The sequence below is a fragment of the Carcharodon carcharias genome, chromosome 6, assembly GCF_017639515.1.
Source record: "Carcharodon carcharias isolate sCarCar2 chromosome 6, sCarCar2.pri, whole genome shotgun sequence".
Taxonomy (NCBI): Eukaryota; Metazoa; Chordata; class Chondrichthyes; order Lamniformes; family Lamnidae; genus Carcharodon; species Carcharodon carcharias.
In genome coordinates, this window is record NC_054472.1 from 170,805,590 (window position 1) to 171,093,947 (window position 288,358).

Sequence of the window (288,358 nt, forward strand, 5' to 3'; positions counted from 1 at the left end):
GGGAAATTCAATTCAATTAATTAATAAGCCTGGAATAAAATGTTACATCTTATTAATAATGACTATAAAACTATCGGATTACCGTAAAAGCTATCTGGTTCATTAATGCCTATGAGTGGAGGAAATTCGCTATCCTTACCCAGTCTGACCTACAATTGACTGCACTCTGAAATGACCAAGCAAGCCAATCAGTTAAAGGTGGTTCACCACTACCTACTCAAGGGCATCAAATGCTGGCCTTCACAGTGATGCATAAACATCCCAAGAATAAAATAAAACAAATGCAGCCCAATGTTGGGATCAGGACTCTGGAACTATAGTTCAGCCCGATGAGTGATGCCTGTGCTTCAGCAAGGATGTCCTCACTGAAATCTGCCATGTGCTGCAGTCACAACTGCAACCTGGAGCAGAGCGAGGACCATGTTGTCCAGTGGCTGTGAAGTTGACCATGGAGATGTGTTGGTTTCCTTCCAGGGTGGAGCTGGAAATATCTCACAGTTTGTCATTCACTGTTGTGCCTATGGACACTCTTTCATTGAGAGCTAACTACATTTCATTTTCCCTTGCATGAGAGAAGCAGGGAGATTGAGTATATAGCTTCGCCATGATTACAGGCTTCGCCAGAATGCAATGTGATGTTGACTGCATGCAAATCACTTTGCAGGTACTGTATGTCAACTCTGTCCTATATGTTGAGCAACTCAGCAGCAGAAGCATGAAGGGGGAGCAGGTGTGGTTCATGCTGGCTGCACATTGCAATCATGTTAATTAGCAAGTACCATGAAGTTGGTGTGCTGCCTGCATCTGTATTGAAAGGGTGTGGCTTAATCATGCATCATGGTCCCCACCCATTTAACCCCAACCCCATCCTTTGGCTAGAGTTAGCAACTCTAGTTGGATGTACAACCCCCATATCCCTGTTGTGGGTGTGCCAGGTATGTTGAGTCGGCTGGAAACAGCGCAGAAGTCAAGGACCCATTCAACATTTGGAGTAGCAAATGACAGATCAGGGTGACCTTGAAGGCGAACAGCAATGGAGCCATCCTCCACCCTCCCTCCAGCTTCACCCTTGGAGGAAGTCAAGGTTGTTTGGTGTATGGGGGGGCAGTCCTGAGTATGTTGTATCAGCGGCAAGACTGGACATGTGCCCAGTAACTGCAGTGCCACCTTCTGTTGGAACTGCAGGCAGAAGGACATGTAATAAAAGACAGTAAAGAGATCAAGTGCTGCAACCTGTGTGGGGAGGTCAGCCATCTCTACAAGGCCTGCCCAAAACGCAGCGCTAGCTACACTCAATTAATCAAAGGAGGAGCAACAAGCAATGCCGTCTCAAGCGAGGTTCATGCCCAACAAGAACAAGGAACTTGGTGTACAAGGCAGTGCAAAGGAGGACAAGGCTTGTGAGGGGATGGTGGAAAACACAACAGAAATTGACCAAATCCTTCCTCCTCCCCTCGAGAGGGAAAAGTCAATGGAAGAGGAGGCAGCAGAACAAGAAGGGTGCTGGCAAACTATGAAAAGAAAAAAACCTGAAGAAAAAATACAAAAGAAGGAAAAGCCACTGTCCACGTGAGTAGCAAGAAGAGGCTGATGTCCTAAACTGACACCAGTGCTTGCTCCTCTTCAGGTGATGAAGGACAAGGAAGCTGCCATGACAGAAAAAGCGGCAAAGCACCTAGGCAGGAACAGAGTCGAAGGGCCACCAGCCGACAAACAGTGGAGGTGACCAAGGGCCCTGGGAGCACCAGCTGTGGGTTGATGGGAGCAGCGACGTGAACAACACACTCCAGTCCCGGGAAAATGAGAGCTATGATGCATCCCAGGCCTGGGGATACCGGGAACTGCAACACAACCAACACACCCAGTCCCGGGAAAATTAGAGCAATGGTGCAGGAGCAGCAATTTCCTAGATGAGGGACAGAGTGCAACAACAACCTACTGAGGATCATCCAGACCTCGCTGGGTGCACAACTCCTCTGATATCACCCAGTCGATACAATGCTCCCAAGATAGAGCAGGACTGTTATCTCAAACCTGCGATTGTGCAAGAGTTTGCAAATGCCACAGGTATGCAGGAACACACCCTGGAATTTGAACTTGGATTTGAATAGACATTTCAACTTTGGGATGGGTAATCTAAAATCTTAAAATGGGTTTAAGAATTGCCTCTATTAACGTGCAAAACATTAAAACCACTTTGCCTTGTATTGCCACCTTTGGTTACCTGGCTAACATCAAATCTGACATGGAGTGTGGGATACCGCACCTCAGCAGCTACAGATGGTGGTCGAGCTGGTGGTCCCATGGGCTATCGATCTGGTCAGAAGAGAACAATTGTCATTCCTCTGGCCTGGGTATCCTGCTGTGGGGAGGCAACTTCACCATTGCTGGGCGGTCGCCTCCTCATAGCACATGTAATGTACAAAAATGCTTCCCTAAGACAATTAATGTGTACACCCTGGTTCTGAAGAACGAATGGCTGGCTGTCCTTCAGCAGCTCCCACTGCTGCTGGCCACATTTCCACAGCGGGAAATGTCCCAATTCCAGAAAAACATGCAAAATCTGCTCCAGCTGCATTCAATGGGTGTTGATGTCAAGGAGGATCTCCAAGAGGTGTACATGGATGTGGCATTTTCTGCTCGGATCCACTGTCGATGCACAAACTGATGAGCATCTGTAACCAGTTCAAGCTGGCCTCTGGGGCCAAGGCAAATCACGGCAAGAGCGGGGCCATGTTCTTTGGGAACTAAAAGCAAAAAACTGCGGATACTGGAAATCCAAAACAAAAACAGAAACAGAAATACCTGGAAAAACTCAGCAGATCTGGCAGCATTGGCAGAGGAGAGCACAGTTGACATTTCGAGTCCTTTGTTGAGGGGTCAGGAGGACTCGAAACGTCAACTGTGCTCTCCTCTGGTGATGCTGCCAGACCTGCTGAGTTTTTCCAGGTATTTCTGTTTCTGTTTTTCTTTGGGAACTGGGCTGACTGATCCTTTGTCTCTTTCACTGTCAGGTCTGACTACCTGAAGGTGCTAGGGATAAGGTTCGGAGAGGCTGGGTGTGTGCCAAAAACTGGGAGGAGTGCACAGCCAAGGTGAGGCAGAAACTGGAAATGTGTGAGCGATGGCCCCTCTCCATTTCAGGTAAGAACTCAGCCATCAGGTGTGAGGTGTTCTTGATGTTGCTGTATGTGGCGTAGGTGTGGCCCATACCCCGATTCTGTGCTGTGGCGGTCACTCGAGCCATCGTCTACTTCATCTGGAGATCAAAGAGGGATTGTGTCCGTAAGGACAACATGTCCAAACCTCCAGATAGAGGGGGGAGAAACATAACCAACATCGCCCTCATCCTGATGGCCACCTCTGTGTGTGGCTGCATCAAGCTGTATGTAGTCCTTCGGTACGTAAACACCAAGTGTCACTGCATGCTGGGGTTCTACCTGACCCCAGTGTTGCAGAGATGAGTCTGGCCATGCTGCCGCGGAATGCTCCAAGTAGTTGGACCACCTGCCCCTTGTGGAAGGATTTATACAGAGAAACATCTTTGGTCAAAAGCTCATCAGGCAGTTGTCTGCATGTAACGTCCTCGAGGCCCTGAGGGAAAAGGAGATGGTAGATCCTGTCAGATGGTTCCCTGAGCAGACTGTCAAAGTCATTTGGCAGAATGCTTCATCGCCAGAGCTTTCAACCAAGACCTAGCTTAGCTGGTGGTGAGAAGGGCACTCCCTGTCAGATCCTTCATGCATGCCCAAAGCCTCTGCATCATGTCACACTGCCCTTGAAGCGGCTGCCAGGAGTGGGGCGGGCGAGAGAGACAGGCCACACCTCTTTGTGGGATGTGCCTTTGCAAAGAAGGTCTGGAGAGAGATGCAGTGGTGTTTGTTGAGGTTCATCCCGAGCAGCTCCGTGACGCAGGACTCTGTGCTCTACAGGCTGTTCCCTGGGATGCACACTGAGATAAACATCAACTGCAGCTGGAGGATCACTAAATTCATTGGTCTTCCAGTGCAAAGAGTTGTCCATGACCAAGTGTTGCAGACTGGCACATTTCAATGTCCAGGACTATGAGCTGAGGGACAAACTAAAGCTTGGGGCAGGGGCCACAAAGGCACAATGGGGAAAGGCCAGCACATATCAACTATGGAACACCTTTCAGCTCCAGAACCCCTTGGATTTAAGCATGTTCATCACCGTATACAGTAAATACAGCTGTTATGAAACACCTCAGACTGCAACATGACCTATGTATATAATTTGAATATCATTGCACTTCCTCTAATGATCATTTTGAAATGTTTGTGATGTTATTTTGTTGTAATGAAGCCCCTCAGAGTGCAACATGATCTATCATTGCACTTTCCTGTTATCACAGTTTGAAATGTTTTATAATGTTCTTTTAGATATTTTATGAATAAAGTATATTTTTTCAAAAAAATCCTCTGGTTGGATGTCTTCCCAGAGGTTGCATTTTGTTATTTTCTACCTTTAAACATAAAAAGAAAGAATTTCATTTAAATAGTGCTTTTCATGACCACAGGACATCTCAAAGTGTCTTACAGCCAGTGAAGTACTTTTGAAAAAACAAAAACAGAATTACCTGGAAAAACTCAGCAGGTCTGGCAGCATCGGCGGAGAAGAAAAGAGTTGACGTTTCGAGTCCTCATGACCCTTCGACAGAACTTGAGTTCGAGTCCAAGAAAGAGTTGAAATATAAGTACTTTTGAAGTGTCCTCACGGTTGTAATATAGCTGATTTACACACAGCAAACTCCCACAAACAGCAATGGTCAGATAATCTGTCATTGTGATGGTGACTGAGGGATAAGTATTGGCTAGGACAGCAGGAATAATAAACCAGTGTTCAAAGAAAATTATTATTTTTTTAAAATTGGCCTTTAATTCCTAGAAACTCCAGGATAATCCTGGAGGATTGGCAAGCATGGTTCACTTCAAATTAAGGCCAGAAGTCATTCCTGCCCCCCCCAAAAAGACTAAATATTCAATTTTACGCATATAAACCCTATGCACGTATTTTTTTTATGGTTTACACGTACGCATAAGGCTACAACCTGCTGGCTGCATTTACTACACCAATGCTGGCTCCCAGTGCCTGGTTTACAGTGGGGCTGGCTGAGTACACACGCATGCGTTCAGCTACTGGCGTCAGGCGAGGTTGCAGCTTTTTATCTTTTCTCAATCAGGTCGGGAGCAGAGGGAGAGAGAGAGAGAGAGACAGACAGAGAGAGAAGGACAGGCATGGAGGAAACCTAACCCACAGCAGAGCAGGGAGGGTGGGAGGCAGAGAATTGCCACATCACAGGCTGGATTGGTGTAAATAAAGAGGATTAAAAGCAAAGGAGATGGCCACCCATTTGCATTTGCAATTTTCCGGGCAAGTGTGTGCTGGGTTTTAAATACAACTGGATCTGGACGGCCAGCAGACTACTTGGAGAAAGACAGGGAGAGAGAGAGAGGGAGAGGGAGAGAAATAATCATCATATCTAAGGGAGAAGTGATGCACACAAAACGGGAGAGAGAGGTTGCTGGTGTGTTTTGCAAGGCTGCTCGGTGGGGATTGCAGATTCTTGAGCTGCTCTGCAGGGATGGAGACGGTGAATGGGAGCTCGGAGATTAAGCAGCAGCAGCAGCAGCAACAATATGTGGAGAAGAAGCGGCTGAACCGGGCTCCCTCCCCGGCCAGACCTTTGAAGGATCTTCACTGCCGGGCTTCTGCTGCCAAGCCCTGCCTGCCATCCAAGTCGGGGGGATTGTCTTCGTCGTCCTCATCTTCCTCGCCGACCCTCTCTCTCTCCAAGCACCATCAGCAGCAGCAACAGGTCCCCGGGGTGCTGGCTCCTCAGAACCGGCCGTCCAGACGGAGCAGCGCCCTGGGAGCCAAGGACAAAGCCTCGTCCGCCGGCAAAGCGGGCTCCCCCTCGGCCAAGTCGCCGCTGTCCGCCTCCCACTTCACCAAAAGGGCTTCTTCCAAAGTGCACCAGGATAAAGGCAAACATCAGCACCACCACCACCACCAGCAGCAGCAGCAGCAGCAGCAGGGAGGCGAGCATCACCACCACCACCACCACCACAAGAGCCAGGTGAGGAAAGCCAAGAAATGCCTCCTGATCGAGGCCAGCCCCGGGGCAGCTCCTTCCTCACTGGCCGGCATGGGGCTGGCCAAGATCAGCCACACCGACAGCAGCTCCGACCTGTCGGACTGCGCCTCCGAGCCGCTGTCGGACGAGCAGCGCCTGGCCCCGGAGCTGGCCACCACCAGCGACGCCGAGTCCTGCACCGGCTCCAGCGACGCCGAGAGCGGGAGGAAGGGCCGGGAGAACCGGGAGCAGCAGGCGGCCGGAGCGCACCTCAGCCCCGAGCAGCAGGAGGAGCAGGAGCGGCAGCAGCAGCAGCAGCGCCGGTCCCCGGTCAAAGCCGGCAATCCCGCCGACGGGGAACAAGGGCTGAGAACGGGGAAGGCGAGGCACGAGCAGCCGGCTGGCAAAGCCTCCAGCCCGGCTGAGCTGCTGGAAAGCGGAGGGAGGTTGCTGCAGCAGGAACTGCTGAGAGAGATCGAAGAACTCCGGTCAGAAAATGACTACCTGAAGGTGAGGAGAGATCGTCTGCCCCTCAGACATTGTTGTTGTTTTTCCCCCCACTGCTCGTTATCTCCGACAGGGACTAACTAACTCGTCTTATTTCTCGTCCCCTCAAGATTGGTCCCCATTTTATTTTCCTGCTAATTTTTTTTTATGTCACTCAGAATCCCTCATTTATCATTCCCTTCAGTAGACTCTAAATTCTGTCACTAACATCCCCTAGTTGATGATTTCCCCCACCCCCTCGCGATTTGATTATGATTTTAATTTTAGCCCCATAATTTATTGAAGATCACCCTCATCGATGATCTCCAATTATGATTTCCATGTTAGTCCCTTCATTATTTTGTCACTAACATTTATGATTAGCACCAACACCCCCCCCCCCCCAAAATTTGATTTAAATATGGGTGCCCCGTCCCTCCACCACCATTATTTTACAATAATGTGTTAGTGCATGACTTGCCATCTGTAAAATAAATGTCAGGAAAGTATTTCTTATCGGCTCAGTTGTAGCTCGGGTTGAAGTAGAGTTTGCGGCAGCGTGCAGCGCACCCCAGTGCCTTTCTAGTCGGCGCTTCTGGACACTGTTTATTTTTAACGCTGTGGGATCTTGTTTCAAACAGTCCCATCCATCCTGTCACATTGCACAGATTCAAAATTAGCCAACGGGAGATGTCTGGCGGAGGGGTTGGGGAGGTGGGGTTGCTGACTGAGAAGAGGGCGTCAGGGAGCTCTGGTTGGATAGCGCTGCCGTTTAGTTTTGTGACTGGCTTCTTGAAAAGATGCTGGTTACCAGATGGATAAATAAGCGTTTCGTTTTTGGTTGGCGGGTTTTGGTGGGGGTGGGAAGTAGTTTAGTTTTATGTGATGAGCATTTTTTGAATGTTGGAATGAGTGTGCGCGCACACATGCGTTAGCAGAGCATCCACTGTGTAAACAGCAAAGGATGGCTTTGATTGTTGGGCGCAAGGAAAGTAACCCAACGTGCGCGCGCGCGCGCGCACACACACACGAACCCAGCCATTATAACGGGCCCGGGGCAGAAACGGGGTTTAACTCAAAAATCCAAATGTTGTTCCCCAGATTGTACCCCTGTGCCGTGAGCCTCACGGAAAAGGCAGCTCAATGTCTGCCTCAACATTGAAATGCATTGAATGGCGTGAAGTTGCTCAATTTGCATGGTCAGTCTGAACAGAAAGTTGTCAAATCTTTTTCAAATCTACGTGCCTTTTAGTGATTACTCATTATTGCCAGTCATGTTAACTACTACCAGTATGGGATCTCATTCCTTCAACTTTTAATTGTAGTTAGAGTTGCTTTTAAAAATGATTTTAAAAAAAATTACTTTCTGTCTTTCCTCTCCCTCTTGCAGTCATTCTTTCTCTCTCTATGTTTCGTTAGTACCTGGTTTGCTATTGCATTCACCAATTCTCATTTACATTTCCATCTCAGTCTTTCCACTTTTTTTTCTCAATGCTTTAATCTGATTGGCCCAGGAGATACACAGTTATTAGCTCTGGTCACTCAGATTGCAAATGTCCAGTTTCTCTCACTGTGATGTTATCAGCTCACAAAAAATTTAAAAATCTAAACGTGCAAAGATAGGTCTAACTAGTGGCAGGAGCCATTAGATGCCCTGCTGCAGCAAGATTTGACCCTGTAATGATAAAAAAGAAAATTACATGGAATGTCTGGATGATGTATATCATTGCTGACAAAGTGACAGTTTGCTACAAGTCAGTTAATGTCCTAAGTCTGTGTTCCTTATTAGCCAGCTGGGGCCGTGGTAATAACACACTCACATTGCCAGATAATAACAACTGCCTTCACATTATCTGTACGTATTGCCGTACAATGGACTCAGCCTGCAGGTCCTTTCTAATAGTATTCTGGCTAGATGACTGATCCCCCCACAAAGCTGTTACAACAAAAGCTTATTCATATTCCGCTAGGATCATTTACATATTCTTTGTTATAGAGATGGCAGGAGATATTGCTCCCCATTTTTACACTGGAACGTGAAACCACCATTTGCGGACACACTGCATGTATCAAACTAAATCAGGCTTGTTCAGAACAGACCCAGTTCATAATCAGCATTGCATTGTTTAAATTTCTTGTATATAAACAAATTTCAAATGGTCAGTTGAGTAGCGCTATTAAAACCAGACCACTTAATTCTTGTTTGCTTGCAGTATTGGTTTGCAGTACTAGATTGGGATCTAAAAATAACTTTCAAATACATTTTCAAAAAGTAACTTTTCTGTTGCCAGTGACTGGATTCCAAATTTTGCTGGAGTGATGTATTCAGCATAGAGTTTTGCTGCACACACACTTTGTGTGTTTAACTACATATGCTGAATGTTTATTTATGCACTATAATATGTACCAGAATTTGTCTATGTAACTGCATAGGCAAATAGATAGCATAGCTAGACACATAATTACATGTATAATGGATATAATTGCATAAAGTATGATTCTTGATTCCTGAATCAAGTGCGTAGGCCACAATACATACTTTCACCGAATGACTACCCAGTTGCCTGAAGACTGTGTAATATATATATATAATAAATAGTGCGGCGATATCATTAGGTTTATATAGTGCATCAGTGCCAGTACTCTATGAAAAGATTGAATTTTGACAATATGCTTTAATGTTGCACCAGTAATCTTGTGTGATACTTTCAATTTATCACCTCAAATTATACCCGTTATGAATGACTGACCTACAATCAGCAAACTTTATCACGCTATTTTTCACTGTTCAAGTGGGCATTTCCCTCCCCCATCATTTCTCTTATCTGAAATCATGACAACATTGAGGAGGACTGTATATGGATAGTTGTTCAATGTGAGCTTTATTCCAGAAGGAAAATATAGTGGATAATTTTAGGGAACTCTTCATGATTATTCTATCAATTAATTTTGTTGCTGGTTTCTGAACAATATAAAGTTCACTTATGTTTTAGCAATGAAGCTGATGTAGCACAAGCAATTTATATTAATTACTTAGATGAAGAGACCAAGAGTTTTGAATCTAGGTTTACTGACAACAGAAAGCTAGGTGAGAATGTAAGTTGTGAGGAGGACACAAAGAGGCTGCAAAAAAAATGTGGACAGGTTAAGTGAATGGGTGACAAAGTGGCAGATGGGGTATAATATGGAGAAGTGTGAGATTATTTATTTTGGTAGTAAGAAGAGAAAGTATATTTTTTAAAAGGCATCAGACTTCTAAATGTTGATGTTCAGAGAGACTTGGGTGTAGCCATGCAAGGGACGCAGAAAGTTAGCATAGAGATAGAGCAAACAATTAGGAAAGCAAATGTCATGCTGACCTTTATTACAAGACAATTGAAGTACAGAAGTGAAGAAGTCTTGCTACAAGCGTACAGGGCTTTGATGAGATCACATTTGGAATACTATGTGCAGCTTTGGTCTCCATATTTAAAGAAAGAAGAGATTTACCAGGATGCTGCCTGGGTGGGAGGGTCTGAGCTATGGGGAAAGATTGGACAGGCTGAGGTTTTTCTCCTTGGAGTAACGAACGTTGGGAGGGGACCTGATAGAGGTGCATAAGATTACGAGGGGCATAGATAGAGTGGATATGAAGGCACTTTTTCCATTAGTAGAGGGGTCAATAACTAGGCGGTATAGATTTAAGGTAAGAGGTAGAAGGAGAAAATGGGAGTTGAGGAGAAATTTTTTCACCTAGAGGGTGGTAGGAGTCTGGAACTCACTACCTGAAAGGGTGGTTGAGTCAGAAACTCTAATAACATTTAAAAAGTATTTAGATAGTCATTTGCGTTACCATAGCCTCCATGGATATGAGCCAAGCACTGAAAAATGGGATTAGTGTAGCCAGACCTTAGTTGATGGTGCAGACATGATGGGCTGAATGGCCTCCTTCTGTGCTGTAAACATCTATGACTCTATGAAAGAAATATTTGCACTGGGTATTACAGTGAAGGTGCACTAAATTGGTTTCTGTGATTAGAGAGTTGTCCTATAATGAGAGGCTTTTTAAAAAATTCATTCATGGTACGTGGGCTTCATTGGCTGGGCCAGCATTTATTGCCCATCCCTAGTTGCCCTTGAGAAGGTGGTGGTGAGCTGCCTCCTCAGAATAAAAAACAGTCTCTCATCACAGAGAAACCAATATGGTGAACCTTCGCTGTAACACCTTCAATGCAAATATTTCTTTCTTATATGGGCCTATATTCTCTGGCATTCAGAAGAATGAGAGGTATCTCATTGGGACATAGAAGATTCTGAAAGGGCTTGACAGCATAGATACTGAGAGGTTCAGAAGCTTGACACCATCCAGGACAGAGCAGCCTGCTTGATTGGCACCACATCCACAAACATTCATTCCTTCCACCACTAACGCACAGTAGCAGCAATGTGTACCATCTACAAGATGCACCGCAGGAATTTACCGAGACTCCTTCGACATCACCTTCCAGACCCACGACCACTACCATTTAGAAGGACAAGGGCAGCAGACTGATGGGAACACCACCACTGGAAGTTCCCCTCCAAGTCACTCAATATCATGATTTGGAAATATATCACTGTTCCTTCACTGTCGCTGGGTCAAAATCCTGGAATTCCCTCCCTAACAGCACTGTGGATGTACCTACACCACATGGACTGCAGAGGTTCAAGAAGGCAGCTCACCACCACCTTCTCAAGGGCCACTAGGGATGAGCAATAAATGCTGACCCAGCCAGCGAAGCCCACATCCCAGCAATGAATAAAAGAAAAGGTTGATTCCCCTGGTTGGGAATCTGGAACACAGATGGCATGGCCTCAGGATTAGGTCAGTTGATCAGTTAGGCCTGAGATGAGGAGAAACCTCTTCATTAAAAGGGTTGTGAATCTTTGGAATTCTCTACCCCAGAGGGCTGTGGATGCTCCATCGATAAATTTTTAATTAAAGCTAAGATAGGCAGATTTTTGGTCTCTCAGGAAATCAAGGGATATGGGGAGCAGACAGGAAAGTGGAGTTGAGGCAGACCATCAGCTGTGATTGTATTGAATGGTGAAGCAGGCTCGAGGAACAGTATGGTCTACTCCTGTTGCTGTTTCTTATGTTCTTATATCCTAGGCCAGCCTACTGTGCACATTAGTTAACTGGCAGTCATTAATGGGGATTGGTGATGGAGTGTTTGTGACTGTTTATTATGGAGGAACTGGAGAGATTTGTTTCATTTGGCTACTTTGGCGGTTTTACACTTTTGCCATGGAGTTAATTAAAAATACAAGGACAAACAGTTCCCTTGTGCAAGCATGAGAATGTTTGGTTTTCATTTGGGGTCAGTTACAGAGCAAAATGTTTGGTGTTTGTGGTATTGAGACACCAGAATAAGTTTATGTGGTTACAACTGATGCATGTATAATGCCGACATGTCCAGTGGACAACTGTTTGGTTCTCTTTTCCCCCCAGCTGCTGACTATTTTTGGGGAAGTTATTCCAGTCAGGTTGCTAATTTCGTATTGGAGCAATAAATTCTGCAATGTCACATGAGCCACATAGGTTGTGTGAAGAGAGTTGAGTTTGCAAATGGTTAATATACTTAAACTACATTACTATATGTGCTACTTTTGCAAAGGTGTTAATGGTAATAAATTGAACTGGTCAATGTATGTGCAACAAAAAACTCACCGAGGAATGTAGTATGAGCAAGTTGAGAATTTCTGTATGAAGTTCACTGATTGGAATTTCTACCTTTCTAAGTGAATCAGTTCCTTTCTGCTACTGTATTTATGCACAAATTAATTTCATATTTTTATTCTGACCTTTAAATTCATGGAAGCGCTTTGACTTTCCTGTCTCTATATGCTTAACAGTGCTTGGAAAGTTGCTGGCTTTATTCTTCACTATCCCACAGTTCCAGCTGTGTTTTATACGCACTCCCACTGGACTATGCAGCAACCCCCCTGTAAATCCCCTACACCTATCAGGGAATAATTTCACAAGATCATTGAAGTGATATAGCACGAAAGGAGGCCATTCAGCCCATCCACCCCTGCAGCGACTCTCAGCTGTTCCATTAGTCCCATTCCTCTGCCCTCTCCTCATAGTCCTGCAATGTATTTTCCCTCCAAGTATTTATCCAATTCCCTTTGAAAGTTACTATTGAATCTGCTTCCACAACCCTTTTGGGTACTGCATTCCAGGTTATAATTCGCTGTCTAAAAAAGATTCTCCATATTTCACCTCTGATTCTTTTGGTATTTGCCTTAAAGCTGTGTCCTTAGGCGACTGACCTGACTGGCAGTGGATACAGTTTTTTTTAATACTATAATTTGTACTATAAACTTCAGAATTGACAAAATAATTAGAAAGCAGGTGCAGAATTTGAAATAAAACTTTTTATTTAGGTCAGTTGGCCACATTTTCATACAGTATTCCAAACAGAGTTTAAGTAACATTTTGTACAGGTTTAAAATGACCCATTCTAATTTACAGTCTATAAGATGAAACCCAGAACCAGGGCTAGGATTTTAGGGTCCCTCCCACCCGAAAGGATATTATGGTCCTACAGAACTGAATGGAAATTTAAATGGCTCGTCGCACCCGTCACCAAGGTGGGGGGGAGACACGCCATAGCGGGGCCATGAAATCCTCGTCCAGATCAGCCTTTTTGATAATAGCTGCAGATTCACCCGATGCCCATAATCACACCCATATCTGTTTCTCATTGGTTGTGGTATAGTTGAGAAAGAGTAAGTTTAAAGGGCTCACTCTTTGATTGCGGGATTGTGACAAATCGAAAGTTCACCAGCCATTTTGAAAAAAATGATCAGTAGGCTGCTGAGCTTGTTAAAGAGGCAATTGACTGCAATTTTATGTTGCCCAGTCTACTTTTTGGTACTTGCGTAGGAAAAATGCATAAGAGTGATTTACACTAGGTATTAGGGGGCGGCACCTGCCTGGACCACAGGGTGCACCTGTCCCTGGACAGCTGGCCTCCTCTGTCTCCTCCTCATTTCCTCCTCACTGGAGGAGCCTCCTCCATGGAGATTGTGCAGGCAGGTCCAGGCAGGTGATGGACCTGCCGCTGAATAAGGACCTGCAGAAGAAAGACAACAGCGGCAAGTCTGCGGTAGGTGAAGACACTATCCTGCAGAGAGAGACTACAGGTAAAAGGATGAATTACCTTCAGCTCGCAGAAGGCCAGTGTCTTTGCACAAGCCGGAGAAGTTTGCGTCATATCTCAAGCTTCAGGTCACCATTGCATAAAGGAAGTAATGGATGCGATGTTTAGGTGAGCAAATGACTTAATCTCACTCACTACCAATGATGTTAATCAAACTGAGAGAGCCAGATACTCCCCATGCATGGCTGGATATGCCAAAGATAGATTGCATGCATGTGGCTATCAATGCTTCATCGGGCCAGCCAAGGATATTTGTCAATCATAAAGATTTTCATTCCAGTGTTCAAGGTATGTGTGACCATCATCATGCAGCTGTGTGCCCACTATCCTGAGAGTAGTTCAAATTGTGAACACTGAGATAGGTAGATCATTGTTAGATAAGGGCATAAAGGGTAGAAGACAAAGGTGTATACATGGAAGTGATCAAAATTAATTAACAGAACAGGCTCAAGAGACTGAATGGCCTACACCTGTATTTTTATTACCTAAATATTCTTTTATTCCCATTCCCAATATGCAAAACCTAGCCTTCATCTACTGTTATGATTTCCATGGAGACCAATACTTTAAAAAAGATTAAAACTTGCAGTTAATTTCTGAAAGAATGACATACAAAAAATACACATTTAAAATTTTTTACTGTAACAAATGACTAAAAAAAATTGATCAAACCCTATTTTCCTTTTGTAGGCACCTAATCCCTTCAGCTACAGAAGGGAATGTTTCCCTTTTAAACTTAATCACCCACAGCACTCTCCACAGAATTACATTCTTTGTAGCAAACAGTCCACAGTTGCTCCTGGCTTACAATGGGCTGGCATTTCTCAATTTCGCCAAGTAGTAACTTCAAGTGACTGCCTCCAGGCACTTCACTTAGTTTCTGGAGAGTTTCCTAAATCCACTACTCAGAGTAAAGCCTGTCCCAATGATTCTTCCCCACTGGTCATGCCAGGATGAATCTCCTGGAATCCTTAGATAGCTGTGGGGTGCATCTTTTGAAGCAGACAGCATCTCCCTCCCACATCTGGCTGTGGTAGCTCACAAAGCCAAGCAAGCTTTTCTCTCAGCTGACACCCAGAATAGCTGTCTGTCTGTGATATTCATTGATTTGTGAGAAAGTCTGTAACCTGATCTCCAAAATGGCTCCCTCTACATCCTTCCCCAAGGTGACATGAATCTTATGGGCCTTATATCTAGGTAGAATTGCTAATTAGCTATTCTTGACCCCCAACTATCTTTCGTCTTAGAAGTAAATGGACAATTTACAGCACAACTGTTTACAACCCAGTGTTTCCAACACTTTTCTGAGATTTCAGGAGACTTAAAGTCTGCCAGTTGTGAACTCAGAGACTGCTGTCATTGTTTCCAACTGTAAATACCATGTGCTGCCTTCTCAGCTTTTTAAAATTTGTCCATGTGATGTGGGCATCACTGGCTAGGCCAACGTTTATTGCAAATCCCCAATTGCCCTTGAGAAGGTGGTGGTGAGTTGCTTTCTTGAACCACTTGCAATAAAAAAAACTAAGCCTTCCTTTGATCTCTAACAGTCAAACTACCTAGGCTTACTGTTAGGCAGTCATACACCATCCTGACTTGGAACTGTATTTCTATTCCTTCCCTGTTGCTGGGTCATGACCCTAGAACTCTCTTCCTAACAGCACTGTGGTGTATCGCCACCACATGGACCCCAGTAGTTCAAGAAGGTAGCTCTCAAGGGCAATTAGGGATGTGCAATAGCAATACCCATATCCCATGAAAGAATAAAAAAAAATGGGCATTGCTGCCTCACAAACTGCCCTGGGGTACTACAAACAACAATGGAATAGTGCCCAGTTGAGGGGGTTGTTGGCGCATCTCCCAGAGAGTAGGAAGTTCCATCCCTTAGCTCTAATTTCTGTGTCCGGATTGGCTGAGAGCTAATGGAGTGTTTTTAGTAGGTGCAGTCAGATTTATGGCAGATTTAGCTGTTGATGTGTTATACTGGGGATCCTTACGCTGTTGGATCAGCGAGTCCAGCAGCTGCTGATCTTAGGAGCAAGACCAGTGGAGGTTAGTGATTCAGAAAGGAATGATGGGGGATGTAAAAGCGCATGTATTCAGAACTCAAGAGTATCAATCAACAGCAGCGTAATTTGCATCATCTGTTTGCTTCCATTACCCTCTGGGTTGTTGGGGGATGGGCCTGTTTTATGGTGAAGAATTGAGGACCCACTCTGTAACACAAGAGAAACCCTTTCTTTATATAACATTTCTGAAATGGAAAATTACTTGACAAATATCTCATAAACTGAAGCAAACATATTGCACAATAATTTCCCTGTGGATGGGAAGTGACCTTGTGAAGAATATTGTGTTTTGAGACTGCAGCACAAATTCCATAGTTAGTTAGTGACTGATATGGGAGGTCTGCAGCTGGTTGCTTTATCCCCGAGAAAATGGGCAGTTTATCTTCTTGATTTCTTCTACTGTGTATGACGAGCGTTACTTTAGGTTCAGATTATTTCCCCTCCCACACCTCTGCCACATAATAGTGCTCCCTTTTAAAGAGAATCCTGGAGAAAACAACATTTAATGGACTCAATGTTCAATGGTTCAAACCCTAAATCTAGCCATCAGCTTTACTGTTGAACTGACGGTGGTTCCTCACGTCAAATAAAACACTTATGGATCACTTATAAATAGGAGGGTGTGGCTGAGATTCAGCCCCTAACATCTTATTAGCAGTGGGGGAGTAACATAAATCTGGCAAGAACACAAAAGAAAAATAGCCAGAGTTTAACTTTTTAAACGAAAACATTAGAAGTTACTAAGGAGTCCCGCACTGTCTGGAATTGTAAGAGGCTACTTCAGTCATGTAGCCTTGCAGTCTCACAAATGGTGTCCCCTGAATGAACACACATGTCAGGAACATCACCAAGGAGCAAAAATAGTTTGGAAGAGTATTAATTTGTTTGAAATAAAGGTACAACTAACAATCGTAACAATAGAATAGAAAGCTGGGACAGAAGTTTAATCGAATCAAAAAGATTTCGCCTCAGACAGCTGTTTTATTGGTATCGGAGAAACAATGTTGGGACACGCTCAGCAGGCCAGGTGGCATTTGAGAGAAACCTCTTGTGCTTCTCGATCTACAGGTGCTGCTTTAGCTGCTGAGCTTTTTCAGCATCTTCTGTTTTTATTTCAATTCTCAGCGTCTGCAGTGTTTTGTCAACTGACTACTCTCAATCTAAATTCCTTGCCCTTTCTTCGCATCTGCAAATGTTTTTTTCTCTTTAATCAAGTGTTTACCTGGGGAAAAAAATTGTAACTGTGTAATGGAATACTCTCCACTTGAGTGCAGCTCCAACATCACTTAAGGAGCTTGACACTATCCAGGACAAAGCAGCTTGCTTGCTCCTGTCCACCACCTTAAATGTTCACTCCCTCCACCACCGGTGCACAGTGGCAGCAGCCTGTGCCAACTACAAGATGCACTGCTGCAACTTGTCAAGGTTCCTTCGATACCACCTTCTAAACCTGCGACCTTTACCACCTAGAAGGATAATGGCAGTAGACACATGGGAACACCATCATCTGGAAGTTCCCCTTCAGCCACACTCCATCCTGATTTGAAAATATATCACCGTTCTTTCACTGTCTCTGAGTCAAAATCCTGGAACTCCCTCCCTAACAGCACTGTGGATGTACCTACACCACGTGGACTGTAGCAATTCAAGAAGAGGGTGAGGTGCTCACCATCACCTTCTCCAGGGCAGCTAGGGAGGGACAATAAATGTTTGCATTGCAAGTAAGTGGGATTAGGTAGGTAGGTCAGGTGTTTCTCATGTGGCAGTGTAGACTTGATGGGCCAAAGGGCCTCTTCTACACTGTGATTCTGTGAAGTGATGCTCAGATCCCATGAAGGATAACATTTTGTATAAATTCCTGTGAATGTGCAGGTGAGGAACTTTCCCTGCTATCTGAGCATATCGGAAAACCATAGGTTTGCTGCCCGCACTTTTCTTTCCATTAATGTCTTATATTTCCGATATGTGTGCTGGTAGTGGGAGAGATTCCTTCATCTATGGCTCATGTTGGAAAACTCTCACATTGATTACCTCTTACAAATGTTTGTGTCCGATTCATACGTTGCAAGTTCTTAATTTCAGATATGAGTGAAGATGGGTAATATTTTACCAAGCACAGGTAGTGATTTGTGAAAGTGCAAAACATAGATTTAAAGTAACCCCTGTTAAACTACTTTGAAGAGAGATATTAAAGGCTTAGTCCACAGACTGGAATGGAACAGTTCAATTGAAGAACTGTCCATTCACCTTTGAAGCCTGGATTGCTATTTAAAGTGCTCTAAAGTAATGAAGTTTGGTCATCATCTGTGTTGGCCAAAATGCTCAAATTTAAAACTCAATAACTTTGGCCCACATGGTTGCCAAATTAGGAATCCTACACCATACGAGCATGACTGGTGTGTGAGATGGTAACGGCACATTGATGAAGTGATGGCTGTTCCTTTGGGGTTGAGATTAATACAGGAACTGTTGGGACAGAATAGAGAGCGCTTAACTCTGCAGCTGGCCCCTGCAGATGTGTGTAAAGAGAGAAAAAAAAACTTCCGTCATTCTCCCAGCACTGAAACCGCTCATGTTAACAAGGTTCACTCAAAACAAAATTAAACCAGAAACTAAGTATCTTTTGCTAAAAAAAGATTTTTTACAATACAAGTGGAAAATGTGAGATTTGTGAAATCAAACCTTTATTTTCACATTGTTTTGTCTCCTCAAGAGAGTAAATTTTCCTCTATTCCTCACTTTTCTTTTTCTTTGTCAGGCCTGAAGCTTGTATTCTTGACGGTAGTGCCCCGTCTGCTTTCAATGTCCCAGCTACCAGGAGATGCCAGCTGTGACTCTCTTCCAATTATTCCTCAGCTGGAAGACATTGCAGCATTCCCACATTAGATGATTCAGATCAGAAATGGGGGAAGAGTGAGGCTCAACTCAACATCCTACCCCTCTCAGGTCACCCCCTCCCCTCCCAATCCCAACTGCCCCCACCCACTTATTGAGGTTGCCACACCAGCACTCGTGCCATCCCACTGCGCACAGGAATCAATTATCTTAATCGCACATGTGCAGGCTGTGTGCAGCTCTTTCACATTTTGTTCATTGTTAATGAGACATTAGAAAGAAGACTACAGTGAATGTTGTGGCTAAACGGCTGTTAATTAGTGCTGTATGCATGTTTAATGCCCAGGATGAGCTGGATGAGCTCCGGTCAGAAATGGAAGAAATGCGGGACAGCTATCTGGAGGAGGATGTATATCAACTGCAGGAACTCCGCAGAGAATTGGATCGTGCCAACAAAAACTGTCGGATACTGCAGTACCGACTCAGGAAAGCTGAACAAAAGAGCTTGAAAGTTGCTCAGACTGGCCAGGTTGACGGCGAGCTGATAAGAAATCTGGAACAAGATTTGAAGGTAGGGTGGATCCCTTGATATGCTGTGCCTTGTTCTAATGTTACGATCCCTAATGGGAACCATAAACCAAAAATAACCACATTTATCAAACAACCCCCAAATGAAGAAATGATCAAGAAAATTTCACTTTTTGTAACTTTTACTTTAACATGAATCAGAACCGGAAATTAAATATGAATTAACAGCAAATTATACTTGGATAATTAAAAAAAAGAATAAATTTCACTTTAAATAGTTGATACAACAAATATACATCTCATGCAACCACAAGCATCCAAATCACTCCCCGCAAAATGTGGCACCATCTGCAATCTCAGAGTCTTGCCAACTTAGCCTCTAGTACATAGGATCTCTTGCTTTTCCTGTCAATCAATTTGGCCCTCAAGTCATGTTCACCGGCATCTGTATTCCATTCGAGATCTTCAGATATGGTTAACACCAACAAAGCACATGTCTATGAATCTTCTCTCACTGGGGTCACATTAATCCTGATGGCATAGCTTTCCAGAGTTCCTCAACCGACAAACCAATAACACCCTTGTTCATGTTTGGCTATAAAACACCCAGCTCTTTAGCATCTCCAAGCTTTACAGTTTTCCAGGTTTTAGAACTTTTTAGCCAGCTCACACAGTACTTCAAAGAGCACCTTCTCCTTTTTTGCCAAACAGGAAAACTGACCTCTTCCTGAGAGAGATTTGCTTTCTCTCCTCACCACAATTTGGTGTGTGCTTCTTTCTGTCTCTGCCCGTCACTCATCACACTCTCTTTGTGTCTTCATCTGTGTGCTGATTACTTTCACCCTCCATTTCCTGTCTGTCTTCTCTGTGTCTGGCCACACAGCCTTTTTGTATTCTAATCTCCTGTTGGTACTGCTTCCAGGTCAAGGGTTGCCAGGTCACATGGACCAGTATTTCTTATTATCCAAGAATAAAACCCTTTACAATTGATGCAAACTCTTAAAAGTCCCTTTGAAGCATTCTTAAAAATAATACAGATTCCCTAGACATTTTAAAAGAAATGACAAATTTTCCTCACTGCTTCCAGGTCAAATACCCACGTGAACAAAATGCAGACTTATACTAGATATTGGTGCAGTGCTGGATAAGCTAACACCACAATGTACTTTTGTGAAAAAAAAGGAGCTTTACCCAAGTGCAATTTCTAATTTCTAATTGCCTCTGCCTGTGTCATTTATATGGCAGCTTTGTACCTATCCACAAACCAGTTAACTGTGGACTCACAAAATCATGTAGTCTCCCTCACTGGATCCCTGACTTACAAACTGTTGTACTCTTGCCAGGTTCATTCATGCTCAGTCACATACACCGTCATTTATTCATCCATACCCGCATATTCATATGAGTCATTCATAAACAATCATCTTCAAATGAATTGCCACAGCCATTAATGCACATATACATCATCAAAATAGAAAATGTTGGAAATGCACAACAATTTTGCGCACATAATTAAAGAGAAAGATACAATAATGTTTTTGCTGTGAACTGTATCTTTCAGCATTTGCAAGGTTTTCTTTTTGTGCCTGTCTGTTATTTCTGCATAGACCTGTTCTCACAAGATGGTGCAGAACAATATCAGTGAATTATTTCTGATCCCAATTCTACTCCTCAAGATAGCAAAACAGAAAATGCTGGAGACGCTCAGCAGCATATTTAGAGTGAACTGACTAGTGGGTGTTTTGAGTGTGCGACTCCTTCATTAGAATTGAACTGGTTTACAACTTTACTCACCCACTATTTGACCCTGTATTTGGTTTCTGACTGTTCAAGAGAGAAGCAAATAACACATTCCTCACAATTTCTACCACCGCAGGAAAAGTGAAAATCTGTCACTCATCAAATTTCCCCCTAAGATGCATGCATGCACAGCCATGGAGCAATCTGGAATGTTCCGCACATTCACAATTAAAATTCTGCTCACAACTTTGTAAGTGTGTCAAGAGAAACTTCCAGCATCATAAAGGTCATGACTTTTAAAATGTAAATATCCCATGGTCAAAAAGTAGTGCTCAGAGGAACTTGTAGATGTCCCCTCGTATAAAGAAAATTTAGAGGGAACATTGTCACTCATCCCAACTTGGCAGGGGCAGGGCCATAAAATGCAGCGAGCCATTCAAAATTCCATTGACTTCAGTGGGATTGGAAGATCCCACTGGCAGGAGGGGTCATAAAATTCTGCCCAATGTCTTCTTAAGTTCTGCCTTTCTGTACAGCATCTCTTTTCCCACTGAGCCCACTTTTGTTTCCTATCTCTAGTCTGTTGCCTCCCTTGACTTCTTCATGGCCCTGTGTCCTTCCATCATTGATTCATTACTTGGTTTCCCCTACTGTCCCTCTACTGTCCAATATCAATTCTTCTTGTCCCCTATCTGCATTCCTGCCTGTAGCCCTTACCAGAGCCTGGTGATTTTCTGTAGTTGCATTAGTGCACAGCCCTTCAAACCTCTGTGTTCCTCAGGTGTACGCAGGCTGCTGAAATAAAAGAAACTATGTGTGTTATTTAAAAATTTTCCACTATCCCTTGGTACAACATACACATGACACAAGATGCAGCACAGATTTGGAAGGAGGGAGTTGCACTTAATAAACAGCTAATGAGCAGTACCTTCACTGGGTTATGTGCATCAACTAGTGGTTCACCTTACATTGAGTCACCTATTGCCATTACTCTATCTGCACATGCACATACTTATTTGTATACAAAAAATTAATGCTTATTACATACATATTCATCTTTAATCTCCATCATACTTGCATTAAACAATTGGCATTAAAATTGTTTTTGTATTTTCGAAATTGGCTGACAATCTGGTTTTAAATTATTATTATTCCACTATTACTCCAGGTACTAACAGATTGGAAAAATATCACATTTCCTCCAGCATGCTCTACTATTAAGGTTACAGTAAAACATGGACGCCATGAGTTCAAAAGGCTTTTGCTGAAGTGTGAAAATGCTCAGCAATTTTTATGAATGGAATGAAACAGATGAGAGCAATAGTAATGCAAGTGAAATATTGGATGACAGAAAGGTGCACACACATCTGTGGACCATTGAGGACCCAATTATGTAATTGGAACTGCTCTGTAAATGTAGTGGTGTGAACGACATCACTTCACAGAAGGTGAAGTTTGTATTGTTTGATTTTGAAGCCAACGGTAGGGCCTAACTATAAATCCTGTTGCTGACCATTTCATTAGCTGTTGAAGTATAATAACTCTATAGAATGACTTGGCATCTGAAGTGACAACTTCCTTTCTGCACTGAGGAGCCTGTGATTATGGGGATCCTTTAGCTTCTTCGTCTAATAAGAAAGAAAGACTCACTGGACATCGCAAAGTTCATTACAGCCATTAAAGTAATTTCGAAATATTGTCACTGTTATAATGTAGGAAAAGTGGCAGCCAATTTGCACACAACAAACAGCAACATGATAAAGACCAGATAACCTGGTTTTTGCACTGTTGGTTGAGGGTTAAATATTGGCCAGGACATCAGAGTTAACTTGCTGCTTTTCTTTGAAATACTACTGGGATCTTTTACGTCCACGTTAAAGGGCAGGCAAGGCCTTGGTTTAACGCCTCACCCACAAGATGGTACCTCTGACAATCTAGCATTGCATCAGTGCTGCACTGGAGTGTCAACTCTTGATATTTGCATTTGAGTCCTGTAGTGGGACTTGACTCAGAGGCAAGAGTTATGCCAGCTGAGCCACAGAGGTATGCTAAAGAAAATTGACTTTCAATGGACCAATGTTGGGCTGAATTGCTTTTATCCATTGTTAACTTTTCTTACATTCTTTTCAAATTTTAAATTAGAAATTGTCAAAATTATTACTGTGTTTACATGTGTGTGTAGAATTTTTGGGGTGCTCCAACAGAGTGGAGGAAACAAATCCCAGCCATTGTGTCAAAGACTGAAACATAAATGAAAATCAAGTTGCAGAAATTTTCCTCTCACTAAATAAACACACCTCGAGGAACCCAAAAGGGTTACTCACTGTGAAACAAGTACTTGTTTTCCACAACAAAAATATTTAGCTTCAAAATTTTTCCACTTGCTGTAGGCACTGATCCTTACAGGGATAAGATTCCACATGCATTGTCTTCATATAATTCAACTAAGTGATAATTCTTTCTGTCTGAATCCAGTCAGTAATTTAGCTAAGGAATACTGAGGATACCTGTAATGCCATTACCATTGACAGTGAACTTAGAATTGAGCAAGGATTGAAGTCTGGTTTATATGGTGCAGTATCAAGTTATGCATTTCATTTATTTTCAGAGCCTTGAGGGATTATTTTGAAGGATGTTTTTCCAGAGTACACCAACAATTTGAACTGCATTGACTTCGTTGTTCTGCTGTTGCTCTCAGGTTGCCAAAGATGTGTCCGTGCGCCTGCACCATGAGCTGGAGAGCGTTGAGGAAAAACGTGTCAATGTGGAGGATGAAAACGAGTCCCTTCGGCAGAGACTGATTGAAGTAGAAATCTCAAAGCAAACACTGCAGAATGAGCTGGACAGGATCAAAGAGGTAAGCTGAGGGATTCAGGCATCCCTCATATTGTACAGTGTTATTTCATGTCGAAGCCACCCTGTTTGTTCTAACTGTTGACATTTGGAAACCCACCAGGTTCATGTTGTATAACGGAGTCAAAACCTTTGACAGTGACGCAAAAACAACTTTTCATGCACAAGCCTTTATGCGGTGAAACCATGACTTTTGTTTTGTGCCTGGGGATCTTTCCTCGTGTCAGTGGGGTAGTCTGTACAAATCGGCAATGTGCAAAGCAGACTGCTAGCCTTTACTGGCTGAGTGAACCATCCCACCCTGAATGAGGAAAGTGCTGCCATATGGCAGCGCTTTACATTTTGATGCAAGTGGAGCCATGTACCTGGTGTCATGAGAGAAAGGAGCATATCTGAAGCTGATACCATCAGAAACACGTGTGTCATCTCAGTGATACCATAGCGTTATCATTAAAGTCACATCGCCCCGCTAGCTGTTTTGCAAGATAAATGTAATGTAGTGTTATAGTGTGTTTCAGCATTCCACATAAGAGCACTCTACTGTGCAGCTCATCAATATGTTTGCAGTGCTTAATCCATGCAGTGTTGTACAAGTCATATTTTAGGCTTGATAATGTTTGGCAACCAAAGAGTAACTTAATGATCAATTATCATTATTTCTTCACAAATGTTAATGTTACGGAGAGTTATTGTTGCCTTTTGCACGTATTTTGGCTTTGTTTGCTGTCTTTTTGTTTGTTTTTATATTTAAATGGTAAGCCCTAGCATTATCAAGAGGGACTACCTTGGAGGAGTTACTGAGCCCTACACTGAAGGAGTTGAATTATGGGAGCACTTATTGTTAAAGCACCTGAGGTCAATGCCTGTAATTCAACTCCCTCACACTGTAAAGGCTCAGTAAAAAAAAAGTCAGGGAAGACATACAAAAACATATTAATGATAGTGATTCTTTGCAATATTTCAATTCTTAAAAGAAGGTATTGGGGATGTTTGTTCCTTACAATGCTTATCTCTCATCTGCTCTTACAGAATTTAACATCATGATTGAATGGGATAGCTGTTACTTTGTTTGCTTTCATGATTGAAAAGCCTTGGTAAAGGACAAAGACAATCATCTACTGATACTGTTATGAAAATAACAATTGAAGACTTTGGTCTAGTATATTGATTGTGTTTCTATTTTTTTTCCATGAGACTTTCATGGGATATGGGCATCATTGGCAAGGACAGCATTTGTTGCTCATCCCTAATTACCCTTGAATTGAATGGCTTGCTAGGCCATTTCAGAGGGCAGTTAAGAGTTAACCACATTGCTATTGGTCTGTTTCTGGAGTCACATGAACGTGAGGATGGCAGATTTCCTTTCCTAAAGGACATGGAATTTTAACGACAAGTATGAGACCCGCTTATATTCCAGATTCATTAACTGAATTCAAATTCCACTAGCTGCCATGGCAGGATTTGAACCCACGTCCCCAAAGCCAGGGCCTCAGGATTGCTAGTTTAGTGACATTACCACTATGCCATTAATTCCCCTAATTGTAACTGTGCTCCCAGCTCACTACACAAACTGTACTGTCTCTCCTGCACCACAGGATCAAATTCCTTCTACCCATTCATAAGGAGAACTTAAAGTGACCTAACCCAAGTTTTCACAGCTATGAAGGAAATTGTCAAAACTAATCCAGGCTAAATTTCTACCCTACTGAAGGGTTTGCATGCCAGGGACTCGGGTTTAAACAACCACATGTATTTATGTAGCACCTTCAACATGGTAAATCATCCCAAGGTTCTTCACAGGAGTGGTGTCAAACAAATTTTGGCTCTGAGCCACGTAAGCAGATATTAGACAGGTAACCAAAAGCTTCGTCAAAGAAGTAGGTTTGAAGGAGTGTCTCATAGGAGGAGCCAGAGGTAGAGAGGTGAAGAGGTTTAGGGTGGGAACTCCAGGGCTTAGGGTTTCAACAGCTGAAGTTAAAAGGCAATTAAGATAGGAAACAAAATAAGAAAGGAAAGCTTTGCAACCAAAAGGAATGAGTTACCAGGGACCTCAGTGGATTGCAGAACAGGCTTGAGGGGCTAAATGACATACTCCTGTTCCTTTGTTCCCCTGGGAGACTATCGAATTGGACAGTATAACTGGGCTGCACAATTGGATATGTTTCTAGAAAGAAACAGGATTGAAAAGGGAAGTAGGTGTTGACATCAATCAAAATGGGATAGATGTGAATCTAAGGTCAAATGGTCATTTCCAGTCACTAAATTTCATGTAGTATGTACTTATGTTACATGATAAAGGAACATTAATAGATATTTCTACTTGACTTTGGTAATGTGAGAACATAGTAGCGATTGTCTTCCAGCCATCCTGAGTGGAGTAGAGCACAGTGCCTCAGTTGGTTTCAGTCAGCGAGGAGCTTGACGCTTTCAGGAATCCATCACCTTGCTAAGGAATCTCCAGATAAAGATAGTAATAAGTCCATGTAGGCAGAGTCTCTGGCCGGGATTTTCCGTGCCCGCTGGCGTCGGGCATGTTCGGTAGCATGAGTGGACGATATGGTGAGAAGGCCAAAAATTGGTTTCACGACATCTTGAAACCAGTTTACAATCGCCCACTCGGCCCACTGGTGGCAGGCTGCGTTCCCCGCCATCGGACGGAGTCGGGACCCTCATTATAATGCATCAACAAATCTTATAAAGCCAGCCCGCCAGAATCATTCCAATATCCGCCTCCCCCCCCCCCCCCAAAAACCATCAAATTGGATCATCCACCCACATCGGCGGGAAAACATGCCGGTTGCAGAACACGTCTTGACAACGGTAACGTGCAAAAGTCGGGACTTACCACCAGGGCGTTGCTCACATCGTGGGCATCCAAGGAGCAGATGCTGCTGGAGCTCGGGATCCTGGAGGAACGCCCATGGCCTGCTGGGTGGATTTTCATGGACATGGCTCTGCTTGGAAAGTCACCGTTAATGCTCATGACGGATGATGGGTGGGAGAGTAATATGTAGGGTCGACTGGGAGAGGAAGAGGTGCTGGGGGCTGAGGTTGGAAGTGGGGGATTGACGGTTTCAGGAGGGTGAGGTTGGAAGTGGGGGATTGACGGTGTCAGGAGGGTGAGGTTAGAAGTGGGGGATTGAAGGTGTCAGAGGGGGTGAGGTTGGGAGGGGGGAATGAAGGTGTCAGAGGTTGAGGTTGGGAGAGGGAGGGAGTATGGGGAGGAGGTGGTAACATGGAAGAAATGGCAACTGGAGAGGTAGGTTTATGGGCGGCGGAAGATGTAAGAGAAGGAATTCGGAGGGGTGAAGGAGTGCAGAGAGGGGAAGGAGTCCAGTGGGAGGAAGGAATGCGGAGAATGGACGGAGTCAGTGGAGGGAGGAAGGAGTGCAGAGGGGGGAAGAAGTCCAGGGAGATGAAGGAATACAGGGAGGGGAGGGAGTAAGGGCGGAGGAAGAAGTAAGGGTAGAGGAAGGAGTCGGGAAGGGGTAAGGAGTAAAGCTGTAGGAAGAAGTAAGGGGTCTGAGGGAGTCAGGAAGGGGGAAGGAGTAAGGCTGGAGCAAGAAGTAAGACTGGAGCAAGAGGTAAGGCTGGAGGAAGGAGTCAGGTGGGGGTGGGGAAGGACTAAGGGCGCTGGAAGAAGTAGGGGCGTCTGAGGGAGTCAGGAAGCGGGAGGGACTTAGCTGGGGGGAGAGTCCGTTGGTGGGGGTGGGGGGGCGGGGGGCGTGGGTTGGGGTGGGAGGACTAAGCTAGGGGGGGGAAGGGCTAACTGGGGGTGGAAGGGGTTCCAGGGTGGAAGGGGTCCATAGGGAGGAAAGCGTTCGGGTGGGGAAGAGGTCTGGAGGGGGGATGTCCAGGTGAATGTGCAAGGGTGGGGTCTGATGAGACCATAGCTGCCTCCTTGGGAGTGAACTGAGGGTGGGCGTGGGAATGAGGGAATGGTGAGAATGACCGAGGGCAGAGTGAGGCGGTTGGGTAGGAGGGTGAGGGTTCGATGATAGCAGTAGAAGGGACATTGAGGGTGTTTAGTGGGGACTCAGAGGCAGACATGGATTCTGGGGGTGGGAAGGAGGAGGTTGGGAAGGTGAGTGCGGATGGTGGTGGGATTTTCGGGATGGAAGGGAATGTGCGCGTTTACCTGGACATCCATGAAGGAAAAGGGTTGTGGCTGTTAGGTCACGGGTTGGGGGGTGGGGCGGGGGGGGGAGGAGGTTGGTGGTGGTGGAAGGTGATGTTGCGGAGTCAACTGTGATGGGGGAAAGGAAATGGGCGACTGGGGGAGGGGAAAAGATGGGGGAGCACACGAAAAACCGAATCCAGACCATGCTGTCCAACTTAAAACAGTCATGGTGGGCGAGATCATGTGATGCATGGGAGTGTGATCAGTGGGTGGGTGGAGATGCAGGTCAGCTCAGATGGACAACTGAAAGAGAGCCCCAGCAGGCAGCATTGAAAACGCTGAGGTAATTGAGGTGTGTATGTGAAGGACCCGCGTGCGTGGGAGAGCGCTTGCACAGACTCTGAAAGGCCCTGCCCCACATACACACACACACCTCTCCCTCCAGAATCACTTGTGGGCTGGCTGCTCCCTCTGCGGTGACAGAGGATGAGGTTGAGGGGCTCATAGGCAAAGGGGACTCGGAGGGAGAGGACAGCCTCTGAGATTCATGAGTGGATGACCAAGGGGTGTCCAGCTGCTGCTCCTCCTCCCCTCGGGGGCCCCAGCCTGACTCCTTGAGGGGAAGGAGCAGCTGGAAGAACGTCGAGGTGTCCCTCTCGCATTGCCACTGCAGGAACTTACCCATGACTCCCACAATGGGGTGCAGGTCTGCACACATCTCTGCGTTCTGCAGGATCAGGGTTTCCATGGCATCCACCATCCTCCCTGTGGAGACCTCCATACAGGCACATGAGGGCATCACTTCATCAGAGAGCAGCTGGACACGCCTCTCCAACTCGTGTGCCACTCTGCCGAGGGCTTCCAACAGCTCTGCGTGATGCTCCCACTCCTTCAGTTGACTCTCCAGGATGAGTTGGAAGGCTGAATCCAGAGGCTCGTCTTCTGAATCAGACCTCACAGATGCTCGATTCCCAGCAGTCCTTTGTGTGCTGGGGAGCTTGGCTGAACCTGCCTCCTGCTGCTGCGGACACGTGCCCATGCAGTGACCACCAGATTGTGAACCTGAGCCTGTTCTAGATCTAGCTCCCACCAAGGTGTGTGTCCCTGTGCTGGTGGAGGGCTTTGGTAAGCGCTGTGATGGGTATTCCCGGCTGCTTATTTCCAGCTCTTCAATGGAGGAGGTGTCCTCTTGGCTGGAGATGAGGACATGGATGGAGCTGAGGGACTGGCTAGCTGAGGGTGTTGGTCGCTTGGCAGAGCTCCCTGTGAACCAAAGTAGAGAGAAGTAGTGGAAGGCAGCAGAGTCCAAAGCAGGAGAGAGAGAGCACTCACGTTTGCGTTGAGAGAGGGATGATGTGGCGCAGGATCCTTACGAGGGTCTTCTCCGCCAAGCTCACCGTCACCACAGGCACGGTCCATGTCACCAGCCAGTGCGATGGCACATTCCTCAAGGTGAGTGAGGGGCCAAGTGTGGGCCCGGCCTGGGACCTCTTCCTGCTGTTGTGAGCCAGCTTCTCCTGCATGAAACCAGATGGAGAGAGTGTGAGCAGGAACATGGCACTGCGTGGAATCTTTGTATGGTGAGCAGAGCCATGGACAGGGTGAGGTTGCGAGCTCGATAGGGTATGAGCCTGATGGAGATGTGAGGGTATGTGTGGGAGTTAGTGGTATTGCCTCTTGAGGGTTTGTGAATATGTGAGTTGAGAGTGATGAGAACAGTGAATTACCTTAGCAGAACAGATGAGACCATTCATCCTGTAGCGGCACTGGGTGGCTGTCCTCTTTTGCAGGGCATTGGTGCCGACCACCACTGCCCGTGCCTCCCATGCTGGATTAGTGAGGTTGCTGCCCATCCTGTGGCCAGAGCGGGGGTAGAGGACATCATGGCGAAACCTCCTCTGCTTCCAAAAGGCATTCAAGGGGCGTGCCATTGAACCTGGGGGCTGCAGTCTTTTTGCCTTTCAGGATGTTTTCCATGCTGCAGTCGCGGACTGAAGCACTGGGAGGTTTGTGCATGACCGGACTCTAAATATGGTGTCCAGCATGCTGGTGCAGCGAGTTGATGGCGTGGCGGGCGAATGAGAGCCCGTTTGCCATGGGAACAGCGGGTTTCCTGGGAATACATAATTAATGTGGCGGGTTTGGGGTGAAACGGTGTGAAAAGCCACAAAACGCCCTTTTCCCCACTCACTACTGCACTTAGAAATCGTCCCAGATTTGCACTGTTTGCTTGATGAAATATCTGCCCTTTCCGTAGGCGCCTTGCTTATCTAAGTCTAGACAGCTCAGGCACAGATTGACTACAGAGATCCCTAAGCGTGCAAAGGTGCAATGCTGAATTTTTAAGCAGGTTCAATATTGCAACTTGCCAGCAGGGGCCACCCATAAGTTTTATGCTGGTTGTCCAGTTTGATCCCCTCACCAAATCCATTACAGTGTTGGACTGCAGTTTCATCTGATGCCAAGTGGGAAGAACCCCAGTCCCCTGTGGCAGGTCCAGCCCTCCAGACTGGTGGCCTTTCACCAGCAGCTTCCAAGACTTCTGTGGACCTGTTGGAATCAAGCTTTGGATTACTTTGGTTACCATGAAGGGTTAACTTGATTTGCCTTCCATCAGCAAGTATTTAATTTCAAAGCCACCTGAATGCAGTAGACACCTACCTATTTTCTCACCTTCGCTCCCCTGGCAAGGAAGATAGCCACTAGCTGACCCTCAGGCAACTAACAAGCACAGGTTTGAGCCTTTGCTAGTTCAGACAGCAGATGCAGAGAGCTCGTCCTGCTTAACAAATTTTGCCAGGCACCACTATTTATTCTTCTAACCAGAGACACCCTCTTGGACACAAACTGTATCCCGTTGCATGCTGGTTCCATCTGTTCAGCAGCAATTTTCCCCCTGTATGTGATAAGCTGTGATCTCTGGATGTGCAAGTACATTGCCTTGTAGCCAGTTTTGAGTCACATGCTCAGGTACCTTTTGCTTTTAATGTGACACTGCTGTTTTTGCCACTTCACTTCTGCTGTCATTGATTGTTTTTGCATTTAACGTTCAGACTTTATTCTAAGTATTCTGTCACCAAAATCTGCTGAGTGCTTTAATGGAAAATGACAGATTGGAGTGCATTCCTGCAACTATCAAGTGCTTTTCCAGACCTTCAAACCTGCTATGCGTTGATAGGGAACATTTCAGCTCTGAAGGTGGAGAGGCAAGCGATACATTTTCTGTGGATCCAGCAAATAAGCCTCTTGTATTGGTCTGAGACTCTTGTGCCGCTGCTATTAATACTGCTGTTTCATGCCAGGACATAAAATAAGGCTGCTAAGCAGAATGTGTTGTTCAGCTGTATCATTTTACAACACAATACCATAAGAAATGTGCTGATAAGAAATTTAGTGTCAATTTTTCACACTACTCCATTGCTTTTAGACTTTAAGGTGCCCAAATGGACTATTATAGACTCCAATATCTCTGTTTCTCAAGCCTGAATTCTTGAAATGTGTTTATCAAAAAACAGCTATGGGTTTTATCACTTTGTTTTATTGTCCTGGTAAGATGCTAATAGGAAACTAATTTTTCCCAACAAAGGTAATTCTTAAGAATGTTATTCATCCTGAAGATTTTAGTTTTCAGGTGTGTGCGTCTGTATTCACATGCCACAGTCTGGTCTGTGGTGAGAAGGACTTATGTTGACCATTGTGGTATTTGTAACATGCTGTGTGAATAATAGAGGTTGGGCTCAGATATTTGGAATTTTTTGAAATCTTGTATTGATTACTTAGTTAACTCGGACAGAGGGCTTAAAGAAACCATTGATGTATAATGAGATATTCACCATCCACCCAATCCAATATTTGTAATGTTTGTTTAAATTTGTAGCTATTGTATTTTTTATCGCTGTAACAGGATATTTACTTCTCATTTCTTTTCACCCGTCGTTCCCTTCCATGATATTATTGAGCTGTGCAATATTAATGGTATGTCAATTTTATTGTTAGGATGCACAGGTGAGGGGCATTGTTTAATTAAGTGCTTTGAGCCCATATAAATAGGGGATATCTGGGACACTGGGAGTGTGGGAGGAGAGCTGTGAGGCTGAACAAAGTCAATAAACTCTCTTTTTAAAGAAAAACTCTGTGTCTTGGTTTCAACTTCACCAACCGGCTTGGATCCCATTAACATGCAGCACCATTGCTGCGCAGCAATTGAGCAAATTGTCTCTAGCCATCTGCCAATGCTACTCTACATAGTTTGTCATTGGCATAGGCATGAACAGATTTTGATCTCCTCCATCCTATGATCATGCTTGTAACTTTAAAATCAGATTTATGCATTTATGATTTTTCCAATCAGATTTCTAAACAATATGATAATACCTGTGACTTTAAGCCAATTAACCTCTGCTTTTAAGAACATAAGAAGTAGGAACAAGAGACCATACAGTCCATCGAGCCTGCTCCGCCATTCAACACCACCATGGCTGATCTTTGGCTCCAACACCTGTTTCCTGCCAGCTCCCCTTATCCATTGATTCCCTGAGAGACCAAAAATCTGTTTGTCTCAGCCTTGCATATATTCAATGATGGAGCATCCGCAACCCTCTGGGGCACAGAATTCCAAAGATTCACAACCCCTTGAGCGAAGAAAATTCTCCTCATCGCAGTCCTAAATGATTGGCGCCTTATTCTGAGACTGTATTCCTGTGTTCTAGATTTCCCAGCCAGGGGAAATAACCTCTCAGTATCTACCCGGTCAAGCCCCTTCAGAATCTTGTATGTTTCATTTCGATCACCTCTCATCCTTCTAAATTCCAAAGAATATAGATCCAATTTATTCAGCCTTTCATCACAACCCCCTCATCCTAGGGACCAACTTAGTTGAGGATACTTGATGACATTTAATTAGATAACTTGACAATGTGATGATATCTGGTGACTTTAATTTTGATATCACTATTGCGATGATACCCGATAGTATTATTGCATTTTTTTTTAAATGAGCAAGATTAATTTTAAAAGCATTGATATGGAAAAATTCCCTTTTCGTTTGGGTCAGAGGTGCAAAAATTAATTGTTTGCTGTAACATATCCTTTCCCCTTCTCCCTCTATCTGGGGCAAATGCTCGTCTCTTAACTTGCCCAAAGGGACATTCTTCACATGAACTTAGGTAGGCACATTGACCTAGAGTATCGTAGCTTGGCGTAGTCCTCCACACATGCGTAGCATAAATTACTGGCTCCCAGTGTTGGAACAATAAAATAATCTAAGAATTTAGGCTTCAAACAAGGTCAAACTGAAAGCATTTAACCTACTAAATGATAATTTCCTGGAACTTTTCCCCAGAGAAGGCAAGACTTCCAAGCCAACCATCACAGTCTACCTATAATTAAACTTAATGAGTTTGACATAATGTGCATAGTGGTCCTGGTTAGGATTAAAGAGCTAAAATAGATTAATCTCCAGTGACGGAGACTATAGTTCCAATGGTGCCAAGTGAGACCAATATGGAACCTGCAATGATCATTTTAGGAAGAGAATGAATATAAAAGAGGACCCACTGAATTTTTCAAAAAAGGCAATGAAATATACACAGACATATTGGTCTTGAATTGATAACCACCTAGAAGGACAAGGTCAGCAGGCATATGGGAACAACACCACTTGAAAATTACCCTCCAAGTCACACACCGTCCTGTTTATATTACTGTTCCTTCAATGTTGCTGAGTAATATCCTGGAACTGCCTCCCTAACAGCACCACAAGGACTGCAGCGGTTCAAAAAAGTAGCTCACACGTCCTGCTTAAGGGCAGCTGGGGATAAGCAACAAATGCTGGCCTTACCAATGACTCATCTCCCATGAAAAATAAAACAAATCTACAGATCCAGTTAAGGTCAGTTAAGTCAACATAGAGTAGGGATCAAAACCAAGATCCTCTTGGAGCATATGGCTTATTGGCACATCAGGCAATTCATTTTCTCACTGAGCTATTAGGGGAACCATGGAAATGTTGTCCGATTGTTAGGAAAGGATATTATTAAACCAAGCTAAATTAATTCTTTCGTTCACCTGAAACTGTCACACTACATCGGTTAGTTGAATTAGTTGGTGGGTGAGTAGCTGTTCAACGAAGCAGGAAGGGCTAGAGCAGATAAGAGTAAAACCAGGCCCAACCATCTTCAACTGCTTCATCAATCACCTTCGCTTCATGATAAGGTCAGAAGTAGGGATGTTCGCTGATGATTAAAGCATTCAGTGCCATTTGCGACTTCTCAGATACTGAAACAGCCCGTGTCTCATGCAGCAAGACCTCTACAATTCAGGCTTGGGCTGCCACACATAAAATCCATCTCTAATTAAGAGAGCATCTAACCACCTCCCCTTGACATTCGGTACCATTGATGAATTCCCTGAGCAGTGACAGGCGCATCCTGTGAATGCATAAATTAAAAGAAAAGTTTTTTTTTAATGTTCTCATGGAACTATCCCATTTTAATCCAAATTAGTTCAACAAGCTGACAGGGATGGAAGAAAAACTGGCTGTTACAATTGCACATATTCACTGATTTTCCCCAGGACCTTCCTCTGTTAGAAATATTCCTGCTTCGACCTGGCCTCCCACTGCTGGTAAATGTGTACAAAGCAGACATACTCATCCCTATACTTGCACAGCTGGATGTATTATGTCTCCTGTTGATTTTCCTGACAGAATGGAGAGTGAGCAATGGCAACCAAAGGATTCTTTTTTTTTTTATATAAGTAGTACCTACTGGTGGATTATCGGATGAGATATTCAATTTCTGATAGGGTTATGGGATAGAATTTTTCGTCCCGTGGGTGTGTGCCTGACCTGAACAGGAGTGGAATAGTGCATGATGACATCAGGCGAGCGTCCGATGTCATCGCACACTCTTGCGATCTTTTGGTTGGTGGGCGCACGCTGGAGGCAGCAGCATGCCCACTGACCTTTAAGAGGCCAATTAAGGCCCTTAAGTAATTAATTCAGCTGCATTTTTCACTGCCCGCTCAACCATTCAGTTGGCGGGTATGCGAATTGTCCAGGCGGCCTTTGCATTTTTAACAAAACCTCATCCACAGGTGGGATGAAGTTCTGATGAAGAGTCATTCAGACTCAAAACGTTAACGATGTCTTCCTCTCCGCAGATGATGTCGGAACTGCTGAGTTTTTCCAGTTATTTTTGTTTTTTTTATGAGGTTTCCAACGCTTAATTAAAAAAAAACAGTAAAAATTTGTTCACATCCTTTTTCACATGTCCCTATTCATGTAACTGAGTCACATGTGGGGACATGTTTATCTCATATGTTAAAAGTTTATTTTTGTATTTAAAATCCGTCGGACCCTTGAGGCAGCTCTGCGCCTTCCGGCAGCTGTCAGTGCGCGCTCCCCCATGCACACGCACACCTCAGGGCGCGCACTCCTCCCACCCCGGCAGTGCTGAGGCTCCCAGCGTGCGTTTATTGGCCAGCCAGCGTGAAAGTGGCTGGAACCTGATCACGGGCGGCACCTGCCCAACGAGGGAAAAATTCTGCCCATGGTTCCTTGATTTAGTTTTTTTTGGGAGTTGGAGTAGAGAAACACTCAAAATGGCGGGTGGTTCTTATCTGTCCTAGGTGAAGGTATTCTATAAGACAATACAGCGTCCAAACAAAGAATGGGACTGTCAGCATCTTGTGTTGCATGCCTTGCTTTTAGTAACTTTACTGATACTAGGAAGTGGACTTTCAAGACCTGATTTAAACTTGGAGTTGGAGAAGATTCAAAGTTTGTCAGTGACCAGGATCTAACTATGATGCATCCCAGCTGTGAATCTTTTATATCTAAACTTCTCTAACATCTGCTAGTCATCACTAGCACAATAAAACTATGTCAGATAGAATAAAGGCCAACATTCTTTCAATAGTAGTATTCCTTTGAATAAATACCCCTTAGCAGTTTTTCAGAATATGGTGCATGTCCATGTGGAAAACCTGCTGGATTAGCCAAAATGTGCATTCGGTGCTGCCATTCTATGTTGACTGAGGGCTTGTACTGGCCTTCCCCAGTTGACCATTATTGCAAGCCGAACTCTAGGGCAACTGCACATGTGCTGATCTCCCAGTTGTTGCAGTCAAACTGTACACAATGAATCAGATGAATTTGCAACACACAATCACTATGCGTGGTTTCATGAAAAAAATGGAGTGTAAAAACTGAAGAAGAGGAAACTAAGTGCCTGCACTTGGGGGAATAAAGTGGAAATACTTGTCAATTTTTTTAATGAGATGCAAGTTGTATCTTTATTAATGTGCAGCTGTCAGCTATGCTTCTGTTCTCCAGTAGGTAAGTTCATTCTATAAGAAGAAAGAAGGATGCATTAATGGGTTAGAAAGAAGCATAGAATTCATATTGTGTGGAGACGTACAATTGAACTGCATGGAACTGTGCTATCCCTGATAAGGGGAGAATTGTGAAGTATCATCTTTTTCTGATTCTCGGTGTCATTGTTGTGCAGACAAATTAGTTCAGTTTGGTCATGAATGAAGGCTTTTGTGCAGTGACCTGATGCGTAAAATACACATTGATTTCAGTGGCCGTGTATTATGCAGAGCTATCAACACAGTTAACATGGGGGCAAAGGCATCAGTTTGTATGCAGGCCCTGTCCTTCAACCAATACTGTCAAGCCAATGATATTAAACTGAAAAAAAATGTGTAATCGTGTATTGAATACTAATTTGTTCAGCACGGAAATGTTTTCCTTTCTCTTAGGATAAGAGTGAAATAGTACAATTGCTCAAATTATAGACAGGAGCAAAACTACAGTACCCAAGGAGTTGGAGTTTATAGTTAATTTGGTCACTCAGTGCTAAGGAGGGTAATATTTAAGCTTCAGCATTTTAATTTAAAAGAGTTTAAATATATTCCCCTGCCCAGGGTCGTGCTAACCAATCTTTCAGCTGCATTCCATCCTCTTGTTGCTTCCACTGTTAATATTCCTTCACTCATTGTTCCATTTTCTGTGTCATTGCAGAAAAATAGCAGGAAAGCACAATTTAAATACAATTATTCGAAGCAATCAGCCAAATTGTGAACCTGCAGCTAGCAATATAGCAAGAAACAGCAGACAGCCAGGTGGAGTGGGGTGAGGGGGGTGGTGGGTAGGGCTGCTCACTTCTTATCAGTGCCTAGCACAGAACAGTATCAACGATCACTGCAGTCCAGCTCTGTAGATATTTGGTGTGCTTTATACAAATCTTGACTTCAGCTGTCAAGAAACCAGAACTCTGCGTCCCGATGAAAGTAAACATCTGGCCAAGTGGCTCCGTTTATGGAGTTCTGCTGTAAGGTGGTAGCCAGTCAACCAAAAGGAGCACAGAGCAATGGTTTGTTTATACCTGGAGAGCAGTCAAATTGTTATGATCTATGTTCATTTGCAATGGAGTGTTTGCATGATACTTTACCTGATCAAGATTAGATCTCTTTTACTGTGATTGTGATACGTCACCTGTGGAATGCCTTCTGCTAACAAGCACTGCCAGTCTCATCTTGTCAACCATGATAATGTTCTGCTGTAATATTGACAAAAAATATTACATGGAAACACATTTAAGATTTTTATGTTACCTCATCTCAGTGACCTGCAACACAATCTGGGCAAAGAATCTTGTGTCAATGCCTTTTGCCACCATGAGACACTTGATAACCGATCCTATGACCCACTTTCCCTCTCTTTTGTTCTTTCCCTCCATGAGAAAAAAAATTCCTATCCTCTTAGCTGTTTACATCACATTGATGTCCCTTTTCCATATTAACAGCTACCCCTTAACCCTCACTATCTCCCATGGCCTTGAAACCCCTGAAGATGACCACCCATCTCCAATTATTCTTTTGTTTCCTTCACCACATGTTCTCCTGCCATCATTCAATCCCACTTCCTTCTGCATCCAAACCAGAAAAAAAGTCAGAATCACACTCTCAAATTCCCATTTATCACAATAACTCTGCAACTGTTATCTTGCTTAGTCACTCCTTCACATTCATCCCGGCCTTTTGATATCATCAGCAAAGCTTTCTCTGTCTTCCATCCCTATGGTTCCCACTCTGGTACTGCAATAATCTTTACTTCCTCAAGTCCAAAGGTGCAAGCCATTGGTCAGCAGATCTGACTGGACCACATCAAGCTCTAGTGGGCCTTGTTCTCCTCTGCTACACCTTGGAGAGCGGAAGTAGCCCCTGGCTCTTTTTTTGCACCATCTCCTAATCCCGTCCCTGCTGCTCCCTCCAACATCGCATTTCTCAAGCGGGAGCTGCTGATGAAATTTTTGGTAACAAATATAGAGAATGCCTTTTCCCCTGCCTCTCTTTTCACATTCCCCACGACCATGAACCTTCCCCTAGCTCTGAACTCCTACCCCTCAAGTTCTTCTCCCCATGCCCTCTCACAGCTCAACGTGTCCATGAGTCCCAACTCCTCTTTTATCAATCGCATGTTCATGGAACTCCTGATTACCCATCCTGGGTTCCATGCACCTGATATTGTAAATGATTTGTGTGCTGGTTAGACCTCAACTGGAGTACTGCATGCAGTTCTGGTCACCATATTATAGGAAGGATGTGATTGCACTGGAGAGGGTGCAGAGGAGATTTTCTTGGTCTGAGTTATGAGGAAAGTTTGGATAGACTGGGGTTGTTTTCCTCGGAGCAGCGAAAGTTGAGAGAGGACCTGAGAGAGGTGTATAAGATTATGTGGGGTATAGATAGGGTGGATAGGAAGGCACTTTTTCCATTAGTAGTGGAGTCAATAACCAGGGGGCATAGCCCTCCAGGGTTTTGGGCCAACCGCTGCAAAATGGGATTAGTGTAGTCAGATCTTTGTTGACCGGCGTGGACATGATGGACCGAATGGCCTCCTTTCTGTGCTATAAACATCTCTGAGTCTATTTATTCTTGCTAGGTATTGACCCTTTTGAAACTGTCATTGTCACCCCCATGACATAGGTGTTACAAACAGATCATTTGATTTAAGTCTTCAACCAATCCCTTGGTCGCCTCTTTTAACTCTTATGCTAACTTCTGCTGAATTTCCTTATCCTTTCGTGAAGCACCTCACGATATTTTTCATTGTGTTAAAGGCTTCACAAGACTGCATGAGTACAAGTTATTATGACCTATGCTTGATTTCTCTATATTTCCAAACTATCACCCATCCCTAGTTTCTCTTTCCTCTCCACACCTCTTGACCTGTTGTCACCTCTCAGATCCATAACCATCTTTTCCTGCAGCTCCCTGTTTAAGTTCCACAAATCAGATTTCCGCTCTTTTCAACCACCATTAACAAAGTAAAAAACAACATTTTCCGTGACTGTGACCTTTGTGTATTATGCCCCTTGGCCTCTCTGCAGTCTTTGACACAGCTGACCACATCGTCCTCTTGCAACATTATTCAACTGTGTGTAACGCTGTTCCTGATATCAGACTGAGCAGTATCTCACCTGCATGGATAGGGGGTCATTTCATGGAACAACTACGTGGGTTGAGATAGTTCCCTGAATTTCTAGCAGTTGCTTTTTAGCTCTCTAGCAATTTGACTGCCAACTTAAATGTTGTCGCATGTTGAAGTTAGTTTGAAAGTAAACAGGATCCATCTAGGATCTGTTTCCTGTGATTGCATGCCTTTCTGATAGCACAGTCATGCCCTCCTTACAATGTGGTGGTTAAGCCCACTTTCAGACCAGTTCCGTAGGCAGAGGCTACGTTGGGCCGAATGGCCTCCTTTCTGTGCTATAAACATCTCTGAGTCTATTTATTCTTGCTAGGTATTGACCCTTTTGAAACTGTCATCGTCACCCCTGTCACAGAGCCTGTTCAGCTCTAATGGTTTGAAAGAAGAATCGTGAATATGAAACACCAGAATCAGTTGCAGTTTCAAACAACAGCAAGTTGCTCAGTGTCATAAATAGAAATAAGAATCAGAGTAGACAGTCAAATGACCTGATCTTACCTATAATGAAATAAAAATAGAAAATGTTGGAAATGCACAACAGTTCAGTCAGCACCTAAAAGATACATTACATATGAAGACAGTCCTGTGCCCCTAGCACGGCTGCTCCTATCTGCCTAGTCCCCATTACCTCCCAGTTACGGATTCCCTCAAATATCTATCCAGTTTCCCTTTGAAGTTTCCACACTATGTTTGTCTCAAGTACCTTAATGGACAGTGCAGTGCACACATTCACCACCTTCTGTCTAAAGTAATTAAGTATATGCATTCCTGTCTTCTGAGCCTTTGCTTTCTGTTCTGGAGTTTGTGGCTGTTGCAACCATATTTTTGAAGTTGAATTTATCTATCCCCTTAAGAAACTTGCATGCTTCAATAACATCTTTTTCCTGAGTTTTATCTTCTGTTTTTCTCCTGACCAATTTTTATAACTTCCGTTCCCTTGTTTATTTTTAATTTCATCTATGCTACTAGTCAGAATGGATTAATTTTCCTTTTCTCATTCAGATACTGACTGAACTGCTGTTTTTTAACTCGCGTTTCCGGCATTCCAATTTGTCTTTTCATCCCTGAATTATTATTAAGGTTTTATTCTGCCTTTATGAACATTATTAACATTGAAGAGTAAGCTGTTGTTTTATTGTGCCACCATGAATGTGAAATGTCAATCTTATTCTATAGCTTTGATATCACACAATTTTCTGTGTAGAGTCAAGGGATAGTACAAGTGGGAATAATCGAGTTGTAATTTAATCCAAGAGTTTAGATAGGCCCTCAGCTTGAAATAAAATGGTTTATCAACATTGCTTATTCTTCACTCTTAAATTGTATTTTATAATGCCCGTTTACATCTTTGTAAAGTAAGGACAATGTGATTGACAGTGAAAAGTGACACTGAGATTACTTGGACTGAGAGGGTTTGTAATGTCATTGGTGTAGATTGGTGGGCCTAGATTTTGCTGGTGGGCCAGATGTTTCTCCCCATCCATGTCATGGCATCCTGTCTCCAGTGTACCTGCGAAGGGTCACAATCAGGTCAACTTTGGTGGAGGGCTCCTGGCAGTAGATTTGGTGGCTTTTAAATGTTAAAGCACCCTTCTGTGACCTTGGCATTACTGGATGCCAGTAGCCCAATGCTGAGGCAGGAAATATGTTCACAGGCTCTGAATTTCAACAAGAGGCCCATTAAGAAAGGAACATCAACCAAAGCCATGGGACATTAGGTGCCCGCATTTAAATTTCGATAAGTTTACACCAGGTCAGCAACCATGTGAATTAGAAACCCACCCACTAATGCAGAATGAGGCACAGAAATTGAAAAAAAAAATACAGGAGATATAATTTGAAGAAGGTGAACCTTGCCTGGATTGCTCAGAATTTCTGTTTGCAGTTACTAAACCAAATTGAAAAGGTTACTGAGTCCGGAGACTATGTTATCAATGAGTTTGCTTTTATTTTGTCGTTTGGTTAATGTTCTGGTGGGGAGACAGCTTAGCAATTAAATGTTGACGTAACTAGCAACAAGGCCTGGGTTTGCCTAACTGCAGATCACACGGGAATAAATAGCATGAATATAGACAGACTGTAATTGAGGGGTTCCTATGATAGAAGCCAAGCAAATGCAGTTCAAGCAATGTTGTAGGCAGCATAATGTTAAATTATAGCCTTGAATTCACTCAGAACCATTTGTTATTTGCATTTATGTAGAAACATTCACTTGTGTTACTGTATTTTTGTTATCAAGCGCAACTTGGCAATGCCAGCAGGTCTATTAAATATAAGTACAGTAGTCCTGTGGTTATGGCACTGCACCGACAACCCGGAGTTGGGTTTGAATCTCACAGTGGCAAACTTTGAAATTGATTTCAATATATCAGATTAGTTTGTGGACCAGCATAAGGAACCAAAAAGGCAATTGGATTGCCTTAAAGATATAAATTGTTCACTAAAGTCTTTCAGAGAAGAGACCCTGCTACTTTTACCAATTCTGCCCTTCACATTCTAGTCCCATACTATGTAGTTAACTCTTAATGCACTCTGAAGTGCCCTGGCAGGTCACTCAGTTATCAACCACTGCTAGTGGTTCACAGAATCACAGAATCACAGTACAGAAGAGGCCCTTCGGCCCATCGAGTCTGCACTGACAGTAGAAAGTTCACCATATCCTCAGGGAAATTAAGGGCGGATACGAAATGCAACCTTGCCAGCATTGCCTACATTCCAAGAGCAAGTAAAACAAAGAGGAGATGCTCTTTGTGGTCTAGCATGTAACATCCAACCACTCAAACTGCATCTAGCGATTGTTACTGACCTTGTTTCTGCTGCAGTCCATATGTTGTATATACTCCCTAACAGCACTGTGGGTGTACTTACGCCACATGGATTGCAGCAGCTCAAGAAGGAACTCACCACCACCTTCTCAAGGGCAACTAAGGATGGGCAATAAATGCTGGTCCAGCCAGCCAACCCCACATCCCGTGAATGAATTTAAAAAAAATCACAACTTGTCTAAATTGCCTTGAAGCCTCTTAACATCCTCCACACATTCCCACCACGTTATGTGTTGTCAGCAAACTTGGAAATATTACAGCGAAGCCCACATCCTGTGAATGAATTTTTTAAAAAAAATAGTTAAAACAGAAAAATATAAACCATGAGAAAAATATTCAGCTTTATAAAGGATAGTAAGGAAGACTTGCTTTTATATGGTGCTTTTCATGACCACCAGACATCTGGTGTTGTTAGAGTAAAGAGACTGTATTCAACAGAACGTTAATGCAGGAGAAAGGAAAAGTGACAAATGATGACAAATGGTTTTGAGTTTAGGAGTTTAATACTTGGGAAGCTTGTGTGAATCAGCTCTCCACACTAACTGCAGTAGAGTCCTGAGGCAACCCGAGGTAACCAGGTTATGCCAAGGGATTTAAACGAGATAAGACACAAATTATGAGCAGAGTGGAGCTAGTGTGAGATCAGAGCAATTATTACTTTTTAAAAAGTCATCAGGTCCCAGTGATTATTCTAAATGCACCTTATGCGTAAACGGTAATGTAGTAGTAATATCACCGACTGGGAATCTAGGTTCAAATCCCATCATGGCAGCTGATGGATTTTAAATTCAATTAATTAATAAAAAAAAATCTGGCATTGAAAGTAATGGCCATAAAACAATTGTTAATTGTTGTTAACAACCCATTTTGTTTTGTTCATTAATGTCCTTCAGAAAAGGAAATCTGCCATCCTTAGCTGGTCAGGCCTACATGTGACCCTAGACCCACAGCAATGTTGTTGACTCTTAACTGGTCAAAATCTTGGAACAGCACTGTGGGTGTGTTGACACTATGCAGACTGCAGCAATCCAAGAAGTTGGCTCACCACCAACTTGCCAAGTGCAATTAGTGATGGGCATAATGCTGGTCTTGCCAACAATGCCCACATTCTATGAAGAAATTTTTAAAAAGTGATGCTGGGAATTGCACCAGAAGGGTGTTTGATTTTTGGCCTCATTATCTCTGTTTCCCTAGTCTGGGGCAAATGCTGAACCACGCAGAACAAGGGGGTCCTCGTGCTGATCCCTGGCCAAAGCTGAGTGAATGTCAGCCTGGGGTCAGGTGCAGTAGAGTCCCTAAAATTTCCTTTTAGCAGACCCGGAAGCAGAGAGGATAAAGGCAACTTTTAGAAGTTACTAAGCTCTGAAGAAGGGTCATACAGCCTTGTAAGGTCAACTCTGTTTCTCTCTCCACAGATGCTGTCAGACCTGCTAAGTTTTTCCAGCATTTTCTGTTTTTGTTTCAGATTTCCAGCATCCGCAGTATTTTGCTTTTATTTTAGAAGTTATTATTGGTTTTCTGGGTGTCACCCCCTAGGCCAGCATTTATTGCCCATTCCTACTTGTCAATGGCGGCTAAGTAGCTTGCTCGACCACTTCAAAGGGTAGTTAAGGGTCATCCACTGGAATTGCGCATGGGCCAGCAGGAGTAAAGATGGCAGCTGGGAATGAGCCACCTTGTCTGAGGGAGTTGTAACTATCCAGGAATGCACAATACAATTGTACAATTTTTACCGAAGGCTTGTTGCTAAATTTGCTGACAACACAAAGATGGTAGGAAAGTAAGCTGTGACCAGGACACAAGGATGCTACAAAGGAATATAAATAGGTTAAGTGAGTGGGCAAAGATCTGGCTAATGGAGTACAGTGTGGACAAATGTGAAATTGTCCATTTTGGTGGGAAGAATAAAAAAAGAAGCATATTATCTAAATGGTGAGAGATTGCAGAGCTCTGAGATGCAGAGGGATCTGGGTGCCTGAGTGCATGGATTACAAAAGGTTAGTATTCAGGTACAGCAAGTAATTAGGAAAGCTAATAGAATGTCATTGTTTATTGTGAGGGGAATTGAATACAAAAGTAGGGAGGTTATGCTTCAGTTATACAGAGAACTGGTGAGACCACATCTGGCATACTGTGTATAGTATTGGTCTCCTCATTTAAGGAAGGATGTAAATGCATTAGAAGCAGTTTAGAGAAGGTTTACTGGACTAATATCTGGAACGGAAGGGTTGTCTTATGAGGAAAGGCTGGTTAGGCTAGGCTTATATCTGCTGGAGTTTAGAAGAGTAAGAGAAGAGTTGATTGAAACATATAAGATCCTGAGGGGTCTTGACAGGGTGGTTATGGAAAGGTGTCTCCTATTGTGGGTGAACCTAGAACTAGGGGTCACTGATTAAAAATAAAGGGCCAGCCATTTAATGCCAATCCATGCTCCTCTACTCCCCACATGGCCCCTCATACCCCCATGTGCCCAGATCCTCATGGCCTTTTATAGCCCCTATGCCAACTTAGTTCCAACTCAAGCCAACACATACACCTCACCCAGCACCTTTTGCCCTTATCCCATCCATGCCAACTCACCCAGTATCCTTTGACTGTTCTTTGACAGCATTGATAATCCTTTGATAGCTTTGCAGTTCATTGATAGCTTTGACAGTTGTTTGACAGTTTGACAGTTCTTTGACAGCTTTGACAGTCCCAAAGAGCTTTTGCACTTTTTACACACAATCATGTTTACTTTAACAATCCCACGGTGTGCCTTACTTCTTCCAAAGGGTGCCCTACTTTTCTAAAGTGTGCCTTACCTCTGCTAAGAATGCCCTGTGACCATATTCAAAGGGGTGCCTTACCTCTTCAAGGGCGTGTCTTGGCAATCCGACTGAATCTGCCAGGTGCAGACCAGCTCTTACCTGGTCTAATCTGCACACTCTGGGTTTCACAGTCTTGGTCTACCAAAATATCACTTCAATGGAGGCTGCTGCTGATTCAAACTATCAGCTCTTTAAACCATGCATGCGCGAACTGTAGTTCAACTCCAGTCCTCTGAAAGTAGGAAGTGTCATGTTTGGGGGCGGGACTTAGGATTTGTGGGCTCATCACCATTTTTGCTTTAACAGAGAGGCTTTGCCATGGTGAAAATTTGGGCCAATCATTAGAATTCATCCCACATCAAAGAGTCCATAACCACTTGTAGCTGTCAATCAAACAGTGAAATGGTAGGCAACCTACTATGATAATGGATGGTTGTGAAATCAGTCATTCAGCACTAATTCAATCATGAAAGCCCTTAGGCTTATTGCAACAGACAGAGTGTAATAGCAAGCAATCTTTTTGGGGACATTTTCCCAAAGATGTAAAGGGCTGGACTTTTAAATGCCTTCACAGCTTGGCAACTTCCTTTACCAGGTGCTTCTGATATTTTGACAGCAACGTTTGACAGGCACCTCTGACAGTTTTGATAGTTGATTTTGACAGGTCTGATGACAGTTGCGATGAGCTTAACTGTAATGAGCTTTTGCACATTTTACACATAGTTACATCTGCTTTTAACAATTTCAAAGGGCACTCGACCGCCACCAAAGGGCACTGTAACTCCCCCAAAGATTTCTCAGAGCCAAATCCAAAGCAGTACCTCATCTGTCCAAAGGGGTATCCGGGCTTTCCAAATGAATCCACAAAGGTCAGATACCTGCTGTCACCAGGCCGAATCTGCAAACTTCCATTTTTGTATTCCAAGGCTACGAAATCCCACTTGAGTAGAGGTAGCTGATGATTTAAATGGCCAGCTGTCTCCCTAAAAACATGCATACCCGAAATGCGCCTGTCCCAATTCCTGCCCCTGCGACAGTGTTTGGGGTCAGGACTTTTTTCGGCCACTTCCACTATTTTCGCCGTGACAGAGATGCTCTCTGTTGAAGGCTTTTTGGCCTTAATTTATCAGTAACGCCAAATATCAAAATGGTGCTAATGGCTTAATTTGATGATGCAGAGCAGAATAGCAGGATCAGATGTGAGAATGGAGAGTGTGAGCGGGGGAGGGGTGAGGGAGGGGGGTCCCGAGCATCACAATTTGATTAAAGCAGGATAGATATTCAAAATTTCTATTGGGATCATTAACCTTCCTTAAATTTTACTGTTTTGTTTCCACAAAAGAAAGGTTTTTTGCTTCAAGGACTGTGACAGAAGTTGATAAACTATGTCTCACCTTGTGCTCAGACACTCACTGGCAATGCTCTTAGTGGATAGAGTTGCATCATGCTTAGTCCTTCACCTGAGACAGAATTTAATAGACTCTAAATACATGCCCTGTTTCAAATGAAATTACACTGCACGATGTGAAAGCTTTACAGAGTACTTACACTTTATATGGCCAATCTTGGGGACCCTGTGTTCAGTCAAAGAGAAGGATCTGGCTCCAATTGCACTCTATCAGTTAAGTCCTGCCTTTCAATGCCCCTTTGCCTTCTGTCACTGCAGAGCCAGAGAAAACAAGAAGTGCTGTGGAGGAAGAGCTTTTCCAAGGATTGATGGTGCTAGAAGTGTTTCCTTATTCAGCCTTTCCCCAAAGTGTTCTTTTTCCTTCACTGTTTCGCCTGTATTTATGCATGCTTATTCAGCATCAGCTGTTGCCTCAGTGGGTAGTATCCTCACGTCTACGTCAGTAGCTTGTGGGTTGAAATCTCATTCTGGAGACTAAGGCACAAAATATTGGCCGATGCTACAGAATAATACTGATGGACCGCTGCAACGTTGGAGGTGCTGTTCCTCAGTTGAGAAGTTAAAGTGACCCAGTCTCCCATCTCAGGTGGATGTAAAAAAAAATGTAACTATTTTGAGGAAGAATAGGGGAGTTCTCTCTGGTGTCGTGATCCATATTTATCTGTCAATCAACATCGCCAAATTGAGAAATCTGTCTCACAGACTAGCCAAGCAATAGCCTGACATAGTCATACACACAGAATCATACCTTACAGATAACGTCCCAGACACCACCATCAACATCCCTGGGTATGTCGAGTCCCACCGGCAGGACCGACCTAGCAGAGGTGGTGGTGCAGTGGTATACAGTCGGGAGGGAGTTGCCCTGGGAGTCCTCAACATCCAGTCTCATGGCATCAGGTTAAACATGGGCAAGGAAACCTCTTGCTGGTTACAATGTAATGTGCTCCCTCAGCTGATGAGTTAGTGCTCCTCCATGTTGAACACCACTTGGAGGAAGCGCTGAGGGTGGCCAGCTTGCAGAATGTTCTCTGGGTGGGGAACTTTAACGTCCATCACCACTAGTAGCACCACCACAGACTGAGTTGGCCGAGTCCTAAAAGACATAGCTGTCAAACTGGGTCTGTGACAGGTGGTGAGGGAACCAACAAGAGGGAAAAAAACGTACTTGACCTCATCCTCGCCAACCCACCTGCCGCAGATGCACCTGCCCATGACAGTATCAGTAGGAGTGACCACCGTACAGTCCTTGTAGAGATGAAGTCCCCCGTCTTCACATTGAGGATACCCTCCATCATGCCAAATGGGATAGATTTCGAACAGATCTAGCAACTCAAGACCTGGCAACCATGAGGCACTGTGGGCCATCAGCAGCAGCAGAATTGTACTCAACCACAATCTGTAACCTCATGGCCTGGCATATCCCCCACTCTACCATTACCACCAAGCCAGGGGATCAACATTGATTCAATGATGAGTACAGGAGGGCATGCCAGGAGCAGCGCCAGGCATACCTAAAAGTGAGGTGTCAAACTGGTGGCACTACAACACAGGACTAACTGCGTGCCAAACAGCATAAGCAACAAGAGATAGACAGTGCTAAGTGATTCCACAACCAATGGATCAGATCTAAGCTCTGCAGTTCTGACACACCCAGTCATGAATGGTGGTGGACAATTAAACAACTCACTGGAGGAGGAGATTCCACAAATATCCCCAACCTCAATGATGGAGGAGCCCAGGACATCAGTGCAATAGATAAAGCTGAAGCATTCGCAGCAATCTTCAGCCAGAATTGCCAAGTGGATGATCCACCTCAGCCTCCTCCAGAGGTCCCCAGCATCACAGATGCCAGTCTTCAGCCAATTCGATTCACTCCATGTGATATCAAGAAACGGCTGAAGGTACTGGATACTGCAAAGGCTATGGGCCCTGACAATGTTCTGGCAATTGTACTGAAGATTTATGCTCCAGAGCTTGCTGCGCCCCTAGCCAAGCTGTTCCAGTACAGCTATCACACTGGCATCTACTTGACAATGTGGAAAATTGCCCATGTCCTGTACGCAAAAAGCAGGACAAATCCAACCTGGCTAATTACCGCCCCGTCAGTCTACTCTCGATCAGCAGTAAAGTGATAGGGGAAATCAACAGTGCTAATGGGTATTTTTCGGAAGAAGGTTTGTCATGGAGTTCCCCAGAGGTTGGTATTGGGACCTTTGCTTTTCCTGATATATATTTATAAAAGATCTAGATCTTGATGTGCAGGGGACATTTCAAAGTTTACAAATGACACAAAACTAGGGAGAACAACAAACTGTGAGAAGGACAGTGTAGAACTTCAAAAGGACATTGACACATTGGTGGAGTGGGCAGATAGATAGCAGATGAAGTTCAGTGCAGAGAAGTGTAAGGTGATACATTTTGGTACAAACAACATGAAGAGACAGTATGAAATAAAGGGCACTATTCTAAAGGGTGTGCAGGAGCAGAGAGACCTGGGTGTATATGTACATAAGTCATTAAAGGTGGCAGGACAGGTAGAGAGAGCTGTTTCTAAAGCATACAGTATTCTAGGCTTCATTAATAGGGGCATAGAGTACAAGAGCAGGGAGGCTATGATGAACATATATAAGACTCTGGTTAGACCTCACCTGGAGTACTGTATACAGTTCTGGGCGCCACAGTATAGGAAGGATGTGAACGCATTGGAGATAGTGCAGAAGAGATTTATGAGAATGGTTTCAGAGATGAGACACTTCAGTTATGAAGAAAAATTGAAGAAACTGGGACTGTTTTCCTTGGAGAGGGGAAGGTATGAGGAGACTTGATAGAAGTTTTCAAACTCATGAGTGATCTAGACAGAGTAAATAGGGAGAAACTGTTCCTGCTTGTAAACAGGTCAAGAACCAGAGGGCACAGTTTTAAACTGTTTTGTAAAAGAAGCAAATGTGAGGTGGAAAAAACTTTTTCACATAGCAAGTAGTTAGGGTTTGGAATGCACTGCCTGGAAGTGTGGTGGAGGCATGTTCAATTGAGGCATTCAAGAGGCCATTGGATGTTATCTAAAAAGAAACAATATGCAGGGTTACGGGGAAAAAGGCAGGAGATTGGCACTAAGTTAAGAGAGCCAGTGCAGACATGATGGGCCGATTGGCCTCCTTCTACACCGTAACAATTCTGAGGCTCTGTGATTCTATCAAACAGCACTTACTTAGAAACAACCTACTCAGTGACATAAAAGCAGAGTGCTGCGGATGTTGGAAATCTGAAATAAAAACTCGCTGGCCACAAAGGCAGCTTTTCACACCGTATTGTCCCAAACCCGCCACATTAATTATACTTTCCCGGGTTGCATGCTATTTCGATGACGGGCAGGTGGGTGGGCTCCGATTTGCCTGCCACACCGTCACCTCATTGCTTTATCATGCCAGGCGCCACATTTAGCCGCGCTCAGTGCTTCCAGCCCGAGACTACAGCAAAGAAGACATGGCCCCAAAAGGCAAGAAGACTGCAGCCCTTGAGTGCCTTTTGGACACTGGAGGACCGCTGTGATATCCCCTACCTTGCTCTGGCCACAGGAGGGGCAGCTACATTACCACCCCGGCTTGGTAGGCGCTGGCCATGGTGGTCAGTGTCAATGTTGCACAGAAGAGTTTGGCCTTCAAATACAGATAGAGGATGAATGATCGCACCTGGCAACCATCTCATCATGCTAAACTCACACACTTAAGCCCATCACACATTCACTGGCCTCTCACTCATTGTCAGCTCAAGGAACATCACCATCCATTCTTACACACACCCTCATGTCCAACCGGCCTCATCTCCTCTGGAGACTGCCTCCTCAGCCCTCACCATCTTGAGGCCACTTGCACTGATCAACATGTGCCCCCACACATATGAACACACTCGACCTCTCTGTCCAGCAGCACCGACTCACCCTATTTCAAAGCTGTCTTTGTCCCCAGTTTCATTTTATTTTTCATCTCATCTGACGCCTTTACAAGAAACTTTTCCTCTTTTCAGGTGCTAAGGAACGCAAGCTCCAACAACTTATTGATACCAACACCCATCTAGGACCCTCCGTCCCTTCCCGTCCCTCTGACCCCATCCCGTCTTCTAATCCCAACCCTTCACGTGTATACACCATACTCTTTAACCTTCCCCTCTCTGTTGCTGGACGTTCTGTACTCAGTGAAGGACACAGTTTCATACCCTTACGCCCTCACCTCAATGAATCCCGGGCTCGGCACGATGCTGAACTCTTCTTCTGCCGCCTTCGTCCCGGTGCTCACTTCTTGGGCAGGAGTCCGCTCCCCGTTCAACGGATCCTTTCACCCATCTCCAGTATTCTCCCTCCACCTGGACCCCTTCCTCTGGCCTCTTACCTGCCCTTGATCTTTTCACTAAGAACTGTTGGCGTGACATCGGCTGTCTCAATTTCTCTGCTCATCTCACCCACTCTAACCTGTCTCCTTCTGAATTTGCTGCACTCTGTTCTCTTAGCTCCAACCCTCACTTTGTTATCATACCTGCCGACAAGGGTGTCTGGCATACTGACCTCTACCTCACAGAGGCTCAGACACTTCCTCCCACCTCCCCCGGACTATGACCCCACCACCGAACATCAAGCCATTCTTTCCAGGACTGTCACTAACCTCATCTCCTCTGGAGATCTTCCCTCCACAGCTTCCAATCTCACAGTCTCCCAACCCCAGACAGCCCACTTCTACCTCTCCCCAAAATCCCCAAACAGGACTGTCCTGGTAGATCGATTGTGTCAACCTGTTCCTGCCCCACAGAATTCATTTCTTCCTATGTTGACTCCGTTCTCTCTCCCCTTGTCCAGTCTCTTCCCACTTACATCCTCATTCCTTCTGATGCCCTATGCCATATCAACAATTTCCAGTTCCCTGGCCCTAACTCCTCTTCACTATGGATGTCCCATTTGTCTATACCTCCATCCTCCACCAGGATAGTCTGAGGGCTTAACCGAGATTCCCCCACACTGTGGTTGACAGGGCCCTCAACCATGTCCAGTCTATCTCCTGCGTCTCTGACTCACAGCTTCCCCTCCCTCCTAGAACCATAATAGGGTCTCCCTTGTCCTCACTTTTCATGCCACCAGCCTCCACACTCAAAGGATCATCCTGCGCCATTTCTGCCAACTCCAGCATGATGCCACCACCAAACACATCTTCCCTTCTGTGAGCATTCCAAAGGGACCTTTCCTTCCAGGACACTCCTCCATAACCCCCAACGCCTTAATTCCTTCCCATTGGCACCTTCCCATGCAATCGCAGAAGGTGGAACACTTGCCTCTTTACCTCCTCCCGCCTCACTGTCCAAGGCCCAAACAGTCCTTTCAGGCAAAACAGCTCTTCACTTGCACCTCCTTCAATATGGCCTACTGTATTCGCTGCTCCCAATGTGGTCTCCCCTACATTGGAGAGACCAAACGCAGACTGGGTGACCGCTTTGCAGGACACCTTCGGTCTGTCCGCAAGCATAACTCAGACCTCCCTGTCACTTGCCATTTCAACACACCACCCTGCTCTCATGCCCACATGTCCGTCCTTGGCCTGCTGCAATCTTCCAGTGAAGCTCAACGCAAACTGGAGGAACAGCACCTCATCTTCCAACTAAGCACTTTACAGCCTTCCAGACTTAACATTGAGTTCAACAACTTCAGACCATGTACTCTCTTCCCTGTCCCCACCCCTTTTTTAATCCCCTTTTTTCTACATTTTTATTTTTTATTCAGTTAATCTTATTTTTATTTTCATTCATTTATTCATGGTTTTACTTTTTTTTTATCCCCCCTTCTATCCCATTTTCTATCCTTTCTATCCAAGAAGTGGTCTTTTCCCTTGCCTGAGGCCAGCTTCTCCCCTTCCCCAAGCAAGTCCTAGCCCTGCAGCCATTAAAAGCCACCTCCACTTTACGGCTGGTCTGGTAGGCAGAGACCTGCCTGTGAGCCCCCCCTAAAAGTGATGTGGTGCTATCAGTGAAGCCTGACGCTGATGACTGTGAGTGCTGCCCGAAGCAAGCTAGACAAACAAACCCTGAAGTCCTGAGCGAAGTGCAGCACAGCAATGCAGCGCTGTTGTGAAACATGCCGGCGTGTTTTCCCTCTGACGTGGGCAGACGATCCAGCAGGGAGGGGGGGATGAGTCCGGCTGGCTGGCCTTATAATGATACGCTGATGTGTTAGGATGAGGTTCCCAATGTCCAATGGTGGGGAATGAGGCCCTCCATTGGCGGGCAAAGCGGATTCATGAAACTGATTTTTGGCCTTTTTGTCATATTGTCCGCTTACACCACCGAACATGCCTAGTGCCAGCAGGCCCAGAAAATCCTGGCCCGTTTCTTGCTCCACTGATGCTGCCAGACCTGCTGAGCTTTTCCAGCATTTTCTGTGTTTATAGCTGCTGACTGATGCTTAGTTTGGGTTCAACCAAGCCCGCTCAGCTCCTGACCTCATTACAGCTGTATAAATACTGTGGCTACAAGAGCAGGTCAGAGGCTAGGAATTATGCGATGAGTAACTCACCTCCTGACACCCCAAAGCCTGTCCACCATCTACAAGACACAAGTTATGAATACCTTGCCTGGATGAGTGCAGCTCCCACAACACTGAAGAAGCTGGACACCGTCCAGGACAAAGCAGTCCGCTTGATTGGCATCACATCCACAAACGTTCACTCCCTCCACCACCGCCACACAGTAGCAGCAGTGTGTACCATCTACAAGATACACTGCAGGGATTCACCAAGGCTCCTTAGCACCTTCCAAACCCATGACCACTACCATTTAGAAGGACATGGGCACTCAGATAGATGGGAACACCACCACCTGGGAGTTCCCCTCTAAGTCACTCACCATGCTGACTTGGAAATATATCGCCGTTCCTTCACTGTCACTGGGTCAAAATCCTGGAATTCCCTTCCTAACAGCACTGTGGGTGTACCTACACTACATGGACTGTGGCAGTTCAAGAAGGCAGCTCAACACCACCTTCTCAAGGGCAACTAGGGATGGGCAATAAATGCTGGCCCAGCTAGCGAAGCCCACGTTCCATGAATGAATAAAAAAATTCAAACATGGACAAAAGAGCTGAATTCACAAGGTGAGGTGGGAGTGACTGCCCTTGACATCAAGGCTGCATACTGTTGCTCGGTCACAATCCTGGAACACTCTCCCTAACAGCACTGTGGTTGTACCTATACCACATGGATTGCAGTGGTTCAAGAAGGCAGCTCACTACCACCTTCTCAAGGGCTTATATGGATGGGCAATAAAAGCTGGCATAGGCAGCGACACTCACATCCCATGAATTAATTAAAAAGCAGACAGACAGTGTAAAATAGCAAGCACTGATTTCTTTCTACACTGCAGACAGTTTTTTCAAATATTTAGGGGTAGTTCCCTTGACAGTTCCCTTGATAGTTTCTTTGACAATTCCAATGAGCTTTAGAATTTCAATTAGTTTGTCTACTTTTTATACACATTCATGTCTACTTTTAACAATCCCAAAGGGCTCTTTAAGTCTCGTAAAGAGACACCTTACCTCTCCCAAAGGCCACCTTACCTCTCCCAAAGGTATTCCGGAATCATATCCAAAAGGGTACCTTAGCTCTGCAAAAGTGTACCCTACTTCTCCAAGTAACTCTGCTAACTTTAGATCTTCTCCTGACAGGTCCAAAGTGCACAAGTCATGTTTTGGAAGTCCTACTAATGAAAATTGAATCCAACTGAGGCAACTGGCATTTTAACATGGTGCAGTTGCCTCCATGAACCATGGATGTTCAAAGTACAACCCACCCTTCCTGCCCCCCCCCCCCCCCCGCTTCCCCCTTGACCATAGGTGCCATGTTTAGGGGGTGGGCCTTCCAGATTGAAATTCCCAGTGCCATTTTGGCTAAGCCAGGATGCGCTCCATCTGCATGAAAATTCAGGCTGTGGTGTCCGATTCGGGGAACTGCACTTTAGGGAGGATTTGGAGCTACTGTAGAAGGTACAGAAACTTGGAAGTGTGGCAAAAAATGAAGATGAGGAGAATTACCTGCAGCAGAACATAGATAGGTTCCTGGAAATGGCAGACGGAATTTGATACAGCGAGGTGTGAGGTGATGCATTTTGGCAAAAGGGACAGGGTGAAGCAATATAGATTTAATAGCACAATCCTAAGGGGTCGGCAGAAGCAGAAGGACCTGGGGCTGCATGTACGTCAATCTTTGTAGGTGACAGGACATATTGAGAGAGTGGTTAAGTATAGCATATGAGATATTGGGCTTCATAAATAGAAGCAGTGAGTACAAAAGCTGGATAGTTATGCTGAACTTATCTAAAGCTATGGTTAGGTCCCAACTATAGTATTGTGTCCAGTTCTGGTCACCACATCACCACACTTTAAGAAAGATGTGAAGGTCTTTGAGAGGGTGCAGAGGAGATTTACCAGAATAGTTCCAGGGATTTAGAGGATTTTAGTTACAAGGCTGGATTGGAAAGGCTGGGGTTGTTTTCCTTGGAGCAAGGAGATTGAGACGAGATTTGATAGAGGTGGATAGGATTATGACAGGCTTAGATAAGGGAGACAAGGAAAAGCTCTTCCCTTTAGCTTATGATACAAGGACTAGGGGACACAGGCTTAAGATTTTGGACAATAAACGTAGGGGGAATGTGAGGAAGAACATTTTTACACAGTGAGTGGTCGCTGTCCATGGGGGGATGATGGAAGTGGAAACAATCAATGATTTCAAAAGGAAATTGGATGGACACTTAAAGGAAATAAACTTGCAGGGCTTTGGGGATCAAGTGGGATTGACCAGATTGCTGTATGGGAAGCTGGCATAGACCCGATGGGCTGAATGGTCTTCTTCTGTGCTGTAATTAAGTCTATGATTCTATAAATTACTCCATGAAAAGATTTACGAGAATGGTTCAAGGAATGACAGACTTCAGTTTTGTGAATAGATTGGAGAAGCTTGGCCTGTTCTCTTGGAGAAAAGAATGTTGAGCGGAGATCTGGCAGAGGTTTTCAAAATCATGATATGTCTGGGCAGAGTGGGTAGGGAGAAATTGTTCCCACTGACACCAGGGTCGACAGCCAGAGAGTACCAATTTAAGGGAATTGTCAAAAGAACCAGAGGCGACATGAGGAAACACCTCATCTTCCGACTAGGGACTTTACAGCCTTCTGGACTGAATATTGAATTCAACAACTTTAGGTCGTAAGCTCCCTCCCCCATCCCCACCCCCTTTCTGTTTCCCCCTTCCCTTTTTTTTTTCCAATAAATTATAAAGATTTTCCTTTTCCCACCTATTTCCATTATATATAAAAAAAAACCCACTAGAGCTATACCTTGAGTGCCCTACCATCCATTCTTAATTAGCACATTCGTTTAGATAATATCACCAACTTTAATTTTAACACCTATGTGTTCTATTGTACTATTGTCGTTGACATCTTTTGATGATCTGCTTCTATCACTGATATAAAAACAAAAAAACTGCGGATGCTGGAAATCCAAAACAAAAACAGAATTACCTGGAAAAACTCAGCAGGTCTGGCAGCATCGGCGGAGAAGAAAAGAGTTGACGTTTCGAGTCCTCATGACCCTTCGACAGAACTTGCGTGCGAGTCCAAGAAAGAGTTGAAATATAAGCTGGTTTAAGGTGTGTGTGTGGGGGGCGGAGAGATAGAGAGACAAAGAGGTGGAGGGGGGTGGTGTGGTTGTAGGGACAAACAAGCAGTGATAGAAGCAGATCATCAAAAGATGTCAACGACAATAGTACAATAGAACACATAGGTGTTAAAATTAAAGTTGGTGATATTATCTAAACGAATGTGCTAATTAAGAATGGATGGTAGGGCACTCAAGGTATAGCTCTAGTGGGGGTTTTTTTAATATAATGGAAATAGGTGGGAAAAGGAAAATCTTTATCATTTATTGGAAAAAAAAGGGAAGGGGGAAACAGAAAGGGGGTGGGGATGGGGGAGGGAGCTTACGACTAGGGACTTTACAGCCTTCCGGACTGAATATTGAATTCAACAACTTTAGGTCGTAAGCTCCCTCCCCCATCCCCACCCCCTTTCTGTTTCCCCCTTCCCTTTTTTTTTCCAATAAATTATAAAGATTTTCCTTTTCCCACCTATTTCCATTATATTAAAAAAAAGCCCCACTAGAGCTATACCTTGAGTGCCCTACCATCCATTCTTAATTAGCACATTCGTTTAGATAATATCACCAACTTTAATTTTAACACCTATGTGTTCTATTGTACTATTGTCGTTGACATCTTTTGATGATCTGCTTCTATCACTGCTTGTTTGTCCCTACAACCACACCACCCCCCTCCACCTCTTTGTCTCTCTATCTCTCCGCCCCCCACACACACACCTTAAACCAGCTTATATTTCAACTCTTTCTTGGACTCGAACGCAAGTTCTGTCGAAGGGTCATGAGGACTCGAAACGTCAACTCTTTTCTTCTCCGCCGATGCTGCCAGACCTGCTGAGTTTTTCCAGGTAATTCTGTTTTTGATGAGGAAACATATTTTATGCAGTGAGTGGTTAGGACCTGGAATGCACTACCTGAGAGGGTGGTGGAAGTACATGCAATCTTGGCATTCAAAAGAGAATTGGATAATTATCTGAAGAGAAAAAAAAATTGCAGGACTTTGGGGAAAATGCGGGGGAGTGGAACCTGCTGGGCTCTTACAGAGAGACAGCAGAGACACAATGACTGAATAGTCTCTTCTGTGCCGTAACCATGCTATGATTCTCTGGTTCACTGTTGACTTTATTTCACAACAATGGAAGCAGCAGGAGCAATTTCCCCACTGTTTGTTCAGCGCTTTGTGAAGTGAGAAAGGCAGGGCCCCATAAATGTGCGATTGAGGTATAGCAGTTAATTTGGGGGAGGTGCGGGGGTGCGATCTTTTGATACAATGGTTTTTCTTTGAAAGTGCTGATGAGTGTGTGATTGAATAATACCCTCACTGAGATACAGTAAAGCTTCACTTTTTAAATGTAACACTGTCAAAGGTCTTTCATTGCTCACAGTGAGTCAGAGGATATGCTGCCTTCTAACAATGGGGTATTGTCATTAAAGAGCGATGAACAAAATGTGATGAAGGCAGTGATACAGGAAATGGATTTGACACTTACGGCAAGTATGAGTTATAAACCAGGATTGTTAATTGCTTAATAGACAACCGGGGACTGATAAATCTAGTACCAGATTTTTATTTTGCGTTACTGCAGGAAGTAATTTTGTTTTGCCAATTCTTCCTTGCTGCAACAAACAAGGTTATTCACAGGCACACTGACAGAAATAGGTCAGTGGTGAGTCTTTTCAGGTTTTGCTAATTAAAACAGAAGATTAAAGTGTGTGATATTTATGAGGATATGAATTTCTCAGAGGAATAATGAAATCAGGGAGTTTAGAGAACTTGTTGCACTGAAGTAGGTTGCTGCTTAATCTGCAGCAGAACTGGCCCTTGTCCCCTCTGAAGCTTTAAATATCGGGCTTGTCCGCAGAAGATCCAAATCAATAGTTACATTATGGGTGGCATTTATATTATCTAAGAAAAACACAAAATGCTGGAAATACTCAGCAGTTCAGGCAGTTTCTGAAAACAGCCTTTCAGAATGAGAGGCTCTGACATGTGTTGCTGACCTGCAATGTTAACTTTTGTTTTTCTCTCTCCACAAATGTTGCCTAACCTGTTGGCTATTCCCAGCATTTTCTGTTTTTATTTTGGATTTCTGGCACCCTCAGTATTTTGCTTTTGTCTTGGCTTTTTGTATTGTTTCTCTACAAGCTGCAAAGCTGCTATGTGAAATGAGTTTGCATAGTCTCAGGCAATTCCTAGTAGGCTCACAGGCCTACAACAAAACAGTCCAGAATTTGGCAGTGAACTGGACATTTCTAGATTAATGTAGAATTATAGAGGATTTTACAGTACAGAAACATGTCATTAAATCCAATATGTCTACAACTGTGTTTATGCTGTACATGAGCCTTTTCCTAATTTACTTCATCTAACCCTAAAGTATCCTATTCTTTCTCCCTCATGTACTTATCTAGATTCTCTTTAAATGCCTCTATGCCAATGGCTTTAACTATTCCCCGTATTAGCGGATTCCACATTCTCAGCACTCTCTGAGCAAAGAAGTTTCTCCTGAATTTCTTTTTGGATTTATTACTGACTCTCTTAGATTTAGGACCCCAAGTTCTGGGATTATCTGAGAATCAAAACATCTTCAAACTATCAAACTCCCTTTGCAATTTTAAAGAGCTATATCAAGTCATCTCTCTTCTCTTTTCTAGAGAAAAGAGCACTAGCCTTTTAAGTCTTTCCTGCTGGTTATAAGCTCTCAGTTCTGGTATCATAACTTGTAATTTTTTTGCACTATCCTTTTGTTATGTAGAGACTAGAACTTTGCACAGTACTCTAAGTGTGGCCTGCATGGTCAAGCTTCCATACAAGTTAAACATAACCTTCACTTTTGAACCCTGTTCCTGTAGAAATGAACCCCAGTGCTATCTCTGCATTTTGATGGCTTTGTTAACTGCTCCACTATCTTTAATGATCTGCATTCTCAGATGCTTTGCAACTCTGCCCCATTTAGACTCTCTTTTTCCAAAGAGTAGATTGGTCCTCTTACACTTGCTACCAAAATGCACCATCTTATACTTGCAAGTTTCATCCCTCCTGTGATTTTGCTATGGGTCGATCATGAGGGTGTAAAGAGTTGCATTCACCACCCTGCTTTGGAGAAAAAGAAACCCTTCTTCCGTTACATCCAAAAAAGAAAAAAAATCGGAGTGATATTTGTATTCAGACGTATCATACGCCAGAAAAGTTGCTTTGCTTTCCTTGCTGAAAACTTCATCCATTTCAATGAGACCAGGTTTGGCTGATGAGACAAGGTGGCAGGGGGTTGGATTACTAATACCAGGGATAGAACAAGTAAGTTTCAAAAGCTAGTTTACTTGGATTTCAATTTTCTGCAGAGAGAGACAGAACAGTGGTGAACATGTTTTTCTGACTGCAGAGAAGTATGCAGTGGAGTGCCCTAAGGGTCAATAATAGGACCATTGTTTTTTCCATTGTTATATATGAATGACCTGGACTTTAGTATAGGGAGCACAATTTCAAGGTTTGCAGATGTTAGAAAACATGGCAACATGGTAAACAGTGATGAGGGTTGGACTTCAGGAGGACATGGACTGGTTTAATGGTAGACAGATGGCAGGTGCAGTTTAATGTGGCTTAGTGCGACGTGATGCATTTTGGGAGGAACAGCATGGAGTGTGCCAAATGGTACTATTTTGAAGGAGGCGGGATGGGTGGTGCAAAAGCAGAGGGACCTGGGCGAACATATTGCCAAACCCTTGAAGGTGGCAGGACAAGTTGATTAAGAAAGCACACGGTATGCCTCAATATTTAAATACAAGCGTTGAATGCAAAAACTAGGAAGTCATGATGAACCGTTGCAAATTACTGATTAGATGTCAACTGGGGTACAACTTTGGACACCACTGTTAAGGAAAGATGTTATCTGGGAATTTGGGATTGATCTTTTTAAAGCAGAAGAGGCTAAGGAGAGATTTAGGGGGATTCAAAATTATGAGGTGTTTTGATAGAGCAAGTGAGGAGAAACTGATTCTGCTGAAAGTGGGTCCTTGACCAAAGGCCTTAAATAGAATGTAATCGGCAAGAGAACCAGAGGGGGAAGGAGGAGAAATATTTTCCACACTGTGAGTTAGAGTCATAGAGTCAGAGAAGTATACAGCACAGAAAAAGGCCCTTCAACCCATCGAGTCTGCACCAGTCAAACAAGTACCTCACTATTCTAATCCCATTTTCCAGCACTAGGCCCATAGCCTTGTATGCCATGGCATCACAAGTGTGCATCCAAATACTTTTCAAACGTTATGAGGGTTTATGTCTCTACCTTCCTTTCAGGCAATGAATTCCAGATTTCCACCACCCTCTGGGTGAAAAAATTCTTCCTCATATCCCGTCTAAACCTCCTGCCCCTTACCTTAAATCTATGCCCTCTGGTTATTGATCCCTCCAACAAGGGGAAAAGTGCCTTCCTGTCTATCCTATCTATGCCCCCTATAATTTTGTACACCTCAATCATGTCCCCCCTCAATCTCCTCTGCCCAGGGAAAATAACCCCAGTCTATCCAACCTCTCCCCATAACTAAAACTCTCCAACCCAAGCAACATCCTGGTAAATCCTCTGCACTCTCTCTAGTGCAATCACATCCTTTCTATAATGCAGATTCCAGAACTGCACACAGTACAATACTCTAGCTGTGGGCTAGCCAGCGTTTTATACAGTTCCAGCATAACCTCCCTGCTCTTATATTCTATGCCTAGGCTAATAAAGGCAAGTATCCCATATGCATTCTTAACCATTTTATCTACCTGTCCCGCTATCTTAAGGGACCAGTGGATATGCACACCAAGGTCCCTCTGATCCTCGGTACTTCCCAGGGCCCTACCAGTCATCATGTATTCCCGTGCCTTGTTTGTCCTGCCCATCACCTCACACTTATCCGGATTAAATTCCATTTGCCACTGATCAGCCCATCTGACCAGTCCCTCTATATCCTCCTGTAATCTAAGGCTATCTTCCTCACTATTTTCCACCCCACCAATTTTCGTGTCATCCGCAAACTTACTGATCAACCCTCCTACATTCAAGTCTAAATTGTTTATATATACCACAAACAGCAAGGGACCCAACACCATTCCCTGTGGAACCCCTCTGGACACAGGCGTCCAGTCAGAAAAACACACCTCGACCATCACCCTCTGCTTCCTGCCACTCAGCCAATTCTGGATCCAATTTGCCAAATTGCCTTGGATCCCATGGGCTCTTACCTTTGTTATCAGTCTGCCATGTGGGACCTTATCAAAAGCCTTGCTGAAGTCCAAGTAGATCACATCAAATGCATTGCCCTCCTCTACACACCTGGTCACCTCATCGAAAAATTAAAGAAATTAGCACAGAAAGGGAGGAGGTTCTAAGTGGTCTGGCGGGTTTAAAAGTAGATAAATCTCCAGGCCCAGATGAAATATATCCCAGGCTGTTGAGAGAGGCAAGGGAGGAGATAGCAGGGATGCTGGCAATAATTTTCAATACCTCTCTGGCCACAGGAGAGGTGCCAGAGGACTGGAGGACAGCCAATGTGGTACCATTATTCAAGAAGGGAGGATGGGATAAACCAGGGAACTACAGGCCAGTCAATCTAACCTCAGTGGTGGGGAAACTATTGGAAGCAATTCTGAGGGACAGAATTAGTCTACACTTGGAGAGGCAGGGATTAATCAAGGACAGTCAGCATGGTGTTGTTAAGGGTGGTTGGGGGGGGGGCATGCCTGACCAATTTGACCAAATTTTTCGAAGAGGTAACCAGGTGTTTAGATGAGGGCAATGCATTTGACGTAATCCACTTTAACTTCAGCAAGGCTTTTGATAAGATCCCGCATGAGAGACTGACAACAAAGGTAAGAGCCCAAAGTTGTTAAGATTTGGAACACACCACCTGAAAGGATGGTGGAAGCAGATTCCATTGGAATTTTCAAATGGCAATGGGGCAGGTACGTGATGAGGTTTAAGGAGTTTGGGAAAAGTTTGGGAATGGGAAAATATGGTATGGGAAATTGGACACTCTTTCAAAGAACCAGCAAGGGCATGATGGGCTGAATGGCTCCCTGTGCTGGCCGCTTCAATATTAGAAGAAAACAGTTGCTTCTCATGACTTAAGGATATTCCAAATTGCTTTACAGGCAATGAAGTGCTTTTAAAATGTCGTCACTGTTGTAATGTTGGAAACAAAACCAAACAAGACCAAACCAAAATATGTTGAGAAGTCTATTCTCGCAGTGGCAGTTGTGCTTCTTACTGTCAGCTGTATTGCCTATATTAAGGCATAGAGAATGGCTACAGTCTTCACTGTTTAAATTAATTTTGATTTATGTGTTCAACTTTGCCAGGAAATCACAACAATTGCTTAAGAGGGAAAAATGCCATTTTAACATGTCTTCTTGTGTGTTATATTACATGGATCTTTTGTCAGTCACATTTAAAGAGGAGAGTAAGGATTAAGCAGAATTAAATCTGTTCTTCAAGCTGAGCTGAGAAGAAATGAAACTGTCCAGTGTAAAAGAAAATGAAGTTACAGGGGAAAACACATTCTCTTAAATTGAACCATAAACCCTAAATGTTATATAAGCAGATAAATTGTATACTTACCCGCCAAGGCAAGTGATACACTCCAATAACAATTCAAGGTGCGAGGACACTCCTTTAACCCACCTTTTTGACTAAGCTTTTGCTCATCTGCCCTAACATTTCTTCATGTGACTCAGTGTCAGCTTTTGACTGATAACACTCCTGTTGTGCGACATGGGATATCTTACTATGTTAAACGCATGTTGTCACTGTTGTTGTTGTAAAGTCCTTCGATGACATGGTTAAGCTTCATATAAATTTCAGCCTTTTTGTCATGTAACTGTAAGTGTTTTTATTATAGAAATGTAAGCTATTATTTTCTTATTCATCTGTTTTATGCTTTGGAACTCCAGGGGGTCAGAGACATCTGCTGTGCAGAACCTTATCCCATTTGATGCCATAAAAAAGGGCAGTGTATTGTGGGTAGATTTCCCCTTCCTTAATGCCAAGTTGGGAACTAGAGCAACAAATGTTGTCCGACATAAGTCACTGAGCATCATCATCATATATGGCAAAAAAAAGCTTTTCTCTTTCACACACAAAAGAAGAGAAAATATAAACACCTTTTATTACACTGATATTTATGGACAGTTTAGTGGACTGCATTTTCTTGGAAAGACTCCCTTTTTTTAGCTTGCACTTTTGTTGCTCAGCAGCCTTCAAAGTGTCAGTGAGCATCAGCATCATATGTGCCCAAGAAACCCTTTATCTTTACACTCAAAAAAAGAGAAAAAGAGCCATGACTGAAGTGCAAGTCTGTAGAGCATCTTTTCACTCTGGAGGCTGTGGACACTCAGAATTTTAAAATGGAGGCAAGACCTCACTTAAATAAAGTCCTCGGAGTCCCGCCCGACCCGCCAATCAGATTCACTACCTGGCCGGCAAGAGGCTTCATTCTGAGGCCTGTGGGAAGAAGCCTTTGTCTTGCTGAGTGAAAAACTAAGCCTTCCCTTAACCTGTAATACAGAATATAAGTTTTCCAGGTGGTGGTGTTCCTGTTGTTTATTTCTTCCTTCCTGAATTGCTAATGAAACTCATGGGGCAGAATTTCTAGTTCGGCGGGCGGGCACGCGCCCAACCCAATCGGATGCAAATCACGCGAGATGACGTCGGGTGAGTGTCCCACTGTCACCCTGTGCTTGCTCAATTTTCTGGTCGGTGGGCGCGCACAAAAGCCGGAAGCGCAACAGTCGACAATTAAGACGCCAATTAAGGTAATTAAAGGTGCAAATGTCTCAGATTTTTTGTGGTCCTTTCAACCTTACAGTCGCTTCCACTCACTTCCAGCAAGGCCTTTTGGCTTCTGCTTGTGCCACAATGGAAGCGGAGACATCAGCCATCAGAAGCTGCAACGTGGTTGGGTCCGCAAGTGCTCCCATGGAGTTTGCTACAGCTTGCATGCTGGAAAGGATGGGCTGCAAGCTCTGCATGAAGCCCTGTGCCAAGTTGGAGCAGGACTCCTCCATTCTTCTCTACAGTGACAGCAGGCTTTCTGGCAAGTCTGCCGATGCACCAATCATTTCTGTATGTGTGCCAGTCCTATTTAGCCCACTTACAAATACAGACATTTGTGATGTAGGAAAACATTGCAGCTATTTTGCACACAAATACACCTGAAAACAGCAATAAGAACAATGACCAATTGTATCTTATGGTGATATTACTTTTGTTGGGGAGGAGGGGTGTCGGGTTGGGGGCGAGTGCAGTATTGAGACCGAGGGATCCCCCTTCCTTGAGCGAGAGACATTGGCTGGCTGGGACAAAACAAGGCCTGGCTGTATGTGAGATTAACAACTCTCAATTCTGATCACCAGACAACATACATTGGCAAGAGCATAGAAAAGAGCAACAAACTCTGACCCCCAGTGTAAATGGAATGAGCTGTGAAGAAAGATTAGATGAATGCAGACTATACAGTGAAAACCATCAAGAGCAGATTAATTAGTCAGTGCTGTTTGTTGGGAATTTGTGTGCAGATTGTCACATTTGCCTCTATAATGGTGACTACAACAACAGCTTGCATTTATGCAGCACCTTCAACATAGTAAAACATCTCAAGATGCTTCACAGGAGCATTATCAAACAGAAGTTGAAATTGAGCCACATTAGCAGATAATTAGAACCAAGATCAAATGCTTAGTCAAAGAGGGAGATTTTAAGGAGCGTCTTAAACAAGGAGAAGGAGAGAAGTAGAAAGGTGCAGAGGTTTAGGGAGGGATTCCCAGAGCTTAGAACCATGGCAACTGAAAGCACGGTTACCAATGATGGAGCAATTAAATCAGGGCTGGTGCAAGAGGCTAGAATTGGAGGAGCACAGAGATCCTGGAGGGCCGTGGGGCTAGAGGAGATTAGAGAGTTAGGGAGAGATAGGTAACACCATGGAGGGATTTGAAAATAAGGATGAAAATTTTAAAATTGAAGCTCTGCTGGACTGGGAGCCAATGTAAATCAGCGAGTACAAGGGTGATGGGTGAGTGGGACTTGGTGTGAGTTAAGACACTTCAAAAAAGTATCTGTGAAGCAGTTTAGGTTGTTCTGATGATATGACAGATGCTAATTATAAATACAGTAGTATGATGATTTGACCCGCAACTCCAGGGCCAAGAGTTCATAATACCACTCTAGCAAATTGAGGAATTACATTCAATAAATAATAATCATTTATAGATTTGCATCAGAAACAAATTACCTCAAAAACTGCCAGATTGTTGTAAGAACCCAACTGATTAATTCATGTCCTTCTGGGAAGAGTCCTGCCCAGTCTAGTCTGCTTGCAACTCCAGCCCCACACTGTGTGGGTGACTCTTAAATATGTCCTCTGAAGTGGTCTAACAGGTCGTTCCATACTAAAGCTGGAAGGGCAACGAATGCAGTCCTTCAAGTGTCACCCACATCCTGGGAACAAATGAGAAAAGTTCTTTCTTTATAGCAGGGATCTCGCTGAGATCCATAAACTATTAAATGACAGAGAAGATAATCCCTTTGAAGTAAGAGTGGTGGAGTGAGTCCAGATAACATGACTTTAAAGCTTTGAGAAGTATATTTAAAACAGATACTCTTAAGAGTGATAAATGATTGAAGTAATCTGCCAGGGTAAGAGAAACAAAAAACTGTTCAAAATGCAGCTGGTTGCTATCTTTGGAGAATCAGGTAAAGACAGAGATGTTCTTAAGTGGTCCATATGGCCCGTACTTTTCCTATTTTTATGTGGCGAGTTCTTAAGCTTCCGGTTCTGCAGTGACCAAAATGGTCAAATCAGTTCTCTCTGTCCTGTTTTTAAAGCACTTCTCCCATTTGTGCCTTCAGTACATCACTGTGTATAAAACCTACTGGATATCGGACAGTGTGTGATTTAATATACCCTCTATTCCCTCTTGGGAATTGATTTCAAATCTAGTGCAGACAGCCGCGATAGGAAATAGGACTATTCTCTTTGCTGGCTGGTGGGTCCTTCTAAGTGCAGTAAACTTTGTGCTATCCAGCAATGGACAAACAGAATTCCTAACAGCGCAATTTATTTTAAAGCCGGTCACTTTCAGTATTCAGGTAATGCATTCTTTAAAAGAAAGCTAATAACCATAACAGTAGATTGCAAATGTGCAGAAGTTGTTCTTTGGCTTTACATTGGAATTATTAAATTGTTGGGTAAGCTTTGGTTATTGTACCTGAACAAAGATATACTGCTCAAAGCAACTGTCAGTCAAACTGACAGTTCAATTTTTTTTAAAGCTGGACTGAGGGTTGTGGTGTCAGCCGCGGTGTCAGCTTGGTCTTCAGTTGTGGTGGCTTTACTGTGATGCCCTGCTGTGCTGGGGCCCTTGACTGCGCAACTGCTTCCCCTCTTCCCTGAACTCCTCAAAGACAGAGAGACAACTTGCCTTGTGTCCAGAGTAATGTAACTCCTCATTAACCAGCATTTTTGATTAACTGGCATGACTCATTCCCGGAGCATCCTGGATAATAAAGATTTTCCTGTAAGACAGAAAGAAAGAACTTGCATTTGTATATTACATTTCAGGACCTCAATGTCCCAAAGTGCTTCAGAACCAATGATATATTTCTGAAAAGCAGTTACAGTTGTAGTGTCAGAAAATGTTGCAGACAATTTGCACAGAGCAAGGCACCACAAGGAGCAATGGGATAAATGACCAAATAATCTGTATTTTTTATATACTGATGCTGATTGAGGGGGATACATATTGGCCAGAACATTGGGAGAACTCTGCTTTGCTTCTAAAATGGTACCCATGGGATACTGTGAGAGAACAGAAGGGGCCTTGGTTTACTGTTTCATCCAAATGATAGCACCTCTGACAATGCAGCACCCCTACAGTGCTGTACTAAGTACATTAAAGTTGCCCATTGTTAGCTCTGTTCCTAATCAGCAACACAAAATAGACCATAATTTGACACTAGATTGATCCTCTCACTCAAAGAAGCCTAAAGGATAGCTGATGGGAGTTGATAGCTGATAGATGATGGCCTATATTGTTAGGCCATTGTAGACACATCTTTACGTTAGATCCAAATGACTTTTTTGTTAACTTTGAAAGGGTAAATATGCTGTATTTTTCTTTTGATTCTTAATCTTTTCTGGTACCTCCAGGCCCTACATCAAGTGCCAATGAAAGGGTAAATAGACCATCAGAAGTGTTAACACTAAGAGACCAAATTTAACCCTTTAATTTTCTTTCCTCCATGTGGGTTTTGCATAATGGCCATCACCATCATTTGTGTCTGAACGTTCTGTAATATCAAGAAAAGCCTTGCCTAGTCAGTCCCCAAGGCATTGCTGGTAGAAGAGACCATAGCAGTCTATCACGTAATGTTGAGGAGTCTTAATGAAGTTAATGAGTCATGTAATGTTAAGCTGAATATGTCAACTACAGGTGCATGAGCAATACTATTTTTACACATCATTTCTAATATATGATAAACATGTTTTATTGGATTGGTTTTCTCTACAGGTATACCAGGCTGAAACCCTCAGAATGTATGATTTTGTCTATAATAATTGAGATTGCAGTCAACACTCAACAGTAAAGTAGATTTATACTTCTCCCCCTGCTCTGATATACCATGAAAACTGACATTGCACTGGCTCATGAAAGTGATAAATTGTTCGGCACATCGAAAGTAGTGATTGATGTGGGACGCGATGTAGGGCAGTCAGTGAATTGATGCAACATCTATGAACTTTATTAGCCTCTTAAGGTTTTAAATTACAGTGTGTATCTCCATCCACATTTATGTTACTTTAAGTGATTATATATTTTCAATACTTTCAAAGTAAATATTGGGAACACATTCATTTAGAAGCTGGACACCAAGAAGCGCAACATTTTGAAAACTATATTCAGGAAAGTGGTATCAGCTTGTGCGTGGCATCAGTAAAATAGAAAAGTACCATCACAGGTGAATGCACTTTGATTTTCTACCCACATTATTTTACTAAGCATAAGGCAGTTAATGTATATTACAGAGACTAACACACAGGAATAGATTTTTAGCCCCCTTTGGGGGGCGGGCAGGCATGGAATTTTGCGTTGCCTGCCTGCATGCCAGTTGCCCAGCTCTGTCCCACCCCTGAGCCATTCTCCCTGAGGTGAACTGGGGGCAAGGAGCAGATAGCAATTGAGCCCGTTAATGGCCACATAAGTCCAATTGTCAGAGGACAACTCGGATTTTCCAGTCAGCCTCCAGGTCCCCACAGGTGGCAGCTGCCTGGAGCCTCTCGGGGTGGGAGGGTGGTGGTGTGGGGGCAGCTTCCCAGGCAGGCTTAGAGGCCCCCTCTGCCAGTATTGGTTCAACGGCAGCCACAAGCTGCATTGTAGAGGGCCGGCACAACTCCACCCCTCCCCCGCTACTGTGGTGGCCCAGCTGCAAAGGTGTTTTTTTTTTTTTATATTTCAGATTTGAAAAAGTTGGAGAGAGGGTGCCTCCATTTTGGAGCTGCCTCTACCTCATTTACCAGTGAGGGCACCCTGCTGCTGTTTTCATGCTGTGGGGCCTCCTTTTGGCCCTCCAGCACCAAGAGTCTGCTCGATGTCCTAAATTTGACAGTGAGCCTGCCCTCTGGCCACTAATTGGACAACTCAGGGAAAATCACAGGCGAGTGACTGTTTCCCACAAAGTGCAGGCTTCTGTCCACCATTCAAACCTGATGGCGGTCAGAAGCCCGCAGTCTGCAGACTGTTGCATGGCCACAATTCGGTGAGGGGTTGAAATGAAAGCTCCAGGTGTGTTGCTGCCCTACGACATAACACAGATCGTATTATTACTATTAAGTAAACCAACGCCTGTTAGCAAAGCAAATACATAGCAGTTTTGCTGGATAAAGAGACATGCTTTTTGAACTGCACTCATCAGGACAGAATTCGCAAGACTACCAACTGTAAAGAGAATGTCAATTTGTACTGCATTAGAAGAGCGTGCTGATTGGTTGACAAGCAGACCCTGATTAGGAGAGGCGTTGCCATGTAGAATGCACCAGAGAGCAGTTAACTGCCAAGCTTTAGTTTAAATTTAAACCAGGTCGACTCTGATTGGTCAAGGTATTGCTATGGGGAATGAACCAGGGAATGGCTGGTTCCCAAGCTTTCGTTTAGTTGAAAAATTCTCCTTCTGGGCCTCCTTGCCTTCTCTTTCTTTGCTCCCTCACTGTACAGACTTCTAAAACTCAAACTCTGTACTGCAGAAAGATTGCACTGCATATTAAATGATAGGAATTTTAACCATGGTTTGTCGCAAAGGCCTATAAAATACAAGAGAAGAAGATATGCCAGTCTCAATGAGAAAGAATGTGAGCAAATGCAGTCCAGACAAAGAGGACAATTTTTCTGCAAATGCAATAGAGCACTGCCAAAAATCTTGTGTAATTAAGAAAACCAGCATCTTAATTTGATTTGAAATGTAGTTTGGGCCAGTTTTTGTCAGTGAGTTAGGCCACTGTCCTTTTTGAGCTTATGTAATGAATAGTAAAATAATAAAAGAACCCTGTTGTCAGGAATACAGGGCAGAGGCTGCCAGAATTATGCCTTGAATGGGAACATAGATGGTTACATAGTCTGGCCTGTGGATACACGGAAAATAATCACAGTATTCTGCAGGGGGTCCACACCGCTAGCTTTTTTGCAAGTCACTGTGACATTGGGAAGGTCTGGAACAAGCGGATATAATCTTAAAATTAGAGCTAGCCATTCAGGGATGAGATGGGAAAGCTCTCCTTCAACAAAGACTTGTGGAAATCTGCAACTCTCTTCCCCAAAAAGCTGGGGTGGTCAGTTAAATTTGCAAAACTGAGCTTGATAGATTTTTTGTTAGGCAAGTTTATTAAGGGCAGAATGTTTCGTTCCGCGGGCGGGCATGCTCCCAACCCGAACAGGAGTAAAATAGTGTACGATGATGTCGGGTGAGCATCCCAACGTCATCGCCTGCTAAGGCGACATTTCACTCAGCGGGCCCACGCGGGTGCCAGAGTGACCTGCCATTAATTAACAGGCCACTTAAGGCCATTAACAGTCCAATTGTCTGTGATTTTTCCTTGCCTGTGCGATTTTCTGCTCATTGCACAGGCAAAACGGGCAGGCAGCCAGCCTGATATTTTCACAAACCTCATCCAAGGGCAGGATAAAAAGGGTCAGCAGCATTGCCAGTGTGAGTAGTGGGGAGTTTGGGAGATAGTTTGCAGCTGGTTGCTTATTGGTACTTGGCAGCTTCATCTCTGTTTGGGGCTTCATTTCAGGACTCATTGCTGTCAGGCCCCCAGGGGATTCAGACTGTGTTGACCCTTCCAGGTATTGGACAGCCTTCCCTTGCCCTGATAATGGGGATTGTGGTCTCTGCTGGAGGTGCCTCCTCTGAGGAGGAAGAGAGAGAGAAGGGAGAGGAGGCCAGGTGTCCCTATGAAGCTTCCAGGAGATGCACTGGTGGGATGAGAGGTGCAGGCACAAGGGGCGCTGGGCCAACAGGTGGTCCAAGGTGGAAGGGGCTGCTGAAGACGTCAGTATCCTGCTGCCAATGTTTACAGGCAGTGATACTGCTACCTCAATATGTCTGAGGTACGATGCCGAAGGAGGCTCCGACTCTCAAAGGGAAACGTGATCTCCATTTGCTAGATGATTGGGCCTGAGATCAGCTCCGACTGTGTGGGTGGACAACCCATGCCAGTAGCTCTGAAGGTCACAGTGGCCCTCAACCTCTATGCCTCCAGCTCTTTCCAGTGGTCAGTGTGCGATCTGTGTGAAGTTTCCCAACCAGCTGTCCACAGTTGCATCAAGCTGCTGACAGAAGCTCTGTTCAGGCGGGTGCTGCCTTTTATTCTTTACCGTACGGACTCCAGCCAGGCTGAGCGAGCCAGAAGCTTTGCAGCGAATGCCGGATTCCCTCACATCCATCGACTGCACACATGTGCCCATCAAGGCGCCAGTGGGTCAGCCGGGTGCCTTTGTCAACAGGAAGGGATCCACTCCATGAACATGCAGATAATGTGTGACCACAGGATGCAGATTCTGCAAGTCTGCACAAGGTACCCTGGCAGCTCCCATGCCGCTTACATCCTGAGACACTCCCAGGTCATAGAGTTATACAGCACAGAACCAGGCCCTTTGGTCCATTGTGGCCGTGCCGGCCATCAAGCATTTATCTATTCTAATCCCATTTTCCAGCACTTGCCCCATTGCCCTGTATGCTATGGCGTTTCAAGTGCTCATCTAAATACTTCTTAAATGTTGTGAGGGTTCCTCTACCACCCCCTCAGGCAGTGTGTTCCAGATTCCAGCCACCCTCTGGGTGAAAACAATTTTCCTCAAATCCCGTCTAAACCTCTGCCTCTTACCTTAAATCTATGCCCCCTGGTTATTGACACCTCCGCTAAGGGGAAAAATTTCTTCCTATCTACCTTATCTATGCCCCTCATAATTTTGTATACCTCTATCAGGTCCCCCCTCAGCTCTCTCTGCTCTAAGGAAAACAACCCTAGCCTATCCAGTCTCTCTTCACAGTTGAAACGCTCCAGCCCAGGCAACATCCTGGTGAATCTCCTCTGCACCCTCTCCAGTGCAATCACATCCTTCCTATAGTGTGGTGACCAGAACTGCACACAGTATTCCAGCTGTGGCCTAACTAGCATTTTATTCGGCTCCAACATAACCTTCCTGCTGTTATATTCTATGCCTCGCCTAATAAAGGCAAGTATCCCATATCCCTTCTTAACTACCTTATGTACCTGTGCCGCTGCCTTCAAGGATCTATGGACATGTACACCAAGGTCCCTCTGATCCTAGGGTCCTACCATTCCCTTGCAGTGTTAGTCCTCCCAAGATGCATCACCTCACACTTCTCAGGGTTACATTCAATTTGCCACTGCTCTGCCCATCTTACCAGCCCATCTATATCATCCTGTAATCTAAGGCTTTCCTCCTCACTATTTACAATATCATCAATTTGCAAACTTACTGATCATACCTCCTATATTCACATCTAAATCATTAGCATACACTACAAACAACAAGGGTCCCAGCACCAATCCCTGCGGTACGCCACTCATCGCAGGCTTCCAATTGCAAAAACAACCTTCGACCATCACCCTCTGCCTCCTGCCACTAAGCCAATTTTGGATCCAATTTGCCAAATTACCCTGGATCCCATGGGCTCTTACCTTCTTGACCATTCTCCCATGTGGGACCTTGTCAAAAGCCTCACTGAAGTCCATGTAGACTACATCAATTGCACTACCCTCATCTACACAATAAGTCATCTCCTCGAAAAATTCAATCAAATTTGTTAGACATGATTTCCCCCTGAAAAAGTCATGCTGACTATCTTTGATTAATCCCTGCCTTTCCAGGTGCCTGTCCCTTAGAATTTTTTTCAGTAGTTTCCCTACCACTGATGTTAGACTCACTGGCCTGTAGTTACCTGGTTTATCCCTACTACCCTTCTTGAATAATGGTACCACATTCGCTGTCCTCCAGTCCTCTGGCACCTCTCCTGTGGCCAGGGAGGATTTGAAAATTAGTGTCAGAGCTCCTGCAACCTCCTCCCTTGCCTCACATAGCAGCTTGGGATACATCTTATATGGGCTGGAGGATTTATCTGCTTTTAAGCCCACTAAAATCGCTAATACCTCCTCCCTTTCAATGCTAATTTATTCAAGTATATTACAGTCCCCCTCCCTGATTTCTACAACTACACCATCCTTCTCCATCGTGAAAACAGATGAAAAGTAATCATTTAAAACCTCACCTACATCCTCCAGCTCCACGACAGATTGCCACTTTGGTCCCTAATGGGCCCCACTCTTTTCCTGATTATCCTCTTGCCCTCAATATATTTATAAAATGCCTTGGGATTTTCCTTTGCCCGCCAGTGTTTTTTCATGCCCACCAGTGTTTTCTCATGCCTCCTCTTTACTCTCCTATTTACTTTTTTAAGTAGCACCCCCCCCCCCCCCCACACACTTTCTATACTCCTCTTGGGCTTCTGCTGTTTTCAGCTCTCTATCTGCCATAAGCCTCCTTTTTTTTTCCTTATCCAATTCTCTATATCCTTTGACATCCAAGGTCCCCTGGACTTGTTGATCCTACCCTTCATCTTTACGGGAACATGTTGACCCTGAACTCTCACTATTTACTTTTTGAATGACTCCCACTGGCCTGATGTAAGCTTTTCTACAAATAGCTGCTCCCAGTCCACTTTGGCCAGACCCTGTCTTATCATATTGAAATCAGCCTTCCCCCAGTTCAGGACCTTTATTTCTGATCCATCTTTGTCCTTTTCCATAACAACCTTAAATCTTACAGAGTTATGGTCACTATCCCCGAAATGCTCCCCCACTGACACTTCTACCACTTGCCCAGCTTCATTCCTTAAGATTAGGTCCAGTACCGCCCCTTCTCTCGTAGGACTTTCTAAATGCTGGCTCAAAACGCTCTCCTGGATGCATTTTCAGAATTCCACCTCCTCTAAGCCTTTCATGCTAAGACAATCCCAATTAATGTTGGGGAAGTTGAAATCCCCTACTGTTATTACCCTATTATTTTTACACTTCTCTGAGATATGCCTACCTGTCTGATCCTCTATCTCCCCCTGACTGTTTGGCGGTCGATAGTACACTCCCAGCAAAGTGATTGCCCCCTTTTTGTTTTTAAGTTCTACCCATATGTCCTCATTTGAGGAAACTTCTAAGATACCATCCCTCTTACTGCAGTAATTGACTCCTTGATCAATAGTGCAATGCCACCTCCCCTTTTACACATCCTCCTCCCCCCCACCCCGCCCCCTGTCATGCCTGAGGATTCTATACCCTGGAATATTGAGCTGCCAGTCCTGCCCTTCCCTCAACTATGTGTCTGTGATAGCAACAATACCATATTCCCATGTGTAAATCAACGCCCTCAATTCATCTGCTTTACTTGTAAGACACCTTGCATTAAAATAGATGCAACCCAACCTTGCATTATTGCCTTGTGCCTTAACAGGTCTATATTTGCTCTGCCTCCCAGACTGATTTAGTTTCCTATATTTGGCTGTGCATCATCCCCTCCTGTAACTCCAAAGATGCCGAGGCTCTTCAGTGTCCTAGCCCGACTGGATGGATGGCTGCTGGGTGACAAGGGCTGTCCGTTGAAGAGGTGGCTCATGACCTGAGAACAGAGGCAGAGCAGCGTTCCAATATGAGTCATGCCTCCACAAGGGCGGTGGTAGAGAGGACCATAGGTCTTCTCAAGATGCGTTCCGATGCCTGAACTGTTCACTATAATACTCCCAGAGTGGGTGTCACTGATCGTGGTTGCATGTTGCACTCTCCAAAATCTGGCACTGCCAAGGGGGGGGACCCACTGGAGGAAGGAGATCTTGACAGAGCTGTACAGGCCACAGATGATGAGTCCAGTAGTGAGTCCGAAGCTGAGTACAGTGAGGAGAATGCTGAGGGCATGGAGGATGACCTCGGCAACCTCCAGGGAGGGAGGGACACCAGGGACGCCTTGATCCAATGCTCCTTCAGCTAGGCTACCAAAGATCAGCTTCAAACGCATGCCAGGGCTGCCTCCTCCATTCCAGATGTCTGAAAGGACCCTTTTATTTGCACACAAAGAACACTCAGTGCCTGTGTAATAAACTTCAGAGACACTTATGCCCAACATTACAGACTGGTGTGCCCTGCACCAATAAAACAAAAAGGTGAAACATACTCAGGCCATGACGACAAAAACAAAATTGATCTATTTTGACAATTCCAAACTATTTACATAAAATTATCTGCTCTTCATTCCCAGACCAGTATAGATAAAGTAACATAACTAAACACAAAATCACTTGTGACCTGACCCTTTTATGCTCATGGTGCCTTTAACTTATGTTTGTAAGTGCTACATCTAGGTGCTCCCCCTGGCTGGCACCGGCATTGGAGACAGCCTGCTGACTCTGCTGTGTTGTTGGCATTGAGGACCTTGGCCATTGTCCTCTGGCCAGTGGAGCTTGTGCTGGCCCCACCTGGGAGCTGCTGCCATCATCCAGAGTGCCCTGAGAAGAGCCCACAGAGCTCACAGGCTGCTCGTGCACCAACGTGAGGTCACTGTGGGCCTCCCTGCACACAATTGATGGACGGGCACCTAGCTGGGGTATTGGGTGCCTCATCCATCTCCCACACTGACACTGACCACCTGAGGTCAATGCCTGCGTGAGGGCTTGCAGGTCCAAGTGCAACTGCAGGAATGCCTGATTCTGTCCCTAGAGCTACCTCTCCATAAGAGTTGCCACTCTCTCAATGGAGGAGGCATTGCGCTCTCCCATGACAGTCAACGCAGTTCTCATGCTCCGCATGGACTCCTCCATCATGGAGACCATGGCACGCAGACCCTCGGGGATCTCCGCCAGATCCTCCCACAGAGCTCGGTGGACATCCAGCATCTGCTGCCTAATGGACAACTCCAGAGGCCCATCATCAGCCTTTGACTGAGCATCGCCCTGGTCCTCAGCAGTCCTCTGACTGCCGGCGCCCTGGGCACTCTCTGCCTCCACTTGCACCTCAAGCGAGTGTGAAGTGCCCTCAACAATGTTCACTAGTATATTAACCACCACTGTAATGCCCACTGAGGCACTGGTATCTGTGCTGGTGTCTGCTTCAGAGACCTGGTGTGATGCAGGTGCAAATGACGCCTAGTGGTGCTCCGGTGTCAGGGGTGGCCCCTCGGGTTCTGCAGATCAGACGCCTGCTGGTGAACCTAAAAGTGAGAAGAAGGACATGTCATTAGTTAAAGTCATCAGACTGTCACTGTGCAAGCCAGGCACCCTGGTGAGACAATGGAGATCTGCATCGTGGTGCCCTCGTCTTTCAGTGATCGATGGGGGCTCCAGGTTCAAGGCTCACATCAATGAGCAACCTACACTAGAGTGGTTGCACAATCCGAAAGCCTTACCTCTGTGCACTGCACTCTTACCTTTGTCTGACACTTCTGCCTCTCCTCGCCCAGTAACATGGGAGTGTGCTGGCTCTCCAGCTCGAAACAGGAGAGCAGCAGCAGGTTGGGAGGGCCTTCACCTGGACGTGCCCTCTTGGCTTGGTTATGGCTCGTCTTCTCCTGAAAGGACAGAGGAACATTGATTAGTCCCCTCTCTACCTGCAGCGCCATTGCAGCCTGGCCTACCCCACCTGAGGAACACCTCGCAGGGCACATCTGAGTCGTGGTCCTCAAGCTACAAGGCACTCAGTCCAAACAGCCAGGGCTCACCCCTTTTGCCAGCTCCGGCATCATTGACAGTTGGCACTCGGACTCTAGCACCCCTGAGGTCCATGGGGGGATGGCCACACCCTAATACATCTGCACACTGACCCATGACAACACGGTATTCATCCTTCCTGCGCATGGCAAGTCATTGAAGCGCTTCTGGCATTGCACCCATATGCACTGCACCACGTCATGGCTGCTCACCAGGGCTTCCATCTCCACCCATGCCCTCTTGGTGAGGTGCGGTGGCCTCCTCCAACCATTTCTGGGGACAAAGATGTCCCTCCGGGCAGCCACCTCCTCCAGGAGTACCGTGAGGCACTCATCAGAAAAGCGGCTGCCCGAGTGCCCTCCTGCCTGGTGTTTGCAGCCGCAGTAGGCTCCATTGCTACAAAGGCAGACAGGCGTCCTTCCCTGGCAGCCATTCTGGGGCTGTCTGGGCCATTTTTAAACCGGCCGCCGGGTCACCATTGGACCTGGCAGCCCCCACACCCCACTCGGGCCTTCCCAGCCAGTGCGGAGCCGCATTTCACGCTGCGTGAAATCGCGGTCGAAGCCTGATTGCAGATCAGTTTCATGGCCATTCTCGAGCTTGCCCATTGTGCCCACCAGATGAGGGGAAAATGCTGCCTAAGGGTTAGGGCTGATCTGTATTTTCGCTCCATGTACCTGCCTTGGTTCCTTAACATCCGCTTGTTCTGGATTTTCCCAATGTCACAACAACTTGCAAAAATCTAGAGGTGGAGACCCCTTGCAGAATACTGTGATTATTTTCTGTGTAACCACAGGCCAGACAAATGTAGCCATGCAATGTTCCCATCAAAGGCATAGTCCTGGGAGCCCCTGCCCCGTATTCAAATTAAATGTCGGAAGTGCTTGAATGGCCTATTCATGTTCCTATGCTCTTGTTCTACAGTAGAAAGGGTTGACTTGCCTTAGCCTCCATGGCCTCTATCGCTGGAGCTGTAGTGCTGGCTGCCGCTACCTTTCTCTCCCTCCACTGTGGGAAAAGCACCAAGCTGGTTTGCTTCCAGTCTGATCACAGCTTTTTCTTTTAGTATTTCCTTGACACACACAACACACACATACTCTGTCAAATCTAAAAGAAAGCTCGGTGATCAGATTCTATTAAAAACAAACAGCTCCCACTGACGTCAATGCCATGCAGCATCCAAATAGCCACAGAATACAACTTCTCTCCAGAACGTCGGAGTGGTTGCCTCAAATGCTTCAAGAAAGAGTTTCTCTGTCCTAATTTTGCAATGGCCGCTCAGAAAAAATATCAGCAGTTTTTTTTCTCAAAGGGAATCAGAATCATTGAAGGTAATTATCAAGCACGTGCGGGTGTGGAAAGCTGACGGTAACAGGTGGGTGATCTGCTGAACCTGTTGTTCCTTTCTGTTGAAGTCAGTTTTCTCCCCAAATGAAGTTGAAAATTACCACCATGAAAATATCAGAACAACAACAACTTGCATTTGTACAGCTCCTTTAATGCAGTAAAACATCCCAAATTGGATAATTAGACAATACTTACCCCAAAGTAGGTGAATTAGAAAATAGCTCTTCCTCCTAATTTTTTCATTGCCCATGGGATACAATTAGGTCACAAAACTAGTGGGAGAGATCATAAGCATTGTCCTTTGAATATCTTTCTACTTTCATCCTTTTTTCATCTTTTGTATTGGATAAAGGTGGACAAAAGGCTGCAGACTGGTGGAAACCAGCTGGACAGCCAGAGGAAGGTGCAGTTTTGTCCACATATCCAGTAACATACTTCCTGGCTGATATTCCCTTCCACTTACTTTAATGGAACTGAATAAATATCAAGCAGGGCGTATAACAGGCTGCTGATGTGATAGCGCTATTTAGCTCTACCACCCAGACCAAATTCTATCCCAGGGTGTTCTTAAATGTACATATGCAACCATCCATGTGGTGGAAAACTTCCTGTGACACCCTTAACTAGGCAGGCATTAGTATCTCCTGAATGTTCATTAAAAAATCATTGGAAAGTGATAACAGAACTTTCCTTTATTATTAAAAGCAAAATACTGCAGATGCGGGAAATCTGAAATAAAAACAGACATGCAGAATCAGACATGCTTAATATGGAAATGAAGGACACACATCTTGAAGTGCATCATTCTTTCATTGTACAGAAGATAGTCATTTTGTTCCAGAAAGAAGTCAAACTGAACATATTTATCTCTTAGCTAGAAGTAAACAGGAAAAGCAATTAGCAGTTACCTGACTGAAAATACATCTGATGGAAAGCCATGGTACATGCACGCTCTTAAAAAAAATGTTCTGAGTTGATAGGTATTTGTTAACAGTTAAGATGTTAATGGAGCAATGTTGGTTGTTACCTCATGGACTATAAATAACTGCAACAGCAATCAAAAAACACCTCAAACCAATTGTGTTGAAAAGTTTTGCATCCTTTTCGGGTTGTGAACAAACAGTATGGGATAAAACACAAGCAGTTAAGTTGCTGATGCAGAATACTTTGAGGTAATCAGGCTGTGAAAGGCTTGAGAAAGTACAGGAGAGACCGTAGTGCTTTGAGAAGAAGTCTCAGGTTCACCTTCCCAAGGGCAACTAGAAAAACAATGAAACAGAAACAGAATGCAGAATGCAGAAGAGTCATACAGACTCGAAATGTTAACTCGGTCTTTCTTCTCCACGGATGCTGTCAGACCTGCTGAGTTTTTCCAGCAATTTTTGTTTTTGTTTCAGATTTCCAACATCCACAGTATTTTGCTTTTATGTTAGAAAAACTTGGCACGGACCGCTGGCCAGGGAATTTAATTTTAAGAAAGTTCCATTGCCAAGTGTATTTTTTTGGGGGGTGGGGGTGGGTGCAGGGCTGGGGAGGGTGGATCCACATGCCGTTTTGCAAAAGTTTTGCATGTTCAACAGCTGGATGAACAAAATAGTCGTCATTAAACCTGTCAAAGGCAATTCAGTTGTGTTGGAAGGAGTATTATTACAGGTGCATCGTGATTGGTTTATAGAGCACAAAGTCACATGGCCCACCGTTTTCATTTCGAATATTAACCTACATAGCATGCAGAAGATTTATCCTTTGATCCTTTAAAATTAATCCTTAAAAAAAATCTTCCGGTCCCGCCAGCCATGGGAATTGTGGCGAGCAGGGGAGCTTAATTTGACAAAAATCAGTTTCCTAACATCAGGATGAATTCTGTTCTCGGGACTCCAAAGGCAACAAACAATGTCGGGAAGCCCGTGTGCCAGCATTAGTATCTCCTGAATGTTCATTAAAAGGCCACGTCGCCGGGATTAAGTTCCCCATCAGCGAGAATTTAGAATGTTCAGTTTTATGACTGTATATAAATGGCGTGCCCCAGGCCAGCTTCACTTCTCCCACAACTGTTACATCAGTAGGCGCTGCTTTCGCCTTCTTGGGTACTGCTCATTACGTCACTCATATCGGCTGCTGGTATCACAAGTCGTGCTAAGGCTGGAAGGGGGTGGGTAGGGTGGAGCAGAGGCTGGACCCGTGAGACAGGCTAAGTGGGGAAGAAAGGGAGGCTGTCTGGGTGCCTTTAAATATGGCGCCCAGGCCTTTGAGCCCATGAGGGAACAGCGGGGGGAGTGAATTCCTGTCCACTCCCCCCACCATGCGATTTGCCGTGCTCCGCTGGACGCAAGATTGCCCGTGTTCAGCCATCCCGCTCTCCCAGTGGAAATCCCTCGCACTTCGGCGCCCACCACAGAACTTAGACCTCAGAGTGGAACATTTTGAATGAGAGGCTCCGTCCGCCTGCTCTGGTGGATGTAAAGGGTCCCTTGGTACTGTTTTAAAGAGGTGCAGTGGAGTTGGCCCCGGGTGCCCTGGCCAATTATCTGTCTGTGGGAGATTATTGTGTGCAAAATTAGCTGCTACAATTCGTACAGTACAAACGTGCCCCCACTTGAAAAGTAGTTCATTACCTGTAAAGAGCTTTGAGATGCCCGCTGGTGATGAAAAGTGCTATATGAATGCAGTTAGATTTTCAGAAGGCATTTGATAAGATGCCACATCAAAGGTTATTGCAGAAAATAAAAGTTTATGATGTAGGGAGTAACATATTGGCATGGATAGAAGATTGGCTAGCTAACAGGAAACAGAGGGTAGCCATAAATGGTTCCTTTCCAGGTAGGCAGGATGTGATGAGTGGTGTGCCAGAGGGAAATGGGCTGGGACCTCAACTTTTTACAATTTATATGAATGACTTGGATGAAGGGACTGAAGGTATTGCTGCTAAATTTGCTGGTGACACCAAAGATAGGTAGAAGAGTAAGTTGTGAGAAGGACGTAAGGAGGCTTACATAGGTAGGTTAAGTGAGCAGACTAAGATCTGGCAAATGGAGTATAACGTGGGTAAATGTGAAATTGTCCAGTTTAGCAGGAAGAATAAAAAAGCTCATTATCTAAATGGTGAGAGTTTGCAGAGCTCTGAGATTCCAAGGGATCTGGGTGCATGAATCACAAAGGGCTGGTATGCAGATACAGCAGGTAATAAGGAAAGCTAATGGAATGTTATTGTTTACTGTGAGGGGAATTGAATACAAAAGTAGGAAGGTTAAGCTTCAATTGTACAGGTCGCTGGTGAGACCACAACTGGAGTACTGTGTACGTATTGGTCCTCTTATTTAAGGAAAGACGTAAGTGTGTTAGAAGCAATTCAGAGATGGTTTACTAGACTAATACCAGGAATGGTTGTGTTGCCTTATGAGGAAAGGTTGGACTGGTTAGGCTTGTATCCATTGGAGTTTAGAAGAGTAAGAGGCGACTTGATTGAAACCTTTAAGATTGTGAGGGGTCTTGACAGGATGGATGTGGAGAGGATGTTGCCCTTTGTGGAAGAATCTAGAACTAGGGGTCATGGTTTAATAATAAGGGGTTGCTCATTTAAGACCGAGATGAGGAGAATTTTTTCTCTCAGTGGGTCGTGAATCTTTGGAACTCTCTTCCTCAAAAGGCAGAGGAAGCAAGTTCTTTGAATATCTTTAAGGCAGAGTATGATAGATTCTTGATTAACAAGGGGTGAAAGGTTATTGGGGGTACGCGGGAGGTTACAATCAGATCAACCACGATCTAATTGAATGGTGGAGCAGGCTTGAAGGGCCAAGTGGCCTATTCCTGCTCTTACTCGTATGTAAGTCATTTTTAAATGTAATTTCAGGGAGCAATTTTCCCCATATACTCCAAAGAGCAATCAGAAATGGCCAAGGTAAGGTCTTGAGCTGCAAAGTCAGTTTAGCCTGTCATCTTGGTAAAGGTTTTGAAACGCTTGCGCTAGGAATGGCCACCCCCAAGGATCATTAAGACTGTGATTGACAATGAACTTGCCAACTCATTCATGAGGCTGTACATCATTTTGGTGGCTCGTGCTTAAACTAACAACCTCTCCTTGCAGTGACCAGCTGAACAGGAGTAAACAAGTTGTTGCTGAGGGTCTTGAGCACTACTTTTGAAGCTTTCAATGTTTGCTTGCTGCTAGTGATGAATTGCGTTTGAAGAGGATTTTTGAGATGCATCGGGAGACTTTCTGGGACATTGTTGAGACCTCATTAATGCCCTATTAACATTTTTCCCAAAAGTTCTCTGAAGACCTCATCTAAAGAGAGATTTTTGTTATTCATTCACGGGATGTGGACTTCACTTTATTGCCCATCCCTAGTTGCCATTGAGAAGGTGGTTGTGAGCTGCCTTCTTGAACTGTTGCAGTCCATGTGGTGTAGGTACACTCACAGTGCTATTAGGATTTTGACCTAGCGACAGTGAAGGAATGGTGATATATTTCCAAGTCAGGGTGGTGAGTGGCTTGGAGGGGAACTTCCAGGTGGTTGTGTTCCCATTTATCTGCTGCCCTTGTCCTTCTAGATAGTAGCGGTCGTGGGTTTGGAAGGTGCTGTCTAAGGAGCCTTAGTGAATTCCTACAGTGCATCTTGTAGGATTCCTAGTTTCTGACCTGTCTTGTAGCCACAGTATTTATATAGCTAGTCCAGTTCACTTTCTGGTCAATGGTAACCTCAGGATGTTGATAGTGGGGGATTCAGCGATGGTAATGCCATTGAACGTCAAGCGGCAATGGTTGGATTCTGTCCTGTTGGAGACGGTCATTGCCTGGCGCTTGTGTGGCACGAATGTTACTTGCTACTTGTCAGCCCAAGCCTGGATATTGTCCAGGTCTGGCTATACTACTCTATCTCATTGAAGACGTTAGAGGAGTCACTATGAGGAAAGGAGTGCTTAGTTATCATGATCTTACAAGGTATCCCCCTTGATTGGGAGGAGGAGATGAGGCTAAGCTTGGTTTTGTATTACCAGCACACTCTGCACCTTCAGTGGAGTTATATGTCTAGAAGTTACATATACAGCTCCATAAAAGTTGCTTCCAAACAGCGCTGCCAGCCATGTTTAAATTATAGTAATCATCAATTATCTTTAATATTGTGGGCTAAAACCAGACTTTCAAACAGACTGTCCTATTAGCACAGCAGTCAGTTAGCATCTGTTTGCACCCTTTCACCAAAATAACTCCCTTACTTCTTTTTGTTATTATCTGCCTTTAATGATGTCCCATGGTAGCAAAGTTCTTCAACAGCCATTTATGCTGTCCTTTCTTGTCATTAATCATGTTATTAGTTTGTTGAATACCTGACTTCTGCCCCAATTCTATGATTGAAAGTGGAACACTGGCAATTGCTTATCTTAATAAGGATGGTGCCAAGTCTCTCTGTAATAAACTGAAGTGTGTTCTTGCATAGAAATTACAGAAATTACCGCACAGAATACAGGCCATTCGGCCCAACCTTAGCCTCTGCATGACCATGGGTTTGTAAATTCAGCCCTGGGTACCACCACATGTGTGAAACTTTGAGATGAAATTTACGGGCCACCCACAGAAAAACAGGTGGGTGAACTCATAAATTAGGGCCCCACGCCATCAGCTGGCCCACCCATCCCTGCCCCCACTACAATTTTAAGGGCAGTTGGGGAGGTGTGGATAGGTCAGCCACCTGTGCTCCAATCGAGGTCCTTAAGTGAACAATCAGGGCCTCTTCCTGCTGCTGTTCTGATATAACAGGAAGCAGGAGAGGCCTTTGCCCAGCGTGTAACCCTGTGAGCTGTTGGTCACAAAAGCGGGGTGGGGGTGCCTTCTTCCGAGGCCTCCGTGTCAATTGGAGACCCACCTACCACAGTTTTGGCCCCACATCCACCCTCCCCAACATGGCCCCACCCTGCCCATGCTGGGGCGTGTCAGCCTGGCCCCCAACGAGACCTAGGACTTAGCTGAATGCCTGGGTCCATCACCACCTGCAGGAGCCGCAGTGGCCTGCTTGGCACTGCCGGTGTGCAGAGCTGCCGGCCTCCGATTGGCTGACAGCTCTGTGAGGCGGGACATCCCCCTGGAGATGTAGAAGCCCCGCCTCCTACTAATTAAAGGGCCGTCACCTGAAAAATTAAAGTGTGGCAAGCTGACTAAGCCAAGGCAGGCTCGCCCCCAAAACCTACGCTGGGGTGCGGGGAGCCCTTCCTCAGCATGAAATGCAGCCCAGGATTTCTAAGATCCACCCAGGCCTGGGAGCAGTAAAAAAGACCGTTAACATTCTTGGGATTTTTGTGGAGGATTATTTTCCCCCTATTGATGTTCCAGTTTGTAAAGTCGATGCTGAAAGGCTCCAGTAGAATTTTAAATTTCCACATTTGAGACCTGTTTTCAAAATGTGTGTGAATGAGCACCATTACTGCGATACCAGTTATAACACTTCACATCCTGTCAGAGAGTCCTTTCAGCAGTGCACAGTGACATGCTGCCTTTTCATAGTGCAGGGCCTGTTCCAAACTATCAAAGAAGGGCTTATTGTGAGATGGTGGAAAATGATCCTGAAAGAAAGGATGTCAAGCAGTCTTCCACATTCCACAGCTAAGGCCTTGAAATCTAGTTATCCAAAGAGCAAGAAACACAAACATTGAGTGCTCAGACTGAGAATCAGTTTCCTTTTATTCTTGGGGTATAGGCGTCTCTGACAAGGCCGACGTTCATTGCCCATGAGGAGGTGATGGTGAGCCGCCTTCTTGAATCTCCTTCATCAGTCCCTTGGGATCAAGGTTGAATCTGGTTTTATGGATTCTGAGATGCCTGATAAGCCCAACACTTGATCTGCAGTCTCTGCCACATGCAGGGTGGGTGGTGCTTGAAGGGTTTGGTAGGTGAGGTGCTTGGAGGTCTGTTCGCTTTCTCTGACGCCTGGACTTCATCTCTGCGTGCTCCCGATGGAGTCTCTCAATGCCTTCCTGAACACACCTTCTACATTTTGATCGGTCACAAGCCGGGGACTCTCATGAGTCAGCAGGGATGTTTGACCCCTTTCAGGGATGTTTTGAGGACAGCTCTAAAGCATTTCCGCTGTCCTCCTGGGATCCTTCTGCCATGATTCAGTTCCACGTAGAGCAGTTGCTTTGGGAATCTGGTGTCAGGTACACGAACAACATGTACTGCCCAGTGGAGCTGGATTTGAGTGATTAATGCATGGATGGTGGGCATGCTGGCTTGGAGAAGGATGCCACTATTGGACCAAGATTCTTTCCACGTTCTTAAATACAATGGAGGGCTTGCAAGTGCATTTCAGAGGGCTGTGGGTCTGGAGTCACAAATAGGCCAGATTGGGTAAAGATGACAGATCTAGTTCCCTAAAAGATATTAAATGAATCTGACAACAACCCAGTAGCTTCATGATCACGACTGATACTAGCTTTTTATTCCCAGATTTAATTTAAATAATTGAGTTTAAATTTTCCAATTGACTTGGTGGGATTTGAACTCATGTCTCTGGATCATTAGTCCAGACTCTAGATTAATAGTTTATGGGATTTCAAGTCTAGTAACTATCTGACTTGGATCAGCAGCAATTTGGACCTCTTCCATCCATGGAGACCTTCAAGACACCCCAACTCGCCACTCACCACGTGGCTCTATCAAACCCCCTCTGGACATGAATCAAACATCTCCAACTCCAAAACATTGATGAAATTCTGGAGGAAATCTTTGCCAGAAAACACCCTTCCAAATGAACATGAAGGGTGGAATCTTCCGGCTCTGCAGGTGGTGAGGGAGGGGGCGGGGGGGCCTGAAAATTTGGTGGGTTGGCATCAGGTCCGATACCCGACGACTTCCTGTCTCCACCAATGGTCGATCTTCCTGCCTCACCTCCCTTTCAGACCCTTAAGTGGCCAATTAATGACCACTTAAGGGCCTCTTACAGCCTCCATTGCAATTTTTGCAGCTCTGGGCAGGCCCATGCGGCCTACATGATTTGGTAAATAGTGTGGCTGCATGTCAACTGGCGTTGAGGGGGTAGGTTGCTTACCTGTGCATGATTGAGAACATGGGCATTAGGCAGGGGGTTGGCTGCTCCCCCATTCCCCTGCCTTTGCTTCCAATTCCCCTGCCCTCCACCCCCTGTGACACCCACCCCAAGAAACACCCCTCTCCCATTACTTACCTTTCTTCTGGGTCCTGGGATTCAGAAGAGTGCTGTTTTAGCAGCAGCCGCAGCCTCCTCCTCGGCACTGTCGATCACAAGAGCCACCAGCCTTTGATTGGCCGACAGCTCTTGGTGGGTGGGACTTCTAACTCAAGGGACTTGATTCTGGAGGAAGGCCCGCTGGTATCCCTGAATCTATCTGATTGACATAAGATCCAGCAGGCCTTCTAAAGAAGGGGGAGTGAGGATTTCACACCAGTCCCCGACCAGCAGGTGAGTCCCTCGCTACCAACAGAATATCCTGCTCATTGTCTCAGCCTCAACATCTCAATAACCAGGCTCAAATCTCCCCTACAGCTGTAGACAGCCCTCAGTAGGATACAGACAGGACATGGCCACCTGATGTACATGTGGCACCCCAAAACATCACCCGGCTGCAACTGAGGAAACCCTGACCAAACCATGGAGCACATAATGTCTTACCCTCGACTCATGTTTGAGGGCATCATCCTGGAGTTACACTTATTCACCAGGACTGGTTAGGAAAATTGACATTAAAACTGTGACAACAGCTTTTGCTCCTAAAGCCACCTTCCAAACCCATGACCATCTAGAAGGACAAGGGCAGCAGATAGATGGGAACACCACCACCTGGAAGTTCCCCTCCAAGTCAATCACCATCCTGACTTGGAAATATATCGCCTTCACTGTCGCTGGGTCAAAATCCTGGAACTCCCTTCCTAACAGTGCCATGGGTGTACCTACATCGCATGGACTGCAGCGATTCAAGAAGGCGGCTCACCACCACCTTCTCAAGGGCAACTAGGGGTGGGCAATAAATGCTGGCCCAGCCCACATTGAATGAATGAATGAATAAAAAAAAATTGAAAGAAAGAAAGAATACCAGAATTCTGCAGTAGCCAACAGTTATCAAACACTGCGAGCAAGCCGGCAGTACCTGGAAAGCAATGTCTGAAACAAATTCTGCATTAATTTGTAATGCTGGGGAGAAAGCATCATGCCCTGTGTGACCGTTGCAATCTTTTTCTTGTCCTTCAACATCAGCAACATTTGACACCCAAGCAGAGATCACTTCACCCTTGCGGGAATTGCAATCTGTATTGGGTCAATTTTCCTGTAAAGGAGCATTGACTGTCACTCCACCAAAGGATAAATCCACACTCTTTACCTCAGATGAATCCGTGAATCAATAGCTGAAATTACTGCTCAAGTTCAGAAAAAAAGCTTTTCTCTTGTCAACACAACTCCAGACAGTGATGATGTCGTGGAAATTTCACTTCTTGGCTACAGAGTGTACAATGGTTTTAAATATTATTGAATCTCTTTAAAAATATTCCTAAGGAAAGGCTTCAAGTTGATGATTAATTAACAGGGAGTCTCCTTTCCAAATTGTTTTTTCAGTTCAGCCTATCCACTTCTTCCTGCCTATTTTGACATTACCTTTGTCCAAAGTATCTTTACGTCAACAGGTGTTAGACCATTCACCCTTCAAAGACTTATACTGCTCAAAACAACAGATCCTATATCCAGTGGGATAAGATTCTTTTTGGTCCTTCTTGGTGGTTCTTATTCCCCTTGATTCAAGGGTCCATAACCAGGGGACATAGATTCCGAGTAAGATGTCGCAGGTTTAGAGGGGATTCAAAGGGAAATTTTTTAACCCAGAGATGGTGGCAATCTGGAACTCACTGCTTGAAAGGGTGGTAGAGGCAGAAATCCTCTCAACATTTAAAAAACTTCTTGGATATGCACTTGAAATGCCGCAGTTTCCAAGCCTGCAGACCCAAGGGCTGGAAAGTGGTATTAGGCCAAATGGCTACTGGCCAGCTAGCCTGGACAATGATGGGCCAAATGACCTTTTCACATGCTGTAAATTTCTATTATTCTGTGATTCTGTGACTAAGTTTCTTTCGATGAATATATTGCCACTGTGCCTGTAAACATTTCCATGTCTAGTGTTGGAACTCCTTTCTTCTATGGGGTTCATTGCCATGTGAAACTCTGGTAAAATGGGTGTAGTAAATCCTCGAGAGGTATGCTATAGTTTTCTGTGGTGTTAGTTTTGACAAAAATGCTCCTTATGTACATGTTTTGTTTAGTTTTAAACCCCACACTGCAAGGTCCATTTTTTATTTAATAAAAGCAAAATACTGCAGATGCTGCAAATTTGAAATAAAAACAGAAAATGCTGGAAAAACTCAGCAGGTCTGACAGCATTTTTAGAGAGAAAGACAGAGTTAACTTTTTGAGTCTGTATACTCTTCCTCAGAGCTTTTAACCTATAGGCTTGAAACATTAACTCTGTTTCTCTCTCCACAGGTGCTGTCAGACCTGCTGAGCTTTTCCAGCATTTTTTGTTTTTATTTCAGATTTGCAGCATCCACAGTAATTTGCTTTTATTAAAGAAAAAATGGACCTCGCAGTGTGGGGTTTAAAACTAAACAAAACATGTACATTTTCTGTTTTTATTTGCATTTTTTCTTCATTTATGTCTTTTTTTCTTCTATTGGTTTTCCTTTGTCATGTATTGCACCATTTCAAAGGTCTCGCTTGATGTGCAGTGGTGGCTAAGGGTAATTTATTCTGTCACCTTTTCTCCCGTGCGTTCCTCTTGGGAATTCTTGGTTTTTTGCATGGAATGCCTGAGGTTGGCACAATATTGTACAATGTCTATTGGCATTACTGTGTTAGCTAATGAGTTGCACTGTATCAGTCATTGAGTTGGAGGTGGGTTGGGACTTAGGACAGAGCTTACAGCCAACAGCCCATTTTACAGCCTACAAAATCTTATTTAAACTAGCACAAAGTCTAGAGAGTTTATTTTTTTTAAAAAAGGGCCACTTGGAACTAGAGGAAACAGAACTCAAAACAGGAATTACATTAACTTCTCCTGATAAAAACAGGGCAATTTATTCAGCAACATGCAATGATTGAGCGGCAGTTACACACTACAATTTAATTGTTTCTCCAGATTGCAAACTCAAAGTACTGCAGATGCTGAAAATCTGAAATAAAAACAGAAAATGTTGGAAATACTCCACAGGTTAGTCATCATCTGTGGAGAGAAAAACAGAATTAAAATTCCATGTCTGTCTTTCATCTGTTTTTCATTTATCGTTTATGATGATGATTTATGATAATTATTTATGAAACTTCTGTAATAAAAAAAACACACAAGCAACAAAGTACATTATTTTTCTTCAGATTTTATTTGATCCACTCTCTCTACTTCCTTAGGTAGATTCCCCTAGTAAAGCTCATCATGCATGTCCCATTGTGCTTGTAGCTAGAAGTAAAAACAGGAGCAGCCTTGTCAGAGGTGATGTAGTGCGCTGGATAGGGATAGTATGACCATGACATGTAAACAGCATTGCAAGCAAATGTTGGAAAGGCGTTTAATTTGTGAGGAGTGCGACTGGTTATACACAGTCGGGACCTCCATAGCACATCTGGTACACGGTTGCATCAGTGCAGGGATTAATGCATCTGAGCTGAATCTGGTGAGAGAGACATGCATACGGTTGGGATTTCTTTCCATCTGAGATGCGCGCAGGTTGATTTGGCCGAATTCACTCTGTTGAGTGCTGCATGTGTTTGTCAGTGGTCCATCCTGTCATGAAAGTAAGCTTTGGGCTGCCTATTTTTCATACATAGAGTGCAGCTAGAGTTATAAACATCGGATAGAAATCTTAAATCCAAGCAAGATGTATTGTAAAGGCCTCACTCCGAAATGGCTGAGCAAGCCACTCAGTTCAAGGACAATTACGGATGGGCATAGCAAGCTGTGACAGGCAGGAGATTATCTATAGAAGGGATTTGTTATAGTTTCTAATGGTAATGTAGTCTTAACAGTTTCATATTGCTTCTTTGTGAGAAGATTGTACTTTGTGCTTTATTGGCTGCAAAGTACTTTGAGATGTCCAGTGCTTGTGCAAGGTGCTATAGGAATGAAAGTCTCATTTTTTAATGATTCCAAAAATTCTAAGCGATTAAAGGCTGGAATTCTGAGAGACAGCACAGTAATTTGCTGCTACATGTTTTGCGTAACATAGTATTTCAGTGGAATGAGAATAAAATCTCCTGCTTTAGATTACAACGCACAACACCAGATTTGTTGGTTGCCTCGAAAATCCATGGGCAGGATTTTTAGGTCGGCGTGTGGGCGTGATTGGCGGGCCTGGGAGTGGCCGGGGAAATGGGCCGTGGCCCGCGATCGGCCCTCGGCCGCGATTTCACACTGGCTGGCCAACGAAGTGGATAGGCTGAACTGAGAAAACAATTTGGAAAGGAGACTCCCTGTTAATTAATCATCAACTTGAAGCTTTTCCTTCAGAAGATTTTTAAAGAGGAATACGTCCCTCGTGTGACACTGCGCCCAAAGAGATTCAATAACATTTAAAACCATTGTACACTCTGTAGCCAAGAAGTGAAACTTCCACGACAGCATCACCGTCTGGAATTGTGTTGACAAGAGAAAAGCTTTTTTTTCCTGAACTTGAGCAGTAATTTCAGCTATTGATTCACGAATTCATCTGAGGTAAAGAGTGTGGATTTATCCTTTGGTGGAGTCACAGTCACAGATTTCTTTCCCTAAAGGGCATTAGTGAACTAGATGGGTTTATGACAATTGACAATGGTTTCACGGTGAGCATTAGACTTTTAATTCCCGATTTTTAAATTGGAATCAAATTTCACCATTTGCTTGTTATTCACAATAAGAGGTTGTGGTGGAAGAGTTAATCCGGGCTGGTCTTTTTGGTTCAAGCTGGTATATTTTCAAGATAACTTCTTGGTGCTACTGACTTCCAAATAGCTTCCCCACAAAGTGTTCCAGCTGTATCTTTTTATTCTGTTAAGATGGGATAATCAATACCCATCACCTGTTTAGCTAGCAATTATCTTTAACAAGGTGATTGCCATACTGACATTGCTGTGGTGAGATTTGAACCCAGGTTGCCAAAGGATTACCCTGGGTATCTTAAGTACTAGCCCAGTGACAATACCACTACACCCCTTTGCTTTTAGCATTGCTTTTATTAGGAAAATCTGATTCGCTTAAAGATTTTACACTTAAAGTTGCACTATTCCAGAACACAACAATACTTTAAGTGAGGAAGCACTGTGTTTAATTCCTTATTTAACAGCACATACAGTTACATTCTGGTTTGAGGAAGTCTAGATTAGCATTGGGGTTTCTTGCTCCAGACAGGGATATGTTCAAGCTGGCCACTTTGGAGAGGCAGTAATTCAATTGTGTCATGTTTAGCCGTGATTAGAATTGGCCACCGCAGTGGCTACCATAGATAAAAACAAAAAAACTGCGGATGCTGGAAATCCAAAACAAAAACAAAAACAGAATTACCTGGAAAAACTCAGCAGGTCTGGCAGCATCGGCGGTGAAGAAAAGAGTTGACGTTTCGAGTCCTCATGACCCTTCGACAGAACTTGAGTTCGAGTCCAAGAAAGAGTTGAAATATAAGCTGGTTTAAGGTGTGTGTGTGCGGGGGCGGAGAGAGAGAGAGAGAGAGAAGTGGAGTGGGGGTGTGGTTGTAGGGACAAACAAGCAGTGATAGAAGCATATCATCAAAAGATGTCAACAACAATAGTACAAAAGAACACATAGGTGTTAAAGTTAAAGTTGGTGATATTATCTAAACGAATGTGCTAATTAAGAATGGATGGTAGGGCACTCAAGGTATAGCTCTAGTGGGGGTGGGGAGAGCATAAAAGATGTAAAAAAATTTTTTTTAAAAAATAATGGAAATAGGTGGGAAAAGGAAAATCTTTATAATTTATTGGGAAAAAAAAGGAAGGGGGAAACAGAAAGGGGGTGGGGATGGGGGAGGGAGCTCATGACCTAAAGTTGTTGAATTCAATATTCAGTCCGGAAGGCTGTAAAGTGCCTAGTCGGAAGTTGAGGTGTTGTTCCTCCAGTTTGCGTTGGGCTTCACTGGAACAATGCAGCAAGCCAAGGACAGACTCTCTGTGTTTAATTGACTGCCACTGCTCTTCAAGAAATGCCTACCTCCTTGAAGAAGTTCTGTTCTTTTCTGCGACAAGATTTCCGTTCCTCTCTTTTGCCCTGCTCACCTTCCTTGCTTTCCATTTCCCTCCTGGTGTTTGACAAGGTGTTTACTAAAACCCGCTTTCACAGCCATATCTCCTTTCTCAGTGACTGTCTCCATCTCCGACTTACCCCACTTGGATTTCAACTGAAATTCCACCCCTCATGTTTCGAACCCACCCAGGATTACAGGTATCTCCGGGACATAAAACGTTTCTCGGACTGCTGTTCCCATCACATTCTGAAATCCACACTCAGTGCCATGCGCCGCCATATGAACACACTCGACCTCTCCCTCCAGCAGCACCGCCGTACCCTTTTTCAAAGCTGCGCGTGCCCCCAGTTTCATTTTATCCTTCGGCTCATCCGACGCCTCAACAAGAAACTTTTTCTCTTTCTCTCAAGTGCTAAGGAACGCAAGCTCCAACAACTCATCGACACCAACACCCATCTAGGACCCTCCACCCCTGCCTGTCCCTCCGTCCCCACCCCATCTTCCAATCCCAACCCCAGCCGTGTATTCACTATACCCCCTGACCTTCCCCTCTCTGATGCTGAACGTTCAGTGCTCAGCAAAGGACTTAGTTTCATACCCTTACGCCCTCACCTCAATGAATTTCGGGCTGGGCATGATGCTGAACTCTTCTTCCGCCGTCTTCGTCTCCGGGCTCACTTCTTTTGGCAGGAGTCCTCTCCCAGTTCAACGGATCCTTTTACCCATCTCCAATATTCTCCCTCCACCTGGACACCTCCCTCTGGATTCTTATCTTCTCTTGATCTTTTCGTTGAGAACTGTCGGCGCGACATTAGTCATCTCAATTTCTCTGCTCCTCTCACCCATTTTAACCTGTCTCTCTCTGAACTTACTGCACTCCATTCTCTCAGGTCCAACCCTGACATTGTCATCAAACCCGCTGACAAGGGTGGTGCTGTTGTTGTCTGGCGCACTGACCTCCACCTCGCGGAGGCTGAGCGTCAACTCGCAGACACTTCCTCCTACCTTTCCCTGGACCATGACCCTACCACTGAACATCAAGCCATTGTTTCCAGGACTGTCACTGACCTCATCTCCTCTGGGGATCTCCCTCCCACAGCTTCCAACCTGATAGTCGCCCAACCTCGGACGGCCCGCTTCTATCTCCTACCCAAAATCCACAAACAGAACTGCCCCGGTAGACCGATCGTCTCAGCTTGCTCCTGCCCCACAGAACTCATTTCTCGTTATCTTGACTCCCTTCTCTCTCCCCTTGTCCAGTCCCTTCCCACCTACATCCGTGATTCCTCTGACACCTTACGTCACATCAACAATTTCCAGTTCCCTGGCCCCAACCGCTTCCTCTTCACCATGAACGTCCAATCCCTCTACACCTCCATCCCCCATGAGGATGGTCTGAGGGCCCTTAGCTTCTTCCTCGAACAGAGGCCCGAACAATCCCCATCCACCACTACTCTCCTCCGTCTGGCTGAACTTGTTCTCACACTGAACAATTTCTCCTTCAACTCCTCGCACTTCCTCCAAATAAAAGGTGTGGCTATGGGTACCCGCATGGGCCCCAGCTATGCCTGTCTCTTTATGGGGTATGTGGAACATTCCTTGTTGCAATCCTACTCCGGCCCCCTTCCACAACTCTTTCTCCGGTACATCGATGATTACTTCGGTGCCGCTTCATGCTCTCGTCGGGACTTGGAAAAATTTATTAATTTTGCTTCCAATCTCCACCCCTCCATCATTTTCACGTGGTCCATCTCTGACACTTCCCTTCCCTTCCTTGACCTCTCTGTCTCAATCTGTGGTGATAGTCTGTCCACCAATATCCATTACAAACCCACCGACTCCCACAGCTATCTCGACTACAGCTCCTCACACCCGCTTCCTGTAAGGACTCCATCCCATTCTCTCAGTTCCTTCGCCTCCGTCGCATCTATTCCGATGATGCTACCTTCAAAAACAGTTCCTCTGACATGTCCTCCTTCTTCCTTAACCGAGGTTTTCCACCCACGGTCGTTGACAGGGCCCTCAACCGTGTCCAGCCCATCTCCCGCGCATCTGCCCTCACGCCTTCTCCTCCCTCCCAGAAACATGATAGGGTCCCCCTTGTCCTCACTTATCACCCACCAGCCTCCGCATTCAAAGGATCATCCTCCGCCATTTCCGCCAACTCCAGCATGATGCCACCACCAAACACATCTTCCCTTCACCCCCCCTATCGGCATTCCGTAGGGATCGCTCCCTCCGGGACACCCTGGTCCACTCCTCCATCACCCCCTACTCCTCAATCCCCTCCTATGGCACCACCCCATGCCCACGCAAAAGATGCAACACGTGCCCCTTCACTTCCTCTCTCCTCACCGTCCAAGGACCCAAACACTCCTTTCAAGTGAAGCAGCATTTCACTTGCATTTCCCCAAACTTAGTCTACTGCATTCGTTGCTCCCAATGTGGTCTCCTCTACATTGGAGAGACCAAACGTAAACTGGGCGACCGCTTTGCAGAACACCTGCGGTCTGTCCGCAGGAATGACCCAAACCTCCCTGTGGCTTGCCATTTTAACACTCCACCCTGCTCTCTTGCCCACATGTCTGTCCTTGGCTTGCTGCATTGTTCCAGTGAAGCCCAACGCAAACTGGAGGAACAACACCTCATCTTCCGACTAGGCACTTTACAGCCTTCCGGACTGAATATTGAATTCAACAACTTTAGGTCGTGAGCTCCCTCCCCCATCCCCACCCCCTTTCTGTTTCCCCCTTCCTTTTTTTCCCAATAAATTATAAAGATTTTCCTTTTCCCACCTATTTCCATTATTTTTAAAAAAAAAAATTTTTTTTTAATTTTTAAAACAAATTTTTAAAAATATTTTATGCTCTCCCCACCCCCACTAGAGCTATACCTTGAGTGCCCTACCATCCATTCTTAATTAGCACATTCGTTTAGATAATATCACCAACTTTAACTTTAACACCTATGTGTTCTATTGTACTATTGTTGTTGACATCTTTTGATGATCTGCTTCTATCACTGCTTGTTTGTCCCTACAACCACACCCGCCCCCCTCCACCTCTCTGTCTCTCTATCTCTCCGCACCCCACACACACACCTTAAACCAGCTTATATTTCAACTCTTTCTTGGACTCGAACTCAAGTTCTGTCGAAGGGTCATGAGGACTCGAAACGTCAACTCTTTTCTTCTCCGCCGATGCTGCCAGACCTGCTGAGTTTTTCCAGGTAATTCTGTTTTTGTTTTTGCAGTGGCTACCATGCCTGTTCCCAGCAGCTCACCACTGGAGCAGCACTCATCAGAATTAAAGGATTATTGAAAACAAAAACAGAATTACCTGGAAAAACTCAGCAGTTTTAATTTTTATTAAAGGATTATTGAGTGGATAACACTGGAAGTAATCTGCCCACCAGACTGTGATGGCCCCAGTGTCAGATTCAGGGAGGTGACAAGGATTCACCCTAACTTGTCAAAGAAACAGATGGATGTTTATTCCAATAAATGTCTTGTGACAGTTGATAGACGACTATATTGTGCACCTTGACGGATAATCTTATTTTTTTCCATCCAAGATTAAATTGAAACTGTCCAGATGTCTCAAGAGCTCCCAAAGTTATATTCCAGATTGAAGTCACAACAGTGTTTTGCTCTTGTTGTTGGTGACGATGATCAGGACGAAAACTTGGCCTTATCTCAAGCAGCCAACAAATTAATTGCAGTTTGTAAATAAAATAGTGCCCATGTACAGTCCACAACAATATCTTGCATTTATGTGGCATCGTTAACAGAGTAAAAAGTCTCAAGGTGCTTCATAAGAGAGTTATCAAAAAAAAAATTGACTCCAGGTCATATAAGGAGGTCTGACAAAAAGCTAGGTTGAAGAGGTAGGTTTTGAGGAGAATCTTAAATTGAAGAGAGAGGGGGGATTAGGGAGAGCTTTCATGGTTTATGGCCCAGACAGCGGAAAGCAAAGCTCCTGGTGATGGAGCAATTCAAATCAGGGCTGCACAAGAGGGTCAAATTGGAGGAGTGCTAAAGTCTTGGAGGTTTGTAGGGTTGGAGGAGATTACAGAAAAAGGGAGGCGCAAGGCCCATGGAGGGATTTGAAGATAAGGGCTGAATTTTGTCAGCTCCAAATAAATCCCGCCACCGAGGCCAAAACTCCAGTGGGCCAATAGCACCCTTGACAGCACTTTGCCAGAACCGACCAATTAGGAGGGTACAGCTGGGGCCACCATCCAGTTGAGGAGGATGGCCCACCTTCCCGAGCTGCCAGTCCAATCAGAGGACGGCTGCAGATCAGGTCGCAGCATATGGAAGAGGACACTTGATGCTGAGACGCCTCTTAAAACATGTGAGTGTCTGTGAGGGGTCCGGAGCTAGGCAGTCAGCGTGATTGGGGGAGGGGTTGTTATCGGAGTGGTGTGGCGTGTTGGGCACAGGGGCAACCATTGCAGTTGGAGGGTATGGAGTATCCATAAGTAGGCCCACCACCACCACCAACCACCCCCCCCCACCCCCCCCACTCCCATTCCACCTCCCCCTAGCCCCCAGGAATGGGCTGAGAGGCCACTAGTGTTTACCTGATGGTCTCCCCATGTGGCAGTGGAGCCTTCAGGCATGGAAGAAATGCCTACAGAGGTGGGGAGTGGCCCTTTAAGTGACCATGCGGTGAGAAGACATTGAGCTCCCCCCCTGACGCTGTCACCCACCACATTGCCAGCCTTCCCGCCTCCCAGCCTGCATCCAAAGGGGTGGGAAAATTCAGCCCAAAGACAAGAATTTTAAAATTGAGGTGTTGCCAGATCGGGAGCCAATGAAGGGGTCAGTGAGGAGAAGATGATGGGCGAATGGGGTGGATGCTACTGTGAGCTCCTTCTGTATCAAAAATAGGCCACTGCAACCTGAATAACACTGTTTGGTTAGACTCAAACCAAAAATCAAACAAAATTTGACTAAATGAAGAAAATCTGCAGGACTATATTTCATCCTGAACTCCTCTTACAACATGGAGAGAATTGCGGGCCTGATTACAAGGCTAGCGGCCAGTGAAGGGATTCCTGCTGGTTGTTTGTGTGCTGCACATTTTCCCAGAGGGCTTGTGGAGGTGCTTGGGTCGAAGGTCAGAGGGAGCATTGTAAGCACCAGGTTTGGGTCCAAGGGGCGGGATGGGGGAGAAACAAATAGTAAAAAACCATGTCTTTTTTTAAAAGAATATTAAAGTTGGCCTCTCTACTGCAACTCCCTCCACCTCTGACACACAGTAGCAGCAGTGTGCACCATCTATAAGGTGCACAGCAGGAATTCGCCAAGGCTCCTCAACAGCACCTTCCAAATCCACAACACTATCATCTAGAAGGACAAGGTCAGCAGACACCTGGGAACACCATCACCTGGAATTTCCCCTCCAAGCCTCTCACCATCCTGACTTGGAAATATATCGCCGTTCCTTCACTGTCGCTGGGTCAAAAGCCTATAGAACTCCCTCCCTAACAGCACTGTGGGTGTACCTACACCAGTTCAAGAAGGCAGCTCACCACCAACTTCTCAAGGTCAACTAGGGATGGGCAATAAATGCTGGCCCAGCCAGCGAAGCCCACACCCCATGGATGAATAAAACAAAAATCATTCAAAATGGATGCTGTGCAACTTGAAGCATTGCCTAACATTTAATTTAAATAGAAGCCAGCAGTCGCACCAGCCTAGCACAGGGTTGTGTGACCTCACCAAACTACATTCACCAACCTTGTTGGGATGTGCTGAGCACCTGAAGGACTGCAGACCTCTGTGGCCTATGCTCTAGGTAATGGGCACTCAAGGCACTGACAATATTGGTTAATGGTCTCATCCTGTATGCATGAGTTTGACTTAATAATCCCTGAAATGCATCAAGTTCCCGCTATCACACACCAGTTTTATTCAGTGAAGATTGATCCCTGGATTTCTATCCATGAATGGCCCAGCAGAGAAGATTGAATTCTTCTCTCAATTTTCTTCCATTCTTATCAAATTATTAATGTTTTGCCCACCACTGTGATGGGATAAGCAAATCTTCTAAAAACAGTGGTAAAATCTAGAAAAGTGTATATCTTACTCTTAATTTTCCTCTCTCTTTCTCTGTCTTGTGTCTGTGTCTCTCTCAGCTTAAAACCATAAAAGCACGCGAGTACAGTAGTCCATTTGGTCCACCACATCTGTACCGGCACATTGTTGGAGCAATAATCCCACTCCTCACTGTTTTACCATAGTTCTGTATCTTCCCTGATTAAAGTATTCAATCAACTTTCACTTAAAAGAAGCCATAGTTTCTGTCTGAACCAGCCCCTTTGGTGAAACATTCTGTACTCCCGCATCTCTCTGTCGACAAAAATTTTCTAATGTCTCTTAGTGATAATTTTAAAATGATATCCCTTTATACTGACTTTCCAATCAGACAAATGAACATTTCCCTGAGCACTCCATCAAAATCCTTCATAATTTTCGAAAAATCTGTTAAACCACTTTTAACCTTCTGTGTTTCATTGAAACTAATCCCGAACTTCAACACTCTTCTCATAACAATTTCCAAATCCTAGCATCATTCTGATGAATCTCCTCTGCATGCTCTCTGTGGTTATAATATGCTGTTACAATCTCCGTAAAGACTGATACCTTTTAAAAAGAGGTTTGAATTCCCAGTGACTGACTCTAAGGATCACCCAACAAAATTTCATGATTTTACTGTAACAAACTAAAATCCACATGACTAAACATTACTTGGTAGGCGACCAATACACAAAACAACTGAAAAGTTATCCACTGTGCCAAAACTTACTCACACGACAAAAACCCCCCTCTGTGTTCATACGTATTTCCACACTCTCTGCAGAACTATAACCTTTACAGGAACCAGTCCAAAGTTACTCCAAGCTTCCAACGAGCTTGCTTCTCCCTATTTTGCTAAGTTATAACATGCAGGGACTGTCGAAAGTCATTTCCCTCAGCCTTCTGAGAATTCCCGAAACGACTTCCAGCAGGAAGGCCCACTCCAGCGACTATCAGGGTGAATCTTCCGGTGTATTTAAAAGGACATAAGGACAAAAGGACTCTATAAGGGCATAAGAATATAAGAACATAAGAAATAGGAGTAGGTCATTCGGCCCCTCATGCCAGTCCATCATTCAATAAGATCATGGCTGATCTGCCCCAGGCCTCAACTCCTCTTTCGTGCCAACTTCTCAAAACCCTCACCTCACCAATATTGTAAAAACCTTTCTATCTCCTCTTTAAATACTTTCAGTGATCTAGCCTTCATAACTCTCTGAGGTAGAGAATTCCAGACATTCATTACCCTCTGAGAGAAGAAATTCCTTCACATCTCAGTTTTAAATGAGCATCCCCTTATTCTGTAACTATGTCCCCTAGTTCGAGACTCCCCCACTAGTGGAAACACCTTCTCAACATCTACCCTGTCAAGGCTCCACAGAATCAATAAGGTTCTTCTAAACTCTAATGAATAAAGGCCTAACGTGTTTAGCCGTTCTTCATAGGTCAACCCCTTCATCCCAGGAATCAGCCTAGTGAATCTCTTTTGAACTGCCTCCAATGCCAGTATATCCTTTCTTAAATGTGGGGACCAGAACTGTACACAGTACTCCAGGTACGGTCTCACCTATACCCTGTACAGTTGTAACAAGACTTCCTTATTTTTAAACTCCAACCCCCTCGCATTACAGACCAAAATTCCATTTGCCTTCTTAATTACCTGCTGCACCTGCATGCTAACGTTTTGTGTTTCTTGTACAAGAACACCCAGATCCCTCTGTGCTGCACTTTTTTGGAGTCTCTCTCCATTTAACTAATAGTCTGCCTTTTGATTTTTCCTACCAAAGTGCATGACCTCACACTTTCCTACATTAAACTCCATCTGCCAAGTTTTTGCCCATTCACTCAACCTATCTAAAGGCTCTATCTCTTCAGCTAGAGAATGATCTTCCACCTGCATTTTGCCTGGTGGCCAACAGAGAACAACCTTTCCCCCTGCTGTTCACAACAGCTAATATTTCCCTGTCTCTCTGTTTGGGACTCTCCCTCTCTCTCTGTCTCTCTCTGTCCAGGCTCTTTGAGTCAGACTGCCTGACAGTCTGTAAGTCTGCCCATAAAGCCAGCTGCTAATTTCTTTATGTCCAAGAGTGAAGGCTGTTAGGTCTTAATAGGAATTGACCTGGGCCCCCTAGCCCCCATGGCAACCAGGTCACATAGATTCATCATAAGTACAAGGTCACATGTCCCTCTCCATTACTCCATTTTACTTTTAATTTAAGAGACAGTTTAAAACATAACCATTTCATAGAACCCAAATATAACCATCTCATAAGAACTCACACTTGTAACAGCACCTTCTATTATGGGCTATCAAAAAATTGTATATAGCCTAACTCTGTAGCCTAACCACTTTTTCTACATATTTGTCATTACTTTGATGCTCTTACACTTTGTACTTTATGTTACAAATTCAAATGTTCGTTGTGTTTTTGGGATTATTTAATTTAAGGCTAAATGTAATGAAGGGGGGTTCATATGACTTGCTCCAAACCTTGCTTAACACAAGCCTGGATAGCTTGATTGTTATGGGGACAGTGAGGCTGAGGCTCAGACTATTTTACTGGGAAGAAGATGCAAGATATTCTGCAAACACCTGCAAACGATGTCAAGAGCATCTGTGCTGACTCTGGGTAGACTGTTGGTTTCTAATTCTCACAGGGAGGTGTTAGGAATGTCAGGTTTTATAAATTGTTATGCTTTAAACTGGGTATTTCATTCCAAGATCGAACTGAGTTGGCGATATAGAACGTAGTTAATCAGCATTTCTCTCCCGATACAAGGTCTGTGTGATTCATGTTGCCATGGAGATGGGTTTCAGGATGGGAGGTGGTGGCAAAGTGGTATTCTCACTGACTAGTATTAAGAGACCCATGGCAATTCCCTGGGGACCTGGGTTCACATCCCTTTGTGGAAGATGGTAAAATTTGAATTCAATAAAAATCTGGAATTAAAAGCCCGATGACATGCTTGAAATCATTGCTGATTGTTATAAAATCCAACTGGTTCACTCAAGTCCTTGAGGGAAGGAAAACTGCTGTCCTGACCTGGTCTGGCCTACATGTGGCTCCAGACCCACAGCAATGTGGTTCACTTTTAAATGCCCTCTGAACAGGGGCAATTAGGCATGGGCGATAAATACGGGCCTAGCCAGTGATGCCCACACCCCATGAATGAATTTTTTAAAATGCCACAGAAAGCCATTGTAGTAACGACGTATTGTTTTCTTAAGATGTCCCTTATGCTCACAGACCTGTCAGCCTGCAAGAATTTGGGAGAGAGTGAGAGCAGAGACATAGGGCAGAATTTTGCCCTCGGATGGCATGCGGGCCCCACCGGCTCAGCGGCGGGCGGCCAGGCGACCCCCGCCACTGAAACGGGGCCTGCCGCCATTTTGAGTGGGCGGGCCAATTAAGGCCCACCCAGTGACCTGCCCGACAGGAAGTGCTATGCGCTTCCTGTTCCGGGTTGGGGGGGAGAGATTCCCCGTCTGTCAAAGTGCACTCTTTTGCGAATGCGCACGAAAGAGCACACTGCTCCCTGAGACCAAGTACTGCCTCAGGGAGATTCGTGACAGGTAAGTTAAGTGTAAAAATAGAAACATTAAAAAATTATTAACATGTCCCCCTCATGTGACAATGTCACACGAGATGGGACATGTTAATAAAAAACACATAAGCTTTATTACTTTTTTACAAAACGGACATGAAACTTCATCCCGCCAGTGGATGAAGTTTCATGAATAATCTGGAGCCCCCTTGGACTCCCGGCCTGCCCGCCAGCCTTAAGGTTGGCCAGGCAGGTCTTTATTTACTTTAATTGGCCTCTCAATGGCCTCAATTGGCCATTGACAGGTCGGCGGGTGGACAGCTGATTTCGCTGTCCGCCCGCCTCCCTAAAAATTTAAAGGGACCAGGATGACGTCGGAGATTCCTCCCAACGTCATCCCGCGTCATTTTCTCCTCGACGAGCGGGCCCCGCCCCCAAACCGCCAAGGGGAAAATCCTGGCCATAGAGGTGACCAGTCTCTATTGTCCACAGATTGCAGGTAGGAGCTTGCGCTCAGATAAGAGAGCAAGTTCATGAGGATTTAAACAAGGCTGGAAAATTCACCTAGCTTTGGCTAGAGAGAGGGATCTCCAGGGTAACCCTCACCGTGTAAGTTAGTTCAGGGGTTAGAAGCTATCCAGCTGGAAAAAGAAAGAAGAGGCAAGCCATTGGGAGCTGAGAATAGCTTTGGACTATTTCCTGGAGAATGAAGTATCCACTTAAAGGAGAGATTAAGTATAACCATGGAGGGGGATTTTCAGTTGTTTTAAAAGTTAAATGGGGAAAACGTTTCTGTAGTTTAAAGTATAAGTTGGCTACTGAAAAGGTGTTTAGAAAATGTTGCTTTTAGTTTGGTTGTTGCAGCAATAGTCTTAAATTTGCAGGCATCTGGCTCAATTAGGTCAAACCCCTTACCCTCAATGTCAAGGTCAACTCCTTCCAACCCTCCCCAACCACCACTGTAGGGGGCCAAGATCAGCTTGTTTTCTAGGGAGTTCAGGGGAGGGGGCTCAGAGGTCAGGAGGGTCTTGGCAGTCAGAGAGAAAAGGGAAAACTGGAGAATGGGGCCAGGCAAAAGGGGGAGAATGGGGTTAAGGGATAGATGTTAGGGAGGAAGAACTGGGAATGGGATAGCTGTCAGGGTGGGGGGATGGAGGAAGATTATGAATGGGGGTTGGAAAAAGAGATTGGGGAAATGGAGTTAGAGGGGTGAGCAAAGAGGGAAAATGGGGAATGGTCGTTGGAAGAGTGGACAGAAAGGGAGACTGGGGAAACCTGCCTCAGGGATATAAGGCAACTGGAGAATGGGGATTGGAGGATGGAATTTTATGGGTGGGGAGAAAGGGAGACTGGGGATTGGGTTCAAGGGAGTGGGTGACGGCAGGGGTGGTGGTGGGATTGGAGAATTGCAGCTTGAGTGAGATGTAGAGAGGAAGACTGAGGAAGAGGGATGGTGTGGGGGCCAGCATTTTCTGCAGAGCTGGGTGTAGCAGCAGCAATGTTATGAGTGGGAATGGCTCAATGAGAGGAATTACCAATGAAATTTGAGTGAAATCAAGAGATTTTACTGTGAGCTGACAGTGAAAGATAATTTCCACTGTTGGGTGAATGGAGAACAGGGGGATGGAAATCGAGGATTCCCACTGGAACCGAGGGTTATGAGACCTTGTGATTCTTCATCGTAAGTGGTTCTTGAGAAAGAGAAGTGAACATCATTTAAAAGAGTACAATCTCATAAAAAAATTCAACTCATGTCACACAACTTCCTTTCCTCATTCTTTCATGGGATGTGGGTGTCACTGACAAGGCCAGCATTTGTTGCCCGTCCCTAATTGCCCTTGACCTGAGGGGCTTCCTAGGCCATTTCAGAGGGCAATTAAGAATCAACTACATTGTTGTGTGCTTGTGAGTCACAAGTAGGCCAGACCTAAGGTTGGCCTTCGCTAAAGGACATTAGTGAACCAGATAGGTTTTTACAGCAATGGTTTTCATGACACCATTACTGAAACTAGCTTTCAATTCCAGATTGTTTTATGAACTAACTGAATTTATTAATTAAGTTTAAATTCTACTAGCTACCATGATGGGATTTGAGCCCATGTACCAAGGATATAAGCCTGGGTCTTTGGATTACCACCATGCCACCCTCTCCCCTATGTTCCTTGAATATATATTCTGTATATTCCTTGCAGGTTATTGAACTGAGGTTAGTTAATACAATGGTTTGGACATTTGCTGGAGCCATTTGGGGTCCCAACGAAATAATTTGTTCATTTTTAAAATTATTAATAACATCAACTCCAGCATCCCAAATGTTGAGAGGGTGGACCAAAATTCCTTGTAAACCTTGAGTTGTAACCCAGATCAAATGTGAATTTTTTCTCAAGATGATGAGACCACTCACCATGTTTGCTTTGCTGTGTTAATCCAAGCTGCCGAATGCTACTAAACCCAATTTGAAGCCAGTTAGGAACTAGACCAAAACAAATTCAATCAGGCGTAACAGCTGAATACACTAACAAAACCTGACTAGATTTTTATTACTTTTTAAAATCTCAGTTGAAAAAGACCTCAGGGATGAAAGGAGTTTAACATCTTCGAAGCGTTTGTTCTGTTTTTGAAACTCAATAATCCGCACCCAGAGTTGGTTGCCAACTTTCACATTTGGATACTGATATTAATAACAAACTGGCAGCTCGAACATATCTCAGAAGTATATGTGGTTGAAGTCAATTCATTGCTTCAGGTTAGCACAGAACAGACCTTCAGGCTGCAAAATTGGGCTCAGTGGGCCCATTGTTTGGGCACTATGGATACTTAATAGTGTTCAAAACATGTGTGGAGACACTTTTTCCACAAGTCACAACAGGCACCATATTGGTAAGGGGGGTTGAAACATGTGAAACCTAATAAAGAGATGATCAACTACTTACAGGTGCATTGCTGGTTCATTTCTTCTGGCTGTTGTTTCAATTCTACAAGTGTTTGTGCTTTCTAGAATTCTTTCAAGTTGCAAAAGTCTACAGGGAGTGGCGTGACAGTTGCTGACTTCAAGGCTTCAGCATAAACAAGCATGACTGGGAGAATGAATAGAGGTCACACAGAGTAGGACAAGTTGTTAGAAAGGGGAGGAAGAGAAAGGGGAGAAAGGATCTTAGCAGGAAGCCACATCTGCACAGTATGTTCAGGAAACAATTCTTCTACTTGAACCTAAGTGAATGTGTGAGACATCTGCACTTCAAAAAGCTCATCCTCACTGAAATCTCCCACCAGTTGTAAGTCACAACTCCAACTTCAAAGGAGGGAAAGGACCGCATTGCCAGTGACTCTGAAAGCAGTGGTGGAGATGAACCTTTATACACCTGACTCCTACCAGGGTGGAGCTGGAGATATTTCTAACATATCACAGCTTATTATTGACTGATGCTTAAGGGAGGTCTCTGAGACCCTCTATTCATATTACATTGCATTTCATTCTTTCTTGTCAGAGACCAGCAGGCTAAGTGAGCACATGTCTTTTCTAGCATTGCAGAGACTTCCCCATGGTGCAGGGTGCCCTTGACTGCACACATCACATTGTGGGCATCATGTGTCAATGCCTCATAGCAGAACGGAAAGGGATTCCACTCCCTTACTGTCCAGCTGATGTGTGCCACAGGCAGCAAATCATGCAGTTCAGTGCCCAGTAATCTGGCAACAGTCACAATGCCTTCATGTGCCAACTGCACTTGAATCACCAAGGCCAATCAAAGGTTGGCTACAGGGCAACAAGGGCTAATGACTCCATTGGACAGCCCATGCACACACCCACAGTATCCATGCAATAAAAGCCATGCTACCATACTAAATGCGATAGAGCAGACCATTGAGTTGATCCATTGCGCTTGCCGCCTGGACTGCTCTGGAGAAGCCTTGCAGTACTTGGCAAAGCAGGTGTCAAGACTCATGGTGCTCTGCTGCACACTACACAACTTCACCAACCTGAGAGCCAGCAAATGGCGAGCATGCGGAGGAGGAAGAAACATGGAGGGAGCAATCGGGACTACCCCTTTGTTCTTGGGCTGTCCGTGAAGAATTATTTTGAGTGCGATACCAGTAACCGCTATTTCAATTCTCCATTCAGTCCTACATCTGACCTTCCCTCTGTCTCTGACCTTCCCTCTGTCACTGACCATCACAAAATCCACTTGGCCACGATGCAAAGATAAAAAACCACTGCAAAATAAACATTCTAAACCAAATTTAGAAATGAAATTATTCCCTATTTCACACACAAATCAACTAAACTTTGTGCCTGTCTCCTGTGTGCCTTTGCCTGTCCTAGTGCTCCTACATAGTGCTAGCCCAGTGGCTGCAGCATGGCTGGTGGAAGGCTGCTGATTCTCAGTGCAGCAGACTGCGGAGGACCTTGGAGGATGCCCTCGAGCAGCTCAGTGCCCAGTCGGCTCGGTTTCAGGCTGTACCATCTCAACATGGGTGACAGCAGCCTGGGCTGCTTGGCTGATGGGCACTGTTGGAGTGGCCGAATGGGAGAACAAGTGCCATCATCCGAGGGAGGACGTGGAGCTGCTGTCACTCCCCCAGGGCAGCACCTCAGCAATCCTAGTAACCTGCTGGAGGACGGATTGCTGGGCTGCTGTCACACTCTGCAAGGCTACAGGCATGATACCAGCTTTCTGAGCTTCCATTGCAGCAATCAGATTTCTGGTGGAAGATGTTTGTGCTGTAATGGAAGCTGAGACATTGACCAGCAGGCACTGCATCATAGTTGAGTCCACAAGTGTGTTGATAGGGTTAGTTACCATGTCTAAGCTGGAAAAGCTGGGCTCCAAGCTCTGTACAAAGCCCTGTGCATGTTGTTGCTAGATTCCTCCATACTCCTTGACATTGACTGCAGGCTTTCTGGTAAACATTCCAAAGCATCAGCCATTTTGTTGTGCATTTTTTTATTTGCTCATAGGATGTGGGTGGCGTTGGCTAGGTCAGCACTTATTACGCATCCCTAACTGTCCTTGAGAAGGTGGTGGTGAGCTGCCTTCTTGAACTGTTGCAGTCCATGTAGTGTGTGGGTACATCCACAGTGCTGTTAGGAAGGGAGTTCCAGGATTCTGACCCAGCGACAGTGAAAGCATAAGCATACTAGGTCGCCCTATTGAAGATCTCATCTGAGTACTCTGCAATAGAACCCATGTACAACCTTGCCCTTCTCCAAGCTGGGAACCTATGCTATCCATGCCCACAGCCCTGTTTGCAATGCACTCATGCCCAGTGACTCACCACATGCAGACTCTGCCTCTAATCTATTCTCTAATGTGGAGTGGCAATATCTGAGCTGCTAATGTGAAATCACGTAACAGTGTTGTATCTTCATCATCGCTCTTTCCTGGCCAGATTACACTTCTTGGGCACAAGAGTAAGTTGGTAGTGAGGAGAGCAGGGGAAAGTAAGAGGTGCATGCTTACATCATCTACAGCTTGTTAGCAAAAGAGATTATGGGATGAAGTAGGAAGTAAGATGTGAGGAGGGGGATTAGGTTTGAGGACACTGGCATCTTCAATGGATTCAGCCCACCTCTGGCTGTGGCCTTATCAATAGTCATTCCAAATATGGCCAATACTGTCTCTTCTGTGGGAGTTAGGATATGCAAGCAGCGCCTGTCCCCTTCTGGTTAGCTCCTGCAGCCTCAGGTTGTGCACAACTTTTGTCCTGCAAGATTGTGTCAGTGAGTTCTGTGTAATCTGTCTGGATGTTGTGGTCCTCATGGTTGAATAACTGGAAGTGTGCATGCAACCTTGAGATGTTGCTGTGAGGCTTGTAGCTGTGCTAAGTATGTGAGAGTGCAATGAAGTGTATGGAAGTCAGGTACGAGTCCTGATTGATAGAGATTGTTGGTAGGTGAGTGATGGGAGTGTGAATTAAACAGTGTCTGAGACTAGTGGTGCAGTTGGTATGATATGAGGTTTGAACATGCATTCTCTGACCTTGACCACCTAAGCACGGCTAGTGAACTTCTTGAGGCATTGTATCCAGCACCTCAAGACTTTACTCCATGGCCCTCTGCTCCTAGTGCCTTTTTATTGTGTCCTTGGAGAGCCTTCTGCTGCTACAGGACATCTCTCCTCTTTTCAACAACCTTCACTAAGGTCCCCAGTGCAGCATCCAAAAACGCTGGAGCCTTTGCTCTCTCCCATACTCTGCCATTCTTCACTATTTCTCAGGACAGATTCACATCCATCCTGATTCCCAGCATCTGGTCTAGTCATAATGCATTTCCCCTTTAAGAGGTGCAGGCTTGCTTTAAATGGTGCTAGGAAGTTACAGTTTCAGGACCCCCTGCTGATGTGCACAGCCAATGAACAGCACGGTTAGAGTTGGTTGTTCACAGCAATCATCATGATGAGCAGGCAGCACAAAGTTGGTATACTTACTGCAGTTCATTCAGCAGGCACCAGTTAACCATGCATCCTGCTCCCTGCGGCTGTTTTTGCAGCTATCCAACTTAGTTCCTTCAGCCTTTACTTCAATAGCATTACACCTTTCCTTATTGTTTTTTTACGACATGTTCACACCCTACAGTCACTTTCTGACCTTGCATATTGCTGGGTAACATGGGGTCATTTTCTGAACTTGCAGTGTTGGCAGGGAACCTTGAGGTCAGGGATCTGTTTGGGTAAGCGCTATTCAAATTTTCCACCTGTAATTTTTGCATGCTGAAATTCCCAATGTGTATGTGTTCCAGTGGGCAAATCTCCTTGCTGGCAAAAAAAAAATTGGAAAAGTCCCGAAGAGAGAGTCACATTGGACATGAAACATTAACTCTATTTCTCTCTTCACAGATGCTGCCAGACCTGCTGAGCTTTTTCCAGCACTTTGTGTTTTTATTGTAAAAGTTACCCTGCTGTCTCAGATCATAATTTCATACAGTACATGCTATGTTACAGATTACACTGTTACATACATAGAGGGCATGTAAAATACTGAATAACTGTATGGCCATGCTTGATACTGGTGTTATAGACAGGAGAGAGGGGCAAAACTGAACTCCTTTATTCTCTCGCCATCGTCCGTAAGCAGAGGATTTTTTTTTTTTAAAAATAGGCTGAGGTGCTTATTCCAAAAACCATTTGTTTGTGTAGTCAATTTTTAAAGTGACCCACTCCAAACTCTTAGGAATGAAACAGAAGTTTAGTTTATTCACACATTCAAACCAGGGAGGATGATCATAACTTCACACACACACACAAGTATACAGTAAGGGGATAGGATAGAGGAGTTTTACAACTAGGACTAACTTAACAGTAAGAAGAACCACAGAAATGGATATCAGTTCACGTTCCAGAGTCAGAAAACCCAAATTCAGAGAGGGTTCGCTCAGAGAATTTCTAGTTCAGATGAGTTCCTGGCTGAAGGCAGGAGTGCAGAATTCCTATAAGATGATGGCGCCGCAGTCAAATGTGGTTGATATTCAAAGACTTGGTCTGCTTGGCAGGTGGTGCCAGTGGCTTCTAGATAAACAAGCTTTGAGAAGGACTTGCTGCAGGCTGCTTGGTCATTCTAGAGTCCTGCTGGTGGATGCTTGAAGATGGGAGATAAATTACCAGACTATCCTGCTTCTGGGTTTTCAACTGTATGTCGAGATTTTGAAGTGGTCACGGGTCATGTGACCTTCCTCCACAATTATTTCATAAGGGGGTGTTTATCTGTTGTTTGGCGGCTCATAATGTCCTGGCCATTACCCTCGGAAAGAGTCATTTCTAATATTGATGACCCTGTTCCAGGTAGCTATTGTTTTGGTAGACCCTCCACTAGAGGGGTAAGCTTATAAAGGTGCAAATGATGTCCATTTCCTTTCAATAGTTCTTTTTGAAATGGACCTCGTCAGTCCCAGGTATGTGATTCTATGAGAAACATGTCAGGGCATGTCTCTAGCTCAATCCATATAATGCCTTAGTGGTCACTTTACAATTCCAGACATCAGGTGACTTGTGGCATCCACCTTTTGGTTCAGGACAGTTCCTTTTTAAATAAGCAAAATAGAATAGTTTGACTTGTATAGTTTATGATTTCTTTCATTCTTAAGGACATGTCACTGGATCCAATGTTATTACTACTGAGGGGAATTGGTGGCTCAATCTAGCTGAGATGGCTAGGGTCATAGGAGTCCTTAGCAAGGGGCCCCTATCTCCTGTGATTTGTTCAGTTGCGTATACAGCCTGTGCATTACTTGCTTTCTTTTTGTTCACTCCCCTGTATTTTTAGCTGCCTGTCTCCTGCAGGCAGCTGGCTGGAAATTTGAGAGTGGCACGGGCTCTTTGATTACCAGCCCTGGCTCTTTTCCTTGCTGGAACCATCAGGAGGTGGAATTACCTCAGTTGGAGATAGCTCATGTATAGTATTTGACCCAGGCTGGGATGCCTTGCTGTGTCTGCCAGCTTAGCTGAGCATCAGATGCTCAGTGGGCCTGTGGCATCTTCAAAAGGCATAAACGTATGCAATAGAATCAACCACTATAAGGAATAAAGCTACAGAAATGCTGGGAAAGTGAGTTACAAGGTATTTTGTGGCTCCCATATCACATTCTTCGGTTTTACAAAAGTCTTTTTCATGTTCTTCACTGAAGATTAGTCAACTTGTCTGCAGTTTTAGTACCACAGCCTCCTCAGTACATTACACTCTAATGCTGAATACTTTTTTTTTAAACAGTTCCCTCATTAACAGACACTTCTCAATTCACCCTCTCTGTACACCAATTTGTAAAGCATATGTTTCATATAAAATGTCTCTCTTTGTGATGTATTTCCACTGTTAAGCTTTCTAAGTAATCCACCCTTCTCCGTAATGTAGATCTCCAATAAAAGACTGCTTGCTGCAGAGCCAATTCTCAATAAAACACATCTATCTGTAACGTGCTTCCCTCCGTAATTCATGCACCCTATAAAAAAGCCCTTGCTGCACTGTATGTGCCCCATAAAATCTATTAGCACATCCTTCAACAAATCCCAATAAAATTCTCATTTGTAAGATGCCAAGTAAAAGCTCTTGTTGTACTGTTTTGAGTTCCAGAGCGTGATATAAATCACATTCTTCATGGTTTTTTCCACCAAGAGAGAAACCTACTTCCAGTCTGCAAAATGTGAAAAGGGCAGCTGCAAAATAACCTGTATAAAATATCAATCATGTGTGTCACTGGCTCGCTAATGTAAATACGGGTAACAACATTGATTTGCGTTAAAGCCTGTCCTTATCATTCTATGAGACTTACTATTAATTCTATTTTCTAGGGATATAATAAATAAATACTTTATAGAAATAATATCATATTCCAACCTTAAAGAAGCAGTCAACACCAAAAAGGCCATTGTAATTCACTCATCTCCTGTTCTTATCCTTTGCTGTTACAAAGAAACTCTTAGAACGCGACGTCAGCGACAAGGAATTCTCTGATTTTCAATTAGCTAAACAACACAATCCTGTTTTTGTGTAAATATTTTTGATTTATCAACAGTAGACATTACAAATGTGAAGGCAAGAACTGGCTGTGGGCATTGCTGGAGATCAAGGTCTGCCACAGTACAAAGGAAGATTAAGCACAGTGCTGCTCTGTGAAGTTGGAGATTGGAGTCTCCTCCTACGTACTCACATGAGACAAAAAGGATTCAGAGGAATGCAATGAAAGCACCACAAGATTCACAGTGTCTATGCTGTGCACTTTCACCCACATCCATGGACAATCACACAGAGTGCAGTTCAGGATAGAGCATCATTCAGTGTTGTGACCTTGACCTTGTGCTGGTGAAGTTATTGGTTTCACCTGTGAGGGTGAAGTGTATGACATGCTCGTCTTAAGTTTATTTATAATCTTGGGGATGGTATTTGTTTCATATGTGGCTAGGATCCTAAGAATAGTTAAATATAAGGTCATAATATTCAGTTTATGGTATTATCCAATGCTGCACAAAGCTGTAAATTTAATATGGGCTTTGCTTAGCTTCTGTGTCAGTAAAGCTCTGAATTGTCTAAGCCTTTATCATGTTGACATCCCTGAGATCTCTATCCATAAAGGGCATTTGCATTCAAAATCTATGGGCAGAATTTTCCGGTTGGTCTGTGGGACACGTCAATGTGTAAAATGACGTGCAATAATGTCGGATGTGCGTCCCGACGCCATCGCGATATTTCATTCAGCGGGTGTGTACTGGAGTCGGCTGCGCGCCCGCCATGATGTTAACGGCCTATTAAGAAATTAATTGAACCACTTGTGAACGTTGCCAGTCCAACCTTACGGTTGGCGGGCAGACGAAAAGCCCAAGCAGCCTTGGCGTTTTTCAGGAAACTGCACCCACGAGCGGGATGAGGTTTCCTGAAGCTTTTATTAAACAACTTTTCATAAATATAAAAACATTGTCCCCACTCATGTGACACAGTCACAGGAGGGGATATGTTTAAATAAATTTTTAAATCATTTCTTTAATTATTTTAATATCCCTTCAATCTTCCTGAGGTAGCTCCGTGCCTCTGGGAGATTGCTGCGTGCATGCGTGAAAGAGTGCTGGCCCTGAACTCCCTCCTCCCCCACCCACACAGGTAGCAGTGAATGCTACCGGTCGTGTTTTCCGCTGGGCGGGCCTTAATTGGCCGGCCCGCGTAAAATGGCGGCGCGGGGCTTATTGCGGGCGGCAATCAGCTCTGTGCCTGCTCCCATCTGAAGAAAAAGAAAGGTTTGCATTTATATATCACCTTTCATAACCACCAGATGTTTCAAAGTGCTATACAGCCAATGAAGTACATTTTTTTTTAGTGTAGCCGTGTAATTGTAATGTAGGAAATGCAGTAGCTAATGTGTACACAGCAAACTTCACAAACCCACAGTGTGATAATCTGTTTATGTGATGCTGATTGAGGGATGAGTATTGACCAGAGCGTCTGGGATAACTCCCCTGCTCTTCAGTGCCATGGGATCGTTTTTGTCCATCTGACAGGGCTTTAGTTTAACATCTCATTGAAAAGGCAGCACCTGCAGCAGTGTGGCACTCCCTTAGTCTTGCACTGAAGTGTCATATTTTTTGAGGTCAAGTTCTGGAGTGGGACTTGAACCCCAAAGGCTACCCAGTGCTACCAACTGAGCCACAGCTGTCACTACTAGGGGAAAGGCAAAGTAAACTAGGAGGAACTATGTAAAAATTGGGGTTTAAAGGCCTGTAGATAGCAGGAGAGAAGGGAAGACCGAGGGAGCTAAGGATATATTAGGTTGTGACAACCTGTTAGAGTTTAATTGGTTTTGAGCATGGGACTCTCATTTCGGCATGTGTGCTGGCAGACAGTGAAAGGAATCCTGAGCATTCTCCACATGTCAAGTTCATGATCTCAGCCCGACTGCCAGGGCAGTGCTGAGTGTAAACCACACGGAACTGCCTAGCAACAGAAGGGAAAACTGAAATCAACACAGGCTGTTCTGGCATATCCCTTAGAGGTCAGCTGCAGAGTGGACTCTGCACTCTTCCTGGAGTGGGTTGACTGACCGCCTTCTCAGCCCCAGTGTATTATATCAGTGAGGAAAACCTAAAGGGGACGTGAAAGAGGGGAACAGCTATCATTAAAATTCTGCACTTGCGAGCCCTGTTCCTGTTCTGGGGCCTTAAAACTGTCTCTACTTTCCAGTGTGGAGGTTTGAATTGAACAAATCTCTCTAATGCTGTGGGTTGTACCAGTTAAACAGATCAATTGCTTGGAAAAAGGCAAGGTGATGCATTACCACACTTGCAAGTTCTAAAGGTTTTCTTCCTAAATTAGTGCAGCATCGAGTGTTGAATATCTCCAAACCAGCTGCCTTAAGTTTGTCGAAAGATCTGCGGAGAATGTGAAGGAACAGTGCAGATGGGGAGCTGAGGTGAAATTTAGTGCCATTGATATTTTACATAATGTGTCATAATCAGAACATGACAGAGGCCAACTATTCTCTGCATCACCATGTGGTTTGAAACCTGAATATACTGTAACAATAAAGATACTTTGGAGGGCCAAGTATCAGTGATGCTCTCTAACTGAGAGAACAGAATGACTGAAAACTTGATAACGTAAAAATAAAGAAGGGTTAAAAAAATACTAGGCACAGATTTTTACGAAGTGCAATGCTTTAAATAGGATTGGACAGAAAGGCAAGCTTGCATTTTATCTAGTGCCCTACCATAACTGTTACAGTCTCCCAGTAACCCCCAGACATGGAATGTTAAAATCCCATTCTTGCCAGCAGGACACTCCATGGCCTCACTCCACTCTACCTTGCAACGTTCTCACCCCAGTTTCTTCTGGTGCTCTCACTGTTGCATTATTTGCTCCTCAACCTGCTACCTCCACTGTGGCAAAACCTACTGTTAGTCCATTCTGTGGAACTCCCTTCCAAAGTGTCTCTGTCTTTCCTCATCATTTTCCACATTTAAAAGCTTCCTGAAATAATCTCTATGGCTTGAGTGTCTGGGTCACCTTAACTGCCCCACAAAGACCCGGCTTCTCTTGCTGCTTGCCCTTGTCAAGTTGCCATTGTTATTCCAACACACATGGTAGAGAGTGAAACACTTTAAAGTGCTGTTGTTTTATATGTAAGGGCAATTGTTTATTATCCTGGAGAGGGAAAGAATCTTTGTGTTACCATTTAGTATATACAGCACAGAAACAGACCATTCAGTCCAACAGATCCATGCCAGTACTTATGCTCCACACGAGCCTCCTCACACCCATGTTCATCTAACCCCATCAGCATTTCTTTCTATTCCTTTCTCATTCATGTGTTTATGTAGCTTCCCTTAAAGTGTATCTATATTTACCTCAACTACTCCTTGTGGTGGCATGTTCCAGGTTCTAACTATTCTCTTGGTAATGAAGTTTCTCTTGAATTCGCTATTGGATTTATTCGTGACTGTCTTTCATTTGTGGTCCCCTAGTTCTTGTCTTCCCCAGGGCCAGGATTTTACAGCCTTTCCCGCCTGGTGCGATATTACGGTCCCACCGAACTGAATGGAGGTTTAAAAGGCAGGCCACATCCACCAGGGGGGAGACAAGTTGCAGCAGTAATAGAATTGGAACAGGTTTTAGCCAGAGCACATCTTGAATGTGACTGGTGGGCTCACCCTTGCTTGCTTGGGGTAGGTGGGTGGAGGAGGGAGTGGCAGTGGTGGTGGAGCTTGCAGTGGAGGGTTGGGGGGGCCTATTGACTCTCCATGAATAGCCGAGCCCCACCCATCAGGATTGGAGCGGGCATACAGATAAAATTGCGTCTAAAATCTGACCTGCTGCTTCTTGGCAGCCCATTGTCATGTCAACCTTATTTGAAAGGGCACTTTAAAAAAAAACTTACTTGAGGCAGCTGATGAAGAAATAAGCTTTAAAAGTTAAGGAGAGCCCAACTAAAAGCTGCTCCCAGTAAAACAAATTCCCCCCATTAGGTCCCAATGCCCATGAAAATTAACCAAGGTCATGCTGTGGTCAAGCAGGCAGGTGGACATCCTGTCCGACCCTGTAGGAAATGGAAAATCCATCACAAAATGTGCAGAAAAAGTTGATTCATTAAAATTGGAAGGACTCCCCCAAAGACTCAGCCATGTGAACCAGCAAGTAACTGAGTCTCAGCTAGGAAGGTTCCTTATTTGACTGGCTTATTTCTGAGGAGTTAGCAGATTTTGACTGATTTTCCTCTCCCTACCTCAGAGAGGAACCACTGTCTCTGCTGTTCTCCACCATTATCCCGCCTGATTGGGATCAGGATAGCACAGGAAATTGCGGGCAAATACGCTGATTTGAAGTGTAAATGCCTGAAACGGATGATGATTCTGCAGCTAGCTCCCAAAAATTTTCCTGTACCTGATTGGTGAATGAAGGTTCCTGAAAATGTGTGTCTAAGATCTCCAGCGGTGGACACATTTGGGCTTGGTCGACTGTAATTAAAAACCCATCAACGTTGGCAGTTGAGACTGACACCTGAGGAATGGTGATTGGGAATTGGAAGGAGTCATCAGTCCCCAAGGGGGAGGAGGAAGGAGAGAAGATTGGTGGGAAATTATGCAAATAAAATCCTTCCAGAATGCCACCACTTTGTGTTTTTTTAATAGCCTCAGTAAATGTGCTATTTCAAAATTTTAGAACTATTTTCCTGTTATAGCACTTGTGAGTATTTGACTTCCAGGATGCAGGTATTGTGCAAAATCATGTGAGCAAGAATGCACATCCATACCATTGCCTGAGCATTTAATTTAAATGAATAGTAAATCAGGTTGGCTTCATTACTCACATACATTCCACCCCATCCAATTTTACTCAAGAGCAACTTCCCAGGCAGCCCAGTGCAAGCTAAGTTATAGGAAAACCTATCTGTAAGTGTTGGATCTGTATCATTATATCTTATTGGTATATTACTTCCGTCAACCTGCTATTTTAGCAATGATTCACGGGAACTCACTTCCCAATGACTCTGCACCAAAAAGGGAAAAAATAATATTTAGCACAGTGGAAGCTTTTCCTTCTTAATTCTGTCAAGGGATGTGGGCATCGCTGGCAAAGCCAGCATTTATTGCCCATCCCTCGTTGCCCTTGAACTGAGTTGCTTGTTAGGCCATTTCAGAGGGCAGTTAAAAAGTCAACCACAGTGCTGGGGGCCTGGAGTCACATGTAGGCCAGGTCAGGTGAACCAGATGGGTATTTTCAACAATTCATTACACTTATCATGATCATCATTACTGAGATGAGCTTTATATTCCAGATTTCATTTGAATTTAAATTCCAGCTCCCATGGTGAGATTTTGAACCTGGAATCTATGGGTTTGCCCCAAAATCAAGGCTACTGTCCTCTGTCCCGGGTTGAAGCTTTATACATATTTCAGGCCTTTAAAGTTAATACTTGCTCAGTACACAGACATGCACCTGCACTGCTCCCAGCTGTGCCTCCCGCAGAGCTATACCAGAAGCCCCCACCCCCCAGTTTCTGACGGCCTGATAGCCCTTCCCCCTCCTCTCATAGGTCTGCAAACCACCTCCGCCCTCCCCTCTCTAACAGGTCCCCTAGAGCCACCCCTCCCCCGCCCACTCATATGGTCCCCCACATCAAAGTGTTCCTTAATTTCTTTCCCTGAGAGTTGGTCAGTGGCTCTGCCACTGTCTCCTCCATAAGGCTAATGCACTAAAAGAATTAACTGTTTAAAACAGAGGAGGACTGTGATTAATGGCAGCTTTTAAAAAGGAATGGAGTCTTTTCACAAAGGTCATCTGAGCAGTATCAGCCTTCAACAGCTAACCTGCCTGAGGGCAGCAGATGTATTTCTGCACCCAGAAAAGCTGAGGACTAGTGAAGGCGTAGACTTAAGTAGAAAATAATTCGGCAGCCATGGTAGGAAGACTATTTAAAGGGAAGGGTTTCAGCACTCAAATCATTACAAATTAAACAACATTTCCAGTTGTTGTATAAGGGCTGAAATGACCGTGGTGATAACCATATAAATGTACTTCATTGGCTATAAAGCACTTTGAAAGGTCAGTGGTCATGATAAGGATGAGATAACTGCAAGCCTTTTCAGATAAAACAGTGAAAATATTGTCACATCATTGTTCACTGGTGCAATTATTATACAAGTTTAAAAATAAATTGTTAGATTGCAAATACGTCAAAGTGTTCTTCTGCCACTTGCCTACCATATTAACTGAGGTGTTAAGCTGTTTATTTTAAATCTTTTTATAAGTGGGTGGTGATTTTGTTTTTTCTCCACTTGCCCCCGATGTGAATGTTAATGTTATCTCTTATCTTTTTTTCACGATACTCTTTGGCCTTTGTGTCTTACAGAGCTCTTTGAAGAGAAGAGGAAGCCGAGAGCTTTACAAAGATAAGAAAAGTGCTACTCAGGTAATGCATCAGCACTGGGGGGATCCCCATTCCACAGTAATGAGTTCCCTGACCCTCCATGTTTGATTCAATTCCTGCTTCTTTTGGGGCCAGATACCTTTCGGCTGACTTGTCAATGTGATGATTTAATACAATGGTCCTTCATTTTTTCTGAAGAGTCACTGACTTAAGTCGATAAATAAAAGAAGCAATAAACTCATTTTGTTACTTTAACCTTTTTATTCCAAGGTCTATTACGTGACTTCCTGGTATGTATTTTTGTGTGAATGGTGAGTGCTGACGAATCACTGAAGGAGTGGCAGGGGGGTGCTGGGGAGGAAGGAGGCAAGGGGGATGAAGCAGTTATTGTCCCAACCATAGGAGGAAAATTAATTAGAGAAATATTTTACAAAGGTAAATGGCAGCAATTAAGAAACTCACTTAAACCACATTAGTGAAGCCACCAAAGTGAAGGGACCACCCATTCTGGTAAATAATAGAAATCGGAAGAGTAGTGAGAACTTGAGGGTGGTGGGGGGGCTGTGGTGGGGGCATGTGTGCAGGGTGCAAGCCCCTGGTTACAATGTCCTAAGATGAATGTGGAGAAGGAAAGCCATTCTGCCCATCTTATTTGTTCCATCCTGAAAGACCATGTCATCCAGTTGTTGTTTAAATATTTCCAGGGTTTTTGCCACTATACCACCTTACCATAAAGTGCATTTTGGTCACTTTTTATGTGTAAAAAAATTTGCTGGTATCTGTCCTAAATCAGCCATTAATCAGTTTGAGGCAGTGCTCCCCGGTCCTCGTCATTAGGTTTCAATTCATTTATCGGATACACCTTCGCCAGGCATGATGTGCTGGGGTCTCCTGTGGGATTGCGGATGACTCTCAGTTATTGTGGGGAAATGATGGGAAAGGAACCTGGTCCTAGATGAACAATATCACTGAAAGCCCATTGAGGTGGGTAGATCAATTGCCTTGAGCACCAGGCACTTGGCACTGGATCTCACAACCTTGCATTCATTAACAGACAACCTGTGAGACACCATGCCATTGTGATCCCAGTTAATGTTGCAAGATTTTACAATGGCCTTCGTTGTATTTTTAAAGCTTTTTGCCTGCCCCCTCTGTTGTGATATCCAGACTGCAGATCACCATGGAAAATGGTGTTGAGAATCCTACAATCACTCACATGAATGACATGGCCAGACCAACATAAGATCTTCTCACATGTGGCCTCGATTCCAGTTGCTGCATTTCAGATTATCTGCGCTAGGCCTCCTGTCCTGTCACTTGATGCCTGTGATACTTTGTAGATAGCGCAACTAGAAATGGCCAAGTTGATTGATGTCAAGGTGATTGCAAATTCACAACCCCAATCCCTGTGAGGGTAATGCTTGTTATATAAGTGACGTTTGTTGGCAGGCTGTCTCATTCTGAGAATGTCTCCACTCGAGCCTGCCAAAGATGGAGCTGGTTTTGCCAACCCAGTGAGTGACACCATGGTTGATTTGTGGCGTCCCATGAAAGAAAGTAACCAAGGCCACAGAATTTGACTGTGATTTCAAGTGGAAAGTTACTGCTTGAAGCCACAGTGGTTGTGGCTGATGGTCTGGTATGATTTGTGCCATGACTTCACTCCTTTGCTAAATGAACTTCAAGGGCAAAGCGCTGTGCCACCCGAGCAAAGCAATCAGAGAGCAATTGGATGTCCTCAGGAGCTTAGGCAAGTAACACACAGACATGGGGAAGAACATGTCGTGAGTGATTATATGCATTACTTCAGTTTGAAGATGCGACCCCCATTATGATATCAGGTACAGATTCCTGTCAGTTCTTGAACCCCGCAAGCCATTCTACAGTAAACAGTGCCTGAAACAAACTAGGGCTAGAACACAAACTCATTTGATGGTATTAGTGCCTGCAAACAGTAATGGCATGTGGCCATGTGCTGTTACCAGAACTATCATACCAGCATGGAAGTGGCCATGCTCGAAGGGCACCAGAAGATCACAGAGAACAGAGTTGAATGCCTTTGATAAGTCAACAAAAAGCACAGAAATCCTGATGCTCTTTACATTTTTCCTCGATTTGGCGGGGCTGATGTGTGGCCAGTCTAATACCTCATTGGATTTCTGGAAGAAATATTTTCTGTTAGTTGCTTGTTCAGTCAGCAGAGGATGATGGAGGTGAGAATTATGCCAGCTATTGATAAACGCAACAGCCCGCACTTGTAGGAATGCACATTGTTTGCATCTTTGAAACTTTGTGTCCGTTCCACGTTCCCAGTCTTGATCCTAGAGGGCACGGAGTCTGCTCTTAACATTCCGCTGCCTTGCGCAGAATGTGGTTGATGAGTCGTGTCTTTTTTAACATTCTAAAGTTACTGGATATTCACAAGTCCCCAAATTGCTATGCATTGCTGGTAAGCTGTGCCTCTTCCCACCTGCTCATCTCAATCCTCACTACCAGCTGATCTGCTGGCTTGCTGCTCCCCCCTCAAATCCACCTACAGCTGCCTGACCTCCCTTGGAGCAGAGAGAGCTCACTCAGAAATGCCTCTCCTGTGCCGAGTAAAGCTCCTCACTACAGATTAGAGCACTAGCAGCAGCAAGCGTTCACCTCCAGTGATCCTGTTGGTCACACTTCAGCAAGCTGATCTTAGTAGAACAGCCAACATTAAAATCAGTGGAGCTGTACATTTTTTTTAACGTTCTTCTGCTCAGAAACAAAGTAAAATGCTGACAGCCCCAGTCACGTTGAGCTCCCATTTCAGGCAAAAAGTGTAGCAGGTAATCGATAAAACAGATCATTACACTGCACAAAGTATTTTTGTGTCAAGAAATGCTGAGATAATAATAAAAGTATTGAATTCTTGGGAATTTTTTTTGACCAATAACCAAAATTTACATGCAAACACTAAAATTTATCTCTACATTGGAAGAATTTTCGTTGATTTATTGTTGGTTACCTGATGTATTTTTTTATTCATCCATGTGATGTGGGTGTCACTGCCTAGGCCATGCATTTATTGCCCATCCCTAATTGCCCTTGAGAAGGTGGTGGTGAGTTGCCTTCTTGAACCGCTGCAGCCCATGTGTTGCAGGTACACCCACGGTGCTATTAAGAAGGGAGTTCCAGGATTTTGACCCAGTGACAGTGAAGGAACGGCAATATGTTTCCAAGTCAGGATGGTAGCGACTTGGAAGGGAACTTGCAGGTGGTGGTGTCCCCATCTATCTGCTGCCCTTGTTGTTCTAGATGGCATTGGTCACAGATTTGGAAGGTGCTGCCAAAGGAGCCTTGGGGAGTGGCTGCAGTGCACCTTGTAGATGGTGCACACTGCTGCCTTTGTGCTTTGGTAATGGAGGGAATGAATGAAAGGTGGTGGATGGGGTGCCAAACAAACAGCCTGCTTTGTCCTAGATGGTGTTGAGTTTCTTGAATGGTGTTTGAGCTTCACTCACCCAGGGAAATGGAGAGTATTCCATCACACTCCTGACTTGTGCCTTGTAGATGGTGGCTTTAGATGGAGGTGATTTACTCTCTGCAGACTTACCAGCCTCTAATCTACTCTTGTAAACACAGTATTTACATGGCTGGTCCAATTCAGTTTCTGGTTAATGGTAACCCCCAGGACTTTGCTAGTGAGGGATTCAGCGATGGTAATGAAATTGAATGTGGAGGGAAAATGGTCAGATTCCTTCTTGTTGGAGATGGTCATTGTCTGGCGCTTCTGTGGCACAAATATTACTTGCCATTTATCAGCTCAACCCTGAATACTGTCCAGGCCTTGCTGCATATGAACACGGAATACTTCAGTATCTGAGGAGTCACGCGTGGCACTGAACATTGTACAATCAGCGAACATCCCCACCTCTGACTTATGATGGAAGGAAGGTCATTGATGAAACAGCTGAAGATGGCTGGGCTTAGGACACTATCCTGAGGAACTCCTGCAGAAATGTCCCGGGACTGAGATGACTGATCTCCAACAACTATAACCATCCTTCTTTGTGCTAGGTATGATTCCAACCGGCAGAGAATTTTTCCCCTGATTCCCATTGACTTCAGTTTTACTAGGGCTCCTTGATGCCACACTCGATCATATGCTGTTTTGATGTCAAGGGCAGTCACTCTCACCTCACCTCGAGAGTTCAGCTTTTTTGTCCATGTTTGAACCAAGGCTGTGATGAGGTCAGGAGCTGAGTGGCCCTGGAGGAACCAAAACTGAGCAGGTTGTTGCTGAGTAAGTGCGGCCTGATTGCTCTGTCGATAGCACGTTCCATCGCTTTGCTGATTATCGAGAGTAGATTGACGGAGCAGCAATTGGCCGGGTTGGATTTATCCTGCTTTTCGTGTACAGGACATACCTGGGCAATTTTCCACAGAGCCAGGTAAATGCCTGTGTTCTAGATGTACTGGAACAGCTTGGCTAGGGGGCATGGCAAGTGCTGGACCACAAGTTTTCAGTCTTATTGCCAGAATATTGTCAGGGCCCATAGCCTTTGCAGCATCCGGTGCCTTTAGCAATTTCTTAATATCTTGCAGAATGAATCAAATTGGCTGAAGACTGACATCTGTGATGCTGGGGACCTCCGGAGAAGGCCGAGATGGATCATCCACTTGGCACTCCTGGCTGAAGATTGTTGCAAATGCTTCAGCCTTATCATTCACACTAATGTGCTGGGCTCCCCCATCATTGAGGATGGGGATATTTGTCAAGCCTCCTCCTCCAGTTAGTCGTTTAATTGTCCACCACCATTCACAACTGGATGTGGCAGTACTTCAGAGCTTAGATCTGATCCATTGGTTGTGGATTCATTTAGCTCCATCTATCACTTGCTGCTTCCCCTGTTTGGCACTCAAGTAGTCCTGTGTTGTAGTTTCACCAGGTTGGTACCTTATTTTTAGGTATGCCTTGTGCTGCTTCTGGGATGCCCTCCTGCACTTTTCATTGAACCAGGGCTCATTCCCTGGCTTGATGGTACTGGTAGAGTGGGGGATATGCCAGGCCATGAGGTTATAGATTGTGAATGAGTACAATTCTGCTGTTGCTTATGGCCCATAGCGCCTCATGGATGACCAGTTTTGAGTTGGTAGATTTGTTCAAAATCCATTTAGCAGAGCGGAGGATATCCTCAATGTGCAGACAATCTCCACAAGGTCGCTCCTACCAATACCATCATGGACAGATCTACGATAGTTAGATTTGTGGGGACGAGGTCAAGTAGGTTGTTCCCTCTTGTCGGTTCCCTCATCACCTGCCGAAGACCCAGTCTGGATTTGGCCAACCTGGTTAGTAGCGGTGCTACCGAACCACTCTTGTTGATGGAAATTGAAGTCTCCCACCTAGAGTACATTCTGTGCCCTTACCTCCCTCAGTGCTTCCTCCAAGCAGTGTTCAACATGGATGATTCATCAGTAGACATGGTAACCAGGCCCAGGAGTTAAAATGGCCCTTAACTCACATGGGTGACATTATTGATGCTTCCCACTACCACCTTCGAATCAAGATTGTGCGCATATCCTAGGATTATTGTATTTAATATTACAAATAAGTACTTGTTGCCAATTGGTGACACTGTGGTGAATATAGCTGCTACATGGAGACAATTCTCAATCTGTTCCCCCTAAACTCATGATGGGAAACCCAGCTATGGGAACATTAAGAAATATCAGATAGCGAATCTCAGCACAAATTCACTGGATTAGGCAGGAAAACTTAACACCCCTGTAATATGTATCATCATGATTATGTCACGGAATTAATTGGCAGTAGGGACCCGCCCCTGACATAGATTAATTTTAATGAGGTAACTATGTTTTGTCATACTTTTGTTCAATGTTTTGAAGACACCAAGGCTAACATTAATTAGATCAGTAATTTGGAAGGTGCTGGTTTCCTGTTCCCTTCTGCTTTTCTTTAAGTAATAGGACATGGTTCGGCAACCTCGATTTGCCTGTATAGATGAGGTTACACCAGAGTCAGGTGGGCACCTTGTCTGCCTGAAAAAATGACCCATTGAAAGTGGCAGTGGGTGGGAACAGGACAGTAATTTTTCTGAAGTGATTTTGACCACTTAGACCCTCCATTCCTACTGGGCATGGTGGGTTAAAAGTGCCCACTCCTACCCACCCCCTGCCCTCCTTGTCAGCATATGATGTTCCAAGTTCAAAGATCAGGCACAGTTTGACTTTCTTGAAAAGATAATATAATGTTGTTTTTCCTGTATGTTTTCATATGTGATTGAGACCAAAAATTTCTCTAGCACTGTAGCTGTGTAATGCTGCAGTGCTGGTTTCTCATTTTTGAGACGCTTTAAAGATATTTGATGGGTCAGCCTCCCCAACAATCTGAACAGAATTCCAGCAGCTCTTACCCTGTGTAATGTTCTCTAATTCAATTTGATAATGTTTACACAGGCATAAATTTGTCAAATCTCACCAATCAGTATAGCGTGTGTCAATTCCTTTGTTGCTCCTCCCAAAATAAAAGATTCCATTGAGCCACAGGAGGAGGCCATTCGGCCCATTGAGCCTATATCAGCTCTCTGTAGAGCAAGTCAGTCCCACTCCCATGTAGACTAATTGATCAACCGGTACCATAATTCACCTTTCAGTTTGAATTTATGGATTAATGGTTTCGGCATGGTAATGTTCAAATTTTTCCACAGGAGAATTATCCACCCTGCAAAGACACACATTCCTCTCATTGATTTGCCCTGAGACATGTCTGACAGGAATGGAACATGCTGCTAGGCCGGCACCAACATTACTCTCAGTGAGCTGCCAGCAGGTGCATCAAAACTGTCCTGATGAAGACCCAATATACAGGCTTCCATTGTCCATTACACGGAATGAAAGATAGACCCATCTCATTAAAACCTGCTCTCGGGCTTTTGCGAACATTAGCCCTCAGATTGGGCTTTGACTGATTGGCTTGTGGTACAATTTCCACTCGCTCCCTCTGCGGAGACACCAGCCCTCCATGTCAAATTAAAATTTGCTTTGGCTTCAACCTGCAGGCTGGGAAGGGAGGGGAAAAATGTCAGGCAGATTTGTCATACTTGCTGACCATCCAGTGATCCCTCAAGCTGTGCTGTGATGCCCCGCATGGTTACATAGCCTGCAGTTAGTCCATGTGTAAAGATATGCATGAAGAATCGAAGCTGTGAAACAGTGCTGGAGAAACGATCAGCATCTCCTACAGAGCTAATTAAACTTTTTTTAAAAAAAAAGCTGAGCACTGATATTTTTCAAAGATCAGACTTTGATAATTAAATTGAAAATGAAACAATTCCTTTAGCGAGGCATTGCAGCCTTCCATTAGAAAAATAAGCTTCATGTGGCTACCCTTTATTGGTTTATTTTTTGCCTCATTAGTTTGTGTTCAGTCTCCTTTAATGGCACTATTAACCTGATACAAGTGTAGCCTAGAGCTTTTTATCCTATAACACTCCTTTAAAACCCCTTAAGACATTCCACTATATTCGAGGTGCCATGTAAATGTAATTATCTGATTGTTTGAGGGCAATCTGCCTCTTGGTCACACCCCCTCCATCTCCCTTGGGGAGATGCTTGGTATGTACTTCACAGCAGTTTACTCATCCTTAAAAGTTGATCTAAATGGAATATGATATAAAAAATTGATTTAAGTTGTCCACATCAAAGTTTTACTTGCACGGTATTCACCAGCAATCAAAGCTTGAAATGGGAATGCATTCATTCCACACCCACAGGTTGACCTGCACAGCATGTGAATTTGCTGTGAAGTGCTTAGGCACATCCTATGGTCATGAAAGGTGCTATATAACTGCAAGCCTTTCTTGCTTTTGTGGTTCAGCGATCCAAATCGGACATCCCAGTTAAAGAAAACCCTAGCAGTGAGATGAACGTTGAAGAAACTTGCTTATGTGTCTCCCTAGGTATAATTTGGAAAGGCTGTCGAGCTGTATGTGTGGGATACTTGGGTTACAACATAGAAAGACTTGCCTGTGTTCAGTCCTTTGATCTGTGTGCAAATTGAATTCTTGGGTCTATGACGGAAAGAATTTAGTGTGATCATTCCTCTTCCTGTGTTGTGTCAATGAGTGATGACTTGGCAATTCCAAGCCTTTAAAGTGTATTAGGAATCCACAGTTGTGCTTTCCAGATGTGATGTGGTACTTTCAGGGAGCTCTGGCCAATTGGCATTATCTAGTTTTCCTTCTGTTTAAATCAATGGAAAGTCAGGTAGAGTGAGTGTTCAACTTCCTGCATGTGTCGTTCTGCACCATAAGTGCCTGACCTTATATACATTTAGATCCTTAAATTAATCACTGATAAACCTCATTAAACTCAGTTTTCAAAAGTGTGCATACTGAATTATTGAGTAAATGATTGGAAGACTTTGGTAACTGGTCCTTCTAATCACAGTAATCATTTTAAGGTTGACTTCTGTAGAGCTCATTGACCTGTTAATCTTTCTAAATTCAGGAAGATAGTGCTGACCTCAGGTGCCAGCTCCAGTTTGCAAAGGAGGAAGGCTCTTTGATGCGCAAGAAAATGGCAAAACTGGGGAGGGAGAAGGATGAATTGGAGCATGAACTACAGAAGTACAAGTCCATCTACGGGGATGTGGACAGTCCACTTCCCACCGGAGAGGCCGGAGGACCCCCCAGTACCAGAGAGGCTGAGCTAAAACTGCGCCTGAAACTTGTGGAGGAAGAGGCCAACATTCTGGGCAGGAAGATCGTTGAGCTGGAGGTGGAAAATAGGGGGCTCAAGGCCGAGATGGACGACATGAAGTGTCAGCACGATAAGGACTGCCTTAACCGGGAATACGTTTCAAGCATTCCTACCTCACCGCATGGCGACTCAGTTGAGTCCGCCACGGAACTGCGACGGCACCTGCAGTTCGTGGAGGAAGAGGCTGAGCTGCTGCGGCGCTCCATCAGTGAGATTGAAGACCACAACAAGCAGCTCACCAACGAGCTCAACATATTGAAGTGTGGACCCGGCCAGGAGCCCACTTGGATCGAGGACGGTGCACTGAAATCCGGCGGATCCCTTCAGGAAGAGCTGAAAGCGGCTCGGCTCCAGATTAATGAGCTGAGTGGCAAAGTGATGAAGCTCCAGTACGAGAACCGGGTGCTGATTTCCAACGTGCAGCGCTACGATCTGGCGTCGCACCTCGGCCTCCGCACTGCCAGCCCCAGGGACAGCGACGCTGAGAGCGACCCGGGGAAGAAGGAGAGCGATGGCGAGGAGAGCAGGGGTCCGCCCCAGCCCAAAAGAGAGGGGCCCATCGGCGGTGAGAGCGACTCGGAAGAGGTCTGTGAGAAAACATCTGGCTGTGGGAGCAGCAAGCCCTCCGACATCGCCGACATTTGCACCTTGGAACTGCTGAGGAAGAGAGAAGATACGGAGTCTCTCATCAACATCAAACGCGAAGCCGAGCGTCTGGGCAGGACTGTAGACCGCCTTATTACAGACACCGACAGCCTGATCTACGATGCCAAGCTGCTGGTGACGAGCGCTGCCTCGGACCAGGGGTTCAATGAAGACGGGGAGAGAAGTGAAAGCAGAAACGAGGCTGAGCTTTTGGATACAATCAACACCAGGATGAAGGCATTTCGCTCGGAGTTACACACCTTCATGGAAAATGTTGACCATCTCGGGGAAGGGCTCAGGGAACAAATGGATGACCTGTCGCCAATGCCAAATCTGACAGAGTCTGCCAGCTTCCTTTCCTCGGTGACGTCCATGTCTCGAGACTCTCCTGTTGGCACACTGGGGAAGGAGCTTATCACCGACTTCCAGGTAAGCAAGCGGGCCTGTCCGCTTTTAGATACACGCTGCTGTTGCTTCTGCTACTGCCTTTAAACTAAATAACACTTTGCTTCTTTACTAAGCATAAACCAAACTACACTAAAACACGTACTAAATACATTCTGTACTCAGCTCATGGATCTTGATGTGAAGCCTCAAACATACTTGGAAAAATTGTAAGACCAACAATTAGGCAGATCTGTTAGACTCTAATGAGTAGCGTTCATTTACATCCAAGTGTCAAAAGCTCATAGAGACTGGCTCACATATAATCAGGCTACTTAAAGTATGGCAGTATTCAAAGTTCTAGATTTTCAAAAAAATTATAAAACCCCCTTTTACTTTAAAATGCTTTTTTTTACAGTAGAACTGCCATTCATTAAAAAAATACACAGGGAAAATTAGGAGCTGATGGACACAGAAACAGAAATTCTACCCTCTGTAGGTTTAAGGGCAGTGTGCCATCAAGTCTGCTCTCACTCTGCTGTTCCTGGGCCATCACAGATCAGGTGCAGTGGCAAATTCAGTGGTGCAAAATGTCATGTTTATCACACATTGTCTTGGTGATAGTCAGACGAAGGGATTGGGGGAAGGGAAGCAGCTGCTTCGTCCCTGAACTCGAGCAACCCAAAACAGCTGACCTAAGGCAGGAAAAGGAAGTGCCCCCCCTCTTTCAGAACAGATTTTCCCAAAATATTGGTATATGCACCTTTAGAGTACTGGTCAGGAGCTGTGAAGCTGCTATGCAACTGAAATAGTAGCATGAACTGTGCTTTAATTGCTTGTTTTGTGAAGCAAAATAGGGTTTGCACTTGTTTGGTGCAGACCAGACAGGCCAGTTTTACTGTCAGCTGACTGGACATTTCCAAAATTCCTGACCCTTGAAGTAAAAGCCCAGCTCTTTTCCCACTGGACAAGGATGAATTGATTATTTAGGTTATGAAAGCTTTCAATAAGTTTCCAATGGCTTCACCTCAGATTTAAAGCCATGATTAATCCCTTTCTGACCTTTCTGTCATCGGACCCTTTGCTGTCCTACCCTCCCCTGTTTGATTTTGAACTTTGCAAAATATGACAACTTTGTTTAGACCATTTGAATGTGTTCATGTTGGTGTTACAGAATTAGATTTCTAAACCTGACAAAGCTGACATCCTGATAGCTCAGTGGTTAAGTGCACTATGTAATGCAGCACTGACCCAAACAAACAGGATCAACAATTGCTTTGTGCCGAGTTAGTTCAACACAGCAGGGAAAGTAGTGGGGGCACTATGACCGACCTCAGGCTTTTTAAGCTGGCACATACCATTGGCAGACAGGTATATTTTACGAAGCTATAGGTTGCCCTGTGAATTGTCCCTGCTCATTTCTTTGTTGTGCTGCAATTCGTTTAGCCCATCACAATGGAGTGTTAAATTAAACTAGTAAAACTTTCCACATAATGTGCAGATTTTTGTTATTCAAGGCTATTGAGGGATAGGGATCAAAGTGAGTAAATGGAATTAGGATTCACATCAATCAAGGTTTAATTGAAAAGCGGAATAGCTCGAGAGGCTGAATGGCCTGCTGCTGATTCTATGTATATCTACTGAAGCAGTTAGAAGCCATGATTTCATTGTACCTGACCGCTGAGTAAAATTTATATAAAACTTTAATTAATATTCTTAATTTCTTTTTATATATAAATGGTAAGGAGTTTTATCCATTTCATTGATAGGCCTGAGAAATCTGTAAATGTTGAGCTGTCAGACTCCATCAGTCAAACAGCCAATCTCACTGGTTACAATTCAGTTTGTGCCTTCCCAATATGGCCTTGCTTGGGTAGAAAATGGCAGCAAGCTTGGCAGGAGAAATCAGTTTGGAAAGTGCATGTACAAACTTCAAATTGCAAGCCTCAGCCCCACCTCTCCTCTGCCGTAGACACCTCCAGATCACTAATCACTGACAAACGTTGTATTGATTGTGGCTAGTTTGGAGTTTATCTCCAGTGCTTTCCATGGTTGGAACAGTTTGCTGGCAACCACTGTCCAATCCCATATGTCAAAAATAGCCACTTTGGCAAGTTGCTAGAGGCCTGATGACATTCAATGAAATGCTATCTCAGTATGAGCTATTAACTTCAAAGAGGAAATGGAAACAGAAAACATTAACCTCTTCAACACTGCACATAACACATTGAAAGGCTGTTATGATTAACTAAAGAGTAGTTTATAAAAGTCACTAGACTTCCTAAACATTACTATTGGTGATGTTAGCAGATAAATGTTTAATACATTTGTCTGGAAATGTAGTGAGGTAATACCTTATTTAAAATAAACAGGTTAATAATACCCATGTTAAAATAGTGACCAAAGCAATATAATTTCTCCATTGTCATCATCAACAGGAATGAGTAGGCTTAGCTGTTCATTAGTTCATTCATTCTAATCACTAAGAGTTTCTCGGGTCCCTTGGATCCCATTCCATGAGCTGAATTACAGAATATCAGAGGCGGTTCAAGATTCACAATTCGCTTAATGATCCATGGAAAGACACAAGGTGCACATGCCATGAAATCAAGCATCCCGCCTTCCTCCATGCAAGGGAGTGCGTGGTGTCCTCGGACGCAGCACAATGATTAATGGATGGTACTTGCCATTGGCTGAGGAACCACCCCTGGATGATGCTTTATGCATGGCTCCTGTGAGGATAGGCAAACCTTGTACCAAAATTCTTTCATGATCTGTAAGCTTACCGTTGGTTTGATTCATGCATCCTTCATTGCATGCGCCTCATAACCAGTGTTTGCATTCTTTTTTCCTCTCTTTCTCTTTTTTCTTTTCAGATGTTTCAGCCCATCATTTTGCTTATACTCATTTTGGTTCTGTTTTCATCACTCTCTTATGCCACTGTGTTTAAGTTGGTTTTTCTTTTCACGCTTTTCTTTGTCTTGTAGTTTTTTAGTCGTCTACTATACCCATTTTTGTTTTTTTTATTTCCCCCCTGTCCTTTGTTGTTTTTGTTAAATCGCCCATGCACTCAACAGTCCAAACTGAGGGACCAGCCAGATTGGCAGCTAGTCCCTGATCACAGAGAAGAGCAAGAGACCCTCCAGACTCGAGGCGCCATGGACCAAATCCGCAAAGCTGATGGAGACTACAAAATATGTAGGACAGAAGATGAGAGCTGTTTCCATTCAGAGGTAACTAAAGAACATGCTGTCTGTGTTTTGAAGGGAAAGAATTTTGAGTGACATAGCAATTCCAGTTCTGTGGAGCTAGGTTCCCAATTTGGAGGAATAGATTCAAATCCCTTTGTTACGATCCCCATAGAAACCGATAACTTTTAAAAAGAGATTAATTTTTTACAGACTATACAAAGGATTGAATGACAAGATTTCACATTTTAAAAATGTTACTATAACAATCCAACTAAAATCAACATTGAATAAACAGTATTTAGTCGGCATCTAATACACTACATTACAAAAAGGTATTCCTAATTCACTTCTGAACACAACTAAAATCCCCAGGCCGCAATTATACATTACCCAACACTCCCTATAGACCTACAGCCTTGGACCTAAAGCCAAACTCCTTCCAACTCTAACAGGATACCTTCACCCTGCTTCACAAAGGTAAAAGTAAGCCTTGATTCAAACATGGACAAAAGAACTAAACTCCAGAGGTCAGGTGAGAGTGACTGCCCTGGACATCAAGGCAGCATCTATCCCAATGTGGCATCAAGGAGTTCTAGCAAAACTGGAGTCAATGGGAATCAGAGGGAAAATTCTCCACTGGTTGGAGTCATACCTAGCACAAAGGAAGATGGTTGAGTTCATTGGAGGTCAAACATCTCAGTTCCAGGACATAACTGCAGCAGTTCCTCAGGTAGTGTCCTCGGCCCAACCATCTTCAGCTGCTTCATCAATGACCTTCCCTCCATCATAAGGTCAGAAGTGGTGATGTTCACTGATGATTGAACAATGTTCAGCACCATTCATGACTCCTCAGATACCCAAGCAGTCCATGTCCAAATGCAGCAAGACCTGGACAATATCCAGGCTTGGGCTGACAAGCGACAAGTAACATTCATGCCACACAAGTGTCAGGCAATGACCATCTCCAACAAGAGAGAATCTAACCATCACCCCTTGACACTGACTGGCATTACCATCACTGAATCCCCCACTATCAAGATCCTGGAGGGGTTACCATTGACCAGAAACTGAACTGGACCAGCCATATAAATACTGTGGCTACAAGAGCAAGTCAGGGGCTAGAGGTCCCTCCTGACTCCCCAAAGCCTGTCCACCATTTACAAGGCACAAGTTGGGGTGCCACTTGCTGGATGAGTGCAGCTCCCACAACACTCAAGAAGCTTGACACCATCAAGGACAAAGCAACCACATCCACAATTGACACCACATCCACAAACTCCCTTCACCACCACCGACACACAGTGGCAGCAGTGTATATCATCTACAAGATGTACTGCAGCAACTCAGCAAGGCTTGTTGACAGCACCTTCTAAGTCTACAATCACTACCATCTAGAAGGACAATGGCAGCAGATACCTGGGAACACCACCACCTGGAAGTTTCCCTCCAAGTCACTCACCATCCTAACTTGGAAATATACCGCCGTTCCTTCATTGTCTCTGGGTCAAAATCCTGGAACTCACTCCCTAACAGCACTGTGGGTGTACCTACACCACATGGACTGCAGCGGTTTAAGAAGGCAGCTCACCACCACCTTCTCAAGGGCAATTAGGGATGGGCAATGAATGCTGGCTTAGCTACTGATGCCCACGTGAATAAAATGAATGAATTAAAAAACTCTTCCAATGTCCTTTTAAGCAAAGTTCCCTTCACCTAATCCTTTGAGCATAATTGAATGGAATGCCCATTGCAAGTTTCCCTCTGATGATTCCACGATCTCTAACTTTTCACAATTCTTTTTTCCTCAAACGCGGGTTCTGTCCTTACCAGCCCTCTGCTTGCTGCTTATCCCAAACACAATCCTTTTCTTCTGCCTGGCATTGCAGTACCTGTTGTGGGTCATCTTCCCCGAAACCTTCAGCCTGCCTTCCACTGCGAGTCTGTGAGTCTGCACTTGGCAAGGTTAGTTGCTTCGTCCTTTGTGACCTGGAGCAACAATTCCACACCCCCCCCCCCCCCCCCATTAGTGGGGAAAGTGCGGGAGCGAGCATGGGCAGGCGGGCGGGCGACCCTCCAATTGGCGCCCCCAATTGGGGGCACGCTGCCATATTTTATGGGCGGGCCAATTAAGGCCTGCCCAGCGTGATGTCCACACGGAAGCGCTATGCACTTCCTGTGCGGGCGGGGAGGATGTCAAATGCGGGCGTGCTTTCCGCTCTCCCTGAGACTAAATGCTGCCTCAGGGAGATCAGTTCCCAAAGTAAAAAAGTTATTCTGTCAAAAATTTAATTTACATCCATGTCCCCATATGTGATGATGTCACATGAGTTGGGACATGGACATAACTCTGAATTGAGAAATTAAGATTCAGTTTTATTTAAAGTTATGTCCATGTCCCAACTGAACTGAGAAATTAAGATTCACTTTTATTTAGTCATGAAACCTCATTCTGGATGAGGTTTCATGCTTTTTAAGGTGGCCGCCAGCTTCACAACATCCTCCATACTAGGGCTTTCTGTTTAAACTTATGTTAGAAGAGACAGGTTAAAACATAACCATCCTATAAAGCCTTAAGTCTCATAGAAACCTATAAAATTCTAACAGGACTAGACAGGGTAGAAGCAGGAACGATGTTCCCGATGGTGGAGGAGTCCAGAACCAGGGGTCACAGTCTGAGGATATGGGGTAGACCATTTAGTACTGAGATGATGAGAAATTTCTTCACCCAGAGAGTGGTGGGTTTGTGGAATTCGCTACCACAGAAAGTAGCTGAGGCCAAAACATTGTATGTTTTCAAGAAGGAGTTAGATATAGCTCTTGGGGCGAAAGGAATCAAAGGATATGGGGAGAAAGCGGGAGCAGGCTATTGAGTTAGATGATCAGCCATGATCATAAGGAATGGTGGAGCAAGCTCGAAGGGCTGAATGGCCTACTCCTGCTCCTATTTTCTATGTTTCTTTGTAATGCTTGGCTTGAATATTTGGGATTGCCCGTGCGGGTTAGCTGTGCCTTTGATCACCGATAAATAGGAGGATTGTAAAGGAGACAAAAAGAAGGGCATTCTCGAGTTGCAGAGATCATAATGTTGTCTATGTAGTTCAGCAGATCATGACTGAAGGCGTGAACATTTATCAATATCCTGGAGTTTTGTTTACCTAACGCATAGGATCAGTGAGTATAAATGCAAAACTTTCTCTTAGAAATGCAAATGGGTGGGGTAGAGCCTGATGAACTGTACATAAGGGGGAGTTTTACAATCCCTGGCTGGTAAATTTGCAGGTGGTGGGTGGACATGTAAAATAGAATGGGTGGCTAGACCAAAACCCCAGGCTCACCTTTCAGTGCAGCACCCATGTTCCTTCTCCTCGGGACAGCTTGTAGCCTCAGCAGCGGCCAACACTGAGTTCTGGCATTGCTGGGATTGCTCACCTGCCGATCAATCCGATTGGCCGGTAGCTCCCAAGGTTGGAACTTCCTTTCCCTGAAGGACACAAGTCCCATTCTCAGCTCATTAAGGCTGCATCACAGCCCTTTTTAAAGTTGATTGGCTCAAGGCTGACTTTTCTACTGGCTGCAGGGGCAATACATTCCCCTCACCAACCCCACAACCTCCCACCCCTGTAAAATTCACTCCGTGATCTCTGGAAGGATTGGCTATGATGAGGTGAATTATTGGTTAGTCATTGTCTGAGGGTTAACTAAGGACCAGCTCTGAACACCAATGGAAGTACCCCCTCTCTCTATCTCTCCCTCTCTCTTTCCCTCTTTCCCTCGAGGAAATTATCAATTTAAAAACAAGAAAAATGCAGATAGACCAGAAACAGTCCAAAGTGAAGACAGAGGCCTATGTAAGAAAAATAGAGCCTTTCCCTGGAGTGGAATCTGACCACACTGTGTTTTTGCAACAGGAACAGTCTACATTCCAAGTTACACCTAAGCATTGGAGCGGTGAATCATACAATCATGACCTTACGTTTTAGAATTGTGTGGTTTTTTTTCAGTTTCTGGCATCGTCGGTTTTGACAACTTTCTGTCCTTCCAGTGTACTCCATTTCTTATCAGTAAGACAGTGTTCAACAAAACCATCCACACACCACAATTGTAGGGAAGCTTCTCATTAGAAAATATCTTTATTTAGAATGTATTTGTGATGGTAGTTGCAAGAGAAAGATGATTTGGAAAGCTTGTGCTGTGTACAATGTTTCCCAACAGTAGTTGGAAAATCAGCTCTCGTGTTTGCACTTGATAGACGGGTGTGGGACATGGGGAGTGCCGGAAATTGTTCTAGAAATAGCTTGCCACATTTTTTTTGTGGAAGTGTTTGTAGAGCCAGGATAAGTAGGAATGCAGGGGTAGCCCCACAAATGCACTGTGGCCCACTGCCAACTGCTCAGCATCTCTCTTCCCAACGCTTTCATTCTTCACTTTTAGTGGCCGATCTTGACTGGCTCGCTCATGGAGTTGCCAGATTTTCAGACCTCTGCGTGGAAAAAAGTGCCTGCTGACGTTCATTGAGCACTCGGCAGTTGGCACAAATGATGTTGATGAGACCTGAATCTATCAATGACTAGGCCCTTCGATGCTGACCTTGGGTAGATGTGATGGTAGATCCACCAATTTTGGGTAAAAGTTCAAAAACCACTCCTGAGAGCTTGAGTTTTGCTGACATTTTGACACACCTAAGGAAGGAGAAAACAGAATTTACAACATTTTAGTTAGTGGAAAACAACTTTTAAATAAATATATCAGGAAGAACATTTTTACCTGAAGAGCAACAACTGTTCAGAATAATATTTGAAGTACAGTAATGAAGACAAAAGCAATATTTGCAGTTAGATCCCTAGAGGGACAACCTTTACGGACTAAATGACCATAGCTTATACATGACTGTTCTCGTGTTCATATAATCGTAGGTTATTTCATTTTTTTTTAAAAAGAAAGTTAAATTAAGTTGATTTTGCTTATTACTGTACTTTTAGAATTCTATGTCATGTCAGTACACGTTAATGAGATGTTGTAGGCCTTAGGTTTGTTTGCACTGAGAGTGGTGATGAATACTTTCAACTTGCTCAATATTAATAGATGTATATTAGTAACCTGGATTTGAGTATACAGAGCATAATTTCAAAGATTGCAGACGATACGTAACTCTGAAATGTAGCAACAAAAAAAAAAATGAGGTAAATAGTAACCGACTTTAGGAAGACATTAACAGATTGGTGAAATGGGAAGACATTGGAGGTTAAGTCTAATGTGGAGAAGTGAAGTGATGCATGTTGGTAGGAAGAATGAGGAAAGACAATATGTACAATTTTAAAGGGGGTATAGGAACAGGGAGACCTGCAAGTGTATATCCTCAAATCTTTGATGGTTGCAGGACCATTTTAACAAAGAAATAGAGTACAAAAGAAAGGACGCTAAGCTTTTTTAAAGTACTTATTATGTTCATTTCTGGGCACTGCACGGTGGGAAGGATCCAAGGCCTTAGAGAGGATGCAGAAGAGATTTACTAGAAGTGCAGCAGGCATGAGGGGCTTCGAGTGTATGGAGAGACTGGAGAAGATGTTCTCCTTAAAGCAGAGAAGGCGATTTACTAGAGGCGTTCAAAATCATGAATATGAATCAAGAGTGAAAAAGAAGGAACTGTTTCCAGGGTCAGGAATCAGAGGGCACATATTTAAGGTGCTGACAAAAGAACCTGAGACGACATGAGGGAACTTTTTTTAGTACATTAACTCTGGAATGCACTATCTGAAAGGGTGATGAAGCAGATTCAACAGTAACATTCGAAAAATTTGGAGAAATACGGGAAAAGGGGAAAAAAATGAGTCAAGGGAAAAGGACAGGGGAGTAGGTTTAATTGGATAGCTTTTCCAAAGAGCTGGTACAAGCATGATGGACAGAATGGCCTCCTCCTGTGCTGTGTCATTCTATGATTCTAAGAGGAAGAGGGAAAACACAGGAAAGAATACAGGAGGCTTCAGAAACCTCAATAATAGGAAAAGATAAAGGTGGAAAGATTATGAGAACACAAAACATGTGGAGATTGAGGAGAAACAGGTCGATGTTGTGGACATACGATTTAATTTTGGTCTTTTTTATGAAACTGTTCAGCCAGGAAAAACATTAATCACTTCTGTTCTCCCATTCTGTTCTACTGAATCCTTTTGAGGTTAAGGTTAGACCATGATGCTGCTTTTGGTATCTGGTGGCGTGCAAAGGTTTAAATAGCTCCAAGTAAAACTGCATGTGTGGTTTTAATACATCGCAGGTGTAGGTTTTCCTTAAGGTCAGATCTCCTGTTGTTTATTAGTGGGGAGCTCCTTAACGAGTAATAGTAACTAGAAACACCACAATCCAATATTCAGAGACAGCAGGTAATGATAAAAGGCCACATTTGGAGAATCAGTTGGACTAGCACATCTCAATACTGATATCACTGTTTGTCAATAAATATTTTAGCATCTTTAATCCTGAAACAGAGAGCTGGAGGGCAATTAAATACGAGGGGTGAAATTCCTCCTATTGGTAATTTTACTATTAAAAAGTCCCATTTTGTTGCCACCTGCCCTTTCCTGTAAAATTACTGACAGGAGGGAGTTCATTGCAGCTCAGGCATACAAGTGGTGCACTATTGCTGCTGTGGTTTTCATCTGCATTAACAATGTGCACAGTTTTAGATTTCACAGTCAGACAGTGGGTAATATCCAAGATTCAAGAGTAGAAGCTTCATTATCACTTCTGTAATAACTCAGAAATTCTTGAGGAAGAATTCTGGAAAATTGTCAGGATATTTATTTATATGGCTTCAACTGAACATGTTCCTTTGTCTCAAAATGCACAGCTCAGGGAATCCCGTGTTTTACCGGAACAGGACCTATCCGTTCAAGAGCTACAGGTTCGTCTGGAACAGGAAAGACAGCTTCGGGAGGATGAAAACGAAAAATTCACCAGCAAGATCATCCAGGTGGGTGCAGGCAATTGCTGAGGCAAACTATCCAAGTAGGTTAATGCAAGATCCTCAGAGAAAGTTACACTTTAAAAAAGAATGGTATCCTTGCTAATTGAAGTGCTGCAGAATCATTAAATCCCAAGTTTAATCCCTTGGTCTCTGCTCAATCAGCTTTTTCTTACTCAGGTCTTTATTTGGATCGCTACAGTTTGTCTCGGTGCCTTTAGGTGAGGGAGAGGTTCTTGCACCTGATTCTTATCCAGTGAACTCAGACCATGAACTCTGTCTTTGAATTTTTTCCCCCAGCCTTTATCTTGTCCCCATGTTTTTCTTTTCAGACAGTGTTGATCTTTATTCTGCCATTAATACTTACTCTGGACCAATGCTTTGTTTCTTTAACATTATCATTACTAGTCCATTTGCTTTGTGTTCTATGACATCTTTGTCATTTAATCACCCCTGCCCTCTAACCTATCCCTGAACCCTTTTGCTCCACCTGCCTCTCCCCACCTTTTCAACAGTATAAAACCCATTACCTCTCTACCTCCCCAGTTCCGAAGAAGAATCATATTGGACTCAAAACATTAACCCTGTTTCTCTCTCCACAGATGCTGCCAGACTGCCTGAGTTTTTCCAGCACTTTCTGTTTTTATTGCTATCCCAGTGGAAAGTATACGTGTGGGTATTAGGTGAGGGTGATGGAACTACTCACATAGTTTAGGTTCGCAGCTCAAGAAAGGCAATTTGACTAAAAACCAGAGGATGGGCAGCAACTATGGAACCAGAAACCAGAAGGAGCCGTTTCTTTTTCAGAACAAGTGGGTTAAAAGTCAGGATAGATTTGATGGATGAGTGTTCAGCAAGGAGGCCAATTTTTCGCTGTTTAGGTTGGTGTCATCTCATATGTGATTAGAAACCAAATCTTGATTTGCAGTTCCATTTGCAAGAAGGGATAATGGAACAACAGTACAGTATTCTATGACACTGATGTCCAGGACACAGCCCCAAAATCCAGCCAGTAAAAGAAGAATTAGAAATTGTATCTTCTTTTAAAAAAAGAAAGCACGTCCTCGTAACACTTGGGAATAAGAGGTGATTTTGGACCTGAGTCCCAAAGTTCTCCTCTATTGGGATTTTTCTGGGGTCAAATCTGTTGTCTTTTGTAGACTAATTGATAGAAGCTGATCTGCTACACAGACTGACCTGCTATGTAGACTTATTGACAGAGATTGATTTACTATGGTTAGATAACAGCTCTATTATTTTTATCGTGTGCGACTACCAGGGTGGTAGAAGGTAAACTTGATGGATCTTGGTCATTTCTCATCTAGTCATTCTTAAGTTCCTAACAGGAGTCTCTTATGGTCTTATGTGTATGGGGAGTCAATGTGTGAGCGTTATGTCTGACTCCCAACTCCAAAGAGTTGAACATTCCTGTTTCCATGACGGTGGTGTTATGATTTGCTGGTCTTGGCATTAGTGCTGTGGGTAGGTACCAAGCAGAAACCCTGGTGTGGAAGAGCATGCCTCCTGACAGCTTATTCTTTATGGTAGAAATGGGGCCTTGGAGCAGGTGACTTGCCATTTTGTGCATAGGTAATTCATGACCCTGACAAAAGTATATTGTTCGTGAACATTCAGAATGACTTTGCTATCCTAATGAAGTAATGCAATTAGCATTCAAAGCAAAGCATTCTGCTCTTTTTGATATTTCAGGAAAGAGAAAGGGCAGAAAGTCAGGGAGGCCATGAAGAGGTTCTTTTTTAACTCAGCAACTTGGATGTAAACTTAAAAGGGAAACAGTTGCAGGGGTATGGGGAGAGAACAGTGGAGTGGGGCTAAGTGGAAAGCTTTTACAAAGACCTGAAAACAGGCGTAATGGGCTGAATGGCCTTCTCTGCTGTATGACGCTGTGTATGAAAGACAGCGATTACCTCAGACCAGGTTCTTTCCAAAGCCTTCTGAATGAGGTGCTGCTGTGCTGTGCAGAAATCTACAACTGCATTTGATTTTATTCTCTCGGCTGGGGTGTAGCAATTGCTTGTCTTCCATGCTGCGTATTCGAGGAAGGAGAATATCATTGCAGCTCGTGCTTTTTGCTAGGCTTACTGTAAACCTTTCCAGGGAATTTCGGCTCCAAGACAAAAGGGGATAAATGCAATGTTGCTCCAAGCCAAGTTTCTGTGCAGAGTTTTACAGCCACGATGATGTCATCCTTCCCACAAGCACACCACGTGAAGAAGCAGCAATAGTTTCCGCCAATCATGAGAAAATGAAAAGGGGGACAAAGAGAATTCCCTCACAAAGTTATACTGAGGTTAAGAAACATTGGCAGGGGATTGTGTTCATGTGGAAAATATAGAGTCAGATTTGTCATGAGACTTATTGAATCGCCTGGAAAACAAATAGGCTGCTTTGGTAAAATGTAATAATCATTTCGCGTAGCAAATGTTGTTTAGTTTCTAGAATGTAATGTTACTGGCCTAATACCTCCTTTTCCAACGCAGATCTTTTAAGTCCTGCCAGTTGAGGTCATTGAACCAGGGATGGCTACAGGCTTTTTATTATGGTTCCAGTTGAGTTGGTGATTAAAAACATACCGTAACATCTTGCACACTGGGGTTTCTAATTATATACAGCACTTTATTCAAGATTTGATTATTAGTGGGTGGTGCAATGGGTTAGAATCAGGACCTGAATCCTACCCAAATTGATAAGGAGCTTCATGTGTCTGCATGTGTCTGAGGGAAATCAGGCAATACAGATTTGCACCAAGTGCGGTAGTGGGCGGGAAAAAGGACATTTTAACCGCCGGCTGCAATGATGACTTTTCACTAAGTGCGGTAGTGGGCGGGAAAAAGGACATTTTAACCGCCGGCTGCAATGATGACTTTTCGCACCGTTTCATCCCATTCCCGATGCCTTATTAATTATGCATTCACGGGGAACACACCGGATGGCTGCCGGGCAGGCTCGGATTTGTCTGCCACGCTGTGACCTCAGCGCTTCCTTGCTCCAGGCACCACATTTAAAGTGCACCAGAGTGCAGCCTACTTCATGTCTTCAGATCAGGACTGCTCCAGGCGACTGATGGCCCCGAAAGAAAAGGTGTCAGCAGGCCCAAATTTAGTGATGCCACTCTGGGTGCCTGCTGCACACAGTGGAAGGCCGCCATAATGTTCTCTACCCATGCTCCAGCCGCAGGAGGTCCATCAGAGTCACCATTCCGTCCTGGGAAGTGGTGACAGCAGCGGTCAGCACCACCTCAGCACAGAGGAGGTCAGCAATCCAGTGCAGGAAGAGGGTGAATGCTCTCATCCATTCCACCAGGGCTAGTTAACCACCTCATCACTCTCAACTCACACACTCACAAACCCATCACACATCCACATGGATCTCACACCTCGAGGGACAGCACCACCAACCCACACACACACACACACACCCACACACTCACATCTCCATCAGGCTCATATCCTCTGGAGCTCGCAACCTCATCCTGTCCATCCCACTCACCACACAAACATTCCAGGCAGTGCCATGTGTCCTGCTCACACTCGCTGCATCTGTTTTCATGCAGGAGAAGCCTGCTCACATCAGCAGGGAGAGGTCCCAGACTGGGGGTGGAGTGGCTCACATTAGGCCCCTCACTCACTTTGAGGAGCGCGCCATCACGCTGACTGGGGAGGACATGGACCATGCCTGCAGCGACAGTGAGGTCGGCTGCGAACACCCACGTGAGGATCCTGCGGCCCATCTTCCCTCTCTCAACACAACTGTGATGTTCTCTCTCCTGCTTTTGACTCTGCTGCCATGCATTAATTATCTCTACTTTGGTTCACAGGGAGCTCTGCCAACTGACCAATACCCTCAGCCAGCCAGTCCCTCAGCTCCATCCAAGAGGACACCTCCTCCATTGTAGAGCTGGAAATAAGCAGCCTGGAAGACCCATCACAGCGCTTAACCACACCCTCCATCAGTGCAGAGACACACACCTCAGTGGGACCTAGATCTCGAGCAGGCTCAGATTCACAATCTGTTGGTCACCACACGGATACATGACCGGAGCAAGGGTAGAGGGGGGTGCAGGTTTAGCCCAGCTCCCCGGCACTTGGAGGACTGCTGGGGAAGAGACATCTTTGAGGTCTGAGTCAGATGTCGAGCCTTTGGATTTGGCCTTCCGATTCATTGTGGAGTGTCAGCAGAAGGCGGGGGAACGTCACGCAGAGCTGTTGGAAGCCCTTAACAGAATGGCACCCGAGTCAGAGGGGTATGTCCGCCTGCTCTCTGATGAAATGGTGCCCACATGTACGCGATGGAGGCCTCCAGGAAAAGGATGGCGGAGACCTGGTCCAGCAGAACATGGAGATGTCTGCAGGCCTGCACTCCAGCACCGTAGCCATAGGTGAGTTCCTGCAGTGGCAATGCGAGACGAAAATAGGATACCTCAACATGACTCCAGGGGCTCCTTCCCCTCAAGGAGCCATCGGGCATCTGAAGGGAGGAGGAGCAGCAGTTGGACTCCCCGGGGTCATCCACTCAGGAATATCAGTGGCTGTCCTCTACCTCTGAGTCTTTGCCTCCTTGAGTCTGAAATTGTGCTGAATTTGCTCAGAAAATGGTTAGGACCAAGCAGACAGCGCACAAATCCACTGGAGGGAAAGCTCCTCACAAACAGCTGGTACCAAACCGGTCCGGAAGAGTGCTCCTGCCGCAGGTAGAATAAAGTAACCTCAACACAACAGACCCGGCACTATGACTCTGAGGGAGATCTGCTGCTACCAGAAATTCACCAAGCTGCTCATCCACAAACTGCCCTTCCAGTGCCTGGGTGCGAAAGATCGCTCAGGACTTCGAGACAGATGCCTTCAACCTCGTCCTCTGTCACTGCAGAGGGAGCATCCAGTTCACAGGAGGTCAGCCAAAGCAAGCCGGGACCCTCAAGGGTCCTCTCCAGAGGACCCATGCCAAATTCATCAGAGGCAACAGAGCCAACCATTGTACAGGTTGTCTCCACCCCCGCTGTGGATGTCAGGGCAGCACTTAGCCTAGAAAAGTTAAGAATTTCTGATCACAAGTGGTTGCACGGACGAACACATTTTGTCACTTTATAATCTGAAAATAAATTAAATTTCACTGAATAATGAGTAATGGTGCCTTTCAACTTCATTTACAGGCTTCACGAGTCCTCCCCCTGTATCCCCCCGCACCCACGAGCAGTTCAGCTACACGCAGCCAGACCACGACTGATTCTGGAGGGAGACGTGTGTGTCTGTGGCAGGGCCTTTTGTGCAAGCACTATCCCACGCACACTGAGCCTTCCTCCATCACACTCATCTCACTGTCCTGAGCATTTTCAATGCTGCCTGCTGGGGTCTCTTTCAGTTGTCCATCTGAGCCGACCTGCATCTCCGCCCACCCACTGATCACACTCCCATGCAGCACCTGCACCTGTCCAACAAGAGGCTCTGCTCACTTTCAATGTGAGAAAAATTGTAGTCATCATGTTCCTGCTCAACACCACTGTCCTTTCCCCTCCTCCATTCACACATGCCCTTTCCCCCCATCACTGCTGACCCCTCCCTGACGTCACCTTCCACCTCCCCACCATCACCTACCAACTAGAACCCTTCTCTTTGCAGATGTCCAGATGAACATACAGGTTCCCTGCCTTCCTGATAATCCCACCCTCATCCACATTGACCTCCTCGGTCCCACCTCCAGGGTCCGTGTCTGCCTCTGAGTCCCCACCAATCCCCTCGCTGTGCCTTGTACCGCTTTCGTCGCAGTCTCACCCTTCCACCCTTACAGCTCACTCTGCTTTCTCTAATACTCACCATTCCCTCCTACCACACACACACCCTCGTTCGATCCCCAGGAGGCAGTCATTGACTCCACAGACCCCTGCCTTGCACATTCATCTGGACATTCTCCCCTTAATCCCCCCTCCACCCTTACTGCCCCCTCCATCCTTATTCCATCCTCCAGCCTTACTCCTTCCCCCCTCCGAACTCCTTCCCCCTCCAAACTCCTTCCTACCACAAAGTCCTTCCCCTCTCCAAACTCCTTCCCTTACATTTTCCCCCCCTTTTACACCTACCTCCCAACTTGCTGCATTCTCCCCATTACAAGAGCAAGGCTCTAACGGTAAGTCACACTTGCCCAGAAGTGTTTTTTTCCCACTGGCATAATGGTAGATCTGGATGGGGGGGGTGATTCCGGCCAGGCCTTACTCTGCATCCCATTAGCGGGTTCGTGCTGGCCTCTAGCAGGATTGGCCTTCTGCTATGGTGGACACCATCAGATGATCCCACTGTGCTTTCACGCTGGCATGAAACCGATTTTTGGCCTTCTCGCCATATTGTCATTCCCCCCCCTGCCTACCCTGTGCCAATGGGGTCGGAAAATTCAAGTCAATGCGTTAGTTTTCTGCACTTCCACATGTTGAGTTGGATTCAACTCCAAGTCAAACTGGTGAGAAGGAGCTCTTTTGCTTTAGGTGAATTTTGGCAGTGTTTCACTTGGCTCTAATTGGGAATAAGTTCACAAATTACACAAAAGCATATTGTTCAGCGACAGTTGGCACTGGATCGGCACAGAGGGATCTGAGTGTTGGTGTAGCAGATGTAAGTGCCCCTCAGATAGAACATGGTGCTGGAATAGTACAAAGCTCAATGTGGCCTGAAAGTGCTTGATTTTAGATGTAAAAGTTTTTAAAATTGCTCCATTTTTCAGTGCTTGATGAGTCAAAATTTATTTCTCCCAGGACGTCAAAATTGGCGTACACTCAGTATTCAAAGACCTTTAAACTTGCATGTGTTAATAGTGCTTCTCCTGTATGTGTGAGGTGAAGATTGGAGTAGAAGGATGTAGAGCAGGTACCAGGATCTCATTTTTTTTTAACCTCTAAGTAAATGCTGGGGTGATTTGTTCTCCTGGAATCTTTAGCTTCATTTTTTGGTAAACCTACAGTGCTGTTAATAATATTTTGTTTGCCACTAATTGTTGTGCCACAGATTGAAGAAGAGAACCAGAAGAACCTGCTGAGGAAAGACTTTGAAGTACAGAGTCTAAACTTGCAGAACAGACTGGAGCAGAAGTCATGGAGCCATGAGAGGACCCTGCTGCTGCAGGAGATGAGAATGTTCAAACAGAGCACGTTCCTGTTCTACGTCAAACTTAAATGGCTGCTCAAACACTGGAGGCAAGGCAGGAAGAGAGAATATGGTGGGGAGGACATATTGGAGGTAGGTCAAACTCAGTGTCATCAACTCTGCACAGCTATTTTTCAGCCTTCAATGTTTACTTATTGGAAGTGACATTTGGTGAATAGTTGAAAACAGTGTGGGCAAGGCCTGTACAGCAAATGGTCGGATGCTGAGAAGTGTAAGGGACCAAAGAGACCTTGGAGTGCATTGTCTGAAGATCCCTGAAGGGAGCAGGGCAGGTTGATGAGTTTGTCAATGAGGCATCCAGGATATTTTCCTTCATAGAATTTAAGAGCAGGGATCTTTTGCTGGAACTTTATGTAACACTAATTAAGCCACAGCTAGAGTATTGCATACAGCTTTGGTCACCTCGTGACAGGAAGAATGTGATTGCATTAAAAAGGGTATAGAGGAGATTTACAAGGACGTTGCCAGGAATGGAGAAATTTAGCAATGAGGAAAGATTGGATAGGATGTTTCTTTGGAACAGGGGAGGCTTGCTACCAGCTGAAACAGGGCTTAGAGATTTTGATAGAGCTATTACATATCTATTACAGAAAAGGATGCCTTGTGTTAAAACTATAGATTGTGCCAATGTTGTAAAGTCTGTTCCCCTCTGATTTCTTCAGGTTTTGTGTTTGGATACAGCTTTTTCACCCCAGGCTAGGAACAATGTAGAATGAAATGTAGAGATCATGTTGTTATTCACAGTCAAATCAAACAGAATGGAGAGAGAACCAGTCAGAGGTCTGGATTTCCTCACAGATGTGAAAGAATTAATTGCAAAGTTACTTGAATCCTGAGTGCTGCAGACTTGGCCTGGTTGGCATGAACAATTGGTGCCACCATGTTAAATAGGTCGGTTGAATTAAAGAACACTGCTGACAGCAGTTTCCTGTGCATACGTACTTGAGCTTTATATGCAGCAACACGATTAATGTGGACAGGTTCCAATGAAAATTCTGTTGCTACATCAAATCTGTTTCTTTTTGTCGAACTTGAATGACCTTTGTTAAAGGGACTGCACAGACCTGTTAGCGTCGAAGAACAGAGGAGGGAGACTGTTAACATTTGCAGTGGAGTTACTTTGTTGAAGCATTGGCAGAGATCTGGGCGCTAGGTGTGGACCTGTCCTTTATCTTTTCTCGCAGTTGGTGGGCCCATGTTTCATTCTTTTTCCTCTTTAATGTTTCTTTATTTCTCATGCTCTTGTGACACCCCTCCTGTGCCTTCAGCTTGCAGCAAGCACCCTCCCAGCTCACTCCACTATTTCCACTTTCTAAAAGTCATCATTATTTCACTTATGGCCTTTTATTTCATCTGTTTTCTATTTAGCAGAACGAAAGTCATTGAACACATGAACTCCCTCTCTGTGGTCTGTTGGTTCTGTCATCTTTTTCACCATCCTTCGCCCCTTTTCTCACTATTTTCTCAACCACACTGAAACACCTGTGAACCTTTTAGCTGGCCACCTAATGAGGGTCTGGTCAGAATGTTAAAACATGTCTTTTGTTGTTTTGATGTTGAATTGGCCTATTGTGTATGCTCAGTATCTTGTATCTTTATATCAGTCATAGTTTTAATTTGACTGAAGCTGCTGCTGTATGAACAGGGAGGCACCATTGTGAGATGAACTAGTTTTACTGACAGGAAACCAAGGCTACAATACAGGGCATCAAGAAAGGACAAGGTATATTGACCGAATGACTAGGTGATGACCAACATGGGTTTTAAAAGCTGCAGTTGGTGAGGATTGAAAATGCTAAGAGAGGGAGAGAGATATGAGGGTTGAGAAAGGATAAGTTTGGATAGGAGATAATACGGATGAAATTTGACATGGACAGGGACGCCCCTTATATATTCTGGTGATATTCATGGTTCTGATGTCAGTGGAACTGAATCTTAGGTGAGTGGTATCACGGGCAATAGGTGTGATAGATTCTATCCACTTGGTGTCCCTACCCATGTCCGATCTTGTCCTTGAGTTCTGGGGTGTAACTTCTTGAGAACATGCTGCCAGTAGAGAACCTTACCCATGGGCAACAGACAGCCGACAATCATGGGCAGACTGCCCAGGCTTTTCTGATCATTCAGACTTTCCTAGTTCATCTCCACCACCCCCCCCACCCCCCTTTCAGCTTCACAGGACTAAAACCAGAGGTTGTAGGGAGCAGGAACAGCATCTGGGGTGTCATATATGGAGTTTAGGGGGATGGCAAGAGAAGAATACAGGTGTAAATTCTTCTCAATGAGGAGGGAGCATAATAAAACTGTTTATTTCTAATAGATTATATTTTAAAATACAGATTTTATAATGACTTGTTTTTATGGTCTACAACATTTGCGGCTGGATAAGTGAATGACGTAGGGGGCTAGTGACAATCAATCTGGAGCAATTGTCCAGTTTTAACACTGGACAGGTGTTTCAGTCCATCTTGAGACTGCGAAAGCTGGTTGAAGTAACAAGGTGGCAAGACAAAGCAGTTTAGAATGAACAGCTAAATCCTAAACTGAGAATAATACAGGATTAGTATTCTGGAGGCATGCAATCAATTAGGCAGAAGGATTATTTTCAACTGAATTGAATTCTGTAAAAGTACTCATCTCTCTTGTAGCCACTTTACATCACCATTTCTTTTGAGCCACTAGATGCTGACACCTGAGTGATGTGCAAAAAGCATCAGACCACTGAAGATCTGGATTAAGCAGAAGAAAGATGTTAGCTTCTAGTTGTGAACGTCCCAAATAATTAAAGATTTTTTGCATTAAAAAGATGGAACCCACATCACTAGGGGAAAACTTGAGATAAATTAATGTTTATTCCAGAAATACTGACTGAACTTGCATGGTTAAAATTTCAACAGCTTCTTTAATATACAATGATATGTTTTCAGTTTGAACAGATTGAAAACTTGCCTGAACTGAACCTGCTTCTTGAACAGAAAGAGCTAGACCCTGACCAAGAGGATAGTGGCTGTGTGCTGACTGAATACTCCCAACTTTCCTCTGCAGAGAGTGATGACCATAGACCACAACTACAAACAAAAGAGTTACTTCAACACCAAAAGCAGGTGTGTATCACCTTTTCAAGCACACCGCACACTGTACATTATTCTCCTCCCATCCTCTCCTGCTTCAATTAGTTAGAATTTATAGATTGATCTTGAAAAAGAACCAGCTGATGAGGCTGGGTGTCTCCCATTATCAGATCAGCAGGTGGATCTTCAATGAATAAAACTATACCAGCCCCTTTCTGTAAGATAAGAAGCCTGATGCTTTCTTAAAATTAAGTTGTTTATCTTGAACATGATTGTTGGCATAATCTTACCGGAGGTTCCATGATCGCCCTGGGACTTGATCCTCTTATCTAAGAGTGCTAACAGTCTGCAATAATTTGTCTTCACTCATTAGGGCCATCTTTCAGTGATTTGGTCATTTACTGTTCAGCTCAGTCCAAATTTCTTGCTTATTGGGCTGTTTCTAAAGTCTCCTGATGATTGCACTCTAAAAGTAGTTCATTGTTGTTCGAAACAGTTCCACAAAATGGAAGACACAGGAGTTGATTTGGGATGCAGTATACGAGTAATTTGTGATGTGATATGTGGTAAACGTAACATTGTTTGGGAAGATTTTAGGCCTATGGTTGCCTTAGCACTCCACCAACGGGGTTTTCCTCACGTCATGTCTAGTTCTGTTGTAGACTAATTAATAGGGATTGATTGCATTAACTAGCAATGCATGTAAATGCATAGCTAGTTTTTTTGGACCCTAGAAATACCAAGAATACCGTTCAAATAAGCCTTTTCAACCGCTAAACATTTTTGTTCACGTTCTGCCATCTCACAACCATTGAACCAAAACCTCATATCACGTCACAAGTTATTCTCTTTGCATAATCTTCCATTTGCAACAAGTGGCAACTCCCCTGTGGTTCTTCTCTACAAAAGCTGCTTTAAAATTGACTGTTACAAGGCAGTCCAGAAATGTTTGTTCCTCCACTTTCCCTCCCTCCATATAAGCAAAGGCCTAGCCTACACTTTGCACCTCTCAGTAGCGCACTTTAGATTGAGAGCTTGATCATGTGGGAAATTCAGATATAGTTACGTATCATATTTGGAATACAGTATTGGAGTAATTTGAGACTTGACATGTGGTAAGGATGGCATTGATTAGGAGGAACAGGTGGTTTTTTGATATATGGTTCACAAAGCTCTCCACCTCAGGTCATGGGGTTTTACTGTCTGGGATCTGATTGGAATATGTAATTAATAAGGATTGACTGCTATGATTAGTCAACAATTCCATGAACATTGGATCATGCAATTCCATGGTGGTAGAAGGTGATCTAGTTGCACCTTGACGAATGTGGAAGAGCAGCAGCAGGTGAACCTGAAAATGAGGTGCCAACCTGATGAAGCTACATGCATGCTAAACAATGGAAGAAGCATGCGATAGTCAGAGCTATCAATGGATCTGATTAAAGCTCTGAAGTCCAGCAACATTCAGCCATGAATGATAGTAAGCAATTAAACAGCTAATAGGAGGAGGAGGGTGACCATCCCTTCCTCAACAATGGTGGAGCCCAACTTGTAAATGCAAAAGACAAGGCCGAAACGTTTCAGACATGTTCCAGCCAGATATGTCAAGTAAATGATCCATCTCAGCCTCCTCCTGAGGTCCCCAGCATCACAGAGGCCAGTCTTTAACCAATTTGATCCACCAAACATGATATTAATAAACAGCAAAGTGCACTGGATACAGCAAAAGCTATGGGCCCAGACAACATCCCAGCTGTAGTTCTGAAGACTGGTGCTTATGACCTAGCTGCATCCCTAGTCCAGCCTTTGCAGTACATCTGCAACACTGATTTCTGCTCAACAATGTGGAAAATTGCCCAGGTACGTCCTGTCCACAAAAAGCTGGACAAATACAATCCAACCAATTACTAGCCCATCAGGTTATTATTAATCATCAGCGAAGTGATGGAAGGGGTCATTGACAGTGCCACGAAGCTCCGTTTGGGATCCCCCGGGACCACTCAATCCTGACCTCATTACAGCCATGGTCTAGACGTGAACAAAAGAGCTGTTGTCAAGAGGTGAGATGACAGTGACTGCTCTTGACATAAAGGCAGCATTTGACTGAGGAAGGCATCAATAAACCAATGGGAAAACAGGGGGGAGGTCTCCACTAGCTAGAATCCTTTGAAGCACTTAGGAAGGTGGTTGTGTTTGTTGGAGACCAATAACCTCAGTCCCAGGACATCACTGCAGGGGTTTCTCAGGTTAATTTCCTAGGCCCAACCATCTTCAGTTGTTTCATCAATAACTTTCCCTCCATTATGAGGTCAGAATGGGTATCTTCACTGATGATTGCACAATGTTCAGTAGCATTCACAACTCCTCAGATACTGAAGCAGCCCATTTCTATATGCAAGAATTGGACAACATTCAAGCTTGGGCTTGATAAGTGACAAGGTAACATTCATGCCACACAAGTGCCAGGCAATGACCATCTCCAGCAAATGAGAGTCAAATCATCTCCCCTTAACATTCAGCTGCATTTCTGTCACTGAATCCCCCATCTTCAATATTCAGAGGGTTACCATTGACCAGAAATTTAACCAGACCAGCCATATAAATACTGTGGCTAATAAAGCAGGTCAGAACTAGGTATTTTTTGGCACATGACTGACCTCCTGACTCCACAAAGTCTGTCCACCATCTACAAGGTATAAATCAGGGTTGTGATTGAATACCCTCCACTTACCTGTAAGAGTACAACTCTAATAATACTTAAGGAGCTCGACTTCATCCTGGACAAAGCACCCCACTTGATAGGCACCTAATCCACCACCTTAAACATTGACCTCCTCCACCACCAGCACATTACAGCAACAGCATATAGTATGTACAAGATACACAGCAGCATCCCCACAACCACCCACCCCCCACCCCCAAGAAGTCTTTGACAGTAAACCTGCAACCTCTACCACCTAGGACAATGGTAGCATTGGGAACACTGCCATCTACAAGTTTCTCTCCAACTCATAATGCGATCCTGACTTGAAGCTATATCCCTTTCACTATCGCTGGGTCAAAATCCTGGACCGGTCTCCCTAATAGCACTGTTGGAGTACCTTTAGCATAAGAATGCAGTGATTCAGGAAGGAGACTCACCACACCACCTTCTCAAGGCCAATTAGGGATGGGTAATAAATGCTGGCCTTAGCAGCGATGCTATGAATGAATACTAAAAAGCTTTGTGATGGAGTACTTTGGTCATTCAGTGATTAGCACTAAAGAACCATCCTAGCAAACATCAGAAAAGGGCAATTAACATTACAAGAAGTTTCAAAGGCAAAGTTAATAGACACTTTATTTTTCCTTGGGAGGCATTTTTACCTTGTAACCTTGCCTCAGTCAGAAGGGAGGCAGTTGGGTTACAAATTCCAGCAATCAGTCCCGCTATATAATAGGAGGGTGTACTGTAGTTAGAGGAAAACTGCGGCAAAATACAAGAAGACATTTATAAATTTGCACAATAGGCATGTTATTCTTAATTTCAATATAGATCACAACAACAATTTAAGCTTGTGCATGAAAACCAAGCCTGACACTCCAGGGTAGTGCTGAGGGAGTGCTGCACTGTCAGAAGTGACATCTTTCAGATGAGACATTGAACCAGGTGCCATCTGTTTCCTTGGGTGGATGTAATAGATCCCATGCCACTATTTTGAAGAAGAGCAGAGGAATTAACCCTGGTGTCCTTTCCAATATTTATCCCTCAATAAACATCACACAAAAAAAGATTATCTAGCCATTATCATATTGCTGTTTGTGGGAGTTTGTTGTGAATATATTGGCTGTTGTATTTTCTACCTTGCAATGGTGACTACACTTGTCATTAGCTGTAAAGAGCTTTGAAGTGTCTGGTGGCCCTGAAAAGCACCATATAAATGCAAGCCTTTTGGGATTTTTATATTTCTATAGTACCTTTATCATAATGAAACATTCCAAGGTGCTTCACAGGAGCACTACCAAACAAAATATGAAACCAAACCACATAAGGAGATGTTAGGGCAGATGACCAAAAGCTTGGACAAAGAGATATGTTTAAGGAGTGTTTTTCAGAAGGAAAGTGAAATTAAGAGGCAGAGAAGTATAGTGAGGGAAATCCAGAGCTTGGGGCCTAGGCAACTTAAGGCATGGCCACCATTGCTGGAGCAATTAAAATAGTGAGTACTCAAGTGGCCAGAATTAGATGAGTGCATATAGCTCGGAGAGTTCTGGGGTTGGAGGAGCTTACAGAGACAGGAAGGGGTGAAGCCATGGAGGGATTTGAAAGGGAGGATGAGAATATAAAAATCAACCATCCCTGACCGGGAGATACCGTAAGTCAGCGAGTACAGGGGTAATAGGGAATCAGGGCTTGCTTCAAGTTAAGACACAGGCAGCAGGGTTTTCGATGACCATAATTTTACAGAGGGTAGAATGTGGGAGACCAGCCAGGAATGCATTGGAATAGTCAAATCTAGAGGTAACAAAATCACGAAGAGGGTTTCAGCAGCAGTTTAGTTCAGGCAGGGACAAAGTCGGGCGATGTTGCGCAGGTGGAAATAAGTGGTCTTAGTGACAACACGAATATGAGGTTGGGAGCTCATTGCAGGATCAATTGTGACACCAAGGTGCAAATAAACTGGTTTAGTCTCAGGCTGCTGCCTGGGCGAGGCATGGAGTCAATAGCCAGGGAACGGAGTTTAGAATGGGGACTGAAAACAATGGCCTCAGTATTTTAATTGAAGGAAATTTCTACTCATCCAGTACTGGGTGTCAGATAAATAGTCTGATAGTTTAGCATCAGTGGAGGAGTTGAGCAAGGTGGTGGTAATGTAGAGCTGGGTGTTGAAGCTTGCATGTGAAAACTAACATTGTGCTTTTGGATGATATTGCCAAGGTGCCGCATGTAGATGAGAAATAGGAGGGGCCAAGGATAGGTGTTTGCGGGACATCCAGAGGTAATGTTACAGGAGCAGCAGGAGAAGCCATTGCAAGTGATACTTTACCTACAATTAGATAAGAATGAAACCAGGTGATAGCAGTCCCACTCAGCTGGATATTAGTGGAAAGACATTGGTGAAGAATGGTGTGGTCAATCATATCAAAGGCTGCAGGGCAATCGAAACGGGCAAGGAGGGAAAGTTTACCTTTGTCACAGTCACACAGAATACCATTTGTGATTTTGCTATGAGTTGTTTTGGTACTGTGGCAGAAACCTGATTGGAGAGATTCAAACACAGAGTTCGGGGAAAGATGGGCATGGATTTGGGACATGGCAACAGGTTCAAGGTCTTTGGAGTGGAAAGGAACTTTGGAAGTGGGTGGGTAGCTTGCAAGGAAGGTGGCATCAAGGGTATTTTTGAGGAGAAAGGTGGTGGCGACATATTTAAAAAAGAGAGGAACAACACCTGAAGGATGAGAACTGTTAACAATATCGGCTAACATGGGAGTATAAATGTGCCATTTGATAGGGAGAATAAGGAGGTCACATACTCCTTGGAAAATAAATGTCTAAATGGAATAGGGGGGCAGGGGGATCGACGGTACAGATATACAAGTCACAAAAGATAGTGACATAGGTTAATAAGGCCATAACAAAGAGAAACAAACCACTGGGGTTCATTGCTACAGGGATAGACTTGAAAAGCAGAGAAAACAAAAGCAGAATTACCTGGAAAAACTCAGCAGGTCTGGCAACATCGGCGAAGAAGAAAAGAGTTGACGTTTCGAGTCCTCATGACTCTTCGACAGAACTTGAGTGAATCTAAGAAAGGGATGAAATATAAGCTGGTTTAAGGTGTGTGTTGGGGGGGGTGTGGTTTGGGTGGGGGGAGAGAAGTGGAGGGGGTTGGTGTGGTTGTAGGGTTGTAGGTCCCTACAACCACACCAACCCCCTCCACTTCTCTCCCCCCACCCAAACCACCCCCCCCCCACCCCCACACACACACACACACACACACACCTTAACCAGCTTATATTTCACCCCTTTCTTGGATTCACTCAAGTTCTGTCGAAGGGTCATGAGGACTCAAAACGTCAACTCTTTTCTTCTCTGCCGATGCTGCCAGACCTGCTGAGTTTTTCCAGGTAATTCTGTTTTTGTTTTGGATTTCCAGCTTCAGCAGTTTTTTTGTTTTTATTTTTGAAAAGCAGAGAGTTATGTTAAACTTGTACCAAACCTTGGTTAGACCACATTTGGAGTACCGTAAACAGTTCTGGTCTCCATATTGTGACAATGATATACAATGAGAAGGTGGAGAAAAGATTTACATTAAATCAAATCATGTCATTTATTTTATCATCAGAGTGTGTCTTATCTAACGTCATGTGTCACTTCAAAAATGTGAGTAATGACAGACAGGACTTATCAGCTAGTAAGGTTGGTGGCAGTCAGTGAATACGCTTCACCACTAGGGTTCCGATTTATTAAGGAGTATAGAGCACAGTGGATTTGGTTAATGGTGACTGAAATAGATGACAAGGGTTACAGAGTGCCCATTCCTCTTCCACAATCAATTATTGAATAGTTAGTGTTTTTTTAATGCTGTGTACGGGTTGCAGTGTGGAGGCCACAGAGTCATAGGTGGAGTCACTGTATAAGTATTCAGATCAACAATATTACTAGCATAAACCATTTAAAAGACAGATTTTGAGCCATGGACATTTAATTAACATCAGTGTTAGGGGTATTATTTGCAAGCTTGTTTTAAAGTCAAAAAGGGGAGAAGCTAAATCTGTATCTTAAACCAGTCTCCCGACACCCGCCGCCTCCTTCACCACTAAACCTCAGTCCCAACCCAGAAATTGTACGATTGTAATCGTACAATTCAGAGGTATTCTGAAAAAAACATTATATCCAGAAGCTAGGTTTATTTTTAACATTATTTGTATTACAGCATTAAGCTATAGATGTAGCTTTTTGTGTCTCTGCCCATTGGTCTGCATTTTTAACATTAATTCTCCCTGGGGCCAAAGGGACTAAAGCAAAACCTGCCAAACTCTCCAGGCAAGGGAGCTAGGAAACAAGCACTAAGTTTGTCTATGTTTCCATTGTCATCAAATATGGGGGGAGGGGCAGGTATCCTTTTCTGGGCAGAATATTTCAATAGGTGTCTGCTAATGTTGGCCCATTAGCTACATAAGTCAACTCAGTTGTATAAAACTCTTCGTATTGGAACCTACATACTGAGGAACTTTTAAGAAAATGAAGGCTGATCACTTTTGTTTAGAGGCTTTGAGGTGGCCAGATTTCAATTTTGAAGATCATGAAGGAAGTTCAAGTCAATTTTATCAATGTAGTTGTTCACCATAACAAAGGATTCAAATACTAGCAGGCCTTAATAGTAAGAAAAGAAACCTTATTACACTAAATATATAACTTTTGGAAAAGCCAACTATAGAAAAATCATCAAATAATATGTGAGTATGCAAAGGAAGTCCTGATGAAGACTCGAAACGTTAACTGTATTCCTCTCCACAGATGCTGTCAGACCTGCTGAGCTTTTCCAGCTATTTTTGATTTTGTTTCAGATTTCCAGCATCTGCAGTATTTTGCTTTTATGCAAAGGAATTAGATGTGTGTCTGGCCTCTCCCTGCTGGCCTCCCAACTTCCACCCTCCATAAGGTCATTCAGAATTCCGCAAACTCGCTCACCTATTACCCCTGTACTTACTGAGTAATGCTGGCTCCTGGTTAAGCAATGCCATGCCCCTCCCTATCTCTGTAACACCCTCCAGCTCTACAACCCTCTGGGAAGTCTGTGCTCCTCCAATTCTGAGCACTTATGCATCTTTGATTTTAATTGCGCCACCATTGATGGCTGTGCTTTCAGCTACTGAGACCCTAAGCTCTGGTCTCTAGCCTTTCTTTCCTCTTTTTAAGGTTGTCTTTAAAACCTACCTCTTTGACCAAACTCTTCCCTAATGTGGCTCAGTATCAAATTTTGTTTGATAATATTTCTGTGAAGTGCCTTGGGACCTTATGTTAAAACTATATAAAAGGAAGTTGTGTTCTGGAAAGGTGTGAGGACAAGCCAGAAAGGTAGGATTTAGATCAATCCAAAAGGGACACACTTGGCCTCGATATTTAAGGGGGTGCAGGGGCAGTCAAAAATTACCAAAAACTCTGACAAGGCTGGGGACACAGAGTTCCTGCCGATCTTGTACTTCATTATAATTATTTGGATCCTTTTCCTGCTTAGCACTTGGCTGGCAGGTAAAAGCAATGGCAGGAGTTGACAGTCAGGGACCCTTTGGGCTGTCTCCTGACGTTCGGGAGGGGGTAAGTTGGTGGTGGTGGGAAAAGGGGTGGGAGGGCAGAGGATTGGGCGACTGTGGCAAGGGACAGAGTAATCTGACATCAGGAACAGAGAGATAGGCTGCAATCAGAAGGGAGAGGCCAGAGGGTTCCTTGAGGGGCCAGGGGGCACCCCAGTTCCTTCTGATGTGCAAGCACAGCAGCACTGAATTTTAAACGGTGCTCACAATTACACGGTGGGGGGCCTGATTTAAATGTCAGTGAAGTGTCCCACCTCTCTGTTTCGGGACACTCAGACAGCACGATATCCATGCTTGTAAAGAGAGTTAGGATCGTTTTGTTGTCCAGGGGAGAGGCTGAGGTGGGGAGTGGTGGGGATAAATAGATTAATGTCCTCAAATCCAAAAATGTCTTTTCTTGACAGAAGTTTCGAATTTTTGAGAAGGTACAGTAATGGAGGACCATGTTCTCATTACAGAGCAATGTTGCCTTGTTAAAAGACATCTGGAGTAATTTGGGAAGCTGCTTTCTTAGTAACTATAGTGCTGTGTAATAATGAATGAATAGAATTCCTCATTCCTGTAGGCCACAGCTTATTAGCACAGTATGAGGGGAGGTTGCTTCCACCCTGCATGAAAGAGTGGTTTCCTTCCCCCATTTCCATTTTAATTGGTGCCCAAGAGACAATCAGGGCAATCAGAGCAGGCAAACTGCTCTTCCGACCTTTAGAAACCTTCCATATAAGCTTTATTTACATGACAACGATTGTTGTTGTGTTGCTGCCTGTTTCTAAACATACCCTGATGAGTCACAGGACTCAGTTCATAACAGTTTGTGCTGACAGGGAACACATGAAAGTTGTCCTAACTTGTACTGTACAGGCTGGGTAATGTTGCTACCAAATGATTGACAGGTTGTTCGAAGTAAAGTCACATTAGATTCCTTGAAAGCATTTTGCTTTGCTTGCACTTCCCAGGGTTAACTTGTGATTGATAGCTTCTCCTATGACCTACTCATAGTAATAATGATTGTGCTGACACTCATTCTACACTGATTGCAGCCAAGTTGAATAACACATTGCTATAGATCACTCTCTGAACAGCAAGGTCATAAAATATAGGACTTTCTGGTGGCAAGCTTTGCACTTCCACACACTGGCTGACCGCCCCTCCCCCCAGCCTCTCTGAAGGAGTTGGCACTTCAACCTCTGACTATCACCCTAGGTAGGTGAGGTATTCTAAACGAATTTTTAAACGGTTTGGATTTAGACAAGCTGAGTGAATGGGCAAATGCATGGCAGATGCAGTATAATGTGGATAAATGTGAGGTTATCCATTTTGATAGCAAAAACAGGAAGGCAGATTATTATCTGAATGGCTATAAATTGAGAGAGGGGAATGTGCAACGAGACCCAGGTGTCCTTGTACACCAGTCGTGGAAGGTAAGCATGCAGGTGCAGCAGGCGGTAAAGAAGGCAAATGGTATGTTGGCCTTCATTGCCAGAGGATTCGAGTACAGGAACAGGGATATCTTGTTGCAATTATACAGGGCCTTGGTGAGACCACACCTGGAATATTGTGTGCAGTTTTGGTCTCCTTATCTGAGGAAGGATGTACTTGCTATAGAGGGAGTGTAGTGAAGGTTTACCCGACTGATTCCTGGGATGGCGGGACTGACATATGAGGAGAGATTGAGTCGATTAGGATTATATTTGCTGGAGTTCAGAAGAATGAGGGGGGATCTCATAGAAATCTATAAAATTCTAACAGGACTAGACAGGGTAGATGCAGGAAGGATGTTCCCGATGGTGGGGGAGCCCAGAACCAGGGGTCACAGACTGGGGATATGTGGTAGCCATTTAGGACTGAGATGAGGAGAAATTTCTTCATCCAGAGAGTGGTGAGCCTGTGGAATTCACTACTACAGAAAGTAGTTGAGACCAAAACATTGTATGCTTTCAAGAAGGAGTTAGATATAGCTGTAGGGGCGAAAGGGATCAAAGGGTGTGGGGAGAAAGCGGGAGCAGGCTATTGAGTTGGATGATCAGCCATGATCATAATGAACGGTGGAGCAGGCTCGAAGGGCCGAATGGCCTACTCCTGCTCCTATTTTCTATGTTTCTATGTAAATCACCATTACTGATGCAAAAGAAAAATGTTGCAGATGCTGTAAATCTGAAATTAAAACAAAGAATGCTGGAAATACTTAGCAGGTCAGGCAGCGTGTGTGGAGAGAGAAACAGAGTTAATTTTAGGGGTAAGATCATTAACCTGGAACATTAACTCTTGTTTCTCTGCCGGAGGGGCTGGCTGACTTGCTGAGTATTTCCAGCAGTCTCTGATTTCTTTTAATCACCATTACTTATGTTAACAGTGAATGTTAACTAGGGGTTGCATCGCAGCCAAGCTTGGTTTCACCCATGGTGGGCCTGCACACGGATGTACTGACATTACTGAACAGCAAGAGTAGAATCCCTTGAGCGCCCTTTCCCTAACTCAGAGGCACTGAGACCAATTGCCATTGTTAAATGTCAGACAACTTAGCACAAGCCAAGAAAGGACCTTCTACTGGCTGGATAAATCCTCCCCCATTGGGGGAGCTTATGAATGGGATCCTCACTTATTGGTGGAAAGGAAAATGCGCTTTCCATTTTCTCCAATCCCCACCTGACTGTTTACAGCACAGAAGGGGGTCATTTGGTTCATGATATCTAAGAATATAAGTAGTAGGAGCAGGCCATACGGCCCCTCGAGCCAGCTCTGCAATTCAGTAAAATCGTGGCTGAACAGCTATGTCAGCTCCACCTTCCAGCCCTATTACCATAATCTCCTGGTTTCCTTAGTATCCAAAACTCTATCAGTCTCAGCACTGAATATGCCCAAAGGCTGAGCATCCACAGATCTCCAAAGATTCACAATCCTTTGAGTGAAGAAATTGCTCTTCCTTTTAGTCTTCAATGGTTGACCCCTTATTCTGAAACTATGGCTAGAATTTTTGCGCAACCAGAGAGGCTCTGCAAAAATGGCAGAGGACTGGATCTAGAAGTCCCACCCCAAATCGCCATTTGGTAGAAGGCGGAATGTTCTAATGTTCAAATCCATGGCTCATGGAGACAGCTACACATGTTAAACTGCAGCTGCATCAGTCAGATCTGATTTTGGCTACTGGGATGTTCAAAACACAACTTGTGCACTTTACACCTGGTAGGGAAAAGTCTAAAGCTACCAGGGTTCTTTGGAGAGGTGAGGTACCATTTTGGAGAGATAAAGTACCCTTTTAATTATGGCCCTGGGGTATATTTGAGAAAAGTCAGATGCCTCTTGGGAGAATTAAGGTCTCCTTTGGGAGAGGAAAATTGCCCTTTGGGATTGTTAAAAGTTGAATGGACGTAAAAAAGTTAAAAAGTGCATTAATTCATTAGAACTGTCAAGCTCATTGGAACTATCAAGAGAACTGTCAAGCTAGCAAGGCATTTAAATGTGCAGCTCTTTAAATATTAGGGGAAAAAACTATCCACAGTGTTAAAAAAAAAATCAGTGTTTGCCATTAAAAAAAATCAGTGTTTGCCATTTCACCTGTTGTCTGTTGACATAAGCCTGGGGGGTTATAGTTCCAACCTATCATTGTCACAGTAGGGTGCCTGTCAGTTCACAGTTAGATTGACAGTTCTAAGTGGTTATAATGTCTTTGAAATGAGACTATGAATACACAAGCTTGTTTCTATAAGGGATTAAGGGAATTTAAATGTAGTGAATGGGTTTTTATCAACTAGAGTTTCTTTTAAATAGTGAATTCACCAATTGGCACTTAAGAACTTTATTTAATCTCAGCATGGGTCCTGAGGTCTGCCCATGGTGGACTCTGGGTAAGTTGGCATGGAAGGTATAAGGGCAAAGAGTGGTGGGTGGAGGGCATGAGTTGGCACTAAGTTGACTTAGGGGCTACAAAGGGCCATGGCGGAGGGGCATAGGTTGGCTTTGAAGGTATGAGGAGCCCTGGTGGTAACTGGAGGGTAATAGGTTGCCATGGACAGTTTGGGGGCCACGAGGATGGGTGGGATCATGAGGTGGCATGGGTTGGCATGGATAGGGAATGAGAAGTGTGTGGGTGGTGATGGGGTGTGAGGGTTGAGGGCTGGAGGGCAGTTTTTTTGCTTTATTCATTTTTTGATACCTTCGACAAAGTGGCGGAGCACCGAGGCCGGCCTTCCTACCAGCCAGCCAGCCTGGCAGCCTCTGAACTCTTTCCGGGGACACCCGCCACGACTCCCGTTATTACCTGCCAATGCCACCCACCCCCACTCCCACCCCCAACCAAAAATCAGCACTTCCAAGACACTTTTTCCCAGGTCAGCTTTGCGGAGCCAGGAATTTTCTCGACTCTGCACTCTGCACTCACCCAAGAGCGAAAATTCAAGCCTGTGGGTTGAACTTTCAGGGGTGGGAATGGAGGTGGGCGGGACCCAAAAATATCAGCGCCGGCCAGTGTGCCAGTTTCCCACACCAGTCCTGGTGCTGACCGTTTTTGATGGGGGCAGGATTGGGGTTGGCAAGGGCTACCCGTCCAGGTACAGCGAGCAGCCAATTAGAGTTGTTTAGGGCCTAATTAAAGCCAATTAAAGAAGGCCGACTTGGATTTTCTCACACTAGTGGGGGCCAGTTTAGGTGCACCAGCAGTGGGAGGGGGGTGGGGGCTGGCGGTGTAGGAAGCATTAGTTGGGCCTGGTTCTGGATCCCGAACCTACCCCCCAGTGGAAAATGTAGCTGTATCGCTCCTAGACATTGCAGCCAGGGGGAACAACCTCTCAGCACCTACACTGCCAAGCCCTCTCAGTACGTTATGTTTCAAGAGCGTGCTCTTTGTTAGAACAATACATAAACTAACCTCACTGCTCTGCATTTTCCCCATTATCTTGCATTTCTTCTAAATATTTATCCGATTTTCTCTTCACAGGCACGATGGTCATAGCTCCAACATCATTCTGCAGAAATACATTTCTCCTGAATTGCATGCACATTCTCAATGACAGATTTTAATTGTTCAGTCCAATCTCCTGCAGGACAGAGCTTGCCTTTTTGTCTGAAATTTGGAAGAATGTTGTGTCGATTTCCCTTTTCCTGTAGCTCTTACCTCCAGTACTTCCACTTACAGAGCTTCTCCCGGCTTGGCTTGTCCTTGTCTCTACCTTCCTTTGATTCCGCTCCCATTGTCTGATTCCAGGCGGTCTCAGTGCCTGTGATACTCAGCACTTCCTGTGGTATAGCAGCGGTTTGCTAAAGTCACAGAGGACAAATAAAACTGATCGAGTCATGGCAGCAGTAAAGTGAAGATTTTTTCAGCCAATGATAACATTCAACCTTTCCCCCCTCTGCTGCAGTTGCTCCATTCTTGGCTGATCCTAAGGGCACCTGATGCTCTTTGGTATTTCCACATGGCCTTTCCTGGTTTTTGAGAAACAAGGTTGCAGCTACTACCAGGGAATGCTCCCGACCACATCCACAGTTTGTGCATTTGGTGTGGGGATTAGTTGTAACCTGGCCTGCCCATTGGGGTAACAGATGAAATTGGGTGCAACACTGGAATGACATCCCGCACTTTTCCTGGATGTAAACCCTGCGTTTCACCTGACCTCATAAGTTTCCCACCCAGTGAGTTAGATTCAAATTAATTCCATTGGCTCTAATTTGTCCTGTAATCCATACTTAATTTTAACTGTAAGTACCAGTACTTACAAGAAATAAAGAATTTCAGTGCATAATATGCAAAGGGAAGGGCTTACCAACTGAGGTAAAATCTTCCCATCCCGTCAACCTATACTGATAATGTAGAACATGAACCTTTTTATTAACCAACAGCTGTGTCTCTGTTCCAAGGGATGTTTCATCTTATGCTTAACACATATTATTGCCTGTGGCAGCAGCTAATTCAAATACAATTTTACTTCAGATTTATGCCCCTGAATGTTTCTAAATACCGAGGGTGGTATGTCTTTCCCAGACTCCGTGCTGTATAACCAAGCCAAGAATTTCCTTATGGGTATTGAGAAAATAACAAATTCAGCTGTAGAATTAAGCTGATACTCCATTCTAACATTGCAGTACACAGGGGACATAGTGGGGAGAGAAATGGGTTTTAACTACCATAAGTCAAAAATAATGCTGAGCATTCTCCAGGGTGGCATTGGCTTGTGGATAGGCTCCATGATTTCCTGAAAAACTATTTCCTGCTTGGAATGGCTACAGCCAAATCGTCAGAAACAATCAACAACCAGCTCATAATTATGGATTTCTTTAAAAACCCATATTGTTCTGCTTTATCACAACTGCCACATTTTAAAACTACAACTTTGCTTCCGAATTGTTATTCTGAAGTTTGTGGTAGCGCTGATATACTTGATGTCAACAGTATCAGTAACTTGGGCAGCCTGATACACATTGTGTATCCTGGCCATGAGGAGACCAGGACTAGGAAATCATTAGGTGAGAGGGGCTTGTGAAAATTATTTATCCAAGGTGAATGTGCAAACTCCCTTTCCCTCGGTCAAACAGTTTTAACCTCTTAATAAATTGGATCCAGACAAAGGAAACATGATTCAATTGAATCTATGGGAGTCTTATGCCAGTTGGCTGGCTTCCCCGGATTAGCAGCGGTTATTCTGACTCACCGCTCCCCATTGTTTATGAGCAGTTTTAACTGCATCTTTAGACATGATTGGGACCAAGGAGATAAGGTAGCGTGTTTGCCATCGGTTTTCAAACTGGGGTTTGAAGGAGAACCGCATGATATCATCAGTTCCGTTCTGTCGGTCTCACTTCATCTCTAAACTTGTCGGCTTGATAATGCATTATTTCTGTGGCTGTAAACGGATAAAGAGAAACATTCTCCACATAGATAAAGATGTTTTTCCTCTGGTGAGGCAACAGTTGTCTTTCAGAAGTCAGAACAGGAATGCATCAGCATTTACGACTGGTTCATTCAATAGAAGCAACAACGGCCAACAAACTCTATTGTTTTGTCAGCAACCATAGTAGCATTGCATTGTATTGCTATACCTCTGTACCTCTACCTTGGAATTGGTAGATCGTGCGGTCACGTCTCACTCCAAGGCAACAAGCACACAATACGAGGGGACATGCAAGTGTAAGTCTGGGGAGATGCTGAATTATTGCAGGGGCAGTCCTCCAGCAGAAATAATCTGAAATGCTATCTCTCAGTTCCAGGAGGTGTTAAAGATCCATTGGTACTATTCAAAAAAGTGCAAGGCATGCACCTGGTTTCCTGGCCAACATTTATCCCTCAAACAACACCATCAGAAACCAAGCAAGTGATCATTCGTTTCACTGCCACTGGGGATGTTAGCAAAGTGGTAATGTTACTGGACCAGTAATCCAGAGGCCTGGACTAAAGCTCCATAGATATGACTTCATAATCCCATGGCAGCTACAGAATGTAAATTTAATTAATTAATAAAATCTGGAATAAAATGCTAGCCTCATTAAAAATGATCACAAGCCTACTAGAATGTCATAAAAACCAATCTGGTTCACCAGTGTCCTTTAGGGAAAGAAATGTGTCAACCTTACCTGGTCTGGCCTACATGTAGCTAACTCTTAAATGCCCACTGAAGTGGCCTAGTAAGCCATTCAGTTGTAGGTGGCTCACCATCACCTTCTCAACAACAGCTCTCTCTCTCTCTCTCTTCAGGCACTATGCCTTAAGAGTGTGTTGGCCACCATGAGTCTTCATGTTAATCTTGCTCCGGAGGTGTGGATCATCTTCGTCGGTGGTATATTCATCCAGTTTGCCAGGCTCTTTAAAAAGGATCTTTCTTTGTTTATCTTGATCTCTTTTACCATTGACCTTTCCCATTAGTATCAGACTTTCTAAATCATGATTTTGCATTACATGCCCAAGAAATTTCAATTGTTTCAACTGATTTTGCATTACATGCCCAAGAAATTTCAACTGTTTCTTCTGACTTTGGATAGCCCAGTTCTTTTGGTCTCTGACTTTATTAGAATCTCTTCGTTGGGAGTGTGACTTGTCCAAGATATCTTCATTATTCACCTCAAAAACCAAAACTCTGCAGCCTCAATTCTTCTCTGCAGCCTCAATTCTTCTCTGCCGTGCAACACTTACTTCCATATGTCAAAATTGGTGCGATGTAGCATTCCAGGATTCTCAGCTCTTTTTTTGTGGCTAATTTTGAGTTGATCATAATCTTTTTCATGTTTTGAAATGCAACTTTGACCATTCCAATCCTTCATCTTATTTCTTAGTCGCACTTTCCGTCCAATGTTAACATACTTTCTAGGTAACAAAATGTGTCTACCTGTGTGACCTTTTCATTCTTCACTGTGACCTTACATTCTGACATGTTTTTTTTCTGGACACCACTAGACATTTTGTTTCTTTCCATCTTTGCCCAGCCCTTTCTTCTCACTTTCACTCATTCTTTTGCAGTTTCTCTTCAGAGTCGGCAATAAGGACAGCATCATCGGTGTATCTTATATTATCAAAGTAGTAACCTCCAACTAATCCAGGAAGGTCTTCAATCTCTCTTTAAATATTTCCACTATGCAAACTGAATAAGTCCATGAGAAAACAAACCCCCTGTCTGACCCCTCTTTTAATCTTCACAAAATCGCTTAGATCATTCTCAAATTTTAAGGCTGGAGTTTGTTGCCAGTAAAGATTTCTTTTCACTCAAAGGTCTCTGCCTTCAAGGTTAGGACACTCTAACTTGATCATCAGTTCTCCATACTTAGAAATGCTGGTCTTTCCAGCGATGCTCACACCGCAAGAATTATCTTATTTTTAAAGTAGAGTTTTAATGGTTGCAGAATGCCTGCTACATTTTATTACGCAAGTCAAGGGGAGTGTTTAAATGCAAATTTTTCATAAGTTGCAGCGTTGAAATTCTATGCCCCCTCCTTCCCTAAGAGGAATTGTATTTTAATCACTAGTGCTTGCAGGGCTCTTTTATTATTTTCCGATTTTCTCCTGACTCATGCTGAGGTACGTTTCCATGGAAACAGGCAGCCCTCCATTCCTTCCCCTGAATTGCCATTCTTAATGAAGAGGGTAGACAGGTTTGGGTCAGTGAGCCTTTTTCTATGGAAGTTATCACAGCCAAATCTGATCTTGTGAGCTCTATCTTCAACAAAGCTTCAGACCTTCTTCTGAATGTTATCAAGGTTACACAGAAATTTGCTGATTTACGCTAATTTGTAGCATTGCATTAAACATGGATAAAATGCCTCTAATTGACTTTAGGCTTTAGGATTGTATTTTGACACGAAAAGAGTTATACTTATTGCAAAACAAGGGTTACTGTAAGTTTTGTGTTAAAACAGTTGCATGATGGCAGAGTTAGTGCCTCTGGTCAGGAGAGAGGAATGTCTTCCTGGCTTGCCACTCCCAGTTGTGGTGTGGTGATCCATGCTGGGAAGTAGATGTGGGTGTTGGGGTTAGGTCAGGGTCAAACTTTGGACACAGTGCTCTCTGTGATTAAAAAGTCTGCTTAATAAAGAATGAGCACGTGGGCCTATTATTGTCCATGGAGCGGTGGTCCATCAAGAGTTACCATCTTCAGGAGAAAAAGGTATAAAATTAAGGACACAGAAAATTGGGGAAAGGGGCTGGAGAAATCCTTGACCCATTTTAGAAACACATTTAAAAATGTGGCGAATAGCGGGCAGTAGTTGCATTTAAGGGGAAGCTAGCTAACACATGAAGGACAAAGGAATGGAAGAAAACACCAGCAGATAAAGAGGTGGCTCCTGTGTGGTCATAAACATAAATGTGGGCCAGTTAGGCCAAATGGCCTGTCCCTGTGCAATACATTTGGTGCAATTCTAAGTGAGTTCCTCATTTCCACAGGCCAGAGAAAACCGAAGGATTCTGATTGCTCTGAAGTCTATTTTGGAGGAGTTTGGTGCTGAGCTCAGCGACGAGGAGAAGCGTCGCTACGAACTACAGCAGCAGTATGCTAATGAAAAAGCTGCCTGGGAAATGGAATACACCGAGCAAAAATGTCAACTTGCCCAGGTACTGGCAACACTTACCTTGCCCAGTATGTGAGCAGTGAATGACAACCTCCAGAACTGGGTAAAGATAGGTTCAAGTTCACTGCTCTCATTCCCTGTTGTGTGCAGTTTAGCTTCCGATACTTGCTGTGTTCTTTGAAGAAGTAACATACAAAAGGACAGTGCCAATCAACCATAACTTTAAAAATTAATTGTTAAAAACCATTACTTGGTATAAAATGACATTTCTCTATGTTAGTTAACATTATTGCTGTACTGAGTGCGACAGTGACCCTGTGAAGGGGTAGATACATGAAAACGAAGGTCCAACATGCATTCATATTTTGCCTACTCACTTTCTTCCTTCCTAACTTAAAGCTCAGACTTTCTTGCTGGGGTACAGTTGCCTAGATGCCAGCAACCTTCAGGGTACTGGTCGTTCATCACCGACAATGAGCGAGGACTATTAATTCCTCCCCTCCCACACCCCTCCCCCAACTCCGTTCACTTGGCAGAAACCAGGCTGGTGAGAGGTGGTGGGGAAAACAGGAGGTGGGCAGTTTAATGGGAGTTAAATTTCAACCGTTCGCTTCCCAACCGTGCCGACAGCAATTTAAAATTGCAGGTGGCAAAGACATCCATTTGAAGTCTTTAAAAATGGCCTCATCAAAGCCTGACTGCTAATTTTATCTGAGGGCTGAGCAGTGATTGTTTCTCCACCAGCCCACGGCAACCAGGAGCTCCAACCAGGGCCAGAAGATGCCCAGGAAAGTGAAGTTTTAAAAATTTATTAGAAACTTTAACGTGAGCTGAAAGAAACAGGATTGCTTCTCCAGGTCTCACAAGGGCACCTCAGGCCTTCCCTATCCTGGACCTCTGCCCCCTCCCCCAACCATTGTGGTCAGGATGTTGCCATGTGACATGCTAATACAGCCCAAGTCGATTCTGTTCCCAAATGGGTCAATGCTGCTCCTAGCTGGACCTGATGCTCACTGGACCCGATTCTCACCCATGTTAAAATGCACCCCTGGGTGCCACTAGACTGTGTGACCATCGGAGTGCCCCTCGCTCACTGCCCAAGCATGATTGCAATGAAAAGAAGGAACCCTGGCTGAATTTATTTTCTGTGACATGAAGGGTCAAACGTGACACTTGTACAGCTGCATTCACTGAAGTCAGCTAACTCAACATCACTTGCTGTGTGTGGTGGTGGTAGAATTGGTGGAAACAGGGCTGTGACGTGAACGCTTCTACCTTGGTCCCTAACGATTAAGAGCTTCATGAACAGTGTTGTTCCGTTACAATCAACCCCATCTGAAGCCTGCATCGCCTTGTGGAAAGACCGGCTCGCCAGTCTCGAACAACCCCCAGCGATGGAAATTCTACCAGATGAAAGCCTTCCCCCAGGAGCTAATTGAAACTGGGCAACCTGGAAGTGCCTTAACAGACTTAGGACTGGTGTAGGTCGTTCAAATGTGTCACTAAGCAAATGGGGATATACAACCTGCCCGACAACTTGTGAATGTGGACCTGAGCCACAGACTATGCAATGTTTATTGCAAGAGGAACCCTGCATTGTTACAGATCTTGCCGAATTCAACAACAAGGCGCAAAAATGTGTCCAGTTCTGGCTGGGCCATGTATAGACTGTCCGTGGACACGATAAAAAGAAGCTATCTCAACAACAAGCTGTATTAATGTAACACTGTTTGAGGATCGCACCTGGAAACCTTCCTGATCCATCTCACTCAGTTGGAGCATCTAGCTATTTTTTTTATATTTGTTTGTGGGATGTGGGCATCACACGTTTATTGCCCCATCCCTAATTGCCCTCATTCAGAGGGCATTTTAAGAGTCAACCAGAGTCACATGTAGCAGATTTCCTTCCCTAAAGGGCATTAGTGAACCAGATGGGTGTCTACTGATATTCATCATCAGATTTTTAATTCCAGATTTTTTATTGAATTTAGATGTCACCATCTGCTATGGTGAGATTTGAACTCCGGTCCCTACAGTATTACCCTGGGTCTCTGAAATACCAGTCCAGTGACTATGCCACTGCCTCCCCCAATTTGCTGCAACTAAGCCTGTCAAGCTGTTATGAGATTTCGAATTTCTTTGTAGAGCTCCTGATGTTAGAATTGAATAAATACTTCAGCATTAACAATTAATTTTGGTATTTGGAAACTACATTTTTTTTGGCAGTTTGAAGAGCGGGTCGGGAAGCAGTCTGCCAAGAAGGGCTCCATTGATCCCAAAGAAGTGTTCAAGCGGGAGAGGGAGGAGCACCGGAAGCTGTTGGCCGACAGTCACAGTCAGGTGATGGATCTCCACTGGCAGCTGCAGCACTCTGAAAAGAACTGGAAACATGAGAAGGTGGAGCTGCTGGACAGGTTTGACCGAGAGCGACGAGAGTGGGAATGGCAGATGAAGGAGCTACAGAGCAAACTGGAGCAGGTGGGTACCAAGGAGGAGCTTGTCAGGGGAAAAGGAATCACATTGTTACTGAAGAGGCTGTCATTGGTTGAAGCTGGTTACTTAAAGTTGGGCTCCATCGCCTACTGAAGTCTGATTTTACATCCATTGCTACAGTGTGTTTATTCGAAGTGGATGTGTGGTACTGCAGATGTAGCTTGCATTGAAAGAGTTGCCAAAATAATATCTCTCATCAGTAGGGTCAAGTGAGTCGGGGAAGAGGGAATGTGAGATACTGTTCTTCATAATAAATAAAATGTAATCTTTACCATTCAGAACAAAAGGTGCATTTAGCAGGAATTGACTGAGAAAAATAGTGTGCTGCTGAGATTTTGTACTCAATAAGGAAATCTTCCCTCTGATCACTGTTTGTTAGTGAAGTCAGAAACCAGTTCTCTTAAGGACATTAAAGGCTTCGCAGGAAATAACAAACATTGGTCGGAGAGAGCGAATTTCCTCACCATTTTCAGCATATTTCCAGTACAACAGTCCTACTCTTCACAAAATGGTTTCATTGGCTGTAAAGCACTTCAGGATGTCCTGAGGCTGTGAAAGACGCTGTAAGAAATGCAAGTGCATTTTTGTGGCAGAAAGATCAGGCACAAGATGTGGCAGCCAGTGTTCTTCTATAAAAAATCACACCCCCGGCACTGCCTCATGTTTCCGGTTCCTTTTCATAATGTGACCTTTTATATTAATGTGAGGGGTTTCTGACTCTGAAGATTCTAAGTTAATGACCTTCATTGACAGGTTCTTCTGTTGGGAAACATATTTTGGGCCAGTTTATTTCTTGCCATTCTGCATAAACGCCTGGACTTGCTTCACAATGCTTATAATAGAGTCAGCCCACCAGCAGATCATACCCCCCTTCCCCCTCCCGCACCGCTTATCATAGTCTGGGCTTCTCAGCAGCAGGTATGGCATTACCTAGGGGAACATGCTTGTTCTCCATTATCATGGAGGAAGAAGAGCAGCAGAGGAGATTCAGGCAGCCTGTGAGGAGAACGGTGTGGAACTTCAAGAGGACTTAGACAAGTTGGTGGGGTGGGCAGATAGGTGGCAGATGAAGTTGAATGTGGAGGAGTATGAGGTGATGCATTTTGGTAGCAAGATCATGGACAGATAATATAAAATAAGGGGTGAAATTTTATAGGGGGTGCAGGAGTAGAAAGACTTGGGTGTATATGCGCATAGATCATTGAAGCTGGCAGGACAGGTGGAGAGAGCATTTAATAAAGCTTATAGTATCCTGGGCTTTACTAATAGGGGCATAGAGTACAAGAGCAGGAAGGTTATGCTGATTTTATATATGACACTCGTTAGACTTCAGCTGGAATATTGTGTACAGTTCTGGGCACCATATTATAGGAAGGATGTGAACACATTGGAGAGAGTGCAGAAGAGGTTTACAAGAATGATTCCAGGGATGAGAAACTTCAGTTATGAGGATAGATTGGAGAGGTTGGGACTGTTCTCCTTGGAGAGATGATGGCTGAGAGGAGATTTGATAGAGATGCTCAAAATCATGAGGGGGCTGGACAGTGTAGATAGGGAGAAGCTGTTCCCACTCGTAAAAGGATCAAGAACGAGAGGGCACAGATTTAAAGTGATTTGCAAAAGAAGCAAATGTGACGTGAGAAAAAACTTTTTCACAGAAGGAGTGGTTCAGGTCTGGAATGTACTACAAGTAAGTGTGGCTCAATCAAGGCATTCAAGAGGACATTAGATGATTATTTGAATGGAAACAATTTGCAAGGGTACGGGGAAAAGGCAGGGCAATGGCACTAAGTCATAATGCTCATTTGGAGAGCCGGTGCAGACATGATGGGCCAAATGGCCTCCTGTGCCATTACGATTCTGCGTTTTTTTTTCTGTGGCTCTGTGATTTCTAAGGAGGCTGCACCTCACACGATATTATCCTCATCGTGGAATGCACAGGCAGTGTACAATGAGATGTGCGTGTGAACTGTGAGCTTCATCAAAGAGACAGTAGGGCAACACTGTCACCTGCATGAGGAGCTGCAGCCAGCCTCTTTTGCCTGCATTGCTTTCTCTGTGGCTATGAGAACAAGAACACAAGAAATAGGAGCAGGAGTAGACCACAAGGCCCCATCGAGCCTGCTCTGCCATTCAGTACGATCTTGGCTGATCTTGGGCTTCAACCCCATTCTCCAGCCCGCTCCCCATTTCCCCAATTCTCTGAGAGACCAAAAATCTGTCTATCCCAGCCTTAAATATATTCAACAATAGAGCACCCACAATCTTCTGGGGTAGAGAATTCCAAAGATTTACAACCATATGAGTGAAGTAAATGAATGCAACCACAGGACTCAATAGTAATGGCTCATCAGACAACCACAGGGGATCCCAACATGAAGTCAGCCCATCAGCACTCTAATTTCCATGTGCTAACACCAGATTTATCACATCCTACATCGATTTTATGCCTATCATTACCCCAGTGAAAATGAAAATTCATCCTCAGGAAGTGTTCCCACTATATTTATGACGTCACTAGCAGACAGTGATCAGAGCAAATCTTCCCTAAAAAGTGGGTGAAATGACAACCTTGAAATTAGGTACAAGGAAATTAACTATAGTCCTCAAGGTAATGTTGGCATCGATCTCTATTAGAGAGAGAGAGAGGGGGAGAGACAATGGTTATATAACTTGAGGGGCACCACTCTACATCAAGCATGGGGCAGGATGAGGAGGCAGATCCCAAGTCTACCTCAGCCGGAATGGGACTTGAATGCTTACATTGGAGGCAGTTCAGAGGAGGTTTACCAGATTAATACCTGGAATGAGCAGGTTGTCTTATGAGGAAAGGGTAGAACAGTTGTTTCTACTGGAGTTTAGAAGAGTGAGAGGTGACCTGATTGAAATATACAAGATCCTGAATGGTGTTGACAAGGTGGACGTGGAAGGGATGTTTCCTCTTGTGGGTGAGTCCAGAACTAGGGGGACATTGTTTTAAAATTAGAGGTTGCCCTTTTAGGACAGAGAAGAGGAGAATTTTTTTCTCTCAGGCGGTTGTGAGACTTTGGAATACTGCCTCAGAAGGCAGTAGAGGCAGAGTCATTGAATATTTTTAAGGCAGAGGTAGTTAGATTCTTCTTAGGCAAGGGAATCAAAGGTTATCGGGGGCAGATGGAAATGTGGAATTCGAAACACAAACAGATCAGCCATGATCTTAATGAATGGCAGAGCAGGCTTGAGAGGCCGAATGGCCTACTTCTGTTCCATTTCGTATGTTCATATGTTGGTGTTATTCTGAACCACATGTTAGCCATCCAGGTTAACTGGCCCATTAGTCTTGGAATTATGCTTGAAATGCTCTTTTTCCAGAGGCTGTTTCAAATCTTAGGTTGGAATTGCCATTTCTGAACATTTTGATCAGATACAGTAGTTGGTTGGCAGTACAGGACCTGAGTTATGCTAAAAAAAAATCATATTGAAGATTTTCATCTTGCACCCATCAGGCCACTTCATAAGAATACCAATGTAAGGGGAAAACAACAATTTATACTGCATGAGGAGAGAGTGCTGATTGGTTGTCATGTGGGCTCTGGTTGGTAGAGGCATTGCCATGGAGAATGTACCAGTGATGATGACTGACAGTTAACTGCCAAGCATAGGAACCATAGAGGTCATATGGGGCCATAGGGGTTTTTGGGGCCACATCTTGGCATGGGGGCATGAGGGGCCATGGGGTTTGTCTTGGGAGCATACCTTGGCATGGGAAGCAGGAGGAGGACCTTTTAAACTGGTCCCCTCATGCAGACTGTGGTTCACGACATCTCAGCTACTATAAACTACGTCTCATTGAAAACCTGGCTCGATTCCCTGAAAATTGCGGAGGACTAGGATATGCCTATCCTTTCAATGGAGTCGACCAGGTCATACAAACATATGAGCTACAAGTAGGAGTAGGCCACTCAGCCCTTCAAGCCTGCCCCACCATTCAATAAGATCGTAGCTGATCTGACTGTAACCTCCTGCCTACCCCTGGTAATCTTTCACCGCCTTGTTTATCAAAAATCTATCTACCTCTGCTTTGAAAACATTCAAAGACCCTGCTTCCACTGCCTTTTGAGGAAGGGAGTTCTAAAGATTCACTACCCTCTGAGAGAAAAAATATTCTCCTGATCAGGTCAGGAGTGCAGGGTGCAGGCTTTTGACCCAAACCAGCCTACATCCTTAAAAGATGCTACCAAAAGTTGGAAACCCTGGGAATGGGGTCAGGAATACTGGAATCAGGTCCCAGCTGCTGCTTTTACAGGGCTCCTGAGTCATCCTGACTCAGTGGAAATCCAGGCCATGGTGAGCAATAGGGCCCCTTGTTGTTTATATATCCAATTATTGTCCTGGTTTGTACGCTCTCAGCTTCAACTTGACAATTCTGAAAATCTTCTGATTGAAACATCAGAAAGAAAATCCACAAGTTATGGGAGAATGTTGCATTGAATCAGGGGTTTTGGCTGAGCATATGGGCCTGCTTACTAAACCACAGTGCACAAGTATTCACATTTGATGCAACTGAAAATGGATATCAAACACAACCCTCCAACCTCATACTGCTTCTGTGGCACCCCGCGCCTACAGGATAGCAAAACCACCAATAAACCGGACCCTAGGAAACCATGAGCAGATCCAGAACTAGGACACCAATGAGCTAAAATCTGTCTGTGCAATATTAGTAACCAGCGGGTTTTCACAGCCATCTAGTAATGCCTCAGTTTGATATTTTACCGCAAATAATATCTTGTTTTAAATAATAATTGGTGGGTAAAATAAATTTCATAAATTCAACATTATTAACACATTTGTTGCTGATATTTGTGATTACAGCCCACAGGAATGTTGCACACAAGCCAGAGAAAGGGAAAAGCAAGCATTCATATCTGAATATCAAAATGGGAATGGTAGGGTCGTGGTTATGGGCAGAATTTTACTTCCTGTGGGCAGAATTTTACTTCCTGTGGGCAGGCGCGAGCCCGACACGATCGGGCCTAAAATCACGCAAGGAGACATCAGGCGAGCATCCCGACATCATCATGCACTCGCGTGATATTTCGCATAAGTCCGAAGCGCGCCTGCCAACAATTGAGAGGGCTATCAAGCCCATTAACGGCGCAGTTGTCTCCAGTTTTCCGTGGCCCGGCCAGCCTTACAGTTGGCGAATTGGCCAGGCGGCCTTTGCACTTTTCATCGAGCCTCACCCAAGGGCGGGATGAAATTTCCGTTATGAAATAAAATGAAAATAAATATCCGTGGAGAGCATTTTTAATCAGCTCTATTTCCAGGTGCTTGATTGTGGTACGTAGGCATTTTTTTTTAATGCAGCTTTTTAAACCCTTCTTTGATTATTTTCAGGTCTGCCGCTCCCTGAGGCAGCTGCCTGCCTCTGGGGAGCTCTCTCGCGGCACTCACCCGCCAACGGCCATCGCCCGCCCCCACCCCGCAGTGCCGAGGTTTTCCGTGTGCGGTTCACGCTTGCTGGCCGTTAATTGGCCAGCCAGCGGGAAACTGCGGTCAGGGGTCGATCACCGGTCGGGGGCCCATTTCCCAACCGCTCCCGGGCCCGCTGATTGCGCACGCCCGCCAAAGGTAAAATTCAGGCCTGTGTTACCGGACTAATAATTTAGACAATGCAAATTCAAATCCCACTGTGGGTCTTTGAAAATTTAAATTCAGTTTTAAAACAGTTTGGTGCTAAAAGCTGGTCTCAGTAGATGGTATTTTCAGATTTTTCCTGGTATTTTGCCTTGCGTTGTATCTCTCCTAACCTTATTCTATTATAAGCCTTTCATGTGTAACAGAAGGAACCTTAGTGTTACCATCTTTTTGGACACATTTTTCTGTCGACTTTTCAATATTGTTAATTCTTATGGGCACATTTATCATGTAAACTTGTCAAACTATAACTCTCACCACTAGATGTCGCCCTTCTGCACAAATTTTTAAAAGTGCATTTTGGAAATTTTTCAAGCAGCAATTTCTTCTCAGTAATTGAAATTTCTAATGTCCAAAATAAGAGTTTAAACATACTTCAAAATGGCGTGATTAAACTAAAACACTGATTTTATTTTTATCCCATTCAATGCCTTCATTAAAGGTTTTCCTTGAAAGCATCAATCATTCCTCAAACATTTGCCGTGATATTTTTTGCCCAGAGCTGTGATGCCATGAGATGAATTTGGATTGTACCATGTGACTGAATTATCATTATATCTTTTGACTAGCAAGATGGCAGAAGAAGAACTAGATAGACCTTGGTCTTGTTTCGGCCAGCAATTCCTATATTTCTATATGGGATATGGGGTAGACCATTTAGGACTGAGATGAGGAGAAATTTCTTCACCCAGAGAGTGGTGAGCCTGTGGAATTTGTTACCACAGAAAGCAGTTGAGACCAAAACATTGTATGCTTTCAAGAAGAAGTTAGATATAGTTCTTGGGGTGAAAGGGATCAAAGGGTGTGGGGAGAAAGCGGGAGTAGGCTATTGAGTTGGATGATCAGCCATGATCATAATGAATGGCGGAACAGGCTTGAAGGGTCCATTGGCCTACTCCTGCTCCTATTTTCTATTTTTCTATATCCTGTCTAAGCATTTGCATTGTGCCTGATGTCCTAGGATGCATTAATATCATTCTGGTTTTCAAGATTGCTGGAAACCTTGGAGAAATTGCTGTTTACTCTATTTTTGAATTCTTTCTCAGGAAGTGGTGGTTACTGGCAAAGCTAACATTCATTGCCTGTTCCTATCAGTCCTGAGAAGATGGTGGACTCCCTCCTTCAGTCACTGAAAGGAGTTTGATAAAATTTAGTAGCTTGTTTTGCTGCTTCAGGGAGCAGTTAGTGTGGGACTGATATTACATGTAGGTAAGGGTAATATGTACAGAGTATGGCAGTGCAGTGGTGGGTTCAAATCCTACCGCAGGTATTGTTAAATTCAGTTAATTAAATAAATGTGGAATTAAAAAACTACTATTAGCAGGTGGTGATCATGAGATCACTGGGGATTGTTGTTAAAGAGCAATTGAGTTCAATAATGTCCTTCAGAGAAGTAAATGTTCTGTTGTTACCTGGACTGGTCGCCATCTGACTCCAAACCCCCCAGCAATGTAATTTACTCTTAACTGCCCCCTGAAATGGCCTAACAAGCCATTCAGTTTTATCAAACTGCTACAAAAAAACTGGAATCCACACAGGCTACAGTGGCTCAAGAAGGCAGCTCACTTTTCCCGGGCATTTAGGGTTGGGTAATAATTGCTGCCCTTGCCAGAATCTCATGATCAAATAAAAACGTTTTCTTCATTAGTGAACCGGTTAGATTTTTAGAATAATCTGACAGCTTCCTGGTCACTTTCACTTTTCAAACTCTCCGACTTTTAGGGTGGAATTTTCTGGATTATTCGTCGTGTATGTGAGGTTGGGTCTCACAGCCCTTTCAGCCTGTGGGTAGTCCTGACAGATCACCAGTTTTATTTTAATGAGGCTCAATGGTGAAATTAGGCGCGGGGAATGCAAAGCAGGGAGGGAACTCCATTCGTCTCTTCCTTGGAGCCGAGCCACCCATTGTGATCTAAACAGGAGGGCCAGTCAATCAAAATGAGCTCAAAATTCTTAACAATATCATCTATGGTAATTTCATAGCTGGCTTCAGCCATCCCTTTGAGGACTGCTGACCTGACTGCTTTGTCTACAGTTCCAGTGGGCCAATTCACATTTCGTCAGGGCCATATCTATGTCTTGGAGGCATTACACATTAATGACGTTCTAGCGGGAGCCCAAGGTGCCTATTTTCCCGCATGCGCCAAGATAGGGGAAAGCCGCATGTCAGGTGCAACAGAATGTTAAGTCCTCCAGTTTCACCTTCGACCCCCTACAACAGTATCACAGAATCTTTACAGTGCAGAAGGAAGCCATTCGGCCCACCGAGTCTGCACTAGCTCTCTGAAAGGGCATTCCACCTAGTCCCACTCCTTTGCCTTATCCCCTTAACCTTGACCATTCTCTCTTTTCAGGTAGCAATCCAATTCCCTTTTGAATACCTCAATCGAACCTACCTCCACCACGCTTTCAGGGAGTTCGTTCCAGACTCCAACCACCGTCTGGGTGAAAAATGTTTCCTCACGTCACTTGTACTCCTTTTGCCAATTATTTTGAATCTGTGCCCTCTAGTTCTTGATGTTCCCTTGAGTGGGAACAGCTTCTCACTATTTACCCTGTCCGTGCTCCTCAGGACCTTGAATACCTCGATCAAGTCTCCTGTCAGCCTTCTTTTTTCCAAGGAAAACAGTCCCAACCTCTCCAATCTATCCTCATAGCTACAGGTCTTCATCCCTGCAATCGTTCTTTTGAATTTCCTCTGTATTCTGTCCAATGAATGACATTATAGGAAAAAACAGGGCACGAAACAGGTTATAATTGGCCCATTTCGATTACTTTACAAAAATCTGTGCCTGTATGAAACCTTTTCTGTTGAAAATGACAAAATAGATTTTGGTCATTGCTGAAAAGAGAGAGATGTTGCCGAAGCTTTTTGTCTTGCGCTCATCAGGATAAATGGAAGAATTCCAAATTTCTAATGATCACAGCAATTTAGACTACAGGAGAAAATGATCTTATTGTTCTTTCCACAGCAATGGCTCATCCAATCAGTCAACTCGGCATCCAATCAGCACCATTTTGTCCTGTGGCATAAATTGTTGTAATCATTTGAAACTTGGCATTCTTGCATTTGTTCTGGTGAGTGCAAGATGAAAAACTTCAGCAACATGTCTCTCTTTTTGGCAATATTCAAACTCTGTACTACCAATGACTGTAAAATAGATTTTGTTAAAGAGTCAGTGCAAGAAATTCTACCTTTTGACCAGGTGAAATATTACTTGTGCATCTTGGAAAATGGTGCACATTCCATATGTTCAGTCTACAGCGTTGATCTTTAGCTAGCAACACTTCAAAAATAATTCAGTTGATAAACTTAAACAAGTTGTCATGAAATGGGTAATGTTCCGGTGCTTTTAACTTCTTTCTAAATTTTACTTTGGGAGTTAAAAATTTCAGCTTTTGTTTATTCATCCATGGGATGTGGGCTTCGCTGGCTGGGCCAGCATTTATTGCTCATCCCTGGTTGCCCTTGGGAAGGTGGTGGTGAGCTGCCTCCTTGAACAGCTGCAGTCCATGTGGTGTAGATACACCCACAGTGCTGTTAGGAAGGGAGTTCAAAGATTTTGACCCAGCGACAGTGAAGGAACTACGATATATTTCCAAGTCAGGATGGTGAGTGACTTGGAGGGGAACTTCAGTTGGTGGTGTTCCCATCTATCTGCTGCCCTTGTCTTTCTAGATGGTAGTGGTCGTGGGGTTGGAAGATGCTGTCGAAGGAGCCTTGGTGAATTCCTGCAATGCACCTTGTAGATGGTACACACTGCTGCCACTGTGCGTCAGTGGTGGAGGGAGTGAATGTGGATGTTGTGCTAATCAAGCGGTCTGCTTTGCCCTGGACGGCGTCAAGCTTCTTGAGTTACTGAGAAAAAAACTGGACAAAGGTTTTTTGAAAAAGTATAATGAATGAACCAATTGGCTCATCAACCTACCGTGATGGCAAAGTTCACATGTGAAATGTGTACTTAGCAATTTACAGTGGGAAAAATGGACATAAAAGTGTGAGCAAAATATGTTAGATTTGTGGACAGTAGTTGGATTCAGACATAAGGGGAGGGATTCTAAATGCCTATGAGTTTCTGCTTAGGAAGCTATTGGTTTCAGTTAGATACCTGCCCAACTGCAGCAGAATAACATTTATATATTACAGTAAAACTCTTGACGTCAATTTTAACCATACTTTCCCAGGGGAAACTGGTTGTGCAGGCAGTTAAAATCAACCAGGTGACTAACTCACCCTCTCTAGATTCTGCCGTCTTTAATTTTAACCTGATCTTTTGAACAGTCAGCGAAAGCTCCCAGTTATAACCAGTGCCCTCCTTCTTCAAGCATGCACATTGGCATCAGGTGATGTCATCGCCCCCCCCCCCCCCCCCCCCCCCCCCCCCCCCCCCCCCCCGCCGCCCCCAGCCATCTTAATTCTGACCTGAGTGGGGAAGCTTACTCTTTTCCTGCTGGTTAAGGTCAAGTGAGACGAGGATCAAAAGCAAAAGAGGCAATGTTAACCGCTGGAACTCATCAACGTGTCACTGACTGACTTGCCACCTGGAATGAGTAAGAACAGGGCAGGAGGTGACTGCTGGCCTCCAGAGATCTGTGTAGTTGTTGGCTGCCCGCTGATACTCAGGTATGTGTAAGGTGGCGGGGAGGGTGTCTCGCGATAAAGAAGCAGGGAGGCCTAAACATTCCTTGTGGGGACAGGAGGAGCATTCCTGCTCCTCTGGACCCCACAGAGGCAAGTAAAATCTTATCGTGAGTGACCAGTTTTGCTTCCAATAATCTTCTCACTTCACTTACCTGACGGGGAAGCCACAATGGCTCCCCAGCTCAGAATGGAACCTAAATTGCGATTGGAGCTGATGGCTTGGTCAGATCATCTAATTATTTTTAAAAGGACGCTACTGGTTTCTGGCAGTTGCCTTTGCTCCCTGCTCAGGAGAACAGGTTAAAACTGAAGACAGTGGGACATGATGGGTAAGCAACCCAGTCGATATTACTTGACGACCCGGCCTGTTTTCAAAACTGTCAAAACCCCTTCAAGGCCTCAGATACTATCCAGCTCAGCATTTAAAAGGTTTAGTCTGGACTCAGCATAGGAAGGGGGCCAGAGGGCCCAACCATAGCCCCAGCAGTCAGGAGATATAACTGACGTGATGTATTTCACACCCTCAAGACAGCAGAGCTGGAAGTGGCCTGGAGACAAAGACAGAGGAACAACAGATGGAAGATGACAACAAAGCCTAACACAAGATAAAAGCTAACGGAGAACCAGATGGTTTCCTGAGCTATTTGCTAATGGAACAGAAGCACACCTGACAGTGCGCTCACACCTGTTTACACTTGGAAATGCATATCCATCACGAGGAGGTGACAAAAAACATGCAAAATAGCCTGCCACCAAAAACCAATGTTCCAGAACCTTGATATCAGGACTGGCCTCATCCATATTAAGCTATTAAAAAATTACAATCAAAATCAATACAGAAACAAAATCAGAACATGTCTGAAACACATACAGTCACATAGTTTTAAACTACATCAAGATCTCAGCACCTCTGATCTGTGATTTATGACGAAATTGTTGGCTTGGTTTGCAACATGTACTTCACAAAGGCCTGGATTTTCACTCCTGGGTTGGGAGTGCAGGGGCATTTCTCAGCTCTGCAAACCTGACCTGGGAAAATGTGCCCCAGAAGTTGGGATTTTTGTTCCAGGGTGGTGGGGTTCTCTGGGAGTCGGGTGCCTCACCCTTGGGAACTAGTGCCAGGCGCGAAGGCAGGCTAGGAGGAAGGCCTGCCTCTGTGCTCCAGCACTGTGCCCAAGCTTTTAAAAAAAACCCTCCAACCCTCACCCCCTCATCCTGCAACACTGCTCATGCCCATCCATGCCAAACCCGTGCCCCTTTACCCACTCCGATGGCCCCTCATACTCTCCATGCCAACTTATGCCCCTATAACCACCCCATGGCCCTTCCTAGCCCCGATGCCAATTTAGCTTAAATTTATGCCAACAAATGCCCCCCACCTTTGCCCTTACACCTACCATACCAACTCACCCAGCATCCATCATGGGCAGACCTCAGGACCCATGCTGAGATTAAATAAAATAAAGTTCTAGGAATCTGTTACAGACTTTATTTAAAAATCTCTCATTCATAAAAACCCATTCACTACATTTACATTCCTTCAAGTACATCCTTAGAAAAGCAAACATTTCATTCATGTTTAACCACTTATCAAAGCAAACATTGGAATTGATAGTCCCACTTCAAAGAGTCTATAACTACTTGGAGCTGTCTATCAAATAGAAGGCACCCTACTATGATAATGAAATTTATGAAATCAATCATGCATCACTAATCCAGTAATGGTAGTCCTCAGGCTTATGTCAGCAGAGTGAAATAGAAAGCAGTGATATTTTGAAAAACTGCAGACATTTTTCAAAGATTTAAAGGGAAGTAGTTTTAAATGCTTTGTCAGCTTGACAATTGCTTCTTGCAGTTCATTTTGACACTTTGACAATTGCTTCTGACAGTTCATTTTGACATTTTTGACAGTTCCAATGAAATTGACAATGAATGAGTTTATGCAATTTTTTACACACATTCATGCCTACTTTTAGAATCCCAAGGGGTACCCTACCTCTCCCGCAAAGGGCACCTGACCTCCCCCAAAGTTGTCCCAGACCATATCCAAAAGGGTACCCTACCTCTCCAAATACCCCACCTCTCCACAGGACTCCATAAAGTTTAGACCTTCTCCTACCAGATCTAATCCATGCACGTCGTGTTTCACACACAAAAGCTACACATAAGTGGTGGCAGCTGCTGATTTATATGGGCAGCTGCCTCTGCAAAATGCTCAAGCGCAAATCCCGACTGGGGCCAATTCCTGCCGTCGAGAAAATGGGAAGTGCCGTTTTCGGGTTGGGGTGGGTGGGTGCAGGACTTCCTCGGATTTCGGCCTCTTCTGCCATTTCCGCAATTATGGAGAGCCTCTCTGTTATTGCGAAATCCAGGCCAAAATGGCTGATTCATTTTAGAAACAGAAAACACTAGAACGCCACAGTTGATGGAGGCCACTGTCACGTTAGCCTTTCTTGTCTCAGAAGCTGACGACTAACCTGTTATTCCATTCCAATTTTTCAACATCCACACGGTTCATTCTGACTTTGATATTTGATTCATCTCCGAATCTATTGACTCTAGCTAATGCCTCATGGAGAGTGAAAGTGCTGGTGCAGAGGCAGGTTCATTTGACAGTCAGGAATGTGAAAAATGTCACTTTTTAGAAGCTCAGCACTATTGTAGAATGTGGCTGGAAATATCTGTCGGGGGCTGTTTCCACAGTTGATGAAGTATCAGATAGAAACTTCTAGAAGCACAAGATCTTGCAGTAAGAAATTGAATTGAAATGAAATGTATTGATAAACAATACAATAGACAATATTCTGGTTTCTAGTATCTAGCTTGTAATATATAGAAAGGGAGCTGTGGTGTAATTATGTGCAGTCAGCTTCCTGCACGATTAGTCTTTGAGGATTAAAGGATGTTTGACATGGATCAGTACTGTGCCTGCCCCTGTTTGATAATGAAATTTTAAAATATTTTCGACCACTACACCCTTTATTACTTTACAGAACCACTGACAGCTGGGAGATTTGTGTATGGAAAAAGCCAATTATTTTTAATAGTAGGGATTATGCTTCAGCAATGGAGGAGGGAAGGGATTGTTTTGAGGATAACCCAACAGTAGTTGTAGGATAAAGATTAAAGGGGGCTTCCTTATGGAAAAATTTATGAAGCTTCTTAAACTCTTAACTATCTCAGTCAGTGATTGTGTCATATCATAGCCATTTAACACAGTGAGTAGCCTCGTGGGAAGTGACACAGGGTTGGCCCTTTGAATGAGGCCTGCTGTATTTAACTGTGAATCCTGTGTCACAACCCGTGTTCTTAGCAGCTGGGAGCTGTTCAGAGCCATATAATGGTGCCACTGTCTGCGGTGTTCAGTCTATGGAGATTTTAAGGTCTGTCGGTTTTCTCTAAAGGCAGCTTGCTTCAGTCAGTGTCTCAGAACTTCGACAGGAGTTGGGCACTCTCATATGTTGTTTAAAACCTTCCCATCAGCCCATTAATGTTGCATATGAAACTAATGCTTTTGTAAACATTTTTGGCTCATTTCTCTTAAGAAATTTGTGCCGGCCATCTCAGTGCTTTACATGGTATTGTTAGTATGCTGTGCTCTGTCTAGAGCAGCAATGCTGGGCTATGAAAAGCAGTGCCACAAGTAGATTGTATGGTCTCTTCTTCATGACCATCCACTCCCGATTCTGGACCTGTTGTGGAAGAGATATTGATTCAGAAACATAAGCAAGCATTCGTCTCCCTGAGAGCAAAGAGGGGAGTGGTGAACCCAGTACTTAGCTGATTGCTCCACAAGGAAACTCTTCCCAATCCTGTTTCCTTCAGGGCCTCACTGCATCAGAGTCATGAGCTGCCTGATTAGGTTTATTTGTGATAGAGAGAACAGTAATTATAACCATCTGAACTTTTCGGATGAGGAAGATAATATTGATTTAAACTAAGCTGATTTTTTTCAGCCTTTTATTATTTTGCACGTCTGATTTGGCCACTTGCCTTTGCCAGTCTAAAGCTTAACGAATGGTTGCACATTCCAACAGCAATGCAACATGGATATATAAAGAACTCTATCACAGTTTCCAGCATGTAAGACACATTTCTAGCACTGCAGACAAAGTTGGCAGGATTTTACTTTTCACAACAATACCCAAGCAAAACCTGTGGGAAGGAGATGTACACTGGCGTTTCAAAAGAAGAAAGACTTGCATTTGTATAGCGCTTTTCATGACCACCAGATGTCTCAGCCCAATGACGTACTCTTTAAAATGTAGTCACTGTTGTACTGTAGGAAACGCAGCAGCTAATTTGTGCACTGCAAGTTCCCACAAACAGTAATACGATAGTGACCAGATATTCAGTTTTTGCAATGTTGATTGAGAGATAAATATTGGCCAGGACGCTGGAGATAATAACTCCCTTGCTCTTCTTTGAAATAGTGCCCATGGGAGCTTTTGCACTCACCTGAGCAGGCAGATGGGGTCTCTGATTGGCATCTTACCTGAGAGATGGCACCTCCAACAGTGCAGCACTCCCTCAGTACTGATTGGAGTGTCTAGCTAAGCTTTCGACTTCTTGTGCTGTCTAGCTGTAAATTTGCAGTATAAGGTCAGGCCATGAAAGGAAGGTTTGAAGGATCAGCTGGTCCTTTCCTATCCTTCAAATTTGTGCTTGTTTTGTATATTTTTTCTCTTGAGACACAAAATGCAAAGCTTTAACAGTGGTTGCTCTTTCCACAATGATCATTAGCAAAAGAGCCAGGCTGACAAAATGTAATTGGCGACATGATAGCGACTTACCAACAAGGTTCAGTGAGAGGGCAGAAAAGAATGGGATTGCAACAATGATGGTGAGTTGAAGCAAAGGTTGCAGTGGTTAAAAAGTACCTACCAGCAGGATTCAGAGCAGAGAACCCCATAATCAAGATGAAGTTGGTGGGATGTATAAGTAACTACAAAGGTTCAGGCAAGGGATTGGTTAAAGACTGGGACTCATCAGGGAAGAGTGGCTGGTAAACTGAAGAGTGAAGAATTGCATTTGCTTAGCACAACCAGGAAAGGAATTTGGGCAACACATAAGGTGACGATAGACACCTACTTACCGACTAAGCATGACGGGCAGGATTCAACAGAAACAGTGCTGATAGACTTCACACAACTTTCCCTGTGTGTTTTTTAGCATTGCACTCATGCAATTGAGGTCAAAGGTAACGTTACCTCATCACTGCTCTGACCCACCAATCCGTGCTGCCTGATTTTCTGCAAAAATAATTTCTTATTGAAAATCTAAGGCCTGGATCGGGAGCCCTTTAAAAATAGAGTGGGATCCGATTCTGGGATCCCTGCTCCCGTTCCTGTTTCTGGCAATTTTTGCCAGCAAGGGCTAAGGGTGTGGGTTGCCCACCCACATGCACCATCCCACACTTGCCAGCTCTTCCATCGCATGTTGGGCAGTTCAAACCCCCGGCATAAGTAAGTATGGTTCACGGCACCTCAGAGGAGTGGTGAACCATAGGAAAACCCCAGTCCCAATATAAAAGGAACCTGTCCCTCCAGTTTCAATAGTTAGATGCTATAGTATAAATGAGATAGTATTTTTACAGCAGCGAGTAATGATAGGGCTCTGTCCTGTAAATGAAACTTGACCATTATGTTGATCAGCATTGTGTAAGTGTTGAGATACACTACAGCACTTTTCCAATTGGAAAACGTGCTATTATGCATTCAAAACTGAAGAAATCAGTGCTTGCGAACTCTGGGGTTATTGGAAGTGATTTAAATGTCTGCAGTGCTTTAAATTTGAAAAAAAACTGGTCTGCAGCTTTCACTTTCTATCTTTGAACAGCAGAGTACTTCACTTGTATGTGAATGTTAAACTACTTAGATAGAATGAGAATAATACACTTAAATTATAGGGGGCAGAATCTTGTTGAGGCTTTGGGGAGGGTCTCATCTGCCAGCCGGAGAGCTGGCGAGAGACTCTCGCTGCCTCTTTTTAGGAAGGTCCACTGAACCACACGTCAATGAGGCAGTGGCAAGGCCAGCAGTGGGACTTCCCCTGGAATTGAGACCCCGCCTACCAAGAGCTGCTGGCCAATCGAAGGCTGGCAGCTCTCATGCTCAGCAGCACCACAGGGGAGTCTGTAGACACTGCTGGCAGGACGTACACCGGAGTCCCAGGATTGCGGAGCTACCCAAGTCACTGGTAAGCAATGTGGGGGGTTGGTGTTTGTGGGGTGGGGTGGGTAAGGGGGAGAGGGCATGGGTGGTCAGCAACTAGGACTGGGGTGTGGCTCTCAGCGGGCCCCCCTTCCCAATGCCCTGTCCCTCAATAGGGCGCTGATTGCCTTCGATCGAGGGACCACCCCCACCCTACTGGGAGCTGACAGGCCCATCTGCAGCTGAGTTAATCCCAGCAGCGGGGGATTATGCCCTTAAGTGGTCATTAATTGACCACTTAAGGATCTCCATAGGCCACAGGATGGGAAGGTCAACATGGGCCTTCCCATCCAGAACTTAAAGCTGGTGGAGGCAGGAAGGCAACAGGGTTCCAGGACACCACCAATCCAACTAATTAAATGTCCTACCCACCTCCAAGCTCATCACCAGTGACAGCAGAATATTCCAGGGTTGGGACTACAAATTGGCCAGACTAGTTTTTGGTTATGGAAATTTCTAAATGTAAAAGTGTGGTATAGAATAAGGTCTATTATTTCTGGTTACTTCTGTAGCTTGTGATGCAGAGGCTTTCATTATTACATTTACCAAGGCACTCATTTTCATCGGCAACGAAGCAAACATCAGACCTTGAACTATGATCGCATGTCCTCCCCTGCCTTTCATCTGGTTTCGGTGAAGCATAGCAATCTTAAATCTAGCTTTTGCTACAAACAGTGATCATATTTGGGCAGTGACTTTGACCATGAGAGATAGCCCATGTAACATTCTGCCAGCCTCTGTGTACTGGGCCTCTGTGAAGTTAACTCACGCGTCTGCTCCAGTACTGCTGCCTGGAACAGAGGAGACAAGCACCAGAGGTCAGTGCATGGATACCAAGCTTGTGAACACCCTAACCACTATGCTCTGAGGCAATGGAGCAGTGGTGATTCATATGCAGACCATTACAACATAATGCCACATTCTCAACAGCTGCTTCCATTCCATTTTCAGCTGTTAAAACAATTGCCTGTTAGAAACCACCCTCTTGTGTTCCTAATGCAGCTTCAGACCAAGCCCTGGAAAGGAGAGGGCCATTTCACTGACCAACAGGAGCCAGTCCTGGAGGCCATTGGACAATGTCCGGCACGAGAGAGCCTTCACAGTCGTCGCTCACAAGGCCACAGGCCTTTCTTGGAATCAGAGAAACAGCCGTGCATAGAACATGCTGCATCCTTTACTCTGAAGGAAGGTAACAGGTTCCACACGCCTCCAAATTTGTTCCTTGATGCCTTGTCACTTGACTCATTAAGTGATACCGAGGGCCCTCAGCCTTTTGGCTTGGAAAGCAAGAAGAAAACGTTTGCAATCTGCCTTAGCGAGGTTAGTCCTAACTGCAGCATGATCCAGTCTGCTGTCAAACAACATAAACGTCGAGGCATGTGGCTGTACTAACTGATGCACCATTTCCTTCACAGGGATTTGATATCATTTACAGGAACCTCCTGGTAAAATTCAGGCCATGTCATTTTACCCAGTTTGTAAACTGAAGTTGTGCAGTGACATATTTGGTAATATGAAGATGTTGAGTCATAAGCTGTATGTTTCTGCTCATCCTTTTCCTGACAGCATGAACTGAGCTTCTCCGAAACTCCAGAAAGTATGACCATGTTTCCGAATGAGTTAGCTGTGATCTTTAAAACTTCATAGGAGCTTTTACTTTGTGCACTGGATGGAACGAATGGTAAACACAGTTTACAAATAGCAGTTTAACAGTTTTGCTACACTCGACATTGAAAGAGCATCCTTTCCCACATGCTTTTCAGTGTAGGCCAGTTCAATTAGACTCTACTAGGTTTCTGTGCTTACGTCAACCAATTGAAGGGTAAATCAGCTCCTCCAAAGTGACCAACGCAAAACTTTTTATAGTTTAAAAAACTCTTGACATTTTTTGTGTTAACAAAACGCCATCGGAACAATGCACTTTTCATTAACATGAAATGTCTCCGGCATTTAAACAGCAGTGAACAAAGCTGTTTTGTCTTCCGAGTGTGCAGAGAGAGAGACCCATATTGCCTGAGCACAGAGTGCTGCATGAAAGCACTACTGTCAGAGGAGACACCTGGCTGGGAATGCTGAAGCTTTGCGGCTGACAGTTCATTTTTAATTTGAGGAAAAAGTCGCATTTTTTTCTGCAAAGAAGCACAAATTGTCTTTCCCCAAAGAAGAGGATGATTGCTCTATCTACATTGAACCACAAAAGGCCACTTGTCCCACAGTGTCTACTCTTGAATTCTAATACGCTGAAGTCAATTATGTGATTTTTTAAAATGAATATGAATCAGGGTTTTGCATTGTGAAGTAAAATTGGGAAAGCTCACTGTAAAGAGGGCATAGTGTCACCCCATTCCTATAATCAAGTTTGTTTATTGGGCACAAACTACAGCTCGGTGGCACCAATTCCTGGGCATGATCAGCATTGTCCAGTAATCCCCTCATGGTTTATCATCCGCCTAATTGATAGCTTCTGCTTCCAAACACTCAAGGTGCCTGCATAAAACAGATGTTTGGCCCCCTTGAATATGCTAATCAGGGGGTATCACCTGCTTCAAAACCTCAATGCCAAATTTGACAAAAGCTACACACACCTCACTCAGTTTTTCCCAATCTATAGTGTTCAAACAAGTGTCCTTAAATGGTCACTGGAGGCTGCTGGTGAAGGAGCAAGTCTCTCCTTTTCTCATTTAATTCAACCTGGAGCACTCCTGCTCTGCCTGGTTTTACAGCAGTACTACAGGCCAGTGATGGCCCATGTTCACCTCCTCCCATTTGCCTGCCTCCCCTCCTAGGATTAACCTGCAGGCCATCCCACTGGCTAAGCCAGCCTTTTCATGAAGATCCCAACCAATTGGGATGTCAGAGTGGCATATGCAGCTGGTTTGGTATCACAGAGATGAGGTCCAAGGGCCAGTCTGGAGGAAGCCTTGGGCTCCCATCATCAGGCACAGATTGCAGAGGCATCAGCAATTGGGAAATGATTCACAGAGATTCTTGTATTTTGATCAGAAACAAATTCTCTTATTTTGTGGTCAGTGTTTGCTGTTCAAAGAAATTGCCTCCCTGAGATCATTTCTCATTTTAACGCTTATTTTACAAGGATATTTACTGTAAATTCCATGCAAAAGAAAATGGAGGCTGCTTTCTAACTTCACACAACCAGCTTTTGTTGAATTAACTAAGAACAGAGGGGCAAACATAAGATGAAATACTTCTCTGTTGCAAGCTGTCCCTGGTGTAGCCTAGGCAAGGAATGGTAAAACGCTTTACAACTGTAGCTCTCAGACAACGGGATCTGCTGCTTCCTGTGAGCTGCAGTAGTAATGGACTGGGATGCTGAGCTGCATTTTAATCAGGGTCTCAACTAGAACTCAGACATGGTACATTCTGCAAGTGTGTTCACTATATCTCAATGCGGTGCCTCATATTGACAGCTGCTCCATCTATCGAGTGGGTCAAGAGATAACAGGATACTCCATCCATATTTAGCTAAACTTCAAACAGTTTTTTTTTCAAATTTGCCTCGCCAAATAGAGATGTATTTCTATGCCAGTCATGTTCTTGTGCCTTCATGCCATGTGCAATTTGTCTTTTTTAATCCAATATGCCCAGGTACAGTAGCAAAAGTATATTTTTTTCAGCACAAATCTTTGCACCCTGTCAATGCAGAGCTTCAGAACTAAGTTTCAGGCAAATCTTTCACTCTTTCAGGATGACGATATAGGAGATTGGGAACACAAGTTAGGGATCCAAATTTAGCAGGTTTCAGTAATTTTCTTTTGAGCATTAAGGTTGAATTTACCATATTACAATATTATGACATACCTTGGAAAATTGGTTCCATCCTTGGGCTCCTCCTGTTTCGCATCAGAATGTCATCCCTCAGCAACATCACCCAAAAACATTGCATCTGCATTGGATGTGGCGATGATGCGTAGTTTTTGCCTGCCCACTTCCATGACTGTCTTTCACACATTACGCTGTGAATGAACTAATATCTAACAGTGAGCAAAGGCACCCTGTTTGGTTGCCATCAGAAATTCAGCAGATCCCATCCCCTTTACAGGATTCCCTGTCAAGTTCGAGCCAACAGTGCACATCCTCGATGTCCACATTCCTGAGCTGAGTTTCAGCACACAAATCCAATTAGTTACTAAGACTGCCTATGTCCACCTCTGACGTGTCACCCATCCCTTTATCTACTTCAACCCATATCTGCTGAAACCTTCAACCAAACCTTCGTCACCCTCAGATAACTTTTCAAATGCCCTCTTTGCTGGCCTTTTGAGTTCCATCTTACATAAACTCCAAATCATCCAGAGCTCCACTGTCCATATTCTGTTCTGCAAAAATCCTTCTCATGTATTGACCTTATCTTTGCCTCCGTTATCAGCCTCCATTGGTTCATTGTCCATCTGCATCTTGATTTTAAAAACGTGCAATCACTCCATGATTTTGCCCAGTCTTAAATTTTCAACAATTTCAACACTATCTCCCTGTCCACCATTTCCATACTGTAAATTTTCCCCTCCCACTAATTCAACATTAGCGTCAATGCCTTCCACTATACCATAAGGGTCTGGCATAGAAAAGGTTAACGTGGGACTGGGTAATGTACTTCCCGTATTGTGATGTAAGGGAACATATGACCCGAGTCTAGAGGGCAGTTTTGTACTGGATAGAAACGTGTGTAGAGGCAAGCATGGAGACAGGTCCAAGTTTAGAATGTATTCTGTATATATTTATAGTTATGAGTAGTTAATAAACATCTACTATTAAACTGTACAAAACTCAGAATCTCATCATGAGACCTACTGAACCACACACATCTTATAACATGGTGGCAGCTATTGGAACAACCCAAAATCTCACAGAAGCTGAAGGAGAAGTTTAAAACCTGGAAGATTGAAAAAGCAGCATTCTGACCGGACCAAAAGCACCAGAAGCAAAGGCACAGAATGAGATCACCAGAGAAAAGCTCAAAAAAGCAAGATTGGCAACTGAAGGCAGAAATAAAACTCCGCACTACAGCAGAAGACACCATTGAGCCCCGTGCTGCCAGACCTGATAAGTTTTTCCAGCATTTTCTGATTTTATTTCAGATTTCCAGCATCCACAGTATTTTAGTTTTAATTGGGGATGTTGGAGAAGGAGTTTCCTTAGATGTATGATTGCATCAGACCTAGGCAAAGAAACAGAAGCTGAACTGGTTAACACACTATTTTATTTGGTAGGTCCAATGGCCGACCATTTAATAGCTAGACAAGGAATCAATGAATCTTCAGCAAAATTTGACAAAGTTTTAAAATCATTTGACACATATTTTAACAGTAAAAAGATGCTTAAAATAGCAAAGTGTAACAAACTTGTCCAACAGCCAGGAGAACCTGTTAACTCCTTCATTAATGAGCTGCACAGAATAGCTGAAGATTGTGACTACGGTTACCTGAAATCAGAGCTAATCAGGGACAGAATTATTATATGAGTGGCAAACAATGCGCTCTCAGCCATGTTCCAAGCTAAGATTTGACCCTTGAAAAGGCCATTCAGATTGTCAGGCAATCCAAAATCCATTTTCAGCACAGATCCATCTTAAGGGGCAAAAGGAAATGATGGTCCAGAGCAACCCCCACTGTCTAACTAGTAAAACAGCAGAGGAGCAGGGACACTCTCGGCCAAGGGAAGCAATACCTTAACTGACCGCTAGAGAATGAACGACCATGCCAGCTGTGGAGCCAAGCGACCCCACAGGCTTGATCAATGTCTGCCAGCCTCAGCACAGTGTTTTAATTGCAACTGCATAGGACACTTTGGAAAGCTATGCAAAGCTAACACAAGCAGAAGTACAGGTGATCCCAAGACTATTCACAAAGTCGAGGTACCACACTAAGAGGAAATACAATCATGCTACTTGGGTCACTGATGGGTTCAGAGATTTCTGTTCTGGAACACGGAGATCTCAGTTAATGGTGGTCTCAGGAACTTTAAATTGGACACAGGAGCCAGTGTTACGATCCTCTCAGACCAGGAACCATAGCTGAGAGACCTCTGGCTATAAGCAACAGACACACAACCTTATGGGCCTGGAGGAATTTGATTTCCAGTCATAGGCATGATTCTGGAACTATTAATGTATAGTGGCAAACAAACCTTTGAAGTCATGTACGTCATCTGTACCTAGTCTTTTTCTCTTCTGAGCAGAGATGCCTGTGTTGCTCTGAACCTTCGTCAAATGGCAGAAGATGTCAAAACAACCTCTGGTCGTCAATTACACAAAACAGGAAATTCCCATGAGCCCCAACAGAAAATATGCTCTCAACGAGGACTTCAGCTCTGAATTGTCCTCATTCTTTGCAGAACTGGTTTGTCCTCGTTCTTTGCAGGTCCCAGAAGATTCTCGTTGGTCAGACCAGCCAACCACTCAAATGGTTAGCATGATGTCTCGAGTGAAAGACAGTCAAGAGATGAACCAGCAGCCAGAAGAACCTCTGGCTCTGACATCTGTTGGTAAGATACCTCAAGACACCGTGACACAGACGCTGCAAATGTCTGACCAGGCAACCGTTAGCCAGATGATGCTGAAACAGAGAAGCAGCCATCGACTGACCACAGCGCACCTCAGTGAGAAGCAAACCAATGTGAACATTATTACACAGAAAGCTAAACTGCAAGATGAGCCCATTAATAGATCACACCCACACAACAAGCATCACGCCAAACCACACGTAGAAAGAAAAACAGAATGAGCACTATAGATTAGTTGCTCCCCCCATAAGGAATGGGATAAACCAATGACCATCGATAACACCAGATGGGAGTTGAGAAGGAGAGGTTCAACTCCAAATGAAAAAAGAGAATTACGCTAGAACGACCACATCCAAAGTAACCTCCTATTCGTCAAGGTTTACCCAATACAGCAGAGTCTACCACTCCTTCGACTGTTGTAAAGAAATGATCTGGAAGAATTATAAACCCTCCAGACCACCCGAGCCTGTAAACACGGAGACTTTAGAGGGGGGAAGAAAGGGCAGTAGAAGTAACATAAACATGTTGAGTAAACAGGAATGTATTTATAACCATGTTGGATAAAGACTTAGGGGGTGTAGTATAAGGGTCTGGCATAGAAAGTGTCAGCATAGGACTGGGTACTATACCACCCATATTGTGATGTAAAAGAACACATGACCCGAGTCTAGAGGGCAGTTTTGTACTTTGATAGAGACGTGTAGAGGCAAGTATGGAGTCAGCTCCGAGCTTAGACCTTCTTCTGTGTTAGGTATATATTTATGAGTAGTTAATAAACACTTAATGTTAAACTATACAAGACCCAGAACCTCTTTGTGAGACCTACCAAACTACACACAACATCTTACAACATCCACCATCTCACTCCCATGCTCTGAAGTCACTCCTCAACCTGTTTTTTCATGGTGTATCTTGCCCCCTCTTCAGATATTCCCTTAAAATCTATCTCGTACATCACATGCCCTTCATCCCATCTAATCCTGTTTAGGCCTGACACCCAACTCCAGGGCGCCTTGAACAACCTTGCGACAGTAAAGTCACTTTACAAGTTGTTGAATGACATTTGCCTATGGTGAAGAGCTAAAACTTGTGAAGCGAGGAAGTCAGACTTCTCCAGCACTAATTATATCATCAAAGTAACCAAGTTGAACTGACCCAATAATAAATTAAAGATGCCTTTCAGCTGTTCTGATTATAGTATTTAAAGCAGTGTGATTGAGCTGGTAATATAGGCCGGAATTTTCTGGCCCCGTCATGGCGGAATGCGCCACGGGAGATTCGGCAGCCCAGCCAAAAGTCCATTGGCTTTTGGCAGGACCAGACAATTCTGGCGGTGGGTGGGCATCAAAGACCTCTTGGACTGGAAAATCCCACCAATTTTCTTTAAAGACATACAGTGTATTGCATGGTAATGCTGCATTCCTTTGTTCCTAAATGAACATGAAAGATCAACAGCTCAAGGGCATTTGCAGGTCACCCACGGAGCCGTTTCATAAGCAGAAGAACATTTGGAACTCACCATCATTTGTTAAAATATACCATTTGACACATTGCTATTGAGGCAGGTTGAAACTTCTCTGGAGTGTGCTTAGTGACTTTTTTTTATATTAGGAAGCGTAACAATAGGGTGTAAATATCAACACTGTGTCACAGAATAGAGCTCTGTGTAACATGCAAAGTGCTTCTTTCCATTTTACAGGCTCTGAATGAAATATGTGAGACCAAGGACACGGCTGAGTTCCAAGAAAAAGAAACTCGGAAAGCAAATCTTCAGAGGTACAAGATCAGATTTTGTTGTAATGTTCAGTCGGTGCTTGCTGGTTCTCCGAGCAATATTTAACTCGGCCCCTCGAGCCTGTGCCACCATTCATTAAGATCATGGCTGATCTGGTGGTGTTTTGAGTTCAACATTCCCATCTACCCCTGATAACCTTAGATTCTTGTTAAGCAAAGGAATTAATCTACCTCTGCCTTAAAAATATTCAGCGACCCTGCTTCCACTGCCTTTGGAGGCAGAGTTCCAGTCCCCTGAGGGAAAAAAAATTGCCCTCAACTGTCCTAAAAGGACGACCCCTAATTTTAAGATCATGCCCCCTAGTTCTGGACTCATCCACAGGAGGAAACACTTCTTCTACAGCCACATTGTCAAGACCATTCAGGATCTTGTATACTTCAAACAAGTCACCCCTCATTCTTCTAAACTCCAGTGCAAACAAGTCCAGCCTGTCCAATCTATCCTCATAAAACAACCTGCTCATTCCAGGTATCAATCTGGTAAACATCCTCTGAACCACCTACAAAACATTTGAATCCTTAAACTCAAAGCCGACAAAACCCCAGGACCTGATGGCTTACATCCTAGAGTTCTAAAAGAGGTCGCTTCAGAGGTAGTGAATGTGTTGGTTATGATTTCCCTAGTCTTTAGGTTCCAGTGCAGTCTCAAATGATTGGAAGTTAGCAACTGTAACACTGCTATTCAAGAAAGGAGGGAAAGAGAAAATAGAAAACAGCAGGACAGTTACCCCAATCAGCTGTCGGGAAAATGTGGAATCTATTAGTAAAGACATCTTAGTAATGCACTGAGAAAATCATGATATGATCAGATAAAGCCAACATGGTTTTACAAAAGGGAAATCATGTTTACAAAGTTATTAGGGTTCAGAATCTCATAATTGTTTTAAGGATGTAACTAGTAGGGTAGATAAAGGGGAGCCAGTGGATGTTATATACGCAGAGTTCCAAAAGGCATTCAATAAGGTGCCATGCACAAGGTTAGCATGCAAGATAGGGCACATAGAGTTGGGGTAATATATCAGAGTGGATATGGGATTGGTTAACAGGCAGGAGGCAGAGAGTAAGGATAAATGGGGCATATTCAAGTTGTTAGGCTGACAATGGAGTGCTGCAAGGATCAGTGCTAGGGCCTCAACTCGCTACAATCTATATTTATGACTTGAATGAAGAGGCAAGAGAGTAATGTATCTAAGCTAGGTGGGAATGTAAGAGAGCATGAAGGAACACATGCATTTATATAGTGCCTTTCACAGCACCAGGCATCCCTCCTTTAGAGGCAGTGACATGCTTTTTGAAGTTTAGTTCCTGTTGAAATGTAGGAAATTTGGAAACCAGTTTACACACAGCAAGTTGCCACAAACGGCATTGTGATAATGGCCAGATTATCCATTTGTGTGATGTTGATTGAGGGATAAATATTGGCCAAGACAATGTTCTTGTGTAATATAATGGAAACAACTCCCCTACTCTTTGAAATGGTTCCAAGGGATCTTTAGGGACCTGAGAGGCAGACAGGACATCAGTTTAAGCTCTCATCCAAAACTTGGTAAACTGTAAGGAGTTTGCAAAGAGGCTGCAAAGATGGATGGACAGATTAAGCAAGTGGGCAACAAGTTGGCAGATGGCATCTAATGTGGGGCATTGTGAGGTTATCTACATCAGTAGTAGAAATAGAATAGAAAAACAAAGTTTTGTAAGTGTGTGAAATTTCTAAAATGTTGATGTTCAGAGAGACTTGGGTGAACTTGTGCAAAGAACACATAATGTTAGCATGCAGGTGTGGCAAGCAATTAGGAAAGCAAGTGACATGTTGCCAAGAAGATTGGAGTAGAAGAATAAGGATGTCTTGCTACAATTGTCCAGGGCTTTGGTGAGAATACACCTCGATTACTGTGCGCAGTATTAATAGAGTGTATTCGGGACAGTTTCCTAGAAGAATATGTTGTGGATCCAACCATGGATCAGGCTATTTTGGATCTGGTCTTGAAGAATGAAGCAGCTTTAATAAATGATCTCAAAGTGAAAGATTCCCTAGGAAACAGTGACCATAACATAGTAGGATTTAGCATTCAGTGAGAAACTTGGGTCGGAAACTGTGCTAAACTTAAATAAGGGTAATTACAAAGGAATAAGGACAGAGTTGGCTGGAGTGGACTGGGAAAGCAGTTTAGCAGAAAAGACAGTTGATGGGCAATGGCAGACATTTAAGAAAATAGTACATGACTTACAACAAAGGCATATCCCAGTGAGGAAGAAGGATTCTAGGAAAGGGATAAACCCATCATGGTTAACCAAGGAAATTAAGGATAGTATCAAATTGAAAGAAAAAACATACAATGTGGCAAAGATTAGTGGTAAGCCAGAGGATTGGGAAAGTTTTAAAAAACAACAAAGGATGACCAAAAAAATAATAGAGGGAGAAAATAAAACTTTGAGGGTAAACTAGCGAATAATATAAAAATGGACAGTAAGAGCTTCTTTAAATATATAAAAAGGAAGAGAGAGGCCAAAGTGAACATAGGCCCCTTAGAGAATGAGGCTGGGGAATTAATAATGGGGAACCAGGAAATGGCAGAGGAGTTGAATAAATACTTTGCATCAGTCTTCACAGTAGAAGACACTTATAGCATTCCAAAAATACTAAATAATCAAGGGGCAAAAGAGGGGGGAGGAAATAAATGCAAAAACTATCACTGGAGAAAAGTACTGGGGAAACTAATGGGGCTAAAGACTGGTAAGTCCCCTAGACCTGATGGGTTGCATCCTAGGATATTAAAGGAAGTAGCCACAGAGATAGTGGATGCACTGGTAGTAATTGCCCAGGTATTTCCTGTACAGAAAAAGCAGGACACATCCAACCCAGTCAATCACTGCTCCATCAGTTTACTCTCGATCATCAGTAAAGTAATGGAAGGGGCCATTTATAGTGCTATAAAGCAGTACTTGCTTAGCAATAGCCTGCTCACTGATGCCCAATTTGGGTTCTGCCAAAGCCACTCAGCTCCTGACCTCATTACAACCTTGGTTCAAACATGGACAAAAGAACTGAATTCCTGTGGTGAGATGAGAGTGACTGCCCTTGACATTAAGGCAGCATTTGACTGAGTGCGGCATCAAGGAGCCCTAGCAAAACTGGAGTCAGTGAGAATCAGGGGGAAAACTCACCACTGGTTGGAGTCATACCTAGCACAAAGGAAGATGGTTGTGGTTGTTGGAGATCAGTCATCTCAGGCCCAGGACATCACTGCAGGAGCTGCTCAGGGTAGTGTCCTTGGCCCAACCATCTTCAGCTGCTTCATCAGTGTCCTTCGTTCCATCATAAGGTCAGAAGTGAGGATGTTCGCTGATGATTGCACAATGTTAATTTGCAACTCTTCAGACACTGAAGCAGTCCATGTCCAAATACAGCAAGACCTGGACAATATCCAGGCTTGGGCTGACAAGTGGCAAGTAACATTCAGGCCATACAAGTGTCAGGCAATGACCATTTCCAACAAGAGAGAATCCAACCATTGCCTCTTGATGTTCAATGGCATTACCATCACTGAATCCCCCACTTTCAACATCCTGGGGGTTACCATTGACCAGAAAGTGAACTGGACTAGCAATTTAAATACAGTGGCTAAAGAGCAGGTCAGAGGCTAGGAATTGTGCGATGAGTAACTCACCTCCTGACTGCCCAAAGCCTATCTACCATCTACAAGGCACAAGTCAGGAGTGTGATGGAATATTCCCCACTTGCCTGGATGAGTGCAGCTCCCACAACACCAAAGAAGCTGCTTGATTGGCACCACATCCTCAAACATTCACTCTCTCCACCACCAATGCACAGTAGCAACAGTGTGTACCATCTACAAGATGCACTGCAGGAATTCACCAAGGCTCCTTCGACAGCACCTTTCAAACCCAAGACCACTATCACCTAGAAGGATAAGGGCAGCAGATAGATGGGAACATCACCATCTAGAAGTTCCGCTCCAAGTAACTCACCATCCTGATTTAGAAATATAACGCCGTTCCTTCACTGTCAAAATCCTGGAACTCCCAAACAGCACTGTGGGTGTACCTACACCGCATGGACTGCAGTGATTCAAGAAGGCAGCTCACCACCACCTTCTCAAGGGCAACTAGGGATGGGCAATAAATGCTGGCCCAGCCAACGAAGCCCACATCCCGTGAATGAATAAAAATAAAATCTTACCAGAAACCTTAGATTCTGGATAAGTCCCAGAGGATTGGAAAACTGTCATTGCAGAACCCTAATTCAAAAAGGGAGGGAGACCAAAACAGCTAACTTTAGGCTTGGCAGCTTAACATCCGTCACTGGGAAAATGTTAGAGTCTGTTATAAAGGATGTAATAGCAGAGCATTTAGAAGTGCATAATATAATCAAGCAGAGTCAGCATGGCTTCATGAAGGGGAAATCATGCCTGACAAATTGATTAGAACTCTTTGAGCAGGATAGATAAAGGGGAACCAGTAGATGTAATACATTTGGATTTCCAAAAGGCATTCGATAAGGTACCGCACATAGGGCTTCTTACTAGGATAAGAACCCCTGGTGTTGGGGGTAGTATATTAACATGGATGGAAGACTGGCTAACTAATAGAAGATAGAGAGTTGGGATACGTGGGGGTGCATTTTCAGGGTGGCTGTAAACTGTAACTAGTGGAATGCCACAGGGATCAGTGCTGGGACCACAGTTATTTACAACTTATATTAATGACTTGGATGAGAGATGTGAACGTATATCGTCAAGTTTGTGGATGACACAAAAATAGGTGGGAAAGCAAACAGTGAGGATGACAGAAAGAGCGGGATTCTCTGCACCTGCCCACCGCTGGGATCTTCCGGTCCCGCCACAAGCCAATGGATCTCTGAGTGGGGCACTGCCTCACCCGCGGCGAGGCCCGCCCACAATGGGGCCGGAAAATCCCGGCCAAAGAGGATATAGACAGGTTAAGTGAGTGAGGAAAAACTTGGCAGATGGAATATAATGTGGGAAAACGTGAGGCTCTGCACATTGGCAGGAAGGATAGAGGAGCTGAATATTATTTAAATGGAGAAAGACTGAAGAAAGCTGCAGCTCCGAGGGATTTGGGGTCCTCGTGCATGAATCACAAAAAGCTAACATACAAGTTCAGCAGGTAATAGGGAAGGCAAATGGAATGTTGGCCTTTATTTCAAAGGGAATGGAGTATAAAAATAGGAAAGTCTTGCTAAAACTATACAAAATTATACAAGGCACTGGTTAGACTACATCTAGAATACTGTGAACAGTTTTGGTCTCCTTATCCAAGGAAAGATACACTGGCATTGGGGGCAGTCCAGAGAAGGTTCACTAGGTTGATCCCTGGTATGGAGGGATTTTCTTATAAGGAGAGGTTGAGTAGGTTGGGCCTGTTCTCATTGGCGTTTAGAAGAATGAGAGGCAACCTTATTGAAACATATAAGATTCTTAGGGGGCTTAACAGGGTAGATGCTGAGAGGTAATTTCCCCTTGTGGGAGAGTCTAGGACCAGAGGGCATAATCCAGCAATGGCTGGAAAATGCGTTGACTGTGACTCCCACAGGAAAGTATTCATCTGTGGGCATGAGGTGAGGATAGGGCTAGGGTCAGCTGTGATGCTCTATTTGGTAAAATAAAACACCAGCACTCACTAGGTCATATATTGATTCCTCTACCATTCTGTCAAATGGGGCAGTAGCAGGATTAAGAACACTGAAAAAAAATGAATTACCGCCTCACTGCCGCTTACGTCTGTCCTGTTTTCCACTTTGGGTCCCAGCTGGGAAATGGTCAACCACAGTTGCCACTACAAACAACAGGGCAAAAAGAAAAAAGAAGTAGCCTTTACATCGTGCCTTTCCCAACTGCAGGGTGCCCCAAAGTGCTTTACAGCCAATGGACGACTTTTGAAGTGTAGTCACTGTTGCAATGTAGGGCATGATGCACTTAGGAGCTCAATGCCATTTTAAAACTCCCAAAAGGTGACATATGCTGGGCAAGCCTTATTTATATTCCTTCATGGAATGTGGGCATCACTGGCAAGGCCAGCATTTGTCTAATTGTCCTTGAACTGAGTGGCTTGCTAGGCCATTTCAGAGGTCAGTTAAGAGTCAACCACTTTGCTGCTGACCTGGAGTCACTTGTAGGCCGGACCAGGTAAATATGACAGATTTCCTTCCCTAAAGGACATTAGTGAAGCAGATGGGTTTTCGTGACAATCGACAATGATTTCATGGCCACCATTACTGAGACTGGCTTTTCAATTCCAGGGCCAGGATTTTACTTACGGCGGGTGGGCTGGGCGGGGGTGGGCGCGGAGCCAATCGCTGCCTGTGATCGGCTGTGCGCTGCCATTTTACTCTGGCACCCTAATTAAGGCAAGCCCAGCGTAAAACGCGGCCAGTAGCGCTCAGTGCTACCCGTGCAGGTGAGGGGAGGAGGGAGAGTCGGGGCCTGCACTCTTTCGCACATGCAGCTCCGTGCCTCAGGGAGATTGAATAGACAATAAAAAACTTCAATGAATGATGTAAAAGTTTATTCAAATATGTCACCTTATGAGGCCGTGTCACATGAGTTCGGACATGTCTGTAAAGGTGGGGAAATTTATTTAATTGTTTTATAAAAGATTCAGGAAACCTCACCCTGGCCACTTGGTGTTTTTGCCTGTCTGCCAACCTTAAGGCTGGACAGGCAGCATTCTTAAATACTTTAATTACTTTTTTAATGGCCTTAATAGGCAGTTGACATTTCGGCAGACGCGCACCCGCCGAATGAAATTTCGAGATGATGCGCAATGATGTCAGGACGCACACCCGATGTCATCACGCGTCATTTTAAGCGTCAGCATGTCGGGCCCACCCCCGCATGCCAATCGGAAGGTTCAGCCCCAGATTATTAATTGAATTTAAATTCCAGCAGCTGCAATGGTGGGATTTGAACTCCTGATCCCAGAATATTATCCTGGATCGCACGCCATCGTCTCCCCCACCCACTGCAAGCTATGCCCAGTGGAACTCAATGCAAAGTAGTCTAATTCACGGAACATAAAGGGATCACTGGAGGCTGCTTCTAAATTGTCGCGCAGCTGAGTGGTTTCATGAATTTTGGTAGAACCAAGAGGAGCATAAAGGCACTTCAAATATTTTGTCACTTGATGTTTGAGATTCTGAAGGGTCCCATTCCCCCTCCGCACCTGGCACAATCACCTGCCCCCCCCCCCCAAGTTGAAATGGCGATCTCAGCTCTGCCGAGGAATTGCAGGATTTACGACCCCATCCCATCTCTGTCAGCGAGTTGGAAATGCACCAGTAGCTTGTCCATCCAGTTTATATCAGGCCTGACCATATCAAAACGGCTCTTGGTAATCTTCCCAAGAAGCATCACATGTTAAAATCTACTGCAGTCTCTCGACTCAATTATGAATGATGGTCACATGGATAAGCTGCTGGAGGCCACCATGAATGCCATTATGAATCAGTTCCTTCCTGAAGACAGGTGAACAGATTAGTGTAAAAGAGACAGGCTTGACAGACTAATTAGTCTTTTCCTGTCCACCAATATTGAAAATAAAGTTCATTTGTGATGAATGTATTTTTGGGACTGTCTCATTTTTTTGACAGCGGCTGAAACAAAAGTTGGCTCTTCCATCTCAAGTGTTCCTATCATCAAAATCATTGCCTTTCAGCCCATTGTGACGATATCGGGCAGATGATATTTAAAACAGCTATATTTCAGATTTGAAATATGAGCCAAAATGTGAACTCAGCTGATAACCTTGCGCTGAATTATCTGCACTCATTTTAGGATAAATTGGAAAGAAGATGTCACCTTTTTTGGGTTGTCTTAGGCTGGTTGTTCTAATCTGTTTAGAAATAAGTGGAAGTTCTCAACAACCATCACACTCCCTAGTTCCCCCAACCAGTGTTCAGTTGGTAAATGTTCAGCCCAATATAGGCCAGCAAGATCTTAGGTTCGATCACTAAAGTGTGGTGACTTAGCTGGTGGGGTAGCTGCAGGAATGCTTGAATCAGAACCTTAACCTCTGGGTTAGAAAAAGGGAAGAAAAAAATTTGCTCAATGTCTGTTCACAGCAATCCCACGAAAAATGCATGTGGATGTTTGATGAGGACACAATTGATCCCATTATTTTCTCTAGAAAAGAGAAGGGTTAAGGATGATGTGACAGAATCTTTAAGATTATGAAATGTTTCAATAGGACAGATGGAGAGAAGATGTTTCCACTTGTGGAAATCTGACCAAAACTAAGGGCCTTTAAAAAAAAGATAGTTATCAATAAATCCAATAGGAAATTAAGGAGAAACATTTTTACCCAAGGAGTGGTAAAAATGTGGAAGTGGCTACCACAAGGGGTAATTGAGGCAAATAGCATAGCTGTACTTTAGGAGAAGCTAGACAAGCACATGAGGGAGAAAGGACTGGAAGGATATGTTGATAGGATTAGATGAAGAAAAGTGGTGGGAGGCTCTTGTGGAACATCAGGATTGGCTTGTTTCTGTGCATCTCTATGTAAGTCAATGAAGATTAAGGTTTGAGTAGTTCTGAAGAGGTTACAGCACCTATGGGTAGCCTGCAGGGTGCTGATACAATGTATTCCACTGTCACCTTGGGTCAGTTAGAAGGTTGTGGATTTGGGACCCACATCAGGAATTAGAGACAATATCACCAATGCAGTAATGCTGCCCTGTCAGAGGAGGTGCAATCCTTTGGATTTTTAAAATTCATTCATGGGATGATGGACAGAATTCCCTAATTGCCCTTGTTCAGAGAGCCACATTGCTGTGGGCCTTGGGCCACATGTAGGCCAGACCAGGTAAGGACAGCAGATTTCCTTCCCTAAAAGGCATTATTGGATTCAAATTCCACATCTGCCCTGGATGGGATTTGAACCTGGGTCCCCAGAGCATTACCCTGGGGTCTCAGGATCACTAGTCCAGTGACAATACACCATTGAGAAGCTGAAGTCTTTACTATCTTTTCCTTTGGCTCAGGTGAACAGTAATGATCAAGTAACAAGATTCAGAGCAGGGATCTTCTCCCAAGTATTGGCCAACATTCCTATTTCAATTGCAAAATAAAACAGATTAAGAATCTTTCACCTTATTCTTGCTTCTACAGAATAGCAGATACTTTTGTACACATAGCCTGGAGACTCAATGAAATTGATAGTGTGAAGTGGTGCAAGCACTGTCTGAGTTATTGTTTGATAGTACAGTAATTTTCAATTCTTAAGCCACAACTAAAAATGTTCTTGTTTTATTCAAAGGGCAAAGTCGGTTTCCTCCATGTCAGAGTTCCAACGCTTGATGGATAGCTCCCCTTTCCTCCCTGAGAAGCACTTACCTGGTAGTCCTGAGCTACAGATAGGCATCACTAAGGATGAGACGACCCCACCTTTGTCTCCAGATGACCTGAAGTACATTGAAGAGTTCAACAGAAAAAACTGGGAGTACACCAACAGGGATAAACCAAAAGAAGCCTGGACAGAAAAGACTGAAAGTGAGAAAATGGTTAGCAGTTTACCCCCGGAACCTTTCCAAGCTGCCTCATGGTACCTCACAACTAGCGCCACTATGACAACGAACACAACGAGCAGCCAAGATTACAATCAAAAGCAGCTACAATGGAGCAGCATGGTTCCAGATAAAATTGGAGTGCGACTCTATCACAGCCCACCACTCATCCGCAGGTTTGATGAGTCAGCACATCCTAATAAAGATGGGACAAAAGTAGTTGATTCAGATTATGCCTTTCCCAAGATCAAATCAAATGGGAATGTAGTTGAGCCAAAGGGAGGATCGCCTGATGTATTTGGAAGATGGCCATGTGACATTGGCAAGCACCACAAAGATCTACTAGAGGGTGGGCTCCGCCCCATGGAGCACCCAATCTGTAGTACTGTTGGCTTTGCTTCATCCCTCCATGACCTTAAAATATCTGGTAATATGAGTGATGACATGAAGGAAGTAGCTCATTCAGTCATAAGCCGAATACGTTCTAACTCAATGGAGCCCCAGTTCAAAGACATTGCATGTCAGACTAATGGTGTCACGAGTACAGGAACACAGACCACCCAGACCATCAGTGTAGGTCTGCAGACAGAGTGCCTTAGGAGCATCAGCAGCAGTCCACACAAGTGTTTGACACCAAAGGGAGGCTCAACTCCAGTGTCATCGCCCTCGCGAAGTTTGCGGAACAAACAGGTGGCTCCTGGAGTTGAGAAAATGCAGGCAAAATTTGAACGTGCATGCTGTTCACCAAAATACGGCTCGCCAAAGCTGCAAAGAAAAATTCCAACAAAACCTGATCAGCCTAAAGATCGAATTTTGCCCAACAATCCACAGAAGGGATTTACTGAATCAGCCTGGGCCAGATCGACTACCACCCGAGACAGTCCAGTTCACACTACCATTAATGATGGCCTTTCGAGTTTGTTCAATATCATAGATCACACGCCTATAGTTTGTGACACTGTACAGAGGTTGTCCAGGACCATAAGTAGGTCTAAGCCCGCAGAACCCAGGTCAAATTATGTCTTAGTTCAAGAGTTTTTGAAGAGTGTCCGAGGCAGATCGCCAAGTCCTGTCATGGCCATAGAATCAGAGATGGAAGGAGATGGTGAGGATCTCATTGCAAGGCAGGGACTGTCTCTTTCTCCAGGATACACGCTTACTGAAAACTCTGCCAGGATTTTAAACAAACAACTTATTGAACAGGCCTTTAATGAGGAACAAAGTCCAGCTAAGAACAACCAGAAACCTGCCAATGATGATACGAAGGCAGAAGATGCAGATGGAGCTTCCCCAGGCTCCCTTGAGGTAATTCTTTATCCTTAGCCTGCCTGACATTGTTTAGAATGTTGTTAAACTAAAACTTTAATCATTAAAAAACTACATATTTCTGTGTACTTTGCAAAGGACCTGTGGCTGCAAGCTGTTACAAGTGAAGGGTCTAGAGTTTTATTTTGGACTTTATATTCAACTAAATCCTAACACTATGAGTGATGGGGGATTGGGTTCACCGAATTATGGGCTCACACAGTGAGATGAAAGTTAGTTTTTGCCTTGTTCATGAGGAGCGTGTGCCCAAAGTCCCAAAGCTGCTCTGAATTTTAAATGAGTGTCAGGATTGATCTTAGAGCTTGAAAATTTGCTAAACACCAAACAAAGCAAGCGGCTTTTACACCTTGTAAATATCTACAAGTCTCCTTTCAAACCAAAGTGTTGCATTAACAAAGTGAAAACTAAATCGTATTGTCTCTGGTCACCACTTCCAAGGACTTAATGACAATGTCATAACTTTGGAACCTATCCTGGACTTGTTCAGCTTTGTGGTGCAGTTGCTGATTAATGGTGCAAATGTTTGGTTCACACTGAAATCAGTGGGGAACCCATGAAATGACTAAATTTATAACTCCTATTTTAGATCTCACTTAGGTGCTTGGCTGATCCTAAGAGGCAGTGCTTTACCCTGTGTCCATACTTGTACTGAGTCATTATTATACTGCATGGCAAGTGCCACTCCAGTGGGTAGAAAATTGTGCCGGTGCTGCTGACGTTCACCATTCCCGTTCTCTATCCCTGTTACCATGTCCTTTGTCCGCTGTCACATCTCACCTTGGACTTTAAAGTGATTTTTCTCCCTTTCTATCATGAAAGCCCCACTCTTTTAGGATAGATTTCCACTGGCATCATTTGTCCTTTGGTCCTTCATTCACTGGTACATTGGCCAGTGATTTAACCCTTTGGGACCTTACAGTGAAACCTTACAGTACATACACCAGTTGGGGGGTGTTTTCCAACAAGGGTGACTGGATAGGGATTAGGACCCTGAATGATTTTGCCTGCATGACCCAAGAGCCACTGATGCCGAGCATAGCACTGTCCAGGCTGAGATCAGTTGCCTCAGCACTGACCAATAACTGGATACAGGACTTCTAATCTTCAGTGCTCAACAATTCACAGAGTGAAATCACTGAGTATCAGAGAGCCTTGGGGAAAAAAAAAGCTAAAATGCTTTATTTTTATTCTCAAATTCCTTTGGAAGCAGTGGAGGTAGGAGCAAAAAGTGCCAGTAAAGGAGAGCAAGAAATAGCTGCAATAGAGTGAGAGCTGCAAGGACTGAGGTGGCAAATTTGGCAGCTGTCAGCAGGAATTAAAATGAGCTGTCGAGTGAAGCCTCGCAACTGAGATCTGGTCACATTTATTGGAGGAATAAGTCAGTCAGAAATGAAATCTTTTGTCCCCTATGAAGAAATGTTTTGACATTATTTTATTTTAGACTGTGAATCCCCCAGGACTGAAACAGAACAAGCCATCAAATAGATCACCTGTAATTAGGAACCTTTTAGAACTTAGAATGGAATTGATAAAGTAGATAGAGAGAGAGAGAGAAACTTTTTACCACTGGGCTGAGGAGTCCAAGGAAACTTAACCTTAAAATTGGAGGCAGACCATTCAGGAGCGCAGTTAGCAGCATTTCACCCCATAAAGGGTGGGAGAAGTGTAAAATGTGCTCTCACAAGAAACAATCGATGCCAGCTCCATTAATGATTTTAAATCTAAATCTGAGATCACTAGATTTTTGCTAGCCAAGGGCTAAATGGATATAGATCAGGCTAAGGCAAGTAAATAGAATCAGGTGCAGATCAACTCTGGTCTCATTGAATGACAGAACAAGCTCGAGAGGCTGAATGGCCCACTTCTATACCCATGTTCCTACAACACTGAAGCTAATTTACAATTCAAACTTCTTGCTGTAGTTGGTTTTGAAAATGCTGGAGCAAACCAAGCAGTGTGAGCCTCAAAGCCCCTCCAGTGACATGAGAGCCAGTCCTCTACCTTTGGAGTTACAGAATAAGCCAATGCTTGTAGTAACACCACAAGCTAATATTTGGTATAACTGGAGTCAATGGGAATCAGGGGGAAAACTCTCCACTGGTTGGAGTCATACCTAGCACAAAGGAAGATGGCTGTGGTTGTTGGAGGTCAGTCATCTCAGCTCCAAGACATCACTGCAGGAGTTGCTCAAGGTAGTTCCTAAGCCCAACCATCTTCAGCTGCTTCATCAATGACCTTCCTTCCAAAATGAGGTCAGAAGTAGGGATGTTCACAGATGATTGCACAATATTCAACACCGTTCACAACTCCTCAGATACTGAAGCAGTCAGTGCCCATATGCAGCAAAACCTGGGCAATATCCAGGCTTGGGCTGACAAGTGCCAAGTAACATTTGCACCACACAAGTGCCAGGCAATGACCATCTCCAACAAAAAAGAATCTAACCATCACCCCTTGACATTCAATGGCATTACCATGACTGAATCCCCCACTATCAACATCTTCGGGGTTACCATTAGCCAGAAATTGAACTGGGGCAGCCACATAAATACTGTGGCTACAAGAGCAAGTCAGAGGCTGGGAATCCTGCAACGAGTAGCTTACCTCCTGACTCCCCAAAGCCTGTCCACCATCTTCAAGGCCCAAGTCGGGAGTGTGATGGAATACTCTCCACTTGCCTGGATGAGCGCAGCTCCAGCAACACTCAGGAAGCTTGACACTGTCCAGGACAAAGCAGCCTGCTTGATTTGCACCACATCCATCACCTTCAACATCCACTCTGCCCACCACTGACGCACAGTAGCAGCAGTGTGTACCATCTACTAGACGCACTGCAGGAACTCAGCAAGCCCCCTTAGACAGCAGCTTCCAAACACATGACCACTACCATCTGGAAGAACAAGGGCAGCAGACAGATGGGAACACCACTGCCTGAAAGATCCCCTCCTAGCTACTCAATGATCTTGACTTGGAAATATATCACCATTCCTTCACTGTTACTGGGTTAAAGTCTTGGAACTCCCTTCCTAACAGCACTGTGGGTGTACCTACACCACATGGACTGCAGCGGTTCAAGAAGGCAGCTCACCACCACCTTCTCAAGAGCAATTAGGGATGGGCAATAAATGCTGGCCTAGCTAGTGAAGCCCACACCCCCTGAATGAATGAAGAAAAATTCACCAAGGGTCCTTCAACAGCACCTTCCAAACCCATGATCTGTACCAACTAGACAGGTAAGGACAGTAGATGCGTGGGAACACCACCACCTGCAAGTTCCCCTCCAAGCCACACACCATCCTTACTCAGAATTATATCACTATTCCTTCATTGTCACTGGGTCAAAATCCTGGAACTCCATCCCTAACAGCACTGTGTGTGTGTACCTTCACCACATGGACTGCAGTGGTTCAAGAAGGCAGTTCACCACCACATTCTCTAGGACAATTAGGGATAGGCATTAAAAATGCTTGCCTCGCAAGTGAGGCCCATCCTGACATGGAACTATATCACTATTCCTTCACTGTCGCCAGGTCAAGTTCCTGGAACTCCATCCCTAACAGCACTGTGTGTGTGTATCTTCACCACATGGACTGCAGTGGTTCAAGAAAGCGGTTCACCACCACATTCTCTAGGACAATTAGGGATAGGCATTAAAAATGCATGCCTCGCAAGCGAGGCCCATCCTGACATGGAACTATATCACTATTCCTTCACTGTCGCCAGGTCAAATTCCTGGAACTCCCTCCCTAACAGCACTGTGGATTTGCTACTCCACATGGACTGCAGCGGTTCAAGAAGGCAGCTCACCACCACCTTCTCAAGGACAATTAGGGATGGGGAATAAAAGTGCTGGCCTAGCCAGCGACGCTCACATCCCATAAAAGACTTTTAAAAAAAGATCTCCCCAAGACCTTTGACTCAGTACTCTGGGAAGCTCCATCTTCCCATTTGAAGAATTGTGAAGGTGCCAGGGATTCACTCTGGGGGCGAATGGAGAAGCTATTTTAACATAAAACATGAAAATAGAAACCATCATCAAACTATCAATGCAGCTCTTACCCTGCCAAGCAGCAGCTTCGTAAAGTGTGCTAAACCCACAGAACCCAGGCCATTAGAGTTAGCTTCATTATCTTCTCTTTGGCACTAATGGACCCAGGAAAAGGAGAGAAGGACAAGGGATAGGTTGTCCTTGCAAGGCGAATGACTAGCGCTCAGAATTATAAATATAAGAAAGGCTTCCATTCACGGGGTAGTCAAATAAATCCAATACAGAAAGTTGTTGGAATTTGGAACTCGCTACCACAAGGAGTAGTAGATGCAAATTTAATAGGTAGAGAAAGCAAGTTAAGCACTTGAGGGGGAAAGAATTCGAAGGATCTGTTAATGTTAGATGAAGAGGAGTAGGAGGCTTGAGTGGAGCATAAACAATGGATGGACCATTCGGGCCAGATGGCCTGTTTCTTGCTGTAACTCTTTCTATATAAGATACAAACACACTCTGCCATGCCAAGCCTCAGACTCGGCATCTCCGATGTTGACTGCTCTGTTTTTTATGGTGACCTTTTCCTTAGGGATCAGTGTTTGCCATGAAGTGGATGCTCTTGTTTTGCTAGTTGTTGCCTTAGACACGGCTTTTCAACATGATTGAGCCAGTCTACTGTAGTGAGCACAATAACAGGTAAAAGCGTAGAAATAAAGGGTATATCCAAAACAGGGACAAGTTCCCCACTGACTTCTCCAGAGAGCCTTTGCACTCTGGACTGAAACATCTTAAATAAGTTATTTTCTCATTAACAATGAAGACAAGAAAATCTTTAAAATGATTTATCTTACTATATTTGCAATGTACAAGCTATTTATATGCATAATCCTATTTCAAATTAATATTTTTCAGCTGTTTCTTTTTGATTTATAATCTTTGGTATATAATCTGTGGGTTTATATTGCTTGTGATTAGATCAATGAGATCTTTCGTATTAACTCAATGGCCTATGCACAGTCATCATTGAGACCTTCAATTCTATTTTGATACCAAGATCCACAGTAAATTTGTTAAATCTCATTATATCTAAAGCAGGAGATCGGAGACAATTCGCTCAAACCAGATGCTTCATTTATCAATTGATTTTCGGTTAGTGAACAACTCGTAGAAACCACAACGGAATTACAAATGAGCTAAAACCAATAGGTTGCTCGTGTTGGAAATTCCCAGTTTGTAACTGAGTCATTGGGGAGAATATGCAAGCCCTGACATCTTGTACGAGTATCTTGTTTCTTCATCTGTGACTGATCTATTTGGAGAAGGTCCTGTAATACTATTAATTACTGCCTTCAAGAACCTGATTGTTTATCATTGTCCCAGTTGACAGCTGTGGCTCAGTTCCACTCACTTTTGAGTCAGAAGGTTGTGAGTTCAAGTCCCACTCCAGGCACTTGAGCACATAAATCTAGGCTGGTACTTCAGTGCAGTACTGAGGGAATGCTGTAGTGTCAGAAGTATCATTTTTTTTGGATGAGGCCAAAACTGCCCCCTCAGTTGGATGTAAAAGATCCAATGGCACTATTCCATTCAAGAGCTGAGGAGCTTTCCCAGTGTCCTGGCCAGTATTTATCCCTCAATCAAGGCCACACAAAAACAGATTATCTGGTCATTATCACATTTCTCTTTGTAGGAGTTTGTTGTTGCAAATTGGCTGCTGCATTTCCTACATTCCAACAGTAACTACATTTCAAAAGTACTTCATTAGCTGTAAAATGCTTTGGGACGTCATGAAGACGCTATATAAAAATGCAAGGCTTTCTGTTTAATAACAACTGTGTCAATGTGTAACTTTACTCTTTATTTTGTCTTATTTATCTTCTCCTGTCTGTTCTGCCCAGAGCCAAACTCTCTTACTAACAACCCCCTGGGGACTCTAACCCTGCCTGCCTCACTGCTGTAAGTTCCTTGTTAACAACCTTAGTGACGTTTGATCTATCCGGTTCATAAATATTGGCGGAGAGATGCTTGATTTTAGTTTAAAAACGAGTTACCTGTGTTATTACATTGAGACTGGATCTTTCATTCTTTGGTCAATTTTATCACTATAAAACCTTCTGAGCTATACAATTTTAGATGAGATTTGAGTGGCTCTGACTGAAGTTGGAGTGAAGAGGAAGGCTAGGTGGTACGGTGTCTTGCCTTTAACATTTGTCTTCAATTAAGCGTATCAGGCATCTTCATATTAAACCTAGAGCATCTGAGGTGAAGCATGTAGTTTCTCTCAAGTTAACATGTACCAAATATATTTAGTATCTAAGGGTAGAGTATGGGGTATGGAAATGTAACTCTGGTGTAATATAAGATGATTTCATCGGCCCCAAAAATTCTATTCGCCCCACTGTGGCAGAGTGAGCCCTCTAAATCCGCAAAATCTGGGAAACCTCAGACCCTGTTCCAAATTATGGAGACTAGTATCTCAGACCTGTAAAGATGCCTCAATGGCATCATGTCACTCAATAGCTGAGAACAGGCTTGGGCCACTGCTCAGATTGTCAGGGCACTCAATGACCTCCAGTATCATTTACCTATGGCTTCTAGTCTTCTGGAGCCTTTACTTTGCCTTATTAGGGCTTAACCCAGCTCTCAGCTGGCATTACTTCCTTTTAGGCCTACCTAAAGGATTGCAATGGGTCAAACCCCAGCATTGCATGGGGAGTCTTCCAGACATGTCTGCTTGTTGTGGCAGGGGTCCAAGCAGAAGAAGTGTGTTTTCCTCCCCTACGTGGGAAATTAGAGTTCACCAGTAGGGGGGGGTGCCCAGCACAATTGCTTTCTGCCTAGTATTCTGGCTTCCCTGAAGATGGATCTGCCACGTTAACACCCACAACTAATTTAAAATTTTGGACTCCGAGTTTAAGGATTGATGTTCATTGTTGGACCAATACGCAACAGTGTGTTTCCATCTCACATGTACCTACTCCTACAGAACAGCAGAAACAGCTTTCAACCTTCACTTCAGAGCAGCATGCAATCATGACAGATCTTAGATGTGAGGTAAAATGCTCCTGCTGAGGAACTGGCTGAAGTGCAGTTTGATATGATATTCAATAGACAAAGTTCTGTTTATAAAGGTGCCTATACATTTGAAGTTTGCTATCACATTATATGGGGAGATGGTGCTGTACTGGTAATGTCACTGGACTAGCAATCCAGAGGTCCAGGTTAATGCTGTAGGGGACATGAGGTTCTAATCCCACAGCAGCTGGTGGAATTTAAAATTCAATTAATAAATCTGGAATATAAAGCAAATCTCAGTTATAGTGACCATGACAACTATCATTAAAGTTGTAAAAACCCATCTGGTTCACTAATGTCCTTTAGGGAAGGAAATCTGCCTGGTCTGGCCTACATGTGACTCCAGATCCTCCACAGTAATGTGGTTGACTCTTAACTGCCTTCTGAAATAGCCTACAAGCCATTCAATTAAAGGGCAATTAGGGATGGGCAACATCGTATGAAAGAATAAAGAAACATATCACTGGATAAGACTGGTGTCGTCCAAGTCCAATCAGGTGGTTGAAGTTCATATTTTAAAGTTGTGAGTTCATGATGGATTTGAGCTAATAAACTAGACTGGCACTTCAGTGCAGTACTAAGGGAGTGCTGCATTGCCAGAGATGCCATGATATATGGGAGACCGCTGTCTATCTGCTAAAATTGGACATAATAAACTGTATGGCACTGTTTGAAGACCAGCAGAGGAGTTTTTCTTGGTGCCCCGGCTAAACACTCTTCCCTCAGCCATCATTATCAAAAACAGGTCATCGATTCATTTACTGTTTATGGAACTTTGCCTGCATTTAGATTAAATGTCTATATACCGCGCAACAACAGTGACTACTGTAGAAATGAATAGCCTGTGAAACTTCCTCACCTGCACACTAGCCCACTCCAATTGCCCCCTCCTCAGAATTACCAAAGGGTCATTGCTGGTGAGATGGGAGCCTGGCATTGATGTCTATTTGGTCAGCTGACAGATGTGAGCCAGGATAGTGTTAGACTTCAAGAGACATAAATAGGTTGGTGGAGTGACCGGCACATGACAAATTTAATTTGATGCAGAGAAGTGTGAATTGATACATTTTGGTAAGAAGAGAAAGGAGAGGCAGTATAAAATAAAGGGTACAGTTCTAAAGATTGTGCAAGAGCAGAGAGACCCGACGGGGGATGGAGTGGGGGGGTGGGGGTTATGCATAGGAGGTGGCAGGCCAGGTTGAGATAGTGGTTAAAAAGGCAAATAGAATCCTGGAATTTATAAATAGTGGCATTGAGTACAAAAGCAAGGAAGTTATGGCAAACCTTTATAAAATACTGGTCCAGCCTCAACTGGAGCATTGCGTCCAGTTCTGAGAACTGCACTTCCAGAATGATGTGAGGGCTTTGTGAGGGGTGCAGATTTATGAGCATGGTTCCAGGGATGAAAGGCTTTAGTTACGTGGATAGGTTGGAGAAGGTGCGGTTGTTCTCCTGCGAGAAAAGAAGGTTGAAGGGAGATTTGATGGAGGCGTTCAAAATCATGGAGGGTCCAAACAGAGTAGAAAAGGATAAACTGTTTCTTTACTTGTACCATTACCACTCCTTTTGGCCTTGCACCATCAAAAGTGGTTTGTACATGAAAATCAGGGTCCAGTGGCAATGAAAGGATGGTCTAAATCTTTAAGTACAAATAATCACTAACTAACTCTCTGTAGGTCAGTAACACATTAACTCCCTCTCCGTGATTGGTCCTTCCATTTTTCTTCCCCCTCTTTGCATTCGTCCTCACCGCTTTTTCTTTAAGTTTCCAACCTCATTAAATCGTCAATTTATCTGTTAGCTGTCATAACCAGTCATTTCTCTTTACAATTGTTCACTGGCCTGATGTGTTCTCCTTTTATTTTAAATATCAGTATCCACCTTCAATTGTCAATTGTGATTCTCCTTCCGGCCAACTCGTTTGGAATTGTTACTGGTTACCTCTCTTGTTCTGCAAAACTTCCATTCTTTCAACACTCCTTTCTCTTTGGCCCACTCCACGGGCGAGATTTTCTGGCCCTGCCCACTGCTGTGACCATCCGGTCCTGCTGAAAGTCAGTGGACTTTTGGCTGGGCCACTGAATCTCCCACCATGACAGTTCCAGAGAACCCCAGCCCCCATGCTTCTCCAATGCTTGTCCTTTTTATTTCATTGTGTTTTCAATACTTTTTCTCAGTGGTCAAGAGATTATGAATATTAATTATTATTATATAGTATATGAAAACTAGTATTAAAAAGTTATTTCAATAGCGGTATTGGATGCAGATTTTTAAAATTTCCATATTTTGCCACAGGTATTGCAGCCGTTCACAAGTAAAAACTACAATGAGATTGAACAGGATGTGGGCATCGTTGGCTGGGCCAGCATTTATTGCCCATCCCTAATTGCCCTTGAGAAGGTGGTGGTGAGCTGCCTTCCTGAACTGCTGCAGTCCATGTGGTGTAGGTACACCTACAGTGCTGTTAGGAAGGAAGTTCCAGGATTTTGACCCAGCGACGGTGATATAGTTCTAAGTCAGGATGGTTTGTGACTTGGAGGGGAACTTGTAGATGGTGGTGTTCCCATGTGTCTGTTGCCCTTGTCCTTCTAGCTTCACAGCAATATTCAGTTCAGGCTTGAGGATTTTGAAATTATTGTTTAATTGTTGGATAGCACTGCTTCCCAGTTCAATAGCAGGTTCTATCATCTAAATTAAGAGACAAGCAGGAGCACGAAGGATGTGTAAATTTTAGGACACGATTGTTAAAATAGATTAGCTGGCCATTTTTGGCATTGCTTTTTGTGTGAGACCTTGCGGTTTACAAATTGGATGCCACATTTGCTCACATTATAAAACTGACTATACTGGTCATCTCAAGAGACCTCTCTGTTCCCATTATCACATCATCAGTCACAGCCAAGTCCATATTTGATGCCACCTTATTTCCCTCATCACTCACATCCTGCTTCCAACTTCCATTCCATTTCCTTCTCTGCCACCCTGGGAAATAAATCCTCTCACAAATCAATTACAATAACAATTTCAAACTCCCATATATCAAGCCTTTGGCCCTCCTTAGGTCAGGATAATTCTACATCTTAGCCCAGTAGAACCCTTACTCTTTCCTACCCTGCTCATTCATCCTAGTGGTGACCCTCCCATTGGCACTCCCTTACATCCTAGGGGCACAGACTTGGAACAAATATGGTGCACAAGTGGTTCAAACCAGATCTGGCTGAATAACATCAAGCGCTTTTGAGCCCTGCTCTCCTCTACTCAAAGTAGCTCCCAAAATGGTAATGCCTCACTTTTAAAACTCCAGGACCATCCTGGAATGTTTTTTAGATATCATCACACTCTGTGCATTTTGTGCACTGATCCATTGGTCACCCATCAGTTGATGGTGACCTCAAGGGCACACTTTACTTTTGCATCCAGTTGCTTTACTCCAGTATAATCAGTGAGAAAGATGATGGTGAGACCAGCATTAAGCAATTTCACTAGCAATATCAACAAGTGAGCTTAGCTAAACTGGCTTCGTCTCCAGAATCTGGCACTTTAAGTCAGTCCCAGGAAGTGCACAAATCAAGCTAGTAATGTCATTGGCCAGCATTTTCCCGTTGGCATGTGGGGGCGGGCCCTGCACGTCCACCCATAAAATGACGCGTGGTGACGTCGGGCGAGCGGAGGAGCTGCCGCCCTCATCCGGAGCGCCCTGAGAGGAGCCCGCAGAGAAGCCAGGCAGCTGCTGCGCCGACGTGAGGTGGCTTCGGACCTCCCTGCTCACCGTGGATGCTTGGGCACCAAGCTGGGAAACTTGGAAGCCAGACCATCTCCCACATTGGCAATGACCAGCTGAGGTCAATGACGATGTGAGGGCTTGCTGGTCTGAGCGCATCCCAAGGAAGCCCTGATTGGTCTCCTGGAGGAGCCTCTCCACAAGAGTCGCCACTCTCTCCGTGAAGGGCACATGGTGCTCGGCCATGAGGCTCATTGCTTCGGCAATAGTGCACGTAGACTCCTCCGCCACGGACGCCAAGCCGAGCATAGCCTCATGTATCTCCCCCAGATGCTCCTGCATGCCCGGCCGCATTTCCTGCACCTGTTGCATTGCGGGCGACTCCAGAGGTACATCATCAGTCCTCCGACTGCTGGCACCACGGGCTCTCTCTGTCTCTGCCAGTTCCTCCAGCGACTGTGAAGTGCCCTCACCGCTGTGCCCCAGGACACTAGCTAATGTTCTAATTCCTACTGAGGTGCTAGAATCTGCGCTGATGCCTGCCTGAAACAGATGGTGTGACGCTGGTGAGTCCTTGACTTCAGGGCCCTCAGGTGTGGGAGGGGGCCCTGCTGCTCCTCCTCCTGTCCCTGCTCCGCTGATACTGAAGGGAAGAACAAGGACATTGGATCAGTTAACGTGGAGACAAGTCAATGCATCCCTGTCCCCGGATCATTATGCGCTCATCCTTCCATAAGCAGTGGTCAAGCCATGTTGCAAATTTCAATCACTGAGCATTCAGCAGTGCCATGGCTATTGGGAGAACAATGGTGACCTCACTGCTGGGCACACATACCTGCCTGTGGCACCCCACCAACACTGGTGGACCTGGGCGCATGGCGCCTCTCCAAATCTAGGACCTCCTGCTTGAAGTGGCTGAGGATTGCCAGCTGGGCAGGCCCACCACCAGTCCTCACCCGCTCGGCGGCATTATATGCTTTCTTCTCCGGAAAAGGAGAGAAGAGCACTGATTAGTGCTAATTGTACCTGGATTCTCTTCACAGACAGCCCACCCCAACCAGAGTGGGACATTGCAGGGCTCCAGTGCCTTCTCACCCTGCTGCTGCCGAACACTCACACAAAGATGCCTGTCCCCCCCCCCCAACACCCCCTTGGCCAAATGCTGCCTACATCACATGAGGCACCACACGATTTAACCTTCCATAGCAAGGAGGAGCAAGCACGTGGAGCGCAGAGGACAGCAGATTGATCAGTGCCACACCACCTTGAAGCTCCCCTCCCAGCATGTCATCGCCCTGACTTTGACATGTCCTGGAGTTCCAGCACTGCGCCTAGGTGCAGCTCCTCCAGGTTGCCCCCAAAACAGTAACGTGGGTCTCAGTGCACCAAATGCTGCAGGGGCAGAACCCATCTCTTCACCACCCTCTCAGGGTGGCCTCGGCATGGACAACATCTGCTGGCCCACCCAGTGAAGGACACATGCCACCAATGATTCAATACAGTCACTACACTCAGACTTGGAGGGGGGATGTGGGGTGGGGGAGGGTGCAACAGGCGGGAAAGCCTATCTGCTGGGTTAAGTGAGCAATGCCAACATGGTACTCACCATTCCTGAGTGCAACAGATCGTTTAAGCGCTTGTGACACTCGATCCGGGTGCGCCGCACCACGTCGTGAGAGCTCACCACCTCCGCCACCTCCTCCCAGGGGCGTTTGGTTATGTGTGGGGGGGGGGGGCCTCCTCCTCCCGTCCTGGGGTACGATGACCTCCCGCCGTGCTGCCACCTCCTGGAGGAGGGCAGCAAGACAATCATCAGAAAAACAAGGGCACAGTGCCCCCCTGCCCTACCCTCCTGCCTGGCCTGCTCACCAGCGGCGCTCCGGGGAGCCCTTCCACTGGCCATGATTCACTGCCTTTGAAAGGCTGCAGCAACTTTTTGAAACAGGCCACCGAGTCGCCACCCACCGCCCGCCCACTCCCGCCATCCTCGGGAGACCCGATTCATGCTGGGTGGGCCTTAATTGGCCCGCCGCGTAAAATGGCGGCGCGGACCCAATAGCAGGTGGCGATCAGGTCTGCGCTCGCCCGTACCCACTCCCACACTGTCCGCCCAACAGGCAGAAAATCCTGCCCATTGAGTTTATTGTGTGTACGTGTTGACATCATTGGCGTGTGTCACAAGCCAGGAACCACACAGAGCTGAAGAATTTACGCTTTGAAAGGTAAAAATTAGTTTAAAAAATTGCTCTTTTGATATTCCAGCAAGCCACAAGCACCCAAGAACATTGCTGAAAATTATTTAAAAAGTCACGGCATAGTTGACTATTCATTTGCTGTGCCATCTACTGTTCAATTCAGAAGCTCTGAATAAGTAATAAAAGGTAATAAGTAACTCCCATATTACAGTACTGTTGCCAAGACCTTAACGGAGCCCCTTATTCAATGAATAGCACATTATTGAGAGTTTAGACAGAAAAACACGCAGAAATTATACCATTTTTCACTTTGGGTTTCATATTTCCATCCATTCTAATTGATAAACTGCAGCTGTTTTATCTTGCAAGAAACATGTAGAAACCAATGAGCCTAAACATCATGATTATTTAGGATCTAATAATAAACCTTAATTTTTATGATTGTAATTCTGCAAACTTACAGGGATAACACCATTTTAAAATATTACATTATTTGCTTCCAAGCACAAGAGATGATGCTACCTAAGTTCAAACTCATCGTCCCGTGACTCTGATAGCGGCATCATGACAAAAATCTTACATGTTTCTTCACCTCATCAAACAAAGGAAGTTCAATGAGGCACTTTCGTAGGAAGGCAGTGCCATTTTGCATCTTATTGGCAAGCGTTTGTAAAGCAAAGTTCACCGTATCACATTGCATTGAGAATGAAAAGTGTTGGCATTAAGTGTAATAGTGGACCTGTGTCTCAGATTACAGCACAGCTGCAGAAAGTATTTAAACCTGTGTTGCTGTGTGATGTACCTCCCACACAGCCAGATTGTGGTCTATTGCGAAAATTAAGTTTTAAAAGGCAACTTGTCAATTTGATAAAGGACTGTTTCACAGACAAATTTAGGATCTCGGACAACTGGTTTTCATCCGTAGTTTAGCCCGTTGATTTTGGCCAATGGCCGAGGAGATAATGTTCGAGAAGGAGCACTGAATCCAGAATGGCCTGACATAGACCAAGTTACACTTGTTTCAGAAAAATGTGAATTTGGCACAGTTCAGACATTTGGAGAGTCAGTTCTTATGTCTCTTATGAGAGACAGGCATGTTGATAGTCCCTCTGCACACTGTTGTACAGTTTATCTTGCCCAAGGTTGGCTCCTGCACTGGAATGGCTGTTGACAACTGTTGGTGATTACAAGAGCTTTTGTATTTCGTTCCAATCTTCACACCTTCAATATGTTTCCAGCATTTTATGTTTTCTTTATATCTTTTATATTTTGCGCTGGTTTAATGATATGCATCAATTTTTCACAGAAATAAAGCAATCAGTACCCACACGCTCTCTGTTCTTTTTCTGAATTGGTATCTGATGCCTTTTGGTTGAGCAATTTTATTTTGATTTGAAGAACCAAAGTGAAGGGCCAGAGTTCACAATATGGGACACACCAAAATTGAAAGGAGTATAGGTGAAATAAAGGTAGAGAAATAAAGGGTTGGATTGGGTTTCAATGGGGGTGATTTTTTATTGTGGGTGATGGTGAAAAACAGGTGATGATGATTCAGGTGTTATACCTCCCCCCATTTTCATTTCCATTGACTTCACCAATGCATCCTGTTCCAAGCACCTAAGGGTGCCTGATACAACATGATCTGCTTTACACTTACCACCCGAAAGCAAAATTACCCCCAATAAGTGAGGCCTACAGGAGGAGGATGAGCTGGTAGGGTGAATTCTGCATTAGTATTCAATCTCAGAATCACCAGCAAGACCAGTATTTATTGCCCGATCCTGATTGCTTTGACAAGGTGGTGGTGTGCCATTTTCCTGAAACTCTGCAGTCCGTGTGGTGAATGTGCTCCCGCAATGCTGCTAGGTAGGGAGGTCCAGGGTATATACATACATGTATATCCATGTCCATATGCGCATAAACTGAAGGAGAACTTAGTGTTCCTATGCATCTGCTGCATTTGTCCTTCTAGATGATTGAGTTTGTGGGTATGAGAGGCACTACCAGAACAGCCTTGGTAAGTTGCTCCTTTCTAGTAGGTTGTCCTACTAGAAAAGCCCAAGTACCTGGCTGGATTTTATGAACTTTCATTAGATACAATCTAAAGGCACGCCAAAATCTTTCAACAGCTGGTGAAACACCGAATGCCCTGCCTCTGGCAACACATGGGGTATTTGGAAGTGGCACCGTTACTGTTCATCACCACTTGGTTCCTGACCCTTTTTACATCCTTACCGTGCGGGGATTCTCTGTTGGCCATCTGGGATCTAATCATTCTAGATGGTATCAATGTAATTTTGGTGTGCTGATAAAACAGACTGCTTTGTCCTAGACAGTGTCAAGCTTCTTGAGTTTGGTTTGCAGTCACCTAAAATGAGTGCAAGCTTCATTTCAATATTTAATGAGAATCATGCATTCATTTTCCACTCAGATGCCTAAATTTGTTTAGACCAGTCAGAGCTCATGCTTAGTAAGCTAAGATTTCTGGGTCTTGAGAAGCATAACAAACCATCCTCAAAGGGACTGCTAGAAGCTACACAAAAAAAGTCCCCAAAACTTTCAGAAATATTAATTTTTGTAGAGTCAGAAGGAACAGGAGCGCTTCTAATGACTATAGAAAACAACTGCCGGTCTAGCTTCACCCTGCTCCTGAGTGCCTCCCATTTCCTACTGCCACCCTCCTCCCACCCCCAACCAATCACCCTCCTCCCACCCCCAACCAATCACCCTCCTTCCACCCCCAGCCAATCACCCTCCTCCCACCCCCAACCAATCACCCTCCTTCCAACCCCAACCAATCTTTGATCAGCTGAAATTGGCTGATCTCCATTAAGCGACCTGTATCAGAGCATCTTATATTTTTGTCCCCCATTGATTTTCAGATGGTTCCAGTGACAGCATCCCATGTTATCCACATGATTCCAGGCCACTGACTGACATTCTACTTACAGAAGCAAATTAACAAACAATTGCTAAAATGCCTGGCCAGACCATGGCTAATCTGCATACTAGGTGAGACATGACAGCAAAAATTGGTGTATAATCTCACCTGGTATCAGGACAAAGGTTTATCTTGTCAGTCTAGTTTAGGATTTGCGGTTGAATGGTTCAGGTATCCTTATGACTCATAACCAGTCTTAGCTTAGAGTAAATCTAGGATTTACCTAATTACCTTCCAATGCAGTTACTATCTGCTTCACCTGGCAGTGCCATCATTGTACAAGGTAGAAGGTAGTTAAAAGAAATTACTATATCAAGTGATTAGCTCTTTACAGATTTTAATGATTTTGGTGCTTCTATATTTACTTCAGTTTACAAAATTAAGCTCTTCTGAGAGGAGTTCAGTCATTTAGTCGACTGAATAATATACTGTTTGTTTTTATACTGCTGCTAAAATCCATTTTACCTCAGTCACCTTGTGTTCAATATATTTAACGTTCCATCCACACTGCCTCTGCTATTGGTGAAAGGATGAGGGAGAGAACAATCTTGACCTATTAGGCCTTATCCATTTTGTATGTGGTTAAGAGCTCCATCAACAATGTCATCGGCCTTCGAACTGAAGATTACATACTTGTTTCCTGACCCTACCCTGCTACGCCAGATATGTCCATATGTTATCAGGGTCCCCTGCAAAAGTTAACACATTAACAAGGAGCCTGCAAATGTTGACACATCACCAGAGACCCTGACAGTAGTAATTCTGATAACATACTGTCAGGGTTGTCTGCAAATATTGACACACTCCCGCTTCTCTACACCCTCTCCCACCGCAGCCCCCCCTGCACCCTAGCTCGATCCTAACGTCAATTGCCCAAAGGAAAACGGTGTTTTAAAAAGGTTTATTAGAATGCAGAAAGTGGGCAGTGTGGCAGCGGAGTGGTTGGCGCTGCTGCCTCACAGCTCCAGGGACCCAGGTTTGATCCTGACCTCAGGGGGAGAATTTTCTCGCCATCGGGCGGCTGGTCAGGAGGGGGTGCGAGCGGGCGCCGAGCCAATAGCTACCCGCGATCGGCTGCGCGCCGCCATTTTGCGTGGGCGGGCCGAGTAAGGCCCACCCAGTGTGACGCGCACTCAGAAGCGCTCAGGGCTACCTGCGTGGGTCGTGGGGGGCGGGGGGGGAAGAGGGAGAGTTGGGGCCTGCTCTGCGCACGATAGAGCGCAGAAATCTCCCTGAGGCACGGAGATTAGTTTCATAATGAAACATTGAAAGAAAGAAAAAATGAAATTATTTAGACAAGTCCCCTCATGTCACATGAGCTGGGACATGTTTATGAATTGTTATGAAAATTTTTATTGAATTAATAAAATCTTCACAAAACCTCATCCCGCCTGTGGATGAAGTTTCACGAAAAATGTGAAGGCCGCCTGGGCTCTTCGCCTGCCGGACAACCTTAAGGTCGGACAGGCAGCCCTGTCGAGTACTTCAATTAGCTTATTAATGGTTTTAATGGGCCTATCACAGTTCGGTGGGCACGCAGCCGACTCCGGTGCTCGCCCGCCGACCTAAAGATCGGAATTACACGCTTTGATGTCGGGACGCACGCCCGACGTTACCGCGCAACATTTTACCCGTCGGCGAGCGGGGCCCATCCCCGCAGGCCGACCAGAAGATTCTGCCCCAGGTGTCTGTCTGTGTGCAGTTTGCGTGTTCTTTCTCCCTGTGTCTGCGTGGGTGTCCGCTAGGTGCTCTCGTTTCTTCCCACCATCCGAAGATGTGCTGGTTAGGTGGATTGGCTATGGTAAATTGTCCCCCAGTGTGTGTGCCCTGTGATGGACTGGCATCCCATCCTGGGTGTACCCCACCTCATGCCCATTGCGTGGTGAGATAGGCTCCAACTCCCTGTGACCCTGAATTGGATGAAACAGTTCTGGAAAAGTGAGTGAGAATGTAGAAGGTGCATAAAAGTACACAAATCTAATGGTAGGAGGAAATCTCTAATATTGGGAACCTTGTTCTAAAATCTGACATAGAGAAACATCCTCACTGCTACCACAAGCCAATAAGATGTAGGAGCAGAAGTAGGCCATTCAGCCCATCGAATCTGCTCTGCCATTTAATGAGATCATGGCTGCTCTGATAATCCTCAACTCCACTTTCCTGCCTTCTCCCCATAACCCTTGATTCCCTTACTGATTAAAAATCTATCTCAGCCTCAAATATACTTAACAACCCAGCCTCTACAGGCCTCTGCAGTAAAGAATTCCACAGATTGACTACCCTCCGAGAGAAGAAATTCCTCCTCATCTCTGTTTTAAATGGGCGTTCCCTGACTCTGAGATTATGCCGTATGGTCCTCAACTCTCTCACAAGGGGAAGTAACCTCAGCATCTACCCTGTCAAGCCCCCCAAGAATCTTATATGTTTCAATGAGATCACCTCTCATTCTTCTAAATTCCAATGAGTACAGGCCCAACCTACTCAACCTCTCCTCATAAGAAAATCCCTCCATACCCGGGATCATCCTAATGAACCTTCTCCAGACTGCCTCCAATGCCAGTATATCTTTCCTTAGATAAGGTCACCAAACCTGTTCACAGAATTCTAGGTGAGGTCTAACTAGTGCATTTTATTGTTTTAGCAAGACTTCCCTATTTTTATATTCCATTCCCTTTGAAATAAAGGCCAACATTCCAATTGCCTTCCTTATTACCTGCTGAACTTTTTTGTTAGCTTTTTATGATTCATGCACGAGGACCCCCAAATCCCTATTCTTCTTGCCAAAGTGCATAAGCTCACATTTCCCACATATTCCAAGTTTTTGCCCACTCATTTAACCTGTTTATATCCCTCTGTAGACTCCTTGTGTCATCCTCACCGCTTACCATCCCACTTATTTTTCTATCATCCGTAAACTTGGTGTTGGTACATTCACTTCCCTCTTCCAATTAATATATATTGTAAATAATTGTGGTCCCAGCACTGATTCCTGTGGCACTCCACTGGTTACAGGTTGCCATCCTGAAAATGTCCCCCTTATCCCAACTTTCTGTTTTCTATTAGTTAGCCAATCCTCTATCCATGCTAATATGCTACCCCCAACAACATGGACTCTTACCTTATTAAGTAGCCTTATATGCGGTACCTCAAATGACTTTTAGAAATCCAAATATTATTTCTACTGGTTCCCCTTTATCTATCCTGCTGTTACCTCCTCAAATAATTCTAATAAATTTGTTAGGCATGATTTCCCTCTATGATGCCATGCTGACTTTGCTTGATTATATTATGCATTTCTAAATGCTCTGCTATTACATCCTTTATAATAGACTCCAACATTTTTCCAATGACAGATGTTAAGCTAACTGGCCTATAGTTATGTTTTTTTTATCTCCCTCCCTTTTTGAATAAGGGTGTTACATTGACAGTTTTCCAATCCTCTGGGACTTTTCCAGAATCTAAGGATTATTGGAAGATTACTACCAGTGCATCCACTATCTCTGTAGCTACTTCCTTTAATATCCTAGGACACAACTCATCAGGTCCAGGGACCTTATAGGCCTTTAGCCCCATTAGTTTTCCTAGTACTTTTTCTCTGGTGATAGTTATTGTATTTATTTCCTCCCCACCTGTGCCCCTTGAATATTTAGTATTGAAATACTATTGGTGTCTTCTACCGTGAAGACTGATGCAAAGTACTTATTCAACTCCTCTGCCATTTCCTGGTTTCCCATTATTATTTCCCCAGTCTCATTCTCTCAGGGGGCTATGTTCATTTTGGCCTCTCTCTTTTTATATATTTAAAGAATCTCTTACTGTCTTTTTTATATTATTTGCTAATTTAACCTCAAAGTTTATTTTCTCCCTCTTTATTATTTTTTTGGTCATCTCTTGTTGGTTTTTAAAACTTTCCCAATCCTCTGGCTTACCACTAATCTTTGCCACATTGTATACGTTTGCTTCTAATTTGATATTATCCTTAACTTCCTTGGTTAGCCATGGTTGGTTTACCCCCTTCCTAGAATCCTTCTTCCTCACAGGGATATATCTTTGTTGTGAGTCATGAACTATTTTCTTAAATGTCTGCCATTGTTCATCAACTGTCTTTTCTATAGAACTCCTTTCCCAGTCCATTCCAGCCAACTCTGCCCTCATTCCTTTGTAATTACCCTTATTTAAGTTTAGCACAGTTGTTTCCGACCCAAGTTTCTCACTCTCAAGCTGAATGCTGAGTTCTACCATGTTATGGTCACTGTTTCCTAGGGGATCTTTTACTCTGAAATCACTTATTAAACCTGCCTCATTCCACAATACCAGATCCAAGATAGCCTGATCCCTGGTTGGATCCATAACATATTGTACCAGGAAACTATCCCGAATGCACTCTACGAATTCTTGCTCGTGGCTACCTCTGCCCATTTGAGTTTCCCAATCTACATGAAGATTAATGCACTGTGTTTTTTACATGCCCTCATTATCTCCTGATTTATTCTCTGTCTTACAGTATAGCTACTGTTAGGAGCTTATAGACTACTCGCACCAGTGTCTTCTCCCCCTTGTTATTTTTTACCTCCACCCATATGGATTCTACATCTTCCGATCCAAGATCATTTCTTGCTATCATACTTATTCCATCTCGTACTAACAAAGCTACCCCACCACCCTTTCCTTCCTACCTGTCTTTTCGAAAGGTCACATACCTCTGAATATTTAGTTCCCAGCTTTGATCTCCTTGTAGCAACACCTCCATAATGGCTCTAAGATCATACCCATTAACCTCTATTGTGTCATTAATTCAGTTATTTTGTTCTGAGTACTACATGCACTTTAAGTAAAGAGCCATTCATTTTGCCTTTTTACCATTTTCCCCCCTTTGACCCTATTTGCTGCTTTTTTTTTTATCTTTGTACACCCTGTCCCTTCCTGTCACACTCAGGGCATCATTACCTAAATAGCGACCCTGCAATGCTGCCATACCCATTTGCTTTGTAAGCCTCCAGAACCCTCCCCCACTCTATTTGATTTAAATCCCTCTCTATAGCCCTTGTTATTTGATTCGCCAAGATACTGGTCCCAGCACAGTTCAAGTGAAGCTTGACTCACCGGAACAGCTCCCTTCTACCCCAGTATTGGTGTTAGTGCCCCATAAACTGAAACTCATTCCTCCAACACCAATCTTTGAGCCACGCATTTAAGTCTTTACTTTATTTAACCTATGCCAATTTTCCTGTGGCTCAGGTAGTAATCCCAAGATTATTACCTTGGAGGTTCTGCTTTTTAATTTAGCTCCTAAGCATTCAAATTCTTTCAGCAGAACCTCCTTTCTAGTCCTATCGATGTCGTTGGTACCAACGTGGATCACGATAACTGGATCTGTCCCTTCCCACTCCAAGTTCCTCTACAGCCCTGAGGAGATATCCTTAACCCTGTCACTGGGCAAACAACACAGCCTTCAGGGCTCACGCTCATGGCTGCAGAGAACAACACCTATCCCCCTAATTATGCTGTCCCCTGCCACTACTACGTTCCTATTTCCTCCCCCCATTTGAATGGTTCCCCATACCACGGTGCTGTGGTCAGTTCACTCTTCCTCCCTGCAGTCCCCGTTCTCACCCACACAGCTTACAAGAACCTCGTAACTGTTGGAACAGTTGCAGAGGCTGAGGATCCTTGAACACTACCCCGTGGGTCCCCACACCTGCTTCACCTGCATTCACACCCTCCTGTCGCTGATCACAGACCAAATTTGAATTACCTAATCTGAGGGGTGTGATCAATTCCTGGAGTAAAGTGTCCAGGTAACTTATCCCCTCCCTGATGTGGTGCAATGTCTACTGCTCGTCTCCAGCTCCTCAAATCAGACCTGAAGTTCATTGGGCTGCAGACACTTACTACAGATGTGTTCACTCTGGATCACCATGGTGTCCAGAAGCGCCCACATGCTGCAGCAGCAACACATTACTCATCCTGCCACCACTATCGTATTTAATTTAATTAATTAATTACTCTAGTATCCCTGCTGTTTACACTTGAAGAATCCCCTGCTGTTAACACTTTATTGTAATTATTTTTTTATGCCAGTATCAATCTTATACTTAACAAACTATTTTGGAGAGAGAAAAAGGACTAGAGATCTAAACACAAACTAAAGACCTTACTTTTACTTTAAAGACTAGAAATACTTACCAATCCTATTCACCAATCAGTTGCTTTCCCTGCATGCGCGTCATGTTGTGGTTCATGACATTACTCCGCCGCTGGTCTCACATGAACTCTCCCCATTCTCTGCACCCTTTTAAAAATGAACTCTCCCCACTCTCCCCGCCCTTTTAAAAATGAAGTCTCCCCACTCTCCCCGCGCTTTTTAAAATGAAGTCTCCCCACTCTCCCCGTCCTTTTTAAAATTAAGTCTCCTCGCTCTCCGCACCCTTTTTAAAATGAACCCTCCTCGCTCCTTTTCAAATGAGCTCCCCCAACTCTGCCTGTTCTTTTTTAAACTGAAGCCTCCTCGTTCTCCCAGCTCATTTTTTAAATGAAGTCTCCCTGCTCGACGCGCTCTTTGTAAAATGAACTCTCCTTGCTCTCCCCGTTCTTTTTAAATAAACTCTCCCTGCTCTCTGCGCTCTTTTTAAAATGAAGTCTCCCTGCTCTCTGCGCTCTTTATAAAATGAAGTCTCCCTGCTCTCTGCGCTCTTTTTAAAATGAAGTCTCCCTGCTCTCTGCGCTCTTTATAAAACGAAGCCTCCCTGCTCCTTGCACTCTTTTTAAAATGGAGTCTCCTCACTCTCCCCACTCTTTTTAAAATGAAGTCTCCCTGCTCTCTGCACGCTTTTTAAGATGAAGCCACCTCGCTCTCCACGCTCTTGGTAAAATGAAGTTTCCCTGCACTCCCCGTTCTTTTTAAAATGAACTCTCCCTACTCTCCGCGCTTTTTGTAAAATTAAGTCACCTTGTTCTCCCAGCTCTTTTTAAAAATGACGTCTCCTTGCTCTCCACGCTCTTCTTAAAATGAAGTCTCTCCACTCTTTTTAAAATGAAACCTCCTCACTTTCCCCGGTCTCCTTAAGATAAGGTCCCTCCATTCTCTGTGCTCTTTTTAAAATGAAGTCTCTCCATTCTATCTGCTCTTTTTTAAAATGAAGTCTCCTCGCTCTCTGTGCTCTTTTTAAAATGAAGTCTCCCCACTCTCTGTGCTCTTTTTAAAACGTCATCTCCTTGCCCTCCGTGCTCTTTTTAAAATGAAGTCTGCCTTATCTCCCCACTTTTTTAAATGAAGTTTCCTCGCTCTGCGCTCTTTTTTAAAATGAAGTCTCCTTGTTCTTTTTAAAAAAACCCACAGCTCGGTCTTCCTGGCTGGAGATTTTTACTCATGGACAGCGCACTCCCAATAGCGCTCCCTACAGGTGCCCCACAGCCAAGAAATAGATCTTCTGATGTACTCCAGTAAGGATGATACAAGTGAGATCTTAAAAGAGCAGAACAGCCCTGTAGATAGCAGGCGAAGCAGCCTTGGAGACCTTCCAGAGACTGAGGCCTAAGCAAGGAAGTAAGTAGAGGCCAAATTAAAGAGAGAGGAAGCATCAGCTAGGGCCTTTCCTTCCTTTACTGCAACTTGGAGTTATTATTCCATTACCCCAGGCCTGTCATCGCCTTCTCCTAGGTGATTATGGGATCCAGCAGTAGCAAGGTTGTGCGAGAGGGAATTAGAATAAGAGGCTAGGCTCTGCCCAACCCTGTTGGCATTTACATGCAACAGATGGGCAAAGGGCTGGCAAACGCCAAACCTAGCAGGGGGGGTATGGGGAGAAAAAAATTAAGGTCAGAAGGGGGAGCAGGTGATAAACCATGTCACCTTATTCCTGTGTCATTTCCACCACTAAGGGTGGGTTAGCTGAGGAAATTTCAGTTATACAAATACCGACAACCTCAGGCCAAGGCTGTGCCGGATTTCAGATCTTGCCAGGTTTCAAATCCTGCCGTATTTCGGGTTGGGCGTTTCGGGTCAAGCCAGGCTGGGAGTGGTCAAGGCTCACTCAGAGTGCGGGAATAGACCAGGGGAGAACTGATGGGCTGCACACCGTGCCGGTGCAGCACCCAGCTGAATTGTCCAGATAAGTTGTTTTTTTAACTCCATTAAAATTGATGCGTGGCACATTTCTAAAGATGTCCGGGTTTCAGTCATCTCTGGTTTTTGCTCAACCAGATTCGAGACACTGTACCGTACTGTTATGTGGTTCTACTGCAGTCAAGTGCACAAATGTGCGGGAGTCACTTAGTGGGATCACGTAACAGGGCGTGAACATTGTGGTACGACTTCTAAGGTCAGATGAAGCTTCAAGTTTTACCGTCCTCATTGCTTTGATATTTCCCAGTAGTTTCTGTGGTGGCCTCTTCAGAACCAGTCAATGCTAAGTTACTTGGGACCAGTATGTGGCTGTTCCCATCAATTATATACCAACTTGCCCTGCAAGCAAAAATTATTGCAGAGGTAATGAAAATACATAGGCTCATGATTATGCTGTGCAGCTGCACAGTTTCGGTCCCATACAGTAAATGAATTTTATGATGAGAATGAATTTTATTTGTGTGAATTCCCTTTTAGATTTATTCAGTTAGACATATCATGCCTTTTACCTTGCATCCTTTCATGTCTTCGTTCAAGCTAAGCATTCTTTGCCCTGGATCTACTTTGGCAGTATGCAGCCAGGCACCATACTGTTAGGATCGTTAAGCATGAAAGGATTCATCTGTTAGAAATCGTTTGTATGAGTAGCTGAGGAAGGTGCTTATCATATCAGAAAATATTGTTGCCCTGCCTACATTCACTGAGGTCCGACATATTTTTCCTGCGGCAGAATCTTCGGATTGGTATGCAGGGGTGAGCCCCACTCACCGACACGTAAAATGATGCACGGTGATTGTCAGGCGTGCGTCCCGACATCACCACGCGTCATTCAGATATTTAGTTCGGCGAGCGCGCACCGGAGTTGGCTGTGCGCCCGCCGAACTGTCAAAGGCCTATTAAGGCCATTTGAATATCAATTAAAAAACTTAACTGAGCTGCCCGTCCAACTTTAAGGTCGGCGGGGGGCAGGCAAAGAGCCCAGGCGGCCTTCGCCTTTATCATGAAACCTCATCCACGGGCAGGATGAGGTTTCATGAAGGTTTTAAAAATGTAATAAAATTTTTAAATAAAATTCATTGACATGTCCCAGCTCTTGTGACACTGCCACATGAGGGGACATGACTTTAAATTTTTTTTTTTGTCTTTATTAAAATTTTTAAAAATCAAACTGATCTTCCTGAGGCACCTCTGTGCCTCAGGGAGATTTCTGCACTCTTTCGCAGCTCTTACAGGTCCCAAGTTCCGCATGCAACCTTATCTGCAACTTCCTCCCTTCCTTGCTGCATGAGGTGCTTGAGTAAAGGCAGCACAGGCCCCATACTAAATGTCCTGAATTACTGCCTGATTTCACCGGGATCCTACAGAAATCTCAAAACTTCTGTGTCAAATTGAGGTTTCTATTCAGACCCATTTGATAAATGAGTAATTAAGGAGCTACATTACAAATTGGTTAGCTCTATCTGATAAATAGAGAAGCAGAGTTGGCGTTTCGAGTCTGTAAGACCCTTCCTCAAGGGACTCAAAATGTCAACTCTGTTTCTCTCTCCACAGATGCTGTCAGACCTGCTGAGTTTTTCCAGCATTTTCTATTTTCGTTTCAGATTTCCAGCATCCGCAACATTTTGCTTTTATCTGAATCTTTTACTTAGTGTGTTAAATTTCTTTAAACATATTTTATTGACCTTGTCTGGAACAGTTTGATCAAGATTATTTTTAATTATTTTTCTATTTATCAAATAAAGCTAACCAATTTGTAATGTAGCTCCTTGTTTATCAAATGGGTCTGAATAGAAACCTCAATTTGATACAGAAGTTTTCAGATTTCTGTTGGGTTTTGGTGAAACCAGGCGGTAAGTTAGGCCTAGATTTTGGCCCACAGATCAAGTGCACACAGTTGGGAGAATTCCCAGCTCCATGAAGCCGACATCTAACAATGTCTGATCGAGCATCAGATATTCATAGCACAGTTCGCTGAAAGTTAGGCCCGGCGCCCCCGGAACGAGTGCGGAGAATGTGGGCTGTGGAGGCGGCTGGGTGGAAGCCTTGTCTCGGTGCAATGGCACTGTATCAAAGTTTTTTAAAACACAGAACAAACATAAAACAGCCCTCACCCCTCAAATCCCCTCAACCACACACACACACACCCCATGGCTCATCCATACCAACCCCTAGCACCTCATCCTCCCCCAAGCCATTCCTCATGGCTCCTTATACTTTCCATGCTAACCTATGACCCTCTGTCCGTTGGCTCCTTAGACCTTCTATTCTAAACTATGACCTTCTGCCCACCACCCCCCCCCCCCCCCATGGCCCCTCAGACCCTCCATGCCAACCTAGGCTTCCCCAACACCCCACATGGGCCCCTTTATAGCCCATGCCAACTTAGTGCCAATGCATGCCAACCCATGATCCCCACCCACCACTCTTGACCCTTACACTAACATGCCAACTCACCCGCAATGAGCAGACCTCAGGACCCATGCTGAGATTGAATAAAATAAGGTTCCTCAGTGTCAGTTGCAGACTTTATCTTATAAAAAAAACACTTCCATTAATAAAAACCCATTCACTACATTTGCACTCTTACAGCTACATTACCCAAACCAGAACCTGAATGGGAAGAGGACCAACACTCTTACTGTCAGTGGGGCTTTAAACTAATTTGGCAGTGGTTACAGAGTGGAAGTAGAAGGGGGTGATGCACAGACAAGTATAGAAGAAAAACTAAGTCAGTCTGGAAGGCAGAGCGTATGCAGTCAAGATAAAGCACAAGGGAGCATGGCAAGGCTGGATGGCATTTATTTTAATGCAAGGAGTCTAGCAAGTAAGGCAGATGAGTTGAGGGTGTTGATTAACACATGTGGATATGATATCATTGCTATCTTGGAGACATGGTTGAGCGAGGGGCAGGACTGGCAGCTCAATATTCCGATTTTTAATATGATTAGACAGGATCTGGCCAAAGTGGATTTGGAGCTGCTACTTGTAAGAAAATCTACATCAGAGTAGTCATTCAAAAAGGAAATAGTGAGAGTGCAGGGCCAACATGTCCCCGTAAAGGTGAAGGGTAGGACCAACAAGTCCAGAGAACCCTGGATGTCAAGGAATGTATAGGGTTGGATAAGGAAAAATAGGGAAGCTTATGGTAGATACCAAGGGCTCAAAACAGCGGAAACCCTAGAGGAGTATAGAAAGTGCAGGGGGTTACTTAAAAATAAATTAGGAGAGCGAAGAGGGGGCATGAAAAAACACTTCCATTAATAAAAACCCATTCACTACATTTGCACTCTTACAGCTACAATAAAGGAAGTAAAGGAAAATCCAATGTCTTTTATAAGTATATTAAGGGCAAGAGGATAACCAGGGAAAGTGTAGGGCCCATTAGGGACCAAAACATCAATCTGTGTGAGGAGCCGGAAGATGTAGGTGAGGTTTTAGATGAGTACTTCGTATCTGTATTCACTATAGAGAAGGACGATGTAGGTATAGAAATTGGGGAGGGGGACTGTGATATACTTGAAAAAATTAGCATTGAGAGGGAGGAGGTATTAGCGGTGTTTGTGGGCTTAAAAGTAGATAAATCCCCAGGCCCAGGTGAGATGTATCCCACACCCCTGTGGGAGGCAAGGGAGGAGATTGCAGGGGCTCTGACACTAATTTTCAAATCCTTTCTGACCACAGGAGAGGTACCAGAGGACTGGAGGATAACGAATGTGGTGCCATTATTCAAGAAGGGTGGTAGAGATAAACCAGGGAACTATAGGCCAATGAGTCTAACATCGGTGGTAGGGAAACTTTTGGAAAAATTTCTGAAGCACAGAATTAATCTCCAGTCGGAGAGGCAAGGATTAATCAAGGATAGCCAGTATGGCTTTGTCAGGGGGAGATCATGTCTAACAAATTTGATTGAATTTTTCCAGGAGGTGACTAGGTGTGTAGATGAGGGTAGTGCAGTTGATGTAGCCTACATGGACTTCAGTAAGGCTTGTGACAAGGCCTCGCATGGAAAACTGGTCAAGAAGGTGAGAGCCCATGGGATCCAAGGCAATTTGGCAAATTGGATCCAAAATTGGCTTAGTGGCAGGAGGCAGAGGTTGACAGTTGAAGTGTGTTTTTGTGACTGGAAGCCTGTGTCCAGTAGCATACCGCAGGGTTGAATGCTGGGACCCTCGCTGTTTGTACTGTATATTAATGATCTAGACATGAATGTAGGAGATATGATCAGTAAGTTCGCAGATGACATGAAAATTGCTGGTCTGGTAAATAACGAAGAGGAAAACCTTAGACTACAGGACAATATAGACGGGCAGGTCAGGTAGGCAGAACAGCGGCAAATGAAATTTAATCCTGAAAAGTGTAAGGTGATACATTTTGGAGGACTAACATGGCAAGGGAATACACAATGAATGGTAGGACCCTCGGAAGTACAGAGGATCACAGGGACCTTGGTGTGCATGTCCATAGATCCTTGGAGGCAACAGGAGAGGTAGATAAGGTGGTTAAGAAGGCATATGGGATACTTGCCTTTATTCATCAAGGCATTGAATATAAGAGCAGGGAGTTTATGAAGGAGCTGTATAAAACGCTAGTTGGAGTACTGTGTGCACTATAGGAAGGATGTGATTGCACTGGAGAGGGTGCAGTGGAGATTCACCAGGGTGTTGCATGGGCTGGAGAATTTCAGCTATGAAGAGAGACTAGATAGGCTGAGGCTGTTTTCCTTAGAGCATAGAAGAATAAGGGGGGACCTGATAGAGGTATACAAAATTACGAGCAGCATAGATAGGGGAGATGGAAATAAACTTTTCCCCTTTGTGGAGGGGTCAATAACCTGGGGGGCATTGATTTAAGGTAAGGGCCAGGAGGTTTAGAGGGGATTTGAGGAAAAATGTTTTCACCAAGAGGGTGGAGGGTATCTGGAACTCACTATCTGAAAGGGTGGTTGAGGCAGGAACCCTCACAACATTTAAGAAGTAGTTAGATGAACACTTGGAATGCCATAGCATACAGGGCTTCAGGCCAAGTGCTGGAAAATGGGATTAGAGTAGATAAGGGTTTGATGACCAGCGTGGACATGATTGGCTGAAGGGCCTCTTTCATGCTGTAAAATTCTATATGTCTCTATGACATTGTCCCTTATTAAAACAAATATTTCATTCAATTGCATAATCCATTATAAAAACGAGTATTGGAATTCAAAGAGTCCATAACCACTTAGAACTGTCAATCAAACAGTGAAGTGGCAGGCATCTTACTGTAGTAATGGACTGTTGTGAACCAGTCATGTAGCACTAATCCAGTGATAGTAACCCTAAGACTTAAGTCAATAGACAGAGTGAAATAGCAAGCACTGATTTGGAATATTGGTTCAGCAGTGGGATGGTTGTGCTGAGGAGCCCTTCCCTTCCTCAGCTCCACTGGAGGTTTAGATTAACTTTCACTATCCTCCTGCATGACTCCAAGGTCTGGATTTTCATTACAGCAGAGCAGGATATGGTGGTTGCAACTTGGCAGGGAAGGGAGGTGAAATACAGAGAGCATCTGTAAAAAGCTAAAACAGCAGGAGTGTGAAGGGAGAGAACAGGGCTCAACTCATCCACTGAACATCATCAGTAACCAGGGCTCATAGGTTTTTTTTTCTTTATTCGTTTATGGGATGTGGGCATCGCTGGCTGGGCAAGCACTTATTGCCCATCCCTTGTTGCCCTTGAGAAGGTGGTGGTGAGCTGCCTTCTTGAACCGCTGCAGTCCATGTAGTATAGGTACACCCACAGTGCTGTTAGGAAGGGAGTTCCAGGATTTTGACCCAGCGACAGTGAAGGAACAGAGATATAGTTCCAAACTAGAATGGTGAGTGAATTGGAGGGGAACTTCCAGATGGTGGTGTTTCCATGAGCCTGCTGCCCTTTGCTGTAAATGTTTCCTTAGAAAAAGTGACATTGGCCATAACCACAAACCCAGGCCGCTAATAAGAGAAGAAAGAATGGGGTCACAGCCATGGTGTGGGGACAAGAGGGGCAATTGTGCAGGGTGAAGGGAGGGTTCCTAAAAGCTTGGGTCATTATCGCAGACCCAGAGAAACTGCTAAACTGAAAAATGGAGAACTTAAAATAAGGCATAGGTCGTTTTCAAAAGATAGGGAAGGAAATAAGCAGTTAGTTCGGAAGTTGCTCTGTTATGAATAGGACACCGAAACCTTACATCCATTACCTTCATTCCAATTTTTCACTTTGGCAATAAAACTTGTCACAGTTCACTTAGAACCTAAATATACTGGGGCAGATCCACCCAGAGGCCAGGGTATGGACCGCCACGAGGACTCGCAGCTTTCAGATTACAGCCCCTGCTTTTCAACATAAAGTTACCTGGCATATTTAATATGGAAATTGCATATTACAGCATCATTTCAGATGCTGTATGCAAATGTTGACATTGTCAAATGGATTTTCCTATGGGCGGAGTCTGATATTGGGCTTTCAATACAATTTGAATTGGAATGTAGGGGCCTATTCTTTTATTTTGATATACAATAGGTCTTAATTAGGATAACCTCCCCCCCAAATAAGCTGCATATCTTCATCTATTTAGAATCAACTGCATCCTCCCTTTTGTATTTTTTTGGTCATTTGACTAAGGATGTAAGTGGCACTTTTTTAAAAATTTGAAGCTCAGAATTTTCTGGCCTGTGAAAACAGCCTGCGCCTTATTTTAAACCCTTGATATTGATCTTGCAGCTTATCAGTTGTCAGCTTCTCTGGGCCTGTTTAGTGTTGGTCACACTGAACAATAGGTACTCCATTGTTATAACAAGGATTGGCTAATGGTTAAGTCTAACCTCACACGAATCACAAAGAACAGGTCATCTCTGTATTTCATTACTTCATTGGGCAGGATTGTCCCAGATTTGCACTAAGTGCGGTACAGGGCGGGTAAAACACAATGGCTGCTTTTCACACCATGTCGTCCAAAACCCGCCTCATTAATATGCATTCCTGGGAAACGCACCGTTTCCATGATGGGTGGGCTCTCATTCGCCCGCCATGCCACCACCTCATCGCTTCGCCATGCTGGGTGCCATACTTAAAGTGCAACCGCACGCAAACCTCTCAGTGTTTCCAGCCCGGGACTGGACAGGACAGCCCCGAAAGGCAAAAAGACTGCAGCACGCCAACCCCCCACACCACCACCCCCACCCCGGTTTAGTGACACATCCATCAAGTGCCTTTTGGATGCCGTGGAGGCCCGCCATGATGTCCTCTACCCCCACTCTGGCCACAGGAGGGGCAGCAACATTACCATTCCAGCATGGAAGGCGATGGCAGTTATGATCAGTGCCAATGCACTGAAGAGGTTGACCATCCAATGCAGATAGAGGACGAATGACCTAATCCGTGCTGCCAGGGTATGGCAACCATCTCATCACTCTAAACTCATACATTCAAGCCCATCATACATGCATTGGCATCTCACTCACTGCCAGCTCAAGGGACATCAGCACTCATTCTTTCACACACATTCTCACATCTCCATCTGGCCTCATCTCCTCTGGAGACTGCCTCCTCAGCCCTCACCATCTTAAGGCCACTTGCACAGATTAACTTGTGCCCCCCACACACCCTGAGATACCCCCCTTCCCCAGTATAGCCCCCACCCTGCAGCCTCTTCCCTTGTCTGAGGTCATTTCTCCCCCTTCCCTAAGCAAGCCCTAGATTTGCAGCCGTACAAAGCCACCCCCACCTTATGGCTGGTCTGGTAGGCAGAGACCTGCCCAGGAGCCCCCTAACTGTGATGTGCTGCTGGCTGCGAAGCCTGGAGCTGATGACTGCGAGTGCTGCCCGAAACAAGATGAGCAAACAAACCTCAAGGTCCCAAGTGAAGTACAGCTCGCCAGGTGCACGTCACTTATGTGCAGCTGTGAAATACGTCGCCATGATTGCACAATGTAGGTGGACAATCCAGCCGGTGGGGGGGGGGGGGGGGGGGGGGGGGGGGGGGGGTGGTTGGGGGAGGGGAACGAGTCCAGCGGGCCGACCTTATAATGATATGCTGATGTATTACAATACGGTCCCCAACATGCAATGGCGGGGAACGCGGCTCGCTGAGGGGACGATTGCAAACTGGTTTCACAATGTTGTGAAACCAATTTTTGGTCTTCTTGCCATATTGTCCACTCACGCCACCGAACACACCCAACGCCAGCGGGCACGCTCACTCCCTGAAGTAATCCTGTTGCATTCATCTTCCCCGGCCTAAGCAACAAAGTAGGTCTCAGGCCACTGTGAATGGCACTGTATAGCTAGCCACTGAGAGCATTGTGATGATGCCATAGATAGGGAGCGCCACATCACTTCCTCACCCTTTTCTGATTGGGAACTACCTGGATTACACTTCCTTATGATCACTTAACTGAGATAGGGAGCCTACACTGGGGGAGGGGTAAATATGGATCCCTCACACACCTTTCTAAGCCATTAGCCAATTTGCTGTCCCATTATGCTGCATCTCAACTTTCCATTTAATTATACACAATTACTTCCATTTGTCAATACTTACATAGTATAAATGTGTGATGTATTGCAAAAAGAAACTTTGCTTATGACCCAGCCAACATAGCCCATGGGTAGGGGTGTATCGCTCCCAAAAATTTTTTTTCCTGGAGACTCAACTAAGTTGGAAAAGCTCAGAATATTTCCTGGAGGTGTTCTACATAGAGAAGAATTTTACAATCAATGGACATTTGAATGGCTCGCTGTATTTTATGGCCCCGCTCTACTGCAATGGGGCCCAAAAAATTCTGCCCATAGACTGTAGAAGTCTATGAAGTGCACTGGACCATTTTTTTGAATGTATTCTTGGGTTCTGAGCATTACTGGCAAGGCCAGCATTTGTTGCCCATCCCTGATTGCTCTTGAGAAAGAGGTGGTGAACTGCTGCAATCCATGTGGTCTACTTCCTCATTGTTGCTAAGGAGGGAAATTCAGGATTTTAACCCAGTGACAATAAAGGAACAGCGATATAGTTCTAAATCAGGATGGTGTGTGGCTTGGAGGGGAACCTGCAGATGGTGGTGTTCCCTGGAGGTGCTCTAAAAACAATCAACCTGCTATCCTTGTTCTTCTAGGTGCTAGAGATCGCAGGTTTGGAAGGTACTGTTGAAGGAGTGTTGGCGAGTTGCTGCATTGAACCTTGTACATGGTGCGCAATTCTCTCACTGTGCACCAGTGGTGAAGAGAGTGAAAGTTTAAGGTGTTGGATGGTATGCCAATCAAGCAGGCTCCTTGGCTTCACAGAGTTCAGGGGCTCCAAAGAGAATGCTCTCCATTGCAACAAACAACCAAATCACTATGGCAACCAGCCGGATATCTTTCAGATTCCAAGTATTTCTACCTGTCACCTATCAGTGTTTGGACTTTGTCTCTCCTCTCACCCTGAAGGTACTTACTGTAGCTGCATTATGGTCTCATGGGCAGCCATGCAGCACTATTCCCAAATGGCCAGCCTTCATGTTTAAACATGGAAAGCCAGTGTTGGGATGCGCTGCATAATATTTGCACACTGATACTTTCCAGCAAAGGTTTTTTTGAAGAAGTGCTGTGCTAATTACATAGTTCTCTAGTCACTGCTTGCTGCTCAGCAAAATGATCCTTCATACCAAGGTCTTACCCAGGTTACTTGAATCAATTTCAACCGTCTTCTGTCCAGGATATTTTTTCATCCATCATCTTTCAGGATAAAGAGCAATTGAATATTATGGCTGTCAAATCTCATAAGAAGAGATGAATTCTCTGTGGTTCAGCTGTAGTTAAAAAAGGTATTCAGTTATTGGACACTGGGAATGATTTGTCACCTAGACTACTGAAACTCAATTTCTGTGAAAAACTAAGGATTGGATTAATTGTTAATAAAAATGTCTATGATACATGACACTGACATTGCAGGAAGTATTGGCCTGATTGCAATAAGTGAGATTAAGTAAGTAGTTATCATTGAACAATGCTCAGATGATCATTCCATGAGTTTGAAATCTACTCCTTATCACAGTGCCAGAATAATTCTTCATCACTCCTACCATTATTTGTTTAATCAACTGGAATTGTTGACATCATGGGCCCAGTTTTAACTCTGTAAGCGGAGGGTTTGAGTGAGTTAAAATCTCACCCAGTGAATCCATTTATATGTGTGAAGTTCAGTCTAGATGAGGAGTAATGGTCAGTGGTAAACATGTTCCTTACAAAACTTCAGTGAGAATCCATTGAGGTGAAAGGGACAATGAAAGCTGACTTGAGCTGATGGTAGAGCTGATCGATAAGACTTGTGATTGTCTTTCCACCATTGCAATGTTCTAATCTCACCTTTTTCTTCTGTTTCCTGGTTGTAAGGAGTTACCTTGGTCCTCAGTAGCTCCACCACTAGAACCCTGCTTCTCACGCCCTGCCAGACCAGCCAACCAACGTCCACCGTCACGATGGGCTTCACGCTCCCCCTCTGCTTCCCGGTCTCCGTCCTCTGGGGATTTAGCTTGCGCCGGGCAACCCAGAAGCAGTGAAGCACATGCAACAGAGTCACGTCATGACACAGAGCACAAGAGTGCATGATCCACGGGTCAATAATAAGAAGCACTGAAATTCACAGTCACAGCAACTCTACAAAGTGGCCGATCCCAGTCAGCAGTTGAAGTTCTAAGGATTCAACAGATCAGAAATGGAGAAGTAAATGTTGTGTAGCAGAACTATCAAACAATGGATATGCCTGTACTGCAAATTGAGACCAGCCAGCATCCATTGGCTGTAAAGATGGAGATTTCTTTGCTTGCAGTTTAGGAGTCTCTGTTATTTTTTTCTTTAGCCATTGTGGAGAGTAGACAAAGTGGTTTGAAATGTATGCAGAAAAGACCATGAAGGGCCCCCTCCCGCTTCCCTGTCTTCCACCATTTAAAATGTTCAGTGAGGATTTGTTCTTTCACTGCTGCTTACAGGAAGAAGCCAAGTTAAATTTTTAATCCATGTGATGTGTATTCAGTGTGGTTTTCCTGGCAGCTGGAAACCCAATGGTAACAGCGCTGAGCCCCTTGTTGAGGTGGAGAACACAAGTTTAACGCACACAGGGCTACTTGTTAGCCAGATCTGTGGTGGCAGTTGGGATGAGTTTCTTGGACCAGACTGTTGGCTATAGGATCTTACGTTCCACCAGTGGGCAAGGGGGAGAGATGGCAACCCACGTGGTTGGTCCCGTCCAGTCAAAGTTGCGCCTTCTGTTTTGCTGACCACTGAGCAGCGGTGGATGTAATGGTGGCTGTGGAGATGTCTACAGCTCAGGTTGCTCTGCCACCCTTGAAGGTTGCATGGAGACATTAGGTCAAGTCAAATGGGGGAATTTTCTTCCCGGTGAAAACTTCCAATAAATGCAAAAAAAACGTTAAAAAGTATTATCTACAATAAAATTTGTAACTATTATATCAACAAAGTCTTGTAATTCATTGCTTACATTAGTATCCACAGTGTTACCATACAGCGTTGCACACCTCAATATGACGGTTATAGTGTCCAGGTATTTGCCCGTAAAATGTAGACTCCATATAACAGGAAGAAGAGAAAGAAATCAGAATCCTGAGAGGTTGAAAGGGTTGGAGTGGTCTCTCAGTAATTTGGGCTGCCTTTTTTTTACATTGCACTGTATTGTTTTTCATGTAAAATAGTCCTAATACTATTCTTTTACAAAGCATTAATTTTATTCTACATTTGATGCCAGTGAAACTTTGTAAAGTGCTTTATATTGATTGAAGCATTAGTTATATTGTTGCAAAGAGCCGCCAGTGCACTCGATGAAAGCGAGCTGCAGCGTACATATGTAGGGACAAGAAAAAGAAGTTATATCGAATAGAGTTTTTTATTTTCTTTTGCTAGAGCAAAAGGCAGAAAAAAAGAGATACAGACAGTCTTAATAAGTTAGATGTAAGATGGTACAATACTTGACTTGCATGCCATTGGGTCCATAGCACTTTAGTGCATGTATATAGCTACTGTACCCCAACATCACTCATAAATATGAGGAACAAAAGGACAAAGAATCCACTGTAATGAAGTTGTGAGGTTAATCATGTACTGTATTTTAATTATTGGTGTTTCTTGCATTAACTAGGGAGAAAGCATTTTTAACTAAATTATTGTAACTGTCTGTGTACAGCATTGATAATTTTTGGAAAATATTGAAATATTGTTCAAACTGAATATTGTCATGGATGTCTTTAGGGTTCAGTGTAAGAGATAACTTACCCGTAAATAAAAGTCCGAATTTCCAACATCTGATGTTGCCTTTCAAATTCATTTGGAGTGGAAGTGTTATCAATATAATGCCTCAGGCCCATCATTGTGAGCGTATGCATGACCAGGACTGCTAGCAACCACACATTAGGATAGTAAATTGTTAGAAGAATGTATACATTTGAACGATTAAAATTATTTCAACTCCCAACTTTTCTGTTCCTTTTCAGGGCAGGGGATTTAGGGAAGGAGTTTTATGAAACAGCTAAAGAACTACCCCAATAGTGAACTGGAACAGAAAATGCCCAGCCAGCCACATTTATAGGAAATGAAGGATTTGGGACAGAGGCTAAAGGTAAAGAAGGCCAAAGTGTTTGGTAGGCAAAACATTAGAGGGAATTTGAAATCAATACAAATACAAGTGGGGCCCAGTGAATATCAATGAGGATTTGAATAATAACTGAGTAGGACATAGAGTGAGGCACAATGTGGGGAAGGGGTGGAGTACTGAATGAGTTGGACTTCATGAGAGGTGAAAGTTTGGAGGTCAGAGTTGAAGAAATCTAGAACGGAATCATCCTGGATTTGCAGTAAGTGCAGTAGCAGACGGGAAAAAGGATGTTTTACCCGTCGGCCGCAATAGCGGCTTTTCACACCGTATCATCCCATTCCCACCTCATTACTAATTTGTTCCTGGGAAACACGTCAGGTCGCTGGCAGGGCGCCCACCGTCACTTCAGGCCTTCAGTAATCCGGGCACCATATTTAAAAAGCACTCCTGCACAGAGCTAGCTCTCTTCAACAGATAGGAAGCTGCTGGGTACTGATGGCTGCCAAAGGGAGGAAACATGCTGCCCCCAGATTCAGCGATGTCTCCCTTAAGCATCTACTGGACATAGTGAAGACTCACGGCAAAGACCTCTACCCCTGCTCTGGGCAAAGATCAGCAAGCAAGGTCACCAATCCAGCGTGGGAGGCAGTGGCAGTGGTGGTCAGCGCCAACGCCCTGCAAAAGAGGGCAGCCATCCAGTGCAGAAAGAGGATAAATGTATTCATCCGTTTGCCAGGGTAAGTCAATCTTCTCATCACTCAACTCACAAACCCAGCACACATCCACAGGGATCTCACACCTCAAGGGACAACACCACTAACTGTCACACACACCCTCACTTCTCCATCAGGCTCGTACCCTCTCCATCTCGCATCCTCACCACACAAACATTCCATGCAGCGCCATGCTTCCTGCTCACACTCTCTCCATCTGTTTTCATGAAGGAGAAGCTGGCTCACAACAGCAGGGAGAGGTCCCAGACTGGGGGTGGAGTGGCTCACATTAGGGCCCTCACTCACTTTGAGGAATGTGCCATCACGCTGACTGGGGAGGACGTGGACCATGCCTGCAGCAACAGTGAAGTTGGTGGTGAACACCCATGTGAGGATCCTGCATCACGTCATCCCTCTCTCAATGCAACTGAGTGCTCTCTCTCCTGCTTTTGACTCTGATGCCATGCACTAATCATCTCTACTTGGGTTCACGAGGAGCTCTGTCAAGTGACCAACACCCTCAACCAGCCAGTCCCTCAGCTCCATCCATGTCCTCATCTCCAGCCAAGAGGACACCTCCTCCATTGAAGAGCTGGAAATAAGCACCCGGAAGACCCATCACAGCGCTTACCCACACCCTCCACCAGTGCAGAGTCACACACATCTGTGGGCCCTAGATCTAGGAGTCTCAGGTTCACAATCTGATGATCACCACACAGCCACATGTCCGCAACAGGAGGAAGCAGGTCCTGCTGAGCTCCCCGGCACTTGGAGGAGTGTTGGGGAAGAGGCATCTGTGAGGTCCGAGTCAGATGTCGGGTTTCTGGATTCGGCCTTCCAACTCATTGTGAAGAGTGCAGAAGGTGGGGGAACGTCGCACAGAGCTGTTGGAAACCCTCAACAGAATGGCACATGAGTCAGAGGATTGCGTCCGCCTGCTCTCTGATGAAGTGGTACTCACATGTACGCTTATGGAAGCCTCCATAGGAAGGATGATGGACGCCATGGAGACCCTGGTCCAGCAGAACACGGAGATGCATGCAGATCTGCACTCAATTGTGGTAGCCATGGGTGAGTTCCTGCAGTGGAATTGTGACAGGGAAACAGGGCACCTCAACCTCCCTCCAATGGCTCCTTCCCCTTACGGAGTCTGGCTGGGGCCCTCGGGCACCCAAAGGGAGGAGGAGCAGCAGCTGGACACCCCTGAGCCATCCACCCAGGCATCTCAGAGGCTGTCATCTCCCTCTGAGCCCCCTTTGTGACCCGCTCAGCCTCATCCACTGTCACTACCAAGGAAGCAGCTGGCCGACAGGAGGACATCTGCAAGCCGGGGCTCTCAAGGCTTCAGCTCTCCAGAGGATGCACGGCCAAGTCATCAGAGGTGACAAGGGCAACTATTGCGCAGTCTGTCTCCACCCCTACTGTGGATGTCAGGGCAGCACCTAGAAGTAGTGGTAGACCTAGAAAAGTTAAGAATTTTAGATCACAAGTGGTTGCATGGGTGAACATCAGGCTGGGGAGGGGAAGGTGTCGGGGGAGTGGTGAGGTTGAGAGGTGTGGAACAAAGGTGTTGGGGGATGAGGTTGGGAGGGCAGAGTGGGAATATGGGGGAGGAGGAGGAGGGTGTAACAGGTGAGAATGCAGCAACTGGTGAGGTAGGTTTAAGGCGGGAGGAAGGAGTAAGGGAAGGAGTCGGAGGGGCCAGGACATTGCAGGGGAGGGAACAGTTTGGGGAGGCAGAGATTCCGGGGGAGGAAAGAATTCGGATGGGGGAAGGAGTGCGGGGACAGGAAGGAGTCTGCTGGGAGGAGGGACTTTTTAATCTGAAAATATATTCACTTTAAACTGAGTAATATGTAATGTTGTCTTTCAGCTTCATTTACAGACTTTGTGGGTCCTCCCCCTGCATCTCCTACCGCGACTAGCAGTTCAGCTGAAAAAAGCCGGATCACAAGTGATTCAGGAGGGAGAAGTGTGTGTGTGGGGCAGAGCCTTTCGGAGCCTCGTGCAAGCACTCTCTCCCACACACGCAGAGCCTTCATCCATCTCACTCATCTCACTGTCCCGACCATTTTCAATGCTGCCTGCTGGGGGTCTCTTTCAGTTGTCCATCTGAGCTGACCTGCATCTCAGCCCACCCACTGATCACACTCCCATGCAGCACCTGTGTCCGTCCAACACGAGGCTCCGCTCACCTCCAATTTCAGAAGCATGGTTGTTGTAAGGTTTGTTTTTAGCTCCCCCATCCTTTCCCCCATCACTGTTGATGCCACCCCTTCACCCCCGGCATCACCTTCCAACTCCTCATCATCACCCACCAACCAGAACCCTTTTCTTTCCAGGATATCCAGGTGAATGTGCACGTTCCCCATCTACCCGAGTATCCCAACTCCATCCACATTGACCTCCCTGACCTCCTCCTTCCCACTCCCAGGGTCTGTGTCTACCTCCGAGTCCCCACCCACCACCTGCACCATCCGTTCTACCGCTACCGCTGTACCCTCACCCTCCCACCCTACCTGCTCCCTCTGCACCCCCCCTAACCCCCCCAATTCCTTCCTACCCATGCCTACCCTCAGTTCACTCCCAGGAGGCAGTCATCGGCTCCACATACCCATCCCTTGCACATTCATCTGACATCCCCCTCACTCCCTTACTCCCTACTCCATCCTTACTCCCTCCTCCCAGCAGACTCCTTCTTGTCTCCGCACTCCTACCCACTTCCGAACTCTTTCCTCCCCCGGAATCCCTGCCTCCCGAAACTGTTCCTTTCCCTGCAACGTCCCGGCCCCTCCGAACTCCTTCCTCCCGCCTTAAACCTACCTCCTCAGTGCTGCATTCTCCCCTGTTACACCCTCCTCCTCCTCCCCCATATTCCCACCCTGCCCTCCCAACCTCATCCCCCAACACCTTTGTTCCACACCTCTCAACCTCACCACTCCCCCGACACCTTCCCCTCCCCCGCCCAATTCCAACCACACAAACCAACCACCCCCCCCCCCCCCCCCCACCCCACCAGTACACCTTCCTCCTCCCCTCACAGCTGGACCTCCCTCTCCCCACCTCGACGATCATCCCGTAGCAGCCCATGGCCAAGACCCCGGTGTCCCGAAGCAGAAGCCAGACATCAACATTGACCTCCCACCTTCGGAAAGCTGCTCTGCAGCAGAGCCACGTCCATGAGAATCCACCCGGCATGCGATGCGTGTGTTCCCCTAGGGTCCGGCAGCTGTAGGGCCCCAGCATCTTCTGCTCCCCGGATGCCTGCGATCTGAGCAAGGCCACAACGGTAAGACCCAGGTTCTGCACATCACGCTTGTCAAGGTGCTTTCCACTGACATGCCCAGATGATCCAGCTTGGCAGCTGGTGGGGGGGGAAAGACGGGGGACGGTAGGGGGGGCGGGGAGTGGGGGGAGGGGGTGGCGGGGGTACGGTTCCGGTGAGCAGGGCCAATAATGACATGCAGATATATTAAAGTGACGGGCCCGCACCCCACGCACATGAGTGTGAAATAGCACGGGATGATGTCAGGCGAGCATCCCGACGTCACCTCACACTCGCGTGATACTCGGGTCGGCGGGCAGGCACAGGAGTCGGCATCGAGCCCGCCAACAATTAGGAGGGCTGCTGAGCCCGTCAATCTGTTAACTAAAGTGAACCGATCCCCGCCCATCCAACCTCACAGTCGGCGGACAGGCAGCCTTTGGATTTTTGAGGAAACCTAACCCGTGGGCGGGATGAGGTACCCAATGTTAATTAAAAATAAAATAAAAGGTTTTTAGAACTCATTTTCAACATGTCCCTACTCATGTGACAGAGCCACATGGAGGGACGTGTTTTCCTATTTTTTTTAAAACGTTCACGCTTCATGTGAAAATCTTCCACTCCCTGAGGCAGCTCTGTGCCTTCAGGGAGCTTTCGCTGAGGGCACCTGCGTACAGACGCTGACTTCCGTGCTGGCCCTGTTCCCCAACCCCACCCAGGCAGCGCTGATTGATGCTGGTTGACCATTAACTGGCCATGAAATCGTGGTCAGGGCCCGATCGTGGGTGGCAGGCCTTTGCGCAGCCACTCCCAGGCCCACCAATCGGTCCTGCATGGCGAGGGGAAAATCTTCACCCATGGTCCCGACGCGCGGCAGCGGGAGAGGCGGCCCGCCATTGACGGGCAGAGTGGGCGATGGCAAATTGGTTTCACGGCCTCATGAAACCGGTTTTTGGCCTTCTCACCATATTGCCTGCTCACGCCCACCATGCCATCCAACGCCAACAGGTTGGAAAATTCCAGCCACAGTCTGGAGGTGACAATAACATTGATTCAAGATTTTTATGTGACCATAGAATGATACATGCACAGAAGGAGGCCATTTGGCCCATTGTGCCTGTGTGAGCTCTGCGGTGGAGATATCCAACTAGTCCCAGTCTCCCCACTCTTTCCCCGTAGGCTTGCAATTTTTTCCCTTCAAGTATTTATTCAATTCCCTTCTAAACCTTACTATTTGAATCTGTTTGTGTCATCCTTTCAGGCGGTGCTGTAATGTGACAGAGGATGAGGAAAGACCACCAGGGCCCACCAATACTCACCCCATCCTCTAGATGGTGAAGGCATTCTGGTCAAAGTGTAATTCTCACCTACACATTAAATGCTGCTACCTTGTGATAGATAATTTTTGGTGGTTGAAACAAGATTTTAAATCTTGGTCAAGCAAGACACCAAGATTGCCAACAATCTAATATACCCCAAAGAGTAACTGCAAAAGGATGGAGTAAGTGGCAAGACTCCAAAATTTTTGGCATGGGGAAGAATATGATGACTGCTTTTTTTTCGAGTGTTCCATTGGAGGAAATTCTGACTCATTGACAACTTGCTATAGCACAATCTGGTCACACAGGAATAGCTGTAGAGATGAGGAAAGAGGTGTAGTGGTATATTGAATTTTCTTGCATTCAGATAAGGCTCTAGCCTTGGAGTAGGCTAATACTTTATTTGCCCTGTACTTTATTTGCAACAGCAGCATAACATCTGCAAGCAATACATCGACACACACACACAAATAGGAAACCTCTCAGGAGTTTCCAGGGAGTAACCAAAAAACACTTGGGAACAGAGTACCCAAAGCCATCAGTGCAGTTTGCACACTTATACCAGAACAAAGATATACTCATTAGCATCCATCATCATGACACAACATGCATGTTAAATGTCTTCCCTTCAGAAAACCGGATTATTCCAGTTCTGTCACCAGGATCTCTCATACGCAACAAGTTACCTCCTGTCGTTCACTTACTTAACCCTTTCCTGTTGTTTCTGACTTCTTCATTCCTTTGATATGTTCTCGTCCCTATTAGAAAAAAAGAGTTAGCGATTTCTAGACAATATTGGTTAACAGCATTCAGTGCTTTTTCAATATGTGCCCTGCATGAGAACACTGCATGCACTCGGTGCAATAAACCAAACATTGATTGAAACTATTCACTGCAAACAAGGTAGATCTGGGCACCATCCGCACAGAGAAACTGATTCCATGGCTAGAGATGATTAAAGAAGCAACATCCAAATGAGGAAAAGGAGGCGGCTAAGGAAGAAAACTTGAGGTGAATATGCAGGAATATGAGGAGAAACCTTAACCAGGCTGCATTGGGATAGGTTGAATTGGAATGAAACAGAAGGGGTACCATGGAGGTAAACCATAGAGATTAGATGGTGGAGGAGGACAGCATATTCAACCCTACAAAGAGATTGAGGATAAGAAATCACCAAATGTACTTAACTAACTGAGTTGCCCCTTCCATCACTTCCGCTGTCATGTGATCATAGAATCATTGAATAGTTTTAGCGCAGAGGAGGTTATTCAGTCTCTTGTGTCCGTGCTGGCTCTCTGCAAGCTCTTCCTACCAAAATGAATCACTTCACACCTCTCTGCATTAAATTTCATCGGTAACATGTCCACCTATTCCACCAGACTGCCTATGTCCTTTTGAAGTTCATCACTATCATCCTTACAGTTCACAATACTTCCAACTTCTGTGTTATCTGCAGATTTTGAAATTGTCCCATGTACACACATATTGTACAGCATCTAATTATGACCGTTGAAGTTGACAAGATCTTTTAAACTTCACTGTTAATAGGTTCACAGTTCCGCAACAAACTTACCCCCAGGTTCACAACTCCTCTGAGATGCTCCAAATCATGTCAAAGAATCACAGAATTGTTACAGCACTGAAGGAGGCCATTTGGCCTTCGGTGTCTGCACCAAGTCTCCGAATGAACAATGTACCTAGTACTAGAATCCCATGTTCTCCCCTTAACCCTGAGCATTCTTCCTTTTCAGATAATAATCCATTCCCCATTGAATGCTTTGATTGATTCTGACTCCATCCCACTCCCTGGCAGTGCATTCCAGATTTTAACCACTCGCCGCATGAAAAAAATTTCTCCTCGTGATGCCATTGCTTTTTTTGCCGATTATCTGAAATCAGTGCCCTCTCGTTTTCAATCCTTCCACCAATGTTTCTCCCTATCTACTCTGTCACAACCCCTCATAATTTTGAATTCCTCTATCAAGTCTGCTCTCAACCTTCTCTTCTCCAAGGAAAACAGTCCCAACTTTTCCAATCTATCTGCGTAACTGAAGTTCCTGGAACTGTTCTCGTGAATAGTTTCTACACTGTCTCTAATGCATTCGCATCTTTCCTAATGTATGATGCCCAGAACTGGATGTAATTTTCCAGTCGAGATCAAACCAGTGCTTTATACAAGTTCAAAATAACTTCCTTACTCTTGTACTCTCTGCCCCACTAATAAAGCCTAAGATACGGTATGCTTTATTAACCCCGCTCTCAACCTATCCTGCCAATTTCAATGACATATGCACATACACACCCAGGTCCCTCTGATCCTGCATCCCCTTTAGAAGTCTCCTCGTAAAATGGGCCAAACTCCACGGAACTGCCCAATTCCCCGCAATGGAGCAGTCGCTATCCACACCCTTATTCCAGGCCATAGAAATCCTACAGGCCGGGAATGGGGACAGGAATCCCGGAATTGAGTCCTGCCTTACGTTTTTAAATCCCCCGCCTCCATTCTGACACATATGGAGGCATGAAAATCTGGGCATCAGTCTTTGTACAGAATAAATGACCCACATTTATAAAGATGGGGATCCCAGCACCATGCATCCAACTATTTTTTTAAGTATTGCTGAAAGAAGAGACATGTCTAAGCTTTTTGTCTTGCACTCATCAGGACACTCTGAGGAATACCAATATAAGGGGGAAAACAACAATTTATTCTGTATGTGTAGAGAGTGCTGATTGGTTGGCAAGTATCATTGCCTTGGAGAATGCACCAGTAATGGTGACTGACCGTTAACTGCCAAACATTTAAACCAGGCAGCTTGACCCTGATTGGTCAGTCTGATTGGTCAGGCATTATCCTAAGGAATGAGTCAGCGAATGGCTTCACTTATTTTGTTTAGCTGAAACAGGCACAATGTGCATACATGTTCTTTGTGTCTGCAAAGAACAGGCCCCTGTGTATTAATATATGTAGCTGCCAGTACATGCAAACGTGCCACACTGTGAACCCAACTGACAATCTTAAATTCACCCCTTTCCTAAGATTCACTCAGTTCTGTTGAAGGGTCATGAGGACACGAAACGTCAACTCTTTTCTTCTCCGCCGATGCTGCCAGACCTGCTGAGTTTTTCCAGGTATTTCTGTTTTTGTTTTGGATTTCCAACATCTGCAGTTTTTTGTTTTTATATATATTTTTAAATCTTAAATTGGTTGCCAGCGTAATTCTTAGCACATTTAGGATTATTTAGCAAATGCTGTCCAATCGCGAAATCAAATCTAATGTTGGACACTGTGTTTTGAGTTTGGCAAACACGGGCTAGTTGACTACGATCTGTACCTTGCCCATTGCAAACAGTGACTGAGATGTGCTGTTTGAAATAGTCTGCCAGCCTTTGGGACGTACGGCCTACATACCTAGCATCACACTGGCACTGAAATTCATACACCTCATTACTCATTTGTGTGATAGGCAAATTGTCTTTTTGGCTTGACGGCAGCATCCTGCTAGTGGCAAATACCACTTGTGTCGCTACTGCATTGTAGCAGTGTGAAACAGCTAGCTTCATCTGTTGCTCAAATTTTTGAGACACCTTGCCCATCCAGGCTAATCTGAGGTAGACTGGGCACTTTTCAGGGCCAAAGATGATGACCTTAGACCTGTTCATGAGCTTGCGTGATATACAAAGAGAAATGATCTCATCAGGGTAGCCATTATCCTGCAAGATACCTTTGATGCAACCTATTTCAGCATCAAGCTTCCATGCTGAGCAAATGACTCGGGCCTACTTACAAGGTTGCTGATAAGACCAATCTTATAGCGTGTGGAACTGTAAGAACCCCAACGTGTATATTGACCAGTGAAGGTAGGCTTGCGGTGGACCGTGGTAGATCATTTCGTGTTGTATATCATGCAAATTCAGAGACTAACTGCCTGCAGAGAAGAAGGGGCTTTACAAGACGACACAAGTGGAACTGGTTTGGATTCTAACAGCAACAACAACTTACAGGTTATATAGCACAATCAACATAATGAAATGTCCCAAGATGTTTCACAGGCACTTCATGAAACAAATTATGACATTGAGCCACATAAGAAAATATTAGGTTAGATGGCCAAAAGTTTGGTTAAAGAAGTAGTTGTTGAAGAGTGATTTTTTTTTTTAAAAAAAGGGGGAAAGCGAGGTAGAAAGGCAGAGGAGTGTAGAGAGGGAATTCCAGAGATTAGGGCCTTGGGAATGGAAGGCACAGCCACCAATGGTGGAGCAATTAAAATCAGAAACGCTCAATAAGTCGGAATTAGATGAGCACGGATATCTGGGAGGATTATGGGATTGGAGGACATTACAAAGATCGGGAGGGGTGAGGCCATGGAGGGATCTGAAAACAAGGATGAGAATTTTAAAATCAAGATGTTGTTTTACTGCAGCCAATGCAGGTCGGTGATAGGAGATCATGTGATAGGGTGATAGGAGAATGGGACATGGTGCGAGTTCAGACACTGGCAGCAGAGCTTTGGTTGAACTCAAATTTACAGAAGCTAGAGCGTGAGAGAACAGCAACCAGGGGTGCAATGGAATATTCGAGCCTAGGGGAAACAAAGGCATGGATAAGGGTTTCAGCAGGAGAAGAGCTGAGACAGGGACAAAGTCGGGTGATTTTACAGAGGTGGAAAAGGTGGCACAAGTATGTGGTCAGAAGCTCATCTTGGGGTCAAATATGACCTCAAGGTTGCAAAGAGACTGACTTAATCTCAGACTGTTACCAAGGAAAGAAATGGAGTCAATAGCTGGGATGAGGTTTGGAGCAGGCACTGAAAATAATGGCTGCAGTCTCCCCAATATTTAATTGGAGGAAATTTCTGCTCATCTGGTACTGGATGTCAGGTAAGTAAATTGATAATTTAGCATCAGTGGAGTCGTCGCGAGAGATGGTGTGGAGTTAAACTTTGTCATCAGCGTACATGTGAAAACTAACACTGTGCTTTTGGATTAAGTTGTTGAGGGGCAGCATGCAGGTGAAAAATAGAAGGAATCCAAGGATAGGTCCTGGAGGGACACCAGAAGTAATGCTGCAGAGTGAGAAGAGAAGCCATTGGAAGTGATTCTCTGGTTATGGTTAGATAGATAAGAATGGAATCAGGTGACAGAAGTCCCACCCTGCTGGATGGCATTGGTAAGGCATTGGAGGAGGACGATGTGGTCAACTAATTTGAAGGCTGCAGACAGGTTGAGAAGGACGAGGGGGGATAGTTTACCTTTGTCATAGTCACATTGGATGCCATATGTGTCTTTGCTAAGAGCCATTTAGGTATTCAGGGTCAGAAACCTGATTGGAGGGATTGAAATATAGAGCTCTGGGGAAGAATGGTCAGAGTTGGGAGGTGACAACATGCTCAAGCACTGTGGAGATGACTGGGAGGTTGCAGGTGGGGCTGTAGTTTGCAAAGACGGTGGGTAAAGGGTCGATTTTTTGAGAAGAGGGTCATGATGGCAGATTTGAAGGAGAGAGAAGGAGAATACCTGAAGAGAGAGAACCATTAACCAAGCAAGAGCAAAATACTGTGGATGCTGGAAATCCTAAGTAAACACACAAAATGCTGGAAAGACACAACAGATCAGGCAGCATCGGTAAGAGAAACAGAGCATTTCAAGCCTGTGATCTTTCATCAGAACAATATCAGCTAACATGGGAGCCAGGAGGGGGTCAGCAGTTCATTGAAAATGGGGTCAAGGAGCAGGATATGGCTCACTTGGACAAGGTGAGCTCAGAGAGGGCGTGATGGGAGAAAGGAGAGAAACTAGAGAAAGATGTGAGTTCAGGGCTAGAGTAGCAGGGAAGTTTTGAGAAACTTTGGCCCTGTGGGTTTGTGGAAGGGACAGACACAGCAGAGGTAGCTGATTGGATGGCTTTAATCTTAGTGACAAAGAAGTCCATGAGTTCACGCATATACTGTTGGAGGTGAGGGTGAGAGCGACAGGAAAGAGTGGTTTAAGAAGATGATTTTCAGTAGAAGAAAGAAGCTGAGGGTTTATTTATTCATTCCAGTGTGATCCTAGAATAGTGAGCAGCGTTAACAGATGAGAGCAGGACCGGGTAATACTTTCTGTCACCCAGATAGATCTGGCAGTGGATGGCTAAACCAGTTGTCCACCATATTCTTTTAAGTCTACTTCTCTTGGACTTAAGGGAGTAGAGATGAAGGGTGTACAAGGGGAACTACCAAGGTGTGAGAGAGTGATGGTTTTACTGGAGACCAGTGCATTAAAGGTGGAGGTGAGAGTGCAGTTTAGCCAATCAGGAGCCGCAGAAATATCATGTCAAATGCAAAGGCTGGATAGTTGGGATTTTGAAAATGTAGTTGCAAGTGAATTGGAGGATAGTTTATTCCAGGGGCAGATGCAGAAAGAGGAAGTTGGAAGGGGGGATGCGGATGGTGAATGATACAGGGAAATGATTAGAGATGGTATAATCTGTGATTGATACAATGGTACTAGTAAGACCACGTGAGATGGCAAGGTAATAGGATTAGCCAAAAATATGGGTTGGGGAGTTTACATGGAGGGAGAGATTTTGAGAGGATAAGAGGGCAGTGAGCTCAGAGCAGAGAAAACACGATGAGTTGATTTAGATATTGAAATCACTGAGGATGAGAAGTCATTCAGTACAGAGACTGAGGGAGGAAAGCAGTGAAAATATCTCACTGATAAAATTTTTACTTGGGAAGACAGTACCAAACAACTATTTTGAAAGAGAGGTGAGAGAGATAGAAGATGGTGAAATTCTCAAAGCAAGGGAAAGTGCCAGAGGAGTAGGGGGTCAGGCCAAGGTGTGATCTGCTAATAAGTATCATACTGACACCACAATGGTCTTGATAGGGCAAATGATATAAGATGTACCAGGTAGGAAGACTTCCTCAAGGGGCAAGGTGTCATCGCCCCTCAGCTAGGTTTCCATTAAAGCCATGATGCAATCATCCACAATAAATGAATGGATGGCAAGGATCGTATTAGCGAATGATGGGACATTCTGCAGCGAGATGCGAGGAGGGGCGTTGAAAGATGATCTGCTAATGAAGTTCACAGAATGAGTGGTGGGAGCGGTAAGTTGTACAGGAAGGAGATTGGCAATGTTAGTTCCCAGCGGGCGAACCAGGTGGCAAGATCAATGAAGGATTGGGATTGGGCAGTTGGGATTGCTGCTGATAATGAGCCAGCACTGAGAGCCTCGATGAGCCCTTCAGAGGGTGTGACAGAGGCACAGAGGGAAGCTATAGTATTATCTAGAATCAAGCCTGGTTGGCAGAAAGAGAGCAGGGAGGTTGAGGAGTACTGAAAGGTTTGGGTAGGAGATTGGGAGGACAGTGCACCTGAGAGTGGAGAAGTGAAAGGAAACATGATGACAGAAAAGAGCGATAAAGGGAAATGAAGTAAAAAACGAGCAGAAGTGGAAATAGAGTAATGGGCTCAGACCAAAATATCTATGAGGTAGCATCCTCCGATTTTGACAAAGGCATTTATTTTTTCTGTCAGTGTGTGGATTCTAACTTTTTTAGAACAGTCACAGTTATTCCTTAAAGGTGAGTTAATCCCTTTTCTGTGACGTTTTTAATAACTTTTATAATTGAGTTCTTAAGGTGTACTTTCATATATATTAAAACTATTGTCCATTTTCATACATGGTCCTTACTGGAGGAGTATAGCAGGGGCAGAATAATTCTGTTGGCGTGGGGGGGTGGGCCCGATACACCGACGGGTAAAGTGACGATGTTGGGCCAACAGGAAGTGCAGGTGGAAGGGGCAGCAGAAGACACCACTATCCTGCTGCCAGGGTTTCCAGGCGGCAAAGCAGCTACTTCAATATGTCTGAGATGCAGTACCAAAGGAGGCTCCGTCTCTCAAGGGAGAAAATCAACTATATCTGTCAGATGATTGGCCCTAAGATCAGCTGCAACTATGTGGGTGGACGCCCCATGCCAGCAGCTCTGAAGGTCACAGTTGCCCTCAACTTCTATGCCTCCAGCTCTTTCCAGGGGTTGGTGGGTGATATTTATGGAGTCTCCCATTCAGCTGTCCACAGTTGTGTTAAGCTGGTGACAGACGCTCTGTTCAGGCATGCATTGACTTTCATTCACTACCACACGGACAAGGCCAGCCAGGCAGAGCGAGCCAGAGGCTTCGCGGCCATTGCTGGCTTCCCCCGCATCCAGGGTGCAATAGACTGGACACATGTGGCCATCTAGGCACCAGCGTGAGCCCAGTGCCTTTGTCAACAAGAAGGGCTTCCACTCCATGAACGTGCAGATAGCGTGTGATCACAGGATGCTGATCCTGCAAGTCTGTGCAAGGTACCCAGGCAGTTCCCTTGATACTTACATCCTGAGACACTCCCAGGTGCCGGGGCTGGTCAGTGCTCCAGCCCAGCTGGATAGATGGTTGCTGGGTGATAAGGGCTATGCCCTCAGAAGGCGGCTCTTGATGCCTCTCCGCCATCCAAGAACAGAGGCAGAGCAGCAGTACAATAGGAGCCATGCCTTCACAAGGGCGGTGGTAGAGTGAACCATCGGTGGTCTTAAGATGCATTTCCGAAGCCTGGGCTGTTCAGGGGGCGCACTGCAATATGCCCCAGGTTGTGGTTGCATGGTGCACTCTTCACAATCTGGCTCCGGAAAGGGGGGATGCAGTGGAGGAAGAAGATGTTGATACAGATGCTCTGGTTGCAGATGATGAGTCCAGTAGTGAGTCCAAGGACGAGTACGCACAGGAGAACACTGAAGGGATATGCTAACCCGGGCAACCTCCAGGGAGGCAGGGACACCCAAGAGGCTTTGATCCAACGCTCCTTCAGCTAGTCTACCAAAGATGAACCACCAACACGTGCCAAGGCTGCAGGCTCCATACTCGATACCTGAGAGCAACATTTACCTGGTCAGCACCATGCACTATGTGCCTTTTCAATAAAGCTCAATGACAAACAAGTCACTCATAACATCATAGGTTCCCCTTGACTTGCAGAACTAATGAAGCACCCAGAGGCTTGTTGAGAACCGAAACATTTAATGATTGCTAACTTGCATACAGAAATCAAAGTCCATTAAAAGGTGTTGAACAGCACATGTACTTAAAAACAACTGAAATGGGGGGGGGGGCGCCCGGTGGTGTGCGGGGAGGGGGCCAACCTAACCACTATGATAAGTGAGCTATACCAACATGGTACTCACCTTTCCCAACGGCGAGAGGTCATTAAACCACTTGTGGCACTGCACCCAGATGCATCGTGGGAGCTGACCCTTTCTGCCACCTCCTCTCAGGCATGCTTTGTAGTGGGGGTGGGGCCTCCTCCTCCTGTCCCTTAGCACAAGGATCTCACGACATGCTGCCACCTCCTCAAGGAGGGCAGCAAGGCACTCATCCGAAAACCTCGGGGCCAATTGCCCTGCTCCTGCCCAGCCTGCCCGCCATAAGTAAAATCCTGGCCCAGGTCTTGGTCTGATTGTGTTACACTGAGAGGTTGAAGCAATTAATCCTCAAGTGGTGCCACATGAGAGACTATTGGAAAAGACTGAAGGATTTGAAATTAGAGTAAGGTAGAACATTAAAGACCAGTTAGAAGAAAGAAACAGAGGGAGAGATTGTTATTGGATTCTAGTCACCAGTTTGTTGGATCCTGCTCGTATGCTTGTTGTAAGAGGTGGCCGATTTGGTATTAATGATAGAGTTAAGTAGCAGACACTTCATAGGTAGAAACTCTGTTTATTTATAAAGTTAATCAGCAGCAACTAAACATGCACTTACACTTCAAATTCTATCTCTATACTACACTACTACTAACTACTGACCACTAACTACAGAGGTAGCCCGCGCTACTCTGCTATTGGATGCTAAGATCATGTGATCTTTCATTATAACATTCTTCTTAAAGGTATATTACACATTAGATTACCACAATTTCAATACTGCACAGGTGTCAAACTAGCATAAACAGAATTACCTGGAAAAACTCAGCCGGTCTGGCAGCATCGGCGGAGAAGAAAAGAGTTGACGTTTCGAGTCCTCATGACCCTTCGACAGAACTTGAGTTCGAGTCCAAGAAAGAGTTGAAATATAAGCTGGTTTAAGGTGTGTGTGTGGGGGTCGGAGAGATAGAGAGACAGAGCGGTGGAGGGGGGGCGGTGTGGTTGTAGGGACAAACAAGCAGTGATAGAAGCAGATCATCAAAAGATGTCAACGACATCGACAACGACAATAGTACAATAGAACACGTAGGTGTTAAAGTTAAAGTTGGTGATATTATCTAAACGAATGTGCTGATTAAGAATGGATGGTAGGGCACTCAAGGTATAGCTCTAGTGGGGTTTTTTTTTATATAATGGAAATAGGTGGGAAAAGGAAAATCTTTATAATTTATTGGAAGAAAAAAAAAAGGGAAGGGGGAAACAGAAAGAGGGTGGGGATGGGGGAGGGAGCTCACGACCTAAAGTTGTTGAATTCAATATTCAGTCCTGAAGGCTGTAAAGTCCCTAGTCGGAAAATGAGGTGTTGTTCCTCCAGATTGCGTTGGGCTTCACTGGAACAATGCAGCAAGCCAAGGACAGACATGTGGGCAAGAGAGCAGGGTGGAGTGTTAAAATGGCAAGCGACAGGGAGGTTTGGGTCATTCTTGCGGACAGATAGTCCTGATAGTCGCCCAACCTCGGACGGCCTGCTTCTATCTCCTACCCAAAATCCACAAACAGAACTGCCCCGGTAGACCGATCGTCTCAGCTTGCTCCTGCCCCACAGAACTCATTTCTCATTATCTCGACTCCCCTCTCTCTCCCCTTGTCCAGTCCCTTCCCACCTACATCCATGATTCCTCTGACACCTTACGCCACATCAACAATTTCCAGTTCCCTGGCCCCAACCGCTTCCTCTTCACCATGGACGTCCAATCGCTCTACACCTCCATCCCCCACCAGGATGGTCTGAGGGCCCTTAGCTTCTTCCTCGAACAGAGGCCCGAACAATCCCCATCCACCACTACTCTCCTCTGTCTGGCTGAACTTGTTCTCACGCTGAACAATTTCTCCTTCAACTCCTCTCACTTCTTCCAAATAAAAGGTGTGGCTATGGGTACCCACATGGGCCCCAGCTATGCCTGTCTCTTTATGGGGTATGTGGAACATTCCTTGTTGCAGTCCTACTCCGGCCCCTTTCCACAACTCTTTCTCCGGTACATCAATGATTACTTCGGTGCCGCTTCATGCTCTCGTCGGGACTTGGAAAAATTTATTAATTTTGCTTCCAATCTCCACCCCTCCATCATTTTCACGTGGTCCATCTCTGACACTTCCCTTCCCTTCCTTGACCTCTCTGTCTCAATCTCTGGTGATAGACTGTCCACCAATATCCATTACAAACCCACCGACTCCCACAGCTACCTCGACAACAGCTCCTCACACCCCGCTTCCTGTAAGGACTCCATCCCATTCTCTCAGTTCCTTCGCCTCCGTCACATCTGTTCCGATGATGCTACATTCAAAAACAGTTCCTCTGACATGTCCTCCTTCTTCCTTAACCAAGGTTTTCCACCCACGGTCGTTGACAGGGCCCTCAACCGTGTCCGGCCCATCTCCCGCGCATCTGCCCTCACGCCTTCTCCTCCCTCCCAGAAACATGATAGGGTCCCCCTTGTCCTCATTTATCACCCCACCAGCCTCCGCATTCAAAGGATCATCCTCCGCCATTTCCGCCAACTCCAGCATGATGCCACCACCAAACACATCTTCCCTTCACCCCCCTTATCGGCATTCCGTAGGGATCGCTCCCTCTGGGACACCCTGGTCCACTCCTCCATCACCCCCTACTCCTCAACCCCCTCCTATGGCACCACCCCATGCCCACGCAAAAGATGCAACACCTGCCCCTTCACTTCCTCTCTCCTCACCGTCCAAGGACCCAAACACTCCTTTCAAGTGAAGCAGCATTTCACTTGCATTTCCCCCAACTTAGTCTACTGCATTCGTTGCTCCCAATGTGGTCTCCTCTACATTGGAGAGACCAAACGTAAACTGGGCGACCGCTTTGCAGAACACCTGCGGTCTGTCCGCAAGAATGACCCAAACCTCCCTGTCACTTGCCATTTTAACACTCCACCCTGCTCTCTTGCCCACATGTCTGTCCTTGGCTTGCTGCATTGTTCCAGTGAAGCCCAACGCAAACTGGAGGAACAACACCTCATTTTCCGACTAGGGACTTTACAGCCTTCCGGACTGAATATTGAATTCAACAACTTTAGGTCGTGAGCTCCCTCCCCCATCCCCACCCCCTTTCTGTTTCCCCCTTCCCTTTTTTTTTTCTTCCAATAAATTATAAAGATTTTCCTTTTCCCACCTATTTCCATTATATAAAAAAAACCCCCACTAGAGCTATACCTTGAGTGCCCTACCATCCATTCTTAATTAGCACATTCGTTTAGATAATATCACCAACTTTAACTTTAACACCTATGTGTTCTATTGTATTATTGTCGTTGACATCTTTTGATGATCTGCTTCTATCACTGCTTGTTTGTCCCTACAACCACACCGCCCCCCCCTCCACCTCTCTGTCTGTCTATCTCTCCGCCCCCCACACACACACCTTAAACCAGCTTATATTTCAAAACAAAAACAGAATTACCTGGAAAAACTCAGCAGGTCTGGCAGCATCGGCGGAGAAGAAAAGAGTTGACGTTTCGAGTCCTCATGACCCTTCGACAGAACAAAACTATTTCAACTCTTTCTTGGACTCGAACTCAAGTTCTGTCGAAGGGTCATGAGGACTTGAAACGTCAACTCTTTTCTTCTCCGCCGATGCTGCCAGACCTGCTGAGTTTTTCCAGGTAATTCTGTTTTTGTTTTGGATTTCCAGCATCCGCAGTTTTTTTGTTTTTGTCAAACTAGCATTGTTGTCCAGCGTAGAAGCTGCCTGATTTTCATCTCTCTTGATTTGCCCTCCTGTGGACAGTACTGTACAGTTGTCTGCATTAGATTTTATCTGTCACTGTTCAGCCCACACACAAACTTTGTTTGACTCACTCTGTAATTTCTGGGCTGCTTCTGTTCCTGGGGGCCTCGTGCAAATTCTAAAACAGGGCAGCCTGTGAAGTCCAGGCACCTCTCCAAACAATGGAAGACACAGGGGGATCCCTGCAAACATTCACACGCTCCAAGGGACCTCCTGTCCTAATATCCAAAGTCTAATGCCAGCTACCCAAAGCAAACAGTGTTATCATTACAGAACATATTTATTAGCATGTATAGGATTATAAAACTAACATACGAATAGGTCAATAAAGGCAAAAAGATAGAGAAATCTAATGTTGCAGATAGAGTTGATGGCCTTATGGATACTGCCATATATCTGAAGGTCCTAGGGCCCCAGCTGGAAAAGTGTGTCACTTGAGGTTCATTCAGCTGGATATTGACACATGTCAGATGCACAACACAAAATTAACTGAGTCCAGTTCTCATTTTATGATAGCCTAACAAAAACCGGGAATATGATTAATAAATTTAATTAGCAACTAAGAAGTTATCACAATCACCTAAAGAAAGGAAAATGAATGGGTCAACTCAGTTAATGAAACTTCTACGCAATTTGAAAGGGCTTTCCCTTTTCTTAGATTGTCATGTGTGTCCTTAAAGCGACATTAAGATGGGATAGCTTAAGACAGTGCAATGTTCCAGTGTACCTCCTTCATGTTATAAAATGTAATGTAGACTGTTGGGTAAAAAGTCAGGCTGCTTGCAAGAGCATAGCTTTAGGCAAGTTTTACTCTGGCCAATCTCTTAACACTGCATTGAATATCAGCTCTTTTCCAATTAATGTACTGCCAGGGGAAAGATTCTTTCAACACAAAGGGAAGTCATAAATCATTTCATTTCAGAGCAAGCCGACACAGAGGTCAGAGAAAGTGCAACTGTCTAACTTTGATACGTCAGCATGGCTCATTAATTAGATCATTATGAGACACCTTTGATTTGAGCAGACAGATTAAGATAGGACAGTTTAAAGAGACAGACAGTGGTTCTGTTTAAGATAAATCTTTGGGAATGCGATTGGTAGATGTTTTTGCCTATTGGTGGTCAATGGATAGAAAATGGAAAATGAAAAATTTAATGTATAACGTGTTGGGATTTTAAATGAGAACATTCTAACTGTTTTCTGCAGACCACTGCAGATAACATAATAATCCATGTCAGACTATCAGCCCATAGCTTGGATATTTGATACTAAACCAATCAAGTGCTTTATTTCTTTTTTTAAATGCGCATTAGATGTCAAAACGACAGGATAAAGCCAGAAAAACCACAACAAGCATGGATGTCTCATTAATGTAATCTTTGTTGGTTGATGGTTGTATGGAGAGGCATGAAGATATTTGAACAGAGTAAGACCTGATCTTTCACCTGTTATTTTCTTTGGTGAAGGTCAGGCACAGCCTGCAGCCAGGGACTAAATGTTCAACATCGCTACTTTCAACAATTTGTATGGACCTTTCCGAAATATTGGACCCTATTAATATGATACCATCTAAGTTATACCATGTTGACAGAACTGACACACTTAAATGCCAAATGCATTATATTTGTGCCAGAGGGGAAAAAAAACTTAAGCAAGAGAAGATATGCTGTTTCCCAAGTTTCTACAGCTCTTTCGACAAAGTTCTGACGGACTCCCGTCAGTTTCCTCTGTGCGCCCGTCCTTACTTTCCTCATGGCTCCTCCCTCAGTACACCCTCCTCTTCCACAGAAACTTGCGCCCACTATTTATTTCTTCATTCTAATAAATGATTTGCGAATCAGCATTGGACTCCTAGTCCTTTTAAGCTTTACCTGTTCACAGAATCACAGAATCACACAGTGCAGAAGAGGCCCTTCAGCCCATCGAGTCTGCAGCGATATGTGAGAAACACCTGACCTACTTACCTAATCCCATTTACCAGCACTTGGCCCATAGCCTTGAATATTATGACGTGCCAAGTGCTCATCCAGGTACTTATTAAAGGATGTGAGGCAACCTGCCTCCACCACCCTCCCAAGCACCACATTCCAGACCATCACCACCCTCTGGGTAAAGAAGTTTTTCCTCACATCCCCCCTAAACCTCCTGCCCCTCACCTTGAACTCATGTCCCCTCATGACTGACCATTCAACTAAGGGGAACAGCTGCTCCCTATCCACCCTGTCCATGCCCCTCATAATCTTGTACACCTCGATCAGGTCGCCCCTCAGTCTTCTCTGCTCCAACGAAAGCAACCCAAGTCTATCCAACCTCTCCTCATAACTGAAATGTTTCATCCCAGGCAACATCCTGGTGAATTTCCTCTGCACCCCCTCCAGTCCAATCACATCCTTCCTATAATGTGGCGACCAGAACTGCACACAGTACTCCAGCTGTGGCCTCACTAAGGTTCTATACAACTCCAAAATGACCTCCCTACTTTTGTAATCTATGCGTCGATTGATAAAGGCAAGTGTCCCATATGCCTTTTTCACCACCCAACTAACATGCCCCTCCACCTTCAGGGATCTATGGACACATACACCAAGGTCCCTTTGTTCCTCAGAATTTCCTAATGTCACTGATGGTTTGCTTCTAGAGTTAACTTTCCTTTATTGTAACAAAAAATGACATTGAGATTTTCTCAGGTGCCCCATCGTTGCCATCATGAACACTTATGATTCGGACAAATCTTCACCTTGGCATTTTTATAGGATCAAAGCAGTTATTGTGCCATAGTACTTTCCCGAATCTGCTTGTGTCCTCATGTACCATTGATGGTGTTGTTCCTGGATTTCTGAGGCTCTGCCACTCATTATAGTGGACAGTCAGTCAAACTGCCAGAGAAATTCAACCCCCTTACTCTGTGATAAAAACAAAAAACTGCGGAGATAAAAACAAAAAACTGCGGATGCTGGAGATCCATGAGGACTCGAAACGTCAACTCTTTTCTTCTCCGTTGATGCTGCCGGACCTGCTGAGTTTTTCCAAAAAACTGCGGATGCTGGAAATCCAAAACAAAACCAGAATTACCTGGAAAATCTCAGCAGGTCTGGCAGCATCAGCGGAGAAGAAAAGAGAAGTGGGGGTGTGGGGGGTGGTGTGGTTGTAGGGACAAGCAAGCAGTGATAGGAGCAGATAATCAAAAGATGTCACAGACAAAAGAACAAAAGAACTCAGAGGCGTTGAAGGTGGTGATATTATCTAAACGAATGTGCTAATTAAGAAGGGATGGTAGGGCACTCAAGGTACAGCTCTAGTGGAGGTGGGGTGGAAAGACTAGCAGGGCATAAAAGATTTAAAAATAACGGAAATAGGTGGGAAAAGAAAAATCTATATAAATTATTGGAAAAAACAAAAGGACGGGGGAAGAAACACAAAGGGGGTGGGGATGGAGGAGGGAGTTCAAGATCTAAAGTTGTTGAATTCAATATTCAGTCCGGAAGGCTGTAAAGTGCCTAGTCGGAAGATGAGGTGCTGTTCCTCCTGTTTGCGTTGGGTTTCACTGGAACAATGCAGCAAGCCAAGGACAGACATGTGGGCAAGAGAGCAGGTTGGAGTGTTAAAATGGCAAGAACAGGGAGGTTTGGGTCATTCTAGCGGACAGACCGCAGGTGTTCTGCAAAGCGGTCACCCAGTTTACGTTTGGTCTCTCCAATGTAGGGGAGACCGCACTGGGAGCAATGAATGCAGTAGACTAAGTTGGGGGAAATGCAAGTGAAATCCTGCGTCACTTGAAAGGAGTGTTTGGGCCCTTGGACGGTGAGGAGAGAGGAAGTGAAGGGGCAGGTGTTGCATCTTCTGCGTGGGCATAGGGAGGTGCCATAGGTGGGGGTTGAGGAGTAGGGGGTGATGGAGGAGTGGACCAGGGTGTCCCAGAGGGAACGATCCCTATGGAATGCCACCAGGGGGGGTGAAGGGAAGATGTGTTTGGTGGTGGCATCATGCTGGAGTTGGCGGAAATGGCGGAGGATGATCCTTTGAATGCGGAGGCTGGTGGGGTGATAAGTGAGGACAAGGGGGACCCTATCATGTTTCTGGGAGGGAGAAGAAGGCGTGAGGGCGGGTGCGCGGGAGATGGGCCGGACACGGTTGAGGGTCCTGTCACTGACCGTGGGTGGAAAACCTTGGTTAAGGAAGAAGGAGGACATGTCAGAGGAACTGTTTTTGAAGGTAGCATCATCAGAACAGATGCGACGGAGGTGAAGGAACTGAGAGAATGGGATGGAGTCCTTACAGGAAGTGGGGTGTGAGGAGCTGTAGTCGAGATAGCTGTGGGGGTCGGTAGGCTTGTAATGGATATTGGTGGACAGTCTATCACCAGAGATTGAGACAGGGAGGTCAAGGAAGGGAAGGGAAGTGTCAGAGATGGACCATGTGAAAATGATGGAGGGGTGGAGATTGGAAGCAAAATTAATAAATTTTTCCAAGTCCCAACGAGAGCATGAAGCAGCACCGAAGTAATCATCGATGTACTGGAGAAAGAGTTGTGGAAGGGGGACGGAGGAGGACTGGAACAAGGAATGTTCCACATACCCCATAAAGAGACAGGCATAGCCGGGGCCCATGCGGGTACCCATAGCCACACCTTTTATTTGGAAGAAGTGAGAGGAGTTGAAGGAGAAATTGTTCAGTGTGAGAACAAGTTCAGCCAAACGGAGGAGAGTAGTGGTGGATGGGGATTGTTTGGGCCTCTGTTCGAGGAAGAAGCTAAGGGCCCTCAGACCATCCTCGTGGGGGATGGAGGTGTAGAGGGATTGGACGTCCATGGTGAAGAGGAAGTGGTTGGGGCCAGGGAACTGGAAATTGTTGATGTGACGTAAGGTGTCAGAGGAATCACGGATGTAGGTGGGAAGGGACTGGACAAGGGGAGAGAGAAGAGAGTCAAGATAATGAGAAATGAGTTCCATGGGGCAGGAGCAAGCTGACAAGATCGGTCTACCGGGACAGTTCTGTTTGTGGATTTTGGGTAGGAGGTAGAAGCAGGCCGTCCAAGGTTGGGCGACTATCAGGGTGGAAGCTGTGGGAGGAAGATCTCCAGAGGAGATGAGGTCAGTGACAGTCCTGGAAACAATGGCTTGATGTTCAGTGGTGGGGTCATAGCCCAGGGAGAGGTAGGAGGAAGTGTCTGTGAGTTGACGCTCAGCCTCCGTGAGGTAGAGGTCAGTGCGCCAGACAACAACAGCACCACCCTTGTCAGTGAGTTTGATGACAATGTTGGGTTTGGACCTGAGAGAACGGAGTGCAGTAAGTTCAGAGAGCGACAGATTAGAATGGGTGAGAGGAGCAGAGAAATTGAGACGACTAATGTCGCGCCGACAGTTCTCAATGAAAAGATCAAGAGAAGGTAAGAATCCAGAGGGAGGGATCCAGGTGGAGGGGGAATATTGGAGGTGGGTAAAAGGATCCGTTGAACGGGTAGAGGACTCCTGCCCAAAGAAGTGAGCACGGAGACGAAGACAGCGGAAGAAGAGTTCAGCATTGTGCCAAGCCCGAAATTCATTGAGATGAGTGCGTAAGGGTATGAAACTAAATCCTTTGCTGAGCACTGAACGTTCAGCGTTGGAGAGGGGAAGGTCAGGGGTATAGTGAATACACGGCCGGGGCTGGGATTGGAAGATGGGGTGGGGACAGAGGGACTGGCAGGGGTGGAGGGTCCTAGATGGGTGTTGGTGTCGATGAGTTGTTGGAGCTTGCGTTCTTTGGCACTTAAGAGAAAGAGAAGAAGTTTCTTGTTGAGGCATCGGATGGGACGTTTACTCTGTGCTTTGCCTTTCAAGATGCACATTAGACAAGTTCAGAAATTGATAGCCAAACCTGGTTACATATTTTTTCGGCAGGTTGAGTACAGAGGAATATAATATGAACTACTGAGCTCCTAGGTAAATTGCTTCACCGATTCATGGCAAACTGATAACATTTTCCCCATTAGCTTTTCAATTATCCCTGCTCTTGCTTCTAGCATTTCAAAACTATGAATCCATTATCCCTACATTCAATTTACAGAAGGTTATCTCGACCTGAAACATCAACTGTTTCGCTCCACAGATGCTGCCCAACCTGTTGAGATTTTCCAGCATTTTTTGTTTTTATTTCATGTTTTCAGCAGGCACCTGAGTGACCAATTAGAGGCCACATAAGGGCCTCATTCTGCTGCCACGGGTATATTACCTGTGCCGGTGGATGCCCATGCCATGCTGGAAGCCTGGTAGTTTTAGGTGGGTCAGCAAGAATGGGGGGCCCTCTTTTGGAGTCCCCCTGGTCCCATTGGAGGAACCCCACCCACTCCCCCCAATAAGGTCTTTTTTTAAAATGCATTCATGGGATGTGGGCTTCGTTGGCTGGGCCAGCATTTATCGCCCATCCCTAGTTGCCCTTGAGAAGATGGTGGTGAGCTGCCTTCTTGAACTGCTGCAGTCTACGTGGTGTAGGTACACCCACAGTGCTGTTAGGAGGGGAGTTCCAGGATTTTCACCCAGCGACAGTGAAGGAATGGCAATATATTTCCCCCCTTTAAGCCTCCTCCTTGATCTCTTAAACTTTGCCCTCCACTCCTCTCCGAGGCCCTGGGCTTTCTGAGCTCCTAGGCCTAGTAGCTGTGGTCCCAGTAGTGGCTACCTCTCTTCTGAAACAGCTGGGACTACAGAGCTGTCGGCCAATCAGAACATCAATATTAAACTAAGGTTGTAAAAAGACAATATCAATGAAAGTCTTTCCTTTTCATTTAACTGTAAATTAAGGGGAAAACTGAAAAATGTTGAACAGCTAAAATAAAAACAGAAAATGCTGGAAATATGCTGTAGACCAGTCAACATCTGTAAAGTGTTAGAATCATAATTCTCAAGACTGAAGTTTTTTCTATAAAATGGAAGGACCTGGCATGACCTGGTCATCTGGATGCTAACCTGGGATTTTTTTAAAAAGGTCAAAAATTCAACTTGGAACTGTAAACAAGTAGGCCTCTTCTAAGAAATCACCTGACCGAGATGGAACTTGAGAAGGAGCTGTTTGTTTGGTTGAACTGCAAAGAATTTTACTTAATGAAAAGCTGGGAGACAAAAAAGGCAATCATGGGAGAGAGGGAAAAAACTTAAGTTGTGAACCTGCTTGTTGTGAAGGCGGTCTCATTGGAGAACAAGCTGAGGGAAGAAGGCTACCTTGACTGGCCCCCTTTCTCTACCTTGTCTATAATTGTGTGTGGCTATCTATCAACCTGTAACCAGAGAACGCTTATCTGAGTGTAACTAGTCTGCATTGTACCTGAAAAGCTGAGAGTTGGTGAGAACTTCCAGGCATCCACTGGGACCAGCATGAGAGAACTCCAGGTCGACAGATTCGAGACCCTGCAGACTTTATCCTTTACTTTATAACACTCATCCTCCAAAGCCCACCTCTGCAGAGAGATGCTATCTGTTTGTCCTTTGTTTATCTATGTGTGTGTATGTGTCTGTGTGTGTGTGCTGGAGGAGTTCTTTAGGAAGCGATGGATAGTTATACTTCCCAATTACAATTGTGTGTGAACCAGTATTTGCAACTTGTTAAAAGGAGTTTTGTTTTAAAATAAATAAATCATTCTGAGTTTTTGAAAGAAGCCTGATCAGGGTCTCTTTTCTTCTACAGTTATAAGTAAACGACTGGCCATTTTGGTGAGAAAATTAAACATTTAAATTAATGGTACAGCCTGCGGAGTAGTGGGGCTTAACAATTCACACACTCCTCCCATCCTGATCATAACAAAAGAGAAACAATAAGTTATGGTATGGGAAATGGGTACGGGGAGATGGGGTGAAACTCTCACCTTCAATCAATTAATGCCACTTCCAACGTTAAATTGCGGCAGGGCAGCCGTGGACAGGCACCACCCCACCCCCCACCCCGCCCAACCACCTTCAACCTTTTAGCCAGCAAGGGGTGGGAACACCTACATCACCCTGTAAAATGCAGCCTACAGTTTTCACTTTCATTCATGGACACCCTCCAGCGATTCCCTTAAGGAATGCTAGTTAAGCTGCTGAAGTCCCAAGACAACTGGACAGATTGTGCATGGTTTACACTTGATCCATTTGAGGACCAATTTTGCATAGGGGTCCTACAACTTGTATTAAGACCTTAATTAACATATGCCAGATGCCGAATGCCTGTTTCAAGCAGCACCCTGCACACCTAGAGGTCACTGCTTATAAAACTTAGCTGGCCAGGTGGTGAAGGATAGAATACTGGAGCCAAATCTTGATTCACTTATAAGCTTTTAATTAAAGAGACACACATTACATATCATGCAATTCTCTTTCATACATATGAGCATAGGTGAGGTCCTACTTAATACCCACTACCTAAATATGACTAACACTCAATTGATATACAGTTAACAACTGCATCCCAATTTGGCAGAGATCACTGTTACAAATTTGGATCTGCTGTAGATTCAGTGTTTTCACACAAAAGCTTCTTCAATCTCCCTGAAGCCAAACTGAAAAGAACACTGGCCACTACAGGGATTGATACAAATACGTTGTCAGCTTTATTTCATGGCACATGAACATACAGAGCAGCACATATAATCGATATAATGGGTCTTTGTGTAATGGTACAAAATAATGAGTCATTACTCAAAGACAAGGTGCACTGTCTCCCCGCATCAATTTATTTGGCTTAAACAAATGTGCTGGGAATTTCCTTAGGGCTCACCCTACTGACTGGCCTGGTTTAATTGGAAGATCGGCAGAAACCCTGTTTACCTGTCGATCTATGTTTCTACCGATCTTACGCAGAAGTTAGTGTCTGATCAAAAAAAAAACCCCAAGGAAATTCTTGGTGATTAACCCTTCTACATTCCTTCAGGTTAGAACAAGACTTACTTTCCACCATTTTCTGTTTTTATTCCAAGGCTCTCCTTCCCCCCTCCGTATCCCTTCTATTTTTTTTAACTATTCCCCACCCCCATCACACCAGCGGAACACGATCTATTAGCCTAGTGTGGCAATGATTCCTGCTGAGGTTAAACAAATAGAGTTGTCACAGCAGCAATAATTGTGAATGATTGTTAGAAAATTAAACTATCCTTCACTGTCCCACCCTATGCTACCCTTTGAATTTAACCCCCAAAAGTTGCACTTGGTTCTAAGTACTATTTTTAACATATTACACTGCAGAAGCACAGTCAGAATCTTCAAAACGTGATATTTTCACATGAACAATTTTGTGAGTCAGTGTCTTCAGGAGAGGCAAGAAGAAGACAGCTGAGGTAAAAATCGAACTACAAAACCATGTTTTCCACCACTGGATCTCTTGAAAATATGAGTAGGAGGGGGAAAAATGCAGGTCTATCAGAGCTATTGTCTAAATGACCAAATTTCTGTTGTTATGAACAATGTGTAAATCTTAAGTTGAACACATATATGTGTGTGTGTGTGTGTGTGTGTGTGTGTGTGTTAAAATGGCTTCAGTTTCATTTTAGGTTGATTGTGAGTCTTGGTGCCTGAGAGTCTGAATAGATTCCTGACTAGAAGGTCATGTCTTTTGGGTTTGTTGGTATACATACATTCTTAATGAGGTTTTACAATCCCTGAAGTTAAAGAGATGGGTTAAGAGTTTTGAGATTCTGGGGAAAATAAAAACACTAAGTAGAAAAAAAAATTTACTGTTGCCTAGTGACAGTGGTCAAGTGACACAGTCACAGAAAAAAGACAGGAAGAAGGGAGAGTTCAATGTGTGTCAGACAGTGAAGACAGGGATTTTCAGCTCTCCGAGAGCAAAACACGACCAGGCTGTCAGGACAGTAGTTGATTGAATAGTCAGTGATAGAACTCGGTAAAGCGATCAGTTTAGCAGAGGTGCTACTGGAAGATTGAGTTTAATGTGTGGTTTTTTTGGGTGTCTAGGGGAAAGTTATGAGATGGATGAAAATCATCAAGTGAATGCTCAGAAATTCACCAGAAGAAAACCATTTGCAACTGTGCCAACCCCAGAGAGAAGCCTATGGGCGGAATTTTCCCAGAATTGCACTAAGTGCGGGGGTAGTAGGCGAGTAAAATGGAGTCCTACCCGCTGACAAAAATGGCGGGTTTTCACGCCATATCATCCTGAGCCTGCCTCATTATTTATTCACTCCCACAAAACACACTGTTTCAATGGCGAGCGGACTCTTATTCACCGGCCTGCCATCATCCCACTGTTGCAATACTCCGGCTGCCATCTTTAAGAGGCAGCTGTCAGCAAAATGCTCATCGCCAGCAGCTCATCACCACTACCCAGGAGACATGGCCAGCAAAGGGAAAAAGAAACAGCCCCCCTGCTTCAATGACGGGTCCCTCGAGCAACTGCTGGATGCCGGGGAGGCCCGCCGGAATGTGCTCTACCCCCACTCTGGCCGCAGGATGGGCAGCAAAGTCACCAAGCCGGTTTGGGAGGCGGTGGCAAAGGTGGTCAGCACAAATGTCCTGCAGAGGAGGACAGCCACCCAGTGCTACAAAAGGATGAATGATCTCCTCTGTTCCACCAGGATAAGTTACTCTTTTCATCACTCTCAACTCACACACTGACAAACCCATCACACATCCACAGGGCCCTCACTCACTGCCAGTTCAAGGGAGATAACCATTCACTCTTTCATACACACCTTCATTGTCCTCATTCTGTCCATGGGACCACTCGCCACCCACACAGGCCAGGCATACTTATCATCTGGCCTGGCAGGCATTGTGATACACTTTCCCCATCTCTATCCATGCAGGACAAACTGGCACACAACAGGAGGGAAAGGTCGCAAACAGACACAGGGATGCCGGAGATCAAAGTTCTGTCAGAGTTTGAAAACAGAGCCATCCAGCTGGCCGGCGATGAACGGGACTGGTCCTGTGCTGACAGTGAGGTCAGCACTGCTCTACCAAGTGAGGATCCAGCAGTGCAATATCCATCAGATAACCATGCTGTGAGAAATGTGTCCTGTTTCACAGGCCACTGCTATGCATTAATTATCTCCCCTTGCTTTCTCAGGCACATCTGCCAAACAGCTGACAGAGTCCATGACCCAGAGCCTCCAAGCAAGCTCTGAAGAAACCTCTGAAGGGAAATCTGAAGGCACTCTCCCTGAAGTCCCGTCACAGTGCTCACCCACACCCTCCACCAGCGCAGAGACACACACCTCGATGGGACCTAGCTTTAGAGTAGCCTCGGGATCACATTCTGGTGAGCACATCACACTTTCTGATCCACAGCAGGCGGAGACAGGGGACTTCCCAGGTCCCTGGCACTTGGAGGACTGCTGGAGGCCAAAACGTTGCTGAGTCCGAGTCAGATGATGAGCCTCTGGACTTGGTCATGTCACAGTTGCCGGAGCTGCAAAGACAAGCTCGGGAACATTGGGAAGGATGTCCGCTGCACTCATCAGATTGTAAGGCGCGATGGAGGAGTCCGTCCGTCTTCAGGCTGAGATGATAGTGCTGGCATGCGAACGCACGGAGGTCAACACTAGTGGGACGGCAGCCGCCAAGGAGACCTTGGTCCAGGACGTTGCTCCTGCACTACCGCAGATGCCATAGTTGGCCTCCAACAGAGTGTATATGAGAGGGGCGCTGGGCAGCTCAATCTCACTCCAGCTACCTCTTCTGCTCACGCAGTCAGCCAGGGGGCCTCGGGCACCCATAGGGTGGAGGATCAGCAGATGCAAACTCCAGGGCCATCCACCTAGGTGACTCTGGGAGTGACCGGCCCATCTGACTCCCCTCTTACTGTGACCTCCACAGATCCAGCTTCACAGGCCAAGGATGGTGCCACGGCCAGCAGGACCCCAAAAGCAGACCAGGGCCCTCCAAATCTCAGTGTTCCAGAGGACACCCACCAAAGTAATCACAGACAGGGTGTCACAGTCAGCAGGCTGCCTCCACCTCGGCTATGGATGTCCGGGGAGCACTAAGATGTAGCGGCAAGGTTAGGAAAGTTAAGGAGAATTAGTTGCACAGCCTGGGCTCGGGTGTTTTAATCACTTATACATAATGTTCACTATTATCAATAAACTCCCAAGAATTTCTCCCTCCCTATGGCTCCTTGTTCTGATGAGCAGTGTTCGTGTCACTCAGATATGAAACCTTACTGCACAAGAAAAAGGCAGGCGTCTCAGTCCAGGGCCTCTTCCCTGTGCTCTGTGCAGCCTTCATAACACTGTGATGGTCCAGCCTCACACTCCCTGGAAACATTACTGATGCCTGCACCTCGGCGGTGTTAGTCATTGCTGCCAGGATGTAATGGGCAGGTGCGACAGAGTTCTCTCATACTCTCTGTGTGCTCTCAACACCTTTAAGGTGGGGCTGGCCCCAAATACACCAGCATCTGTGACCAGTGATGCTGTACACCAGCTCCCGAAGGGCTGAGGTGCTGAAAGTGGACACAGCATCGGATGTTTCTAAAGTTTCATGGCTGCATCTCTGATATGGCCTTGATCGTGGAGCGCAAGCGAGCTGCCCTCGGCCAGACAGGAGTCAAACATTCTCAGAGGCTATGTGAAGGTCTATGGAGTGTCCTCACTGCACGTTGTCATCATCTTCATGCGATCAAGCGACTATTCGGGCCTCCACTGCATCAAAAGCATTCTCACAGAGAGTTTTTGCACATCCAGGAGCCTCTTCTTAGTCTTCTACAGTCTCTGTAGGTCATCAGGCACACACCTAGGTCTGCAGAATCCATGATCTTGACGTGGTCCTCCTGCAGCATGAAAGAGAGAGAGACGTGTTTATCATGGCTGTACTTAGCACCTTTCCTGGCCCTGTGTGACCGCCCCTTAACGCTTCCCGGAGAGTGCTGGTCACCCCTCGGATGGCCAGAGATGAGTGCGCTGCATGGCTTCCCTGTCAACCTGGACTGGTCACTGGTACAAACCAGGATGCTGAGATTGCAAGGGGCTGTGAGTGCCTCCAGCAGTGACTGCTACAGGGCCAGTGTTGGCAAGGAGATTATACAAAGTGTGCAGCCCAACTGCTCCACGGTCCAATAAAGTAGTGGCGGACTCGAAGCCTGTGCCAGGGGTTTGGGGGTAAGGTATGGAGCGCTTGGTGGCTCTGTGGTGCCTCCTCGTTGCTTGCATGGGTGGGCAGGCCTGGAGCCTGACTCCAATCATATCACTCTGGCTGCGCCTGATCTGTCTCAGTTGCAGAGGCATGGCCAGTTTGACTGACCATGTCGGTGATGCATGGCCACTTCCCTCGCTTACCCTGCCCCCCTCACCTCGATTGCCTGTGCGCGGGATGCAGTGCCAGGGCAGCACCTGACACCTCCCTCACACCCCCATCCCCACCGACAACGGTCGCCTCCGAGGCTGACCAGCCCTACCCCCCACCTCCTGGCGCCTCTGAGGCCTGTAAACAACAGGTGAGCTGTGGAGAACGCTGCTGCTCACTCACCTCAGTTCCTCCAAAGTGAAGGCCGCCAAGTGCACGTCGCCTTTGTGCTGTTGTGAAACACGTCGGTGTGATTTCCCGCTGACATAGGCGGACGATACGGCGGGGTTCCAGGAGCCTGGTGACCGACTGATGGCGAGAAATGTGGCCCATCATCGGCAGGCTGAGCAGACGATCGCCACCTGCCTTCACGCCATCATGAAGCAGATCTTGCCATATTTTCCACATATGCCACATATCACGCCTGCCAGCAGCAGGCTCAGAAAATTCTGCCTTTCGTGTTAAGCTAGTGGTAGCTCTTCACTGGTTTATGTGCCTGTAAAGATATTGCTGGAAATTTGAAGTGCCTTCTTGTGTTTGTATTGACATCTTTCCAACATATTTGCCCAATGAACTATAGTTCATTGTTACCTGGAAAAACTCAGCAGGTCTGGCAGCATCGGCGGCGAAGAAAAGAGTTGACGTTTCGAGTCCTCATGACCCTTCGACAGATCTGTCGAAGGGTCATGAGGACTCGAAACGTCAACTCTTTTCTTCGCCGCCGATGCTGCCAGACCTGCTGAGTTTTTCCAGGTAATTCTGTTTTTGTTTTGGATTTCCAGCATCCGCAGTTTTTTGTTTTTATCTTTTTGTTTTTATTATTGTAGTTCATTGTTGTTTCATAAACATTTTATTCTTGGTGTTACAAGTTCACCGGCATTTGCTCAGTAACTTTCCTCCACAGTTTCTAAAAAAAAGTTGGGTTCTATCAAAACAGGTTTCGCTTGGATCTGACTTGTCCAATATTAGCATCAACTGGGATTGTAACACTGTCAGAACAACTTTGCACCATATTCTGTACAGTTTTGTTTTCTTCATATAATTCTGTATATGCCTTCATTTTTTATAGTTGTGTAACCTGAACTTCAACTAAATGCAACAAATACCTCCACTCAACCTGCCCGAGTTGAATGTTGATCTAAATCATTGCTAGCCTCTTACTAGCAAAGTATCTCATCTCTGTTCAGCATTGTACCCAATTGCCCAGAATTTGCTTGCTAGTCAAGATTGGAATTTTAAAATAGCTTGCTATTACCAAGCCACAAAATATTATAAAAGTAAATATATATATACTTTACAATACCATACATTTAGAAATGAAATGGTCTTGAAATCTCTTTGGTTTTTCTCATCAGTTAACATTGAAGCATTAGGGTATTTTGTAAATATGGTTGTGTGTATTATTGTGTGTGCATATTGATCCCCTACTGCATTAACCATCAAACACCAGAGTAACAAAATAACACCTTTAATTCTATCAGAATATGACTCATTTCCCATCTTCCTAACCTGCCTAAATTCTTGCTGAAATTTGACATTGATCCAGATTGTTAATCGATTAGAAATGAAATTATGGCTTGATCTCTGATTGCATTCAGAATGTATCCTCTTAATTACAGTGATTCATGGTCTTAGCTGTGATTCTTTTGTCATTCTGCATAAATGCATAATTTAGCTAAATCTGAGGTTTCGGGTAATGCTTCAATTCTTTTTGTAACCTGCATGGCTCATTTGTTATTCATTCATTTAAATTTTCTACTTGTTCTAGTATGACTAATTTGAAAATAAATATTAATCAAGGACCTTCCTTTTATTTGAATTTGTATTTGATTTAATTGCTGATCATGCTAAAAATGAAAGCCATCAGGTTTTAGCAGTAGGGGAAGAGGTTGGTGTGATGGTTGCTCAGTGCATTTATATAGCACCTTTCCCAAATGCTTTGAAGCCAATGAATCACTTTTGTCATTGTTGCGACTTATATGAGCGTGGCAGCCAATTTGCATATGGCAAGATCCTACAAACATCAATATAATAATGACTAGGGTCAATTTCCTCGAACTTACTCCTGTTCTGATGCCTTATCTAGAACCATAGAATGCTTACAGTACAGAGGGAGGCTATTTGGAGGAGCAATAGACCTACCGGCACTCCTCTGCCTTTCCCCCATTAGCCCTGCACATTTTTCCTTTTCAGATAATGAATTCCTCGATTGAACCTGTCTCCACCACACTTTCAGGCAGTGCATTCCAGATCCTAACTACTCACCAGGCCAGAAGTGTGAAAGAAAGCCCCGCTTAACTGGATAAAAGGGGTTTCTGTCACTCTTTCATCAAAAATGCACCTCTACTCTATTTAGACCCTTATTTTCCAATGGGTAAATAGCCTCCCCTTTTATCTTCTGTCAGCACGCCACCTCACACTTTATAGTATTGAAGTGTAGTTGCCATTACAGTGATTCATAGTATTATCTGCGATTATGGTGTCATTCTGCATGAATGCATAACTAAGCTAAATCTGAGATTCAGGGTAATCCTTTAAATTTTTTGTAACCTGCTTGGTTCATTTCTTATTCATTCAAACCCGCTCTGCAGGCATGTTAACCTCTTATATTCTGTTGCAGTCCTTCTCAGTATTATCTATACCTCCCTTTCAGCTGCAAATCTGGTTTTGTGCTTTGGGCTTTTGAGTCCAAATCATTTATGTAAATGGTGAGCAACAGTGTTCCAGCACGATCCATGTGGAACACCATTTAGGACTGAATGACGGAACAGGCTCAAGGGGGTGAATGGCCTACTCTTGTTCCTGTGTTCCTAATGTACCAAAGCCATACTGACTGACTCAAAAACCAAGTGGGTGCAGCCAAGATCTAGCACAGCCAGAAACAGAAGGTAGATCAGATGTGACCAGATTATTGACTATCCACAATTCTCAGAGGTGATTATAGTTAGCAACCAAAGTATAACTGTGTAAGGAAGAGGTAGCTGATTGGAGTGAAAGAGCAAAAAGGTCAAGTACACAAGGCAGCACCTCCAATTAGACTGGTCAGCTTTTTTATTGTGCAGTATTGCTTTTGGAGGTGATTAATGAGCTTATTAGAACTACACTAATGAACATGTTACATCAGTTTGTTAGAGCTTATGTCTGCCACTGATAGAGTTTTGGTTAAATTGTGGCTTTATCTGGTATCTGGCAGATAGGAAGCTCATTAATTTGAAAGCAAAGCTAGGTAGGAGAAACTGAAAGTGAAAATCACTTGCAAACTTTTTAGAAATGAGAACCTCTTTTCAATTATGTAAAATGGTGCTTCAGAAAACATCCCAGACCAGACTTATGAACTTTTACAATGGCTGAACCTCATAGAGAGAGTGCAATGAGCATGAGATAGAACTATAACAGGGGCTTTTCTAAAGAGAGAGAACAAATATGAACTGACTGTCAAGTCCTATTAAAGTACTCCGAAATTATGCTTCATCTACCTAAATGATAATGAGTAATCACAGCGGTTAATAAAGCATACAGTATCCTGGGCTTTATAGATAGGGTCATAGAGTACTAAAGCAAGGAAGCTGAACCTTTATAAAACACTGCTTCGGCCTCAACTGGAGTATTGTGCCTGATTCTGTGAACCACCTTTAGGAAGGATGTGAGGGCATTATAAAAGGTGCAGAAAAATTCAAGAGAATGGTTTCAGGGATGAAGAACTTCAGTTATGTGGATAGATTGAAGAAACTGCATGGACCTGTTTTCCTTGGAGCAAGGGCAATTAAGGATGTGCAACAAATGCTGGCTTTTCCAGTGACATGAAATAATAAAAAAAGAGTATTGCTGAAAAAAGATACATGCTTTCGAAGCTTTTCATCTTGTACTCATCAGGACAGTTCATAAGAATTCCTATTGGTATAGGAAAGGGAACAACAATTTATACTGCATGAGAAGAGAGTGCCGATTGGTTGGCAAATAGATTCTGGTTCATAGAGTTATTGCCATACAGAATGGGCCAGGGAACAATTAACTGCCAAGCTTTTGTTCAACTTCAAGCCAGGCAGGTCTACTCTGATTATTCAAAACATTGCCATGAGGAAAACAACCAGGGAATGGCTGTCCCTCAAACTGTTACTATGCAGTAGCAATACGAGTGGCATTATCCACCAACAGGATGGTGCCATCAAGCCAAAAAGATGTTCTGCCTATCATGCAAATGAGTAATGTTGTATATGAATTTTAGTGCTGGTGTGATGCCAGGTATGGCTATGCATCCCAGCTACTGACGGATCATATCAAGTAGCATGTCCCTTTGGCTGTTCGCAACAGGCAAAGTACTGACCATACCCAACCAGCCTGTGCTTGCAAAAATCAAAACATAGTTCCCAACATTAGATGTAATTCTGTGATTAGGCAAGGCTTCTTAAACAATCCTGATTGTGCTAATTACACTGAAATACAATTTAAGATTATCAGTTGGGCTTGCAGTGTGTCTCACTCCTGCATGCTAGAAGCTACATATATTCACTCACAGGGTCCTGTCCTTGGCAGACAGAAGGAGCATGTCCATGCATAGTACTATTTCCAACTAAACAAAAGCTTGGGTGACAGCCATTCCCTGGTTCATTCCCAATGGAAATGCTTTGGCCAATCAGAGTCGACCTGCCTGTTTTGAATTTGAACAAAAACTTGTTGTTAATTGTTCTCCATGGCAATGCGTCTATAAATCAGTCTATTTGCCAACCAATCAGCACTCTCTTCTCATGCAATATAAATTGTGGTTCCCTTTACTATTGGTATTCTTGTTAGCTGTTCTGATGAGTGCGGAATGAAAGCTTTATTTTCCTTTGCCCAAAGCTTCAGCTTCCTGTCCCAGCTCCCCCGCGCATGCACAGACTTCCACACTCACCCTCCTCCGGCCCCATCCCCAGCAGCGCTGAATGTTTCAGCATGCCTTTCAAGCTGGCTGGTTGTTAATTTATCAGCCAGCATGAAATCACGGTTGGGGCCCAATTGTGGGCAGTGGTCCCGTTTCATGGCCACTCCCAGGCCCGCCCACCGCGCCCACCTGACAAAGGGAAAATCCTGCCCCATGGGATCGGGTGGAACTTTGATTTCACAACGTGCGCAATAATTTACATAAGCATGTTCCCCGCATGTGATTCAGTCACATGAAGAGAGACATGTTTAAAATGAAGTGGAAAAAGTTTTTCGCTAACCATTGGAAAACTCATCCCGCCCGTGGATGAGGTTTCGTTAAAAATGCAAAGGCCGCCTGGCCAATTCGCCTGCCTGCCAACTGAACAGTTGAGTGGGCAGCGAAAAATACAACCTAATGAACATTTTAAGGGCCTTAATGGGCCTCTTCATTGTCGGTGGGCGCACTGCCGACTCTCGCGCGCGCCCACCAATCGAAAGATCGTGAGAGTGCATGATGACATTGGTATGTTCACCCGACATCATCGCGTGAGATTTTATGCCCAATCGGGTCGGGTGCCCGCCCGCCCAACGGACGTAAAATCCTGCCCAAGGGCATGTTAGGTTAAAGTTACTCCCAAAGTTTCAATCAGTTTCTAGTCTAAAGCACTTCAGTCAGCTTCATCACTGCATCCAACAAGTGAACCTAAGTCAAAACTGAATACCCAAGTGGTTGGCTTTATTTATCTGTACCATGACTATACTAAATTTTGAAGAGCTCTGAATTTAGAAGTAGTTCTTTACTCCACTCTCCCTGCTTTGAAACGTTTAAAGATGACACTGACACACAATAAAATGAACCTATAAAGGATCACCATGCCCCTTCTGGAACATATTTCTTATACTGGGGCCAAAATTAACTGGCTAGATGTAAAAGTTGCCTGTATGATCTTCATTTCTTTAAATGATGTCTCCAACAGACGTGTGCAGTTTTATAGCCAAGCAGCAAGAATGTGAAAAACACAAAGGTGAGGGGATGTCTTCTTTGTGCATTTGGAAATAGCAGGAAATATTTAACAAAAAGGTACTGACCAAGTTAGCTTAAAGAAGCAGGATCAAGCTTTTTATACCTTCAAAGCTGTTCCTTTTTGAGTGAGCTAACATGGATCAAATACTCACAGCAATTTGTAATGATCTTGAAATGTGCTATAAGACCATAAAACCATAAGACGTAGGAGCAGAAGTAAGCCATTCAGCCCATCGAGTCTGCTCCGACATTCAGTGAGATCATGGCTGATCTGACAATCCTTTAACTCTACTTTCCTGCCTCTTCCTCATAACTCTTGATTCCCTTACTGATTAAAAACCTGTCTATCTCAGCCTTGAATATTCTTTATAACCCAGCCTCTACAGCCCTCTGTAGTAAAGAATGCCACAGATTGACTACCCTCTGAGAGAAGAGGTTCCTCCTCAACTCTGTTTTAAATGGGTGCCTCCTTACTCTGAGATTATGTCCTCTGGTCCTAGACTCTCCCACAAGGGAAAACAACCTCTCAGCATTTACCCTGTCAAGCCCTGTAAGAATTTTATATGTTTCAATAAGGTTACCTCTCATTCTTCTAAACTCCAATGAGTGCAAGCCCAACCTACTCAACCTCTACTCCCTATTACCTGCTGATGTCGTATGTTAGTTTTTTGAGATTCATGCACAAGGACTCCCAAATCTCTCTGTGGCTTTCTGCAGTCTTTCTCCATGTAAGTAATATTCAGCTCCTCTATTCTTCCTGCCAAGATGCATAACCTCACATTATATTCCATCTGCCAAGTTTTTGCCCATTCACTTAACCTGTCTATATCCCTCTGTACACTCTTTGTGTCATCCTCACCACTTACCTTCCCACCTATTTTTGTATCATCCGCAAACTTGGCGATAGTACATTCACTTCGCTCATTTAAGGCATTAATATATGTTGTAAATTATTGTGGCCCCAGCACTGATCCCTGTGGCACTCCACTAGTTACAGGTTGCCACCCTGAAAGTGCCCCCCTTATCCCAACTCTATCTTCTATTAGTTAGCCAATCCTCTATCCATGCTTATATACTACCCCCAACAACATAGGCTCTTATTTTATTAAGTAGCCTTACGTGCGGTACCTTATCGACCCCTTTTGGAAATCCAAATATGTTGCATCTACCTTATCTATCCTGCTTGTTACCTCCTCAAAGAATTATAATAAATTTGTCAGACATGATTTCCCCTTCATGAAGCCACGCTGACCCATTCTAACCCCCATCCTACCCCTCGATCTATTCTACCCTCTTTCCTAGCCTTTCAACCAATCCTACCCCCCCTCCTATCCTACCCCCCTATCCCATCCTAACCTCCCCATCCTATTCCCCGATCCATCCTAATACACCCCTCCCACAACCCCATCCAACTCACTTACCTTCTCCTTGGCTTCTCAAAGTGGCTGGGACCTTTAAACTTACCTGGTTTACAGCAGCTAGTGCCGTAGAAAAGGGGCATGGCTTCACTTCCCCCACTGCTGCTGCCCTGCACAGAAGGCCTCAGGGACCCACTACACAGCATTTTCCCTACCAGGCCCAAGTTGGAATGTCAGGTGAGAAATGTGCAGCTCCCAACTAAGGTAAGTAAAAAGGAGGGGAGTTAAGTGTAAATCCGACTGTGATTGCCGCTCCTTGGAAGTTCTGATCCATTATGTTGCTCTGTGATGATTTCTCTGTGTTTAATATGCTGAGTCTCGGGCAATACGGTTTCAAGCTCCCGGGGTGCCTGGAATCTGCACGTCAACTTACATAAGGGCACAGAAACCACGATGTCAGCTGTGGCTCAGTTGGGTTCAAGTTCTGGCTCCAGGCCATGAGAACAAAAATCAAGGCTGACACTCTAGTGCAGTACTGAGGGAGTGATGCATTTTCAGAGGTGCTATCTGACACACTCTTCCCCTCTCTCACTCTCCCACACTCACTCACTCTCTCACTCTCCCACACTCACACACTCATGCTCTCACTCCCATACATGCTCTCTCACTCCCACACTCCCACACTCACTGTCTCATTCCACACACATTGGAGGCTGATGGCGTAGTGGTATTGTCAGTGAACCAGTATTCTGGGGACCTGGGTTCAAATCCCACCACAGCTGATGGTGAAATTTAAATTCAATAAAAATCTGGAATTAATAATCTGATGATGACTATGGAACCATTGTTGATGGTTGTTAAAAACCCATTTGGTTCACTAATGTCCTTTAGAGGAGGAAATCTGCATTCCTTACCTGGTTTGGCCTACATGTGACTCCAGCCCCTCAACAATGTTGTTGACTCTTAATTGTGGCTGAACAAGGGGATGGGCAATAAGTGCTGGCCTAGCATACACACTCTCTCACTCCCACACCCACATACTGACCATCATCCCCTCCCTGGGATTTCTGCAACTTTGCCCACACCAACCCCCCTGCAACTTTGGCCTTCCTGGAGTTCCCTGTGGCTTTGCACTCACCAGGCCTGTCAGAGGACATCCAGCCCCCGCCCCTACCATGGAGTAAATTAAACTAGAGGCCCCCTTGGACCTGACAATCCACTCCTCCCTGGACTTCTCTCACACTGGACCTGCCTCTGCCCTTCCTTCTTCCCTGCTTCCCCCAAGCCTGCCTGACCCCATGACCCCCCTTTCGATTCCCCAATCCTTAAAAGCATTTTTCAAAATTCTGTCCATAAGTTCTTCAATGGTTGAGTTCAAAGACATGGCGGGCTAGAACAATATGGGCGCCGCATCAGGCCTGTGGACTGGCTGTTGGGCAAGTCTGGCCTTGACGGGCAAGGGCAGCAGCTGCGTTGGAACACCATCACCTACAATTTCCCCTCCTAGCCTCACAACGTCATGTCATGGAAATATATCGCTGTTCCTTCACTGTCACTGGGTCAAAACCCTGGAACTCCCTCCCTAACAGCACTGTGGGTGTACCTACACCACCTGGACTGCAGCTGTTCAAGAAGGCAGCTCACCACCTCCAACTCGAGGGCAATAGGGGATGGGCAATTAACATTGGTCCTGTCAGTGATGCTCACGTCCTATGAAAGTATTTTAAAAAACACCTGTCAGGGTTGAACAGCAGAGGTGGGAGGACAGATAAATGTTCCAGATTTCTAGCTAATAAGAGGGAAGTTCATTTTTATATATATTTCCCTCAAGAGATTAAATGATATAGAGAATTCCCTATCAGCACTCACGAAACAGCATTTTCTTATAATCCAATTAGGGACCAGTAACTTCTTGTTTAAAGTAGCCAAAGTTTGAAATCTCAGTTACTTACTAGGGGATAATGCCACAAGATTCCACAATTTTAAACAAATAGAAGAAATTTTACTATACAAGAATCAATAAAACAAACAGTCAATACTATTCATCTTATATTCTAATATGCAGAATTAACATGGGTTAAAAATAAATTAACAGGAAAATTGCAGTTGAACGCATCACAAACTGCACATTGAATGACAGACACAACATGACAGATCCCACAAATTTTCTCAGCATCCACCCAGATGTCAGTGATCACTTTGAGTCACAAAATCTTTTAAAATCTGTCAACCCCACAAGGGTTTTCAACTCCTGTCCTGCAAGGTTAGAGCTTCTGTTTTCCCTCAACTGCAGCCCTAGCTTAGCTTGGAAGTCCCCTTGCTTCTTCTGGCTGAAATGTGTTGTCAGGCAACAGGACTTAAACGTAGAATGCCCCGACGGCTACTCACCTCCCAGCTGCTCAATCTCTTCTCCCAAGACTTCAACCCACTGGGCTTACAAGGCTGTACCCCAACATCTAATCATCGGAATGATCACAGCTTTTTAGCTGAGCTGAGTAGACAGCTCCACTTCAGCTTCAGTGAGCTGACACTTCTCCAGCTTCCTGGAGCAGCCAACCACTTCAGCTTCACTGAATTAACCACTACGCCTCATGGACTTTCTGTGCCTTAATCCCAACTGAGCTACTGCCAATCTTCTTCTTTGCCTCAGCTCTCAGCTGCACCGAGCAAGTGCTGCTCTTGGGTTTTCCTGAGCCTCAACTCTCAGCTTTGCGGATAAATTTTACAACAACTGCAATTTGCATTTATATAGCACCTTTAATGTCTCAAAATGCTTCACAGATACATAGGGAGGGATTTTCTGGCCCCATCCGCCACCAGGATCATCTGGTCCCACCGAAAGTCAATGGACTTCTGGCTGGACTGCCGAATCTCCTGTGATGGGTCCCACCACAACAGGGCTGGAAAATCCTGGCATGAATTGGAAGTGGTTCAGAGGAGCTTTGCTGGATTGATACCTGGAATGAGCAGGCTGTCTTATGAGGAAAGGTTAGACAGACTGGGCTGGTTTCCACTGGAGTTTAGATGTGTGAGGAGTGACTTGATTGATGTATACAAGATCCTGAACAGTGTTGACAAGGTAGACATGGAAAGGACGTTTCCTCTTGTGGGGTGAGTCCAGAACTAGGGAGCACTGTTTTAAAATTAGGGGTTGCCCTTTTAGGACAGAGATGAGGAGAAGTATTTTTCTCAGAGGATTGTGTGACTTTGGAACTCTCTGCCTCCAAAGACAGTGGCCATTGAATATTTTTAAGCCAGAGGTAAGCAGATTCTTGTTAGGCAAGGGAATCAAAGGCTTTGGGTTAGATGGGAATGTGGAAATCAAAGTGCAAACATATCAGCCATGATCTTATTGAATGGCGGAGCAGACTCGAGGGGTCGAATGGCCTATTTCTGCTCATATTTCGCATTTTTATATTTTCGTATAATCAGAAAAAAGTTGACACACAAGCCAAAAAAGGAGACATTAAAATAAGAGAATAAAAGCATGGGCAAAGAGGTGGGTTTAATTTTTTTACTTTTTAGCAAATGTACGGCGGGATTTTCTGCACCCGCCCGTTACCACAATCTTCCAGTCCCGCAGCAAGTCAATGGACTTCTGGCTGGGGCACTGCCTTGCCCGTGGCGGGTCCCACCCGCGATGGGAGCCGGAAAATCCCAGCCATAGTGTCTTAAAAAGAGAGAAAGGTCATTGGTCTTTCACAGACAATGTGAAGATTTGATCCATTGCCCAATAAGGATAAAAGCCGGATTCGTCACTGTTCTAAGTTGAAGAAGTTACTGTTTTAGGAGACATTTGAAGAAACCTTGGCTCCTCGCTGCGTTACATGCTGTATATAGTGCACACTGCAGTCACAGTGCTGGTGGGGGGAGTGGATGTTTAATAGCTCTGAAAGTGAATTTAGATCGGGGATTCATCATCATACATTTGAAGAATTCGCATGATAATGTCACTGGCCTACAAATACATCAGCAATCCCAAAAGCCATTTTCTGATGTATTGGTGAAAGCCATATAAAGGCAGAACAGTTCCATCTCCACAGATTTAATTTAAAGGATGAGAAAATGAAAGAACATCCCTGAGAAAAAAGAAATAGTGAAGAACATAAATTACAATGCGAAGGAATGGCAGCAGCATAGTCTCACAGGAGACATGACTGCAGTTCTGGAAGCTTTTCATTAGAATAATGGAGTGCAACTAAATATGTTTGGAAAAGAAAATAATCAGGAATAATCTCTACAAACATCGATCACTTAGGAAGAAATACGAATTTGACTTGCCTTTGTCAATCTGGTAGAATTTATAATTAATTGCAAAAATAAATTCAGGTCCCAAACCAAGATAAATGCTTGCAAAGGTACAGGAACTATGAATATATTTTCACAAGTCTTACCACAATAAAGGAGTAGAATCACCACAGGATGTCTTTAATGTTCCATACAAAGAAAATCTAAATAAATTATGCTTCATGCTTAATGGAATCCGAGAACAAGTTACAAGGGTCAATACCTAAACAATTCGAGCAGCTGCCACTTCAGCTCGTGGCTGGCTGTACCTCAATTAAAGAATTACAAATCAATTTTGTTATTCTTTCATGGGATGTGGGCTTCGTTGGCTGGGCCAGCATTTATTGCCCATCTGTAGTCGTCCTTGAAAAGGTAGTGGTGAGCTGCCTTCTTGAACCGCTGCAGTCCATGTCGTGTAGGTATACCCACAGTGCATTGGGGAGGGAGTTCCAGGATTTTGATCCAGTGACAATGAAGGAATGGTGATATATTTCCAAGTCAGGATGGTGAGAGTCTTGGAGGGGAACTTGCAAGTGGTGGTGCCCCCGTGCATCTGCTGTCCTTGTCCTTCTAAGTGGGAGAGTTCACAAATTTGGAAGGTGCTGTTGAAGGAGCCTTGTTGAGGTGCTGCAGGGCATCTTGTTAATGCTGCTGACACTGCTGCTGCTGTGAATCAGTAGTGAAGGATGTGAGTGTTGAAAGTGATGGATGTGGTGCCAATCAAGCAGGCTGATTTGTCTTGGATGTTGTCAAGCTTCTTGAGTGTTGTCGGTGCTGCATTCATCCTGGCAAGTGGAGAGTATTCCATCGCACTCCTTGTGCCTTGTAGATGGTGGACAGGCTTTGGGGAGTCAGGAGGTGAGTTACTCACCGCAGGATTCATAGCCTTTGACCTGCTCTCATAGCCACAGTATTTATATGGCTAGTCCAGTTAAGCTTTTAGCCAATGGCAACACCCAGGGTGTTGATAGTGGGGGGATTCAGTGATGGTAATGCCATTGAATGTCAAGGGGAGACAGTTAGATTCTCTTTTGTTGGAGATGGTCATTGCCTGGTATTTGTGTGGCATGATTGTTACTTGCCACTTGACAGCCCAAGCCTGGATATTGTCCAGCTCTTGCTGCATTTGGACATGGACTCCTACTGTATCCGAGGAGTCGTGAATGGTGCTGAACATTATGCAATCACCAGTGAATGTCCCCAGTTCTGACATTGTTGGAGGTGGTCATTGGCTGGCACTTGCATGGCACAAATGTTACTTTCCACTTATCTGCCCAAGGGTCTTACTGAATTTCGCAAACATCCCCAATTCTGACCTTATGATTGAAGGAAGGTCATTGATGGAACAGCTGAAGATGGCTTCCCTGAGCAACACCTGTAGTGATGTCCCGAGACTGAGATGATTGACTTCCAACAGCCACAACCGTCTTTCTTTGGGATGGTTTGACTTCAACCAGCGGAGAGTTTTTCCCCTGATTCCCATTGACTTCAGTTTTGCTAGGGCTCCTTGATGCCACACTCGGTCAAAATGCTGCCTTGATGTCAAGGGCAGTCACTCACACCTCACCTCAGGAGTTCAGCTTTTTTGTCCATGTTTGAACTAAAACTGTAATGAGGTCAGGAGCTGAGTGGCCCTGGTGGAACCTGCCAGCCTGAAAATGATCCAAATACACCACCTCCACCAGTTTCCCCTCTGTTAGTTATATCCTCAAAAACTCAAATAGGGTGTCCATTTCATAAATCCATGTTGACCCTCCCTAATCCTGCAGTTTTTTTCTCGGCCAGCTCGGTCAGTATTTGTGCCACTCTTGGTGATGGACATTGAAGTCCCCCACCCAGAGTACATTCTGCACACTTGCCATCCTCAGTGCTTCCTCGAAGTGGTATTCAACGTGGAGGAGTACTGATTCATCAGCTGAGGCGGGGGTGGTACATGGTAACCAGCAGGAGGTTTCCTTGCCCATGTTTGACCTGATACCATGAGATTTCATGGGGTCTGGAGTTGATGTTGAGGACTCCCAGGGCAACTCCCTCCAGGCTGTATGCCACTGTGCCACCACCTCTGCTGGGTCTGTCCTGCCCGTGGGACAGGGCATACCCTGGGATAGTGATGGTGGTATCTGGGACATTATCTGTAAGCTATGACTCTGTGAGGATGTTTCTGTCAGGCTGTTGCTTGCCTAGTCTGTGAGACAGCTCTCCCAATTTTGGCACTAGCCCCCAGATGTTAGTAAGGAGGACTTTGCAGGGTCGACAGGGCTGAGTTTGCCATTGTCATTTCTGCTACCTCATTCAACGCCAGGTGGTCCGTCCGGTTTCATTCCTTTTTTGAAACTTTTTAGCGGATTGACACAGCCAAGTGGCTTGTTAGGTCACTTCAGAGGGCATTTAAGAGTCAACCACATTGCTGTGGGTCTAGAGTCACATGTAGGCCAGACCAGGTAAGGACGGCAGATTTCCTTCCCTAACAATTTACAAGAATTGACAATGGTTTCATGGTCACCTTTAGACTCTTAATTCCAGACTCTTTTTATTGAATTAAAATTCCACCATCTGCCATGGTGGGGTTCAAACCTGGGTCCACAGAGCATTACCCTGGGTCCCTGGATTACTAGTCCAGCGAGAATACCACTTCGTCATCGCAGGTGCAGTGGCCAGCCGCAATGACCTCCCAGGCCAAAGAGGTGAGGCTGGTATTCTTTCCATGGCTGTCCCTGGAATAATCACACCCTTACACCCCCCGCACTCCTCATTTCAACGCCTTGAGAGCATCAGGGCAGAAACGGGGTACAGCCTTCCTCTTGTGGGCTTGTTGCCTTCTTGCTGTAGTCACCAGACATCTCGACATCTGAAAACAGGTGGGCTGAAGAGAGTGAGGTGTGTATGCTTGGCTGGCATTTAAATAATGCAGGTAGACCTTTGACCCCATCAGGTAACAGTGGGCGAATGAATCAGCTCCTGACATGTCAGGTCATTCGGAGAGATACTCGCCTTTGCATAATTAATGACCTTCCAAGCGCTGTATTGGCACGATTTCCCACCATTCCAAGCAGCGGGAAACACACCATGGAACCTGCCCGCCACCACATTTAGTTTCAAAACTGGAAAATTCTGCCCTGAGTCTGTTTATATCAAGGAAATGAATATAGCAGGAATAAATCTGACTCTGGTTACTTAGCGTCAGGCCTGGTGGGATCTGCAACTATGAATAAATTGGAATTTGAAATCCAGCGTATGTAAGTGAAGTTTATTCCGTAGTGTTGGGGGTTGGTGGGAGAATCAGGCAGAGTCAACAGCCTGATTGTCAACGGGTAACAATAATTTGCTGTATGACTAAGACACAAATAGAGACCCAATCAGAAAATCTACCTCAATATCTTAGAGTAACATAGTCATATAGAGCCATTTACGACACAGAAGGAAGCCATTCAGTCCATTGGGTCTATGCCAGTATAGCTTGGGTTCTGTTCATTTTTTGACAAAGTAATTTAGCCTATATGCATTGGTCCTCAAGTGTGATGTCTCTCCCGAAAGGTAGAATATAAGGGAATGTAGTGGGCTTCTCAGCGAACATCTCCAGCAAACATATTCCCCACTTAGGGTTACTTCTTAAAACTGGTCATGCTAAACCATGCACAGCATTGATAAGATGCAGGTTTCGGTTCATTAAGGCTCTGCCTGCTAACGGAGGCTATTTTTCCTGGGAAAATAGCTAGGATCATGACAGTGGATCTTCTGTATCTCTTGCAATCATTAGAGTTGCTCCCTCAACTAAGGGCACATCCTCAACCAACAAAAAGTTAGGACATAAATGAAGAAATGCAACACCTAGGCATATGAAGCATGTGACACCAGTGTCATTTGCTTTCTACCACTTAAAAGCACCTAGTCAAAGCTATCAATGATCTCTTTTGTAATGACAGCTGAGTTTGCTCTCTCTCCTTACTCTCTTCAATTTCCCCATCAATTCGCCGTTGCTGCCCATTCCATTCTCTGCCATCACCATCTCCTTCACTGTTTCCCTCTGTGTCTCTCCTTCTACTCATCCCAATGCAGTGACTACATCCCCTCAAACAGCTTTTCTTTCCATCTCCACAAGATCACCTCTGGTGAGGCCCAGTGCTTCATCCTTGGTCACCAATCTTCATCTACAGATGAGATCACAGTGCCATCCACAGATTTAAGGACAGCTTCTGTATGTACAGTGATGACACTGCCACAATGCCACCTCCAGTTCTCATCAGCAATTCATCGATTATAAACTGATATGTGCACCAACACTTAATTCATAGCAGGCAAGTCCAAGCAATGGCTGGGGTGTTTTAAATGAAGGCACCTGGAATGATCTACAGAGTGATAGAAAGTGGAATGGCCAATGGCTGTGCCCTCTATTGATTCGCTACCATGCTCGCTGCGGTGCATTCTAACTAGATGTGTAAGAAACATACGCGCCCTGATTTTAATTCCATC

At 44.7% G+C, this 288,358-nt stretch overlaps 1 protein-coding gene across 1 annotated transcript; it reads left to right on the forward strand.

The window, feature by feature from the left end:
• Window positions 1-5,199: 5,199 nt before the first annotated feature.
• On the forward strand, window positions 5,200-240,498 carry LOC121278961 (microtubule cross-linking factor 1). Its single transcript, XM_041189583.1, has 14 exons — window positions 5,200-6,604; window positions 19,015-19,239; window positions 23,635-23,793; window positions 117,479-117,538; window positions 125,999-127,324; window positions 130,357-130,512; window positions 137,315-137,437; window positions 144,439-144,669; window positions 147,525-147,701; window positions 165,829-165,996; window positions 168,180-168,431; window positions 193,198-193,274; window positions 202,587-204,138; window positions 238,578-240,498. The coding sequence occupies exons 1-14, from the start codon at window positions 5,603-5,605 to the stop codon at window positions 238,791-238,793; spliced, it is 5,724 nt and encodes a 1,907-aa protein (XP_041045517.1). The 5' UTR covers window positions 5,200-5,602; the 3' UTR covers window positions 238,794-240,498.
• Window positions 240,499-288,358: the final 47,860 nt, after the last annotated feature.

What these genes read in the sequence shown, in the direction of transcription:
- LOC121278961 (XM_041189583.1), top strand. Translation starts at nt 5,603, where the DNA reads ATGGAGACGGTGAATGGGAGCTCGGAGATTAAGCAGCAGCAGCAGCAG. An exon ending in TACTTCAACACCAAAAGCAG is followed by an intron (nt 147,702 to 165,828) that starts GTGTGTATCACC and finishes TCATTTCCACAG; the next exon opens with GCCAGAGAAAACCGAAGGAT. An exon ending in AAAAATGTCAACTTGCCCAG is followed by an intron (nt 165,997 to 168,179) that starts GTACTGGCAACA and finishes TTTTTTTGGCAG; the next exon opens with TTTGAAGAGCGGGTCGGGAA.